General features: G+C 37.5%; 2 protein-coding genes and 2 pseudogenes across 5 annotated transcripts; all 4 read right to left on the bottom strand.

Annotated features, from left to right (window-relative positions):
- Window positions 1-59,453: 59,453 nt before the first annotated feature.
- On the bottom strand, window positions 59,454-66,703 carry KCNJ8 (potassium inwardly rectifying channel subfamily J member 8). The gene is made up of 3 exons (XM_063075701.1): window positions 66,249-66,703; window positions 64,931-65,374; window positions 59,454-60,829 (listed from the first exon to the last, which is right to left on the bottom strand). The coding sequence occupies exons 2-3, from the start codon at window positions 65,302-65,304 to the stop codon at window positions 59,929-59,931; spliced, it is 1,275 nt and encodes a 424-aa protein (XP_062931771.1). The 5' UTR covers window positions 65,305-65,374; window positions 66,249-66,703; the 3' UTR covers window positions 59,454-59,928.
- A 15,623-nt stretch (window positions 66,704-82,326) lies between these two features.
- ABCC9 (ATP binding cassette subfamily C member 9) lies at window positions 82,327-213,083 on the bottom strand. Of its 4 annotated transcripts, none has more exons than XM_063075692.1 (42): window positions 212,955-213,083; window positions 211,938-212,053; window positions 209,848-209,906; window positions 208,378-208,539; window positions 205,641-205,782; window positions 200,748-200,869; window positions 187,808-187,974; window positions 186,542-186,784; window positions 184,594-184,788; window positions 182,402-182,554; window positions 181,730-181,885; window positions 179,726-179,860; window positions 177,766-177,928; window positions 173,755-173,795; window positions 172,685-172,827; window positions 166,242-166,350; window positions 162,254-162,361; window positions 155,490-155,562; window positions 152,908-153,013; window positions 143,280-143,318; window positions 141,768-141,869; window positions 139,908-139,992; window positions 138,541-138,621; window positions 132,075-132,212; window positions 131,800-131,925; window positions 127,186-127,282; window positions 124,571-124,800; window positions 123,771-123,919; window positions 123,486-123,555; window positions 121,267-121,424; window positions 116,851-116,943; window positions 107,792-107,894; window positions 98,155-98,256; window positions 97,465-97,585; window positions 95,754-95,884; window positions 94,925-95,003; window positions 92,949-93,057; window positions 91,437-91,540; window positions 89,089-89,222; window positions 87,435-87,497; window positions 86,582-86,757; window positions 82,327-82,896 (listed from the first exon to the last, which is right to left on the bottom strand). In XM_063075692.1, exons 4-41 carry the CDS (start codon window positions 208,517-208,519, stop codon window positions 86,620-86,622), a joined length of 4,650 nt encoding a protein of 1,549 aa, XP_062931762.1. In that variant the 5' UTR covers window positions 208,520-208,539; window positions 209,848-209,906; window positions 211,938-212,053; window positions 212,955-213,083; the 3' UTR covers window positions 82,327-82,896; window positions 86,582-86,619. The 4 variants fall into 4 exon arrangements, with proteins under 4 accessions (XP_062931762.1, XP_062931760.1, XP_062931763.1 ...); XM_063075690.1 differs by lacking the exon at window positions 212,955-213,083 and adding an exon at window positions 212,411-212,620; XM_063075693.1 differs by lacking the exon at window positions 212,955-213,083 and adding an exon at window positions 212,159-212,361.
- A 13,330-nt stretch (window positions 213,084-226,413) lies between these two features.
- On the bottom strand, window positions 226,414-229,827 carry LOC134361254 (MOB-like protein phocein; annotated as a pseudogene).
- A 20,961-nt stretch (window positions 229,828-250,788) lies between these two features.
- LOC134391753 (translationally-controlled tumor protein-like) lies at window positions 250,789-253,564 on the bottom strand (annotated as a pseudogene).
- Between the last annotated feature and the right edge of the window lie 34,794 nt (window positions 253,565-288,358).

Below are 288,358 nucleotides of genomic sequence, written 5' to 3'. Positions count from 1 at the left end.
AGTGAAGATTAAATGAGGGAATTAACACGTAAGTGCTTTGAAATGCTATGTTCTAACTGTTACGGGATTGGGAGGACCGAGCATGCTTTGACACTGAAGGTTTCTAAAAGCCTGTGTCTTAAAGGGGCCTCTGACATATGTCGTTGCTAACGGGCTTCAAATTCTGCCACGTATTTATTTTTTAATTAATTTTTATTGGATCATAATTGATTATACATATTTTGGGGGTTCAACATTGACACGTTGATCAAATCAATATTACTAACCTATATGTTGTTACAAATCATACTTATTCTTTATGCCCCTTGTCCAATCTCTCCCCATCCCCCTCTCCCTCCTCTTCCCCCCTCTGATCACCCTAGATTTCTTCTCTCCTTCTGAAAGAGTAATGGTTCCTCTGTTGATTTGTTGCCTAGATGATCTGTCCAATGCTGAGAGGTGTGTTCAGGTCCCCCAGTATTATCGTAGAGCAGATGCTTCTTCTGTCACTCTGAAAGGAGCTTAGTGGAGAGAGACATTGTCTTCTTTTCTTTGGTCTCTGCTGGTGACTGTCCTTGTGTCAATGAGCTCCAGTGGCTGGCGGACAAGCTGCGTGGTGGTTGTGGTATCTAGCAGCTTTCGCGGCAGCCATGGTTATTGTGGTGGCTGTGGTGGGCCACACACATGGAGGTGATGTTTTTGGCACGTTCCTTGGTGCTGGCAGTGTGCCTGGTTGGAGGAGGGGGGTCTGGTCCCCAGATCCATGCCTCAAGTCCCAGGATGGGCCCCAAGACTCTGGAGTTGTGCCTGGTTGTGGAGGGGGGGGTGTCCAGTCCCCAATTCCATGCCTCAGGAAAGGCACAGATTTCTAAAGGCAAGCAATATTCACAGTCCTTCCTACAGTTTCAGCACTGATTGCCTGATACTTTATTTTCAAATAGCTTTAAACTTTATTTTTGAAATAAAAGATAATGTTTCCATGGAATCTTGGCATCCTGAAGGAATAACTTGTGTTTTTAAAATATGTTTGGGGACATTTGAGATATTAGGAACTCCAACACTACACAGCAGTTTGGCAAACCTGTGTGATCAGATCACATTTGTTCAGGGAGAGCCTTGGGCTGCCTTATTCTTGAACGGTGAATACGCAATAGCTTCCGGACCTTGACATGGTGAAGTTGGAGAACTTTCTATTTAGGGAGTAGTGATTATTTTTTAATCTTCTAGTAGTGATATAGGAATCTGCCTTTGTGGTAGATCTTCCCTTTTGCCCTGGAGTTTCCCGATGCTAATGTAGGATGACTGATCACCTACTCAGAATTCTTAGAGAAGCTCTGAAATTTGGTGGAGGAACCAAAATACAGTACCTTCAGATTGAGGTATTAAGTGTATTATCTGTAATAGAAATTATATGCATTGATTGAACATTGTTGCTTTAGAGCTGGAAATCCATACCCCTCCCCAAATTTAGGTTTAGACTGCCTAAAGCCTGAAAAATACTGTTTGTTGGAAGCAGGTGTGTAGGTGTGTAGATGCTTTTTCCTCCCAAGAATTTCTTCACAGGAGATGGGGAGCTGAGACTGTGTTATCACTGAGGGATGCAAAGCCTGATTATCACTGCATGAGGGAAGCTGAAAAAAGGAGATGGGCTGGGCTTAGTGGAAAGGATCCTGAACTTTTTGTCCTTCGTAAGGAATTACGTACAGTTGACTCTTTTGATTTCTTGTCAGGACCATGTCACTAGAAGACTCCTTGTAGAAAGCGGTAGGAAAGGGAGGAAATATGGTTACAAGTGTATGCACACATATGCATATACATATGTACATATAAAATGGTTTATAAGATCACAATGATATATTTTCAATTAAAATTCAGGATTAGAGTTATGTGTGTGAGAGGGGTTGTTTGTTTGCTTTTACTTAAACTGTAATTACTTCTTCAATATCAAGAATCCTGGTTCTCATGAACGCAAGAGATAAAATTAGAATTTCCCATAATTACTCTATTACTTTATCCCATGTTACAAAACAGTCTTGTAATAATCATACTAAAATCTCCACGATTAAAAATCACTGAGAACTGTTAAAATATTTATTGCATATGTTCCACACACTATACCTGATTTTTAAAATAACTTTACTACCTTGCTTAAATATAGCCATTATGTACTATATTCTCTTCCTTTAATCCTCACTTCGTCTCAGTTCTCAAAGTAACTATAGGGCTGGCCTGTGGCTCACTTGTGAGAGCGTGGTGCTGACAACACCAAGTCAAGGGTTAAGATCCCCTTACCAGTCATCTCTTTTTAAAAAATAAAAATAAAAATAAAATAAAAGTAACTGTATGTTTAATATCCATCATCAGTCCTATGTTGATAATTCTCTACTCATTTTGGTTGCCTAAAGTACATTCAGTAGTAGATTTCTAAGGAAGAAAATAGAAACAATACTCCCTGAGTTCTTGCAGGTTGATAGAAATTTGTCTGTGCCTTTTATACTTGAAGGTGAGTTTTGTTGGATATAAAATCCATGGCTCACATAGTCTTTCTTTAAGTATCTTAAATGTCACTCTATTTTCTTTTTCTGGCATAAAACATTACTGTCCAAAAGTCTGATGATAGTATAATTTTCTTTCCCTTATGTCATTTCCTTTTTTTAAAAATTGATGTTTTGTGTGGACATAAAGTAAACTACATGTTTAAAGGGTATGTGGTAGGCAGAATTCTATAATAACCCCCAAGATTTCCACCCCTTGGAGTACACACCTGTATAATCCCCTCTGTTATGGACTAAATGTTTGTGGCCCCCCTCCCCTACAAATTTATGTATTGAAGCCCTAACCCGCAGTGTGATAGTATTTGGAGATGAGGCCTTTGGGAGTTGCTTAGGATTAGATTAGGTCATGAGGGAGGGGCCCTCATTATGGAATTCATGGCCTTATAAGAAAACAAGAGAGAGAGAAATCTATTTCTCTTCTTCCACATGCATGCACCAAGGAAAGGCCATATAAGGACATAGAGGGAAGGCAGCTGTCTGCAGTCCAAGAAGAGAGCCCTCAACAGAAACAACCATGCTGGTACTTCACTGTTGGACTTCCCAGCCTCCAGAACTATGTGTGAGAGAATAAACTTCTGTTGTTTAAGCCACTTGGTCCATGGTATTTTGTTACTACAGCCCACGTAGCTCCCTTGAGTATGGATGGGACCTGTGAATACAATGGGATTATCACTCCCATGATTAGGTTATGTTACAAAGGATTCTATCATAGCAGACTGGAAAGAGATCTCCAGTTGGCTTTGATAAAGATAACTCCCACGTTGTTGTTAGAGGGCCAAGTGGCTAGAACCTGGCAACAATCTCTAGGAGCTGAGAGAATCCTTGGTTGATAGCCAGCAAGAAAACAGGGATCTTAGTCCTACAACCAGAAGTCACTGAATTTTGAGACCCTAAATCACAGATGAGATCACAGCCCTGGCCGACACCTCAATTTCATCCTGGTGAGATCCCAAGCAGAGAATCCAGTTAATGCATGCTTGAATTCATGATACACAGAAACAGTGAGATAAAGTTGTGTTGTTTTAAGTCACTAGATTTGTGATAATTTGTTATGTAACAATAGAAAACTAATACAGGGTAAAGTTTGGTAAATTTTTGTATGTGCATTCATGTGGAAATCCATAAACAAAAAAAAAAAAAAATGAAGATCATGAACATACTTATTACTCCCTTAAATTTCCTAGTGCCTTTTTGGAATCCATTCCTCCAATCCCACTCCAACCTCACCTATTCTCAGACAAGTATGATCTGCTTTACTTCACTGCAGATAAGTTTTATTTTTCTAGTCATTCATATAAATTGAATACTGCAGTATGTACTCTTTTACTTGGCTTGCCTCTCTCAGCAAAATTATTTTGACATTTATCTGTGCTGTGGTGTATACTGATAATTCATCCTTTTTTATGGCTGAGTACTATCTAATTGTATGTTTTACCACAATTTATTCATTTATTCAATTATTGGTGTACATTTGTGTTTTTTCCAGTTCTCAGCCATTATAAATAAATAAAGATGCTGCGAACATTTATGTATACATTTGTGGTTGGACATATGCTTTTATTTCTGTTGGATATAGACCTAGAAATAGAATGTCTTGGTAATATGATAGATGTGTGTACATTTGATGTCATATCTAATAAATTATCATCTAACCTCAAATCACAAAGGTTTATTCTCCTATTTTTTTCTTCTAGAAGAGTTATAGTTTTAGATTTTACATTCATGTCTATGATACATTTCGAGTTAATTTTTGTACATGATGCAAAATATGGATTGAAGTTCATCTCAGTTTTTGCATATGGATATTCAATTGTTCCCACATTCTTTGTTCTTTCTTCACTAAATTGCCTTTGCAGGTTTTTGCAAATCAATTGACCATATCATATATGCATGTGCATCTCTATTTCTGGACTCTGTTCTGTGCCACTGATCTACTTGTCTATCTTGATGCCAATACAACACTCTCGTAATTATCATAGCTTTATGTAAGTCTTGAAGTCAAGTATTGTATGTCCTCAAAATTTGTTCTTTAATAAAGTAGTTTGACCTATTCTAGATCTTTGGCTATCATGTTTAATAATGATCCAAATGTACATCCTTTATACTATTTATTGGATATTTACACTTTCTCCTCTGATATGGAATCCCATTCTTCCATAACTCAAGTAAGGTCTGTTTGGGACCTACTATATTGTTTCCAGTGGCCTGTTTATTTAGCACTGCACCAATAGCACAGTCTTAGTTTTCATAGCTTTATGATGTTTTGTTTTTAGGTAGGATAAGTCTGCATGTTATAACACCAAGGTCAAGGGTTTGGGTTCCCATACCGGCCAGCCGCCAAAACAAACGAAAAGAAGTGGTAAGAATAAGTCTATTCACTCTGTTCGTCTTCAAAAGCAGGTTGGCTATTTTGGCCCTTTTCACTGCCATGTAAATTTTAGAATCATCTTGTCAAATAACTTAGAAAGAACTCCACTGGTATTCTTAATGAAAATGTATCAATATTTTAGATCAATTTGGTGAGACCTGACATCTTCATCATACAGAGTCTTCTGAGTCATTTAGTATATCTTTCCATTAATGTAGATCTTTGCTAATGTTTTTAAATATGGTTTTATTATATTTTCCCCAATGGGCTTGATTCTCTATTGTTATTTTTAGGCACTTGATATTTTTGTTGCTATTAGTAAGGATTATTTTTAATTTAAATTTTTAATTTACATACAGTAAATTTCTATTATTTTTAGAGCACAGTCATAAGAGTTTTAACACATGTGCAGATTTGTGTAGCCATCACCATAGTCATGACGCATAATCAGATCCATCACCCAAAATGTTTCCTTTATACTGTGCCTTTATAGTCAAACTGTCCCCCTATCACTAACTGCTAACTGATCTTTTCTCCCCCTCTATAGTTTTCCCTTTACCAGAATGTCATATACATGTAACCATAGTATGTAACTTATTTATTTATTTAAAATTATTTATTATTATTATTATTATTTTACATTCTAACATGTTGTTGCAGAGCAGTTTGGGGGAAGGGGAGAGGGGAGAGGGGCGGGGGATATGGTGGAGGAGGGGGAAGGAGGGGAGAAGCATGGTCGAGGTCCTCGGCACCCCACCCTTACCCCAGGAGCCCAGAGCACTTCTGGTGGTGGCTCAGCGGTCATTGCTGGGTTGGATGCAGATGTGGGGGGGAAGTGGCTGAGACCCTCTGCCCCACTTTGCCCCAGCTCAGGAGGCCAGAGTGCTTCTGGCAGGTTCCTGGTGGTCATCACTGGGCTGGATGAAGACATTGGGGTGCAAGTCTGAGGTCCTCAGCCCCCCATTGCCCCAGCCCAGAAGACCAGGGCACGTCTGGTCCTTCTAGGTTTTCTAAGTGTTTTTTGGCAGTGTTAGACCTTTACTGGTTAACATCAGAACTTGGTCCCTGATCTGTGGGTGTTTTGTTTTTTCTTTAAGTTCTCTGTTGGATTATCTGCTATTCCTAGCACTAAAACTCTGCACTGGAACTAATTTGTTGTCTTTTGGTTACTTCTAAAATGGAGAAACTTCCAGTGGGAACCAGCACTTGAGCCCTGTGATGGAGCTAAATTGCTGCTTTGCTGCTGATTCTTTGGGGAAGGCTTTTTATGCAGCTCAGGTTTTAATTGTTTGACCTGGTAAGCATTTCTGGGTCCTTGAACCTGAGCTGTGTGGAAACTCTGGTCTGAGCCTGAATCTTTTCAGCAAACTGCACCCCTGCAGCTATATTGCTGACCAGTCTCCACTGAGTGGGCCTGCACTGATTAGGGGGCAGATCAGCTGTCCATGCTGTGCCCCATGATGTGCTGGTGGACTCATCACCCCCTCTCCCCCTGCACTCCAAACACTTCCCATGAGACAAGCCATGTGCAGGTCCCTTGCAATGACTCACCAGCCTCTGAGTGGTTCCTTTTTTCAGTTGTCTGTGGCCCCTTGCTCCTCTGTGGTTCCACAGGAACCCTGTCAGTGGTCTGCTGGCCTGGGGGCCACCATGGCCCTCTTCTCCCCTGCTGCCTCCAAGCAATTCCATCCAAAGGGCACAGTTGCAGCTTTGCCAACTCCTGCTCTGTGTGCTCAGCAGCTCCAGCCTTGACGCAGCCGGGGCTTGAAGTGGTGGGAATGATCCTTTCTTTCTCTCATAATGCTTCTCCTGCCTTCATGCACTCTGTAGGTCTCTCCTCCTCTTTCCCTAAGCTCTAGCAGCCCCAGCTTGGCTGTCATTGCTTTTCGATAGTTGTAAATTGGTTGATTGTGGGAGAGAGTGATGCTGGGACCATCTATTCAGCCACCTTGATTTGAGACGTATGTAACTTTTTGAAACTGGCTCCTTGACCAGTTGACCTAGCATAGTGCATTTAGGATTTATTTATGTTGTTGTATACATCAGTAGTTTGTTCCCTTTTATTGCTGAGGAGTATTGCATGGTACAGATATACCACAGTTTGTTTATGCATTCACCCCTTGAGGAATATTTTGATTGCTTCCAGTTTGGGGCAATTATGAATAATGCTGCTATGAACGTGTTTGTACAGGTTTTTGTCTAAACATAACTTTTTATTTGCCGAGTGTAAATACCTAGGTGTGAGATTCCTGGATCACATAATATGTGTATGACTTCATAAGAAACTACTGACCTGTGCCACTTTACTTTCGCAACAGCAATGAATGAATTCCAGTTACTTGACATCTTCATCAGCACGTGAGATAGTCAATATTTTAGAAAAACTTAGCCATTCTAATAGGTTTGAAGAATATCCTTTTAAAATTATATTTTCTGATAGTTATTAGTACATAAGAGTATAATTTTAAAAAACTTTTTAGTTAAAGTATTTCTTTAAAACTTAAAAAATAAAGCATGTATTGTAACAACTTGATGAAAATAAACACATCCACATAGCTAGCAACCAGATCGGGAAACATAACATTATAAGGACCCTAGAAACCTCTTCTATGCTCCCTTCTATTCATTACTCACTCTTCCAAACCCTATTCTGACTTCTAAGAGTATAGATTGATTTTGCATTTTTCTACCTAATGTAATGGTCTTGAGCCCTCTGACATTTTCTCTTACCCCTTTTGGAATGTTAGGAAAAGGAAATACCCCAGGACAGATAAAGTATTATAATAAATCATGAGTGACAGTATATTATTTAAACATTTATTTATAGTTATTAAGTGCACACACTGCATATTGTACACATTCATTAAGATAATGATAGATATTGCCCTACAAAAATATCAAAAGATAAAGCGGATTATGTGGACTGAGTATTGCTAAGGTTTTCCTTTATTTTTTTAAGTAGTGATTTTTGCAGTTATTGAGCAGTGTGATCACGGTTTATGTTTCATAATTTATTTGGTTGATTGTGTGCATTTTACATGTTTTCCCCATAGAAGATCTATGTTTCCCCTTTTGGGAAGTGTGGGATGGAGGCACTTAATTGCTCTCATCACCAGTGGAAGCCTGCCTTGTGCCTGTCATTCACAGCCTCCGTCGTGAGCAGCAGAGTCCTTTTCCATGGTGGAGGTGGTAAGAGAAGCAAGGCAGCTCTTTAGTCTCCATGTGGGGTTTTCTCTAGAGAAATGCCACTATTCCTGTTCCTTCATAGTACTCTGGTTCTGTGTCAGAATGGCAGAAACCCACATTCGCTGTTACAGAAAAAGTACCAGTTCATCACATGCTTTTGACTTAATCTCAATTAGACCTTATGAAATGGTCTTAATAAGTATGTAGAAGCTTACCAGCACACATACATACCTAAAATTTTCCTGAAGCGATTTTTTTCTTCAGGAATTGTTGATAATAGGTCAAAATTTACCTGACTTCCTCTATTTTTAGTAACTCATATTTGTATATATACGCTCATGCACGCGCACACAGCACTTACAGACATACCTACATTATCAATTGCATGTTTTTTTCTTTCATCTATTCCATATTTTGTGATAGCCTCAGCCAGAACAAATACCAATTACATGTGAAGAAACTAATACTTAACATTTAACAAATGGATCGGCTAACGATGTCTTTATAGGATTGAGGTATTTATGCAGCATTTATTTCTACATGTCTTGACACAAATATCAAAATATCGGTAAATCGGCATTACTTTTAAATCCTCACAATCAGACTGAGTAATTTAAAAACTAGGAAAATATTTAAAGGGTGAGAGGGGCTAGAGTTACGTATGTAGTTCTCTGGGGGAAAAATTAACTTTAGCCTTCAAAATTCTTTTCTCTGCAAGAAGAAACATTTCCAGGAACATATGACATTCTGCACTAGTAGGATCATTACCAACTGCTGTGATGGCCAGGGGTGGGGTCGTTCGCTCCCTGGATCAGGATGAACATTTTGAAATTTTCAGTAGCAGAATTGCAGAGTGCTGAAACCCATGGATTCTGAGCCTGAGTGCTTGGATTTGAATCCAGCTACATTGCTTGTACCACCACGGGCTCTATTATCACCGTGCTTTTGTCTTCTTAATTATAAAATTGGGATCATTTTAGTGCTTATCTCATGAAAATGTTGGAAGGATGAAAAGTGCTTATACAGATAAAGTGTTAGAAAAGTGCCTGGCTCGGCCGACCCCGTGGCGCACTCGGGAGAGTTCCGGGCTGGGAGCGCAGCGACGCTCCCGCCGCTGGTTCGGATCCTATATAGGACTGGCTGGTGCACTCACTGGCTGAGTACCGGTCATGAAAAGGACAAAAAAAAAAAAAAAAAGAATCAAAAGTGCCTGGCTCAATAAGTGCTGGCCAGTATTATTGAATAAATGAATTAAAACATTAAATGGGTATTTACAACACAGTTCATCATCATTAACCTGATAATTCATATTGTTTTAGAACTAAAAAGGACTTTAGGACTTATCTATTCCAACTGTCTCAGTTAAACATAACAAAACTAAGGTTGAGGAGGGTCAAATGATTTGTGTTAATTCATCCAGCTCACTAGTAATAATGCTAGGATGTTAGCCAAAGCCTCTTAGTCTGTATTGTCTGAGGGCCATTGTACAATCTATTTATAATCGACCTTACAGTCAGAAGAAAATACAAATTTAAAGCAGGCAGTTAGGAATCTTAAGGACAATTTATGGCCCACTAAATTGAACTTTCTACCTTGTTTTGTGTTTCCTGTCTTCCATATAACTAAAGGCATTACAGTAGTTATTTAGGTGGTTATGAATGCTTTGAAATATTTAGTTTCTTCTTGCATGATTTTTTATTTTTCATTGAATGCTGCCCACAGGCTCAGAGGAACAGTCATCAAAGCTTGGCTGAGGAACTTTGTGTTTCTCAGAAAGTCTGAGATACCATGTGAAATGTTCCTCAACTTGTTTTGCTTCTTTCAGAAGAAAAAATACTAACCAAAGACACTCTAATCAGACAGGTCCAGGTGGCATAAGTGGAGCAAAACCCTTCTTTTTATGTGATCAAAGTAGACAAACTGGCTATTTTAGACTGCATAATGTGAATTTCTTTTTTGTGCCCATTGGATGTTATTTTAATCCAAGGTCAAAATACTCATAACTTAACATTCACGTTGCTGTTCTACAAATGTCACTATCCTAGGAGAATCAGCTATTCTCATAAATGATTAAGAAAGAGAAAGAAAAGAGCAGAAATTGTATGCTGCAACATCCTCTAAAAATATGTCTTGATTGTGTGTGTATGTGTGTGCGTGTGACAGAGAGAGAGAGAGAGAGAGAGAGAGAGAGAGAGAGCATGCCAAGTTCCCATTTCTGGAAAAACGAATTAAATGCTAAAGATTTGATAAACTCTACTGACAGTTTATTGTGTCAGCCCCTTTGCTAGGCATTCAGGTTACATCAGTGGCTAAGACAGCATGCCACATAGACCATAAGTCTTGGGAACGGGATTCAGTCCATGTCAGCTACCTCCAGAATTTTCTCTCTTGATCAGTATCTCTTAAAATTTTCCTCTACAGCAGGCCGGCCCTGTGGCTCACTCGGGAGAGTCCAGTGCTGGGAGCGCAGCAGCGTCCCGCCCCGGGTTCGGATCCTATATAGGGATTCGGATCCTATATAGGGATGGCTGATGCGCAGTGCGACTGACACCAAGCCAAGGGCTGCGATCCCCTTGCCAGTCACAAAAAAAGGAAAAATAAAAAAAAATTTTTCCTCTACATGAAACTGTCATTCATTATTTTGCAAGGAAAAAAATTGTATCATTGTTTTCACACCAACATTTGGTATAAAAGTAACAAACATTTGATATCTTGAAGATGCATCTTTAGTTATTCGAAACAATCTCAGTGAAATTTTAAAACAATACTAAAGTATGTATGTTTTCTAATCAGTTGTTTTTCGGTCATGTCTTAATTTCCATATTATCTTTCTAATGGGCCATTCAATGGGCTTTATTTTTTATTTTTATTGTATTAGATAGACTTTTCCAAACACTTATTCAGAAAGTGCTTAACACTTCTTGGTCCCAGCCAGGTCTCAGCCCTTTCCTGTTGAAGGAGATAGAGCAATCTGCCAATCTGCTCAAGAAGGTGAAGCTGAGGCTGGCTGGTTGCTCAAGTGGTTAGAGCACAGCCTTATATTATAACACCAAAGGTCAAGGGTTCAATTTCCTATGCTAGCTACCAAAAAAATAAATAAAGATAAGAGCATGCTGCTGGAGTGTGTGGCCCTGTGTTCACCTCCCAGCTCTGCCACTTGGCTGTTTTATCATTACATCTCTGACAACTGACTTAATTTCTCTATTCCTCTAGTTTTTTAATCTGCAAAATATATTATATCTCATAGAGATATCATTTACCTGAAATTATTATTTACCTTATAAATAAAGTATTGTTTACTTCGATGCTGAAGATAGCTTGCAGTCAGTGTTGCTACTGTAAAGTGGGAGGGGCAGTCCAGGAGGTTTCTAGGTCTGACGCTGTAGAATCTATGACCTCAGAGGTCATTAGGCTTTTAATCTGTGGTCCATAGGGTCTCTGACACTATTTAGAATTTTTATGGAATCAGCGGGCATCTTCTATTTCTGAACACTCCGGATAGTGCTACTGAGCCACAATCTTCCCAGCTTGCTTAGGACTGGTTGTGTTACTTTGCTTTCAAACACTATCTTCACATTTCAGATAATGAAAGTGAAAGCCCTGGGAGGGTAAGTATGATATGCCATTTCCCTAAGACAATCATCAGAAGAGCTAGAGTTCTGGTCACCACCCACCCACTCAGTACTCCTCCTGGCACTCTGCCTTGCTTCTTTATAAAAAGGTTCAGTGAGAACAAGTCATTTCTTTAGCACACTCAGAAACATTTATGTGAGAGGATCCATAAATCCCTCTAGTGTGTAACAGTGGGATAATAAAACTCCGGGATTTGGAATTCACTTTGGTTCCCATCTTCTCTCCAGACCTTTGTGATTTAGAAAGTCCATATGTTAGAATCTCAGGGAGACTTCGTTTAATTTGGAGCTTGCTGGTGACCCCTTACTTATCTGCTTGCTCTTATTTTTTTCCAAACTAAGATTTTTCACAGGACTTTATATAATTTTTCCAGCTTTTCTGGTAGAAACCATCTGTGGTCATTTTGCAGTCTCTTTAGGTCATGGGAAAGTTCTGTCTTTCCTGCATAGCACATTTACTAGCCCTGCTCCCTACAGCCACTGTTTAGGAGTAGGCAGTTCCATTTGCCTCTAAGGGGTCCAGATGTAGTCACAATGACTAGCCTGTTGCCTGTCTATAATTGTGAACAAATTTTAAAATGCTTGTACATTTAAATAACTCATTTGTCACTTTAAAAAATGAGTTTTACCTCTTTTCTCAAAGAGACAGTTATATAATTTCTGTGAGAAAATGAAAGTTTTCAAGTGGTCTATTTGATATGTTAATACTGCATTTATGTTGGTTTTCCAGGTACCTTTCAACTTTAAAATAACCACTGAAAGGATAGAGAATATATTGCCAGCCATGTGTTGTCATTGTCCCTTGCACATGTCATGTCCAGTCCTATCTGCTTTCAAGTCTTTATCACTTATCTTTTCTCATTGGACAAGTTCTTATCTTTTTTCAAGACCCTGCCCAGGAACCCTTTTCTGACTATTCTAATACACAGTGTCTCAGAATTCCAAAATATAAATCATTCCATATTTTGATATTTGAACATACCTTATCATAAATATCTGAATTGTCTTTTATGGATGTGCTTGTGTGGAGTGAAATTATAAGCTTCTCGAAGACATGCACTGCCTCATATAATGCTCTAGAAGTCCAGATGTAAGCCTGGGTGGCTGCATACAGATGTTATTTTAAATAATAATTTCTAAAAGTAGCAATACATACCCTTTGTAGATATTCTGAGAAATCCAAGATAATAAAGCAAACCTAAAATGATCAAAAAATTGCAAATAATATATTTGTCTATTTTTTCTTTTTTTCCTACAAAAATTGTGTGTGTGTATGTATGTGTGTGTGTGAGAGAGAGAGAGAGATATCAAACTGGGATCATACTAGCCATGATTTTGATATTGTTTTTAAAAAAAAACCCATTATGAATTTTATCCAAATATATAATCTTACTAACCATAATTAATTTAACTATTGGCCTATTTTTGGACACAAGTTGTTTCAGTTTTTTTATTATTAAAAATGTTTTGATAAATATTTGTGTATCTTTCTTCCATCAAACTTTTACCAATTTATAATTCCGACAATATATTATAACACCCTTTTCACTGTGTTTTTGAAATTCGGTGTATTGTCATTGAGTATACGTATATACTTTTTAATCTTATAGGCAAAAATTGTCTTATTATTTTAAAATACATTCCTTATTAGGGAAATTATCAATTTTATATGTTTAACAGATATTTAAATTTTAAAGTTCTTTCTTTTGTGAACTACATATTCGTGATCCTTCCCCAATTTAATTGGTGTGTAATGTGTTGCTCTCGGGTTCATAAGGACTCATTACACATTATGGACATTATCTGAATTCTTAATTATTGGAAATATTTTTCCATTTTAGTGTTTACATTTTAATTTTAATAACATTAATAATGCCATTTCTTGGTAGCACCTGTAAATAATTGAATTTAATAATTTTTTTCTTTGTGAGTTTTTCCATTTCTTAAAGCTTAATTTTCTCCATATAAACCATAAAAATATTAATTTACATTTTCTCCTAGCCTTCATATGTCTGCTTTGAGTTTTTAATATTTATCTTTGTAATAAACTTGGAATTATTATTATTTTTTCTCTCAAGTAATAAATTTCCCAGGATCACTTACTAACTAGTTCTTTTTTCATAATTTTCTTATTTATTGCATATTTTTTATTGATTACATATTTTCTTACTGATTATACATGTATCATACACTAGTTTCTCACATACAATGCATATTCTTGGGGTCTCTGTTATACTCCATTGACCTGTTTGTTCCTGTTCTAGTTTCATAGTTTTAATTATTATAGCTTTATAGTAGATTTTAACATCTAAGACAAATTCCTCATGTTATTTTTTGTTCCTTACAAAAATGCATTGGTTTTCTTGCCTGTTTCATCTTATAGAAGTTTAGAATTATTTGCCAAGTTAAAACTATCTGTTTGGGATTTTGTATAGAATTGCACTGAGCCTTAAAATTCTTTGAGGTGCAACAACAAAAACTTTACAGCATTCGGTATATTCTTTCCAACTGAACTAACATTCCTCTCCTGCTGGAAGATGACTAATTGCTGGGATATGCCCCCGTCCAAGGGTGCAAGAAGTAGAGTGTTCAGCTGGTGGTGACTTACCTCTGCAAAGAACATTTCAAGAAGAGACTTTCCAAAGTAGCTCTCACAGCTCCTATTTTACTTATCTGCTACCTTTCCTAAGAGTGCTGACCTGGGTATTTTGTCATCAGTAAACCTAGAGCAAAAGTATTTTAATCTTGAGAATTTTTAGCACATTGGTGGCCCTTTTAAAGCCATATTTATTAAAATATTGAAGTAAATGCCTTAAACAACTTTCATATTTGAGTAAGATTTAAAAATTTATCACTGGAAAATGGCCCTAAAATCTGCTCAAAAGGTTGTTATACAGACAACAAAAAATAGTTTTCACTCCTCTAATCCTCCTTATTCATCTATTGTTTTGGGGTTCCATTTAGTTTTTTGTAGTCTCAAATGCATGTGTCCTTGTTTCTGATGGGAATTCTTCCTAAGTGATCTGTGTCTTTTTCTTCCTCTGGGATTTGAACTGTCCCAGAACCATTTTTCTCTCTCTCTTTTTCCCCCATAATTTCTGCTTCTCAGATGACAGCATATGTGTTTGGTTTCACACACATTCATCTGAATGAAATGAGTTTATTTTGTTTTAGAAATATGCATTGTAAATGGAGTGCACTTTCACTTTTAGAAAAGAACCAGGTGATAATTCAAGACCTTTATAGACAGAGGATTTTTTGAGTTCAGAGTAAGTACAAGAAGTGTAGCCTTATTTTCCAACACGGTCTGTAGGGAACAGCATCTTTAGATGAGAAAGAAATTCAATTAGTTTGGATAATTCTATCTATTTATTTATCTGGCTTTTGATCAACAATGTTGAAGAAAAGACTGCCTGTAATTAAGGAGGAAGATTATTTTTGTCACTCTTATTTTACATTCTTATCAGAGTAATGATCTAGTAATGAATTAAAAATACCTAAATGATGGTGGTAAAAAATGCTAGGTGTTGAGTGCAGAAGCATTTTGTGTTTGAGGAACTCATTATAATCTTTGAAAATTTCCTGCATTTTCTATTTAGGAAACGAAGAAACTTTGACTTCTTCCCATAACAATTTCTTTCAAGAATACTAGGATGATGTTTTTAAGAAGTAATTTAGGAACACTTAAGAAATGAGATCAAATGACTTAAGGAAGAAAATATTTTGCTTTAATTTCAGTATAAGCTGTGAACTTGAAAAATTTTATGTGGGTGGAAAACTAAATGAGTAAATTATAGACATCAACACTTTAGCCTGAACCTATCCTAGAAGCAATCAAAGAGTGACTACAGACAGATGTCAGCAAGACAGGATGCTGAGAAGCATACACTTTTCATCTATTTTCAAGTTAACAACTTTAGAGTTTCATGACAGTGGGATTCTGAAGGTATTTGGAGCATTCTTCCACTGGAAACAACTATATAGAAATTCATGTTTGTTCCTGGGCGTGATGTATATTTGAGAGCCTGAGCTCAGGTGTGTCTTCTGTGGTTTGCAAAATGACCATTTTCCTTGTTTAGAGGGAAAACAACTTCCTTCAGAAAAATGGATTGCTATCTTAAATATTTAATTTTAATTTTACTTTATTTTAAAACATTAAACATAGATTAAGTGGATTATCAGATTTGATTCAGATTCAATTTTTATTTTTCAAGAAAATGCAATTCAAAAATGCCAACCAATAATAATATTGTGCCTAACCACAAAACATGCAGAGGGTTGATTTTCCTTTTCTATAAAAGAAAGTCTACCCGTGTTCACTAGTTGAATTTCTCTTGCTTCAACATACATTTCTGTGGTACAAACTGCTAAAATTTTCACCCAAACACGCACGATTACCTCTTGAACAATAAAAAATATTATCATTTGGTGTTGATCAACCCATGGCTGAATATCATGGAAAGAGATGTAACAATTACAAAAACGAGACTAAAAGATAAATACGTTTATGCAACATTCAATATTTACTCAAAAATGTTAATTGAACATCTACTATATCTATTAATTGGTCATCTGCTACTATACAGAAAAATATTTTCCATCAAGTGATTACATTCTAGAGAGTAAGTTTAGGACAGAAGCAGGTGCTGTATAATGTAGGGTGCAACAAACTGTGACTCACAGACCAAATTTGGCTCACTGCCTGTTTGTGTAAATATAGTTTTATTAGAACACAGTCATGCCCATTTCTTTGCATATCATCTATGGCTGCTTTTACACCACAATGGTAGAGTTTGGTGGTTGTGACAGAGGGTCCCATAGCCTAAAGTAGGTCCTATCTGGCCCTTTATAGAAAGATGGGTTGACATCTGGCTTAATGTGTTGCTGGCAATAAATGTTTTTAAAATGGCTGGGTAAATTTACATATAGAGTGATCAAGGGAGTGCTTTCTGAGAAGGTAAACATCTGAGTACACCTGAAGAAAGTAAGGAACAAAGCCCTGAAGATTTGGGAGAAATGAACCCAGACAAAGGGAACAAGAACTGCAAATGAGGGGGTATGCTTGTCATATCTGAGCAGCAGTAAGGAGGCCGGTGAGGCTAGAGTGTATTGAAGAGGGGAGTGAAAAGCTGTTGTCAGAGATAGCAAAGGGGCCAGCCATGGAGGGCCTGTCCACCCATGTAGCGACTCTGCTTTTTCTCTAAATGAGTCAATTGAGGAGTGACATGACAAGTCTCATATTTTAAAGAGAAACCTCTAGCCGTGGGTGGAGAGTAAACTGTAGGCAACTAGTGGTGGAAGCAATAAACTCCTTTAGAAGGTAATTGCTACAGTGCAGGCGAGTGACAATGGTGGCAGTGGTAGAGGAGGTGATTAACAACTGGTTGGATTTAAGATGCGTGTTTACAGGGTAGCCAGGAGAATTTGCTGATGGGCTGGACGTGATCTGTGAGAGAGAAAGACAGCCAACAATGACTCCAAGATTTTTGTTCCAAGCAATTAAAAGAAATAAAGTATAATTTACTGATCTGGGAGTGACTAAAGGAATTGAAGGCTGGATTGGCTGTTTATTTATTTATTTATTTCTCTATTTAGAGTTTTTATTTTTAGTTTAACGAATCGAGAATAGAGATTTACAAAAAAGGTAAAAAACGAAGCTTCTTTCAATAGGTAGAGACATCAGAAGCAATTCCTAGAGCAGCAGCTGATGATTTGCTGTCTCACTCCATGGCTTCTTCTCGGTTTCGAGACCCTTTACTTGGATCTCTGCCTCATCTTTCTCCTCCTTTGTTTTAGTCCACATATCCATGTCTTCTGTCGTTTGTCATCATGAGTTCAGGTGCAGCAAGGAAGGCCTCATGGCTGCACCCCCATAGCTGCCAAGAGTTTATATCTGACTGTGCAGATTTTGAGATGGCTGTTAGTATCCAAGTGATCATGGGGAACAGGCAGTCAGATACCTGAGACACGTTCAGGGAAGTAGCCTTGGCTGATGACAAAAATTGGGGGATTATATTTTGGCTTAGAGGTTATAAACCACGAGACTGACTGAGACGACTCGAGAATAAGCATAGAAAGAGAAACAAAGAGGTGCAAGCATTCCAGAATTTCACGTTTAGGATGATGAGTAAGAGACTGAGAAGATGCAACTGGCAAGGCAGGAAAGGAGCCAAGAGAGAATGTGGTGTCCTGGAGGCCAAGTGCAGATGGAAGGAGTGGTGACTTGTCTCTGCTGCTGAGGTCAGGGGAGATGAAGACTGAGAATTGCGCTTTGGATTTCATGGTCATTTGGGACCGTGAAAAAAGTTTTTTTGCTGTAGGGACAATAATCCAGTTAGAGTGGATTCAAGAGAAAAGTAGGATATTCAGGGAAACAATGTAATTGTGAAGCAAATGGACAGCATGAGGAGAGGTAACCCTTATGAGAAGTTTTTCAGTAAAGACAATCAAGGAAAAGAGGCAGTAGCTAGAGAGACGTGTGGCGTTAATGGAGGATTTTTTTCTTCAAATAGGAGCTATTACAGTATGTTTGTATGCTAATGGAAAAGGTATCTGGAGAGAGAGACATTCCCTTCAGTAAGTGAGGGGGTAGAATCCAGTGTGCACGTGGGAGTAGTGGTTTTAGACACGAGCACAGAGAGCTGACCCGCAGAACAGGAGGGCAGATTGAGAACACGAGCACAGATAAAGATGGGGTAATAGGTTTTGTGGTAGACCCATGTGAATGTTCAATCCAAATTGATTCATATTATTCAGCAAAATAAGAATCTAGATGATTGACCCAGCATGAGGAGCCACAGAAGTGGGTGAATGAACGGATTAGGAAAATGAACAGAATTGCCTAGCAGCACTAAGGACCCACTTGAGGTTAATGGCCATAAAAGTGAGCCCAGTGAGCACAGCTGAGTGCATTTGTTGCATCTCTGTACTCCTTCGGTGAATGTGAGAACTAGATAGAGAGTGGTGTTTAGCTAGGTTTGGAGTTTTTCCAGAGGACTACTATGGAGGGGAAAGGGGCAAGAGAGTTGAGAGTGTATGCAAGGGAGTGATTATACTGATGGATTCTAGAATCGAAGATAAATAAGAAGGAGGTGAGAACATGAGATGGGCAAGGGACAGCCGATAGAATAATTAGAGGTCCAAACAAAGTTGAGGGATTGTTAAAGTAGGGGACAAGAGCAAATGACCTAGAAAGATATGATGTGGAAAGAGACGCACTGGAACTTGAGGTTGGAGAATGGTGCAGATATTGGTAGAATGTGTAGAGGTATGAGCACTCAAGAGGTGACTTGGACAGAGTGAATGACAACCACAGTTCAGGGGAGGAGGCAAGAATCTGAAAGGAGAAGATATCAGAAGGACTGAGTACCTGGATATGGAAATCACCAAGAATTAGGGCAGTGATTGTTCTGGAGTGACCATTGCTAACATCTTAAAGGGATGGGGAAGGTCCTGGAGGTCCTCAGACGACTAAAATAAGCAGGGATAGTGAATAATAAAGTCTGATGGGAGTTTTGGAGATTCAGTCCCAGAGAAGACTAAAAAATTCATAGAATGGTGGTTCCCAAATCTTACTGCACGTGCGAATCACCTGGGGAGTTTTAAAACACCTGGATTCCCAGTTCACAGCCCCATACCAATTAAATCAGTGTCTGGGGGTAGAAACGTGGCCTGAGTAGTGTTTTTAAGATTCCCAGATGAGTTCAATGTCTGTGAAGTTTGGGAGCCACTGCCGTAGAATCAGCCCCTGCCACAGAGTCAGCCCCTGCTGTACTCAGCCCTATTCCATACCATTTAGTGAGAATTAAAGTAGCACAAGTTGATCCTGGCTGAAAGACAGATTTATTCTGAAACTATCTCTATGTAAATAGGGAGCAGGAAAGGAACACAACATCGAGAATAATAACAAAAACAGCTGTTGGAAATCAGCTAGAAACCGTGAGGTTATTATGATAAGAGAGCTGACACTTGGAGACTGTCGGGGGTTGTTTTAGTTTAGATGATTGTTTTAATGGCCATATGGCCATGTGCTGGGCCTTAGCTTTATCCTCAGCCTCTTCATTTGTAAAATGGGATCAAAATGTATGCCTTTCAACTACTGACAAAATATGAATGTCCTTGTCGGAGAGCCCTTAATAAATGTAAATTCCTCCACTGAAATCATTTTTTTCTACTTTCCCCATAGATGCTTATAATGTTCCTTTGCCACAAAATTTTGCTGTGAACTGGGAATCCAGGTGTTTTAAAACTCCCCAGGTGATTCTAACGTGCAGTAAAATTTGGGAACCACTGTTCTATGAATTGTTTAGTCTTCTCTTGGACTGAGAAAAGGATTATTTAATGCCTTCTTTTATTTTCTTTTTAAATGTCCAAAATTTTGGACAATTTTGCCAGGCTGAAGTCAGGTTCATTGCTCTGATCTGAAAGTCATCACAGGATACAATATGACTGTATCAAGCTCCTCGTCTTCTTTTGTCTTGTGAGAGGATTGTACACAATATTTCTGGAAAAGGGAGAGAGGAAATGGGTCATCATTCACCTTCTAGCTTCCCTCTTGGTACACTGTACTGTTCCATGGCTAAAATCACAGTGGGGAGTGAGTCAAACATGCAACTGAGTGTTAGTCATATTGCTTTTTGCTTAACCTCTCTGAATCTCCTTTTAGGGCTGTCGGGATAACGCATGTGCCAACTGCGTAAACTAGTAACTGGCCCATAGTGAGGGCTAGCATGTATTCAATCAATGGTTGTATCACTATTTATCATTTAGAGCCACTTTAATGAAGACCATTTACAGTTTTACAAGTCAGTAATACTATCAGAAGAATTAAAAATAATGTGTGAAAAATGCAAAAATTCTAATATTAGAAAAATTGGTATTTCATAATTTTTGGCAATTCTTCTGACACTTTGTTTACTCAGGACCTAAAGTTTGCAAGGACACATTTCATTTCCTCTGATTAAGAGACTGGCAGGAAGTTGAAAAAAATGAAAAAGATGGATAGCTCTGTGAGTGCTCAAAGTTATGTAAGATATGAACATCACTGGGACAGAGACCTATCTACGGAAATGGCAATTTTTTTCGTGAGCCAATGACCTATTGTCCTTTCTTACAATTTGCTGAATGTGCATTTGCTGAAGAGTCATCTCTGAGAGCCAGTTTCACAGGATTCCAAAAGTGGCCTTCCAGGGATAAGGAGCCAACGGCAACATACTGTAATACACGCAGGAAATCCAGTACTTTATGGGTGGAACAGGCCCTCCAAAAGTATCTTTAGTAGCGTGGTGTTATTTCCCACACAGCTGTTCAACTTTCTACATGAGAAAGAGACCTTCACTCTAAAGGTCTCTTTGGTTCCTTTCACTTTGATTTTTCTGACTATTATGTGATAAACATGTATAAATCCAATTTGAAAGTTTCAAGTCTTGTAAAAGACCCAGAAAATTTCCAGTCTGTTAACAGTAACCCAGTTAAGCAATATGTTGGCACAATTCTCTAATTCTTTACATGTTTCTCTGGGCCCAAAACAGGTCCTCACAGGAGTTGAAATAGCTTATTTTGGGGGCAGTCTTTGACAAAATGAGCCTGAGAATTGGTATGTTGACTAAGAGAAAAGGATTATTTAATGCCATCTTTTATTTTCTTTTTAAATGACCAAAACATTATATTTTACAAAATCACTTGATATATACCCATACTAGTGTATTCTTGGTAGATTAATTCATCATCATCATCATCAGAAAGTGATCAAGCTTGACTGTGAAGGTCTTGTTCTTCTGAATATATAAAATACAAACAGCAAGAAGGGCTTATTTTCCTCTATATCTAACCAAGAGTTTGTAAGAGCTTCCAACATGGCTTTGAAAGGTGAATTCAGCAACAAGTTTTCTACTTTAATCAGAGAGTATAAACCTTTTTAAAACCTTGTATTAAAAAGTCATGCAGAAAGGAGAAATTTAAGTTAGATTTTTTCTTTTTAAGAAGTAAAACTTACATCCATTTATTCTTTGCAATATTCCAAGTCCTATTATTTCTAACTTACCTATTAATAATGTGATATTTGGGAAGTTACCTTAACTCTTTGAGCATGTTAGTTTTTTTGGAGTAACTATAAAGACTGAATGAAATAATGTGGATAAAATGCCTCGACCTTAACAGTCACTCAACAAATATTTATTCCTCCTCACTAAGCACAGGCCTGATAGGATTTACCATGACTAGAATAGTACAGCACTTGATGAATCAGTTCACTCAGTTTATTTCACATAAGATCTCCTCATCCCATTTCTTTTTCAGAAAGCTAAAATTAAGGTGGAAAACTGAGATCTTGTGTACTGTAAGTGGGTTCTCTCTCTATTCCTGCTCATTCCATGATGGGAAACTCTTCTACTCTATCACGTGTGTTGCAGGCTGAATTTCCTGGTAAACAAACTCTGAGATGGAGATGAGCATGCAGGTGGTATTTTACAGAATGCTCTTCCTGTCAACGTGTGTGGAAGAAAAGGTAAGGAAGCAGGGCTGGGCTGAGGAAAAACTTGAGCTTCAAGACAGTCTCAGCAGAAGCTTCCATCAACCTTATGGGAAGTTCTGAAGAGGAGATGACACTTCACAGCCACCCTGAGTCATGATGATGAGAGAGATGGGCCTTTATGGTCCTATGCCAAACAGTCTTTGGATGCAGGTTATTCTCAAGGAGAACTTGACCTTGGACAAGGTGCCCCTTCAGCTACGGCATTACCTGAAGGAGGCTGACAGCTTAGGGGCTGTCTACAGGCAGCACCCTTAGCAACAGGGGTAATAGGTCCTTCATCCCAGCAGGAGGATGTTAACTAGTGGACACTCACACAGTGTCCACTAGTGTGAGGACCTGGGCCCATACCAGGATGGCTCTAAAAGCCTGAATGTCATCAGGGAGCAAGCAGCATGACTCTGACAGCTGGTGCCATAATCACACTAAAGTGAGTAGCTCTGGCTCCTTGTTCACACAGGGCTTGTGCCGATGCAAGCAAGCACGAGCGGATATTTATTCATGTGAGTAATGAGTGGTGAGGAAATAGACAAGATTTAATAGTCATGTTTGAAAGGACAGAAGGTATTTCTGAGTAATGCACAGAGTACTAGGACTGAATAGGTACTCAACAAATGTTAGTAGAATGAGTAAGTGCAAGCGAGGGAGAAGTTGCTAAGGTCATGCTCTCACTGAAGGTGAAGTTGAAGGGGAGTTTACTGGTCTTCTAGCCCAGGGAGGTTTTATGGAGGAAGCAGTAGCTATAGTAAAATGGGTTGTGGGGTAATATTTAACATAGAAGTTCAAAATAGGAAATGTGAAGTTGTTGAAGAAAACTGAGATTGAATGGATCCAGGAGGGTCTTCTGTAGATTTCATTCACAAAAGGAGGGAAGGAGTATGGAACAACATGGTGGGCCACTTTGGTCATAAGATTTTAAGGAAAGTACCTGGGTGCTGGAGGCTGCCTGTGCAGCTGTGGTCATTCTGCATAAAGACAGCATGAAGTAGGACGTGCTGGAGGTTGAGATTTGGAGAGGAGGTTGTTTTAATAATTATATGAAATGATTAAATTAGCTTGTGGTAATAGCAGAGAATGAAGCAGAAGTTATGGGCAGGAGGAATTTAGAGAATGTCAAGAAGCATAAATTTTTCCTACTTGGAAAGTAGTGTAGATAGGGCTTCAAATCATTTGGAGTTATATTTAGTTACTTAGTTTTAAAAAGAAATGTATTTCTTCTTGGGGGTAATGACACCAGGATATAAAACTCCAGATTTGGAAAGGGATGTAGAGATCACTTACTTTGATGCCTCCATTTCACAAGGAAGAAGAGTTAAGACAAGTAATTAACAACCTGCTCAAAGCAGCAGAGCTTCGATAGTGAAGCCACAGGAAAAATCGTGTTATGCTCATGAAAATCATGTAGAATGTGTTTTATATGTATATTTGTGCATTCTCTGAAGTCCTTTGTTTGCATGAAGTTATTTGAAGGAATCCTGGCTCTACCAAAGCATTTTGCAAATGGACACAGAGAGCCTCAAAGCCCCTCTACACTGCCTGCACGGGAGACTATGGAGGGATGGGTTCTAGAATTCCCCAAATGTAAGCTAGCATACTAACCAACTATGGAAAACAGCATATTTATGTAAAAAAAAAAAACAAAAAAAAACATGTATTGAGAACAACCCAATTGTTGATGAATATTTAAAATATGTAAGGTTTTCCAATATTTTTATATCTGGCAGTTATGAGTCCATATTCCAACAATAAACAGATGGCACATTCAGATTAAGATAATTTCAAAATGGTTTAACAGTGAGTCTATTTCCATGGTTGAAGGCAGGTGTAGAACCGCGAAGGACAGTGCAGAGAACTTGGCTAGTGTCAGTAGAACTATTACCATCCTTTCTCCCAAAGGAATAGTGGTTACTAGAGTGGGAGGGAGAGCTGCCTGGTGAAGGTTGCTTTGAAAGCAGTAGTGACGTTAGGTCAAGGGACACAGCCAACTCCCGGTGACCACATAGGGAGGGAAGCAGCAGGAGAATATATACTTCTGAGCTCACTCTGCTCTCTCCCCCATCTCCTGTCGTGGCTCCCACTAGCCAGACCTCAGAAGCAGTCAGAACGCAGGGCAGTGGAGTGGGGCAGAGAGTGGATCCGAGCAGCAAAGGGAAGATATTTCCAGCAGAGACAAGGGGAGAAGCTGAGGCCTTGAAAAGGCTAATATCTACTGATAACGCTGTTAATTTATTCATCAGACCTTTCCTGCGCATTTACTATGTGTCAGGCACTGTTACTAGCCATTGGGAACACAAAGATGAGTAACACCAAGTCCTTGAAATAAAGGAGCTCACAGGTTGGATGCAGAGAATCACAAATACACGCAAGAGTGAAAAGTTTATGTAGGTGGTAGGTTCAAAGTTCAAACACATGACACAAGTTTTGAGGAGGAATTTCAGCAACTGCTTTTCAAAGGATATTTTCTGCAAAGATTCCGTAAAGATAACAGGAAATTCACTTCCAGGAAGAACGTCGAATCTGATGGGTGAGCAGGGAGAAAAAACAATATCAGGATGTTATGTCAAGACCTGAGAGCAAGGAGTAAAGTGTCCAATTGAGGAAGTACTGAAGCAATATGGAGATTTCCCTCAGTCTAGAAAGGTCTGTGTGTGTATGTGTACAGGGTGAAGGGTGCATCTACGCACGGTGTCAGGACAAAGGACAGGAGGAGGTCAGTGTCCACAACAAGCTTAGATTCTGTGTCAGGTGTCCTGCAGGAGACCTTCTTTAGGGTAATTCCATGTGTGATCTGGATGTCATGGGGCCTTCCCTGTCCTTTTGTTTAATTGTGCAGTTTCTCTTTTCCTCCTGTCTATTTGTACCCAGAACAGCCCCGTCACCAGTTTCCACACACACAGAATTCAGTCACGTAAATTTCTCAAGAAAGCCATTCATAATTTTGTCTTGTCTTTCATAGATTTTACTGAAAATTTTGTTACAGTAGCGTGGGACATTGATCATGAAAAAGTGTGCCCCATCAGTCCACGATGCTTCTCTCTCCTGGTCCCTCCTGTTCACTTCTGCCCTCTTTCTCCCCCCAGATTTCCCCAGGAACTTCAATTATTTCTTTCTATCATTGTTACTCTAGTATAAAGTTCTTCAGCAAGTATTTTTACTTTACGTTAGCAAATTTAGTGATTCTCAAACATTAGCATTATCACAATCACCCAGAGGGCTTGTTAAAACACAGATTTCTAGGGTCTGAGACTTTTCATCCCTAACAAGTTACCAGATCATGCTGATGCTGCTGGCTGGGGACCACACTTCGAGAACCACAGCTTTAGGTTATAACACAACACGTATCTGATGACCGCTGTAATTTTCAGGTGATTTCATTTCTCTATTAATGTCACAAGGACAAGTGCTGATGGATGGTTTTAGAAAGACAGCTCCAGTAACTTTGAGAGAGAATGTTTCTTTTCACTAGATTGAAATTAATCCTCTGTCCTGGCCATTCTGAAAATATTGCAACAGGGCATGGTCCTTCTTTGATGAGAACTTGCATAAAACCAAATCATCACGTATTCCTTGATTTAATTATTTTCACGAGAATCAAGGGAAGATAGTGATGGACTAGAGATCATTACATGATTTAAAATATTAGTCTGCCACTTGATAGTACTGATTAATATTTGATATAACTCTTATGTGTGCTTTTATTGTTTAGAAAAATAGCCCCTCCGCGTGAAAGCAAGGGTGTAACATTAAATACGTGACAAAATCCAACAAAGATGTCTCTCACCCTTCAAGTTACCCTTTGATTTATTTATTTTATTTAACAAGTATTTATTAATTCCTAGGATATGCAGAGTACTTTCCTGTCTTGGAAAGAATATAAAACTTAGTGGAGGAAACGCACATACACACAGATAACAAAAGAGACTGAACAAATGGCAGAACAGGAAAACATTGCATTTTAGGTGAAGTATGTAAACAGCTGGCCTCAGAGACCCCAGCTCGGCACCGATTTTACAATTTGTGTAATGTTTAAGTCTTCAGTTGATGGTGAGTGTTTGGGATACAAGGGTAGACCAGATGAAGGACCGTGGACCCCAGGATAAGGTGAGCTCTAAGGGCCCGTGTCAGCTACCAGTATGTCTATCTACAAGAAGCAGAATACCCAGCCAACAATAGCATAAATAAGTAACGACTTGTTTTTCTTTTATAACAAGATGTCTGGGGGGTAGGTGGTCTGGTGTGGTTTGGCAGTACAAATTCATTGCCAAGATCTCTGTGGGTTTTGATGTTGTTGTTATAGACTTTCCCTTACAGGCTGCTATAGTTCTACCAGCATCTGTACACATCTGAGAAAGGAATAAAGGAAGAAAGATTCTGGTCAAACTTGCCCCCATTTATTAGGAAAACATAACCTTTCCCAGAACCACCTTTCAGAATTTCATTTACGTATTATTGGCCAAGGATGACATGGCCAGATCTAGCTGCAAGGGATTATAAAAAAGTATTTAGCAAGGTGCATGCTCATCCTAAACACAATCAGGCTCCCATTACCAAGAGGAAAAGGAGACATAACAGTGTCTGCCTCAGGGACGACACTGAGAAGCTTTCAATACTATCAGGCTGATGCTACCAGCCCAACTGCCTATCCTACTTTTCTATCAGGATTAACACCTGGGGATGTGGAGAACTCTAGCATCCTATAGCCCTATGGTTTAATCCTGGTTTTGCTACTTATAAGCTGTGTGACCTTGAACAAGTTACTTGACCTATCTGAGCTTTAATTTTCATAACTGTAAAATAGAGATAATAATATTACCTTTTCCCCTAGGTTACTGGTGATTTAAAAAGAGGCACTGTGTGTGACACCTTGCCTTCATTGCCTAGCACATAATGAGTGTTCAATAAATTAGAGACTCAGAGTTTTAGTCAGTGAGGTCTGTCCCAAGGAAGTGAGAGAATGAATATCACTAGCATGGCTGCAAGAAAGGATCATGGTGAGATGCAGGAATAAATGATAGGCTAACCCATAGCTCATTACAGTCTCTCAAATTATTGTGGTTGTATATATTAGCAAATTCTTTCCAGGCTACTTTTAGCCTGGCACTGTTCACACTACTAAATTTTACAGACTTGAGCATTTACGTGAGCCAATGAAAATGAACCATAAGCCATAAAATGTAAGTAGAAGAGGTGTACGTGCACTATTATAACATGCAAGCAGCAAACTGTTGGGATTTTCTCTGAATTGTGTTCTCTTCCTTGTAAAATACAGAAGGTGTATTTTTAGGTAGTTATAAACAACTTTCTCCTTCTCCTGATTCAATTCACTTAATTGACTTGTAGAATCTGCTTTATGACTTACTTGATGTTATGAAAAAGTAAGTGCTGTATTTGTCCTGATAGTGTAGACTACTGATGTGTGCCAGTTGCCACTAAAAAACGGCAGCACCATTCCTGTGGACCCTGTGGAACGAGTCATGTGAAATGAATTGAGGTACCTGCAGCTGAAGTTGAAACTAAGTGACTGGCAGGAAGTCACTGTGTCAGAGCCCCTCAAAGAGCTCCCTCTTAGAGCTGCTGAAGTGGGGTGAGTAAAGGAGTTCATTGCTGAGCCACAGCTTTGCTAACGGAACAGGACAAAGTCAAAGCCATGCTGAGTGGGCAGCACAGGACTAAGGGCTCTGAGGCTTTTTTCCAAGTAAATGCCACAGCGCTCTTGAATGGTCATGGTGGCACCTGGTGCTGCAGAACCACATCCCCTCCAGGGCAGACACATCTGCTCCTCTGTCCTTTGTTGAGTGCCTCCATCACCAAAAGAAAAAAATAAATAAAAAATGGCTCTCCTTCTCCAGTCACTCCACAAAACTCATCTCACCCAACCCTCTTCCTTTTCATTGAATGAATTTTGTTGGATACCTGCTGTGTGCCAGGCACTGTTCTAGGCAGTTTGAACTTGCTCTTCCCGCTTCTTGAAATGTTTGTTTCTTAGATACACATGTGGCTTGCTACTGTGTCTTTGCTACTTCAAGTGTTTTATTCAAGTATCCCATTCACAGTGAGCCCTTTTCTGGTCTAGATCTTTGAAATCACACCTTCACTCATCTAGCCCTTTCCTTCCCCTTCCCTACTTTGTATTCCATAGCTCACACCACCTTTGAATATGCAAGGTGATTTACTTATTCATGTTGTTTATTTTCTGTGTTCTCTGACAAGAAGGTAAGCATCGTAAAGTTTTTGTTGGTCTTATTCGTTTTTATTCTTTTGCCTGTTCTGTTTCTGTTGCATCCCCAGTGCCTAGGAGAGTCCCTGGCACATAGTAAATTCCCAGGAAGTATTTGTGGAATGAAATAAGTAGATTCCAAACAAATCCCCTTGTAATCTACATAGGCTCCTCTGTTAAATAGCCTGTGCAGGGATTATTCTGTGTATCTGGACTATGTATACCCTACTTTTGATCAAATCTTGATACTGGAGTGTTTGGTGGGTAAAACCAGATATGCAGCACTGTTTACAGTATATGATTTTACCAGGACCTGATTCTAACTGTGTGTATATATCACTGTTACACTCTCTGGACATTCAGATGGGTCTTCTTGGTTGGATATCCTGCGGTTACTTCAGTAAATGAGACTTCACTTTAATTAGTTTCCACAACTCAGTTTCAAAGCACTAGCCTAGCCCTAAACCTGCATACACTCCTGTTCAACAGCTATGCCTGCTGTATTGAATGCTCCTAAATGAAAGAATTGTATCTCTTGGAGATCTCTCCTAATTCTTATGCTTTATTTCTCCAAAAACACAAGCAAAACAAATACTTTCCTTTCCTCAGGGTTTCACTCTAGATAATTCTAAAATATGTCAACTGTTAGCTCTGTTTTTTATTATATTTTTCTAGCATGATAAACTTGTACATGTGGAAACATGATATTATATTTACTTTAGAAAGTAAATCAACACCAAAATTCACGCCTGTGAAGTTTACACCATTTTCTTAACTGTTGTGATTTATGATTTGGTTGTTTGTGTGTCTGGCTTACACTGTGAAAATCCAATGGCTGGGATCCTATTCTCTGGATGTCTTGCCGAACGCTAAGCATACTGTTGGCTCTCAGCAAATAATAAATTATTTCAGTCATAACCCCTAACATTCTTGTCTAGACAGTCTTCCATGTGGTGCAGTTCTTGTTTCCATATTTTCATCAATAATAGCAGAATGAATTTTGAAGTTTACATACAGGTTTTTAAAAATCCACCACTTCTGAAAATAACCAAGTGTGCACCATTTTGGGAGCTATATTTTATAACAGAACATTTTTGAAAATGCCCTAATTAGAGAGTTTCAAGAATCATTTTCATTACCAACTGACTAGATTTTAACGAATAGAGTCTTAATGGTATAGACATCTGGGGATAAGCAAATACTATCTCCCCCTATTGGTTCTGTTTAATGATTAACGCCTGGGCTACCCCCACATAATGAATCCTCTGTTGTGTAAAGAAGAATTCAGTCTTCATTAAAATTCACACAAATCAGTTTTGTGTAATGTTTCAAATTCAAAATTTTTGATTCATATTTCCAAAGGCAGAAAGCTCTGCTACTATTAACTCATTTATTTTTCCTATATGTTGAAGCATATTTAAGAAGGACTATGAGATGGAAAGATATTCATTAAAAAAAAGATATCATTTATATCTGGGACTGTCACACAAAACACGGCAACTTTAAGGGGAACAGGCTTATGCATGCCATATAAAATATGTTGTCAACCACTTAACAACACAGCAAAGATACTGTTTATTATAATACACTTGGTGTCCTCAGTCATCTTCTGAGTTCGTGACTCCCTTTTACTTTCATATTTCTTTGTCTTTTTGAAATTGACAATGTGGCTTTCAAAATAAGAATACATTGAAACAATTTGAAACTGTTGTGAAATACATTTTGATGAATTCAGTTCTTGAGAAAACCTGGCTAACATCCCTTTGTAGCTCTCCCTGCTTATAACAGTGATTTTCAATAAAATGTTACCTGAATCCCCAAGATATAAAATGGATAAGATGACATTGGTTTACTAGAAGAGGGATGTCCTGGAGCCTCTACTACTTGGTCTCTCCTTGAATCCTACAGGGGTTGTTTGGAGAGCCACAGGTTTATTTAGAAAACAACTAGCTTATGGGATGAAATCTCAACTCTTTCATTATCTTGTCCCTATCTACACAAATTATCTAATCTCCTATTGCTCCCCTTTTTGTTTGTTGCATCAGCAACATTGCATATTGTCATTTCTAGGAGCCACCGTGGATTTTTTATTTGTGTTGTAATTCGCTTGCACAAGTTATTCTTGCAGACTAGAATGGCTGCCCTTTTCCTTTGATCCTCTCCTCTCTCCCACCTCTTTGACATACCTCTCTGAAAGCTTTCCTAATTTCCCCAGGACACTTAGACGCACCTGCATCTGTGGTTGCATATGTTCTACACACCTCATGCACCTTAGTAATTATTGAACAATTGTGGGTTGCCTCCTTCAACTTAGCTCTGCATCCATTCATCTTTTTACCTTCTGTCCTTGTCACTCTGTAGGTGATCACTGAATACATATTTAGTAAACAAATTAATTCAAAACTTATTTGACACAAATTAAAATCTATTTTTAATTTTCTATAGTTATAATTTTGTACTTTCTAGTTGGTTGTGTTTCATTCTTCAAAACTTGGCTCCAGCTGAAAACATTACCATAAAATCTGACGTGAAAAGAAAATGATCTCTTATTGTACTGAGTGGAAGCTGCTCTGATAGTGCAGCTATGGTTAGATTATTTTCTATTAGTTGAGGAATCTCCTATTACAGCTACATACACGAGGATTTTGGAAGTAAATTCCCCAGGGGGGAAAATGGTTTTGATGCTTCTTTGCTCATTTGGCTCTGGAAACCAGTTACTTTTATTCACTTAGTAAATTTTCCTCCTACTTTAACATGAAACACTTGACTTGAACTTCAGCAGAGGGCAAAAAAGATAAAGAGCCAAGTCAGGTCATGTGAGGATAGTAAACTTGGCTGACTATGTCCTCTTCTGGAGTTTGATCCATATCTGTAGGTGAAAATAACCCTTATTAGATCATTGAAATGTTTATGAGTGAGTTTCAAGTTTTCTGTTTTCCTAACTTCCTGGCATTATAAACTTTCTATAATTATCTAAGAGTGGTATTCGAAAATCAAATATGGATTTAAAAAAAGACTTATTTGGGAATTACATAAATCCTGGAACTTTCATGATCTTTATCTTCACATCCTTATCAGCAAATATTGATCCCATAGCACAGACATTTAGGGACTATTGAATTTTGTTTGTAGGTTTAGTCTGCTGGTTTTCTTCCATATTTCTTCCTTGAGGCCAGAAAAATCCTGCTTGGCTCCAGTAATTCCAAATTATTCCAGCAACTTCTTAAGACTGATAAATATTATACTCAAAGACTATAAATGCTGAGAGAAAGAATAATTAATAAATTGAAACCCATATCTTATAATGAGTGTTTGTTATATGAGCTAAATCCATTAATTGGGTAGGGTTGGTCTTTTTTTAAACTAATATTTTCAAGACTGATTGCTGTGTAAAAACTTTTATAGGATGTTTAGCTCTTAGTAAATAAAAGAATTTAGAATTGTAATTAAAATGAAACACTTAAGATTGCAATTAACTTCTATATAGTGTCCAAATATGTTACCACATGTGATCTTAATGACAATCCTGTGACGTGACTATTATTTCTATTCTATAGATAACATTTCTAAAAGTACGTTTAAATTTTACAAGTTTAAAAAACTTATAAAGTTGAAAACTTTTAAGTTTAAAAAACTTAGAAAGGTGAAGCTGATTACTTCTCTAGGTTGGGTTTTGTGGGAGATTCTGGAATCTGAGGTTTTGTTAGTTTAGAGATATTCTCAGCCATTACCTCTTCAAATATTACTCTTGACCATTTTCTCTTTTTCCTCTCTCTCTAGGACTCCAACTATTGTCACTTGTTAGACTTTGACTCTCCTCTTTGTCTTTTACCTTTTCTTCTAGGTTTCCCACCCATTTGCCTCTGAGTGCTTCATTGTGGGTTTTTTTCTTCCGATCTCTTTTTCAGTTCAGTAATTCTCTTCTCATTGTTTCTCACCTTCTGCTCCATTCGTTTATTAGATTATCCCTGAAGTTCTAATCTGCTATTTTATCTATCCATTTCCAAGTCATTGCTAAAATTTTTAATCTTGCCATTTTTTTTCATGTAATAAGTATAGTTATTTTAAAGTGTCTCTCTGATAACTTCAACATCTGGAGCTTTCGTGGGTCTGTTTCTACTTTCTGTTGTTTCTGCTGATTCACTCATGGTATTTTTATCTCCTGGGGTGTCTGATTACTTTTTGGTGTGCCAAACCTTGTGTTATGAACTGCATGTTTTTATCCTCCCAAAATTCTTATGTTGAAACTGTAAGACCTAATGGAATGGTATTGAGTTGGGGCCTATGGGAGGTGATTAGGTCATAAGGGTAGAGTTTAAAATGGTTGAGATACCTTACACTTGCAAATTATTTACAGAAATATCTTGAAGCCTAAGATGAAGTTATCTTCCTCCAGAAAGGACTTTTATTTTTGGCAGGTGGCTAGGGTTACCAGCAATTCAGAATCATATTAGGCCAATTTCAAATACTGAAAGAATTTGAAGCTAAGCTGCCATCTCTAGGAGGGCCTGTCTGGTTTTGGTTCACCCCTACTTCCAAGAGGTTCACATGAGTTCTTTCCCTCAGCAGGCTCTGAAGTGTTTTATCTGAACCTTGAGCCCTCAGAGGCTATTAAAAGTGCTACTAATTTTGGGAGCATCTGCATAAAGTTGGTGAATTCCCTCCATGAGATGAGTGGCCCCAAATTCTAGTCCCCCTCCCTGATCCTCTCTCTTTCTATGGATCTTCACTACCTTATTATTCTTATAATTATATTATCCTTGTAATTCTTCACTGCCTTATTGACTCTTTGATGCTTTCAAGCAGAATTTTTTAAAATGCTTTGCCAAATTTTCTATTGTTTTCAGGAGGGAGGGCATTTCTGAGTTATTCAGTCTGCTATTACCCAGAAGCAGAAGCCTTGAGTTATTTCTCTACATATGTATTTATCTGGTCTATTTTATAGAACAATCTGGAAAAATATGTATTTTAATATATAGCTAGTCTTACATGCATAGACAGGCTTATTTGAAAAAATGTGTTTGTAACGTGGTTGTTTGAATTTGAAATGCATTTTTCTATAAAAAGAGCTATGTGCCGATTAGGTTTTTGGGCTTAGTCATAAAAAATTCTATTTTCTCCATGTCTTGGATTTACTTCCTTAGAACAGAACCTGATACTAGGATTCTTTTGTAAGTTGTTTATAGAGGGAGTGCCCTCAGGAGAAAAACCTGTGCAAGACTGGGGGAAACAGAACAAGGCAGGGAAAAAAGCCAAACAAAAATGGGCTTCACCTAAAGTTTGATCTCACTCATCTCATGGGGAGCTCAAAAATATAAAATGTGCCACATTGTTATTTCAAATTGAGGTGAGGGGACTGGGTGTTTGTAGCTCTAAATTATTCAATCATCAGCCACAGGCTACCCCTACAGAGGGAGGTTTTAACTTCCCAGACATTTTCATACAAGGTAGCTTCTGTCAGACCATGGCCTATCTGGGAGAAAAGTACAGTTGCTCTTAGTAGGCAGCTCACAGTCGGTGGAAGATGGCAGCCCTCTCTCTGTAAAGAGGATCGGAACGGGGCTTCAACAGCAATCTTCTACATTCCATAAGCTACCTGAAGTATAAGGCAATATATATTTTTAATTTATTTAATGTTTAGATAAAAAATTATTTTCTCATCAATCAAATGAAGGAAAACATCACAAATTGAATTTAAAGTCAGTTGATAAGTAACAAATTTAACACACAAAGATTAACATCCTTAATGCATGACAAACTCTTAAAAATGAATTAGAAAAATCTTAACAGAAATTTGGTGAAGGACACAAGCAGAAGTCGCGCACCCAGAAGAAACACAAGTGGCTAATAAATACATTCTAAGATGTTCATAGAAATAGAAATTAAAACAGAAAATTGACAGTTTTCATTTCTCAAACTGAAAAAAATACGATACTGTATAATACTGATGCTATGATAGAAACAATATCAAAGTTTTCTAGTATAAGCGTAAATTGGTAAAACTGTTTTGAAGCACAGATTGGATTCATAAATAGAAGTCTTTAAAATGTTTATATGCTTTCAACCAATCATCCTACTTCTTGAAACAGTAAGCAAAAAAATAAAAAAATAAATGTATTTTTTAAATGTGGAAGGCAGTTATATAAAGGTAAAAAATTGGGAACAAATTGGATGTCCAACAATATGAGAACGGCTAAATAAATTAGGGACCTCCATAAAATGTAATATAACACAGTTAAAGAGCATTTAAGACAAATTTTCAAGATGTAATATTAAGTGAAAAAGCAAGATGAAAAACTGCACTAAAAATAACTAGGTATGTTTAAACTCCAGATATATCTCCAAAAAAATGACTGAAAAAATATTTTTCATATTTATTTATTTAGTTAGTTATTTGCTAAAAAGGAAACTTATTTAATGTAAATGCTTACATTAATAAAAAAGAAAGCTCTCAGATCAACAATCACCTGTGCACCTTAGGAAACTAGAAAATGAAGAGCAGACTAAGCCCAGACCTAGCAAAGAGAATAAATAATAAAAATTAGAGCATAGATAAAAGAAATAGAAAATGGAAAAAAAGTAGAGAAAATCAAAGAAACCAAAAGTTGGTACTTTGTCAAGATCCACAAAATTGACAAACCTTTACTTAGATGGACTAGCTAAAAAGAGAGAAGACTCAAATAACTAAAATCAGAAATGAAAAAGGGGTCAATACAACCAAATTTACAGTAATCAAAAGGGTCGTAAGAGAATACTATGAATAATTGTTGGTCAACGATTAAGATCATCTAGATGAAATAAATTCCTAGAAACTTGTCACATTCCAAGATTGAATTATGAAAAAAACAAAGTTCGAACAGAACTAAAGCTGGTAAGATGAATAATTATTGTTTTTCGGTTTCCTGATGTCGGACTCCCTTGAGGATTTCTTGGTCGTGTGGTGGTGAACTCCCACAGTTTTTGTATATCTGGAAAATACACTATTTTCCCCTCATTTCTGAAGGATAGCCTTGCTGGGTACGGTATTCTTGGCTGGAAGTTTTTTGTTTTTGTTTTTGTTTTTTTCTTTTAGTGCAGTTCAGGTTTTAATTGTTGAATATTTGGAATATACCATACCATTTTCTTCCGGCCTATGGAGTTTCTGTTGAGAAGTCTGCTATTAGTCTGATGGGGGCTCTTTTACAGATGACTTGATGCTTTTCTCTTGCTTCTTTTAAGATTCTCTCTTTGTCTTTGAGCTTTGCTAGTTTGACTATAACGTGTCTTGGAGAGGATCTTTTTGGGTTGAATCTGTTTGGGGATCTTTGAGTCTCTTGGAGCTGAAGGTCCATGTCTCCCTATACCTGGAAAGTTTTCTGTTATTGTTTCATTGAATAGATTTTCCATGCCTCTTCTTTTCTTCTCCCCTTCTGGAACACCCATGATTTGAATGTTTGTGCACCTCAAATTGCCTGCTAGCTCTCTTAGATTTTCTTCATTTTTAAAATATTTTTTAATTTTTAAAATTAATTAATTTATTATTATTATTATTTTACATTCTAGGATGTTGTTGCAGAGCAGTGGAGAGGGAGGAGAAGGGGGACAGGAGGACCCAGCTGGGGGGTGGGGGTGGAGCTGGCCCAGTTACCTAGAGATGGGAGACATAGCTGATGCCCTTGGCACCCTCCCCAACTCAGGAGCCCAGGGGACTTCCAGCAGTGGCACAGTCATCACTGGGCTGGATGCAGATGTCGGGGGCATGGCTGAAGCCCTTGGGCCCCCCTACCCTGGCTCTGGAGCCCAGGGGTTTCCACCAGTGGCTTGGTCATTGCTGCGCTGGATGTGGACATCAGGGGGGGTGTGGCTGAGGCCCTTGGGCCCCGGCACCCTGGATCAGGAGCCCGGGGGGGCTTCTGGCTCTTTTAGGTTTATAGGTGTTCTTTGGTGGTGTTAGATCTTTACGGGTTAATATCAGAACTTTGTCTCTGTGGGGTTTCTGTGTTTTCTTTCAGTTTTGTGTTGGATTATGAGTTACCCCCACCACTTAAACTCTGACTGGAACTAATTTGTTGTCCTTTGATTACTTCTAAAATGGGGGAACTTCCTGTGGGGACCAGCACTTGAGCTCTGTGGTGGAGCTAAATTGCTGCTTTGCAAGCTGGTTCTCTCGGGAAGGCTTTTTGTGCAGCTCAGGTTTTAATCGTTGACCTTTCAAGCACTTCTGGATCTTGTGAGGTCTGGCACACCTGAGTTGTCTGGAAACTCTGGTCTGGGCCTGAGCCTTTTCAGCAAACTGCACCCCCTGCAGTTCTATATTCCTGATCAGTTTCCACCGAGTGGTTCTGTGCTGATTGGAGGGCAGATCAGCTGTCCATGCTGTGCCCTAGTGTTCCCCCAGTGGGCTGGTCTCCCTACCCCCTGCACTGCAAATACTTCCCATGGAGCGGGTCATGCACTGGTCCCTTGTGATGACTCACCTGACTTTGAGTGGCTCTTTTATCAGTTGTCTGTGGCCCCTCACTCCTATGTGGGTCCACAAGAACCCTATCAATGGTCTTGCTGGCCTGGGTGCTACCAAGGCCCTCCTGTCCCCTCTAATCTCCAGGCAACTTCAGACAAAGGTCACAGCTGCAGTTTTTGCCAGCTCTTGCTCTGTGTGCTTACCAGGGCCAGGCTTGAAATGGCTGGGGCTCGAAACACTTGAAGCAGTCCCTTCTTTCTCTCATTGTGGCTTCTCCTGCCTTCGTGAACTGCGTAGGTCTCTCCTCCTCTTCCCCTGAACCCTAGCAGCCCCAGCTTGGCAGTCTTTGCTTTTTAATAGTTGTAAATTGGTTGACTGTGGGAGAGAGTGATGCTGGGGACCGTCTGTTCTACCATCTTTATTCTCCTCCATATAGGTGCTCTTAAAAGCCAGAAAATTGTTTCTTTTTAATAAGCTTTGTTAGTCCCTATAGTATTCCTTAGCTGGCAAAGTGCTGGTTGGCCCCAGGAAAGTGAGCAACAATCAGATTTTCTTCATTTCTTTAAATTCTTTTTTCCTTTTTTTGTGGCAGACAGAAAAATCTTGACTATCTTCAGGATCAGAAATTCTTTCTTCTGCTTGGTCTAGCCTGCTGCTTAAGCTCTCAGTTGCATTTTTTATTTCATTGAGTGAATCTTTCAGTTCCATGCGTTCTGCTACCTTCTTTTTTAAGGTATTAATCTCTTTGTAAATTTCCTCCTTCATATCCTGGATTTTTTTTCTTATTTCATTATGTTGTCTAACTGAGTCTTCTTGTATCTCAGTGAGTTTCCTTAAGATTATTGCTCAGAATTCCTTTTCAGTCATTTCAAGGGTTTCCTGCTCTATAGAGCCTGGTATTTGAGAATTATTGTATTTTTTTGTGTGTGGTGTCATATTTTCTTGGATTTTCGTATTTCTAATATTTCTACATTGTGTCAATGCAGTCTAGTATCTAGCAGGCCACCTGAGTGGTGGTTGTGGCTATGGCTATTGTGTCAAGGCACTTTTATGGCAGCTGTAGCTGTGGCTGTGGCTGGTGGGCTATCCACATGGAAGTGGTGTTTTCATCACACTCTTTGCTTGCTTCCAGGTGGGGGATGCTGCCCTTGGCTCCTGCCTAGGCTCCCAGGTATGCTTTGTTTCTTGACCGCTTCTGGGCAGAGGGGGCTGTGGAGGGGGCTGCTGCCCTTATCTCCTGCTTAGGCGCCCCCACCTAAAGGCAGTATTTTTAATACTATGGAATTTAATTTCCAAGAAAAATAGTGTTTGTTTGAGAATAGACATTTAGATTCTAGTTAGTTTTGTGCAGAATCTTTAGGTTTTCTACATATAAAATCACGTCATCTGCAAATAGAAATAATTTAATTTTTTTATTCCAATTTGGACAACTTTTATTTCTTTTTCTTGCCTGATCACCATAGTTAGGACTTCTAATACTATGGTGAATAGAAATGGCAAACACAATGGAATACGACTCAGCTATAAAAACGAATGAAATACTGCCATTTGCAACAACATGGATGGACCTTGAGAGAATTATATTAAGTGAAACAAGTCAGGCACAGAAAGAGAAATACCACATGTTCTCACTTATTGGTGGGAGCTAAAAATTAATATGTAAATTCACACACACACACACACACACACACACACACAAAAAACGGGGGGGGAAGAAGATATAACAACCACAATTACTTGAAGTTGATACGACAAGCAAACAGAGAGGACATTGTTGGGGGGGGGAGGGAGAAGGGAGGGAGGTTTTGGTGATGGGGAGCAATAATCAGCCACAATGTATATCGACAAAATAAAATTTAAAAAAAAAAAAAAAAAGCCAGGATACTTACCTTGCTTCCACTCTTAGAGAAAAAGCTTTCATTCTTTCACCATTGAATGTGATGTTAGCTGTGGGCTTTTTGCATAAGGCCTCTATTGTACTGAGGTAGCTTCCTTCTATTCCTACTTTGTTGAATGCTTTTATGATAAAACCTTGTTGAATGTTGTCAAATGCTTTTTCTGCATCAAGATCATCATGTGGCTTTTGTTCTTCTTTCTGTTAATGCCATGTATTATATTGATTGATTTTCACATGTCAAAAAAATTCTTGCATTCCAGGAATAAATCCCACTGGGTCATGGTGTATAATCCTTTTAATGTGCTGTTGAATTCAGTTTTCAGTATTTTGTTGAGAATTTTTGCATCATTACTCATCAAAGATATTGGATTTTAGTTTTCTTGTGGTGTCTTTGTCTGGCTTTGGTATCAGGGTAATTCTGGTCTCATAGAATGAATTTGAAAATGTTCCCTCCTCTTCAATTTTTTGGAAGAGTTTCAGGAGGATTGGTGTCAATTCTTCTTTAAATATTTGATAGAATTCTCCAGTGAAGCCATCTGGTCCTGGGCTTTTCTTTGTTTGAAGGTTTTTGATTTCTGATTCAATCTTCTTACTAGTAATTGGTCTGTTCAAATGTTCTTTTCCTTCATGAGTCAGTCTTTGTAAGTTGTATGTTTATAGGTATTTATGCATTTCTTCTAGTTATACAATTTGTTAACATAAAATTATTCATGATATTCTCTTATAATCCTTTTACTTCTGAGGCTTCAGTTTTAACATCTCTCCTTCATTTCTGATTTTACTAATTTGAGTCTTCTCTTTTTTCTTAGTAAATCTAGCTAAATGCTTATCAATTTTGCTTATATTTTCAAAAGCCAACACAGTTTTATTCTATTCTTATTTTTTTCTGTTCTCTTTTTCATTTATTTCTGCTCTAATTTTTATTATTTCTTTATTTCTGCCAGCTTAGGGTTTAATTTGCAGTTCTTCTTCTAGTTCCTTGAGTTAGGTTGTCAGTGTGAGATCTCTCCCCTATTTATCTATTTATTTGGCAGCTGGCCAGTCTGGAGCTCCAAACCCTTGACCTTGGTGTTATTAGCACCGTGCTCTCCCGAGTGAGCCACCAGCTGGCTCTTTTCTTCTTTTTAAATATACACATTTATAACTATAAACTTCCCTCTTAGCATTACTTTCACTGCATCCCATAAATTTGATTATGTTCTGTTTCCATTTTCATTTGCTTCAAGGTATTTCCTAATTTCCCTTGTGACTTCTTATTTGACCTACTGGTTATTTAAGAATTTGTTGTTTATCTCCATGTCTTTATGAAATTTCCATTTTTCATTCCGCTGTTGATTTCTAGTTTCATTCCATCGTAACTGGAAAATATACTTTGTATGATTTCAGTCTTCTGGAATTTGTTAAGACTTGTTTTGTGGCCTAACATGGTCTATCCTGGAAAATGTTCCATGTACACTTGAGAAAAATGTATGTTCTGCTATTGTTGAGTGGGGTGTTTTGTATATGTCTGTTAGATCCAACTGGTTTATAGTAGTGTCCAACTCCTTTATTTCCTTATTGACCTTCTGTCTTGCTATTTTACCTATTATCGAAAGTGGGGTATAAAGTCTCCTACAATTACTGTATTGCTGTCTATTTCTCCCTACAATTCAGTCAAAATTTTCTTCATGTATATAGGAGCTTTGATACATAAATATTTATAACTGCTATATTTTCTTAGTGAATTCACTCTTTTATCATCATATAATTTTTTTTTCTTTTGTAACAGTTTTTGGCTTAAAGTTTATTATGACTGCTGTTAGTATAGCTACCTATGTTTTCTTTCGTTTACCATTTTCAGAGAATATCTTTATCCATCTTTTCAGTTTCAGCCTATGTGTATGCTTAGATCTAAAGTAAACCTCTTGTGAAGAGCATATAGTTGGATCCGGCTTTTTTATCCATTCACTCTACCTCTGTCTTCTAATTTTGGAGTTTAATTCATATACTTTTAAAGTAATTACTTATAGGGAATGACTTACTATGGCCATTTGTCAATTGCTTTCTATATGTCTTATACCTTGTCTGTCACTCCTTTTCTTTCTTGCTGCTTTCCTTTGTGTATCATTTTTTGTAGCAGTGTGCTTCAATTCCCTTTTTGTTTCCTTTTGTGTGTATTATGTGGATACTTTCTTTTTTTTCCCCCAGGGTCAAAATGCTTTTTATTTTTATTTTTTATTTTTTAAATTTTATTTTGTCGATATACATTGTGGTTGACTATTGTTGCCCCTTACCAAAACCTCTCTCCCTCCTCCCTCTCCCCCCTCCCCCACAACAATGTCCCCTCTGTTTGCTTGTCGTATCGACTTCAAGTAATTGTGGTTGTTATATCTTCTCCGCCCTGTGGGTTTTGTGTGTGTGTGTGTGTGTGTGTGTGTGTGTGTGTGTGTGTGTGTGAATTTATATATTAAATTTTAGCTCCCACCAATAACTGAGAACATGTGGTATTTCTCTTTCTGTGCCTGACTTGTTTCACTTAATATAATTCTCTCAAGGTCCATCCATGTTGTTGCAAATGGCAGTATTCCATTCGTTTTTATAGCTGAGTAGTATTCCATTGTGTAGATGTACCACATTTTCCGTCTTATGTGGATACTTTCTTTGTGGTTACTATTCCAATTATATAAGACAGTTTAAAATTATAGCATTCTATTTTAAGCTAAAACAAGTTAATTTCAATTGCAGAAGAAAACCCTACTTCTTTACAGCTCTACCCCTGACTTTGTGTTATTGGTGTCACAAAATACGTCTTCTTATATTATATACCCATTTACAAAGATTTATCATTTCAAATTTCTTTTCATTTAAACGTCATGCACCAAAATTACTATAATACAAATTACTGTATTTGTTCATGCATTTACTTTTCTTTGACAGCTTTATAATTTTTATGGCTCCAAATCGCTGTCTACTGTCTCTTTGTTTCAACTTGAAGGACTCCCTTAGCATTTCTTGTAGAGAATGTCTAGTGGGAATAAACTCCCTCAGCTTTTGTTTATCTGGAAAAGTCTTTATTTCTTCTTTGTTTTTGAAGTATAGTTTTCTAGATCCAGTGTTCTTGGTTAACAGTTTTTTCTTTAAGCACTTTGATTATATCATTCTACTCCCTCTGACCTGCTGGGAAATCCACTAATAATCTTATGGAAGCTCCCTAGTTTGTAATGAATCATTTTTCTCTTGCTACTTTCAAAACTGTTTCCTTTTCTTTTACTTTAGACAGGTCTATTATAATGTTCTTGTCTTGGGACAGGGGGTCTTTTGGGTTTATCCTATCTCTAGTTCTTTGAGTTTCTGTAATTTGTATTTCCATTTCTTTCTTTAGATTTGGGAATTCTTTCAACCTTTATTTCTTCAAATAACTTTTCTTCCCCTTTCTCTCTCTCTTCTCCCTCTGAGAGTCCCATATGCATAGATTAGTCCACTTCATAATGTTCCATAATTCCCTCAGGATCTCTTTACTTTCCTCTATTCCTTTTTTCCTGTTTACTCCTCGGACTCAGTGATTTCAAATAACTTGTCTTCAGGTTCACTGATTCTTTCTTCTTCCTTATCAAGTCTTCGATTGAACCCCTGTAGTGAATTTTTCAGTCCAGTTATTGTATTTTTCAGCTCCAGAATTTCTATTTGGTATTTTAAAAAATAATTTCTATCTCTTTGTTGATATTCTCATTTCATTTATTTATTTATTTGGCAGCTGGTCAGCAAGGGGATCTGAACCCTTGACTTTGGTGTTACAAGGCCATGATCTAACCAACTGAGCTAACTGGTCAGCCCCCTGATATTCTCAGTTTGTTCATGCATCACTTTTTTGATTTCATTTAGTTGTATATCTGGGTTCTCCTTCAGCCTTATGAGCTTATTTATGAGAGTTATTTTAAATTCTTTGTCAGGAAGCTCATCGGTCTGCATTTCTTTAGAGATGGTTCCTGGAGTCTTATTTTGGTACTTTGGTTGTGCCATATTTTCCAGTTTCTTTGTATGGATTGTAATCTTTTGACTAGCTTTGGCCCTTTGAAAAAACTACCACTTCTCCCAGTCTTGGCACACTGGCCTGTGCAGCAGATGACCTTCATCAATCAGCCCAGCGAGAGATTCTAGGACCTCTCAGACCTTTTTTAATCTCTTATTTCCCTTAGTATCTGCCTGCAGAACTATAGCTGTAACATGCTATGATGCTATCTTCTGTTTTCATTGGCTTCCATATTATGCCGCTGGTCATGTCAGCACATAGAATTAGGAGAGACAGAAACTCGTTCCTCATTCATCCCCCAGACAAGTCAGAACATTAGATGTATGATCCACTCTTTTGTTCCCAGCCTGAGAGAGAAGCCCCAGTATGAGGTATTTCCTCCCTGCTGTGTCGCACTTGTGCTGTGCAGTGTTGGGGAAGGGACAGAAGTGGAGGTGCAAAACATATAAATGTTTCTACCAGTTTTGCTGGTATTCCTTTTTAGTTTTATGTTTCCTTGGGTGCTGTAGCTTCTCAGCTGGTCTCTACAGTTCTCACAGAGGTATTCTGGTCTGTATGTTACTGTTAACTCTGTGTCTCTGTGGTGGAAGGAGGGCCTGAAGCTGCCTAGTCTGCCAACTTGCTGACATCACTTTATGGAACTTTATTTTCTAAAGTGAATGACCATCCCAAATTTATCTGTTTTGTAAATCACTATTTTCATAAGTTGTTTTTTCTCAAAATTGAATACACTACCATGAGAATCTCATTACCTCTTGCTTTTTATTTCTCTTTGGAGAACTTCCACCTGTATTAATAGCAGCATCTTGGCATAGTACCTTTCCAGTACATTTGTCTGTTTTCTTTACATTTTGTAAACTATAAGTGAAGTTGCCAGCCAGTATCTTCTATGACAAGCTATTCCTTCTACCCACTGGGGAAAACCTCTCTTGTATTAGAGTTACTACTGCAAAATATGTTTTAAAACAATTACTTAAATGTCAACATTTTTCTTATTGAATTTTCATGATCCAAGCATTATGAATTGGGAACAGGTCTGTTGTCTTCTACTATTACTTTATAATCAGATGCAATCATGTCATAAGTAATGGATTCCTGGTTTTTAGATTATTACCAATAGGCAAATCATAGGGCACTAAGTGGTTTCCCCAGGCCCTGAAAGAATTTGAGTAGCCTCTAAGGAAGCTGTTTTTCTAATATACTGTATTTTTATTAATGCCTTAACACTAATAAACACTGACTGCTATGAATACAGAAAATGAGATAGGGCAATCCTTGTGTATTAGTCAAGGTTCTCCAGAGAGACAGAACCAATAGGATATGAACATAATATATGAGAGGGGATTTATTAGGGGGATTGGTTCATACAATTATGAAGGCTGGATGCCAGTAGCGTGGCTCAGTCCAAATCTGAACGCCTCAGAACCAGAGAAGCTGATAGTGTGATTCTCAGTCTCAGGCCAAAGCCTGAGAGCCAGAGGGACAGCAGGTACCCACTCCCCTGATTATTGTCTCAGCCAGAATGTCTTGAGCAAACTGTCCAAGAGAATGGAGCACTAGCAGATCCTTTTCCTGTTTACATCCAGGGTTTTTGTTTTCTTCATTTTTTAGAGTTTGTGTCTGGGATATCTGAAGAGTGATTAAGGAGATGAGTCCATGCATCTGGGCGTAGAGCTTTATAGGATGGTTGCTCATTCTCCATTCTTCCTTTCCTGCTTCTGCCCTATAACTGACAACAGCCAAAGCAGCAGTTCCGGTCTGATGTTTCTGACAGATTTAGTCTTGCACAGGTTGCAATTTTTCAGTCTAGGCTGCTTCCTCTAACACAAATTGTGCCATCTTCAGATCTTTGCTAAGCAGCTCATTCTCATAGTGTTTTCAGACAAGCTATTGCAGTCTTAATATTTCCTCAGTAAGCATCCTGGTCAAAGTGATTTTTACATGACCTCAGATGGAGGACAAGATTGTCTTTTCAGAGACTAGCAGTGCAAGGCTGGCTCCCAGAAATGGAGTGACTATTTACAGTGTGGTCAATGTAGGGCCTCGTAGGTGTGCCCAAGCCTAATTTTATCTTTACTGTTTTCTTATTTAACTTTCTTCTTTTTCCTTTTCTCACCTTATCTTTCCCTTTCCCTCCCCCACGCTCCAGGCACAAAGATTTCCAGGAATGGTGAGATCATGGCTTACATCCCCGCTTTTGTCACCTCCTCCTAAGCCTTTTAAGGGGTTAAAGCCAGCTGTTCCAAAATTGTCCCTAACGTGTCTCCCTCCCAGCCACAAAGCTTTTTTTTTCCCTGCAGTTTTCTTTCCTCAGCTGGGTGTCTAAGAAAAAGGCATAAAATTAACTAATGTAGAGAACTGTGCTCATAACTGAGCTATCATAAAGTGCTATCACCTTTAGAGATATTTTCAAATTAGAAGTGTACCAGGAGAGGCCTGGTTCCTACCTAAAGGTCTGCAATGCAAACCCTTTCTTAGCTACTTGTGTGTTGGGGAGGGAGATAAGGAAGAGGGTTTATTCTAGAGTGACAACAGGCTCCACATTTACATAAAATCAATCCAAACTTGCTTTCTGCCCATCCCAGATGACCATGTGGTTTGCAGTGGGCCTCTTGTCACATTGCTTCCCACACAGGCAGGGTCCACAGGATTCCCTGAGCTTTCTTTTCTTTATGGGAGTTGTTACCTCTATCACTCCTGGGGCATCAAAAGTAAAAGAGAATGAAGTAACTTAGGTAGTGTTGAGCAGTTCTCAATGGTGATATTGGATTGAGGGGGTAGGGAGGATGAGGGAAGAAGGATTAAAATTTCCCAGTCCTCCTACTTTTATTTTTTAAAAATCAAAAGCTTTGTTAATAAAGTGAATGAGATGATGCTGAGTGTAGACCACAACTTTTGTCTTTCCATACACACTCTAGAATAAGATTCCGTGGTACAAGAAGCTTCTCTTGGGCCTGAGATGAAAACAAGGTCATTTTCCCAGGGGAGTAGGCCATCGAGCAAGCATTTAAAATAAACAAACTGCCTGGCTCTAGCTTGAAACAAGCAGTGGTTATCAAGATTTACTGCAACTGGCTTTGGACCTCGTCCAAATGTTGAATTAATGCAAAATTCTTATTAACTAAATTGGAGTCTCATTTTTGGCAGATGCAATAGAAAATCTCCTTTCTCAGATTCTGGAAGACTCAATTAATCACCCCTAACATGGGTCACTAAACATAGTAACGAGAGAAGCAAGTACTTTCTGTAAGTATTGTTTAAGAGGCCTTATTTCAATACTCATAAAACAAAGAAGCATAATTCATTTACAATACACAACATTAGGACAGCCTTTTAAGTAAGTTTTGAAAAATATAGCAGCTCACATTTATATGTGATATTTGTAATTGTGATAAATACGGTATGATTTTAATGCTTTGACCTTTTTTTTCTGAGCAACAATGTTGTACAGTAGAAAAAGCAGCTGGCTGTGAGCCAAGTAAACTGGTTCGACCTTCTCCTAAACAACTAGCCCTTTAGGAACCTCATCTGCAAAACAAAGAGGGTTGAAATACACATCCTCAGAATTTCCTTTTAGTTCTAACATTCTAAGAATCTATAGTTTTCCATTCTTCTCTGGAAGATGAGAAATGACTCAGCATTTCTAAGGAGTCCCAGCTTTCCTATGCCTGCCCTGCTAGTGGGCATTTAAATATAGAGATGTAAAAATGAAGATGTGATCTGGGATTGAGGCTCAGGTTTCAGAGTCAACTAATAAGGGAAGCTTTGGAGGTGGATGAGATTGTCTTAAGTTAGGTGAACAAAAAGACACAGGATAGAGAGGGAATAACTGAAAGTGCAAACCTAAATCTCACTGGGACCATGGGCAAAGTGATCATTTTTTTAAAAATGTCAACTAAAGATATTGGCCAACAATCAGCTAGTAACTGAGGCTCTCAGTCCAATAGGTTTTAAGGAAGTAAATCCTGCCCATGACCACATGTGCTCAGAAGCAAATCCTTTCCCAGTCATGTGTTCAGATGAGACTTATTGACGCCTTTTTTGAGCCCCATGAGAGAGCCTGAAGCAGAGGACCAGCTAAGCCATGCCTGGATTTCTGAAACTCAGAAACTGTGGGATAATAAATGCATATTGTTTTAAGCCATTACATTGTGGTAAATTGTTACACAGCAATAGGTAATGAGTATAGAGAGTGAGCCAGTTAATTTAACACAGAGATTCTCAAATGTTTGGTAGCAGCTTGCCCATACCTGTACGTAGACGCTGATGAAGTCTGCCTAGAACATCTGGCCACTGGAAAAGGATAAATGGAAAATGGGAAGGACCGATGGGGGTGCTCAGTAATATAATAATAATTCTAAAATCACCCCAAGAAAAATGCATACACATCTTGTGTGTGGAGACCATGACATCAGCAGAGGTGAGTAGCAACAGATGAAAACATACTGGCCACCAGTTACGTAAGACATTTTCTATCATCTCTTATGCCCTCTTGTCTCTCTGACACCCAGGGTGTCAAAAAGGAAGAGAGAGGAGATGTCCTAGCGATAGGCCATTCCTCCAAGGTAAGGGAGGAGGAGGAGGATGAAAGGAAAAGGCCCCTCCTTCCCATTCACTTTAAATCTTTTGGGCCACAGTCTCTCCAGTGATAAATAAGTAGTTTTCCATCTGCTATATGATTGGATAAAAATTCCAGTTAAAAATAAAAATACTATTTACATTTACTATTTTACTTAAAAATAGTAGTTAAAATTTTAAAAAATTGCCCAAGAAGTCAAGAGATTGTCTACCCAATCAGGAAGGGAAATGTGACACAGTGTACACAGGGCAATGCTTGGAGAAAAATTAATGTGTTTGTACACACCCCCAACAAGTTCAGACTCTTCATCAAGTGTGTTACACGTGAGTACAGCCAAGAAGGGGTTCGAAGCTCTGGAAACTGAAGGATACCTTGGAAAGGGGGTTTTAGGCTCTGAACTGTGAGAAAATGCTTCAACACCGATAGGTACCAAGAATTACCTTTATCCACTAATAAACAACCAATTGATTTCACATGGAGATTCCCAAATATTTGATAGCAGTTTGTCCATACCTGTACACAGACTCTGATGAAGCCTGCCTAGAACGTCTCTTGAGTTGTATATACCAGAGTCAAATCAGGATATTGAATTGTCTTAAAATATGATTTGAAACTGACTGCAATGACTTAAAGAGATTCATTTTTCTAATTTTCTCTGTCACTTAAATGCTACTGATCCCTCCCATCCTTGGGGGGGTTCTTGTCTTTTGCAGCTTTTGTAATCTATTTTCTAGAACTTTCTCCTGCCTTTCTGATTACTTCTCTCCTTTACATAATTTTTCCTCTTTCTATCTCTGTAAAGCAAATTTTCTCCCCCGCTCTACTTAGCATTTTTTCTCTTCTCCCTGCTAGCAGGCTATCTATTTCTGCTGTTTCATCTGAGCTGTTTGCGTAGGTGCCATACACGTGCATACGTGCATGTGTGTTTATAGCTCTAACTCAGCTCCTACTGTAAAAATTCTGAGATCACTTTTAACATATCAAAACCCAAATTTGCTGTACTTCCTAGCAGTCTGCTCCTCGTCTTTCATCTTTTGATGGTGAAACCCAATATTGAATTATGATTGCTCTTTTTTTGTTCTTAATCCTTCATCCTTTGCCTTCACCTCAGTAAGTAAAATTTTCCAAGATTTATGGAAACAACGTCCTGTGCATCTGTCTCTTTTTACTGTCTTCTTACTCTATTCCAAGCCCTCATTACCTGTTGCCTAGGTCACTACAATTGCCATCCATCTGATCTTCATGCCTTCCCTTTCTCTGATGGATCCAACGTATCGTTAATGAAATAATTGTCATAAATGTGAGCTCATCATCATGACTTTTCTTTAAAAAGTTAAAAGCTTTTCTCTTTCCTTCTAAATTAAATTCCCCATCCGGACACTCAAAATCTTCTATAATTTTAATCTACTTTCTGAATTCATCTCCCTCTCTTCATTTGTTTTTTTCCTTTATATGGACTAAATCTTATCCCCTCTTGCTTTTCTCAATAGACCCTTTTCTTTCCACTTTGCTATCAGCTGCCAGAATGTGCTTTAAAAAACATGCATAGAGGGTGACAATCCCTGCTTAAGTCCTTTCAAAGTGTCCCCATTGCTTCTATAGTAAAAGTGGAGGCCCTTTGTCCTGCGTCTGTCCAGACATTCTTCCTTTGGGCACATGGCCATGGCCCTGTTCCTTGGACAATCCCTGCCTCAGAGCCTTTGCACTTCCCATTGCCCCTCCTCTGGGAACCTCTTGCTTTATGGGCTTCCATTCAAGTCATACTTGCTCAGAGTGCCTTTTCCACATCACTGCACCTAAAGGATCGCTCGTTAACACCTGCCCCACCCAATCAATCACATCATCCTGTTTATTACCTTCATCGCTCCTTATTTTTATCTGAAATTATCCTGTGATTTTAAAAAACTTTTTCTTTTTGTGGCTTGTTCTCTTTCATAAGCTTATAAGCTCCATGTGGCAAAGGACCTCATCTATCTTGCTTACATCTGTGTCCCCAGCATTTAACACAGTGTCATTCATTGCCTAAGAAGTATATTGGATGATTTAAGGCTTCAATGTCATTCTTCCTGCTTTGGTTACCCTCCCTGCACATCTCGACCTGTTGAAACAGTGCCCGTCATTCAAGATCCGTCATAAAGTCTTCCCATTCTTTGGTCTGTGTATCTGAATATTATTCTTACCCTAAAAATTTTTACATCGTCTTTTGTATGCACATGTCATATGGCCCTTGCCAGGTTCTGCCTAGTTATTTTTTAACCTTCCACTCTTTCTTAATTAAACTACAATGTTTTTAGCAATGGAGTTTTGTTATATTCATCTTTACATCGAATTACTGTGCCAACACACGTGTAGCTGAATGCAGAGTTGATAAATTGAACTGAAAGGCAAGAAACACCATGGGAAATAATGCTAGGGTCTCACAAATGAATTTATAGTTCTGTTGGTTTTAGGGCTTAACAGGTGTCTTTGTCGGTGGAGGTAATTATTGATATAAAAGAATTTATTTTATAATATTCAGTGGTATAATTAATAGTTGTAAAAAGCAAATAACATAAATCACATCATTCTAAGGAAAAATCAATGATAAAGATCTTTTTCCTTTTTATTTTTAGACTAAAACAAGTGCTTCCATGTATGTGGGCATCTAAGCTTAGAAACATCATATGAACTTGGCTTGAATTTAAAAAGTAAAAGTGAATAAATAGGGTGTGAGTATCCTACCTAAAATTTTAAAAATACCAAAACTATGTTTGAGTATAATTTGCTAGAATCCCCATGGCGCTCATTTCCAGAGGTGTCTCTTTATGTTGGTTGATATGAATCATTTCATTCCTGTCATTGTTTACTCTCTGTTTTATGTATTTGTTTTATTTTTACTTTCCTTGACTTTAACTAGATTTATTGACTAGTCTCCCTCCAATGGTGTCTTGGTGGTCTGGCTATTTTACATCCTGTTTGTATTCCAATCTCATTGTTGCTGCCTTATACTTTTATCAAATATATATAAGCTTTTCTTTTCTACCAGTATTCCTAATTACCACTAAGAATGGGCATTCACCTGGCTATGGCAATAATAAATTTTGAGGCATACTGATACCATTAAAAGGTTCCTGTTGGTTTTTTGGTTTTGTTTTTTGGCAGTCTTGGTGTTTGTTCTCAGCACCACGCTCTTCCAAGTGAGCTAACCAGCCAGCTGGTTTTTGATATGTACTGAAATATTTACAGAAGAATGTGTAAGAAGCTTGGGATTTCTTCAAAAATAATCAGAGAAGGAGATAGGGAAGTATGTAATGGTAAAAGAGTAAAAAATATTGGCCACGAAGTGGTCATTATTGAGTCGGATGACAAATGCATGGAATTCATTATACTAATCTCTCCACTTTTGTGTATACTTGAAAATTTCCGTAATAATAGGTTACAAAGAGAAAAGAGTCACATTTTCCCAAGTGAAATACAATTAGCTTTAATGACAATGTGCAAAAGGAATTCAGGACAGAATAATTGCATTTTGAATAATCATACAGAAAATCCTTTACTCAAATGCCAGAAATTTTCTTTAAATTTGATGCATTCCTTTTGTTTATTGAACACTCGCTCCTTAGTTCTATTTACCATGTTCACCATTCCAGCATTCCAGGTTAAGCTTTCTCTATGTGTTCCTATGTACGTTTCCTCCATTACAACACACATTTCTACAGCTACTGCAATGTTCTGGACAACCTAGCTTCATTCTTGAAATCAGCTTGTTCTTTCTCCCAAATTCCAGGTAATGGCGTTCAACTGCTAAGTCCAAAGTCATGCCAGAAATCCTTTCTGCTGAATGGTAGTTTCACCTAAAATGGAAATATTATAAGTAGCATTATGATCCTGAGCAATTTCTTTTTTCCCCCAGATTTATTACCCATGTTAAATTTAGGCCCATTAGAGAATGCCAAAATTGTGATCTGTCAAAAAAGTATATCAATGTAGGTAATTTTAAAACATAAATTGGGACCAAATGTTAAGAAACGCCAAAGAGAGTTAAATAAAACTTTAGTTCAAATGCTACCCTCAGCTGGGATCCTTTTCTTTTCTACTGTATCCCCTATGGAGGCCCAAGTTATCTGTGGCCCAGAGCCCACTGGCCCCCCTAGAAGCCTCAGAACTAGATCCCCAGTTACTGGCAACGTGAGTCATTGTCTACCTGCAGAGCATCACACACCTGCCACAGCCCCGCCATGTGCCTATACTACTGTCTGCTCCTGCTTCTGTTCCCAGCTCTATAGTCTCTGAACTTTGGATATTTCCTGGCCTTTGTTGCAAAACCACTTATTTAGCTGCTCTATATCTTCTTTTGAGTGACTCTGGGTGATAGGTCTCAGCTCAGTTGGTTTTTCCAGCAACTTTATTCCATCTTATTTATCTTTTCCAGAAATTCCTTAGAATTTCTTTCTCACTGGTAAAAATCTTGCTTGCTTACTGGGGTGCAGCAGGTTAATTCCGATTTAAAATGTTTTTGTTTGGGTATTTCAAAGACAAGGGGATCAACTAAAGACATAGCTCATCATTTTGAGCTAGAAATCCTACTCAGATTCATTCTCAGGTTTCTGATTCTCTGATTCTAAGTTGCTTAACCATTCTTAGTTGCCTCTGCTATAAAGGAGGAAAGTGATATCAGAAAAGGGGGTTTGATAGCCTCTCTTTTTTATCTCCTTTCCTGACTTAATACTAAATGTTAAGATGTTTATGTTGTTTGTGGAATTAGACACATGGCTTGGGGAGGAGGAGGGGCTCAGAGATGTGAAAACCTGGTAGCAGTCATCAGGATCTTTGGTGGAAGATGGGCCCACCCCTCATTGCCTTCCCATGGAGTCGGTGGTTATTTTAGGAAACTTGTGGACGATGTAGAACAAATGCACTGGTTCTTCCTTTTCATTGGTCTCTTATTGCTTTCTGTGTTAGAGATTGTTTTTATTTTCTGCCTTTTGGTTGATGCTACTGTAGTAGCACCCCCATGCTACCCCAGCTGCTGCTGCAAAAATTATACTAGTGATTATAATGATGATAGTTAAAATTCACTGAGGACTGACTATGTTCCAGACACTATGCTGAACACAAATTATCACTAAATCCTCAAAATAACTATGTATGTGTATGTGTATGCTATACATTAGGGTACTTCAAAAAGATCATGGAAAATTACAATTAAAAGATAATATGAATATTTTTTTCTTGAGCTTTTTGAAGTATCCTGATATAATACTATGTAAGGTATATATTACAATACTTAATTTACTTACTGTGATAAGTAAATTGAGGCTCGGCGAGGAACTTATTTGGAGTCCCTCTACTGTAAGTGGCAGAGGAGCCAGGACCGCCTGACTCCAATGTTCCTGCAGGTAACTACTATGTTGTAACATGTCTCTGCAGACATCATTTGATAAATGTCTCTGTTAGTTCTATTAGGTTGAAGGGACCTTGTAGGGTTTATCACAATGCCTGACACAGAGTAGTTGCTAAATAAATAATCATAAAATGAATGTATTCCTACTCCAGCATGAGCTATAAATCTAATAGACTATGATATTAATGGAGATAAATGTATTTTAACGTGGTATATTCATTTTATAGGGTCTTTTGATAGTCAACCAATCTAGGAAAATTCAGTGCATTTACCACACAATTAGAAAAGTAGAGTTTCATCCATGTTGATTAGTTTTAAGTGATTTATTTTTTACTTCTCATTCTCCTTCTTTCTTTAAAGTATTTTGCTTGCTTAAATTCTTTTACATTTTATTGAAGGAAACTGTGCATATAAAAAAGTACATAAGTTGTTAAGAACAGACCCATGAGTTTACCCAAGGTGAATACACTTAAGTAATTAGCAAGCAATTCAAGAGATAGAACATTAACAGAATCCCAGAAGGTCCCTTCTGCTGTCTTCTAGTTAGTACCCTTCACCCTCTGAGTATAACAATGTCATGACTTATAAGCATGTGTTTAACTTCACATAAACAGAAAAATATAGATATATCCTTTTGATCAATGTTATGTTTGTGAAATATATCGATGTTATTGTGAGTAGTTGTAAATTATTCATTTTCATTGTTCTGCAGTATTTCATTCTGTAAATATATTGCAATTTACATCTGTTTTATTGTAGATGAACATTTGGGTTGTATCTAGTTGGGACTATGATAACAGTGATATAATAAACATTCTTATATAAGCCTTTTGAGTATATACCTAAAGTGGAAATTCTGAGTCATAGGGTTTGTTATATTTTGTTTTACAAGACCCTGCCAAACAGTTTTTCTAAGTGGTTATAGCAATATATTCTTCTTCTTGTAGCATATTTGAGTTCCAGTTGCTCTTCATCCTCTTCAACACTTGCCTTTATCTTTTTAAGTTTAATCTTTCTGATGATATATAATGGTATTGCATTGAGGTTTTAATTCACATTTTTGGATTACTAGTGAAATTGAGTTCCTTTGGATATGTGTGTTGACTTTTTGGATTCTCTCTGTTGTGATGTTCTTTTTCATGTTGTTTGTCAACTATTTCTATTTGATTGTGTGCATTTTTCTAATTGATTTGCACGAGTTCTTTATAAGTTATAGAAATGAGTCTTTTGGGGCCGGCCCCGTGGCACACTCGGAGAGTGCGGCACTCCCGCCGCGGGTTTGGATCCTATATAGGAATGGCCGGTGCGCTCACTGGCTGAGCGTGGTGCGGGCGACACCAAGCCAAGGGTTGCGATCCCCTTACTGGTCACATACAGACCAAAAAAAAAAAAAAGAAATGAGTCTTTTGTGGGATATAAAACTTGCAAATATTTTCGGCCACTCTTTGTGTTACCTTTCCATTTGATCTAATTTAGCATTGTATTAATCTGTAGTATAGTAACTAAACATGCAAGCAAACGATCAAAAAACTGAGCAGGAAAACCCCTAAAATAAATAGATGTATATTTATCTTTTGTGTAACTGTCTAGAGGTAGGAAGTCCAGGCTGGCATGACTCTATTGCACATAGTTATTTGGTGTGCAAGGTTACTTCCATCTTTTTGCTCCACAGTTTTTATCCTCATCAGCCTGGTCAAAGCTGTATCTCTATCACATATGTGCCCAGTTCATGGGAGGGGAAAGAGGTGGAGAAACATAAGCTCAGGGCTTTAAAATCTTAAAATTCTTGTTGGAAGGGGTCCATTGGTTTCCGTTCACAGCCCATTGACTCAGTTAGGCACGTGGCCACAGCTAACTGCAACAGCGGGTGGGGAATGTAGAATCTCTAGCTGAAGGGTCATGTGCCTACAGCTAAATCTCTGTTGCTATGAAGAAAGGAATGAGTAGATTTTGGGAGATAACTATTAGACTGCTGTCACCATCTATTTTAGGCAAGCATTGTGATAAGTAGTATGGGAAAAGGACTTAATCTAGTGGGGAGAGATGCATATGATATTAGAAAGCTACATCATACCAATTATTGTGAATTAACCAATAAATAGAGGTACACATGATGGAGATGAACGAGGAGTAATTTAGGTGAGGGATCTGAGAAGGCTTTATGAAAGCAGTAGTTTTGGTAGATAGAGGAAACAGAATTTCCACCCCAGCGACTTGCAGACTTTGCGTGGGAGACTGAATGTGAATAGAACATTCAGTGAACTTGAAGTGTTGTAAGGTGTTGGGGTGGGGTTAGAAAACAAGGCTGGAAGCTGTGTTGGAATCAAACCACACAGAGCCTTAACTGTCATGCTTAAAGAGTGTGCACTTTTTTCAACAGTCAGTGGTGACTAATTGAAGCCTTTTGAAAAATCTATTAATCTCTACAGTTTCAGTGAGAAGTATAGCTTAGCTCTTATTTTACACGTAACTATTTTATCCTCCTCTTTTTCAGTACACACTGAAGTAATCCAGTAGTATGTGGAAATCCAGCCTTAATTTTTTTTGTTTGTTTTTTCAAGTAATTAAAGTAAACCCTGTGCAATGCAATGGTTTTGTTCCAATTCCCCAGGGAGTACTGGAGTGGAGGGAGGGATGCCATACCATGCAGCCAAGAAAATCTTCATGAGAACTGGAATATCAGAAAAGAGTACGAATAAAGATGTAAATAGTCTAAAATGAAATTGGTCTTTGATGTGATATTTCAATCAGAACCTAAAGGCTGATTAAGGTTTTCATGAACTTAAACTTGAGTCTGCGTAGTAAGTTATCAAGGGGTGTAATTAGAGTCACATCCTTCCTGGGTCTGTGGGGAAATTCCCAGCACCATTGATGAGAACTGTGCATAAAGATCATGGGAAGAGCATGGCCCTTGGGTTTCCTCTTAAGCAGCCTGTAGGATTTGTTGTGGTTACTTTAATGCACTGGTCCTTGGAGACACTAATTTCAGTTCTTCTTCTACCTTCCACATGCTGAAAATAACAAAAGTTGGGGGTGGCAGCCCCAGGAGATGTAGTTATCTTTTCATTCTTTCTTCTTTATCTACGATGGATTTATTATCAAAGAGGAAAGTTCGTGCTCCACGAGTGCCAAGTCATTAAACAACAACAACAAAATGATTCCAATTATTGAAGGTAAAAAAATGCTGCTCCATATTCACTAAGTGACTAACTTCTCTGGGAGTTATACTTTGTTTGGGAACTAAGGTCATTTCCTTAAGCCACTGTGACACTGTTGGTTCTGAGACACATTTATGTGTCAAAACCCTTGGCCAAGGATATTTAGAAATGTCTGTGACAAGGGCAACAGGATTTTTACTCAGAGAGAGTCTTGTGCTAGCTGGCAAATGATAAGAAATTGTGGAATAGAACTGTGATACTGGAATAAAGTAAAGCAGGGAAAAATGACACTTCTAAGGACAAACAGGTTCTATTTTCTCACCAGCTCTCAGCAAAGCTGTATGTACAACAGTTCTGGGTCTTCTGCTGTTTTCCCATACCTATTGGTAACTAGGAGTAGGTTTTGATTTCGATTTTGAGATGGAAGTGTCACATCTACAGTTCTGACTCATAATCCAGTCTTTCCATCTCTGCTTGCATGGGAGCAGAATCAGCATGTACCCTGGCCGTCAATTTCTTCTCCTTAAAGAAAAAAAGCACACGTAGTTATTTTTGCCAGGTGGTAAATGTCAAACATGGCAGATGTTCAATATATTTTACTATGTAAATAAATAAGTTACAGACATGTGAAACCAGAAATCTCCTCTGTATGCAAAATATTTCCTTTTATATATTGCAGTATTTTACATATGACAATATTTGAAGACAGGCAAGTGGCAGGTGTCAAAGAATTGGGAAAAGCAACTGGGAGTGGGCAGATATAAGTTCTTTGCTGCAAAAGTTTTAAGAGATCAGGTTCATGTTGCAGAGGTCTTTTACCTTTGTTCTAGAGAACAAATGTGATGCATTGAATGACTCAGTCATTTACTAAGAGTCCAGTTTGTTTCAAGGCAGTCCTTTATTTCAAGTGTTTGTCCTGGGTGAATGAATTAAACTGCCTTAAGCCCTTTATATACATTAATTCACATACTCACTCCTCAGAATAAACTTATGAGGTAGATACTATAATCATTCTGATTTTATGTATGGGGAAACGGAGGCACAAAGAAGTTGATTCTGTCAAGGCCTCACAGATACTAAATGTTTAAATTGAAATTTAAACCTAGGGAGTCTGGCTGCAGGGTCCATTTTTTTAACTACTATCCTCTACCGCCTCACGAGATGACACTTCAGCAGAGTGTAAGTAATGACAGGCAAGACTGTGAGGCTTTCAGGGGGAAGCTGCTCCAGGCAGATATCTCAGTTTCAAGGAACAGAAAGGCCATTTCGGTAAAGTATGGGAATGATTGAGGGGAAGAGTGGAAAGAGGAGATGTAGTGGCTTGTGGGCTCTGGCAAGGATTTCAGTTTTCATTGTGATAAAAATGGAAAGCCATAGATGAATTTTAAGAAGACGTGTGATGTAATCTGATTTATGATTTAAAAAATATTATGGCTTCTGTATGAAGACTAGGGCAGAAGTGGAGAACCCAAATAATGAAAATAAAAAATTAAATTTGGTATGTTAAAATCATAGAGAGGGGGCGGGGAAGAGTCAGTCCTCTTATTTTTTAAAACTAAACTATATAGTTCTCAAAATTGTTTACCTAGTGAAATATATTTTAGCAAAAATAGGTCATAAGATCATTTTTTAACAGTCCTTAAAACATTTGCAAATTTTTAGAAATTGTTGATGTGATCTTTTGTTTGATATGGCTGTCAATAGCTAAATGATGTCACTGTCTGAGTCATGACTTGACATAGGGAGCTCCATCAAACCCTTCTATCGACATCCCCATTAAATTGATGGTTCTTTGGTCTTTGACACCCAGCATTTGGTTGCAGCTGTAAAGTGGCTGGAGGAACTGTCTGTGCCCCATGACTAGCTTTGCCCCTGGCGCCAAGGCATTCTTTTTATTACCTGGACTTGGAAATCCTGCATCTCAGCCCTATTGACTATGTCCCAGCATTACCTGCCCAGCAGCCTGTGTCACTTCCTCAAACATCGGGCTGCTACTGAGGGGCAGGCAGGCTCTGTACATGCTGTGATTGCTGGTGTGGCAGCTGCCTTTTGGTCTGCTCAGCTGCCTTGGGATGGGGAGGTGGGACCCCGCATGTGTTCCAGAACTGCTAGGAGGTCTGATATCCACCTTTGTAATTGCTGTTGGGCTAAATCTTATTAATGTGGATTTTCTTTAGAATGTATACAGAAATGTTTTGATATTCTCACAATTAATACAGCTGCATCCATATATATTGGGTGATCAACAGCCCTGCTTGGACTGTGAAGGAAGTGGTGGAGACAGAGAGAACTGGTCATACTCTGGATATATTTGGAAGGCACAGCCAAGAGATTTTGCCAATGGATGTCATGAGAGGTATGAAAGAGGCAGCAAGTATGACTCCCAGGTGTTGGCCTGAATGATTGGAAGACTGAGGAGAGGGGGCATGTTTTGTGAGTGGTAGTGAAGCATTTGGTTTTAGACACAATAAATTTTAAATGCTTATTAGATATCTAAGTGGAGCTTCAAATACCTGCTTGATCTGAGTCTGGAATTCAAAGGAGTGATTAGAACTTTCTCAGGAATGATTAACTCAATAACCTGGTAAAAAATTTCCATTCATCTGGTTAGAATCATGAGTCTTTGTGTAAAGCAAGATTTAAACGTGTTCATGACTACCTGCCTATTTCAGTGTTCATAAATGAAATGCAATAAATACAAACCCCATAATCTGTGTAAAAGGCTATACAATAGCTCAGCTTTCTGATGTTCAGCTACATGAAATAGAAGAATAAAACCACACAGAGCTTATTAACCTAGTACTTCTATCTACTCATTCATCCCTTCCTTGAAGGAGCAGGAGCTATAAATAACGAGATCAAGATTTGATAGAAAATTTCATTTTAGCAAATGAAATAATACTAAATCTCTATATGCCAGGCCTGAATTCAGATATTACTGGGAAGAAAGCATAGTTTTAAGGTGAGAGGTGGGAGATTCAAAGGAAAAAAGCTTATAGAGTTTTTACGTTAGGCTCAGATAGAAAAACCAAGAGGATGTTTTAAAACGTGAAATGAAATAAAAACAAAACAAAACAAAATGTAGTTCTCTTGGCGCAACAGATCCCAGAGGGAAGAATCTCAGAGGTGACTTTTATCACTATATGATATCTCTTTCACATGGCTCTAAAGATGTTTTTTCCTGAGTTTTAACTTGGGATGGTTTTGTGAAAGAGGAATCATACAACTACAGCTGAGTAAAAAGGAAATGCTTTAATAAAATATTTAATACAGTATTTAGCTGTGGGGGATGGTAGGAAGTGAGAAGTGAAAGGAAGTGACTGTCACTACTGGGAACTCAGTGCTAAATAAGACAGGACGTAACTTTTCTCCAAAGACTTCTTGCCCAGTTCTACCCAACAGGCTGCCATGAAGAGGACCAGGAAACCTCAGGAAGTCATTAGGAAGGTCCTTGTGAATGAACTGAGTCCACTTAGAAACAGATAGATCTAAGCAGTATTTGCCTCAGGCTTCTTACGAGGTGCATGCAGTATCATGGAGAAAGGAGAAGTTTGATATACAAAGGGCGTTAACACGATTTTGGTTTTCCCCCTCCTATTGTATTTGCATTTCCAAAATGAACAATGGAACAGAAAATTTCACCAACTAAGCATTTCAAACAGACTCATTCCTAGGCCAAATTTTGTACTCAAGTTCTATTACTATTTATGTAATTCTTAGGTTTCAAATTGAGAAATGAGAGAGTACCAATTCCTATACATAACTTCAGCTATCACTACAAATTCTGCATGTACAAGACAAGTGTGAGCCACGAATCCTCCACTTTGTGTGTTACTGTTTATTAATACAGAAAGTGCTGTTGCTTGAATATGAATATCATTTAGTGCATTAAAATGGAGAAAGACAAATCATTGTGCGCCAGCTCTGGTTCAGTTTGACAGTACCTGGCATCAATCATCAACACTTGATAAAAGACAGTCTTGAAGTTGTCTCGCTGTCATGATTCTGACGTGTTTTGGTTTCCTTCTGGAGTCATAAATTGCACCTTTGGCACCATGAGGGAAGAGTTGTTCCTTCGGATAGAGTTGCTCCTCCTCATGGAATTGTTTCTCCTCATGGAATTGCGCTTCCTCAGAGAATTCTGATGGGACAGTTCACTCTTTTGGAGAGTCTGAATAAGGATGGAAGGCTTCTCATCCAGCTCTCGGGCGCTGCACCGGGGAGCAGCTACTTTAACAGTATTGCCAAATTTGGAGTAATCCACAGAATACACTCCTTCCTCCTCTGTCACAATAGACACAAAGCGGTGGCCCCATTGGATCTCCTCAGCGATGTAGGAGGTTCGTGCTTGTGTGGTAATGCCAGTAGTTTCTACCACTCCTTCCAGAATAACTATAACCTCCAGGTCTTGGTTGGCAAGGTCAGTGGCTGAAATATCATACAGGGGGCTGCGCTTGTCAATTACATGGCAGATGATCAAAGGGGCCACCAGAAAAATGTTATTACTCTCAATCGGGTTATCCACAGGAATGTCCAGTTGGTGAATAGGGACCACCTCCCCTTCGGGGGTGGTGGTTTTCTTGACCACCTGGATGCGCACAGAGGCGCTAATGATCATGCTTTTCCTCAGGTCACCCACTCGGAACATGAAGCACAGCTTGCCATTTCGGACCGCAATCACAGCATGGCGACTGAAAATCAGAGTTTCTGCCCTTCTGTGAGCCTGGGCTGTTTTCATGAAAATGCAGCCTAACATGACCGCATTGATGATCAGACCCACAATGTTCTGGAGAATCAAAACTGTGATGGCCAGAGGGCATTCCTCGGTCATCATTCTCCCTCCAAATCCGATTGTTACTTGAACCTCAATGGAGAAGAGAAAAGCAGAGGTGAAAGACCTGTAAGGAATGATATCAAAAAACAATGCCATCAGGTCAAATTTAGTTCCATAAAATAACACCCTAAGCCTAACTTTTCATTTGCCTTCTCTGAAGGCTATTAAATGCTTTTGGAAAGACTAGTCAACTTAACTTGCAAGATACCTAATTCTAAACACAATCATGGTGAGTGTGCACGTGTGTGTGTCTCTCTCTCACTTCTGCATGCATCTACCTCCAGACTTCTGGGATTCAATTTTATTAATGTTTTCTAGGTCATATAGTGATGGACCTAATTGTGTAAAAGCATTGATACAATAAATATACATATTTATATTTAAAGGAATTTTTTTTTTACTTTGCGAAATACTTTACTTTAACAAAGTCATGGTTAACTTTGTGCAACTTTCTACCTGGTAGATATTTATCATTTTTGGCTTATCTGTGTTTAAGAGACTTGAGTCATATGGAAGGTACTGAGTAATGAGTGAACTTTTTGTTATTTATAACCTTTAAAATCAGATTTGTTAGCTAACAGTTATTGTCTACCTTATATAGAGAAAGTACAGTGCTAAAAAGTGGTACAAAACACATCATTCCAAAATACTAGTTTTTTTTTAAAGAATGTTTTCTCCCTTTCAAAGAAAAGTATTTCTCATCGATTATCTCATTTTGTTCTCTAAGTGATCTAGAGAATACTGAAGCTATTAAAGGAAGAATTTGAGGCAGAGATTAGTAAATGACTGTGTCAAGATCATATAATTCATACAAACTTGAATTCTCTCAATTCTGGCCCAGTGCTCTGAAACAGGAAGGGGCTATCAGTGTCAAGATTTTCCTGACACTTGGGAAGCTTTCTTAAGTTCACATCTTCTCCGTATCTTAGTGAATAAACACTGATTTGGTAGATTCAGGCTGGACCTAAGGAAGACGCTTTTGAAAAGCTCACAGGTGATTCTGATTTACCTCCCTAGTTGAGAAGCACCATATTTGCTTATTATTAATTTATTCTCTTAGCTACATATCCAGTAATGTTGTGGCTTCTTCATCGAAATAATATTAGTTCTATCTTTGCCCCTGACTCCAATTTCAACCTTCTCTAATTTTATAGAAGACAAGCCATCTGTCAAAGTGTTATCTACCTATTAATGCGATGCACAAGTGAGCAAACTGCCCAAACATTTGAGCATTTAGTATACCCTATGCACGTTGGCAGGAAACCATGAGAGGCAAGCAAGTATTCACAGATGACTCTTTTGATTAGCTTTTAAGTGGAGTGTGAAAGTTGCCTTTTTTCCCTTTCTTTTTCTCATTGCTAAAAAGATTCATGGAAAACTATAATAATTGCTTTTTGCACTAGCTACACACAACAAGTCTACATGGTGTAGTCCAAAAATATAGCAAAGAATAGGAAGGGACCCTGTTGAGGATGCCAACATCAATAAAGCAAAGTTACACCCGGGTCTTTCTGCTCTAGAAAGAATTCCTGTTGGGGGTAACCACTTTGGGCCTCTCATTGCTCTGGAGAAATGGGCTTTGAGTAATCCTTTGCGTCTCTGTTGCCCTGGGAGAGGTGACAGGACTCTATAGGAGGAGCCTAAATACAACTTTGTTTTCTAATAATGCATCCATACTTCACAGAGCAGTCTAATGATGAATATCCCCAAATGTTTTGTTTTAATGGTTTGAGAGACTATTCATGTGCTGTATTTTGCATATTATTTTACGAAGGAATTTAATTCTAAGCATGATAGTTGGTGCAAGACCAAGTGTTTTATGGACACCTGTCATGCTAAACAATCTCAAGAGGTAAAAGTGTTTAGCTGCTCCTTAGCTCTGCTACAGAAAGAGTGAGACTGAAAAATAATGAGAAAGAAGAAATATGTTGGTCTATTTTCTAACACATATTAGGAAGTCATCTACACGAAAGAGAAAGTGAGTCACTAAAATGAGAATGGTCAAATGTTAATTGGAAATACTAGTGAATATCCATTGAAGAAAGTTGTTTCCAATTTTGATGATATGGCTGGACATTATTAAACTCACAAAAGGAAATATAAAGAGTTAGAGTTATTATTAGCAATCTTTTACATTCCTTTTGGAAGAAAATAAAGATTTTCTGTTTATATATTTTTAGTGAAATTTTTTTATTATGTATGGTTTGTTACGATTAAACTGTGATGAGATGAAAGTGTAAACAGTACCATAACATAAAATAAAATCAGTAAGAACAGAACAACCTTAAAAAATGTCAATTTTTTTTAAGAAGTGCAGTTTAAAATGCTCAAATTGTTATACTAATAAAGCCAACGTTGTCCCATTGTATTTTTGACATCATTTCTCATAGTTGACTTAATGTTCACACTAGTAGGAATACATCAGGGAAATGAATATGCTTCAGAACACATCTTATTTGAAAAAAAAAGGGAAGTAATAAACAGCTTTTAATTACCAGTGCACCCTGTAAAATTCTTTTTTAAAAATCATAGACATGGTATCACTTTTGATAATATATATTTAATAAATTGCTTAATGACTTCTTTTACACAGAAAAGGCAATATATTTGTCTCATGAATAAAATCTGCTATTCATTTTTAAGGTTTATTATTATCATTTCTTTTATCTCCTTCAGTATCTACTGAATATTTATTAAAAATGTATTTTGATATAAAAATGATTCACTAATATCATTGCCAATAATTTTCTTAAAGAGAAATATTATAGATAATGATATTTAAGCTTCAGATACTTGTGTATTTGATGACCATCTATGTTTTTCACCTTTATCTACATTTTCACTGAGACAAAAGTCTGTGACAAGTTTGCAAAAAGAAAATAATATCTATTTAATGCTAAAAATCAATGGATCAATTCAATAGTTTTCTCTCCTCAAAATCCAGGCTAAAATCTGTGGTGTGTGATTGCTGCACACTAATGCTGGGTCCCTCTTTGAAATGCTGGCATTGCTGTTACTAAGCAAATGGCAGGGCAGACAAGTTCACATTCCCGGGTCTGCATCTCGCAGTGGTATGCTAGTTTCATCAGATTTCAGGGTCACTAAAGGTCTCATTCTTTACAGTTTCCTGGCAGCGCGGTGTTGGTTCAAGTTTCTTATCTTTCTGCATTATGTGAATTTGGAATATCATTCAGAAAATGTCCTGACAATTTTCCAGTATTATTACTATTGTTTCACTTCAGAGTGAACATTTTTGCAACTGATATATATTATCTCTTTTCATCTTCCAACAAAAAGAACACATTAGGAGACAAATCCTCCCAACTAAGTGTTCTTAGGTCCTGTGAAAGTATAAGAGGAGGAGAATTTTTGAAAACAAATTCACTTTACTTATCTTTGAAATACTTATAAGAGAGAGAAAGTAAAGTTAGGTAATCTAAGAATTTTGTTCTTATTCTATCAAAACTTTGAAAGAAGACTGCAACATAATCCCTTCCATGAAAATTTTGGACCAATTTTCATTATAATTAGTGTTTTCTACTTCTTATTCTTAGCATAACTTTTAACTTCTAAATCCAATGCAAGCAATCCGCTATGTTAAGATAATCTTGATAAAGATTATATATTTAAGTTATTTCATTTTTAGTAGATTTTAAACCTAGGATACCCCTCTCTCTCATGTCTTCCCATCTTTCTTATTATTTCTGCAAATGTCATGGGTAAGAGAAGTCAGGGGAAAATATTACTAGCATTTGCACAGTATTTTTTGTTGATTAGAGATATTTACATGTGGACACTGGAACTATGGACAGCAGCTTTTTCCTACTGAAAACTAAATGTGTGCTTTTTCGGAGTAAGGCACTCTGTGTAATCCTTTGAACTACAATGATTTTTTAATAACTGACAATATTTTCAAGGCTAGTCCAAAGGATGGAGCTCTACATTTTCAGACTCTTCATCCATAAAGCTGCATTTTAAAAGATTTTTAATGTATTTGTGGTTTTTTTTTTTTCTTTTTCTTTCTTTTGCTTTTTTGTTTCTGGAAGGTTCTAAAACAAACCCTTTATTTCACTTCCAACAAAATAAGAGAATGATAAGAGAAAGAGCATTTTGATATTTTTTCTGCACTCCTTTCACCCCCTGCCTCATCCTACTGCATTCTTACCTGACGTTAGTCACACACACGGTGGACTCCAAACCACTTTTCTCCATTCCACTTTTCTCCATGTAAGCATAGATGTCCCCATGGGCAAAGGCCACCAGCCACCACATGATAGCGAAGAGCAGCCAGCTGCAGAGGAAGGACATGGTAAAGATGACCAGCGTGTGGCGCCATTTCAGGTCCACCAGGGTGGTGAAGATGTCCTGCAGGAAGCGTCCCTGCTCACGGATGTTCTTGTGTGCCAGGTTGCAGGCCCCGCTCTTGGCGATGAATCGGGCTCTGGGGAGCCGGTCTCGGATGCGCGGCTTGCGCAGGTTCTCCGCCGCGATGCGCGCCAGCACATACTCCTCCGGGATGATGCTCTTTCTAGCCAGCATCTTCCTGTCACCATAGCCAGCCTAGCCACCTGCCTCTGACCTGCCTCTCCTTCCCTGGAGACCCGTCCTCCTGCACGAAGGAAACGTTGATCAAAAACTTGAAAAGCAAAGCAAAGCAAAACAACAACTTCATTTCCTCACCTCTTTAGTCCTTGTATTCCGGGATATGTCTGCACAGGCGAGGTAACATGCAAAACTAAAGGCACGATTTTATTAATCCAAACACAAATCTAGCCTGTGCTTGACTTCTGGGATCCCAGAGAAATGATGTGGTATGACCCGGGGGAACGATTTCAATTATTCTTATCACTCTGAACACATATGGGCATAGACTTAGTTAAACAGTACCAGGAGCCTTCTTGTAAACAGCAGGCTCAAAGACAACTCTGTGCGATTAACTGCGTGTGCAGATTAGTGCAAGGGTACAAGCACGCGGCGTCAGGGACAAAAATTAAGGCCAGCTGGGTACACGATCTACTTGCTAAAGTATTTACATGATGCAGCAATATTAAAAGTAAAGAGCAAAAATTCTCCCTCCATTATTTTTAGAAATAGGCAAGGAAAAGGCCGTGGCCCCTTGCGCAGTATAAAATAACATGTTGAGTGTAACCTGACAAAATAATAAGCGATGTGCTATGAAACTTGAAAATTATGAAAAATTATTTTAAATTTGAAGGAAGTAGGAGGTGCATTAAAAAGAGACAAAAAGGCTTCCTATGGAACTCATAATACTATGCATTGGAAACTTTACGAAGAAGGGATCAGACGTACGAGCTGCAGGAGAAACCCGGACCATAGCCTGCGAGCTGCTGTGGAGTTAAAGGAGCGTGCCCCGAAAAGTCTGCCCAGCACTGCAAAGCTCCGCCGTGTTTTTGCATTTTAAATCATTTGCGGGGACGCGGACGGCTTCCCCCTCCCTTCCCCGGAGGAGCGGAGAAACTTACAGACTCCGGGCCGCGGGCGCGGCGGCCACACGTCCCCGCACACGCCGGCGGCCGGCGGCCGGGTCCCCTGCTCTCCCATCCCGGCGCGCGGGAGCGGGGGCCGCCAGTGCCGGAGGGACAGATCCTAAGAAGAAGAGCTAAGATAATAAAAGGTGCAATTGAATCTAAACGCGGGGAGGGCTGGAGGAAGGGGGCCGGGTGTGGACCTCCCCTCCCCCCGCTCAGTTCCCCTCCCTGGGCCGCCGCGGTGGGTGCAGGAGGGGCTGGGGGCGGACGAGCTCGGCGACGATGCTCCACAAGTCAGCCGCCCAGTTAGGGCTTGGACGCGCGCCAGACCCCTGGAGCCGCCGATGTCGCGGAGGTGGGGACGGGATGCGAGGGGGCGAAGGCGAGTCCGGGCGAGGTAGGGAGGCGGCCCGCGGGGAGGGCGGGACCTGCAGAGCCGGCTCTTTCCCAGGAGCCGCGACCCCCTGCCGCCAGCGTGACACGCAAGGCTTTAAAAGGCTCTATGCTCAGGGGAGAAGATTTTCGGAGTCCAAGTTCACTGACGTAAAGAGATTTTTTTTTTTTTTTTTAAATTTTGCAACCTGAATAGATAATCTGGGCTACTTCGGAATGAGTAAAAGCAGAGAGATCAGAAAATACCCTTCCGAGGCATTCAAGCGGTGTGCGCACACATTTATTTACATTAAATTTCCACCTGGTAGGTGTGATACAGGTGGGAGATGTGCTGAAACCCACCACAGTAAACTCTCTCTGCTGCAGCAGCCGAAGCAGTTCGCAGGGAATCACGAAACAGGGACCGCTTCAACACGTTAGCACGGAAAGGTCATTCGGTCTTCAGTAAATGGCTGCTGTCTGAAATGTTGCAGCCTCTCCTCTTGTCTAGATTGTCTGAATGATAAAACAGTGCAATTGCGCACAAGAAAGGTTATACAGTAAATATCCCTCTATAGCTTGTTGAAAAGGAGCCAGCAAAAGACAAATGTGCTTTCTCCCACAGGTCAAGCCTCCTGATTTTGGCACTTGTGTTAATGGAAACTTTAATTCTTGGAAATTTCGTGTATTTTTCCAAGTCTCAGGGCCGAAAGTGTATGGAGTGTAAACAATGTGCTCATTTAATTACCAAAAGACCTAAAATTAGTCTTTAATGAAGGCAAATGAAGAACAATTTTTCTCCTTGTGTATAGATCTGCTTAACCCCTTCAAGGCCTGGGGATCCTATCTTTGAGTGGTAGCTCTCCTCCCTACTGTCATTAATTTTTGCATTCATTTATGTAAATTCTGTAGCAGTTTTACCACAAGTGTACAGGGATCGATTTGTATAGTCAGTCCCCTCCACTGTTCTAGTTTACAATTGAGTTTGCTGTACAATTTATTTTCTATTATTTTTTTTAGCTCTGGGAACGTTCATTGATCACGGATCCTGTGGGCTTTTTTTTTTTTTTTTAGGCTTATGTATCTAGAAATATATAAATATATGTCCTAGTTGTTGCTCTTAAGAGGCAGACGGTGACGGTAAGGCATTGATAATAAACTCTAATACAGGCAAAGATGTGATCAGACTGAGAAAGGAACTATGATAAAGTGCCATGGGAATTCAAATGAGAGACATTGAAGACGAAGGCTAAGGAAAACTTCATGCACTATTTGGCATCTGATCTAGTCTTTGAAAGATTACATACATTTGGGGTATACAGCAAAGCAGAGAAAAGACATCCCACAGAGAGAAAACACCATGAACCAAGTCATGGAGTATTGACAAGAGTGGGCCATATTTCAGTTACAGAAGCTAATTTAATCAGCATTATGAAGCAAAGTCGGCCAGATAGCAGGATTGGGTGCCTGAGTCCAGTGCTCCTTGGGCAGCTTCTGTTACCACTGCTGTCAACACATAATGAGTTATTCATGTACTTGTCCCCCCATGAAACTGAGGGCTGCTAGAGGACAGGGCTGTGATTGTTCATTTTTGTATCAAGCCTCTAGCACAGTTCAAATTACAGAGGTGCTCAAAAAGCATTTTTGAATTAATAAATGAAAAATATAAGGTTAAAAAAACATACTGGGACCTTAAAAAAAAATTGCATAGACGGCCTTAAATGCTCAACAAATGAGCCTGGACAGTGTTCAGTAGGTAGTGGTAAGCCGTGGAGAGATTTTGATCAGAGAACAACACAGTAAGAGCCTGTTTCAGGAGCAGTGATCAGGAAGCAGAGGATGTGATGGCTTTAAGACGTTTCTAAGCAGAGTCCCCTCTGGCTCCAAAATTCAATGACTGGCAGAAGGAAACAATAAAAACAATTACATTAATTAGAGAGGGAATAAGGTCTAGAGCTAATAGGTAATGTCAGTGGTCAATATGCAAATATACAAGGGAACTTCAAAAAGTTCATGGAAAAATAGAATTAAAAGGTAATACGAATCTTTTCAAAAGAAATATTATACAGAGTCAGTACTGGGAGAGGGAAAAACCAGAGGTGAGTGTGATATTTATAGCGGTGACAAAGAAATAGCAAGAAGATTGGAATGAGGAGAGGTGACTGCTGAGGGAAATTTATGAGAAGATTTGCAACAAATCTATATCTGAATCTTTTGAAAATTCTGTTCTTTTCCTATAACACATATGTTGGACTCAGTTTTTTCCAATGAGGTATATACTCTTCTAAATATGTGAAGTTTTGACTTGTTTTGAAATGAGAAGCTATATCACACTTTTTACTTGTCAATAAATTAAATTGATTAATTCAACATGAGGGCACATAGTACAGGTCAAACTTTAAAAAGTTAATAAGTAAATTTGTGACAATAACAAGCTTAAAAACAAATAGTGGCTATTTAGAAAAAGGTGAAGAATTTGTACTATAAAAATATTACAGATTTTCTCTTTTTTCTTTCCATTCTCTTCCTGACATTTTTGTTTAAACATGTGTGTCTTCTTCCTTTAACTAGTTTTTCTTCACATACCCAAGGACCTGAGTTGTTCTTAGTTCCTAGTAGTAAGTACTCAATAAATACTTGTCAAATGAAGAAAAGAAGGAATAGTTCTTGAAACATGGTATTTCTCTGTCTTGCATTTACTCTCATCTCTCCTCCCTTCATGCTTTTGCAGCCATTTCTCAGAACCCACAAGGGCAATTTGGAGCTTGGAGTTCTCTTTGAGGCCTATGGCTATTCCTGTCTGCAAAGATCCCCTTCCTCTCCTTTCTCTCTTTCCTTAGTCTTCCTCCTTCAAACTATCCTTTCCTTCTTTCCTCAGCATCTTCCCTAACCACTCCAAGTGAGCAATACTGTTTGACATTTCCTGGCTATATTTCTCTTTAAAACTTGGTTTTGAGCTTAATGGTGACATACTTCTATACCCTAAAGGTCTTTCTAGACACATAGTAGTTGCTCAATAAGTATTTATTACTGATACTCTCTAGCTCCCCCCTTTTGATCGTTTTCTTCTCGTGTTATGAGCCAAATACTGAACATTTAAATTTACCTCTGGCGAGAAGTTGGCAAAGGAGATCAATTCATTTTTCAAGAGCACATTTACTACTTAAGGCTTATTTTATGGGTATACTTATTTAACCACTATTTTGCTGTTGTCCACTAAAAGTTACATGTGTTTTCTTAACGGTTCAATACTTTTCCTAATTGCTCTTTTGGAAGTGAAGAATAATTTGTGCACACCTCCTACCAGTAATAAGTTTAGAACAGAGCTAATTTAATTAATTAATTAATTAATTAGTTTTTTTTAATTGAAACATTGTACAAATTTATGGGGTTAACTTTATTTAAATATTACGATTTTCTTAACTATTCAGGAATCCTGTTAGAATCAGCTCATGTTGCATTCCAAAGAAATTTATGCAATTGGGAAGCAATTCAAGGATATCTGTTTACTTATAAGAAAGCATTTGTCAGATTCCACTTAGATCCTTATGAGCGTTTTATTTGGGAATGAAGAGGTTTCTGAAATTCTTATTCTCCTATGAAACAAAGTTCGACTGGTGTCTTCAGACAAGTGGAGAAAGTATTAGGCTGATGCTTTTCCCAACTGCCTGCAGCTCTGATTACCAAACACAAATCAGTGAAGTCCTTGAAAATGCTCTCGAGATCAAGGGCGAAGTGCTTACATTTGATAACTTTGCCTTTGACTTGACTTGTGAATTTTAGTCTCTAGGGTTTCATGAGCCATATTAGACTTAAGAATTTGGAGAGCCTTCAAAATGACAATGGAAACGATTCATGTTAGCAGCCCAGATAATGGTTGATCTATTTGCTTGGTATGCTGCTTTATTAGTGTCCTCATATAAACCACTTTGGAACATACTGCTTTGGAATCAGCTTAATAAAATTGTTATATAAACTAGTAATCAAAACAGCATGTTATAAACTCACTTTTTTGGAGTTATCATGAAATGGGAATGACAGTATAACTCTTCTTAGTTATCCGTTCCAATGAGTTCAGAGAACATTTCTTTTTAAAATATCTATTTATATGCAAAAAAGTGTCACTGTCCTTTAAATTAGGTCACTTCATTTCTTCAAAGATATCCATCAGAACTATTCATGAAAAAGACTTCCATTCAGCTTGCAAGCCCAACTTCTCAAATTAAAGCCAGATCACAGGTGTGAATAAACAAGTCAGAAAAGGGGGAACTGGTAACATTCACTACCCCATAATTTGCATCTAGGTGAGCAAAACAAAGTCTCTGCTCCAAGGTATTGGAGCAAATAAGGAAAGGAAGCTGTTAGCAAATAAGTAGACAAGCAATACATTATATAATTATCAATACTGTTAAGATTTATGAAGGAAATAAAGTAGAATCGGGGTTGAAAGTTACCAGGAAACAACAAACACAATAATCCATTGAACTTTCAGAAGGAAAGAACAGAAATGCAGTATGTAGGAGTGGGGAGGGTGAGGGTGAGAGGTTAGGGAGAAATTGGTTCATAGACACAAAGAATGAGTACATTTTATAGTTACGACTATGCCAACTACCCTGATTTAGTCATCAGGTGTTGTACACAAATACTGATAGTCAACTCTGTACTCCACAAATATGTGTAATCAATTATGTTTCAATAAATAAAGAAAATAACCGGGCCAGAGATTGGCAATTTTATTTTTCAATGTTATTTATATTTATTTTTGTGGGGTACAGTGTGTTGTTTCAACACATGCATATACTCCACAATGACTTACTTAGGGTAGATAGCATAGTTTTGTGGAGATTGGCAATTTTAGACAGAGTTCAGAAAAGGCCTCTTTAAGGAGGTGAAATTTGGATGAAGAATCAGTCAGGCGATCAGCTAGAAAAAGAGTGCTGCAGGCAGCCCAAGAGCAAGTGTAAAGGCTTTGTGGCGAGAAATAGCTTGATGTGTTTGAAGAACAGTACTAAGATGAGTCTGGAAGAAGAAAGGCAGAAGACAAGGGGCCCATCCAGCCATCTCTCCATTTACCCAAAGAAAAACCACTGAGAGTCTGCCAGGCACCAGGCTATGAAAATCATTGACCTAATCCTTGAGACAGATGCGTGAGAAGTGAGTTATCTTCGTCATTTTACACGGGTTGATAAGAGTGTAGCAAAATGACTTAACTAAAATCACCTGCCTGGTAGGTGGGAAGCTATGACAGACTCAGAACATCTGGATCCCAAATCCTATGCTTTTCCCAGTGGACAGTATCTCAAAGGGGCGATTGTTCATCCACGGTCCAGCTACTTGAGAAATGCTTGGTAATATTTTAGGCCTTTCTAGGCTTTTGTTGAGCAAGGATAGAATAAGATAAAAAATCTTTGGCCTAGAAATTAAAATATCATTAATGAGAATGTTTAAATGCTTCCGATAAAATAATGCACATTTAAAAATTACTCTGGAGATTTTATTGTCCACCCAGAATGAGAACTTTATAGAATTATTATGAGGACAAGAAGAAATAATACATATAAAGTGCTTAGGATAGTGCCTGGCCTATGATAAGTACTTAGTAAATGTCATCTCTTATTAATGTATTAGGGTTGGTTTTGGTTTGGTAATGGCCAAAATGGTCTCGGAGCACGGTGTAGAGGTGGGAAGGGGGAAGGTATAGCCCACAGATTCCTTTAACTATTACTGAACTATTTTCCCAATCTAAGACCTAGAAATATAAACACATGATAATATCATATTATAGACTTGAGTGTTATTTTTGAGATCTTACCAACTTTCAGAGAGCTAACTAACCAATACTTACATCTCCTCAACTCTTGAATTTAATCAAGACACTGGTGGGGTGGGGGGGACTGAGAGGGAGCCAACCAAGGTACCCAGAAATCAACACATCTGTTTTTACTGTAACAGTGTCTCCAAGAGAAAAGAGGCTCCTTCAATCAAGGAGAGAATACCCATGGTAATTATTTTCTATTAGGAGGCTACAAAATGCTACTTATAAATAAAGCTGGTAGGGCTTCTCCCAAGAGAAGATGAGGAATAGAGGCTGTCACTGTTGATTTTTCCAGGGCCTGAAATTGTGCCTTGATGTTCTTGTGCCAAAGAAAGGCAAGTTCGCGTGAGTCTGGCATCTGTCCTGCTGTAGGAACTCTTCACGGGGTTTCTGAAGCTCTTAGGGAAAGAGCAATTCCCAAGGATGTCCTGATCCATGGCTATGCTTTCACGTCACTGTGTTTTGCAAAATCAGTGACTCATGCTATGCTTGGAAAGAGAAACCTGACATTTTCCAGAACTCTCTGTAGATTGGCTCCTTGTTGCCACCTTTCAAAAATGTTAGCGTAGAAGGGATTATAGGAGGTGAGAGTTTTAAAGTGATATTTAAACTTGTTGGGCCCATTGAAGCTAGGGTTTTTTCTATGTGTGTTTTTTGTTTTTGTTTTCCTGCTATTAAATGATCTGGATTTTCCTTTAGGTAAAAAGTATCTGTTCCACAAAAGCTTTCACCAGGCCATTTTTTCTATAGGTTCACACTGGAATTAAATATTTGATATTTGTTGCTAATTTAAAATGTCAAATTACCTGGTGTATTGTTAGAATAAATAGAGTAATAAAATAATCTCTCTGCAAACTTATGGAAATTTATCATGCATTTAAAAGTTGTTATCTTTTTTTTTAAAAAAAGAAATTGTGGAAGACACATTAGCTATATTATAACCTCCTATTTAAGTTCACAGAGCTTTAGAGTCAGAGAGATTTGGGATCAAATACCAGTTCTGCCATTTACTTAGTTGGTGGCTTTGAATAACATACCTAATCATTCTGAGCGTCCACTTCCTCTTCTGTAGAATGGAGACACTGACATCTAACCTCTCGGAGTTGTATAGATAAAATGAGATGAGTATGTAAAGGATTTGCCACATGCCTAGGACACCTAAAATATAACATTTCCTAATGTAACTGTAGATTTGACAAACCTTCCTTAATATTTAGGATATTTATTTATTTATTGTTTTTATTTATTTTGGCCTGCATTTATTATTATTTTTAAATCAATGGTAAATATAATGGTGAAAACTGGCATGTTTTTCTTCATAGTGATATTAATAAAATGCTTCCAGAATATATAATTTACATGTCATTTTAAGGTAGTGTGCTATTTCTAATTTTCTACATTTTTAAAATCAGCGATGGATGATGAATAACACAAAATACCTTTTTAGCATCTACTAAAATGATCTTTTTTTTTTCTTCTTTGACTAGTTAATATGGTGAATTAAGTCACTAGGTTAAAAAATGTTGGATTATTTTTACATTTCTGAGATAAACTCCTCTTAGTCATGGTGAGCTGTTATTTTAATGTAACGCTGGGCTGTTTTTGCTGAACAATTTCTTTAGGATCTTTGCATAAATATTTATAAATGAGATCAGTCTGTATTCTTTCTGTGTTATCTCTGCCTGGTTTTAGATAAATGAGTCTTTGTAAAAAGAATTGATGTGTATTCTTTATGGATTGGAACAGTTTAAATAGAATAGGCATAGTGACTCCTTGGAAGTTTGCAATAATTTTGGAATTAAATGAGTCTGAATATTTTAGGAATAGTTCTTGGCTCTTTGAATCCTCCTCATTCGTTTTCTTTCCCCTGCTCGGGCTGCTATTTCAGACCTTCTCATTTTATCCTCCATATCTTCTGATTGTTCTTCCATATTTTCTATCTGCTTGTTTTGCACTGCATTTTAGATCTGTTTCCAATAGAAAGAATTCTCTCATCTAAGCTTAATTAGTATTTAATCTATTCATTGAATTCTTAATTATAATTTTAAAGATTTTTCTTTTCTGGAAGCTCTATTTGGTTATTTTAAATTAATTTGGTCTTTTTGCCACCTTTTAAAAACCTATGTATACAACTATATAACTACCACACAAACCACAGATCAAAATATAAAGCGTATCTGTTACCCTAGAAGATTTCCTCTTGCTCCTTTCTAGACTGTCACTGCTCCCTACCAGGGCTCAACCAACTATGGCTTATTTCATCATCAGTTTGTTTTGCTTGTTGTTGGACTTTTTATAAGTGGAATCATAGAGTTGGTATTCTTTAGTGTCTGCCTTCTTTCAGTCAACATAATGTCTGTGAGATCTTGCCAGGCTGTTTTATATACCAGTAATGTATTTCATTGTGCAAATATAACACCATTTATTTATCTGTCCTCCCACTGATGGACATGTGGGCTGTTTTTGTTTTTCTGGCTATTATGAATAAAGCTGCTACAAACATTTCTGTACAAATCCTTTTGTGGACATAGGCATTCATTTCTCTTGGAAACATGCCTAGGAATGGAATTGTTGGGTCCTGGTATAGGCACATATTTAACCTTAGTAGAAACTGCCAGTTTTCCATACTGGCTGGGCCATTTCTACACCCTTCAACAGTGTCTGAGCGTTCCAACCTCACTGCACTTGGTATTATCAGTCTTTGCCATTTTAGCCATTTTGGTGGGTAGATAGTTGTTTTTATTTCATTTCTGATGAGCATGTGATGTTGAGCACGTTTTCACATGCTTATTGGCAAACGTACATACCTGAAAATCTCTAATGGATTGTTTTATTATTATTTCTAGTTATTATGCTGATATTCCTATTTGTTGTATTTCTTGAGTCCCATCTTGGTGGTGCATTTTCTCATGTGGTTTTAATTTTGAATTTGAGTTAAGATTTTCTTTTGCCCTTCCCAAGGGATCTAGATTATACTCCAGTAGACTGATTTTGGATTTGCCCTTTCCAGAACTTCAGGAGTATCAGCATTCTAGAGCCATTTCCTAGAGGGGGCAGAAAACATTTATTTTGTGATTTTAAAAAATTCCAGGTAGTACCAATATATACAGTGTATGCAGTGAGTTCTCAATACTAATATTTCATATTGGAAATGTGGCTTTCAAGTCATAAAGTCCTTTAACCATCATTTTATTTGTGATTAATAAAAACTCAGTGAGGCCAGCAGGGTGGTGGTTGTCATGTCTTTTAGTTTTCCTTTTTGCAAATGAGGAAATGGGGACTCAGACTTTAAATGATCAGTCCAAGGCCATATAGCCAATGTTATAGAACCAAGACTAGAACTCAAGTTTTCTAATTCTTGGTCCAGTTCTCTCTCCAGTAGCGTTCTACATAGACTCACATAATTACTTTTTATTATATATTGCAAATCATCTAAACCATATTCCCAAGAGAAGTTAATTGATTTGCTAATTTAATCTTTAGTCTAGTAAGGAGAAGGCTAAGAGTGTGGGCCTTGAAGTCAGATTTCCTGAGTTTGCATCTCAGTTCTACTAAACCCTGGGCAAGTTAGCCTTTCTGAACCTCAGTTATAAAATGGGGATAATAATATTTACCTCGTGGAACTTTTTTCAAGGTTTAATGAGATTGTATTTGTAAGGCTCATATTATATCTGCTCAATATGTTAGCTATTGTTATCCTTACAGCACATTCTAAATGAGTTGGTTTATGCAATATGCGTTCTACTGATATCTGAACTGATTTCACATTGCTCCTCTCTTCTTTTCCCCAGCAATTTTTCTTTTCTCATGTTGTTTGACACAAGATGGTACAAGATATTACAGAGATTATATGATATTTAAATCATAAATCATTATGTCATCTCTGTGTTTTATTGGCATACATAGCTAAGCTTTATTAAAATATTATTTAAGCCAAGAATTTCCCATGAAATATTAAGCTTGCTAATTTTTTCTCTACATTTTTGGCCAAAGGCCTAGATACTTTCTGTTTCCAATAGAATATTTTATTGCTTTAATATATGCTAGAAGTTCAGTCAAGTGAGAACCAAAAAGAGAAGCTCTTATTTTTGGGAGAAGACTTGTCACCCCAAATCACTGCTTTTTACCATCTTCTCTCTCCTCTTTGCTAAGGACATAAAAAATACAGTGCCTAGGCCAAGTGCTTGGCACTTGTGGATGTCTGAGAGTGATAAGTCACTGGGAGAAATGGCTGCCTCTATCTGAAATATGCTTGTCATTGTCATATGTGTTGGGGATCCTAAAACGGGTGGGATAGTGCAATTCTAGGGGGGTGTTACCGCTTGTTTGGAATGGGCAGTTGTGAGAAAATGTCTCATAGGCTGTTTGTTTTGCAGTCATTCGCATAGAGAAATTAAACTTGGGCTTAAAACCTCAGTATTTGGAGTCAATTACTTATGGCAGGAGATTTTGTTTGTTTTCTTGTTTTAAAAGAAAATTACATCTTCTTTGGATTTCCCCTCCCTCTGGAGCAAAGGTATGGGGGGACATGAGAAGAACAGGCAAAGGTTTTAGTCAACCAGCTCATTTTAGGGCTCATGTGATAAAGGAAGGGATTTCCCTCTCCCCGATTTTTTTTTCCCCAAAGGAAAATTAGTAGCCAGCCCAGTCTTATCAATGTTTCTGGAACTTCTGGTTGTGGTTTGGGTTTGCATTCTTTCTTTCACATCAATCTCCAGACTGTGTCGGGCTCTCCTTGGGATAAAAGATGACTTCTCATTGGCACATCCTACCTGGCCACAGCTTTTTAGGTCAGAGTTGGATACCTGACCCTAAGTGACCTAATTAAAAGTTGTCTAGTCATGTATAAGATAAAAAGGTAAGCTGTACAAGGTAGATTCCTTGCTTGATACATTGAAATAGATAGTCTGAGAAATGGAGATAGTTGTGGGTCTGGGATCTCGAAGATTTAGTCTTGGAGATAGAAATGGTTCATAAAGGCTGTGTGCAAGATGAGAAAGAAGTGGGCAGAACTAGGAATGGAGACAGATGAAACAGAGGGAGTGGACTGTCCCCGGGCAGATTGTTAGACCTGTCCCAGGCCTCACTTTTTTTGAGACCTGATAATTCTGCTTTTCTTAAATTCCAGTGCAGATGTGTCCTTTCAATACCATCCCCCTCTGTCCACTGCCAACCCTGCTGCTTAAAAGTACAGTCTCTGCAGTCAGACAGAGTTCGACTAGGGATGTGTGGTACATAATTTAAATCCTCTCATCAGTTTCTTCATCTGTAACATAAGTACAATAAAGACACTTATTTCTTAAGGTTTGACACTATTTTTAATATACTATGTAGCTATGCACTATACTGACAAATAATCTCCTTGAATCAAACTTTGTTACTCAAAGGTGAACATGCAGCAGATATTCAATAAATTATCAATCAAGATGAAATAAACAAAGTTTATTTTCAAGCAGCATCCCCTAGTCAGGAGACAGATGCTTTTCACAGATGCCCAGTTCACCACCTTTCATGACACTCATTCTCGTCCCTTTGCTGATCTAAAAGAGCCCTCTAACAGTAACTCAGCAACGTGCTGCCAGCGCTATCGTAAAAAGTGGTTAAAATAAAAGCGTTGAACCTCAGTATCCCTGAAAACACATGTTCTGGTCTATCTAGAAGTGAAATTTCCTCCTAAGAATATTGGGATTGTAAGAATATTTCTTTTTATGCGGTCCATTCTAACAGCCTGTATTTTCTATGCACTGTATTAATATGTGATGCAAAGATTCATAGCAACTATACACTTATCTAAGGCAGCAAGTAAGGTGCAATGTGAGTGTGTGTGTATGTGTGCACACATACTGAGAGGTTGGAGGATAGATTGCAACCTGTAAAGGAGGGTTAGCAGTACACTTGGATGAATTCAAACAGCTAGGGATTCTGTTTAAGTTCAAAGAATTGATGAATATTTTGGGTGTCTGAAAGAGAGAGATGAAGAATTTAAAAAATTACTCTTTACATGACCCGTGTTTGAACAAAGCCCAAACTGCTATGAACCAAAGAGCAAATACACAGATATGGAAGAGCTGGCTGAACTCCACTTGGCTTTGATACTATTAAAGGTCAATAGTCTCTGACTTAATAATAACTGAAAATGTGTATAAATAGCACTCACCGTAGCCATTATCTTGGAGAAAAGTGGGAATGAAGTAGCATTCAACTACTGCATCAAAGTTGTACTGTTGATGTCTGTACAAGTCACTTACTTTACAGAGTGGGCAGATTAAGTAATAAAAATAATGGTCTAAAAAGCTGTTCATCATTAACATGTAGTGTAATTGAATAGCGTGTCTGGTGGTTGGTGGCACTAAGTCACACAATGCATTCCTCTTAGAGCTAATTAACTTATTTAGCCAGATATGGCTCCCTTGATCTTTGTCATTTTAGAAATAGGGGTGGTCATAGCATGAATGGCTAAGGGCAATTTGCTACTGCCCATAGAAAAAGAAATCATTTAAATCCCATGTATTAGATGTGTAGGGTGAATATACCAACCTTCACATATCAGTGATGATGACGCCTGCAGAAAAAACATGAAGGTGGAATGGAGAATAATAATCACAGATAATTTATCTTCCTTCCATATTGTGGAACATCAATAGTGAAACATCCCCAAACTGGTCACATTTGCAGACTGTTTATGTTTGGAAATATGAACTCAAACTCAGCAGAATAATGTGCAAATGATTCAACAGCTAATTCAGATGTTGGGGGGAAAAAAACCAAGAAAACTAAACAAACAAACAAAAAAACCCCCAAACTACAACGTTTTGCATCTTTGTGAAGAAATTTTATCCTTGTATCACTTATTGCTGATTAAACCACAAAACAAAAGAAAACAGTGTTCTGAGTCTCTTGAAATCTTCTCAGCTAAGATACAGATCATTAAACAATATTTCCTTTCTTATGAGCTAAAACAACTCATTCAGTGACACTGATAGACTTGTTTTAGCAATTCAGGATCAGGTAACGTCAGCAGAGACAGAAAATAGGTGAAAATCACTTTCAGTATTTTATGGCTCTGTGTTACACATAGCAAAGAGAAACTAGTGTGATGACAGAGCAGTGATTCCCAAACTTGGTTAATTATGATTCTCATCTGGAGGCACTTGCTATAAATACAGATACAAACTCTCCCACTGGAGAGTTTGCTCCTGGTGAATCCTATTAAGCTTGAGAGAACCTGATGTAAATGATAGTTACTAAGAAAAAAATAAACATAAGTTACTGGAAACATCCTTTTGGCTATTGTTTCTTATGCTAAAAAGCTAAGATTAGAAGGTTGCATTTAACTTTTGATAATGGGCCAATAAGGGAATTAATTGGCATAGTACTATAAATCACAGAACTCCAAAGAATGTGTTACAAAATAAGAGATAAAAGATATGTTGGAAGACAAACGTAAGAACAAATCAATAAACCTTGGGGGAAAGTCCAGATATCCAGCTATTTACTTGGAGATGTAAAAAATGAATTAATATAGCTGTTCCACTTAATGAAGTGCATTCCTCTGGCAAATGTGAAACAAAATTGTCAAAGCGGGCCCAAGTTTTATCTCACAGCTGGTGTCGATTTACATCTCTTATCAGTCCTGGTTGATTCCCAATGGAATTATAAGTGAAAGAATAATCACCCTCTTTAATTGAGCAAACAAGGAGAGTAATTTATTATAGAATAGCAAGCTATGTTTTTATATATTGCAGAGAACAAACACATTTATTGTAGAGAATAAATACATTTCATATATCGTAGAGAATAAATAGTAGAATAAACACAACATGGAAAAGTGAGGTGAATAACCCATGTCCAGTGGTAAAACTAAACAGATCAATCAACTATATTTATTAGGACCTAGTGTGGGCTAGGCACTTGTATTAAGTATCAAGGGCAAAAAGATAAACAAGACATGGTCCCAGATCTCAAATACCAGTTACTTAGGAGGGTCTTCTGGTATTTAATCTAGAGCAAAGTAAACTTTTAAATGGATCATAAGTAATAGCATAAAACTAGCATGTGCACAATCCTTTAAAAGAAATACCTTTCTCTCTCAGTGACATCAGTAACTCTATTATTTTAATATAAAGCTTTATGCATTTATTGCTTTTTATAAATATAAGGGAATTTAAATCTGTAAAATTGGTTTGTTTAATGAAATGTAGACTTTGTAAACATAAAATTTGATTTGGTTAAGCCGGTCTTTTACAGATATGTACTTACATAGCAAAAAAATATTTCAAGATGAATTATTCCTAATTCAATAGATAATATATATAGCATAATAAATGGTTATTTGATCAAAAATGTAATACTTGACTTTATTCGGTTAATTTAGTTTTGTAAACAATTAAAAATGTACTTAACTTATGTAACTAAATGTGATGAGGGAAACAGCAACAAGCTGGGTGTAGGAACGGTAAATAAAGATTCTCAGTTTAGTGGGATTAGATAAGCCTCTACTGACATTGGCTGTATAGCAGTATAATTTAAAAATATCTTAAGGAATTATTTCTATGGGTAAAAACCCATTTCTCTGTGAAAACGAGGTATAACTTGGTAGCAAGAGTCATATATATTCAGCTCTATGAAACATTTTTATATCAGCAGTATTTTAGAGGATAATTTTTGAAGATCAAAATAACGGGTACCAATTCTGTTCCGTATGGCTTTGAGGAAACAGGAAGATTATTTTCTTCCAATGAAGTTTTATATATACAACATGAAGGGTGACAATTTAACTAAATAGCATGGACATTTTTGTCCATCCTTGGGGAACGTATATTTTTGCTAAACTGTAGGATTCTATATTCAGATGAAGGCACAATCATATAGTCTGGATACACAAGCATTACAGATTTTACAAGAGTGAATACACCATGCAATAAACTGAATACAGGAAATACAGGGAGGCAGCATAATTTCTCTTTTTCCATCAATTATAAGTCTTCAAAATCTTACAATGCATGCGGATCCTCATATGAAAATCAATGAATGATAGTCATACTGGATGGTAACAGAATTGTAGAAATTGTGGTTGCTAGCATGACAGTGAAGGAAACTTTTAGTATTTCTGAATTTATTAATTTTCATTTAAGCAAAACCTAACACTAATATTCAATAATTTTTGATACACTCTTTACATGTACATTAGAATTACACTTTAAACATACTTTTTACATGAAAATTAAAATTAGAGCAGGAGCAAATGAATACATGTGTGACAGAATTGGGCATAAATGTCTAAAAGACAAAAACTTTTCCAAGTAGAAATAGACACTTCTTTTATATATAAAACTTCAAAGTATGGATATTTCCACCCTGCCATTGAAGTGTTTCATAGGGAGAATCTGATACCTTAGAGGAATGTTCACTTGCCGTTACTTAGTATATGGTTGTGCTGTGGTTTCGTATATGAATCTGTGACAGACAAGGCCATTTGCTTATGCTCCTTTGAATCTTGAATAATGTAGCACTTTAGAGCTCGGGATCATAACCACAGCTACTGATGAATTCAACTATAGAAAGCTTAGCTGGCCTACCAGTGAAGGATTGAACCTGATCACTCTTTGAACTACCATCTGGAAAAGGCACATTATGCCTGATATCTTAAGAATTCCCTCCTTACTGAACAGAGAAAAATGGAAATGTGAATACAATTTTCCAAATATCCAAACTTGTTTCATGATTTTTTTCTAGTTGAGGCTTTGGCTTTATAGAACCACTGTAAGTGTGATAACTTCTTGGTTATGGGAAACAATTTAGAGGGGAAAAAACAGACTGCTAAAAGAAAATTAGTGTTAATGAATACAGAAAATATTCTCATAAAGTAGATAATGAATTTGAGTGTTTCATTAGAAAACACATCCTTCTTTTATTCCCTTCCAACGGTATTTGGAGACTCCAACAAGAAAAATATATTCTTACAAATTAGAGTATAATAATGCTGACTACTCATTGCAACTTCTATGCCTGAGAGAAGTTTACCAGACTTAAAGTTATGAGAAAACATAAGCTGTTGATTTACTACTTAAAGTAGCTAACATGTTTTAATACAACTGCTATTCTTAAAGGTAAAGTGGCTTAATCATTAGAAAATCAGTAATGAACATATTAAGCAGTAATACCTTTAAAAACAGAAAAAAGAAATATAAACTTCTTTTCTTGTGCAAAAAATCTGTAAAGTTTAAGCTGCCACTTTACAAAGTTCAAGCTGATGATCCAATAAGTAGGTTAAAACTGCATTATTTTAAATACATGTATCATTTTTAAGATGCCCCTTCACATGTCTGCGCGAACAAAAGAAGCAAATATTCCATCTTCCCGAGCCAAGAGGCTTTCTGGGGTGTCATATTCTAAAATATTTCCTCGCTTCATCACAATAACCAGGTCTGCAGTCAAAATAGTGTGAACCCGATGCTAAAAGTGAAAAGAAAACATGTATTTGTTACAAATTTCAGGACACAAACCAAAACAATGGAATACGTATATTTCATGGATTATGCAGGGACATTTATTTATCTTGGGGTTTTAGGAGATGCAGAAAGCACAGCCCCCCTTTTTTTCCTTACTTAAATTGTCATTTATTTACACATTTTTAAATACCAGCCAGTATGGCTGGGTTTTAAATGGGCGATATTAACTTGAGTGTAGATAATATATCAGTTTCATCATTTTCATGGAGGCTTAAGTATAAGTAGGCTCATAAATGTTTGTCAAATTATTAAATGCTAAGAGGGGCCATCGTGAACAGTCAGATTACATTTTAGTCTCAACAACAATTACTTCTTATGTCGAGTCAACTAATTCCTTGGGCTAATACACAATTTGAAGAGCCCTGGAAAGTGGTTCAATTCTGGGAAGACAATATGGACAAGTCTATTCTGGCATGCAGAATTAGAATGGATTATCCAGGCCTTTAGACGTGCAGTCTTTTAGTCTTTGGAGATCATTGCCACTCACTCGTTCTCTCCACATAATGCACTTTGGAGAGAGGCTTTGGTGTTAGTAATTAATAACAATAAAAGCTCCCACTTCCTGAGCATATATGCTATACATTAAGTGCTTCACACACATACTTGAGAATTATCAGAACAGTCCTCAGCTCTGGGTGTTATCACTCTCCACTTTGTAGGGGAGGCAATTGGGGTTCATAGAGATAAAGTAAAATCAGGAGCTCACTTAGATAATATGTAGCAGAACCAGCATCAAAAAAGGTTTACTAACTTCAAAATGTGAGCTATTTCCATCCTGCTGTCTAACTGCTTCATAGAGAGCATCTGATATTTTAGAGGAACGTTCACCTGCCATTGTTAGTGTTCAGGTTAAGCGTGCAGGCTCTGATGCTGGACTGGGATCCTGTATTTTGGTTTTACCACCTGTTAGCTGTGCAGTCTTGAGCAACATAACTTTGTACGCTTCCAGTTTCATATCTGTAAGATTATGGTCATAATAGTACCTGCCTCAGAGAATGATAGGATCAAATGAGACGATCCAGGTAAAAACATTCAACACCTTGTCTGACACAGAAGAATAAATAAATATCAACTACTGTTATTTTTTATTTTTATAATTTAGAAGAGAAAAATCTGTGTGGTGAGCCCTATCTCTACTCTTGCTAAGATCTTGCTAAGACCAATAGAAATACAATGTAAACCACAAATGTGATCCACGTGGAATTTTTAATTTTCTAGGAGCTGCATTTCAAAAGAAGAAATAAACAGATGAAAGCAATTTTAGTAATATATTTTAACCCAATCTATCCAAAATGTTACCATTTTGACATATCATCAATATAAAAATTATTCATGAGATCTTTTACATTCTTCTGTTAGTACTAAGTCTTTGAAATTCAGTACGTATTCTTCTCAATTCCGACTACCCATATTTCAAGTGCTCAATAGGAGCTTTGCGCAGTGGCAGTATCATAGCCAATGAGGTTTATCAAGTGCTCAATAGGCACGTGTGGCTAGGGGCTACCATAACGGATCTGGACCGTGCAGGTCAAAACATTAGTGTGCAGAGGGGCCTTCCTTTTTGAAACCCCTGTCCAGAGTTCCAAACCTAGAAATACCATCTGTTTAGCTGATACACAGTCTTCCGAAGTGTCTTTTCCTAACAATCCAAAGTCCAACCTAAAGCCACCCTGGAGGCAAAGGCCTGTATTTTGCTCTGGGCCATAAAGATGTGGTAGACTCAATGTTTATGCTTTCAGAAAAGCAACCAGTCAGTGACTCACGACTACTGGGGAAAAGAAACACGTGTATCAAGTGAGATGATGACGCCAGCTGAGAACGTGGGCCGCTATTTTCAACACACATGGACAAACCTATCGTTCACTGAATATTGGCAACAAATGATATATGTTTAGGGATTATCAAAACTTGGAGGGTAATGTTTATTTATCTTTGAAAAAGAACCAGAGCCATTTTCACACCCATGAATCTAGAAAAAAAATAAAAAACAAACTTAAACTTAACGAACTGTTTAATATCTGCTGTGCATTTTCCCTCCAGAAAAATATTAGTTCTTCAATAACCATATCATAGATGTTTAAAAAAAGAATTTGGCTTCTAAGTCTATACATATAATATTATAAACATTGCCTTGATATTCTAAAATAACATTGATTAGAAAAAAATAAAAATAAAAACATTGAAAAATCTAGACCAACAGAAATAAATACAAGTATAATTGGTGTTTATTTCATTAATCCAAATGAATTTTTTCTTGACAAAGTGTGGTGTCAATGTAATAATAGTGTTGATGAAATTTCCAAAGTGCGCCAGAGAAATTAATCTAATCAAGAGTGAAGACTAAATCGCTTTCATAAATAAATACCATGGACTATTTTGGTGTGAGGGCTTCTTTTTAGAAGTTGGAAACAGTTATCTTTTTAAGATATTCCACAATTTTCAGTGGCAGTTAACCAAAGTAAGAGAACAACTTTAGGCAGGAAGGAAAAATAGTTACTCTTAGAAGAGCTGAGGATGAATCTCCCAGAAGTCTGGCATGAGTGTGCTGGTGCTGTCTCTGCTACGACCCTGTTATGAGGAGTCCTTAGAAGAATCCTATGGTGATTCCTCCTCCCTGACATCTTTCTGTGTGGGGGGGGATCTCCAGGTAGCCTGGTGGCCACTTTCACGCTAGTGGTCTTGAAATGAATGGGTGAAAAATACTTAAATCTACGGGAAAGTATTCAGTGAATACAGGAGAACAGAAATCAGGTAAGAGAATTTAATTTTTTGGTTAGAAATACAAATTATGCTCAACTAATCTTCCAGATGTAGACTAAATGGGACCACCTAACACCACCATGCTTCATGCAGAGGAAAAGAAAATCAGTCTTTTGAGTAGGCAAGGGTCTGCTTTCTCCTTCTCCCCCCAACCATTTAGGGGCAACAGGAAGTTCTTTCTTTCCCCAAATATGTCCCTACTTTCTCCAGTGACAGAATCTTTGAAAATATTAGAGAACTGTATTTCAAGTCGGCCAATTCTTTCATTCCTTAAATCATTCACACCTTGGTGTGGATGAATTAATCAGTGACTCTCTTCCAGGCCAGAGGAACCATAGAGTTCATTGGGAAAATAGGAGAAAGTAGGTTTTTATTGACTTATGCACAGTTTGCAGAAAGTGGGTCTGACGGGGAGTCATTTCCCGCTATTTTGGAAAAGGTGCAGTGCAAAGGGTGCTGTTTCTCCCATGCATCATTCACAAAAATGGAAGCGTAGCAAGCACTGCATACACAAGTCCCACTGCTCAATGGTTAAATGTAATTATTTAAATTAAGCAATGCATTCTTCAGGGCAGGTAGGAAATGTGTATGGTATTTTTAAGGATGCCAACAAAATATCCCCAAGAAACAGTGAAATCAGTCCTGAGCACAGAGGTAAACCCGGTTTTCAGGTTTTGTAAATACACTCCCTGGTGTGCAAATATTTGAAAACACATACAAGTGCCTCGTTCAGTACTGAGCATAACTGAAGGCCTTGGTTGTGCTGATTTGTGTAACAATATCCTATAGCTAGTTCTCTCACCCCAGCCCTCCCCTTTAATCACAGCGTGAGCCTTGCCTTACTGAGGAAATACCACTAAGATAACTACCAGAGGATGGGACACTTGGCAGAGTAGATCATGACGGTCTACTTGTTGGTCATCACCAAAGTGGAAAAGAGGCCATTCTTGTGGGCGAGCAAGTTTGGAACAGTATCACACTCCACTAAAATACCCTCAGAAAAGACTAAAACAAGGCCTGCATCCATAATGGAAGAGACACGGTGCTGGAGAGAAAAATGGAGAGAAGAGAAGAGAATCATCAGAAGGGAAAGTGTCCAAGGAACTCATTTAAAAATAGTTTTGTTAAGCAGTAAGCCTACATGTGACCAAGAATCTTACCGTCCACGAAGAGGGAAAGACAGAAAACTGTGGCCTACTTTAAGTAAGTGACAACATGAATTTTATTCTTTTTGATTGGTGCTGTCTAAAACAGAGAAACTACCTGCCCTGCTGTGAGGTATCTCATCGCCTTCTTTTTTGAGACCAATAAATAAATAGAAACATGGAAATTAAGTATAAGTAGTAGCAGAATTGTCAATCAAATTTGGGAAGTTTGCTTCTGAAACTGCTCATCAGACCATCAGATTATAGAAAAGAGAATTATTCCCCATGAACGACCATCAGCATCTGGGAAACAAGCACAGGCCACGACCTGCTGGAATCCTTAGATTTAAGATGCTCAATCACTGTAACTTAGGGGAGTTAGGTAGAGCAGACAGTTTGGAAAAGAAGAAGGCTTTCAAATACAGCTGTACTCTTTTTCTTTTTTGTAAAGATACAGACACATAAGCAGAGAAATACATAATCCAACATAAGTATATTTTAATTGCTCAGACATAAAGACTGTAGAATCTTAGAACAAAAACCAGAGGAGTAAATCAACGCCACCTCCCATACTTACAGCGATTGTAACAACGGTGCGGTCTGCAAAGGCTGTCATTACTACTTTCTGCAAAATGTTTTCCTGTCAAAAAATACACAAAGTGTAAATTTTTTCTGGACCACTTTTTCTTGCCATAATATTTTGCCCCAAGAGCAAAGTTCTACCATGCCCGATCCCTTCTGAGCACTCTCGCTCTTGAGCATTCTATGGAAGTTGCAAGAGGGAGCAGCTTCCAGCAGCAGGCTCATGATGGCTTCTGTAGGTGTCTTTAAAATGCCAATAAAATTCAGTGATCAGTCGAAGTGACTGGTAGGTTTATTGCCAGGGAACCCAAAGAGGAAAATGAAATCAAATGGGCATCAAAACTCTCACTTGAGTTATACCACAAACAGCAGGTATTCAAAACTAGCAAAATACTTTGAGTCAGAAAAAGGAAAAACTGAAATCCAGGCCCAAAATTTGGATTTTGACCCACAGAAGAACATTCCAGGCAGGAATCAATTTTATTCTCACAACAAACAGCTGTTATCATTATATTTTAAAAGATGTCCTGGGTAAAGATTCCACCTCACTCCTAGAGGAGAGTTTGATTACTTAAGTCTTAAAGTGATGAATTTTTTCATTCCCACTAAGTGGCTTACTGCTATTTAATTCATATTCTCTCTCTTTCTCTATCTCTTTCCCCTCTCTGTTGAGGCAGTATTATCCTTATAATAATCCCCAATATTGTAAAACTTTAGTAATTAAAATGAATTTTTATGTACTTATGCGTACTTAGTGAAATGGTTTTATTAGAGACTATTTTATTGCTTTAAAATATGTTAACTTTGAGAAAGCTATATAATTTTGTATAGCTACTTTGAACGGTCTTAATGGAAAAAATGTCAAATTAGTATCTCCATATTGAATTGGCTCATAACGCAATTGCTTCACTTTTTTAGGTAGTTTTACTCAATCTAAAGAGTGCAGCAAGAAAATACCATGAGGTTGTGGGTGTTTTTTATTTTTGTCCTTTTTAAAAAAATGTTTGTCCTTTCTGATGCCAAACTTGTAATATCAAGTTATCTTTTAAAAGAACAACATTAATTGCTAGTTCATACAGTTTGTAGTTTAATGTGACATTTTCCCCACTCAGTCACAACTTTCCAGACAGATCTTTCTTGGACATATTTGATACTTTTAAATAATTTCTTTCAAAAGGCAAAGTTTCTGGCTTTTTACCATTAATCATTATTAATTCTAGCCATAATTAATATAGTGAATCCTTCTTATTCAAATTGCTTTCGAAAACAATAGATGGTTTTAGTTATCAATAGATTCTATTAAATAGAGATTTGCATACTGCATCTTAGAACTTCCATCGAATAAAATTTGCATACAGGAAATACTCTCATCGACTGAGCCCTGGAATTTTACTTTTTTGAAAATTTATCAAAAAGTGATGACAAATTTATTGTATGTTCATTGGTAATAGGAACTCATTGAAAGCATGTGTTGTGTCTCATTTACTGTAATTCTCAGTGTGCTATCATCAGTTGATCAAGTAGATGATTGAGAAGTCACTCAAATCAATTGCAGTGAGGATTCAGAATCCAATCAGGAAAAATAAATTGTAATGTTCATGCATATTTCCCCAACATATCCACTGTAAAAGCTTAGATAATGCACTCACTGTGGCCATGTCGATGGAAGCTGTGGCTTCATCCATAATGAGAATGCTGCTCTTGCGGACAAAGGCCCTAGCAAGGCAAAACAGCTGTCTCTGTCCAACGCTAAAATTCTCTCCACCTTCCGTGACAACTGCATCTACATCAGAGGAAGAAGCAAGGTTTCACTAAAGAAATGCTACTAACATTTTCCTTGGGCAAAGTAGTGACAAACACGTTATGCTGTACGATAGCATGCTGGATATCACTTTGTGCTGGTGCAAGGAGTTCATACTGAAAAGGCAAAAAGAAACTTTACTTTGGGAAAATGAAGGTGGTCCCAGGTCATCCTATTTTTGACAATAGATGGTGAATTACCTCCTGATAGTAGGATATAAAATATTGTTAAACATTTTTAAGACTAGAAGACCTTGCAGATTATTTATTTAATATAATTCTCTAAGGAGATTACTTAACAAAATTATCTAAAACCCAGGGAGATGAAGGGGCTTGCCCAAGGTCACATTTAGCTAATCTACAGCACAGCCTGATAAGAACTAGGACATTCTCAACTCCAATTTCAGTTCTCTTTCCATTATCCCATCCCACTAGACTGTAAGCTCCAATTGAGTAAGGACTGGGTTAGTTTTTGTTTGTCAATGTGTCTCCAGAACTATGGCATCTGATATAGTAGCTGAACAAAACAATGTTGTATCAATGAATGAATATGTCCTCATTAGCCTTTCTTTTTTTTTGTTTCTAGTCACATTTCATAAACTGTACTATTGTAACTTTAAGATAAATTCTGTTTCCAAAATATCTCCTTTATTAGAATTCAAACACATTTTAGTAAGGCCTTGGGGGAAATTTCTATTAATTATATTCTCACTGCATCAAATTCTTATAATTTTTCATGCTTGCAGAATATACATTTATTCTTCAGATTTTAGTTTACATACTAAATAAGGAGAAGGCTGGGGATAATGAATGTTCTTCACCAGAGTTGGCCTGAACCAGATCTTCATTAAGCAATTAGTGGAACCTCCATTAAGATGATGAGCACAATATTCGGTTAATTACATGGTGTAAATACAGTCGCCTGTTGCTTACACTGTACCATAGCCCCAGACACCATGCCCACAATTCAGGACAGGTGCATGCAGCTGTCATGTTAGTGAAAAGGACTATAAAGATGTAATTGCCTGTCTTTTCAACTATTAATGGCAGGGGAAGAGGTCTAAAAATGCCAAGACAGAAAGGTCTAAAAGCATGTATCAATTTCTCAAGTAGACTTGCGGGTTTTCCATAGGAGACATCAAAAATTATTACAGGAAAGTTCATCCAGAGTTCTGAAATTACTCCCACAATCTGACACTGTCAAGTTTAATAAAACTTTCCTTAAAGACACACTATCTTAATTTTTGTTTGTGGCGTGCCTTCTCCTTGGGACTTAATTAAAATCATAAAATGTATTGTTTTTGAGTAAGTCCTCCTTTCCAAATAAACTAACAAACACTCTTTAATTTTGTAGATCGATTTTTTAAAAAACTAGATGCCAAACACCGTAATCAATTTGGCAACTACATATTGTGTATTAAAGTTAGAATATCAACAAACTATTATCTTTCTTATTGCTTTCTTAATTGAATCCAGATTTTAAGGAAGCAAAAGTCTAAAGCTATAGATGCTCATTTTTATGAGTTAAAGACAATATTAACTCTCTTGTTTCACTGATCATGTCGTTCGTTCATTTTGTCATCATTTATTTGTCAGGAATTTAACTGTCTCTGGGACTGAATTTCTATCAGTGATTGTTTCAGTATGTGTTTTGTTCCTTACACAAGTGGCCAAAACTGATACTGCAACAAGGTAATACAAATAATGTCTTTGAATGAGACGAAAATTACAAATAAAAGCAATATAACCCCCTGGCAGCAAAGAAAATGGCTAAAAACATGAAGAAGTTTCCTTCTCCTAAATGGTGCCATGACTCTTAAAACTAACAGCCTCTGCTGTCCTCTTGTCCATTTCATGAGAGTAAGTGATCGTGTAGGTCACCTGAGCAGGAATGACCACAAGGAAACATTCTGATTACAGTGATTTGTACCAACCAGTGGTAAGAAGACTGAAGACATAGATGTACTAATTGGAATATTTTGGAGGACTCACATAGAACAGAATTTGTGCTAAGGTTCATCCTTTTGCACCCCATGCAAAATCATTAGATTTTGAAATGTCCTAGTGACCTTTAGGAGATGATTTTAAATACAAAAAATTTAATACTAGAATTGTGTGAATCCAGCATAAAATGTAGATAGAGATACAGAATTAATTGCATATGTGAGGAAATAAATGTATTACTTAGAAAATATACCTAGACCTCCTGGTAGAGATTTGACCATATTCTTCAACTGAGCAATTTCTAGAGCCTCCCATAGTCTGTCATCTGTGCATTTGCACTCTGGATCTAAATTAAATCTGTAGGAAAAAATCAGTTAATTAGTCAAAAAATAAAAATTACACAATAATAAAAATAAATTAGTCAATAGATAAACACTTTTATATATATATTTGCTTATTGCTTTTCTTTCTTTAAAATATAAGTTCCATTTGTTTTGGTTACCGCTGTATATTCAGCACCTAGAACAGTGCTCAGGACAGCAAGCAGTGAATTCGTGCTTGATGAATGAATGAATGAATGAACTTAATGTTATCAAATATGGCTTTGCTGGAATCATTAGGTAAGTTTATATACATGATATGATACAATCAATTTTGTTACTTGGATCCATCCAATCCATATTATTCCTAGCATAACCAGAATAATATGTAGCAACATATTCCTGCAGAACTGTTGCTAAATACATAACCCATATGGGAACACATAATGCTATTTTAATGAACCTGTGCTACACCAACCACAATAGCAGGATTCATAACAAATATACTTGGAAATATAAGTTCGCTATCCTATTGCAAAATAACTGCTACAACCAGAACTCTTAATTAAAGTAATTTTACAGATGAATATTGAGCAATCTTACATACATTTTCTCTTCAAGATAAAGAGTAATTATGAAAAGGAGGTGGCAAACACTTCTTTGTAATTAGGTGGATGGCGGAGGGGAGCAAGAGAGAACCAGATGGATGAAATGACAGACGAGATCTGGTAGATGATGCCAAGGTGGACTTTGGAATCAGACAAACTGCAGTTGGAATCACAGTTCTACCACTTACTAGGTGTATGAACTTGGGCAAGTCACACCTTCTTCGAGTTTCAAAATCCTCATCTGTAAAATGGGGATAATAATACGTATACTAGAGCAATGCTTTGTCAATTTAATCAGACAATATATTTTAAGCACCTGGCAGTAGATACTTCCTTTTTCTTTTCTTTCTTTGTTTCTTTTTCTTTTTTTTGGTGGGAAACCACACACCACGCACGGAGAAGATAGTAGCAGCTTCTCCAAAGCAATTTTGGCTGAAAGTAAAGTTGTGAGGGGTGGGGAATAGGTGGTGAGATTAACCAAACTCAGAATATCTGCTGAGGCCAGGCCAGACACACGAGTTCGGCAGGATAGATGTAGGGCAGAACACCTCAGAAATGTCTGTTAAGCATCACTGCTCCCAAGTACAGAGGGAAAAGCAGCTTTTATAGAATCAAACTGAAAGAGCTTTCCTCCTGGAGGCCTAAGGGATTGGTTTCTTTAGGTTAATTTAGTAACTCTAGGGTTTCCCAGTCCAAATAGTACGATAGCATAGATGATCTTATTGTCTTGATAATGACATTTCACACCTACCTGAAAAACAATTCTGAGTAAAATCCTTCTATGAGCCAAAGGGTAAATCCTGAGGTACACAGATTTTTGCTGCACACGTCACCTACCTAATAGAACCGCTGAATAGTATTGGATCCTGCAGAATGATAGAAAGCCTAGAACGTAGTGTGTGCAGTGGTAATTTAGAAATGTCTATCCCATCAATGACAATCTTTCCTGTAAAGGAGAAACAAAGATTATAGGCATGTGGTAAAATCACAAGTAAAATAATATTTGTTGAAATTCAGAAGATGAAGCTTTCCATGTAAATATTAAAAATATCATTATGTGTTTCTAAGAACATATACATTTTGGTGCTGGTTTGTCCTTCTTATGTATTTCTCCTAAAGTAATTTTCAGGTTTTATTCAGTTTATGTGGTCATACAAACCAAAACTACTTTTATCCCTTAGCGGGTCCTCTCCCATCTAGTATTCCTTTATACTCCTTCCCTGCTTTATTTTTCTTCATAAAATTTATCAGAATCTGATATTCTATATACATTTACTTATTTTTGTTGTTGTTGTCTCTTCCCTAACTAGAATATAAGCTCCTTGAAGACAAGGATTTTTGTCTGTCATTTATTTCTGTATTGACTGAATAGTTTAATGCACTGAAATAGGAAAATAAATTTTATGATATAGATATCAAATTTTAATAAAGTCCCTATACTGTATGTAGACTCATAAAGATTTGTGCAGTATTGGTGTTCATTCCTCAACGTGATAGATTCATTTGATCATACACTTTTGTACAAAGACAATACTGCCCTGTGAGATAAATGAGCCAGGCTCAGAATGGCAGCTACAGTCTCATTTTACCAGGTAGTTTTAGACTCAAGAGCAGGCAAGGGTGATTAGCTTAAACTGTGTCTTTTGGGAATAATATATTGTCCATTAAAATCTTAATGGCTTAATGCTATTAAAAAGAGAAGAAATCATTGATAGTTCACATGGGGCCTGAAATCATGTTTCTGGACTCATGAAGATCAGACTAACCTAAGATAATCAGTCACAACTAGTTTTTTAATGAAAAGTGCCAGTCAACTATCTTTGAATCATGTAATTGCCTTATAATGCAAATCCCACTGGAAGTCCTTAAAGTATCTGTGTATTATTGCTAGCCATGGAAGCAGCAAGCTGCTAACCCAGTGACTGATGCTTACCCTGTTCTTGAATCTAAACCCTAAAGAAATTATAATGACCATAAACCGACCTCTTTATCTCACAGAGTTGTTGTGTAGATTAAATTAAATAATGTGAACTGTCAAGTACAATAAAAATACAAAGTACTATAATAATTATCATAACCATTACAAATAATAATAGTAAGCACTTCCTTATCTTGTGGTCAAGTTCATTCCTAGATCTCCTTTCATTCAAGATGGCTTATGTGCTGCCTTAGTTATAGACTGCTTGATAGACTAAATAATGTGACATATTTTCTCTAAAACAAAAGATTAAATTATGTCTATGCTTTTACGTATGATATTATTAATAATTTTGTGGATGAATAAATATTTTTGTATATTGTTAACCAGAGCTTGGCTCTTCACAGCAAAGGCTGACCCTCACAAAATGTTCAATATCATTAAACCATGTTATTAAGAAGATGATAGTAAAATTCATGCACCAAAATTAAAAGTGCAGATTACTTTTCCCCTTGTAATTTTTTTCCTTTGATGGAAAGAAGATATTTTTAGTCTTAGGGAAGCAAGGCAACCTTCCTGTCTTTTCACTTGAAATGACATCGCATCCATTGCTATTCAAAGTGAGTGATCAAATCTTCATTTTACCAGTTTCTTAGGATGCTTTAGCAACAATCTCTACACCTGAGTTTAGGGCTAATCATTTGATTCCCCCAATTCTATGTTCTTTCTTTACTTCTGGGCTTTTTATTTGGGATAAAACCTGCCTCGAACCATGTGTAGGACACAAAGTCCTTATAAATATTTGCTTTTTATTTCTGCAGAGTTAGATAAGTTGATATTTTTTTAAAATGAAAAGTACCACATGGCCAATTAAACAATTTAGTTGTCAACTCACCATCAAATATATCAACCATTCTGAAGAAAGCCAGAGATAAGGATGACTTCCCACTGCCAGTGCGACCACATATGCCCACCTAAAGAGGCAAATGTCATTCGGAGAGAAAAACACTCAGACAAAGGACAGAAAATGGGCAAAAATATTTTTAACTTAGACAAGATGTCATGATAAAACCACAATTCCATTTAAATAGTTACCTTACAGTCACCATTTTCTTTTTAGATGTCCCTTACTCATTATTATTATTGAGATAAAAGCATTCAGTCCTCACCAAATCTTCAGTGATTCCTTCTAACTCTTTGTATTTCTATGTGGTTGTGTTATTTTTCCTTCACAGCCTAATTTTTGCATTTAGTATATCATTGGACTAATAAATAACTATTTCATTTTATCCCAGAGGTGATAGCTTTCTAACAAAAAATGGAATTAGTCCATTTTTTTCCATACACTTGTTCTTTTTACAGTAACTAAAAGAAGCCATTTTGGAGACTAGAGACAGCATGAATGCAAAGGTTCTCAAGGGGATGTTGTGGTATGACCATGTACCAAAAGTCAGAAGTTAAAAAAAAAAGCCTATTATTGACTTTTCTGATCTTCATGGGAGACTAATAAATGTCAATAAGACTTAGAGGCATGTATTGTCTCCGATCTTTTCTCTCCACTATTTTACACAGATAATTTGACCTGCACTGTGTAGGAGTGTTATGTGAGCCCGGTTAGAGCATACTTACTTGGCTGGCATGTCTGAAGAGCTTAGGTGGAAATGGAGGGGGTTCCATCAAAAGTTTTACATATAAAACAAATCAAATGGCAGGGAATTCCATACCTTTTGCCCAGGTTTGATGTAAGCCTTGACATGTTTAAGAACAGGTTTCAGATTATTTTCATATCTGACACACAGATCGTGAATCTTAATCTCCCCTTCCTGTGGCCAGTGTTCCGGAACTTGAGAAGGATCTGGGGGATGGGTTGGGGGAATAGATAGATAGATAGATAGATAGATAGATAGATAGATAGATAGATAGATAGATAGATAGATAGATAGATAGATAATAGGTAGATAGAAACAGATATAGAAATAAACATACACATACCTAAATACATATATGTGTATACATATTTTTTCTAAACTTAAGGTAATACTAAGCCGAACTCTGTGGTGTTCTTTTAAAATTTAAATAACATTTCAAAGTAAATACCTCTTGATTAAGAACTTTTAAAAGGATTTTTTGTGTTTGCTTTTGGAACATTAGCTAGCATCAAGTGTCTTCAGCATTCCATCACTCAGTTCTATTCAAGGTGAGTAGAGAGAGTTCATTTGTGAATTGACTTATTTGTTCAGTCAGTTGGTCCTCAAACATTTAAGTGCATAAAGTGTGCGAGGTGCTGTGCAAGATGCTGGGAGAATAGAGAAGACAGACATGGCTGGAGGTGTTTACTGCATCCTTGGGGAAGCGCACGAGTAAGCCAGCAGCTACGGTACTGTGTGGAGAGCCACGTGATGGAGGTAAACTCTATGTACTCTGGGAACACAGATGGTGGTAACCTGAGAGTTCCAGGAAGGTTCCAAGAGGAGATGGTGCCCTGAGATGAATCTTAAAGGATGACAGATTGGGAAATCTGTTTCAAATACAGGTTGAGTATCCCTTATCCAAAATGCTAGGGATCGGAAGTGTTTCGAATTTCAGATTTTTTTCAGATTTTGGAATATTGCAAATACTTAAACAGTTGAGCATTCCTAATTCAAAAATCCAAAATTTGAAGTGTTCCAATGAGCATTCCTTTGAGTGTCAAGTTGGCACTTAACAAGTTTTGGATTTTGGACAATTTCAGATTTCGGATTTTTGAATTAGGGATGTTCAACCTGTATATATTACAGAGAAGAGCAAAGACAAAAAAAAAAAAAAAAATCATGGCATGTCAGTGTGGCCAGAGTAAAAGTTGTGCAGGTAGATGATGAGAAACAAGACTAGGTAGGTGGGCAAGGGTTGACTAACAAAGAATCTACTGGACTTAGCTATCTGGATTTTGTCCTGGAAGAGCTAGACACCTGTTGAAGGACTTAGGCAAAGGAATGCATTTTAAGCTTGAGATTTGCATTTAATAAAGATGACTCTGTTCTCATTATTGAATTTCCTGCCAGTTTTATTGCAGAAAAGCTGGGAATCTCAGTATTTTAAGATCCAAGATGCTTGACATCTAAGTTAATAAAGTCTTGAGAAAGAGAATATACTACTTCATAGTTTAGGTTGGCAACTAACGTAATAAAGCCCAAATATGTTTCTAACTCTCTTTAAATATCATCAAATAATGTAATCTCTTTAAACATTACCAAATATTATAATCTGTTTTATCCCAGGCTTTTCAGGCTTAAATAGTTGTATCTTTTCAGGTGTACATAATCAAGCAAAATCAAGATGAGAGGGAATTCTCTGGATGTTGAAATGAAAAACAGAAACAACTATGTGCCTGATGCACAACTAATATTTGTTTAAAATAAATACTTAGGTGAAACAAAATAATATTCAGAACAATACCCATAGTGCCTTCATAGTTCTCAGACTCCATAGTCAAAAAACTGTTCACTTTCTTCACTGCACCCATCTGGACCTCCAGGTCAGCCAAGTTCCTCACAACCCAATTTAAATAATTGGTTATCTGTGTCAGGTAACAAAAAAAATTAACACATTAAAAATTAAAGCAATTTTCATAATCACTGGGTATTTTGGGATAAGTTGACCTGGTCAGTTAGTGTATATTGTGTAGTACTGCAGGATATCGGCACCAGAGAGAATGTCATGGGATATATCAGCAAAGAAGGTATCTACTCTTCTTCAAGGGGCCTTAAATGCCACCATTTTGTAAACTGTCTTCTGATTTTCCTGCATGATGGGTAGTTGTATACACTTCTGTTTGTACTTATCTCATTTATATTCACATTCATTTTAATGTCCCCAACTGGGTTGTGAACAACTCAGGACAGGGATCCCAAACAGCCTTGGGAATGCTCTGACTATGGGATTTGAGAAATTTTTAAAAACTGGTTCACAATGGCAGAATGAATCCAAGCTGTCCTAAAATGCTGGGCCGGAATCTACTGTTATTTGCAAGAAGTCATCTTGTTATGAATTTCAAACTTCTCCTCTAACATCCATGAAAAAGAGTTGATGATAACTATAGGAAGTAACTTCAACACTGCACAAAAAAAGATTTTCATCCATACTTACCGTCAGTGCATACAGAAGACCCAAGCCCACCAATCCAGAATTGGAAGACCCACTAATGGATGCAATTGATGCAGTGAGGACAATGCAAGCTCCCAGATAATCCTAAAAAGGAGCAAGAGAAAATGTTGCGATTATCTCCAAGTTCTTAAGCCAAAGATCTCAACAGTTTCTCAAATCAGCTCACATGTGTGCATTCATGCTTCTTAAAAATAGCGACAAAGATCAAACTGTTGGAGAGCAACCAATGATCCCAGCTTTGGAATCAGAATCTGTGTTCAAATGCTGGCTTGCCAACTACTAGCTCATGAGCTTAGACAAGTAATTTAAACCCTTCTGAGACTCAATTTCTTCTTTGGAAAATAGAAATGATATCTAATTCACAGGGATTTTGAAAGGAATAAAAATGTTAAATACCAGTTACATTTCCCCATCTCCATGTATGAGGATGTCTTTTTTCCCGTGGATTATTTTCAAAGGTTTGAAGCAAGCTTAAGCATTTGTGTGCATCATAAAACATCAAAGGTTCAAACAGGCACTAAAATTTAATTCCATATTGATTTCCATAATCTTTACAAAGAATAAAGAAAGAAATCATATAGAGTTAATCCCTTGAGGCAATAAATTCCACAAAGGTAGTAAATACTTCTCTGATTGCTTTTTCTGAAGCATACATTTGTTAACAACTTGTTACATTCCAGTCAGTTTTTCCTCTTTTCCCCATTATTTGAAGCAATAATTGCAGGGATGCAGAATCTAACCAATCTCGGCTGTTATTTTATGGTTTATAAATGTCAATGTGTTCCCAATGCTTCTAAAATATTCAGAGCAATATGAATTTTTTCCTTTCAGCTCTCTTGTATAAAGTTAATACTTTAGAGGTTGCATTATCCATTTGTTATTTCCATATTATATTATTTTTTTATTATTGAAACATAACTGATTATGCATATTTGTGGGGTACAGAGTTGACTGTAAGTATTCATGTACAATATGTGATGATCAAATCAGGATAATTGGCATATTCGTCATTACAAAACGTATTCATTCTTTGTGTCCATTAACCAATCTCTCCCTCACCCCCTTCCCCTCCCCCATCCCTCCTCCAATAACCAGTTCCATCTTCTCCTGAAAGTTTAAATTTATGCATTTGTTGTTTGTTTTTTGTTTGTTATATTATCGCATCTGTTGTTTGGTTTTTGTTTCTTTCTTTATTTATAGCTCCCACTTATGAATGAGGATGTGATATTTCTTTCTGTGCCTGGCTTATTCCACTTAACATAATTTTCTTCAAGTTCATCCATGTTGCTATGAATGACAGAATTTCATTCTTTTTATGGCTGAGTAATATTCCATTATATACATATACCACATTTGCCTAATCTAGTCATCATGTCAATGGACATTTATGTTGGTTCCAACTCTTGGCTATTGTAAATAGAGCTGTGATAAACAGGAGAGTGCAGGTTTCCCTTTGACACAACGAGTTCCATTCCTTTGGATATATACCCCATAGTGGGATTGCTGGATCATATGGTAGATCTATCTGTAGTTGTTTGAGAAATCTCCACACTGTTTTCCATAATGGCTGTACTAATTTACAGTCCCACCAACAGTGTAGGAGGGTTCCTCTTTCTCCACATCCTTGGCAGAATCTGTCATTCTCTGTCTTTCTGATAATGTCCAGTCTAACTGGGGTGAGATGATATCTCAATGTGGTTTTGACTTGCATTTCCCTGATAATTAGCGACGTTGAGCATTTTAAAAGACATTTCATGTTCATGGATTGGAAGAATTAACATTGTGAAAAAGTCCATGCTACCCAAAGTGATCTACAGATTCAATGCAATCCCCATCAAAATACCAATGACATTCTTCACAGAAATAGAAAAAACAATCCTAACATTCATATGGAACAACAAAAACCCCAAAGAGCCAAAGCACTCCTGAGCAAAAAATATAAAGCTGGAGGCATAACACTACCTGATTCCAAATTATACTACAAAGCTATAGTAATAAAAACAGCATGGTACTGGCATAAAAACAGACACTCAGACCAATGGAACAGAATAGTGAACCTAGAAATCAGTCCATACTTACAGCCAACTGATCTTTGACAAAGGCACTAAGAACATACATTGGGGAAAGGATGGCCTCTTTAATCAATAGTGCTGGGAAAACTGGATATCTATATGTAAAAGAATGAAATTAGACCTGTACCTCTCGCCATATACCAAAATCAACTCAAAACAGATTAAAGACTTAAACATAAGACGTTAAACTATAAAACTCCTAGAAGGAAACATAAGGGAAACACTCCAGGATGTAGGGCTGGGCAAAGATTTAATGAATAAGACCCCAAAAGCACAGAAAAGAAAGAAAAAATAAATATATGGGATAATATCAAACTAAAATGCTTCTGCAGCACTAACTAACTAACTAACTAACTAACTAACTAACTAACTAACTAACTAACTAACTGAATAAATAAAACAATTAACAGAGTAAAAAGACAACCTACAGAATGGGAGAAAATATCTGCAAACTATGCATCTAACAAAGGATTAATATCCAGAATACATAAGGAAATCAATCTAGTAAAAAAAACCAAATAATCCAATTAAAAATGGGCGAGAGAGCTAAATAGACATTCCCCATTATTATCTTTTCTAAAAAGACTCATAAAGAGTTTCTGTGATAAGTTGCAGAAAGTAAATTGGTACCAGAGGATACTTCCAGCAAGTTGTTCCTGGCTTGATATAAAGAAGTATGCCATTTGGTTTCTGAGAAATTGCTGTGGGTAATGTATACATTAAGGGTTTGAAGCAAGGCACTTCTTTTATTAATGTGTATTCTCTGTTTTCTGTCCTCTGACTTCATTGAGAAGAAAAGCCTCATCCATTCATTCATTCATAGATTCTTTTAAGAATGTAAGTCCAGTCATATAACTTCCCTGTTTAGAATTATCAATGCCCTCCCATTGTATTTATAATAAAATCAAATTTGGATGGACTACAAATCCTTACATCATATAAAGTCAGGACTCTATACTCTGCCTGTGCTGACTGTATCTGGATTCCTTTCCTGCTCGTTCACTCTGCTCCAACCAGGCTGACCTTCTTTGGATTTGCCAACTTTGTTTCTGCCTATGGCTGCCTGAAATGCTTGTTCAAAGGTCTCTGACGTCCGGCTCTTATCATTTAAGGGTCAACTGAAATATCACCTCCTGAGAGCCCTACTTTCTTGGCCTCTAACCCCAGCTCGGTAGCTGTCCTCTATCCCATTGTCCTGTTTTATTTTCCTCAGAGCACTCACAGATGTCTAAAATGATCTTATTTGCTTGTTTGTTTACATGTTCATTGCTTATCTACTCTCACTAGAATCTAAGTTCCATGGGGACAGGGTCTTTGTCTGAATTTTTACCAGTATTATCTCCAGCAACAGGAATATTGCTAAATGCATTATAGAGGTTCAGTTCTTTATGGAACAAATGACTAGTTAAATTCAACCTTTCATTAAACATTCACTGAGTTTTTTCTATGAGCCAAATATCTTCAAATTATGACTTCTCCTGACTTTGCTTTTAGGATTCCTATGAATCATTTAATTTCCCATCAATCTCTTTTTCAGATTTTAAGAGTTAATCATGCAAAGATACTACAAGGATGCATTTTGGTAAAATGGGAAGTCCCACACCAAGTTTCATGATCTTTTTATCCCCGACTTAGAACTGTAATCTGACTACTTCTTAAAAAGCTGTGCTATGCGTGTTAGGGGTTCCTTGCTTTTCTAAGACAGAAAGCACTCTTACCTAAGTCATGCACTTTATCATTCCATTCCAGACTATCACTGTTTTTTGGCTATTTCAATTGTGGGGAGTAAACTCATAAAATGCTGTGTTGCTGTGTTCTCCTTTACAAAGAGTGGATCTAATAGAACTAGAGTAGAACAAGGCCACATCTGAGATACTAGAATATTCTCTATAAGACAGACTTCTAAGTAGTTAATAGCAGCCAAAAACAAAGTGATCACTGGGCCTTACTAAATGGAAATTAAGCAGTAGGCCTAATATAAATATAAACATAATAAAGGAAATGTAAAACATTATGCACTCAATCTCTCTCTGTTAAATTTAGCTTATTATAGAAATCTTTGTATTCTATATTGGGCTCTTGGAATCATCTGTTGTACAGAAATAAGTGGCAGATTCAATTAGATGATAATTTCAACTATTTTCTTTTGAATTAAAATAATAATTCTGGTAACATGTAGATTGTCTTGTCTGGGTAGAAGAGCCAGCAAGAGAAGTCAAAACAGATGATGGGAGAAAAGGGAGACAGTTGATCGATAACCTGCAGTCAATGTATATTTTCTGGGCCTCCTTCACATAGCTAATGTTTTCAAAACTACTTGTAAGGTTTTCAATATGATCATTACACATTAATAATTATTAGTCCAGTAATTAAACTATGCCCAAATTCATATATAAAGATAGTGTTATAGAGATTATATTTTTGGCACTTCAACAAAAGGAAGGCATAGTTTTCTGATGTACATTTTATAGTAAAATTTGAGGACATGAACCCATTTTCAAAATCTACAATTGATTAAAGTCAGATAGATATGATACGCTGAAAGGCAATATGTCTATAGTTTAGTATCCATAACAAAGTGATTTTCTTTATCATAAAAATATTCTTTTATACTTTCTTTTAGAAGGTGCTATTCATATTATTCTTAAATTATACTAACTTGGTACTTTCCAGCTCACTCCTGGATTATTATCACTGCTCAAAAATATTTTTTCTAGGAAACTGGAAATTTTTTGCAGGCATTTGATTAGAATTTTATCTGGATCTGAATAAGGGGCAAAGCTGCTTTGTGCACAATGTTGATCAAGAAATTTCATAGCAGAATCACTAAATTCCAATCACTTCCCTTCAAATAGTACAGTAGTATAGAAATGTTAAGCTGATAGATAATATAAAAACTTAAGTTAGCTGCCCATTTTCTACTTCCTTTACCGTTAAATTTAACAGGTATAATAAACTACAAGGCAACCCTATGGTTATACCTTCTCCCCAGTCCTCTGCAAATATGTGAACAGCATAATGGCTTAAAGGCAATAAGTTGAGAAGAGAGAAGCAAACGGTCTGAATAACTCGCACACAGGAGAGCAAATACTTGGAGATCGGTAGCACATTTATGCTCCTGCTGAGGCCTTATACACCCTAACCAATCTACTCAGTGAAAACACCTTCCAGCCAAGCGATACAATGGAATGAGAGATTCAGTTTAGGAAACAGAAGCTACTACGTGTATGAATTCACGCTCAATAGAGAGCCCAACCACAGGACATTTATCCGCATAGTACTAAATTATAACTTCCATCGACTTTGTGAATTCAACACTCTTTTTGTGATTCCCAAAAGAGAGTCCTCTTGTCTGGTTTCTAGTGATTCAATGACATCTATCTATATGGACTATATTGAAAATTGTAATCTCTACAAGACAGACTTTTAAATAGTTAACAGCGGGCCGACCCCATGGCACACTCGGGAGAGTGCGGCGCTGGGAGCGCAGCGACGCTCCCGCTGTGGGTTCGGATCCTGTATAGGAATGGCCGGTGCACTCACTGGCTGAGTGCCGGTCACGAAAAAGACAAAATAAATAAATAAATAAATAAATAAATAAATAGTTAATAGCAACCAAAAAATATCCAATCTCATTCCTTCATAAAACCCTCAAGAGTACATGTCTCTGGGACCACTGAGTACCTGGGAGAATATATTAGGGCCTCCAAATTACAAGATCAGTGCACACCTGTCTATTGTGGAGTTGTGAACACACAAGAAAGCCCCATGTTGTTTCACAAAATAGACTCTTGTGCAAGCTCATCCTGAAGACTATTTGCACTTTAGCCTGTCTATCCCATCAACTTTAAAGCCTTTTTTTTTTTTTTTTGGCTTCCTGCTGTGAATTTTATTTTATCCTTTCACCACACAGCAAGACAAAGCCTTGGAAAGACAGCCTTTAGATAGAATTACACAATTTTTGCAAAAGGAAACACCGATGCCAAAGAACTGGAATTGTTTAGAGCAGAGGGATGCAGTGAAAACACTGTGCTGAACAAAAGGACGTAAGCGACATTAAAAGGTTAGGCTATAATGCACACCGTAAACAATCAGGGCCACCTTACTGGGCACAAAGGAAAAAACAGTCCCTTCTGCTGCCAAAGCAACCTGTGTGGTCAGTTTAGCTACTTTTCTACCAGCCAAATTATTTTATTTTTTTAGACTCTTGTCTTTTTTCGGTTTGAGTGTGTTATGGCCTTTGTTTTTCTCCCAATTCAAAATGAATATGACATGAATGTGGCGGGCAAGGCTAAATCTTTCATAGAGAGAACTGTCTACCCAGAGAAAGAGAATAGATCGTGATTGTCTTAAATTTTACTTAACACGAATGGGAAAAGAGAGCTATATATTAAAAAATGCAATAAAATAAAATAATTGGATGGGTCTCAGGGACCTTCCCAAATTCAGCAAAAGGTGTTTTTCCTCTGGTTTCTCTCCCTTCCTTCTTCTTGAGGTTTTCTGTCACAACAGCAGCAGCATTGCTTCAGAAAGCTAGAACTGGGGATGAAGAGACTGGAAAGGGAAAAATAGCCACAGAAAGCTTTGATATCAAGTGTCTTCCTCTTTCCATTAAAGTTCTGAGTCCATGAATTAGAGTTGATAAAATCCCCAAGTCAGTGTCAGAAAATCCTGCTTGCCTCTTTTAATCTATGCCCAACACAGTGACCCTCTTTGTACCATTTTTGTTGTGTTTCTGCTCTGGAAACTCCAAGAATATTTTCTATAAGCAGGGATTTATGTTAATTTACTGAATAATAAGGACAGGGTATGGAAGGGGTAGTGTTCACACTGTAGATAAGCTCAGTGCAGATAAGCCTAATAGTTTTCACTACTTATTTTTTTTTTAAATGACTTACAAGGCAGAATATGTCCAGCTGTGGGGTGAGAATAGCTCACACCCTAGTCTCCAAGGTCCTGTATCCCAACATTCATATTTCTGATATAAGATCCAATTATTTCAAACTGAAATTGTGTGGACATGTCCACAGAAGTGCAGTAGTAATGAGGTCATTTATATGTGTATAATTGGGAGAAAAGGATATTTCCCAATAGTAGTTATCTACTTAATTTATTCAACACTCTTACTGTGGCATGTGTTCTTGGATTGCAGCATTTCTATTTAAATATACCTGGTTCTAATGAAAACCATTAGTGTACCAAGAAGAACAGAATGAAAGTGAATCTGATTGGTCTTACACGGGATCTCTGGGACTGTCTAGAGATGTGTGTGTGTGTGTGTGTGTGTGTGTGTGTGTAGGCACGCATGTGTGTGTACATGCATGTGCATATCCACATAAACTTAACTGACACAAATATACAATGTACTGTAGATAGACACAAGTCTTACACAAAAGACCTTCAACTTTAACTTCTGCCAGCAGATCTGCCTAGAACTTTGCAATAAATCAACAAAAGTTCCCTACAAATTTACCTTTACCCATCAGAAATAGAAGCAATATACTCTTTAATTTTTTGTATTACTTTTTTAAGGGACAGTTCTATTAATGAGACTAGGTAGCAAATCTTGGAAGCACTATAATCGAAATCAAAGAGAAGACACAGTAACAAATGTATTACAAAGTAACAGAAGGAATAGCAGATTGTGCTGTTTCTGTTTAAAATACCAGTATTTTCTTTAAGGTTCTGCAGGTGGAAATAGAATTCTTTAATATTCAGGTAGGTTCAACTGTTTTTCATGTGGGGGTTAAAGTACTGAGTTATGAGTCAAACTAAAGTAAAATTCTGATTTTGGCTGCTGTAGTTTTCTAATGTCTCCTGACCTTCCCTTTCCTGGCAGTCTTAAGGCTCTAATATCTTGTCTTCTGGCTCTCAGAACAGAACATGTGGTTTGCCTGAAGATTCTCGTTCAACACTTATTCATTAACCTGACAGTAGACGTGCTAAAGGGCAGAAACAGGAGTTGCCATCAGACATACACCTCAGGTCCAAAGCAAACACACTTGCCCCTTGGAAGACATACCGGTCTTCAAGTTTAGGAAAATCAGAGAAGAAGGTAACTACTAACATTTTTCCCTTATGATTTTGGGACATTCTTTCATTAATCTATTTCAACATTAATTCTATTACTCAGATGTTTTTCCCCCTTAAAAACAGAAAACAAAAACCAAAAAACAAAAACACAGAAGCTTAAAACAAGGATTTATGGTCTGGATAGGGTGTAGGAACAATGTTTTGGTTTTGCTATAAATCCTGAGCAAAACCTCACTTGCCTGTATGTTATCTATAAGTAATTCCCAAGAAACTCTGCCCTGCCTCCTTCCAACCCTCACAGCTACCTGGAAGGAGTTTCTTATCAACAACCAATGCTTCTTCAAAAATTTGTGAAATATAATTGTGTTATGCTGCTGAATAACTTCTACGCAATGACTAACGTGTGGTAGAGAATATCAGAAAACCAGCTAGAAATCATGATAAGCAAAGCTCACAAGAACGTCCAAGATTCTGTATCAATCGGTATTCATCAGTCAGCTATGTGGATTTTAACTTGGGCTTCTTCACTTTGATCCTATCAAATTCCCTTTAGCATCTGCCCTTTCTGGTCTGCTGAGTTTTTAAAGAAAACCTGAATATGGTAGAGAAATATAATCAGTGGAAGTTTTCAATAATATGAATAAACCTGTTTTCACTTTCAAAACTGATAGATTACTATTGAAAAAATCACAGTCAACTTACAATTACTACCAAAGTAGCTTATTAATGCTGCAGATTACACAGACTAGCGTGGACACTATATTCCTTTGCTTCCAGAAGTTCTAACTCATCTCTCTTTTACTTCATACTCTAGCTGGTTGGTTTGTGAAACTTATACCAGTTTCCATGAAATTGTTCATTCATCCACCCATTCAAAAGACATTTCTTAAATGCATTTGACAATCAGTGTACTAGGGGATTTATATTATTTTTAATCCTAAAACTCTCATTAGGTGTACATTCTTATTTTTATTTTGTAGATGAGGAACTGGGACTCAAATAAATTAACTTGCTAGACCAAATCTGTGTGAAGCCAAAGCTTGTGCTTTTTCTTCTACGTCATACAGAAGAAAGCAATATATGGTTAATTGTAGTTTTTTTTACATTTTGTGCTAACATAATCCCCTACTGGATTTAAACATAGAAAGTTGCCATCTCTTCCAGGCCTGTCCAACTCAGTGAAGGAAATGAGTACATCTGTTCATTTGTCAAATTTGCTCTTCTGAAAAAAAATTGAAGTTATACAAATATTTGCCATTCCATTAACTTATGTAATCTAGAGACTAATGAGCACAAAATGAATTTTTGGTTTTGGGTTATTCATCTTGCCATTAGGTAAAACATTATGACAAATTTCATCTGTGATATAAACAAACCTGAGCTATTTTAAAGTCCAGAAAATGCGAAACTAGTGCTAAATCTCAGGGGAAGACTAATTTTTACAACGGCCTGCCTCTTTGCACCAGGCCTCTTCTCTATTTGGTTTCCATTTCGAAATCATGAAATGAACGTACCGTCCTAACCTCCAGCCATCTGTTGGCAGCTGAGAGAAATAAGTAGGCAATGTTGTTTGTGTCCGTCAATTCCAGCATACGTTGCTTAAATCTGGTCTCATGCCTGCCGAAATCAAAAATATTATGATGTTAGCCACACAACAAGAGAAGTAATAAAAAACAGTCACACTTACTACTATACTATTTACTCAACACAGTGACACACTGATAGGACGGAACGACTGGTAAATGGACTCCTGCTCCGAAACAAAGACCAGCTGCTACTGCTCTGTTGCATTTTTGTAGAGATGGTGTGGTCAAGTGTTTCTATCCTTTCTCACACCCCTACTAGGAAAAGGAGGCTTCCTGATGACAAAGTTTTATTAAAGATCATTTCATAAATTTCCACATAATTATAGTAGCCATAAAAACAAGGCATGACCTATGTTGCAAGAACCTTATAAAAACCAGAATAAGTTGTACAGAAATGCAAAATACTCTACCTACTTTTTATGGAATTATTTTACTTTTCCAAATGACACAGTTAGAGTTGGGTGGGAGGTGCTGGATGAGAACCAGGGAAGACAGGAAACTATGCATTTGTAACAAGCCAATATTTATACATAAAATTCCCCTTTTTCCTGGTGTTCCTGGGAACCAAAGAAGGAAATGGGGGTGTCAAGAATTAGAAGATGGGGGGCCCTTGGAGTTGGCAAACATTCTTGTTAGTTAAGAAATCTACACCCAAAAGTTCTAAACTATTTGTAAGGAGGGTCATTACACAAAAGGAATTGATGGTCTGTGGTACACAGACCAGTCTTCAAACTATATTCCTTCCCCCCTGGAACTTCTGTCTCATCTTGGGATTCTATGATACATTGATACTGATCCCCAACAACTTAAGTTCATTCTTGGGGTTCAACATAATCAGACCAAATTCTGTGGAACCTATTTTATAAACGAAACTACTAATGAAAGTCCATTTGAGCATGTGAGCTACTACTATCTCACAGAAATTCTTGCTACATGGTGAAAAATCTTTTCTAAATCACAAAAATAGTCTCTTTTCATTTTTCAATTATTTTTTCTGAACAACAGAAACAATGGAAAGCTGAATAATATAATCAAAATAACTGTTTCAAAGGTTGATAAAATGCCAGATCAAAATGTGGCTTATTCACCCTCTGTAGTCATGGCTCGTCTTATACAGACCTCCCATCTATGGGTGATGTTTGCAAGGAATAGCCAAATTTCATCTGCCAGCTTGCAGTCATTCCCCTTTGATAAAAGACTGCCACGATCCTCCAAAATCTTCACATAAAAAACTTTATAAAAAACCGTCACGTGTGTCAAAGAATGAAGTCCTGCGTGGAGCGTTCACTTGGCCCACTGAAGCCATCCATACGGGCCAATCTAGAGCTTGACATTTATCCAACCAATCTGGTCATTCCAATATGCCAAACTAGATAGATAATTCAGTCAGACAGCAACATCTGATCTACAATAATCAAAGCATTCAGCAATCAGAGCCAAACGATTATCTCACTTTGAGTTATGTAGCCTTGACCTAACTGTCATGCACGGGAGGACCTGTGCTGAATGGACACACACTGGTGTGGGACTGAGCAGTCCGAGGAATGTGCTTCACCTCCAGATGACACTTTCAGGGATGAATACATGAATAACTAAAATGTAGGGGGCTTGCAGGGTGAAAGGATTTACTGCGATAGTGGACACGAACTATAAAGACATATATATACACAGACAAGGCTCGTTCCTTCTGTACTTGCTAGGTACATGTTAGATTTTCATCCATTCCTTTAGAAATACTTAGCAAGCATTAATTCTAAGCAAGACATTATGCTACACACTGGGAATATACATATGAACACGACACGACCCCCCACCCTTGAGGAGCCCACTGTCTAGTGAAGGAGACAAATACAGTATTAACAAGTAAGGATGGAACAGCACAGTGTGCAGTTATAAGGGCCTTATGCACAACGTGCTACGTGAGCAGAGAAGAAGGGGATGATGTGCACTGACTGGAGGGTCAGGATGGTAGAGAACGGGGTGGAGGGTGGGGAGCGAGGAAGGGTTATGGAGAGACGAAGAGGAGGGAAGTGAGAGAGGAAGACAGTCTGAGTGAGGTTTCAAGGGATAAGGTGAATTTTTCAGGTGAACAAGGAATTCTAAGCAGCAGGAACAACATGAGCAAAGGCACAGCAGTGAGAAAGCCCAGCATGTTTAGGGGGGACAGGTTCCTCTCCCTAGAGGACAGTGGGGAGGGACAGGTCGGAGGTGACGCAGCTGGAGCAAAGCCAGGGGACTACGTGTGAGATGAACGTCCAACACTTGATTCTGACCAAGTGCTTTGTCTGAGACTTTTCCCACTCTTCCTTTAGTTTTGGGATGTTGTTTCTGATACACTCTTAAAGAGTTTGTAAATGGAGCTGGCAAGAGTTTGAAGCAGCAGCGAGAGGGGAGGGGTGGATATGCAGCGAACATTCTTTCTGTGTGTTTCTATTTGGCAAGAAACCTTCTGTTTTCCTAATGGAAACTGTGACACACTCAGTCTGTATCTTTTCATCCACATCCAGCTCATCTTCTGAACATTCTTAGACCTTTATTGTGTCAGGCAAAAAAAAAAAAAAGAAAAAGAAAAGAAAAGGTCACTGAAATCTCAGTCTAATTTAACTGTGATACGTTTGTGGTGAACTACTTGAGGGAGTTCATTGCTTCGTGTGAGTACACCACGAACTCTGAATGCAGGCAAGGAAAAGCAGCCTCATCAGTGAATACTAACTTTCCAAAAGAGCTCTTGACTCTGGGGACTCTGGGGAGCTTGAAAGAAAGGAACAGATGGCTGGAAAAGAACATGTTCGATTCTTGACCACATGTACCAAATGTAAAGATTCTAGAATTCTTCTATCCATGGCAGCAGGGCCACCCCAACATTTTCAAGACTTCCTTTGGTCTAAGAACTGCTGATATTTGTGGTATTGAATATTTACTTTGAAATTAACGTTGGAAGATCCAAATCTGGACGAGCATGATGCAGGTATTTCTAGACAGAAGTTGGGTTGTCTTTTGTTTCTTTCAACTATGATTCGAACGTTGAAGGTTAACATGTAATATTTTGTTCTTCTTCCAGCTACCAAGAATTTTTCCTAATGTAAAATTAGGAATAGGAAGCTAAATTCTGCTCAGGTGTCTAGTGAAGAAGGTAAATGGAAAATCTGAACCCTGACTCTTGGTCGATTTCTGCTTTCATTCTAAAATCTCCCTCACTCCTCCCAAGATGCTGTACCTCATTCCAGTCCCCGTCACTCTCAGAAGATGACCCCACCTTGTAATATGTTGAAGCTATCAGCTTCCTGCTGTGCCACCTACCAGCTTGCCTAAATCCATTCATATTCTTTCCTCACCTTCATAAAGGAGCTGAGTACCGAATCCTGTTCAGGCTGAGCTGGTCTCTCCACGTGGGCACTGGAACATATTCCAGCTAATCTGCCATGAACATCTGCTGCATCTGTTGCCCTATCCTGCCTTTACCTCCACGTCTTCCCCTCAGTCTTTAAAACTGTCTAGCTCATTACCGTCTTAAAAATAAAGAGACAAAAAATGAAAAACCCCTTCCTTTATTCAGCCCCCACCAGCTCTTTCCTGCCTACTTTTTCTCCTGCCACCTCCATGCTCTGATTTCCACTTAAGTCTTCAACTCTCTGAATTCTGACTTCACTCACCCCTCTCCACTTTATTATTGCTGAGGTTACCAATAGCTTCATGATTGCCATATTCATGGGCACTTTTAATTCCTTTTTATTCTACTTTTTTTCCTGTTTTTACTGCCATTGACCATTCAATTTCTTCTTAAAATACTCACTTGTTTAACTTCAGGGATGCCATTATGCTGATCCTTTGCTACTACTTAGATGGCTTATTTTTATTTTCTCAACTGGTCTGAATTTCTCTCCCTGGGTGGGAAGATGGGGTCTGCCCTACTAAGTGATAACATTTGGCACAATCATGTCATTCAAGTCTTGGGAGGGGGAGAACAAGAGTGAATTGAGGTCCCTTACAATGACATCGCCTAGGGTATATATTGATTTAACATAGGTACACAGTCGGTCAGGCCTTCTAGACCTGTTTTTGACTTGAGTAGAGCTATTAGAGGTAAATGTTTGCTTACCAGAAGGTGCCATTTGGATGAAGGGCTATCAAAAATCTCAGATGATCACTTAAAGGCCTTTGGGGCCACTAGGGAGGCAAAGTGCTTTGGTGCTAGCCTCTTCTATCTGGATAACGCACACATACATATATGTATCTGTGTGCATATATATATACATATAGTGAGATATATATATGTGTGTCTGTGTGTATATATATATGATGGGAGGCCTTGGTGAATTTGACCTTTACCACCATTAACTTCTCACTCATAGGATAGCTGATCATTGCAGGGACCAACTTGTTAAAGCAATAGTCACAAGATCAAGGTACAGAAGGCATTGGCTTGGATTTGACAGCATCATTCTGGCCTTTGTTGGGGTTGGTCAGGATCAGCAGGGGCTCAACAGGGTTTTTAGGTGGAAGACGGAAGCCGTGACAAGGGCAACACCATCCCTTCTTCATTCCTGAGGAAGTTGGCTAGAATACAAAGTTCAAACAGGCTGCTCAAATGAGAAGTGCTGGAAGCAGATAGAAGAAGCTGAAGTAGAGAGTCATGAAGCTATTAGCAGGAAGTAATAGGTTGAATAATGGAGTGTCCTTTAATTCATTCATGAAACATTTGCACATCTACTATACGCCTGACTCTTAATATTCTGAAGATAAAGATAAAAGACGTATTACCATCTCTTAAGGAGCTCCCAATCTTGTGGAGGAATGAAAACACACAAAAGATGATTATGATGTAGAATGGGAAGTTTAGGATGCAAGTTAACATAGAGATCTTAGCAAGGGCATGGAATCTACATTCTGCTACTGAGGGAAGCCTTCCTACAACAGATGATAATCATGGGCTGATATCAACAACGGAATAGCACTGGCTAGCTAAATGTAAAAGGAGATGGGGTGGGGGGCAGGTAATATAAGAGGACCTGAAGCATGAACCTGAGAGAACCAGCCTTGTTTAAAGAGTCAGCAGCTGGCAAATTATATTTTCCACAGGATCTTTTTTGTCCGCTTGTTCCTTAAGTGCTGGTAGTCTGAAAATTTTGTTCTTTGTTCTTTGTCTACTCCTTCTTCCTTAGCAATCGAATCCATGGCCGAAATTTTAAATAATATCTGTAAGAGGCTGATACCCAAACCTGTTATCTTCTACCCTGAGATGTCTTTTAGAAACACCAACCAATATACTCAACTGATGACAAAACACCTCTAGCTGGATTTCTCCTCAGCATCTCCATCTGTTCATAACCAGACTCACAATCTCCTCCAATCCTCTGCCTCATCTTCAGTTTTTTAACTTGGAAAACTGTAGTTACTCATGGAAATCAGAAACCTAAAAGGACTCATCTTCAACTTTTCCCTCAGTCTTACACCTGACATTTAATTGCTCCCTAAATATTACTGGTCCCACTTCCAGAATATTCCTCAAATCTGCACTTTTTCTCCAGGTCCTTAGAACCAACCTTAGCAAGCTTTTGTCATCTCTTACCTGGAACACTGCAAACAGCCTCCTGGAATCTTCTTGTCTTTAGCCTCAATCACCCCTAATTCATCCTATATAGTACACCAGAGTTATCCTGACAAACACAACTCTGATCGTGTCACTTTCCTGTTAAAAATTTTTCAGTGACTCCCCAACGTGGAAAGAATAAAGTGCAAGTTCCTTAAAGGGACTTATTCAATACCCATTATGTACTGACCTCTGTTTTTGGTTTCAAGCTTCATCCTGATACCCACACTCTTTGTACTTTCTCTGTGTTCCAACAATACTGACCTCTTTTGATATCTCTTTGAATATGGAAATCTTCATGCTTTTGCACTTCTAGTACCTCTGCTTTGAATACTCTGCCCCTTTTATTTGTCAGCTCAACTATTCGTCATTCAAAGATCTGTTGTTCACAGACACATGAAAAAATGTTCAACATCACTCAGCATTCGGGAAATGCAAATCAAAACCACTTTGAGAGATCATCTCACTCCAGTTAGGATGGCTAATATCCAAAAAACAGAATAATAAATGTTGATGAAGATGTCAACAAAAAGGACAAAAAGGAACCCTCCTACACTGTTGGTGGGACTGTAAAATGGTGCAGCCTTTATGGAAAATGGTATGGAGTTTCCGCAAACAATTACAGATAGATCTACCATATGACCCAGCAATTCCACTGCTGGGAATATACCCAGCGGATTCAGAATCATCATTTCAAAGGAATACCTGTACTCCCATGTTTACTGCATGTTGGGAAAATAGAATAGTTTGGTCAGGGCCCTCACCTCGGTCCTGTTGGGTGTGGTTTAGCACATCCTTTGTAAGCAAATTTTGTGTGTGTGTGTGGAGTTAGTGCACATGCGCACCAATGTATCTTTTTAGTTTTGTTGCTATTCTTGTGTTCTTTAGAGAGAGAGAGAGAGAGAGAGGGTGAGGGAGAGTGAGGGAGGGAGAGATGGAGAGAGAGAGAGAGTGTTTTACTGAAGCAGGTGGGCGGGCATCTGCCTTGGGTATCCACCCAGTGCAGCAATGCTTTCCAACCTACAGCTTCCAAGGACCTTTTGGCTGGTTACCTAGTTCATAGACCTGCGTGAAGGGGTCTGGTGACCCAGCTTGGTGTGTGAGGGGTCTGGGGACCCAGCCTGGCATGTGAAGAGTTTGTGACCCAGTCTGTGAATGGGCTTGAGGGGTCTGGGAACTCCAGACCCAGCCCTAGCTCAACAATCGACCCAGTCAGTGCAGGATTACCGGCAGGTAAAATAGCCCAACAAGTGGCGTGTTCGCCTAGATTTACTGGCATCACAAACAGGATTAAGAGTGCTATAATTGGTGATGTCGACAGGATTCCAGACATTAGGCTTGCAGTAGCCATAGCAGTAGCCATCCACTGCAGCACTATTTACAGTAGCCAAGAGTTGGAACCAGCCTAAATGCCCATCATTGGATAAGTGGATAAGGAAAATGTGGTATATCTACGCAATAGGATACTACTCTGCTGTAAAAAAGAATGAAATACTACCATTTGCAGCAACAGGGATGGACTTAGAGAAAATTATATTAAGTGAAATAAGCCAGACACAGAAAGAGAAATGCCACATGTTCTCACTTATATGCGGGAGCTAATAAAAATAAATAAATAAATATACTAACAAATAAATGGGGGAGGGGAGAGAAGACACAACAATCACAATAATTCCTTGAACCTGTCAAGATAAATGAACAGATATGATGTTGATGGGAGTTGGGGAAGGGGAAGGAATTGGTAAAGGGACATGAAAATCAGCCACATTATACTAGTATATTGATAAATTAAAATAAAAAATAAATTAAAAAAAGAAAAAAAAAACCCAAAGATTTGTTGTTAAATAATTACCCCCCCCCCCCATTCCTTTGAGACAGAGTACTACCCTACCTGATGCAATTGTTTCTGGTAATGCATACATTAGACTATGGATTATGTTGTATTGCCATCTTTTTTCCCTAAACCCTCTTTCTTACTAGGCTGTGAGCGCTTTAGAACAGAACCCATGCTAGCTACTAAGTCTGTTTATATTCTCAAGCAGTTACTCAGTGCCAGGTATTCTCCCCAGGTATTGATGATACAACAGTGGGGAAAAAAAAAGTACGGTCTGCTCTTACAAGGCTTACATTCTGGTTAGAAGGGACAGAAAATAAACATGCAAATAAAGAACAGGGTAATTTAAAATATTCAGATAAATACCACAAAGGAAATAAATAGGATAACACAGTGGGGGAGGGAGGGTGCAGGAAACCATGCCATCTTTAGCTGCGGTGGAGATGAAAGAACGTGTCTTTTTAGTCTTTCTATAGCCACAGCATGAGTAGTACCTGACATATGTTCAATACTCAGATAGATATTTCTTAAGTAAATTAACTTGAAAGAACTTGTTTGGTGAAAAAAGTAATCTTTAATATGGTGTATTTATTAACATCACTGGTCATTATTGGCTACTATTAGCATATAAATTTTACCTTAATATCTACATCCAATGCCAAGACATAGTTTTCACACTCCAAAAAAAGGCATTGTACACTATGATGGGAAAACATACCAGTGCAGAAAGCACGAATGCTTCAGTATGAAGCTTATATACATTTATATAGAAATTCTGTGGCACATACTGTTGTGGGTGGTTGTGCCTTTATACTCTGCTCTGTGACCCAATTCTATATTTTTAAAATAAATTTCTTAGGTTAGAAAAATTTCTGATTAAAGTAAATACATACTTGCAATTAAGGTTGCAGAAACATATGACACTTTAAAATGTTAATTTTCTAGAGTAAATGAAATATCCAGTAACGCCACCTTCTTTTCTGATTTTACTTGAATGGGAAAACGGGGCTAGGTAATATTTTGAGGGTTGAGAAAGCATTCCTGACCAAAAGCTTCTGTTATTACTCTTGACAAACATGGAAGAACACTGATTAAATTCTAAAATAACTTTGGTGTAATAGTATTCTTTTAGTTAGGGTTATTATTTTGCTATTAATATTTATACATTCATTGTAACTTTTTATTGGGTGCTTTAATAGTCTCTGTGATTAATGCTTTATGTGCATTATATCAATTAGTTCAACGAACCTAATAAGCAAGATTGATTTCCCCATTTCACAGATGAGGAAACTGAGGCTGGGGAATTTAAAAGCCTTGTTTAAGCCACACAGCTAGTACCTTTCCAATGTGTTGCTCCATCCTTTCTTTATTCTTGTTAAAATGTCAGATGATTAAACTCTAACGCTGATCATTTATGACCACATTTTTGTTATTCTTGGTTTAGCACACTATCAGGCTTACAGTGGGCATCCAAAAAAAAATGGCAGCCACGATCAGTTACTTGTAGGTAAACCTATGTTGATGTAATTGCCTCATCAGCGATATGAAAACATGTTTACTCACCTAAAAGCCCGAATGGTGGTGAGTCCTTCGGCTGTTTCTGAGAAGTGGCAAAGCAGAGGGAGCTGGGTACTGTCATCGAGTTCCTGGAGGTCCCTAGGACAGAGAAGGGAAAAAATCACTTCAAGTGCATCTCAGCTCAATGACCACCGTGTTCATTCTAAATAAAGGTTATTTTATCTTCGTATTTGTTACTGTAACTAATTTTCCTTAGCACTCAGTTTACAAAAGCTTTAATAGTTTACAACCTAAAGAGGAAGAGAAAGATGGGGACAGAACAAATGCTAGTCCAGGCTGAATGTAAGGTGTTGCACCAAACTGTCAGTTCTGTGTAACAGCTAGAGAAAACTGCTGTAGGAACACAGAGAAGTGAGTGCTTGCTTCACACCTAGAAAATAGGTGGTATCTTCTTTGAGCAGGTGGAATTTAGGCCAGACCTTAAGCATGATGATGGCTTCAGTGAAATAGACAGGAAGAAGTGCATTCCAGCCGAGGGAAAAGTGAGAGCAAGCACAGGAGTCTGAAGAACCGGGCAAATTCAATCTACCTCCACGGGGTGCCATAGTCTGAAAAGGCTATGGAAAGGAGATGGCCTTGTAAGGGTGGGACTAGATTGCAGAGGATCCTTAATGGGCTGAGAAAAGTCACTGAAGACTAGAAATGAAATGGTCACGGCTGTGCTCTATCAACATGACTTGAGAGCCAATGCAAAGGATGAAAGAGAAAGGACGAGGGAGGTCAGTTAAGATAGCCTACCAGAGAGGTTTTTAAACAGTTCTGAATTGGTGTGTTGCTGGGAAGATTTAAAATGACCAGGGTGCGAGGATTTTGAGATAGTCTGCTAGAAGTAGCATTCTAAGTTGCAATAATCAATTAGTTGTAGCAGGGTAAACAAAAGTCAAATATGGCTTGGCTGTTTCTAGTTTAGCAGACTTAAAATACAGTGTTATTTACCAGGGTTGGGGAACACAGAATGAAGAGATTTGGAGAGAAAAGACAATAAATTTGGCTTTGCTTATTTCGCTCAACATAAGTTTCTCCAGGTTCACCCATGTTGTTGCAAATGGGAATATTTCATTCTTTTTTATGGCAGAGTAGTATTCCGTGGTGTATATGTACTACAAAGTGGAGGGGGGGGGATGAGGAGGGGGGAGGTTGGGGACTAATTGGGTGGGGGACATGGGGTACAAAAGCAATTTCTGGTAAGGGGTACGCTGCCAGTATGCATCTGGCCCTCACATCATGGGCACAAGGTATGACAATTAGGTTTGTATCTCATGAATATTCATAATTTTAAAAAATAGAAAAAAATAATTGGCTTTGACCACAACAGTTTCAATCCCACATACATAGGCATAGGTATATAAAGTATCCAATGAATGGAAATGCCTGAATCTGATCCTCTTCATAAAGATGCATACTCAGGACAACTTTTCTTTAAATCATGTAAGCTAGCATTTCTAGAAGATGGGCTAAGAATTATACCACATATTTCAAAGCATTCTCTTTACTCTTTTCAGTCTTTTTTTTTTTCTGCCCTTCTCTAGGTCTTTGGGGTTGAGGGAATTAGAGAAGCACATTCACCTGCCAGAGTCAACTGAACTGATAAACAGTTACATAATCTGGAACAATTAATTTGGGCTGTTCTTGGATGCCTGCGTAGTCCCACAAACAAATGTAACATCTTTTCAATTTGGAGTTTCTGAAATGAATTCACTCACTTCATAAATTGCACGGGGTGGGTCGGGGGGGGGTGTGGACGGAAAGACGGAGTGAAAGGGGTGAATAAATATGAAGGCATGTGAAGGGTCTGATTTTTAAACATAAAATGAAGTGGCTATTTGTAATTCTGACACAAGCAACAGGTGGCCACTACACTGGGGTTTGCAGTGAGGGAAAAAAATTAGGAAGGAAGAACATGTGTTTATAGAACTGTATTTTGTGAAACCAAAAAGGCAAGGGTGCAACTTGATTTTGTATTCTTGTAAGAAAGAAACACTTACTTACAGAGATATCTATGCATTAGATCTTTGATTTTAGGCATTCAAATTTCATGGCACTTCCTGTAGCTAATTCCCCATTTAAATTCTCTTTGGTGTATACAAAAATAGTCTGCCAAATTGCCAGAGTTTTCAACATTGGTGAGTCCTAAAGAGCCTCTGTGTGCAGAAAGATCCTCTTGTCTGTGAGATTTAACATCAGTGGTTATATTTGCTAGCTTTCAGAGAATTTCAAACAAAAATGATGTTGGGAAAATGGAATAGTTTGGTCAGGGCCCTCGCCTCAGGTCCAGTTGGGGGTGGTGAAGCATCCTTTGTAAGCAAATTGTGTGTGTGTGTGTGTGTGTGTGTGTGTGTGTGGAGTTAGTGTGCATGCACACCAGTGTATCTTTTTAGTTTTGTTGCTATTCTTGTGTTCTGCGGAGAGAGGAGAGAGGAGAGAGGGAGGGAAGGAGAGAGAGGGGAGAGGGAGGGAGGGGGGAGAGAGAGAGAGAGAGAGAGAGAGAGAGAGCTTCAGTGAAGCAGGCGGGCGGGCGTCAGCCTCGGGAATCCGCCCTGTGCAGCCATGCTTTCCAACCTATGGCTCCAGGGACCTTTTGGCCGGTTACCTAGCTCATAGACCTGCATGAAGGGGTCTGATGACCCAGCCTGGCATGGAGGGTCTGGTGACCCAGGCTGTGAATGGGCTTGAGGGGTCTGGGAGCTCCAGACCCAGCCCTAGCTCAACCATCGGCCCAGTCGGTGCAGGATTACCGGCAGGTAAAAGAGCCATGACTACTAGCATGGTTGCCTAGCTTTACAATTGTTGTCACAGACAGGATTAAGAGCTAGACAATTGGCACTGTGAGCAGGATTCCAGACCCTAGCTGTAGCTCTACAAATGATGTATCACTCATTATCATCAGTAATTCTTTAAAAATGATCATCCCCGTGTGTATTTTAGCCACTGCCAATGCTAATAGGTTATTCTCACTGATAATGAACAAAATTCACAATTCAAATTTGTAAAGGACTAGGAATATTTGCCTAACCTTTGCACTCAATTTGTATTGCTAAAGGGAAAAAATATGCCCAAATGAATACATGATTGAAGTAAAATACGACTGTTTGATATTAATGGCAAGAAGGCAAGGATAGATTTGGAAACAGCCAGCAGTCACAAAATAGCTCTGAACCTCTTCGCCCCCTCCCACCCCCCACCTCCAGCAAGCAGTATCTGTACTAAAATCAGAAGACATGCAAGAGCGAATCTGATTGCTAGCTTCTCCCTTTTGGTCTGAATTTGCTACAAGAAAAGAAGATGAAGCCGGGGGTGAAAAAACACTTTATTTTTTGGATCCCTGACATTTGAAGAACCCTAATTCATAGCTCTAAGGGAGAAAGAACTATATTTTTTGTTATGAAGAGGTTCCCAAGTACAGTCCTTCCCTTTTTTCTTACCTTCCCCTACTTTCCTTCATTGTCCCTGTACTCGTCATATTAAATAGTTTCCACTTCCTGAATAAACTCCTTCTAGCACCTAAACCACATATTAGAATTACTTATATGTTTTATGTTCCCCAGGGACTGTAACTTTTTTGAAAATAGGTTCTTGTCATATTGATCACTTCATCTGCAATGTGGCTTAACAGTTATTTACAACACAATAAGTGCTTAATAAGTGTTTGTGGAAGTTAAGTGATTCCTGCAATAACATAAAATTTACTGTACTATTGATAGCTGGGCTTCAAAGTTAAACTGGAAATTTAAAAACAACTGGCATTATATTTGATTGCTATTGAACATCTCAGGAATTGTCAAATCCTACATTAATAGAAGAATTTAAAATTCATGGCTACCTTTTATTTATTCGGCTGGATACTCAAGTGCAAGTAAAATGATCCCATCTGGAATTTTCCAGTCTCTTAAAATTACAGCACTCTTGTCAGATATTCAAGATTATCTACTTTTATAGTCATCACTCTGATTTATCTATTAAACCCTTTTTACTTCTTTTATTTCACTCAATGTCATTTAAAGATTTAAAAATTTTTAACCTTTTTCCCTCTTGTGGAATATATGATATTAAATCACTTACCCTTTGCAACTATGTTTAATTTTGTAAGTTTGCAGTCAATATTATTTTCAGAAACAGGACCATGGAATGAAAAATTGGGCAGTCCGTGGATTCAGAACCTAATAGATCAATCCACATGTTAAGACATATCTAGGGCTTTGAAAGGCCCGACAATAAATTATGGGAATAATTATAATAGATCTCCAAATGAATCATAATAATAAGAATAGGCTTCATCATGTTAAAAATAGGTTGCATTTCTAAATTCCACACCTTATCTTGAAAAAGCACCACAGCAAATGTTGATCACACTAAATCAAATATAGAGGCTTTTGGAAACGAGTAGAACACTGTGTTACTTACTTAGAGGCAACTCGGAAGTATTTCTGGATAAAATAAAAGGCAACCCCAAGAGGCACAAGAGCAACCAGGAACACATGAGTAGCATAAGAAATCATCCCGATGGCCGACAGGCAGAGCAGCGTGGACCGAGTTAGAGATTCCAGCGTCGGAGGGATGTGCTATTAAGAGGGTAGTTTGAAAGGAAAATGTTTTAATTCAAATGAAACGTTGATTCCAATGCAACAAAATATTCATTTTATATTAATGTTAAGTTATATATTTACAAAAGTAGCATATATACATGTTCATTGTAAGCTATTCTTCATTCATTTTCCATAGCTTAGTATATCTGTTTATTTATCTATCTACATATTGTTATCTACTTATCTAACTTTATTTGTTGGTATTTTATATAAATGGCACTATAGTATAAATCTTATTCATCTATGTGCTTTCTAAATTTTATTGAACAGAATACGTTAAATCTTTTATCAAATCTTTTTATAAAATCTTGTCAGAGTATACAGATCTATTTCTTTTAAATGGCTGCATAATGTTAAAAAAACTTACTTAGCGATTCTTCTACTATAAGACAAATTAATTTTCTGTAATTGCCTGCTTATATCCTTTGAGTGTTTTTGATTGGATTATCTTTCTCTTACTGATTTTTATATGCTTTATATATATTATGATGTTTATCTTCTTTCCTTTCGATTTCTTGCAAGTTTTTCTCCCTTCTTACCTATTATATTTTAAATCTGTCTTTGGTGCTTTTAGCTCAATAAAAGTTTAAAATTTCATATAGTTATTTTTTGTTGGCCTTTTCCTTATTGTTTCTGAGTTCTGTGTCTTACTTAGAAAGATCTGTCTCACCCCAAGATTCTAAAACTTCTCCTATATTTTACTTCATAATTTTATGTTGGTACATGGCCATCTTTATTCTATATATATTCGTTTTGTACTTTGTGGATAGCTAATCATCCTAATATCCTTTATTGAAAAATTAACCCTTTCCATACTGATCCAAGATGCCATATTTATCCTATGTTAAATTTCTGTATAGCTAGTATTTTTGATTTCTCCATTTTGTTCTCTTTGATCTACTTGTCTTCTGTGATCACAGAGTGCTTTATTTTTGTGGTTTTTTTTGATATCTGATAGGAAAATTCTCTCTCTATATATATACAGGATATTTAGGGCATGGGGACTGCTGGGATATCTTTTCTTCATATTAGGCTTATTTCTATTTTTATTGGGGTTTTTTGTTATTACTAATGGCATTTCTCTTTCACTAAATTTTTTAGTTGGCTTAGTTACCGACTTTCATACAATATGTCTTGTGCAGATACTCTGCTGAACTTTCTAATTGGTTCTTTATTTTACTAATTGTTTTGAATTCTCTAGGTAGAAATCATATTATCTTCTAAATAATGACTATTTTGTCTTCCCTTTTACAATATGTATTTCTTAGAAGTGTTTTAGGTGCAGTGTTACCTAACACCAATGCTGTGGAAACAACCTGGTTTCTCCACATACTTTTAAATCAGCTGCACACATCAAGCATTCATTTTCTAAATTGATGGTAGTTTAGGTGTTTTTAATGGCCTCCTGGAAAGTCAGAAAAGGCAAAGGCTGGATTTAATGGGTTCCTTTCTCAGCCATCTTAAAGGTTCTGCTCTTGGAGTGATCCAGTTTCAGAGTTTGATGTTTTTAATTGCAGGTCAAACTCCTGGAGCCCTAAGGATCTCAGACTAATCTGGGCATTCTTAGAATACTCTCTAGAATATCACAACATCTAAAGCTTCAAGAGCCAACATAGTAGAAGTAAAAGACATCAGAGAGAGATTGGCATCCCACGCTTCTCTTCTGAGAGACACTGCAGGGATACTAAACTTTGAATGACTTCACACTGTGAATGGATATACAACACTGATCAAAGTCAGTCCTTTTTATAATCAAAAAGTCTAAATGTTGGATCATTCTTTGCTATTTCTCTTTATTTCATGCTGATTCTCTAAGCATCGTCTTCTGCAAGCACAAATTAGTTTGAAGTAAGGCTTTCCTTTAAGATTTTATTCTAGAAATCATTTGCATGTATAATATTGATATGAATGCAAATTGGCCTATATTTAAATTTTAGCAATCCTCTATTGTTAATAGGAACTGTGCTTTATCTTAAAATGTTATTTAGCTTACCTGAGAAATTTATTTTTGAACTTGGAAGTAACTCAGGTACTCACCTGATCAATGATATTAGTATCAGCTGAAAAGCGATTGAGAATCAGTCCCAGGGGTGTGGTATCAAAGAACCTAGGCAATAAACAGAATGGAGTGTAAGAAAATACTAACCTATCTGGAATCTGAGTACTGCTCATAGACATCTCAGAGTAATGAACATGATAAGATCCCCTGTTCATTGCTTAAGGACTGAAGAAATTCTTTAAACATACACATTTCACTTAAATTTAAAACGCATGTTTTTATAATTTTGTGTGTGGGAGTGAGAAATAACTACTTTTTTTTACCTTATTGGTCCAAGAATTATCTTATTGAGGAGATTGTGGTGAAGATTTTTAGCAGCTGTGAGACCCATCCATTCTACAGTGAGCGATGTAACAAGGCACAGGAAAATACCTGCTCCACAAAGCATGCTAAATACAGCCACATAGAAGGTCTAGAAAGCAACCAAGAGGAAAAGCACATAAAAAAAATTACCAACTGAGTTTTTTTTTCTTACTGAAAAACCAAACATGAAAGTCAGACACGTTTGTTGACTTCATTATTTTGCATACACTTCGAAGTTAAAGGGGTGCTGTTTTTGGAGTTACACTGCAATCCCACAGGACAAGGTTTGCCTGAGGGCAGATGAAGGAGTGCAGCTGCTTTTCAGGTTTGGATCATATTCTTGTCTTTCTACATTGTAGAGCTCATTCTTCCCACCTCTAATCTCACAATCAGCAGCTAATACACTGATGCTGGTAGTTAAAATCAAATACCATCGGAATAACAACAAAAAGTCCTGTTTGTGTGCACGTATGTATGTGTATAACATATATATACATAACTCCCTTGAATCCAAATCCAAACATTATCTTTACATTTTTTTAATAAACTTTAAAAAAATAAAAGTAACAATAATAGATTCCATTTTTAACATTTCTGACAGTTTATTCTATTTCAGGTCCTGTTGTAATTATTAACTTTATTGAATCATCACAGAAGTCCTGTGACATGCGGGCTATTAGGACCGAACTAGGTAAGAAAGTATCACTGTTAATCTCAACATTTCCACGATGATTTAAAACCAGAGCTGAACCCACTGTACCTGATCAGCTTTTCCAGTATTGTTTATATTGTACTCTGACGTCCATGTGGCCAGCCAATAGTCTATAGCTACAATGACTGAATGCTTCAAAAGCTTAGAGAACATCATTAGGAAGAGCAAGAAGAATCCTCCAGAAGTGAGGTATCGCCAACAGGTTTTCCATGGCATTTTAGTCCTGAGCCTCATTACAGTGGACATATCATCATCTTCATCTTCCTCCTCTTCCTCCTCTACACACAAGAAAACTTGTGTCAACTTCAAAGGGGCACTAGGTAGGTAGAATTTTTATTTTCCCACAAAAAATGTATATAAGTGTTGACAAATTTATGGACATAAAAGGATTAGTCTCAGAAATTTTAAATGCTTTTAGAAGTCTTCATTTTTTGGAAAATAGGTAAAAAATGAATAAATAAATAAGTGACCAAATAAACAAAAATCTATGTCTGGATGAGATCATTTGCTGATTTACTGCAAATTGCTTGGAAGTATAGACTCAAAGCTTATTAAGTTTTTGAAAGAACTGTGTTGCCAATACAACCACGTTGCAGATGTCTGCAAACATCAGTAGTTTTTTCACCTATAAATTTCTGAATTTATAAAACTGTACCAGGAGGAAATAGGCTCCGAAATTTGTGCATAGCCCAGGAGGGCATAACTCATGCTCTCTGGGGCCCATTTCAGATATGCTGTTGGAGGAGAGTGGGCAAGGAGGAACCTTCCAGAGGGCAAAACCAAGGGCCGCAGAGGACAATGGGCAGGGAGTTCCTCTCAGATGTTTAAACCATCTGGAAACTCCAAGATGGGCTATCCTAAGAACGTACTCCACTGCTAGGGCACAGAATTTTTGCTTTCCTAACCAGCAAAATTTGATCATTTGTATGGTCCAGTGACTGTTGTGTGTTTCCCATTCTTTCCTTTTCCAAAGGCAGTTTTCATTACAGTTATCCTGTATTTACTCCACTAGTGTATACTGATTAGGTTGTGGGTAGGAAGGACAGATAACTTGTCTTTAGTTTATAAGTTATCAGACTACAGGGATCCAAATATGGATATGATGGAAAGACTTATCATTGCTAAGGATCGTGATATTTGAGCTGGATGCAGTAAACGACTAAGTCTCAGAATATCTCCCCTTTGGTAGGAGTGGGTTCTCTGTGAGAAGGACAGTAATAGAAATTCGTATGACCAAAGAGGTGGACACTTGCAGACTGCCAGCTGTCTCCCCAATGTCCATTCTCTGCTTCTATATTAATTGAAATTTCAAGTTGCTCATGGCTGCGCAGCTACAGACAACATTTCATCACTTTCCTGTCACCTAATCTATTCATGTAATGAACTGGCCAATGGTAAGGAAGTAGAAACAATACACGCGAGTCCACGTCCCTCACGGGAAAGGAAGCCCCTCTACTTCCCTTCTTCCCCTCCCAGTGGCTTGAGCAGGTGTTCCGATAGGACCTGGAGCATATTAATAGGTAATATGTACGGTAGTGAGCTCTTTCACATATATTACCTCATTTTTGCCTATAAGAAAAGTACTATTATCTTATTTTATACCCGAGAAAATGAAATAACACAGCAAGCCCAGCACAGAGTCAGCATCCCCAGTGGTAGAATCCCCACCAGAGGCCTGGAGAGAGTAACTGGGCACAACTCCACTTTTGGAGTACATTAGAGATAACTGGTTTAGAATTGTAGAAGTTGATGTCTGCTTACAGAATCAAAAATTCTTTAAGAACATTTTTTAGTCTTACAATTTGAAATGCAAATTCCTTCATTTATTTACACAATGAACATTTGCTAAAACACTGAATAATCATCGGAAATGTAAAGGTGGCACATTTTGGTGGTGTTTGGCTTGAAAGTATAACTTTCTCTGCTTCTTAACTGGTTTGTAGAAATGCAGTCTTAAGCAAAAATTACATAGGAAAAAATGAAGTTAATGCATTTACTCTATGAACTTGAGAGGTGGTTTATCTTACAAACGTCTTGGCAACAAGTGTCAAGGCAATTTAATTATTTTATCTCATTCTTCAAGTTTCCAGTAAATCTTTTTATCCCAGTATACCTTCTTAGATCCTCCAAACTGAAACAAAATAAATGGCTTTCTAATTTTCTTATCCTTCATTGTTGTACCGTCATGAAAACCTCATGACGATGTACTAAATGAACCAAATACGGATGATTCAAAACATTATCTTTTGAGAACATTTATTATTTCTGAAGAATTGAAATTTTATTAATAACTTGATTTGGTCATTTACCAGCATTTAGAATTTTTCTGAACATGGGTCTAGATCTATTTACAATTTTTCTGAACATGGGTCTAGATCTCTTCACTGCCTTTTCCTTTCAGTTTTCTCTCACACGTACATAGCACCGATATAGTAAGACAAACTGTGCACAGCCCCTCAAGCTGCCTGTCGATGGATTACATACACCTCTTTCCTCGATTCCTTTTCTTTTCACTTTCAGTGTTATGTATTTGTTTTCACTTTCCTTCCCCTGCAAAGTGGCTTGCTATTCTTCATTGAGACACTCAATCATCATTTGCCAAAGTAAAGCCCTCACATCCCATTCCCCATCCGAATGTTTCAGATCCAAGAAAAAAGATTTACCTTCGTCTTCATCCTCCATTTGGGCTTTGGCCTCTCTTGAATACATGGCTCTTCGGAGAGTTTTTCTCTCTAAAGTTGTTTGGTCAGCTTCCATATCCTACAGTAAACATTATGCTATCATTTCAGGAGCTACCAGCCATAGCAAGGTTTGGAATTGCCCATGAATAACCGACACATACAAATGGTTAGTTACTTTTACTGGTCTCAGGGGCTCTCTGCCCACTCAGCAGGTCCACAGCTCCTGTCACAGGAGCAGCTATGGGGGCAATGCCTTAGATCTGTAGAAAGTGCTTCAGTGCTCAGAGGTGTAGGGCAGAAAGAGGCCAGGGAAAGCAGTAACAAGGGCGTGGAGCTGACTGCAGGGGCAAGAGAATATCTCTCCTGGCCCTAAAGCATATTCCCACCATTGCTACTTATTTTATTTTTACATCACTTTCAGATGCTCCCTGTAATCTAAGGATTCAATTATGTTAATAAATATCTTCTTTTTAAAAAGCGCATAGTTCTAAATTGGGTCAACTGCTGTCAGTTGTCCACTATTATAAAGTATTAAATCAGAATAAGTTTCTTTAGCTTCTCACTAAGGGAGCTGCACAAAAGAAAGGGACTTCAATAAAATCTGAAGGAAAGAAGGTAGGTAATTCTGAAGCTAATAGGCAGAGGGTATTCAGGTGTCTTGCAGTTCACAAGAAAGCCCCAGGAGAAGGAAATATACAGAAGGAAAAGGGAAAGGTGCCGGGGAAAAAAACCCTGCAAATTCTTGAGGGTTGCTGCAGATTTGCCCCGTGCCCAAGAAAGGGAGAAGTATTTCCTCCTCTCCATGCCCTGGCTTCCAGCACCCCAGCTCCTCCCACCTCAGAACTGAAGTAGTAATATCAGTTCAGTTGCATTATTGGTTAAATCAGGTTTTTCAGGCCAGTCTAGAAAACTAACCATCACCCTGTTTCTTTGGGGAAATTCTTTCTGAGTTCCAAACAACTGACCCACAAAGTTATGGAATTTATGGTAGTAGGGATCTTGTGTATATACCAATACGCTTCCCCCTAAAAAGTACCCCAAAAACTTCACAGTAAATAAACCAATAAACTAGTGATCAGTACCTAAGTAGTAACCTTGTTTTTTTTTCTTTTTGGTCTCATAAAATGTGTGCTTTAGGAGACTTGCTATTCTAGAAGGCTCTGTTAGTTCCAGATTCTTGATTAAAAAGAGTAAAAATGAAAACGTCTCCTAAATACCATTCTTACAGAGACAATTTGTCATTAGCCTTATTTTGCGTTCTGATACGAAAAACGACACTTGAAAATGAGGCTAGATAAAACTCAGAATTAGAGGATCTCTATCCTTTGTGTATCAGTAATGGAATGAAATATACCTGAACACTGAAAAGTAGTTTTGGTTCTGGTTCAACTCCCCATGCTGTGTGAGCAAAAGATTTAACACCTCAGAGACATTAAAAAAAAAACTTTTAAAGCAATTTTTCTTAAGAGTAAATGCGCACATTAAGCTTATTAAAGGTTAGATATTTTAAATTCTGTTGGTATTTGGATTAAGTAAATACAAAATTTAGTTTTATTTATCCAATAAATTTTTACAGGGCCAGGCTAAGGCGAGGGTGGGGGAGAGGAGTAGAGAAAGTCAAATGATACTAGTTTATTTTGCTTAGTAACATTATCAAAATAATGGTTAACACTGTCCAAGCTAGAATTTTTTAATGATTGGTTATTCCTTATCTAAAATGCCTGGAATTAGAAGTGATTTCGGGGCCGAGACCGTGACGCACTCGGGAGAGTGCGGTGCTGGGAGCGCAGCGACGCTCCCGCTGCGGGTTCGGATCCTATATAGGAATGGCCGGTGCACTCACTGGCTGAGCGCCGGTCATGAAAAAGACAAAAAAAAAAAAAAAAAAAAAAAAAAAAAAGAAGTGATTTCGGATTTTTTCCCGATTTGGGAATATTAAGATTATATAGTTACCGGTTGAGCATCCCTAATCAGAAAACCTGAAATCTGAAATGCTCCAAAATTTGAAACATTTTGAGTGCTGATATGACACTCAAAGGTCATACTCAAAGGAAATGCTCATTGGAGCATTTCGGATTTTGGATTTTTGGATTAGGGATGCTCAATTTGTAATATTTAAATCAGCTAAAAATGTTACCTCTTTCTCCTTCTTTGTAGTTTTCATTACTATCTCCTTAACATAGTCTTTCCCATGTACCCCTTAATCCTGAAACTGACAGTTCTTTCTAAAGCCCTGCACTGGGAGGTTTTGGGCGTCCTTGATTTCACCTTCCTTCTGCATATGCTTCATCTGTCCTGGCCCGAGGCCAGGCTTTCTCAACCTGGGTGATATTGACATTTGAGCTGAATAACTCATTGTTGGGGGGTCTGCCCCATGCACTGCAGAACGCTGTTCAGCATCCCTGTCTTCTACCACTAGATGCTAGTAGCCCTGCTCCAGCTGTGACAATAAATAAATAAACAAACAAATAAACAAACACACAAACAAATAAAGGGGGGAGACACAACAATCACAAAAATTCCTTGAACTTTTTAAGTCAAGTGAACAGATATGATGTGGGGTGGAGGGGACCAAGTAAAGCGACATGAAAATCAACTACAATATATATTGAGAAGTAATATAAATTTTTTTTTTTTTAAAAAGGTCTCCAGATGTTGTCAAATGTCCCCTAGGAGGCAACACTGGCCTGGGTTGATTGGAAAACACCCTGTCCTGCCATATAACAAACTAAAGAGGAAGCTGTTCTAGAAGCCTTGTTCTCCACAGTGTGATTCTCTCTGGCTCCAGATGAATTCAAGTGCCTGCATTTCGTTACCTGGCAATAATCTTTCTCTGTGCCCAGAAGAGGATTCTGGGCAGGTGCTTGATTCATTCTGACTTCCATTGGCTGCCTTTCCACCTTGCAACTGGATTTTCCCTGTCCATACCCTAACTTGCCTCATATCTCCCTCAGTTGATTTATAACCCTGTAATGTGTCTTTAATTATAGAGCTATGCTATCTCAAGTGATCATTTCTAAATACAACTTAATGGACTTTTTTCCTGGATTACTTAATGGTATTACTATAATATCAAGCCAACAGCTCTCTCTTTTTTTCCAGATCTTCTTTCCAAAGTAAACCATAAATTGTCCCACTCCTTAAGCTTACGTCATATTCTTTTGCTCCTAGCATTTAGATCACTGAAAAAAATCAGTTGGAGCCATCCCGCCAGTACGTTTATAATCAACCTTCTCACAGCACAATTCCTAAGTGGGCACTTGTCCACTGTACCTTATTTTTTTTCCCTGAATATCCTCATTTCAATGGTTCTGTGATTTTTCCTATTCTACTCATAGATTTTTCATGTATCTTTCTTCCTTATCGGTTTGCTTTGATGTGTTCAGTAAATCCATAAAAGATAGAGAAATCCCAGAATTTGTCTGCCTTTTTATCTTTCTCTCTCTATGGAAACAGATTCTTTTTGTTTGTTTGTTTGTTTCCTTTCTAAAATAATATATTTTAATTTCCTGATATTTAAAAAAAATTTTTTTAAATATAAATATTTCATTGTATAATGCTCATTCCTGGCTAGGAACACCAAATTCTGGACAATTCCTACTCCCAACTCAGGAGCAAAACATTGCAAACATTTGGAAATTTAATTTACGATTTCACCTCTCGATCACCAGTTGTTCCTTTTTTATTGTACTCAATCTGGTTTCCAGCTCTGTTATCATCTCATTCAATGTTATATGAGGGTACTTCAAAAATTTGTGAAAACACAGAATTAAAAGATCTTAATCTTTGCATGAGCTTTTTGAAGTCTCCTCATACTTACATCGTCCATAGCATTGTAGTGAAATTACACTGGATGTGAACCTAGGTTTAAATCCCACTGGTATCACTTATACTGTACTTTTAGGCAATTTACCTAACCCTTCTGAGCCTCAGTTTTTTCATCTGTAAAAGGAAGATAATATTTTCTTTGATTATTTCTCAGGGGTTTTGTGAGAATTAAATGAGATTGTGTTAAGAAGGCTTTGTAGACTTTAAAAAACTTTATAAATATAAATATATATTTATTTTTATTTCCTTCTGATCACCTTCTTTCACCCCCCAACCCTAGCTCAGACATGCCTTCCAACTTCACCCACCGCTCACAGCTCATCCTTCTTTCAAAATCATCTTGGCTTTTGACTTGCCCATGACCCCACCATGTTTGTAGGTGGGTAAGAAAAAACATTCTCATATCATAGACGAGAAAAATAAGACATGAATAGGGAAAAACAATACAAAATAAGGAAATGCCATGCTTTAGCAAGTAGTTTGTCTAAGTCTTAAACACATATATAATTACAGTGTGGTTCAAATTTACACAAAAATCCTCAGAAAACCTGACAGCATTTCATCCAAAAAGCAGCATGAGAATTTTTTAGGTTCAAAGCAGCCCATTCATTAATAATGTATACAATTATACTTAGGATTTCAGATGAGTACCATTATATTAGCAAGCATTAAATGGGAATACTTCTTTAAAAAGTATATATAATTATACAGTGTATTTCTGACTCTTCTGAACTGGACTCTGAAATCTTCTGAATTATGAGTAATTACCTTTTCTAATTCTTGATCCTGCCGATTCATAAGTGTTTTCCAGTGTTCATAAAGCTCAACATCTTTGGTTTGAATGTCCTTCAAAGTCCCTTCTCTTAGTACACTTCCATCTTTCATGGCTATGATCTAAGGAAATCACATATTAGCAGAAATGTGACAAAAAAAACTTAGTTGGCCAAATGAATTGCCTTTATTTGAGAAAGCACTTCTTAATGTCTCTACTTATTTGTATGACTGTAATGTAAAATGAACGAAACTCTCCTCTGAACACTTACCCAGTCAGCATGTGTCAGATATTGTAATTTGTGAGTCACAAGAACGAGTGTCCTTTTGTCATCTTGTAGAAATTTCAAAATCCCTTCCTGCATTAAGTGATCACTCAAGTGGATGTCCAGGGCAGAGAATGGGTCATCCTGCAATGAGCAAAATGGAGAGAAGATGAGCATTTTCTATACTCCGTGTAACTCAGTGTCTCTAGAAAGCAGAAATAGGAATTACTAAGGGCAAATTATCCCCCAAATCCAATTTACAAAAAACAGATTCTGTATAACTTTAAATTGTCATCAACAGGTATTAACTTAAAAGTGAAGCTTTTATTTTCTCTTGAACCTGAAAAATTATTGAATAAAAATATTCAAAGTGGCTTGAATTTTTATAAAATCTTCAAGTTCAAAAACCAACATTACTCAGCAACTCATAACAATGGACGAAAACAAAGAATGAAAAGATAATTGGAATAGTTGAATTCTAGATAATGAAAACAGGCATTGAAAATGTTAATTAGGTCACAACAGGACTTGTTAATGGGGATGTTATCAGGAATAAATGAGGTAATATACATAAAGTGCTTTGTATGGTACCAGGTACATAATATGACACTAGATAAATGTTAGCTATTATTATTATTATTGGGTATAAGAATCATATACCTAACACTGAACTAGTGACAATTGTCTTGGGAAGAAAGGAAGTTTTCACACAGCAAGTGATTAAGACATTTAGAGAATAATTTAGGACATGATATTAATTGACTTTTTTTGCGATGCCATTACTATAGATTATAATGTAATGCCATAGAGGGCATCAATGTTTCGCATTTTTGGATCTTTAAAAGAAGAAAACTAGAAACTACTGGAGAAAACTAGAATGTTTCCTCGAAATGATGAATTAGAAAGCAAAGTGACCTTCAGGGAGCATGGTGCAGAAATATGTAATTACCCGCTAGAAGAGAATGGCAGGGAATCAAAGAAACTGAGTGAGAGCTGGAGGGACAAAGCAGTAAAAAAATGGTAGAAGTTTCCGGTAAACAACTGGGAAGAGTGATTGGAACAGTGAAAAAGGAGTTCGTGAGTGCCTTCTTCATCACCTTTATTTCTTTTTTGTCCCTCCATGTATATGATATGCAAACAAATTTCTAATTTGTCTTATGGCACAAGAAAGAAGTAGCTGGTTTCTCATTCTACACATAGGCCACATATTCAGATATTCAGAAATTATAATTCTGCAAAGTTTTCTGAACAATTGAGCACAATCACAGTCTATACAGATAAACTGCACTGGTTTATAATCTGGAAAATGAAAATAAAAGCACTTTTTACTCAGAAATCGATGTTTGGAAGTTAGAATAAATATATGTATGGTCATTATAGATAGTGATATGATTAGCTCAGTAATTTTTCAACTCTGTCAATCTCTGCCTGCATAGAAAGAAACTATAAGTAATATGGCTTTATTGAAGCATTTAGGAAAAAGCTTATGAAAAGGAAATATTAGCAATGCATTTAGATAGTTAAAGGGTGATTCAGAGTTATAGTAGCCTTTTAAAAATCACTGTACTGGATATCATCATTATGAATAAATGGGTGATATAATTAATCTCCTCAAATGACTTTTATAGAAATACATTTAGTAACAGAGACATACCTCCATTTATCTCATTTATTTAAACCATTTAAATAATGTGATATTCTGGATAATGTTAATAGCTGACAAAATAATTGTCACTATACACACATATATGCATATATGTATATATCTTACTCTGTGTGTACTTAAAACACAATAACGAAACAAAAGGGGCTTAATGACATAACTATCTTTGATTGTCATGAAATTTCTTTGGATAAGAAATATTTCAAAATCTTTCAGATTTTCTGGATCATCTTTATGAATATTCCTGAAATGTTCCAAGAAGCAGGATGTACAGGAGATCGAAATGCTCTCATTTAAAATTTTTAATTCTTAGGTTTTCTACCACTAATACACAAAATTTCTTTTAACACAGAAGTTATGACGGAACTTCACAATTACTGAAAAATGAAAGCCTAGGTATCAATATTAAGTGGCATGGGATAAAGCAATGTTTCCACAGCAATGGAAAAAAATATCACTGATATCAGGATTACACTGACAAAGATGTCTCCATGTTCATCTCCAATAACGCAGCAAGCATATAATTACCAGCACTTAACTTCCAGCAAATCAGTGATTTTAGAAAATCAGGTCATCATCACAGGGGAACTTGATTGCTTTTGAGACAACCTTCTGCTTCTGATTTCAACAAAACCCTAAGAATACTTTATGATACAGACCAAACTATCCCAAATAATTCTTTCTGAGAATTTTTCTCAGAAACAAATAGGACACGAATTGAAAATAATTTTTTTTATCATGAAATATATAATTCAGTTTTCCACGAAATTCTGACTTTCAATGTTATAAAATAGTAAGGGATAATGGAAAATTCATTATCTCTAAATTAAGAGACCCAAATTGTAGTTATGACCGCTCTCTGACACTAGGCAACGTTTCAAACTCCGTCACTTCATTTGCAAAACGGGGATAATAAAGAGACCTGTCCGAAAGCACATCAGATTGCTGCAAAGATCCAATAAAATAATGTTGTAAAAGTCTCCATAAATCATTTGAAAGTGTTGATTTATTATTACTTCCTTATAAATGAAGCCGCAGTGGATTGATACTCTTGCTCATCCCTCTGCTGCATCACAGTGAGAGTTTAGCCTCTTCCAGGCATCTCTTACTGAGGAAGAGTGTGGTGGCATCAGGTCCTGGCTTTGTGTCCCCGTTTCACTATAACTAGGTGTGTGGCCTTGAATAAGTTATCCCCCAGAGCCTCGGTGTCCTCGTCAGTAAATAACAATAACGATAATAACAATAGCAACAGCGCCAAACCTAATAGGGTCATTGTGAGAATTAAGTAAGCAAATGCATATAAAGTACTTAGAATTATGTCTATGTCATAGAAAGCCATTAATAACAATGCCTATCATTTATATGCTGGGGCTTCATGGCAGGGCATCTTTGTGTTACAGTTAAATGTAACCTTTTACACCGCTTAATAAAAATAGAGATTTGATGGATTGGGATTCAAGCTTCAAATTCAGTTTTTATGCTCCTATTAACATTTTGGGGAGATACTTCCTTCAGAGAAAGCAAGACAATTTGCTAAACGGCCAATTCAATGAATGATCAGTTCTTCATTTTCACAAATATATTATTTATTTTAATATATACAGTCTTCATTAGTATATTCTCTTTTATATTTAATGAATATGTTTAAGTAGTATATTCTTTGTATAGATATATTTTTGGAAATAATTGATTAATATATTCATTGGTTCACATAGCACATTTGCAGATGCTGTAAAGTTTCAAAAATAACTAATATTTTGGGTACATAATTAAGATATTTTCATTTGGCTTTGATATTGTGTTTAGGCTAACATGACAAAGTTTATTTAGAGCAAAATATAAAGTACGTTCAAGTAATTATGTGTACAAGTAAAATCCTTAAAGACAGAAGTAATAGTTTTTTTTTTTCCCCTTTTTTTCCTCCATCCAGTACAGAAGATGGCACTGGGGATATCTACTAAATATTGATGGATGGAAAGGAGGGAGGGAGGGGGAGAGAGAGGGTGGGAGGAAGAAAGGAAGGAAAAAAAGGAGGAAGTGAGGAAGAAGAAAAGGCAAAAAGAAAGGAGGGAAAAGGGCAACACAGATAGTAAATCTATATAATGATGAACATGCTAATAATATTGATTTGATCATCACATACTGTACACAAACACTGATAGTCAACTCTCTACCCCATAAATATGTACAATCAAAAATAAATAAACATTTTAGAAAAAAAAGATAGCAAATTATTGACAGCAATAATTTCAGAAAATACCAGAGAATCTTAGCTGATCAGAAACACAGTACTCAAAAGGCATGCGGTTCTAGCCCAGACTCTGTCACTCACTAGTCATTAGCCCTTGGTTGAGAACTTTACCTCTCTAAGCATAAATTTCCTTATTTAACATGAGGACACCATCTACCCTCAGAGCACTGCCATGAGAATCGAATGGGATAATACTGTGGTTCAGAGTACATGTACATTTTTAAACAATGGAAGTGTAAGATATCATTTTTGAGGAATTATTAAATCAACACAGCATTCCATTGCTGCTAAAAATATTTTGCAATTTTAGACTGCAATGAAGTGTAATATTTAGATCCTAAGATACATAGTTTTAAGGTTATCTGAGCTGATCAGAGTGCATCTAGCACATGTTTTTACAAAGGGACTCTGACCAACACTATTACATCCAGGATTAATAAAAGGTATAAAAATTAGGTCATTTGTGGAAGAATTGAAAATACTGAGCTTGCTTAGCCTAAAAAAATGTAAATGTAAATTAAGGCAAGTTATGACAATAATATTAAAATGCTGAACTATGACTACATAAAATGATATATTTGTTGCTGTAGAAGCAGATGAGGACCAATGAATGAAAAGCACACGGAAACAGATTTCAATCACATAATACCTTTCCAATCAGAAGAATTGTCTTGGTAGGTAGAATAATGGCCCCCAAAGATAAACAGGTCCTAATCCCAAGTACCTGTGACTCTGTTACCTTACATGGCAAGCAGGACTTTGCAGATGTGATTAAGATTAAATAATGGCCCCCAAAGATAACCAGGTCCTAATCCCAAGAACCTGTGACTATGTTACCTTCCATGGCAAGCAGGACTTTGCAGATGTGATTAAGATTAAAGACCTAAGATTAAAGTCCTAGAGATGGGGAGATTATCCAGATGGGCCCAAACTAATTACATGAATTTGTTAACAGCAAATAAGTTTCCCAGCTGGGAAGAGGAGATGTGACTGCGTAAGAATGATCAGACAGAAGTTACATTGCTAGCTTTGAAGGTGGGGGAAGACAGTCCTGAGACAGGGAGTGTGGGCAAACTCTAGAAGCTCGAAAAGAGAAGGAAATGGATTCTTCCCTACAGCATCTGGAGGGGAACACAGCCCTACTGACACTCTGATGGACTTCTAACCTACAGAATTATGACAGTAAATTTGTGTTAAGTCACCAGCTATGGTAACTCGTTATAGCAGCAACAGAAAACCTGTACACTGTCCAACAAGAAAAAGGCTGTCTTAAAGAAAAACAGTGTATCTTCAGAGAGTCATCAAGAAGCTGTTAAAGACAATGCTAAAAGTAATCCTGTAACAAATGGGTAGGAATTCACAACAAGTTAACTCTGATGACTTCTTTGAATTCTGTGATTCTAAAATTGAAGTAAGTCAGGGTCATTAAATTCCAGGCAGTGAAATGAACTGCAGTAGAAAGCCACACACAGGGGATCTTGGTTCCTTTCAGGTTTCCCAGTCACTTGATCCTCAGGTGGTTCAGTCGTTAACTGATACCAAGGTTTAAGAAGTCATTACTAGTTGTAGGTCCATCTATTATAAAAAGGATTTACGATTACATTGGCTACTGTTAGATCCTACTATTGCTTTTATGGTGTTTTTTGGGAAAAATTTGGGGGACAGGCAGTCTTAGGGAGATGAAATAAATTTCCAGTATGTCCAAATTCTTCTACCATCTCCAATAACGGATCCACATGTGATCCAAGTTTAGTGGACAACTCCAAAACCAACCTACTTTTTGAAAAGGTTCTAGAGATTAGATGGAGTGAACACTGTAAAGGAGACCTGGGAATCAAATTCATAAATGGTTAATAATTTCCCAGAAGGAGAAGGCAGAGGAAGAATGTATTTTCGCACTCTGCTGGTCTCTAATATACATTGTGTGCTTATAAACTATGTCATTTTGGCTACCTCCTGCTGGAGGAACTAAAACAGAGTAGAATCATAATCAACATAATCATCTGATTTTAAATCGAATTATTATCCCAGGATAATCATGAGAATTATCCATGGATCTTTTTAACGACACGGATTCTGGACTCCATCCTTACAGATTAAGATTCAGTAGGTCTAGGGTAGAACCAAGATTTCTATAGTTTTAGGAAGCATCACAGAAAAATCTTATCCACAGCCTGTGTTGCACGCTGCTGGAATGGATACCGTGCTTATTTACCCCGATGTCCACCAAGAGCATATTTTCTGGCCCTTTTTTCTTTGCCATAAAATATAAATGAGAAGATCTTTCATCCTGTCCAGTTAACCCAACACCATCCACACTCCCACAATTCTTGTGGTTAAGAAACTCAGAGAAGAAACCACTTAGAGCACCTTGGTTTGTTGGACAATGATCTGGATCTCCCAGCTCTCAGCTTTGTATGTTGACCCTCTACCAATTTGTACTGTCAGGATTTGTTTGACAAGTTAAACCATTTTTCTATGAGTTATTTGACTTGTCCTTTTAAAGACTCATTTTTCAAGAGGAAAAATAGAAATAAAAGTTAAGGCCATATTCTTACCAAGAAGACAATGTTGGTGTTTTGATAAAGAGCTCGTGCCACACAGATTCTCTGCCTCTGCCCCCCACTCAGGTTGATGCCCTAGAGAAGAAACACCCATCAACATCCATCTTTTCTATTTTGTAAATGATCTGTTGGTAAAAAAAATTCCCTTTAAAATGCAAACTGCTCTTTACAAAATCTTAAATTAATAGTAATTTATTACTTAACTTGTGGTAAAATGGGTAAGATAAAATGGAAACTGTCTACCAGTTAATGCTCTAATTATATTGAGGTAGTTTTTGACTGACAACATTAATCCTCCACACTCTGATAGAGAGCTCTGCTGTGCAAATGCATTAATAACCAAAACATTAGCTGAGTACCGAAGACTGCAAGCGATTCCAAGATTTTTTCTGGTTTCCTGAATTGTATCTGTAGTTTACTAACATGTATCTCTAAAATTTGACATTACAAGTTCTGTTAAACAGTACTGCATAGCAATATGCTTTCACAATGAAGTACTAATTATAAATTTTCAAAAAGCTAGTATTAGTTGAGCCCTTAGTATGCACCAGGCTTGTGTAAATGGCTTTACATTATTCCTTTTATTTCTCATAGCAATTCTAATATGTAGGTATTCTTCTTACTTTACACATGTGGAAACTGAGGCTCAGAGAAATGATATTCACCCTCTTAAACACTATACTAGGCTGCAATAAAGAATAGCCATTAAGAACAAAGCCTACAGAGTCAGACGAATCCTGGCTACAGCACTAACTCTGCGATTGGGCAAGTTCTCTCATCTTTCCTAGCCTTGGTTTTCTCAGCTGTAATATGCAGATAACAATAATACCCATTACACAGATTTCTTATGAAGGTAGCTAATGCATATAAAGCTTGACCACCTATAAAGGGTTTAAAAATTTTAGTCATTATTGCTAAAAAAATTACAGGTGTAAATATTTTTCAGTTGGTCAGAACAGTATGGCATCAATGTAAAACATGTTTACCCAAAGAAAAAAGAACACTTTAACAAGAATAAACAGATGTAGACAAGAGTGGAAGAAATTGTCGGAAGCAATCTCAGTTTCCAAACTGATTAAAGTTAGCTCCAAGTAAACAAAAATACGTTTGGTCAAAGCCAGGGACTATGTTTTACTTTCCTTGAGAACTCCAGAGTGGCTAACACCACATTAAGCATACGGTGGTTACTTAATAAATGCTTAAGGGAGAATGGCATCAAAGGACTCCCGTCCTCACATTTCTGGAATTTGTCACTAGCACAACACACAACTCCTAAGCTCTCGGATTTCATTATGCTTCATTAAAGATTAAAGACAACAAGAAGGCTTTTCCATTGCTTAATTAAACTACACATAGCTCACTCTCTCTCCAATTTCAGTTTGGTCTCCAAATGGTAATAAGTCAATATCTGGCTGAAGAGAACAGGCATCTGTCACAGCTTTGTACCTTTGGGAAAAAAAAAATTTGAATTTTTAGATCACTACTAATACAGTGCCCATAAACTAAGTCCCAGGTTCAATATCTCAGAAGGTGAAATAAAGCATTTACTGAACTACTTAGTATTTACTCGACACTACACTAGGTTTGTGAATATAAAGATAAATAGGTATGGATTCCCACTCTTCCCCTGACAAAAATGATCGCTATGTGATGTAATGTGCATGTTAATTACCTAGATTTAGTCATTCCACAGTGTTTACGTACTTTGAGACATTATGTTGTACGTGATAAATACATGCAAATTTATCTATCAATTTTTTTTTTAATTTAAAGCTAGTATATGGAACAGAAGACTGATACAACAACATAATAAAAATATTCCTTGTTAGGTGCTATGGTGCAGGTGGGTACAAAGCACTCCTGGAACATAGAGGAAGAAGTGACTGACCACTCTGAGAAGTTACAGAGGTGGAAATGCCAAAGCCATATCCAGAAAGGTGAGTAATTTACCAGGAAGAAAATGAGGCAAAGGAAGTTTAAGAAACTTCAGCAGGTAAAAAAAGTTCATGGTGCATGAAAACTCGTCATGGCTCATCACAGCTAATGCACAGGTTGGGGTGGGAGACCTTGCATAGAGTCACGCGTGCTGAAGGCAGTCAATGGAAGACATGAGGACTGATAGTGCTCAAGTTGACCTAAGGCTGGGTCTGGACACCAGATGAATTGCAAGTATCAGGGAAGCCTGGGGATTGGAGGTGCAGGGGGAAATACCACGGTTTCCTCTTCTTAGTCACCTAGTCTTGAGATGTTCAAGTCATTCTTGATCCTTCCCTCTTCTTCTCCCTGTTCATATTTGTCCATTCTTGTTCTACAACGTTTTCTTTTTTTCCTCAACCATCCCCTCTTTTACATTTCTACTGTTACCCCCAAGTGCAGGTAATAAACACTGGAACCTAGATAATTACTCGGACTAACTCCTAAGTGTCTCCTTGCTCTCATTCACCACATATACATATATTGTGTGTGTGTGTGGGTCAGATTTTACTTCCAAATTAAACATTACATTTACTTTGTTATTTCCCTTTCTAAAACAGAATGCATATAATTATATCCAGTTGGCTTTTAGTCCCTCCACTAACTGGTCTCAGCCTTCTGAATCTCTTTCTTTCTGATTCGTTCCCAGGCCCCAAACAATCCCACGCAGTTCGGGTTCTTTCTCCCACTCTGTCTCCTTGTGCCCCGCTCTTCCTCATGTCTCTCCCCTTACTTAGAACTCCTTAATTTTTAAGACCCACCTGAGGGTCTTAAGACCCTCTCTTGTGAGAGTGGCCTAAGGTAAGGGTCATGCTTTCATATGTCCCAGTGGTATTTAAAAGACGATTGAAAGATGGCCTATTCTGCTGCTCCCTGTCATTAGACTCCCCAGACCCCACATTCTTCTTTCTACAGCTAACCCTCTTTCTGCAACTTACCTGGAGTTTTCTTTGTTTATCTGCTCACCAATAACCTAAGCAACCCCCACCCCCCACACATACTGACTTCAGTTGCTGCTGTCTAGTCTTGTACAAATTGTTCTCAGTAAGTGGGCAGGGTGGTCTGAAACCTCCAATGAGCCTTCTCTTCAAAGAATAGGTTCAAAAGAGCTTAGTGGTGAGGACAGAAGTAAGGCAAGCAGGGAAGAAGGGAGGTCCCCGCTGTAAAGGTTCCAGAAACCATGAACCAAGTACATGGATCAGAAATAGCTGTCACTTCAGTTCTAAATTCTATGTGCTCAGAATTACCTCTGTTTGTTGAAAGGGCTTCCAAAGGTAATATTTTCTTCTACTGTAGCATTTAATAACCAAGGCTTCTGCGCTGCATAAGCCACAGAATACCTGTTTCTACTGAAAATGGAAAAGAAAAACAAAATACCGGAATTATGCAACGGTGCTTGTCATATGTGTATTTTAGCATAACTAAGGAAAGTAAGAGTTGATGAAATATCTCAAACAGAGAAATCGAAAACTTCTAAAAGAGAAAATTTTAAGGGCCACCAACTTTACTAAGAAATGGTTAGTATGCCACCTAAATTAAAGGGATTCAAATTTAATCAAAATGTCACACAATGTGTAAAATTTGATTTTGCTATTCTGAAAAAGCATTTTAGGTATAAAATATTAATTAAAATTTTCTTTTCTAAAATGACTATAACTTTTCAAATAATTAAAAGATTAATAATAATTCACTCTCTCTAATAGCCACAAGTATTTTAATTTATATTAAAAGCACTTATGTAGCTATAAATTGTATACGCAGACCTTAAAAAAAGATGTGAATTGATAATTTCAGTGTGTGTTTGTGGCTTCATCACATTAACATATTATAAGGAAATAGGTAATATATAAATATTTCAAAACAATAAAATCCTGAGGAGTCCATTTCAATATTAAAACTATACATTTAGAAACTACATATTTCGAAACATAATGAAATAGTTTATTCAAAAAAAAAAAAAGCTTTCTCACCCCTCCATTTTTTTGTCTTGTAAATTCTACCAGATATCTATATATCAGACCTTAATTTGCAATCATTAGGAAAGTACACGTGAGCTAAAGGTAAAGAAGATGGGGTTGGGGTGGGGAAGGGGGCAGGTCAGCTTAAAAGTCAGACTTCCACAGTTAGTTCATGATCTGTAAGTACTAATTAAGGAATTAAGGTTAAAAGAGAGTAAGGTTAAGAAAGAGAGTAGTTAGAAATGCTCAGTGATCATTTTGAAACGTTACATCTTAGGAATTTGGAAGACATGATAATGTACAGTATGCTAGTAATCTCTTAGATTATCGTATGTGCAGTAAAACAATGGTTCCCAACCTCTGACATGTCTGCCTCCCCTGCCCCTGGTCTTCTAATGTTTGGGTTTTTTTCAAATGGATAAAACACTCGGTTCTCCATCTCTATCTCATAGGTAGGCCCCATCATTGTTTAAGTCACAATCACTACAGGTATTAATTCTTATATTTTTATTTTATGAAATCCCAAGCCAAGTTTACTAAGGACAGTTTGAGTTTCAGCCAAAGTTGAGACAGATGACTCATGGAGAGCAAAACAGTTGACACCATGAGCCATTTTGTTTAGCAAATTCTTTTAGCAGCCTGCAAAGTTTGTGAACCACTGCTAATGGAAGTACGGTAGCACATTTTAATAAACAACTGTACATCATCAGAATAAACAAAATGACTAGTAGTAACAAATTAAAGTCAAGTCTGAGGAAGGAAGTTATTCTTATTAAACTCAGATTAAAATAGAAATAATACCTTCTGGTTGCTTCAAAAGAAGGCTCAGATTCATTTACACTGCAAGTATGGCAAACAATGTTCATTAATTATGAAGTATAAATATTGAATGAATCCATGCACATATCAGGTAAGAGATAAAATAAACATTGGACATATTAAACAGCTACATTTACCAAATGATTTTGATATCAACTTCAAAGACAAGCCAGATAATAATATTTTTCTTTTATGTCTTCATCAGCTAGGAAAGAATTACTTAGTAAGCTTCCAAAAGATAGATAGCACTGTTCTCTTTCATACAAAATTTTCATACAATACAATGACCTGGGTTGGAAGATCACCTCTGCCCTAATTTGCTATGTAAACTTGGGTAATCTCTCTAGAATACAGTTTCCTAGTTTCTTAAGGATTCTATATTCCCAAGCCCTCCCTACCTTTAAAATTTGAATTATACCTATTTAAATTCCTGACTAGTTACCCTAGGTCATGAGCATAAGAATAGTTTCTGGGCTGTAAACATGAAAGATGCACAAAACACAACTGGCCCTTAAAGAGCTTGTAAGAAAGAGAGACGTGCACAATAAGTCAAACTATGACATCTGAGTATGATTAATTATTGACTCTTACAATTCATGTAAAAAGTAGGATTTGACTAATTACATTTAATTATACCTATATTATGGGGAAAACCCTGAAGACCTATTTGTTTTATTGTTCTAATTTTTAAATAATTTAGGTTAAGTTGAATTCCATCATTCTGAAAGACTTGAATTCAATAACCACACACATAATTGAAGCCTAAAGGAACTCCAGAAATAGACCCTATCTGACTTTGGAAAGTGTCATATGCTTTTGTGGAGAAAATTTGCCTAATTAGGTTACCTGGTGATATTTGGTTTAGAGTTATCGAAGATTATTTTCACTATTGCACATTGCTACTTATATCTAGGGGTGGTTGGTCGAGGCAGGAAAAGAAAATCTCAGAATAAAAATTCCCTCTCCGTAATGATTATTCCCTGATTTAAGTTACTCATAGAAAATAAAATAATAAAACACTCAATTTCCCAAATGTATATTCCACACAATATATTTTAGGTACCAAGAAATTTGGACTTTATTTTTTGTGGTAAAAAGCCATTAGATGTCCTCATTAGTTTAGCTAATCTGAAGAAGAAAGAGAAGAAAAGAGAAAGAGCAGGTGTGTGGTGGAAATTAATGGATTAATTTGCATACTAGCCATCCAGGTGAAAATGCCCATTAGACATGTGGGAATGTCAGCCTAAGCTGGAGATATGAATTTGGAAGTCATCAATTTATTCAATAAAAATTGATTAAATTCCAACTACATTTATTCAGTATCAATTCAAAAATATCTATTCATCACCTCTTAGTGCCAAGAATACTAGAGATATCGTGAGCAAGGAAGATCCATTACTTCTTTCACACTGCTTTCACTTTTGTGGGAGCACGACAAGGGAGTAAACATTAAGATGGGGGTGAAGGGAGTGTTAGGGCACAGGTAAGGAACACCTAAATCACCTTTGGCAAATCAGGGTAAACAACGGAGTAGGTGACAGAAGGTTAACTAAGAGTGGGCTAGATGAGGAAAAGGCCAGAGAAAATCCATGAGGTACCCTGGTCATACAAGGAACAGATGCAAATTCAGTATGGCTGAAATGTGGATGTAAATAGCAACTGAGGAAAAGTACATGAGAAACATAAAAAGTAAGCATAGCCCGATCATCAAGGGACTTATAAACCATTCTACAGAGCTTGAACTTTTCCTGAGAGCAAGAGAAAACCACTGAAAGCTTAAAACAAAAGAGAGATACAAGTTCGGTTTAGAAATATTACTCTGTTCACCGAAGGTGACCAATGAATTGGAGGGTGCAAGATAGGAAATGATACAGAGACCACTGGGGCTGTCAGTGTAACAGGGATAAGAATTAAGGTAATGGTGGATGAGCGAAGAGAAGTGGACACATTCTGGTACATAGTGAGAGGTACGGGCCTACTTTCATTCTTCTACATATGGATATCCAGTTTTCTCAGCACCATTTATATGAAGAGGCTGTCTTTTCCCCACTATATGTTCTTGCTGCCTTTGTCAAAGATCAGTTGGCTGGAGACCAGACCACCCCCCAACAACCAGGCACACCATGCCAGTGCCTTAGGGCCTGCCCGGGGACCCGGGGCATGGAGAAGGGGACTGCCCCCTGGGGACTTGGGGTATGTAGCCGGGAATTAGACACTCTCCACAACCAGGCACACCACCAGCACCAAAGAGCATGCCAAAATCATCTCCTCCATGTGGGTGGCCCACCACAGCCACCACGATATCCATGGCTGCCATGAAGGTGGCTAGATGCCACAACCACCATGCAGATGGTCCGCCAGCCACTGGAGGAGTGCATTGACACAAGAAGAGTCACCAGCAGAGAGAAAGAAAGGAGGAGGATGTCTCTCCACACAGAGCCCATTTCAGAGTGACAGAAGAGGCATCTGTTCTATGATTGTATTGGGGGACCTGACCACACCTCTCAGCATTGGACAGATCATTTGGGCAGCAAATCAACAGAGTAACCATTATTCTTTCAGAAGGAGAGAAGAAATCTAGGGTAATTAGAGGGGGGAGGGGAGAGGGAGAGGGGGATGGGGAGGGATTGGACAAAGGGCATAAAGAATAATTACAATTTGAAATAATATATATGCTAGTATATTGATTTGATCAACATATCTCAATGTTGAACCCCCAAAATATGTATAATTAATTTTGATTCAATAAAAATTAAATTTAAAAAAATGAAAGAGAATTATCTATGAAAAAAAAGGATAGAAAATTATGCTGAGTGAGAAAAGCCGGTCTCACCAAATTACATACTGTTTGATCCCCTTTTTTTTCAGTTTATAAACTTTTGTATAGCACATAGATTAGACAAAAATTTTCTGATTCTTCTCTTCTTTTTTATATGTGTACTAAATAAACAACATAGGCAATTACTTAAGAGAAAAAAAAAAAATCAGTTGGCTGTAAATATGTGGGTTGATCTCTGTGTTCTCTATTCTGTCCCATTGGTCCAAGTGTCTGTTTTTATGCCAGTACCATGATCTTTTGGTTACTATGGCTTTATAATATAGTTTGAAAGTCAGATAGTGCTCAAGATTGCTTTCGCTATTTGGCGTCTTTTGTCATTCTATATGAATGTTAGGATTGTTTTTTCTATTTCTGTGACAAATGTCACTGGTATGTCAACTCAAAATGGATTAAAGACTTACTTACAAGACTTGAAACTATAAAACTCCTGAAAGAGAACACAGGGAAAACACTTCAGGAAGCAGGATTTGGCAAAGACTTTATGAATAAGACCCCAAAAGCATAGGCAACAACAACAACAAAATAAAAGAATGGAATTATATCAAACTAAAAAGCTTCTGCACTGCAAAAGAAACAATTAACAGAGAGAAAAGACAATCTACAGAATAGGAGAAAATATTTGCAAACTATGCATCTAACAAGGGATTAATATCCAGAATGTACAAGGAATTCAAACAACTTAACAGTAAAAAAAAAAACCCAGCAAACTGACTCAAAAATCAGCACAGGAGCTGAATAGGCATTTCTCAAAGGAAGATACACAAATGGCCAACAGGCACATGAAAAAAGGCTCAATATCATTTAGCATCAGGGAAATGCAAATCAAAACCATTGAGATATCATCTCACCCCAGTTAGACTGGACATTATCAAAAAGACAGAGAATAACAAATTCTGGTGAAGGTGTGGAGAAAGAGGAACCCTCCTGCACTGTTGGTGGGACTGTAAATTAGTGCAGCCATTCTGGAAAACAGTATGGAGGTTCCTCAAACAACTACAGATAGAACTGCCATATGATCCAGCAATCCGTCTACTGGGTATATACCCAGAGGAATGGAAATCATCATGTCAAAGGGATACCTGCACTCCCATGTTTGTCACTGCTGTATTTACAACAGTCAAGGTATGGAGCTAACCTAAATTTCCATTAACAGACAACTGGATAAGGAAAAAGTGGTATATATACACAGTGGCATACTACTCAACCATAAAAAAATAATGAAACTCTGCCATTTACAGCAACATGGATGAACTTAGAGAAAATTATGTTTAGTGAAATAAGCCAGGCACAGAAAGAAAAATACCACATGTCCTCACTCATAAGTGGGAGCTAAGAAAATAAAGAAATAAAAAAAAGAAAGATACAATAATCACAATAATTTGTTAACCTTTCAAAAGTAGAGAACAGAACTGAGACTACTAGGGATAGGAAAGAGGGAGGGGAGAGTCAGTTAAAAAGTGGTAAAGGGCCACAAAAAATGATTACATTATATAATATTGAATATACTAATTATCCTGGTTTGATCATCACATACTGCACACAGGTATTGATATTCAAAGTCGTATGTACCCCACAGTTATGTACAATCAATTATGTTCCAATTAAAATAAAAGAGGTAGACACATTCAAAGATACCTAGGATTGTGTGATTGACTTGATGGGAGGGGATGAAGGAGAGGTAGGGGTCAAGGACAGGGAACACAAGAGGACGTACATGTGGTGGGGTATGACAGTGAACTTGGCATCAGACACGTTTTGACATCAGATACAGTTTGAGCTGTATGCACAGAGGCAGAAAAGAAGATGACAAACATCACTGTTTAACAAATGGCCAAGGAAGAGAAATCCGAGAAGAAACTAATACAATCAGGCAAAAGTTTTAAGAGGAAAAATGGAGTTGTGCTGGAAACTAAGCAAGAAGACCTTTTGAAGAAGAAAGGTATGGGGGACAATGTCAAGTGGTCATGAGGTCAAGTAAGACAATGACCCAAAAGTTCATTGTTGAAGGCAACAAGAGAAAGGAAAGATGCAGAATCCCCTTCTGGAAATGAGAATAGGATTTCACTTCTAAAGGCCTCTACACATAAAACTTGCGTGCATTTGCCTCTAAGAGTAAAAGTTAAAGTTGATATATTAGCAACTTCCAAGTATTATCGTTGATACATGATGGAATGGGAAAGAGTGACTTTTGCAAGCTTAAGTCAGGAACAATATTTGGAAGAAGGGAAGCTAGATGTCAGCACAATCATGCTATCTTACATCTGATCCAGGAAAGTTGACTCAGTGTGTTATTCTTCTTTCATGCCAGGCAAAGTCACATGAAAAAGAATAACTCCTCAATTCATCTGTCATAAATAACTGAATCCTTTATAAAGCTGATTGCACCAAGATGGGAGAAGATGAGGACTGAAGAGTAGTATGGTTGGTGGCACGGGTAAGAGGGAAAGGAAAAGGAAAGAAAACCAGAGACAAACGATGGCTGTTTCTCACATGATCACCACAATTTTTGCACATCATGGACTCTCTCACTCCAACCATCCATCAGCTGAGGCATTTTAGTTCTAACCCGTAAGATATCAGTAGAAATTATCATGATGACCAAAGAAGGAAAATTTCTGTCAGGCTGAACACTTGATTCTCAGCAAATATAAAGTACACCTAGATGCAACATTGACGTGCAAACTGCCATTCTGACAATTTTGGAGAATTTCCTAACTTCCCCTTCTGCTCTCTCACCTTTCTCTCCTGAGGCCACAACATGTCAGATTACGTCAAAGGTAGCAATTCCAAAGGGAACATCTATCGGTGTCTTTGTGTACCAGATTCTACCCAGGTAGTATGTCCTGGAAAACAGCAGTGCCTCTCTCCTGCTCAAAGTAAATATTTCTTGCTGCAATAGGTCAGAGCACTTTATTGGATTTTGCTCATACCAGTCTATGAGGACATATTTAAAAATAAAATTTATGTAACCAGAGATACATGGAGTGGTGAAAGAATGACAGCAAGGCACTTGGTGCCTGACCATAACATTCAGTCTATTGTTTTGTCTTACTTGGTTTGATCTAAAAAAGTGTCAAACAGTTCTGTCTGCTGAAGTAAAAGACGTCTTAGCATGTGCACATCATCAACCTATCAATATCAATAATTTCTAAATTAGCTTTGCTCTAGTTAATATTTACACACATTTTCTCCTTGGATTAGGCACACAGCTTATTTCCTGGAATAAAAAGAGCAATTACAAATAACTCTTTAAGAGAAAGTCAGTATCCTTTGAACATACCTGATTCAAAAATATTCAATATCAGATAGTAAGGATACCATGGAACAAAATCAAGTAATTCTTTTACTTAAAGAAAAATAGAATTTGCATTTCTGTATCCAATCTCTTAGAGGCTTTTTTATTTGTTTGTGTGTTGGAGCCAACCCAAACATTTTTTGAAGAAAATCTACGTTTTCTCTGTCATGTAAATATAGAATTGTTGTCTATCAAGTCAAATGTTCATGAAAACATAATTTTTAAATTGCAGGGATTTTTTAATTCAGAATTATCTAAATTCCCTTCTCACACTTTCTTCCTATTGGCTCTGACTTCCAGATATATGCTGAGTCTATTCAATTTGGTCCATTCCATAGCTACACTACGCTATTTCAAGCTACCTTAATCTCCCAACTGGACTAGTAAAATTAGCTCTTGCATGGTTTCCCCACTTTCCCTCTTGCCTCTATAATTCATTCTCCACGCAACAGTCAGAATCATCTTTTCAAACTGTAAATCATATCTTCTCAAAATGTAAATCACTCCTCTACTTAAATTTCTGCAATGCCTTCCTAATAAACTTAGAATAGAATCTCAACTCCTTATCATACCTGTGTGGCTCACCTTCCTCTCCAGGCAGCATCAGTTTGCACCTCCCTCAGTCAATATCCACCAGTCATTCTGGTCCCTTTTCTGATGGTCAAACACACCAAGTTCTTTCCTACCCAGGGTACTTTGCACTTGCTAGGCTTGGCTTGGCTGTCCCCACAGAATCATTCATGTCTCAGCTCAAATGTCAATTCCTCAAAGATCTTTTCTGAAATCTACTCTAATGTCTTCCCCATCCCCTACCTCCTACTACATTGTCTTGCTTTATCATCTTCACGGAATTTATCCCGGTATAATATTATCTACTTTTCCTATCGATTACTCGTATTGTGTACAGGCCACAATCTATACTGTGAGTCTGTGAGATCAGGGACTTGGTCTTTCTCACTAACTTCCATATGCTTCATACCGAGATCAGCATTTGGCACAAAGGAGGTACTCAGTAAATGTTTGTTGAATGAAATAAGAAAAGGATTAAGAAACAAGACATCTAAATTCCAGGATAACATGCCAAACATAGAAGATGTTCCAAATGATGTGCAATCCACTCATTTTTCCAAATGTCGATAATTTCGTTCCTGGATCAAACTAGGCGTTGAAGATCTGCATACTTAGGCCACGGTGTTTTGATACTACCAATACCACATCCTCCGTCCCCTCCTGTAAGCCCTCTAAACCCTCAAATAACACTCACTGGATAATCTATGACTAGGTGCTCAATTTTATTTGTAATAATTAATTGAATAAACTTTAGGAATAGTGAGGACATTACGAATCACATAACCTTCTTTGACTTTTTTATTAAGATGCATGGGAGAGATTTCTTTTATATTTTTCTCCAAAAAGAAAAAATCTTAACCACTGCTTAGTAAATGTATGCTTTTATCTCATATTTCCCTCTTTACCTAGCTTCCGCAAAATTCAGAGAGGAATTTGTGGCCCATATTTTACAATCGTGCAGGACTTGAATGCGTGCATTTTTGTCTATTAACTTCTCAGACTATGATTTAAGCCTTATTTTCCTTCTTGATTTCTTTACCTTTATTTTTCAAGCTTTACTATGTTATGTTATTGTAAATAAAATAATCACAACCTTAATAAAAAGAGACATGATATAAATGATATACATGCTTACAAAAGCAAAGAATAAATTGCGTACAATATTTTCTGCACCCTCCTGTCATTTATCTATTCATTAACAAAATGGTAATAATTATTAATGATTATATTAGGAGTCAATTTGGTCCAAGTGGAGCTAGGACTTGGAAACCTAAATAACTCTGGAGAAGACCAGATTAGAACTTCCTAGAGGGATGAAAATAAAATCTGAAGTTTTTTCTGACACCGTTTCTCATTCTTTCTCCATTTAATGATGATGTAACAGGATATAAACAAAACCCAAATAACTCGATTATGGTGGTACAAGTCACACAGTATAATTTAATCCAGTAGGAACTGCTTCCTCATCCAAGATGGAACGTGATAGTGGCAGGGCAAACACCACCTAGTGCCTGACATCAGTGATCTACAGGAACCTGCCACGAAGCAAACTGAGGTAGCAATTATTTACTGAGCTCTCTGCTGGATGTGCACTGAACGGTTTCATGGCCACTCTCTGTTAGATTTGTCCAACAGGCATAAAATGTAACTTCAACATTTCTTAGCCTCCTTCTTTTGCCAATGACACTGAAAACAGGACTTACAGTTCTCGTATTTCAAATCCAAATTTCACATCCAAGCACTTCCTTCTCCTAATTGGAGTTCAAAATAGAATCTATTCTAAAAAGGCCCTAAAATAGTCTTTGCTCATTCTTAAAGAGATATCTGTGTACATAAACAGCAGACTCAGCCACAATGGAACTTACAATGGTAGGTACAAAATGATATTAAAGAACACCTGTAGATCTAGAGCAAGGTTTCCCAACCTCAGCACAACTGACATTTGGGGCAAGATAATTCCTTGTTGTTGGGGGCTGTCCTGTGCACTGTAGAATGTTCAGCGACATCCTGGCCTCTATCGACTATATCAGTAGCAGCCCAATTCCCCAGTGTGACAACCAAAAATGTCTCAGACGTTGCCAAGTGTCCCCTGGGGACAAAATCAAACCTGTGAGACCCCGTTGTCTATAGTCCAATTTCTCAGATAAGCTATAGCCAATTTCTTCATAAACTGCTTGTTCACGGGGACTCTACTCGGTAGGCCAAACTGAATAAATATGATTTACTCTTTCATAACCAAGTATATAATATCATGGTTCTGAATAAATTTATTACCACAATGTGCTTTGAAGACGACCCCAAATCTCCATTCAAATATCTAGAAGAAGCACCATGCTAGAAGCAACCATTCAGATATCTACAAGAGACAACTCTTATCCCATGTCTTCAAAGGTGCACAACACACTAGTCTGATCTATCCATATCTGTAACTAGATACTTCTAGTATCTAGTTTAAGTTAGGTATGAAGAGAAATAGCTGATTCTTCAGCCTCTTATGAAGATTTTTAAAAAGATCATTTGATTTTTCTTCTCTGAAATGGAACCATTAGGCTCTGCTTGCATCTAAGCTTTATAAATAATGCAAGTTTTCCTTTGCTTATTTTATTATAGAATACAGTTTTAAGTTATTTCTCTGAGTGTCACCCAATTAACTTTAAAAATATAGCTTTACAATTCCAACCTTACTTTTATCTCAGCAACGTACTAGTTTATAGTAAATAATCCCCTATAGTAGTTTGTAACTTTTCATTTATGAATTTAAGGATTCCACTATTTTTTTAAAGTCTATGCTTATTTATGAGGCATCCTCAGACTCATCACATAGGAATCTATTGCTCTAAGTTCTTCCCTTGGAAGATTATCAGATGTATGACAGAGCAACAGAAACCAATTAAAAATACACATACTTGCTCCAGTGAACTTTTCCTTCCAGCGTCTGCATCTCACCAAGGATGGCTAGGAGAAGAGAAGACTTCCCACATCCTACTTGGCCCACAATCATGGTTAACTGACCTAGAGAAACAAAACAAAGGATAATAACAGAATGAGATGGAATTCTCTTACTCAAATAAAATCAAAACACTTTTAGAAAAGGCTAATGCTTTATAATCAATGGCCCAGTTTTGGTCTCCAGCAATAAGGTATTCTATACAGCTCCTTTCCCTGATACATATGCCTTTTTGCAAAAGAAAAGAAAAATCAACATATGTAGGTCATAATTTATTTTTAATATTGTGAGAATGGCTAACATTAGTAAAGAAATCAAAGAAATAATTGCCTATTTCATCTAGATTAGTTCTAACTTTGTTATTTAGTTTATTCAGTAGTTTTGACTAAAATGATAATTGGAAGGAAAGTGATTTGGGCTAAGTTATTAAGACACTTTCTCCAACTTCTCACTTTGACTTGCATGTATAATAGAAAAATCCCAAGCTACTGATCATCAGGCCAGGTCAAAAAAATATTTCTATTCAATTATCCAGACATTTTAAATAAAACGTATTGAGTTTATTCCTGAATATTTTATTCTTTTTAATACTATTTTAAATGGTATTGTCTTCTGAATGTCCTTTTTGGATAGTTTGTTGTTAGTATATAAATAATTAGGAATAAACTTAACCAAGGAGGTGAAAGGCTTGGACAGTGACTACTATAAGATATTAATGAAAAAAATTAAAGCAGACACAAATAAATAGAAAGACATTCTGTGTTCATGGATTGGAAGAATTGATATAGTTAAAATGTCTGTAGTACCCAAAGCAATCTACAAATTCACTGCAACCCCAATCAAAATCCCAATGGTGGTTTTTACTGAAAAAACAATATTTTAATAGAAAAAACAATCCTAAAATTTATATGGAACCACAGTAGACCCTGAATAGTCAAAGCTTCTTGAAAAAGAACAAAGCTGGAAGCATCGCATTTCTTGATTTCAAACTATATTACAAAATTACCATAATCAAAACAGTACAGTACTGGCATAAATGCATATACATGGACCAATGGAACAGGACAGACAACCCAGAAATAAACACACACGTACATGGTCAACTGATCTTTGACAAGGGTGTCAAATCACACAATGGGGAAAGGACTGTCCCTTCAGCAAATCATGCTGGGAAAACTGGATATCTACACAAAAAAGAATAAAACTGGACTCTTATATTACACCATACACAAAAACCAACCCAAAATGAATTAGACTTAAATGTCAGACCTGAAGCTATAAAAATCCTTGAAGAAAACATAGGGGAAACCTTCTTGACATTGATCTCAGCAATGATTTCTTGGATTTGACACCAAAAACATAGGCAACAAAACCAAAAATAGACAAGTAGGACCACATCACGCTAAAAAACTCTGCACAGCAAAGGCAACAATCAACGAAGTGAAAAGGCACCCTATGGAATGAAAGAAAGTATTTGTAAACTATCTATCTGATATGGGGTTAATATGCAAAATATACAAGAACCTTCTACAACTCAATAGCAAAAAACCAAATAAACTAATTTTAAAATGGGTAAAGGACTCAAATAGATATTTCTCTGAAGAAGACATACAAATGGCCACCAGGTATATAAAAAGGTGCTCATCATCACTAATCATCAGGGATTTAGATCAAAACTATAATGAGATATCACTTCACACCTGTTGGGATGGCAACTATAAAACAGACAAAGAAACAAAGGCAACAAGTGTTGGCGAGATTGTGTAGAAAGTGGAACCCTTACACAGTTGCTGTGAATGTGGAATGGTACAGCCACTATGGGAAACAGTATGGAGGTTCCTGAAAAATTAAAAATAGAACTACCACGTGACCCAGCAAACCCACTTTTGGGTATTTATACAGAAGAATTAAAATTTGAATCTCAGAGAGATATCTGCACCCCCGTTTTCACTGCAGCATTATTGACAATAGCACAGATATGAAAACAACCCAAACGTTCATTGACAGATGAATGGATAAACAAAATGTGGTATATACATGCAATAAAATACTATTCAGCCTGTAAAAAGAAGGGAATCTTGCCATTTGCAACAACATGGATGAACCTAGAGGACATTATGCTAAGTGAAATAAGCCAGACACAAAAGGACAAATACTGCATGATTCCACTTGCCTGAGGTATCTAAAATAGTCAGACTCATAGAAGCAGAAAATAGAATGTTGGTTGTCAGTGGCTGGGGGAAGGGGAAGTGGGGAAATATTGCTCAATGGGCATAAAATTTTAGTTGCGTAAGATAAATAAGTTCTAAGATCTGCTGTCCAACATAGTACCTATAGTTAATAAAATGGTGTAGTGCATTTTAAAATGTGTTAAGAAGATAGATCTCACATTAAGAGTTAGAAACAGAAAAGCACAAGAAAATTTGGGGAGGTGATATATGTTTAGTACCTTGATTGTGGTGACAGTATCATGGCTCGATTACCTTGGAAAACTTCGGTTTTAATAATGAACTACAAAAATGTGTAATAAATGACTCTTACCTGTTGGAATTTGAATATTTATATTGGATAATGTAGCTAAACCACTGCCCCATGAAAAGTATCCATTTGTGACCTAAAGAACAAAGATACAGAAATTAAATTATATATGTGATATTAGAGAATAATGCCATTAAAATAAATTTTCTTTTTAAAGTGCTGAAAGGCTTTCAACACAAGGTAAAACACACAGTGGTGAAATTCTAATTTAGAGTTATAACTATTTAGTGGTATAAATGAAAACAAAAAATAATGAAAATGAAAGGAAGGTTGTTCAGTTAGTGATATTATGAAGAATGCTAAAAATCATAGCAATTTTCTCTGAAAATTGGGGATTGCTGGATCATTTACATGTCAGTATTCTTTAAAAGCAACGGGCCCAAATATTTTCCAATGAAACCTCTGCATTGATTATTTTCTCACTGCTAGACAAGTCCCAGAATCCTGGTCATACAAAGCAAAGAACAGGAGTAATCACAAATTATTCCAACAAAATAACTTTGTTAGCTGAGGAGGAAGGTTCTGTAATAAGTGAATTTCCTGAACTGTGTAGAATTACCTCTATTCATTGAAGTTAAAAGAAAGAGTAAGGGAGAGGGGGTAATAAAACACAGAAACGAAGCAACGTTTCTTGGTGGTATAAACACCAACCATCGGCAAAGATCACAACACTCTGTATTCATCCCAAGCAACCTATTTGCTTAACAGGCTTCAAGTGGACTCAATAGTTTTAACAATTCCCAAAATGGGAAATGAAAGGAGGTATAACAGAAACCCAAGAATTAGAAGGATCAAGTAGACAGATGAAGGGAGAGAAGGTGCCTGAAAAATCATGGGAAACTAAAGATACACCTTGCTTATAAATTAATATTTTATTTCAAAACCACAAATGATGAAATTTCTAAGTGCTTTATTGTTTAGGAATTTTGCAGAATGGATTGGTGATGTCCAAACTGTAAGTAAATATAGCACTCAAGTACAGCTCTTAGTAAAATGAACAACCTAAAGGGTGAAAAATTCTGCTTGAAAAAGCTAGATTGTGCTTCTTCATGTAGGTTTTCTCTAGCTTATGAAATGTATGGCACAGCATTTAGTAATATCCATGATGCAGTTATGCATGAAATTAGTCATGGAAGGAGGGTGGTATGGAAGAGCTGAATGATTGATTGCTTTACAAATATTTGCTGAGCACCCACTCTGTGTGAGGCACGGTGTTAGGATTGGTGTAGGCTGCAAAGAAGGTATAATACATGCTCACTACTCCCCTGGGGCATGCAATCAGCTGAGTAAATAAACCATGGAAGGAAGGAAGGAAATACAAGACAGTACGGGCTAAGTACCAACTAGAGGGGAGAGAGACAATAAGTGCCATAGCTGTTCAGAAAGGAAATCATGTCTGGGATGAGTCAAAAAACTTTTTGGAAGAGGAGGCCTTTCAGCTAGTTTTGGAAATGAGCTTTGAAAATATTGAATGTTGATGGAGGCATTTCTGGGTAAAGAACTACAGGGAGAATAGACTTGAGATCAGAAAACTATGAAATATGTTGTGGGAAATCATGACTAGAGCGGCTGGGGCAGAAGTTTAAAACACTGTGGCTAAATGACAAATAACACTCAAAGAAATGATACTGTCTTAGAGTTTAAGGATCCCTTTTTGTCTTAGAGAAAGTAGGCAAGGAGGCTAAAGAGGTACAAAATTAGATGAGTTGGGAAAAGGGCCAGCACGAAATTGAGAAAAGACCCACATGGAACCCTTGTATGTTTTCATCGCATTGGGAGCTAAGGTTATCTGCAGAAAGAAGACACTAAAGGAGAGATCGAAGGAGGTGGGAAGAGAGCAGTGACAGCTGAATAGCTACCATAGGTTCGAAAAATACTGCTGATGAGAGGCACGTGAATAGGACAGCCAGGAACTACTGAGGGTCGGCTGAGGTTGGAGATAATCAGTCTGTGGCTATGCAACCTGGACCATTGCATAGTTTTCTCCATAGTACTCAACAGCCTGGTTACAGATGTGTAGAGGGCATGAGGTTGGATTGCTACAGAATGGTAGTAAAGCACTGAGAGAAAAAGAAGGGGCTCAAGATATTGGAGGTTTGAATGAGGTAAAAAACAGTGACTGTGAAGGTGAATGCCTGAGAAAGCTGGGGGATCAGGATTTTGTTGTCAGTGAATAGCTGGTATAATAAAGATTTCAGAGGAGGGGCAGTTCCAGGTGGTGACTAACTGTGAACACAGGTGAAGCTGTGCAAATGGAGTGACGATAGATTAATGGATTTCCAGGCTGGGACACTAAGGGTTTCTGGGCTGTGCACTTAGAAGGTTAAATCATGGCCATGTATGGCACATACTAAGGTAGGAAGATGGACTAGGAAACTGGTATTAACATCTTCATTGAAGGTCGGGAGTGATTTTGAGGTCCTCTGACAATAGATGTAAGAAGAGGTGGAAAATGCCATAGCTTCACAAGAGTGGGAGGGGTAAGAGAGGGTCTGCAAGCAGCAGGGAACAGCTAGAAGAGAGCAACGTCACCTCCTCATCTGGTGCTACACAGAAGCAAAAGAGAGAACCACCTCCACTCAGGAAAGATGCAGGAGGACGCCTAATGTTCACTTCTCCCGCTGCAATTTACACTTTCATCTCCTCTTGCCTTTTACAAAATGCACCAGCAGGGTTAAAATCCTGGTTTCCCTAACTAGCTGTTTGAGCTTGGGAAATCTGCTCTTATATAAATACATTTTTGCATAGGTTCATATAAGGTTAGGTACAAATGATGATCACCGTAGCCAGGTTTGTGATAGATTAATGTAAGTTCAGCATCCATCACTAGCAGTGAGTAGAATGCAGGGATGTGTACTACTATTCTGCAGTATGAATACAGTGTTCTACAGAGTACAGGGGTGCAGTTAGAAGGAGCAAACTGTCATGAAAAACGTTAAGTTGAAAGCATATAAATGCTTATGACAACCCTACATATTTTACAAGGATATGAGCATGTTTAAGCACATATGTCAAGCATATTAGAGCTGGTACCATAATGTCAGGGGTGGGGGTGTGGGGATGGGGTGGGGTGGATAGAAATGCGGGTCAGGGATACAGAGAAAGAATGAATTAAAATGTAAAGGCAGGAGCTTGACAGACACAAAAACTCATCTTTTGTATGATTCCATTTATATCAAATATCCAGAAAAAAATCCATAGAGACAGAATGCAGATTGGTTGTTGCCAGGAGCAAGGAGCAGATGGAAATGGGGAGCAACTGCTTAATGGGTATGGGGTTTCCTTTTGGGGGTGATGAAAATGTTTTGGAATAAGGTAGAGGTGGTGGTTATACAACATGGTGAATGTACTAAATGCCACCAAATTGTTCACTTTAAAAATGGTTAATTTTATGATTCACAAAAATTTATGCTTCACAAAAATTTGTGAAATTCACTAATTTTACCTCAAAAGAATTTTTTAAACGTTTAAAGGCAGGGCCTTAAACAGACCATTGTCCATTTCTTACTGCTTAAAATAAGTAAAAATGTTGAATAAAATACAGTTTGTAAAATACCTCATTAAAGCAAGGAGTAAGGAAATACCGGGTCAAAATATAAGGAAAAATATGAATTCAAAGATGTGAGCCCCAGAGCACCTAAGCCTCTTTCCCCCAAAGGGCCAAGTATAAGTAAGAAGGAAAACAACAAGGTATAAGAATTTGTTCCAAAAGATATCAAAATTTATTAGAAAGCTATAATAATTATGACATTGGAATACCAAACAGACAGACAAACCAGAGAAAAATAAATGAAGGCCAGCAATGGATCCACACATGTATAGATTCTTGGTGTGTAACTAAGATCACACTGAAGATCAGCAGAACAGTGCTCAAAAATGGGGCTGGGGCAAAGAGGTATCATTTAAAAAAAAAAAAATCAGGCCTTACTGAATACTAAGTGTAATAAAATGACATTCACTAAAATTTACTGCTGATAAATTTACAATATACTAATAAATTATTTATTACTGATTTACCTACTAAATCACATCCCTACTTCATACTACACGCAAAAATTGACTCTAAATGGATTAAAGAAGTAAGAGGGAAAGGTGTAGCTTCAAAGCTTTTGGGAGCTAATATAGAATATCTTCACGGCCTCTGGATAGGAAAAGTTTTCTTAAATAAGACAAAAAACCAAAGCATTAACCATAAAGGAAAAGTTATACAAACTAGACTACATTAAAATTGAGAAATACTATTCACTAAAAAGATACCACAGAGTGAAAAGTCAAGCTAAAAAGTGGGAGAAGAATTTTGCAACATATATACCTGCCAACAAGGTAGTATCCAGAATTTTTTAAAAGAGAAGGACAAATAAAGAAGAAATCCAAACCCAAATGACATATATATATAAAGGTGCTTGACCTCATTAGTAATCACAAAACAATGCAAATAAATACCACAGCAACATACAATTGCATCTCCTCCCAGCACATAATAATTGGCAAAAATTTAGAGGCATTGATGAAGATGTGGAGCAATTGGAACTCTCAATCACTACTGATGGAAGTGTAAATTGGCACAATCATTTTGGAAAACAGTTTGCCACTATTAAGAAGGATAGTGAAGGGCCGAGCCCGTGGCGCACTCGGGAGAGTGCGGCGCTGGGAGCGCGGCCACGCTCCCGCCGCGGGTTCGGATCCTATATAGGAATGGCCGGTGAGCTCACTGGCTGAGTGCTGGTCACGAAAAAAAAAAAAAAAAAAAAGAAGAAGGATAGTGAAGCTGAGGATGAGGATTGCTCATAGTTGAGCATGCGCATACCCTATCACTCATCAATTGTTTACAATAGCCCCAAACTAAAAAATACCCGTAAGGCCCTCAAAAGTAGAACAGATAAATTCAGGTGCAGTCATACAATGGAACACTATGCCGCACGGAGAATGAATGAATTATCGCTACACACAACAGCATGGGTGCAGTGTGCACACACACAATGCGGGGCAGAAAAAGCAAAAAAATACACTTTCACCCATATTTAAACTTAAAAAAAACTAAACTAGAAATACGTTTTTAGCAAGGCAAGCATAGCAATGATACTGAAGGAAATGATGTCTATAAAAGTGATGTGAGGGGAGAGGTGTGAGAGAGCAGCAAATGTTTATGTTGGTGCATTTTCTGAGGGAGCAACATACATATGTACTTTCTGTAGTATGTTTATTTTACAATAAAAATATTTCTAAAAGATAAGTGAGTTATAACCAATCTGGGAGTTTTTACCATAAATAAAAAATTAACTTGGGCTTGAAGGTGACCTTGAAGTGGACATTCAGAGGCACAGCAAACTCTAGGTCATTAATAAGCACCTTGATTTTGTTTTTTTGTGAGTTTTTTTTTTTGTGTGTGTGTGTGTGTGCACGAAGGGTCCATTTTGGAAGAAAAATAATAACTTCTCTTTTTTACGTTCAAAATGAAAGTAAATTTAATAAGGCACACAGAAAAGACATATTTTTAGATTCCTACTATATGGAACCGAAAATGCCAATAATAAAAGAAAGCTGGCCCTGTTGTTTTAGTCACTAATGTATTAGGTGCTGTCTGGGCATATTTGAAGAGCAAAATCATAGAGGACCTTTTTAATCTCTCTCATTCCTTATCTTTTCATAGCCTACTAGTTCACACCCATTATAATCGCCTAGGGAACTACTCAAACTATTTTTTTAAATGATGTCCAGGTTTTAATATATATATTTAAAGCTTTCTAGGTGATTCTAATGTACAGCTAAAGTTAAGAATTACTAGACTTCTCTTTGAAATTCACAAGTGACATATCATTCTGTCCTCAAAACAACCATGCTGAAATGGCATGTCCACCTCGAGATGGGCAAACTGTGGCTCAGAGAGGCAGAGTAATTTGTCCAAAAATCACACATCAAATCAATGGCAGAGGTAGGGTTAGCACTAGGTTATTCTGTCCGATAACACACTCGCTCCAATTGTGGAGCACCTGTTTGGTACAGGTACTGTGTCGGGTAACAAGGAGAGAAAAGAATTACAGTTAGTGCTTGGCTCTAACATACACCCCACACTGAGCCTCCCTCTCTCTCTCCAATTGGCCTGGGCAGTGCGGGGGACTTGGACAGCCTGGAGCAGCCAATGTAGCTAGTTTTCTAAAAGGGTTTGTTTCCAGGACTCTGGAGGCTTCGATGTCCAAAGGCCCTGCACTGCTGCAGGCATCTGTTCTAGTGCCTGCTCAGCGCTGATCCCCCGGCCTGTGTTCCTGTGGCTGCCTTTTCCACCTAAGCACACACAGCCTAGGAGAGTACAAAGGGCTGAGTTTGAAACGAGATCAAAGGCAGCATTGGGAAGGTGGGTGAAGGCACGCAACACTGGTCTGAGCCTCTCCTGGCTGAAGATAGTTACTGTCTCATTGATTTTCTTAAAAATGGGATTTATAATATTGGCGTTCGCTATAAATCAATTTACTTGGTAGATAAAAGTAAGAGACCAGAGGAAATATGTTGGATACAAGCTTCTAACGCAGATTCAGAGGAAGGGCTCATTCTGCAGTTACCAGAACGTACTGCTGCAGCAAAACACAGGGCTGGGAGGTGAGGAAGAGCTGAGAGTTAGAAACTCATCAGAACGTTTTTAAAAATGTTAAGATTAGTGACCAGTGTAAAGAGACTTTAAAGACACAATTTAGGGCACTTTTGCAGAACTTCATCATGAAGTAGTAACATAAATGTTTCTATTCATGTAAGGATCCAGGAAATAAAATAACCTTTATTGCAATATCCTCTGTCTCTGCGGGACGCAGACGTCGTGTTGATTGCTCATAGCTGTCCAGGTGATATCTTCCAGGCTGCTTCCTGTTTATAGTTTTTGGCTGCTGCATTCCAAACAGAAAAGAACACAAGTTGAAGCTTTATGAGAAAATTGAGGTTTGACTGAACATTAACTCAGACTGCTACTTCTCCTCTTAAATTCCAAGAAAAAGAAACAAGTAAAGTGAATGTCATATGTTAATTATTTTAATGGCTTCTCCAAAAAAACCAGCAAATAATGAAAAAATGTTAAGCTGTAATTTTAAATCCAATTCACATGCATCTTAAGAAAAATGAAAATATGATATTTGCAAATAATAAAAGTTAAAATACTGAGTCCCAAACTAGATTTTGAATATTCTTTCTCCAGCAATATGGGTGAATCTACCCAGACAATAAAAAATTGTGTGTCATGTCCAAAGACGGTGAATTTAACTCAGGTGAAACTCGAATCCACTTGTTAGGCTATCACAGTATATTACTGATCATCCTCTGGGTCATGAGGATTTTAAATCCGACACATTCACATAAATTGGATTGAACTACACATTACACAGGATCTGTTGTAGATTGAAAAAGCATAAAGATCTAGGCTATTTGCCCAAAGATATATAGTGCTTTCTAAGGAGATCCATATGTATTACAGAGTGATCTAGTCTTCCTCTGATGTTATGGCGCTCTTCCTAGTCAATGGACTAAAACAACCATTATAAAAAGGACGCCAGCTGAGGTGCAACAGTCTTCACATATTTAAAGTGAACTTCAGTTAGATCATAACTAGAAATTTGTCATTCTCTAATTTTGAGTTTAATTTCACATTGAGATAAGTGGCTAAGGAGATGGTAGAAAATTTAGCTTGTAAACCTCTAATTTGAAAAAATACATAAGCTCGAAATTTGTTCCAGGAATCTAACGAGCAAGTATTTCAACATAAATAATTATCTATCTTACTTAAATACTTTATAGAGATTATGAAGGCTAAATAGCAATATATTTCAAAACTCTTAAATTACTTAGAATAGCAAAGGACTCTAGAATTGTGAATTTTTTTTTTTTTTTTTGGCCTGGAATTATAGGTTTGGCTTTTTAAAAAATCCATTGAGTTCTATTATGGAAATTAAAAATGTCCATGAATAATCAGTAATTCAATGCAAATAAGATATTGCACTTCCAATCACCATCAACTGATGTATCAGCAGAACATCAAACTATCAGATAGAACATTGCTAGGTTACATGCAAATAAACAGATTGTCAAGCCACTGAGAAGACTGAAAGTAAAGTACTAGCAGAGGTTCTATCACACAGAAAGTACTAAACCCCTTTTACCTTAAGAGAAAAGGAGAAAGAGATTATGAATTTTTATTTCAGTTTTGTTTTTTCTTCCCTCAGCCCTCACAGATAACCCTGAAAGCACACTGTATAAGATGCTGCAGAAAGCCACTACCCTTTAGGCTAAGTATATTCTCCACACAAAACAGGTCTATACCTGTATATAAACCTCACGTCTTCTATAGTCTTTAACTCTATAGTAGTATTGCCCCCAGAGGTCCAAAAGGAATGACTTCATGCTCTTCACAAAACTAAGGAGAGGGTGGGAAGAGGATATGTGTTGACAGACTTGAGTCGGAGTTCCACAGATGTAATTTGAAGAGACTTTGGCTCTAGAATGTCCCTAATTCTCAGTGGAGATTCTACAGCCAAAACCACTTAAGTCTAAGCTTTTACAGAATACATTGTATATTAAGCGCTCTCAAGAAGGAGTTTCCATTAGTGTTATTTTCGAACACACAGGTTTTTTCACTCCATTTTAGAAAGTTTGTCGTTTGTGGCTTGGCCCATCCATCAGCAGTGATGAATGGCCCTGAAAGACATCCGAAGTCCAGTCTGGTTTCAATAATCCTGAAGATATTGGATGCATTTGAAGGCGATTCTTTTTTCCTTCCAAAAGCCTTTTCTCAGTTCAACTTTTCTTCTATCCCTCATCTCATACAAAAAACTCTTCAGACTTCCCTTACTCCATGAACTTGACCTCCTATCTCTCCATTTTTGAGGTCATCTCACTCTGCTCATGGCACATCTCTGAAAGACGATCTAATGAGTTCTTTGATAGTCTAGGATCACCAAGAGTGTGACAAGGCTGGTTCTAATCACAGGTTTGACTTGGCTGCTGCCTAAAAGTATAGATACTCTTTAACGTATTTTTGTCTTCGTGTCCATGTCCACACAATAGCAAACAAGCATTTTGAGACATTGTTCCTCCACTGTATGTAAGCATGGCTAGTAGTTCCTTCTCAGACAAAATCACACCTGCTCAATAAAACAACTTAACAAAAAGAAAAAATACAACTCCAGAAAAGTTGAAGAAAATACTATTAGTCTAAATACAGTCAAGTGCTTGTCTCAACTATTTTTAGCAGTTTTAAACATGATGTGAAGAAAAATTTAATATAGATTGACTTCCTAATAAAGGCTTTTCAAGTCCCAATCAATCCCAGTCAGGAGACTGCCCCTGTGCATTTGTGTTGGGTCACATAAATGGTAAATATATTCCTATTTTTCTCTAGTAGTAACTTGAATAATGAATATTAATTTATAGCATGACTCATTTTGGAACAACACCTTTCCACTTTATTGTTATAAAATACACATATTCATTTTAAAGAATTTCTTCAGAAATGTGTAGACGCACCCTTCAAGAAAGTGGTATAATCCAGTCTCATGGCTTTAATTATCTAATGGCTAATGACTTTTAAATTTGCATCTCCAATGCTGCTGTCTCTTCTTGAATTAAGGAAGTATCTCAAAATTATCACGTGCAAAATGCACCTCTTGATTCCACCTCAACACCAGGCTCCTCGTTTCTGAGCTTCCCTATTTTAGTTAATGGCTACACTACCTACCCAGCAGTCAAATTAATAACCCATGATTTGTCTTCGTGTCCTCTTTGTCCCTCATGTCCTCCATGAGCTCACCCTCAAAAAGGTATTCCGATTTCATCATCTCTTCACAATGTCCACTGCAACCCCAACAAAAACTCCAACACCCTAATTTAACCATCATCATCTTTTGCCTATGTTAGTATAATGACCTCTTTACCGATCTGCCTATCCCACTCTTTGTTCCCATTGACTTCTCTACACAATAACCAAAGTGCTCTTTGAAAAATGTAGACAAAATTATATTAGTCCCTACCTTAAAACCTTCCAGTGGTTTATTACATGGCAATAAATTCAAATTCTTTCTATGGTCTGCAAAACCCTCAATCATTGTTCTTACCTCGTCTCATCTTTCCCTTCTTCACCAGGCTCCAACTATAGTGTCCTTGAATACACTAAATTAAATTCCCACCTCAGGGTTTTTGATTCTGCTTGTTATTCTGCCTGGAATGCTCTTTGCCCAGATCTTTGCAGGACAGGTATGTACATTTTCATTCTGGTCTCAGTTCAAATGCTGGCTCTTCAGAGGGGCCTTCTCAGAAATGACCACTCGACTTCAAGTATCTCGTTCACTCTCTGATACCCTCTTTTATTTGTTTAGCATCTGACTCCTGCCTCAAGAATGCAAACTCTGTGACAGGAAGGATCTCATGTGCTTCATTCATAGCTACATCCCTCTGTCTTGGAACGAAGTACAGGGTACCCAATTAAGTCTGGAAACACAGGCAAATACTAATAAATGGTTTATTCATATTATATGTAATACATGACGAAATAATACTGACTATGTTTCCAGACTTTGTGTCACGTATGAATGAACTGGTCTACAAGTTACAAGACAGGTTTTAATTCTGGCTCTGCGCCTTACTAATCTTATGACTTTATTCAAGCCATACAACATGCAAACTCAATGTATTCAGTTGGAAAATAAAACACCCATACTAAACCACCCATTCTGTAGAGAACGTCCCCTATTCACAGCTTCCATAACAAGAAAAAGCACTTACAACTCCGGTGTGTTTCTTACAGGACTCAAAAGGAAGAGAACCTTCACCAGTTCGCCAACTGTCGTCACCAATCTCATCACTCAAGAGAAACTCATTCAGCTTTTGAACACTGCAAAAGGCAACCAAACACAGAATAAAGGTTCACAGTAAAACCACCACCAATAAAGTACTACCTGAAAAAACAAACTTGCCCCCACTCATTAACATGGTGGGTCGACACCTCTGAGAGTCATTTCTCAAGACCAATGTGGGACTTTCAGTGCTAAAACCAGAAAAACCTCAGTAAACCAGTACCGTAGGCCACCCTAAATTCAGCGGAACTTCCTCTGTTTTTTTTTTTTTTTTTGCAAGTATATTCTTTGGTGAAGATAGTGGAATTGGATAGGAACTTGGAGCAGAATGGTTAACAGTAATAATAGTAAGGAGAAGTACTCTTATTATTCTAATGTTACAAATGAGGGAAGTGAGGTACAGAGAAGTTATGTAACCTGCCTACAACCATGTAGCATATAATATGTGGGTCTGGGGTCCCGACCACTGTACCATCCTGCTTAAGCACTTTATAGCTTTATATTACACATATTTTCCAAACCTGGCAACGAGAGGGCCCTCTAGAATCTTGCTACTCAAAGTGTCGGCCAAGGACCGGCAGCATGAGCATCACCTGAGAGCTTATTAGACACAGAGAATCTCAGGTCCCAACCACAAATATGAATCAAGATATGCATTTTAACACTATCCAGAGGTACTTCATAAGCATATCACAGCTTGAGAGGCTCTGCTCTAATAAGAGTGGTTTGCAAACATTCTATCCTGTGGTCTCCTTAGGCTGGCCTCACAACACTCCTTGGGACCTGCCCTTCCTATTTTAGTTTTCTCAAACCAATATCATAGAATCAGGAGCAAAAATAAATAAATAAAAGAAAGAAAACAATAACATGGTTTGAAACATCCTCTTATAAATAAACTAATACACTAAAGGAAATTCTGTGAGGTTGCAAAGTGAAAGAAATGCTCCTTATAGCATGCTAGGATGCTGAAAGTGGACAAACTTGCTGGGAACGAGCAGCACCAACTACAGGGAAAGTATTGCCTTTGATAGGAAATTAGAAAATACATATTCAAAATAAAAAGTTGTTTTTTTATAAAAATTGTGTTTGACCTTGTAAGTCAAGTTCAGTGCCTCTAGATAGGTCTTCCAACTTTGTTTTGGTGACAAGTTAATAAAACGAAGAAAAGTAAATTTAATTCAGTCTGTTGCCCATGATTTTTAAGCCCTTTGTCCTTGTATGCCATAAAAACACAGAGGTAGATAAAATCCATTGGGTTTATTTGCTTTGAAGTTGCACTCCCAGGGAACTAAAAGAGAATTGTTTAAGAAGATCATTAATTTGTATACTCTTGTTGAGTCTTTGTCAGCAAAGCCTGAGTTTATAGACTTGAAAGACATGGTTAGAAATGACTTATTTAATAACATTTTATTCACCTTAAATAGCAGTTATTCCTTCTTTATTTTTATCGACCATAATTACCATTCCATTCTTAAGTTTTGAAGAGATTTGATTTCAAGGAGCACAGCTTTGTCAATCAAAGGAATACCTTTAAATTCATCGCACACACTGTCTCTGCTCTCAAGGGAAAGTGCAGAGCTAGGCTCGTTTGCCTTTGCAACTCCAAGTCTAGCAGTGCCTGGCACACATTGTTCGATGAAAATTTGTTAAATAAATCAAAGAGGGAATAAACCAATGATTCAGACATTTGATTCAATTCTCCATTTCACTTTTCTAGTATACATACACACAAACCTTACTTTTTTGGAATAAATGAGCCCCATTCTTTCTGAACATCAGGAAGCAATGACCCCTGAGCTTAATTGGGGGTAGAGAGAAGTTTCTCTCTTCTTCACAACATCCCCGTTTGAAACTCCAGTTACAAGGAACATCAATGGACCCCAGTATTAACCCTCCTCTGAATTTTTCCCTTTCCTTTCCCTACCCTGTCCCGATCATCGTAGGCTCTCTGGCTGATGATCTCCTGGACCGCTATTTTGTCACTGTTTCACTATAAGCCTATCTCTCCCACTAGACTGTGAACTCCTTAACAGCAAAGATTTTCATCTCCAGAATCTAGCCCGTTTCCTAAAATATAGCACAGTAATTCCTCAAGAAATACCTGGTCAATGAATAAATGTGTAATACCCAAAGCATTTCCTACTCATATGTGGTCCTTTCAGAAATCTCAGAGAGAAAACAATTATGGAAAATGCATGAATCCTGACCAAGGGTGAAGTAATTTCCACCACACTGCCAGAATTATATTCTAGAAATGCAAACCTGTCCACGTAACAGTGCTCTTTTTAAAATAACAAATAGCACCCATTTGCCTTTCAGCATCTTTTGCATCATCTAAAAGCTGATCAGAAGTCTACTCTCCACCTTCATCCCCTCATACTTTTTGCATCAGAACCTTTTCTCCAATGCACAAAATTATTTTTAGTCCCTTGAGTAGACCAAGATTTCTCCCATACTCACTCACCCCTTCCCCTCGCATATATTGCTCCCTCTGACAAAACATGTTTTCTCTTTTTCTCCAACTGGCCAAGTCTTATTGTTTAAGATTCTATGAAGGAGTCACCACGTCCTTTAAACCTTCACCAACCAGACAGTGCCCCTACCCTCTCAATAAGCTTTGCTGATTCTCATATATGAGCCCATGACATTCTGTGTATAGCTTTATAACAGCATAGCACATCACTTTGTAATGAGTGCCCCCACCCCCAGTCTCCCCAAGTAGACTGTGGACTTCCTAAGGATTCCTCTACCTTTCGTCTTTGCAATCCCTAATGCCTAGCAATGTACCTGAATCATGAATACATGGATGTAGATTCACAGAAGATGCTCTGAGGCATGCAATGGAGATGAGTAAAATGGTGGTAAATCAGTAACATGGAGATTTGTAACATACCTAAAATATTTCAGGAATGTGCTGGCACTTTTTATGTATCATCTCATTTAATTTTCTCAACCACCATAAGCAGGTGAAATTATACTCATTTGACAAGTGAGGAAGCTGAGCTCTAGAGATACTAAATAACATGCTTGAGGTTGAACAATGAATGTCCCACGGCGGTGCCAGGATTTGAAGGTGGGTATATTTGACACCAATCAATTTTCTATCCTGCCTCCACTACCTGTATAATCCAGTATTTTCATAATTTCTCATTTATTTAGATTTTTCACAAAAGCATTTAAAATTTTGGCTACACATGTTATTTTCCTCTCAAATTTCACTTTGGGTGTTTAGACACAGGTGGAGTACCTTGGACAGATGCTGCATTAATTGGGAATAACTGATTTTTGTAGCTGGCAGTCACATTTTTTTGTAGGAATTATGAAATTTTGTAAACTGAAATACAGAGACCAGGCCAAATCATAAGTATGTGCTATAATAAATATCAGTAAAAATTTATTTGACTGAAGATAATGCAGTAGACTAGTCAAGCATACGTTCCTTTGGGAGGTACACGAGAGAAAGGACACATATTTCTCAACAAAGTCAGGGATTTGTTTTATACTTTTTTCCCTCAGCAAATAACATCTTTGGACATAGACACTGCATTATACATCAAAAACCAAAAACCTAAATTCAAATTATTTATAAAGAATATAACATATTCTCCTCCAGAAAAGCAAAACACATAAATTATTTCCTTCCAAATAAAGCAAAGTGGAGAAGTAAGGCAAGCATCTTGAAAAAAATCCCTCTTATCCAAGTATTTTCATATTTTAGATAATATTGACTTTTCTTCATTCTGTTTTGCAAATGTAGAGTAGAACACTTCACCACAAAATGTCCAGAAAACTCAAAGGGTTTGGGATGTTAGGGGTTGTAAGGAGACAATCTGAGTCATAACTGCTCCTTTCTTCCATTCTGTGATGTATACACATGGTCCCACCTGTTGAATGCCACAAAGACAACTGTGGCTAAGAGGCTAAACCTTTTTAAAAGAATGCATAGAATTTTTCTGGGACAGAGAATTCTACATGGCATGGAATTTTCCTCTTGTAGAGGAGTTTACAGGTCTCTTACATCACGTATAACACACGGTTGGGAGTATAACTTTGCCCCATTCTAACCCACCAGATTTCTGAATGCATTTAAAAGTGCAGCAAAGAACTTATGATTTCCACAGTCCTGAAGAGGAGTTTTCAAAATTAACTGACCAAAGTCTCCGATTATAAACAGGCTGCTCAACTCACTGTGGGCCAACTGGCATCAAAGACTGGTCATGAGTTCCCAGGCACAGAAAAAATTGCCACAAGTCCAGTCAATACTGGGAAAATGCTCACTTGAGTTCCCAGAACCAGTGCACAGTGGGGAAAAGGATCGGCCTCCTCTGCTGACCTGCCATTTCTGTAGGACCCGCAAATCAACCACTGAAACTGAAGCAAGATTAGAGAAGCAAGTTTTTACGAGCAGATTCTATTTGGCCTATGGCTTGGGAAATCTGGAGCTGAGCCCTGAAAACAGACTGGTCTTTATCAAGCTGGCAAATGCCTTTTCCCTGAGATGTACAGGAGGGAGTGTGCTGTGCAGAAATGTACAGAGGATGTCCACCCTCAACTGTACTAGGATTCGCTACTGCAGAATTGTCTACTATGGATGCTTTTATGATTTTTTTTCAAATCAGCTCTTAAAGTCCTTTTGATGTTTGGTAACCCCCTGATTTCAGAGGGGTTATCTATTACGTTATCACCTACTTTCTAGTTCCACTTGTAACACAAAGTAAAATTCCACCTAAAAGCACAACCATGAAGGGACAGTTGTTAAATGGAGGAAATGAAAATAAGGACCAAAATAGCAGACTCTGGCCATTTATCAATTTTATTGTTTGAAGTAGCTTCCCTTCCAGAGCACTGCCTAATTTGGAAGTGGTGCTACAAAAAGCAGTCAGTGATCTGCACAAGTGTTTCAGAAGACAGAACAATAAGAAAAGAAAATGAAGGCAGATAAGGCCACAGGGCCTAAGCTTTAAACTCTAACAGTTCCAGAATTGGTTATTAATGACATACATTAGAGAATAAGATTGAAACTATGTTAGGATGCTATCATATTCTGTCAAAACTTGGTTTATAATAAGATAATTTATATGCATTTTAATGTTATTTGGTATTAAGCCACTGTTAGGCCAATGTAAACTGGTGCCTAAAGCTGGAGATTGTGGTATTTTTGAACATTAAACACTAGTTTTCTTAGTAATACGTAGACATCAGGAAGATTATCTCATTTTAATAGACCTTATGAGATGTTCTGCATTGCTGTCAAAAACAGCATCACACTTCATACATTTAAGGCCTTAATTTTCTAATTTTCCTTCAGTACTAGAATGTCTTGACATTTTTTGAAGGCCAGATAAAAGTATGATAATGGCTGTTTATGAAACATGCCAAGCTTTTATAAGGTTTATAAAGATCATACAGCAAAAAGCAAAACACTACTTTAAGACTTGTTTCTAATAGAGTATAGGACATGGAAGACTATAGCATATACGATGTAGTATAATGTAGTTTGGTAACATATTTACATACATATAAGTAAAAATGGTAGGGAAAGGGTCATTACCCCATGACATCTATTTTTATAGCTGTATATTATAAGTGAGATAAAGTCTACACTGGTTGAAAACACTATCGAAGTATATTTAAATGAGCACAATACAAACAGTTTTACAGTTTTTTTCATTTTCAGAGACTATAAACCTGGATTTTTTGGTCTGATCAAACTAAAATTAAAACAGTTGATGCAAACATTCTGTGTCATTATTGGCACAAATATAAACTGGCACAGTTTTAATGGAAAACATTATGGCCATATTCACAAAAAATCTTAAAATTGTGTATAGTGTTTGACCTACCACCACTTCAGTAGAAAGCAACATAACCATATTCATCAAGGACCTTAAAGATATGAATAGTATTAGAACTAGTATTCTCACTTCTGGAAATTTGACCTAAGAAAATCACCAAAGTTCAAAAATAAATAAAGATCTTTACCTCAATGTTATTTATGTTATGAAGGAAACAGAAACATTCTAAATGTACAATTAAAAGGTAATTATTGATTAAATTAGAATACTTCCAAACAATGGAATATCACATAGCTAGTAAACATCATGTAATATAAGATTTTAATGAGAGGAAAATAATAAAAACAATAAGTGAAATAAGGAGTCAAAAGTTACATAAATTCAAAATTTTTATTTTAAAATAATTATTTTTATATGAAATAATTAAAAGACTGAAAGGTAGCATACCAAACTTTTAACAATGATTATCTCTGGGCAGTGATTTTAATGTTCTTTATACTTTTTCAAATTTACTACCATGAGCATACATTATTTCTATAATAAATAAGCAAAGAATTCCGGATATTTCAGGGCATACCTTATGATGGCTTTGACTGCAAATCTGACCACTGTGGAGAGCAGGAACAGTGGTGTGACCAGGATATGAAAGAGAGACAGTGAAGCAAAGGCCTCGGCAGGTTTCAGATTGTTCCCGCTGGCATATGCGTGGGTTACAAACGTCTGTGCGAAGTAAGGATTGCTTTAGAGAAAGCTGGAGAATGTTTCACACGTGCTTACATTCAATTTTACAAACTAACATATTCTGCTATCCCAATATGTCTATTGCAACCATGAAAACAATTACTTTATCCGAAACTCCCTGACTCAAACAATACTTACTGTTGGTGAGTACTCAATGGTTTCCATGTCGTGCTAATGGTTAACTTGTGAGAAAGTCAGGACCGATTCTATTTACAGACTAAGAAACTGACCTCTGTCAAGTTACTGAGCAGGGGGATTAACTGAGTGGAGAACTCAAGTTCTTAACAACCAGTCAAGATCTTTCCAACCAGTGCTAAATACTCTAAGAGAAAAGAGAACCATCTGTTGTTTCAGGGTCCCTATTGTGGATCTTTACTAAATCTCTCAGCACTGGTGTCCAATGAAGAATTATCTACATTTCTAAAAACAATATTTGTTGCTGGGATTGTCATTTTAGTGTGAAATATAATGTAATTATTTAACATTTTCTGGTTGTTGATCTAGCACCTCTTTGTTATAAGAATGTCTGGGAACGAGGTCATCGAGATTAGAACAGTTAGTTCTCAACCACTGTTAATTTTGTTTGCCAGGGGACATTTGGCAATGTCTGGGGATAGTTTTGATTTTTATGACTGGGGGTGCTACTGGCATCTAGGCAGTAGAAGCTAGGGATGCTGCTAACCACCCTAATGCAGGGGACAGCCCTCTATAACAATGAATTATCTGGATCAAAATGCCCAGTGTCGCAACTGAGAAACCCTGGATTAGAACCATTGCAATGGGAGACTGCAACAAGGGAAGCAGCCGAAGTGAGGTAATATATATTAGTACTCATACATTCTTGTTCATAAATCACTTATATCACTGACTTCATTCTACTTCTAGAAGCAAGAAGAAATGTCTTACAGCAAGCACGGCTGCTATGGGAATTGCTGCGTTCATGAAGACTACGGAAAGAAATAAAATACATTAGTTTCATTGAACTGTAAAAACATCTTCAGTAACTTTAATTAATCATAAATTATTACTTAAACTTTCCTTGAAGACAGGAAGGACAAAGTGGATTAAATAACATTTCGCCTGGGGTCCATAAACACTTCCCAGTTGATATTCCTTGTCTGCAGTTCTATGAGCTCCCACACATTAATCTTAACCAGAAATTGTTTTCATTCATTGGGAAATTATTTTTTCTTATGAAATGTTACAAACAACACAATTCAGATAAAATAACCATTTAATGATGCAAATTATTAGAATTTAACAAATGTGCATTCTTGAGAGGGTTTACAGTTTATATTTTGTTTGGTCCACTGGATTAGTTTAAAAATATGAAAATTGGGTTATTATACAGATTGAAAACAAGAATTTGATATTACTTCAAGTTCTCTTTCCAGCAATATATTAATTTCCACTTATAGAACTTTCAACTAATAAAATAATTCCATATCCTTGGCCCTCTGTTTGTTTAAATTTCTCCCCAGGAGTATATTTCATTATCATTTGATGAGTGTGATATGCATAGCTGAAACAAGGAACACTCATATTTTAGGCTAAAATATTAGAGTTTGGAAGTCATAGTAAAAACAAAACCCAAATTGATAATTTATAGTTATTTTGTTCATAAACCATAAAATTTTATGAACCAAGGGCCCCCAAAATTAAGTAACTTGTTGGTGACAGAGCCAGGCAATGGCAGTAAGAGCTAGAATCTAGTTTTCCTGGCAGTACAGGAACCCCATTTAAAAAATCATCTGCCTTCACGAACTGTCCCTGCCCCTGTACTTAAAATAGAATGAGATTGTGCTTGCTTATCAAATACACATTCTTGTACAGTACTGAGAATCCAAAGTGAGTGTGAAAACAGCATAGATGAGGAGTTTCTGCCTCGGTCTTCTTTCTCTAGCTACTGTCCTGTTTTCGAAGTGTATTTTGTTCTTTCACCCTCATCCTTGTTTATCATTAATTTGTTTTCTGCATCTTTAACTAATCTCCTCTAGGGAAGAAAGAGAACAACTACTGCCATTTTATTAAAAATGATCCATAAATCAATCTGCATCAGTACAGGTAGCAGTTACTCTTACTACCCCATTATAAAGATGAGAATGACAAGCTCAGAGCCGCACATCTGGGTTCAAACCTAGGCGGTCTGGCTCCTCAGTCTGGCTCCACCTCTCTGTTTTGCTACTACTAAACAACGCATGGTTATTGAGGTCAGACTTTAGCATTTTACATACGTTCTCATCTTTAATGATTACAATAACCCTACACAATAAGGAAGAAATAATTTAAAGGGTAACGTGCAAGAATCCAAAGTAGGTGATAGAAATTGGATTACAACCAAAAGCCTCATGTTCTGTCTAATTCTCCCCATAAATCTCTGTCAAGGTGAAGAGAGAAAATAAAAGTGACTTGCCTTTACCAATGAATTAAACCCACAAACAGCATATGACCATTTGACAATGGAGACTAGAAATTGTTTAACAGAATTTCTTTTCCCCTCAAATATCATCTCAAGTGGTAAGAACGCTGATTCATAAAAGTAGAAATGGATCTTTAGTTCTACTAGTATTTGTTCTGTTTAACATTGCTTTTTAATATTTGCAGATACTATTGAGTACTTTTACATTTCTTGTGCTTTTCTAAACACTTTACATATATTACCTTATTTAATTTCCCAAGGTACTATTAATACATCCCTGCTTACTAACCAGGAAACCAAGGCTTCACCAAGCAACTCACCAAAGTTGTACAACTGACAAGTTGCCGAGCCAGGATTTCATCTCAGCTCAGCTTGCCCTCTAAGACCCAAGAATAACTACTGTCCTATACAGTTGATTTTTTTTTTCTTTTTCTTTTTCTCTTTTTTCTTTTTTGATTTTTGCATGATGCTCTACAAATATTATTCATAAAATATTTTAACATTTACTAAGCAGTATCACATTCACTGTCTCATTGGACTCTCACAACATAACCTGTGAAACAGGTATTGTTATTACACCAATTTTTAGATAAGGAAATGGAGGGACAGAGGTTATTGAGCACTAGATCATTTACCATGTGCTTTAAGCATTTGACAAGGTGCCCACAATAGAGTGTGCACCCAATAAACATTTCTATCATTCATTATCCACTTTAATCTTCACTATGATCCTGCATGGTAGATATTATTATTATCCCATGTTACTGATAAGGAAACTGAGGCTAGGAGGGTTTAAGGAACTTGCTCAAGGCCACACCAAAACAAAGTGGCAGAGCTGGGACTTATAGCCAGCTCTGTTCAGCTCACCTAGTCCAAGCTCTTAGCCATTAAGAACACTATACTTAACCAGTTAGTCAACAAAGTGGTCCAGCTGGGATTTTACTCCATTGACTCAAGAATTCCTGCCTCACATGAACACACAGTCACTCATTTTCACCTGCTTGACTTCTTATCAATCTCCCCTAGTACTGCCTCCTCTGCCCTCTCTCCTGTGATACCTGACTTTCAAAATACCAACCCAAGTTTCAGTTCTGGAGACAGACCGTCTGGGTTAACATCTCACTCCCATCATTTAATAGCTGGGTGATCTGGATGAAGTTCAAGTTACTTAAGCTCTTTATACCTCAATCTTTGAATTTCTAAAATGGAATTCATTATAGAATCTAAATTACTGGGCTGCTGTGAGGATTAAATAAGATGATCTACGTAAAGCCACTTAGGGCAATAATTGGCTCAGTAAACTCTCAATCTATTTTGTTGTTGACATTATTATTTTTATGATATTATTTATGGCTGGATCCATCCTCTCCATGAGAGTTACAGCCCACTGCAGAAAAGGATATCTTAAAGGGGCCACCAGCTTACAGGACTATTACGTAAGCTAGCTGATCTCTATCATTCTGTCTTGTAGCATTTTGACACCATATCACAGTGGTACACAGCTGGAAAATGAAACTCTTTCCAGTTTCATTTCTAATGCATCAAGCATTAGGGCTGGAATAAATGGTCTATATCAGCCAAATATTTTCCCTAAATCTATTTCACAAAAGAAGTGTTTATAATCTCTAAGATCTAAAGTAGTTTATAATTTAAGAGGAAAGAATATATAAACCTCCAAAACTTTACGTTGTTAACGGTCTTGGGAACAATAGAGATGAACAAAACCGACACACAAATCAAATATTAGTGGGAACAGTTTGGCTCAGGTCATGTAAATTGTACTAACATAAACACATTATTCTTGAGAGTACATAGTGTCACACTTGGAGAAAAAAAAAAAAAACAATTTGATTTGAGGATAAAAGTGCCCCGCAGCTAAAAATCTTCAAATGTATTGGAAAAGAGGGTTGTATGTCAGTGTGGTTTGGGTTCTTTCATCTGAAACTAATATTTTTTCCTCCTCAATTTTCAAAAGTGGCATTTCAAGTACAATCTTCAAGAAAATGTAATATCATAAGCTTCCAAAAAGACAGGTAAAAAAACCCTGCAGATAATTTTAAAGGATCTTTGGGAATAGAAGATCAATAGTAATGCAGTCAAACCAATTTAAATAAATAAACTTTTTACTGAAAAGCAACTATCCATCCCAATTATAACTGATAAGAGGGGTTTCAATTACAGGTGCTACCACCATCACTATCCTCGTTTTACAAATGAAGAAACCAAGGATTTCAGTTTGTAAAGTACATTGGGCAAGGGCACACATCTTGCAAGGAATCAAACTCAGGTCTGCTTGACTCTAAACCTGTACTTACCCTGGTCATTCATTTAAATGTAAATAGCCTCATGTGGCTGGTGGCTATTGGATGGCTCATGTCTAGAAATAGATGGGCTTCCCTGAATGACTACAATGCTTCACTGATCACAATCTACACCAAATAGACTGCGTTTTTTCATTGTTCTTAACATCACCTGTTCTTAGAGCAACAAGAACTTACTGGAGAGTGATGTATAAAGTGCAAAGGTTTTCAGACTAGATAGTTCTTTCATTCTTGTTTCCTCCACACTTTTGCAGAAAATGTGCTCCCAGGCATACAACTTTAGAAGTTTGATGCCTTTCAATATTTCATTTGTTTTCTTCAATCTCTCAGTGGAATAATCCTATAAAACAAAGGAATAAAATAATAATGCAGGCTGCATCCAACTAAATCAGAAAGGCAGGATTATGTAATGAACAGGGATTGAAAAGATATTGGTTTCTAATAATTAGTCTGTGAACTTTTCAGGAGAAGTAGTTAAACTCTGTGCTTCAATCTCCTCCATTTAAAATGAAGAGTTTAATGAGATGTCCTCAAAATTTCTTTCCACCTAAAAATTTGTGTCTCTGTTTGTTGCTTTGTTTTACATAAAAGCAGTTTCTTCAGTTTCATATATTTCCTGCAGATACTTCATTTTCTGCAGATAATATAGACATAAATTTAAAGAAATGATAAAGAGATTTCCAATGGCTCTTTCTAATATCCAAATCCTTTTATTCTCCCCTCAACACTATCACTCATATTTAGAAGAAGAAAAACAATGAATTTTAAAAAGCCAGTTTGCTTCTTAGCTGGGAATGTGAGGGGACAGCCTTAGGTACAATCACATTACATCTTCACAGCACAGTGATTGAAACCAAGCCTATTATCTTTAACTTCAAGAGATTTCTACATACTTCTTTGTAAGCTCTTGTTTAAGGCCTAAATTAGATTTACTGATTATTAACAACTTGGGTTAACTGTAGAAAGATTTGCAGCAGATACAAAAGCCTCAATGCAGTCAGCTGTTTTAGCTTCTTCCACCACCAAATATTATACTAGAATTAGTAGCACGGTAAAATATGACCTGTTAACTATCAAAGGGGTACTAGAGTGGTCAAAGGGCAGATAGCGGAAAACAAAAGTAGCAAATGGCCAGTTTTTCTGGTTCAGCTTTTTGTCTCTACAGGGTCTTACATGCCTACCAAATGATTGTTAAATGAGTGAATGAATATGGTATGAATGGCTAAAGGAAAGAAAGATGTTTGAGAACAGGCATACTCTGCTGATACCCTTCTTCCACACCTTTCTGTATTTGTGTGCTGGAGTAAAAAGGGTAGACAGCTCAGACAGAAATAATCAGTAACCTCATGAGAAGCAGCAGGAAAATAAGTGATAAAAACCACTAGCGTGACACACAACTTGTTTGTCACAGTGGAAACACCAACTTAAGCAACAATTCCGTTAGTGGAAGCATCTCTACATTTTACGCCTGATTTACAGACAGCCTTACTCATATTTAATAAACTTTATCTAAACATGCTGTCAACAATTTTATTATTTGCAAATACTTCTTTAAAAGAAGCCAATTCTTGCTCAAATAAAATGATTTCATGGCAAATTGAAGACAGAAAGGGTCAAAAATTGGGCTTTTTCTTGCTTGCCAAGTCGACCATGAACATATTCAGACACAGCAGCTGTCACTGAAATACTTCAATGTGACTCCATAGGCCATCACGTGGTCTGAGTCTACTCTAGGGAAATTTAATTTCAGAAGCACCTAACCTGACCCTTCACATGCCCCTCGATCCATTTCTTTCATGTCAATAACTGACATCCAGTGGTCTCAAAGAACACTTAAGAATATTCTTTAGACATGCGACTTAAGAAGAAGATCCAAAGCCTCATCACTTTCTGGCACTTAAAAACCTCAGGAACTGTGATTCTGGTATTTTGAGTCTCAGATCAAGTCCTAAATTTTTAATCCACTTTAAAAAATTGTTTTTGCAACACAGGAAATATATATTTTCTGCCTAATAATTAAAATGAAATAGAAAGATTTCCAAATTATCCTGAGTGGTATGCCTTAATTTCCTGTATTACAAAAATAAAACAACACTACTAGATTTTCCTAATAAAGTTTCCAAGAGATGTTACTTACGAGAGTGCTCTTCTGAGCTTCTGCCAACTTCGTAGCGATGAAGTACTGAATTGGCGCAAGGAGCACAATGACAGCTGCACCAACCAATGCACTTGATCCAAGTAAATTATACAGCAGAATCACTCCCATTATGATCTAGGAAGAAAAACACACAGAAAGGGAAATTGAATGGGGGTGTGAGAGCCACTGCATGAAAGGAAATAGTTTTTAGTAAAAATGTGCTATTTCTTAATTATTAAATTAAGTTTATTTGGAAGTCAACTCAACCATGACAGCTGGGTTTTAGTATGATTTATTTGGGGAAGGCTAGTAATAGGGCTTTATTTTTAGTATGATGACCCGTGCAACTGGTGCCAAACCAATTTATTGCATGAAGTTGCAGTGTGGTCCCATGATCTGTCCAACTTTCTAAGGTAGTCTTCAAATTTTTAACAGGACATAAAATTTTCTGAAAAATGCTGTCACCCACCATAAATTTGACAGTCTATATTCTTTTGGAATTCCACTAGCTTTTCGAGGCTGGGAGGAGGGAAGGCAGGGGCAGCATTATAATGTAAGTGAGCACAGGTTGGTTATGTGTGGACTAAAGGAACGATGCTCCTCACCTTAACGACCCCAGAAGTCACTTCATGACAAGAAGCCTAAGCCTAACTAAAACCATCAAGAAGCTAAAGCTGGTCCTCCATCTCACCTCACTTCCCCTTTTAAAATTTATTTCCCAAAACTCAAGGCTGAACCGTTTAGGGCTTCCCTTTCTGGTTTGCTTCCTCTAAATACTCAGGATTTGACTCTGCTCCCTCTCTTCCTGAAAATTTTTTTCCAGGAGCTCAAATTATCATGACTCAAATGTCAGCTAATGAACTGTACCTATACAGCTCAAGCATATAATGTATGCCTATATACAAATGATAACAGTTTAATAGTAGCTTTCCAGACACAAGGACACATGTTTACTACCCAACCAATTAGGTAGTTTAGGCATTCCAAAACAGAAATTTCCTCAAGGTCACCCGGGATGCAGTCATTCGGTGGCAGCCTGGGATTCTCAGTGCACTGTAAGTACACCACATAGGCAGCTACCTAATTCACCGGTGTTTAAGTACATTTTGACAAAGTAAGACAAAACATATCTTAAATCTTACTTTGAGCCAAGCACTATGGATAATACGTACTTTCATTTGACATGGATTTCCATTAAAAAATGAAAAGGCAAACAATAAATTAAAAATCTAGCATATCTTTACTATTTTATGCACTTCAATAACTGTGGTGCATAGGGACATAGGCGATAGTCTGCATCGAATGAGATCTACAGTTTAAACTCCATCTACAGGACACATAACTTGAGATAATTAAAAATATCCACTACCACAGTGAGAAAAAAACAGAATACATTTCTTTTGCCATCTTACCCAATGGGGAAATAAAACATGTGTTTTTACTAAAATGCTATTTTATATAGGAAATAACTAAATAGCCCTTCAGCTTGTCAGTGTTCCTACCACCTTATAAAGTTAAACATTTTGTAATATACTAGCTATTGAAACTATGGGATGGATTAAAACAATTGCTCTAGTTTAAAAATGCTAGAAGAGAGTTTACCAAAATGAAAAGGTTTAAACCTTGGCTCTGTGACTTGCATGAATTTGGGCAACAATACTACCTAACAATTACTGAGTACCCATGAAATGTTCTTACTTAATTTTGATGATTCCCACAACTCTATGAGGCAGATACTATCATTATTCCTATTTCACAGTGAACGAAACTGATGCTTTGAGGGGTTAAGCACTTGTGTAAAAGCGGGGTAGCACAGATATTTGCACCCAAGCAGCATAATTCCAAACCCCACTTTCTTAACCTATGCAGAACATTTCCAAATCTCAGCTTCCTTGTCTATAAAAAGGGTATAACAACATTAGCATATTCAAAAAGTATAAACTTTACTGAACTCCCTTTGCTTTATTTCCTCTGCAAACAAGAATCTTACATATATTCATCTACCTGAACAGGCATAGCCCATAGATTGGGACACAGGAACAAGAACCACATGAGTTGATTGGTTTCAATGGCAACCAAGTTGTTGATCTGTCCCAGGGTCATCTCACCCATGGATAAGTTAGACGTAGATAGCCTAAGAATTTTATTGTATATCATGGCCTGCAAGGGGGAAAAAAAGATGTATTTAAAGCTCTAAACTTAAAATCAGCACTATGATTACTTATTTTCATTGAAAAAAATAACGAACATTTTAAAACTTTTTGGAAAAAAGGGGGAAAAAAACCCTATAAGGCCATCTTCTTAAATCAACTACTATTTCCATTTTAGCGTAGTTACTTTCAGTCCTCGATGTAATACAAACTTATTTTTTTCTAGCGATGTAATCAAAATATATATTCAACTTAAATATAAGCTCTGGAACAAATGGAAATAGAGATAAGTGAATGAAAGATTTTAAAATATTTTTCTTAATATGTTATTCTTAAGTTATTTTTCATCTAATGGGTTTATGAATTAGATCTACTGTGTTTCACTAAGTAGATCCTAGCAATGATGTTGATGTAATATTAAAGTGAAAATGAAATGAAAAAGCAAAACTGAAGCTACTGCTATTCCTATTACTGGATGGTATGTGGTGTTTCCAAGGAACAAAGATCATTCAAAGCCTGTACATACCAGCAGAGCTCCACGGAGGTTAATACCAGTCTCTATGGTTACATAGTAGGAAGCCTGCAAAAAGGTTCTTTGCAGAATAAGAGCCAAGAAGAGAAGAACTGCTAGAACATAAGCATTTTCAAGAAATTCCTTTGATGAGAGGGTTTCTGAAATCTTGTCCCAAAAGAAAGAAAGAGACAAATTAAAAACTAGTCTTTTCATATATCAGGTGTGGTTTGCATTACTTAAAGAATAGATGATTTTTAAGTATAAAACTCAACATCTTTGCAATACAGCAGTGGAATGACCTAGAAGCAAGACAATTTTGGCTTTTCCCCATAACGTCTGCAGGTACAAATACAAAACCAGTTAAATGCCTAAAATCATAAATTGACTATTAACATTGCTGAAAATGCCCAATTGTAGAAAAAAGTAAATTTTAATTTTAAAAAATTTATGCATTTCCTGAAAAGATATTTTCTACCTTAATTAAATGGGAAGTAGTAAAAAAAAAAAAAAAACCCACAAAACTGATAGCTGGCCAGCAAGACCAAAGACCAATGGAACAAAAATACAATTTCTGTAGCCTTATTAGCTTGAAATAATTCTACACAGTTGACTTTTCTGATTTTCGTCTATCTTAATTTATATTGATGGAATAAATTACAAATTATAAAATAGGTAATTTGGCTACTGATTGTACCCACGTGACACTTTACAACTTCTGAAATATGAGGTTACTTCAAAAAGTTCATGGAAAATGGAATTAAAAGAGAATACAAAACTTTCCATGAACTTTTTGAAGATCCTTTGTATTGTTTTAGTAGGGATAGTGACTGAATTCGTCATAAGAATATACTAAATTTATTGATTTTTGTTTATAACAATAGCATATGGTAACTTGTTTGTTAGAAGAGAGAAAAAGATAACACTTAACTATTATGTCAAGTTGGACATTTGTTGTTTTTTCTTATAATTTAGACCTAGTAAAATTCTCCTTCTTTCATAGGGATAGATATGAATATGCAAGTCCTGTTCCTTTTTAGAAAAGCACATGAATAATATGTGTAAGGGAGGAGAATAATAGAAGCACACTAGGTAGAATTTAGCTATTTGTATGTAATCAAGTTAGTAGGAACAAAACATCCCCAAAGTGTATCCAATGGTGAGAATATCTGGTTCACCTCAATAATAATTGAACACTAAAGTGTGCAAGGATCTGACTACTAAGCATTGTGGGCACAAGTATAAACAGTTCACACTCACTTTGTTTAATGAGCTTACAACCTGGAAAGATAAGCATATCCATAAATAATACACTTCACTATGAAGAGCATATGTATGTAGTAAGTGCTAATGTCAAGCAAAGAATGTATTAAGGGAGAACTGAGGAGAGAGAAATTCCAAGTATGAAGATCAGAAAAAGCTTCACTGAAAAGGCAAGATTTAATGTAGGCTGTGATAACATATAAAATTTTAATAGATGAGAAAAGAAGACGGAAAGTGAGATTGAAAGAATAGAAAAGGAAAACTGATCCATGTGAACTAGAGTTTCTATCTCTGAAACTAGGGAAATCAGTTACTATCTTAGAAAGAAACTAGCAAGTTCAAGATGCAGGCATTCTTAACAGAAAATAAAAGACTACATATTTATAGCAATAAATATATATATATAGCAATAAATATAGCATTTTATACTATAGGGCTCAAAATAAGAACATAATATCTAATATCATAAGGTGACTTGCCCTGATCATTGTGAAACAGGGTAATGGTTTTTATTATACAAGAAAAGAGAAATGTACAATATTACAGATCACATTGCTAGTATTATTAATCACAGGCCTCTAAAAAGTGACTCAGCTACACCTCATGCAGTCCTGCATGACAATTCTTTAAAGGATTGCTATAAAGATCAAATAAAAGAATCGTTGTGAAATTTCTGTGCACAGTTTCTGGCACACAGTAGATGCTTATTAAATGTTCATAGGCTCAAATCTGAGAAATAATTTTGTTGGCCACATTCATTCAATGAATACATAAACATGTGATTTTCTCTACAAGGAAAATCATTATTTTCTTTCTTTTAAAAAGCATTCAACTCTCTGTAAATAAGCCTGTTTGAACTACTCATAAAATGCATTAATAAAAAGTGACAATTACAGTGAAATCTGCCAATAATGTGTTTCCTTTCAAAAGCACCATGAACTTACTCCTGTTGCATTATTTGTCCCATTCTGGGTTTCATTCACACGCTGAACTATTCCAGAAATACAGAGAGGTCCAGCAAAACCCAGTAAGTCAGCCAGATAACGGAACGTGCTGCTAAGCAGAATTGGTCGCCCAAAAGCTCTGTACATTGCAAGCCATATAGATGGAGTCCGATTTGGATGATCTGCTACTTTTTTCTGAAAGAAAAACCAGATGGAGCAGCAATTAATCCCAAGAAATTCCTACTGATAGTTCTGAAGATATTTTAAGGACTTAAAAATAGATGTTAATGAGTCCCTTTCTGTACACTGTGCATAATTCTGTATCCTTGCATATTATGCAAACAGTAGCTACTGAATGCATTTAAATGAAATAGAGAGAATGTAAAGTAAACAGGACAGTTTTTCTAAGACTCCATATTATTTTTAGTTGTCAAAGGAGGACACAAAATTCTTAAGGCCTAATTCATTTTAATTCCTTTTGATTTGGAAAATGTATATATGTCATGAAAATTACCAAATTAATATTGTATGGAAAAGAAAATAGTAGAGTACAAAGATCAAGGTTATTAACTGGTCGTGATTTCTGGAATTACCAGACCTCAAGAGATAGACCTATCAAATTACTACAAGCTAAACAAAACAGATCATCCCAACTTCAAGTTGGTTTTCCTCTAGGTATTTCCCATCTCCATGAATGGTAGCCAATAATTTTTAAATTATGGTAGAGTTGTGTCTCCCAGGTATTCCTCAAATAAATGCAAACTGAAGAATGGCATATTCCATTGTGGCAAAGAAACCAACTCAATGACAAAAAGGTCAAATGTACTTCATATTTAATTTTCTGTTAAAATGAATAATTTAATTATGTTCTAAAGTTTACTGAGAAAAAACCTTAACACACCAAATTCAAGCTAATCTCTGTTGTGAAGAGCATGCAGAAAACTTTAGGCTATATTGTAAATCTTTTCTTTTAGAAGAGAAGTTTGAAAAATATTATGCAATACTTTTCTCAGAGGTGAAACCAGAGAAATGACTCAGGTTCATTTATAGTAACCATTTCCTGCAATATTAATTTCATAACACATATTTATGACACAACACAGAGGTCATTTTCACCATTTACCATAAACGCTTTGTTGATCTTGATTTAGAACAGACAAAAACTCTTTAACTGATTCACCATACCCTACTCTCTTCCATTGTTGTTGTGAATACTAATATTTTTAATTGCCCTAATATTTGTACATAATTGCAATATAAAACATCTGTCACTATGGAAAGCATTCTTGACTACTCAGAATGATAACTAGACAAACTGAAAATATTCCAAAACTTTGCTCTTTAAAAATTTTAAAGCAATTGTCAATACTCAAAGAAAGTACTAGAGGAACCAATTTTAGAAAACATATGAGATAATATACGGAGTAGGTACATGGCACCCCTTAATTTGATTTAATCTCCCAAATTTGACCCACAGAATCCAAATTTTAGTCAATAATTTAAGAATTAAGAATTTTAATTTCTTAGAAGGGGTTATTAATGAATATGATCTATTTTACATGTATAACACAATTATTCACATGATGCTTGAGAAAAGGCAATAAAAATTCCATGAATTATTAATATTGTATGGTAACACGGATTAGTCATACATGATCATTGAACTTAACTCTTACTTTGCACTTGGCCACATGTCCCAGAGAAAAGACAATGCTCTTTCTAGCCTTCCTCATGTATTGACTGGGCAACTAACCCAAAATAGCTATAATCCATTGGCTCTTTGGGTCTTTTCTCAGTGGCCCAATTAACATGGCTCAAAACTACTGGGGAAGATAGATGCAGGAAATCTGCTCTTACTTAACTATAGATATTATTTAAGCTTTGTACCTTTATATTTAGTAGGCTTATTCTCCACAATTATGGACATGGAAAACAGGTACTAAATTACCTTTTGTTCTTCATATGCATCTTTCAGGCAAACATAATTTGTTACTGCCCTCATTGCTATTGGCAACTTTCCAATTGCCTTTAAATCAATAGGCTTTTTATGAGCAGATATGATAAGTGTGTTCATCCACCAGTATGTTGCTTTTGACAGTAAGTTCACAAATGGCTGAAGAAATCTCACACCCAGATCCTGGAGGTCTTCAGGAGGCTTTACTTTCTGGGGATTCATGAAGAACACATATCTCTGTGACAAGAAAAATTCCACAGTATTAGCCCACTTTTTTCCCATGTATTAAAAATAAAATTTCAACCTTTTCTGCATTTCCATTTCAGGTGGCCAAAATTTATATTTTAATGCTTCCTTCCACTCCTTTCAGAAATAGTCTTCGAAATATTTCTCTTTTGTTGTGACTAGATTAACTAGTTAAATGACAGAATTTCACATTTAATCCGCTTGGGGTCATTCCAAAAAATCAATTAACCTTTTAAAAGACAGTTGTTACTAAGAACCAATTTTTCATGATATCCTGAGATAGGGTCAACTAAGTGAACATTTTTACATTTTTTAGATTTTAAAATATGTTATCGACACCATTGTTGAGCCACTCTATTGATTTGTGGTCTGGGTGATGTTAACTGATTGTTCTCCACATTCATTGCAGCATATATCTTTCCATTCATAGAGCAAATTCAAAGTTCTTTGATAGAAAATGAATACTGAAAAATCAGTCATTAGTATCTCACACAATACATCTGACAGGACTATGTGGTAGAAAGTAAAACAGATTTGTAATTACAGATCAGCTATGGGTCTTGACCATATTACATTGGATACATAGTTAAAGTTATCTCTACAGAAGTCTCTTCATCCATGAAATGATCAAAGTGGATTAGATGACCTTTTTAGTTCTAAATTTCTGGGAATGCCATATTTTGCTTAACCAAATATGCTTTGGACCAATCATGGTTAATGGAACTACCTGCCAAAAACAATTTCTTCAGTAATAAGAACTGAGCATAATGTTTGACACATAGCAGGCACTCGATCCACCAATATCCATGAATGAATAAATAGATTCTAGGGTCATACTAAGATTTCTGAAATATTAATTGCCTGAAGCTTAGTGATGAGTTCAACTTTATATTTACACATATAGATCACATTTGTTCATTCTCTTGAATGCTGATGATTCCTGGATGACTATAATCTTTAATATTGGGGTCTTGAATACAAGTGCTAACCAGAAACTAATCATTAGATACCTACCCTGACCCGAATGACATTGACCTCCACAGCCATCAGGAGCCCATTCAAGATGACCATCATGCCTGTGATGCAGAAACGCAGGTCTGATACTCCCCAACCAGACTGCCAGTACTTAACCAATTTTATTGTTTTTGTAATAAAGGCCATCACCCAATACAGGAACAAGGCTGGAAAAATAAAAGGAAAAGAGAAAAAGACGCATTCTTTCCCTGGTATTTTCTTAAACTTCACTATCATTTCCATATAAATCCTCATATAGTACTTTTTAATAACAAAGGCAATTTTAAGTATGTTATTTCCACATAGTTTTATTTGATAAGAAAAGTACATATATGTTTTAGTGTACTTCTGGAGTTTTGAATTGAAAATGTGGTAATAACTTAAAAATGGTGAGTGCTTCTGCTCTGCTCATATGTGATAGATGGGAAGATGTAAATCAGGATAATCTACACTCTTCAGAATTTATGGGCAATTCTGCTGATTTTAAAAGTGGCTTTATCTTCTGGTCTTGTTTTTTAAGAGCCCTGATTACATGAAGAATTCACAAGCTGGTATCTGTGTAATCCATCCAATGGGTTGGTGTGTTGCAGCTCCCAGGGGTATGCCTGATGGTATTACTTAGGAGTTATTATAAAATTCATGTAGCTATGTAATAGGGGTTCTGCTTTATAGGTCAGCATTCAAGTACTAAGTGACTCTTCAAACCCAAATGGTATAAAACACCACACCCATCCACAGAGCACAGTGATACTACAGAGCAAACACAGACTCAGGTAGTCAGGCCAGAAAGGCAGGGATCTACACAGTCTCATAACCACCGCCAGCACTTTGAAGCAAATATGAGATGGTAGCAGAGACTTTTCTAGAAATCTGTTGGCAATGATTCAGTGTACTTTGTACTTTGAATAAAAGTCAGTACAAATGATCATGGCATAAGAAAGAAGAAACTGAAAGCACAAAATCCTGTTTGGACAACACTTAATCAGAGCCAGAAAGGTTAAGGATGATCACAACTAGTTTTAGTCAAAAATAACTGAACATTAGCATGTGAATGAGCTTATATCTTATTTTAGCTTGTGATACAGAGATGATCAGAATGGATAAAGGAAAAAATTGGACCAAATCATATGTTACTTAGAGAGATTCACCTTAAATATTAGAAACAGTAGATCGAATATAAGCGGATGGTAAAAGATATACAACGAAAATAGTAGCATAAAAAACCAGAGTGGCTATATTATTATCAAACAAAGTAGACTTCAAGACAAAGAGTATTATTAGAAATAAAGAAGACTTTTAGAACAGCTGACAGCCCCTGCCTGACAGAAGGCAGGAGCATGCCCAAGGACCACAGCCCCTGCCCCTGCTGCAAATACCATTTCTGAACAGTGGTCTACCAAAGCCACAGCCAATGCAGCCACAAAGTTGGCTTGCCACCACAGCACAGCCACAGCCACTGTGCAGGCAGCCCACTGACTGCTCAACTGCATTGACACAAGGAGAGTCACCAGCAGTGCCTTTAAAAAGAGGAGGAAGTCTCTCTCCTCAAATCCCATTTCAGAGTAAGAGAAGAAGCAACTATTCTACCAGATGACCAGACACCAACATAAAGATACTACAAATACAAAAAACAAGAAAATATGACACCCCCAAAGGAATACAGTAATCCTCAAGTACCAGACCCCATAGAGCAGGAAATACTTGAAATGACTGAAAAGGAATTCTAAGCAACAATCTTAAGGAACCTCAAGGAGACAGTAGAAGACTCAGTTAGACCACAGAATGAAATGATAAAAAGTATTCAAGATATAAAAGAATAAACTTACAAAGAGATTAATACCTTAAAAAGGAATGTAGCCTAACTCCCGGAACTGAAGAATTCATTTAATGAAATAAAAAACACAATTGAGAGCTTAAGCAGCAGGTTAGAGCAAGGAGAAGAAAGAATTGCTAATCTTGAAGATGGTCTTTTTGAAATAACCCAGACAGATAAAAAAAAAAAAAAAAGAAAAGAAATTAAAAAATAAAGAAAATCTGAGAGAGATAGCAGAAACCCTTAAGCACACAAACATCTGAATCATAGGTATTCCAGAAGGAGAAGAGAAAGAAAAAGGCATTGAAAACATATTCAATGAAATAATAACAAATAGCTATTCAGTTAGAGGAAGAGACACACAGATTCAGATCCAAGAAGCTCAAAGATCCCCAATTAGATTCAATCCAAAAAGATTCTCTCCAAGACACATTATAGTCAAACTGGCAATGCTCAAAGACAAAAAGAGAATCTTAAAAACAGCAAGAGAAAAGCATCAAGTCACCTAAAAGGGAGTCCCCATCAGACTAACAGCAGACTTCTCAAGAGAAATTCTACAGGCCAGAAGAGAGTGGGATGATGTATTCAAAATACTAAAAGAAAAATACTGCCAGCTAAGAATACTACACCCAGTAAGGCTATGCTTCATTAATGGAGAAATAGTGTATTACCCAATCAAATAAAAACTATGGGAGTTCACCACCATGCAAACAGTCTTACAAGAAATTCTCAAGGGAGTCCTGCATCCAGGATCCAAAAAATGATAATCACTACCATGAATACACAAGAAAGAACAAAACCCACTGGTAGAATAAAAATGCAAGCGAGAAAGAGAAAGAAAATGAATCTTACCACCTTAAAAAACCAACAAACATTGAAGACAAACAATAAAAGGAGAAGGAAGGAACAAAAGATATTTAAAATATCCAAAGGAAACATCAACAAAATGCCAGGAATAAGACAATACCTTTGAATAACAGCCCTAAATGTAAATGGATTAACCTTCCACTCAAAAGACAAACTGATTGGATTAAAAAGCTAGACCCAAATATATGCTTCTTCAAGAGCCTCACGTCACCCATAAAGACTCACACAGACTAATAATGAAAGGATAAAAAAAAAAGATATACCACACAAATGGAAACCAAAATGAGCAGGAATAGCTATTCTTATAGTGGATAAAATAGACTTTAAACCAAAAAACATAAAAAGAGAAAAAGAAGTCCACTATATAATGATAAAGGTATCTATCCAGCAAGAAGACATAACAATCATAAATACATATGAACCCAGCACTGGAGCACCCAGATATACAAAGCAAACACTATTAGACCTAAAGAAAGAGATCGACCTCAATTTGATAATAGTTGGGGATCTGAACACCCCTCTCTCAGCATCGGACAGATCATCTTGGCAATAAATCAATAGGCAGGATTTAAACTACACTTTAGATGAACTGGGACCTGGGATATCTACAGAACATTTCATCCAACAACTGCAGAACATACATTCTTCTCATCAGCACATGGAACACTCTCCAGGACAGATCACACGTTAGGTCACAAATCAAGTCTCAACAAATTTTTAAAAATTGAAATCATTTCAAGTATCTTTTCAGACTAAAATGGATTAAAAGTAGAAATCAATAACAAGCCAAACTTTAGAAACTATACAAATAAGTAGAAATTAAACAACATGCTCCTGAATGACCTATGGGTCCCCCCCAAAAAATTAAATAGGATATCAAAAAGTTTCCTGGAAACAGTGAAAATATAGACACATCATACCAAACCTATAGGATACTGCAAAAGCAGTACTATGAGGGAGGTTTATTGCAATGTATATATACCTATATCAAAAGAATAGAAAGATTTCAGATAAACAATGTAATGCTACACCTCAAAGAACTAGAAATAAGAACAATCCAATCCCAAAATTAGTAGATGGAAAGATATAATTAAGATCAGAGCAGAATTAAATGAAATAGAGACTCTAAAATCTATCCAATAGTTCAATGAAACAAAAATGTTGGTTATTTTTGAGAAGATCGACAAAGTAGACAAACCATTAGTTAGGCTAACTAAAAAAAGAAAAGAGAAGACCCAAATAACAAAAAATGAAAAAGAAGACATTGCAACTGATACAACAGGAACACAAAAAATCATTAGAGGCTATTATGAACAACTATATGCCAACAAATTTGAAAACCTGGAGGAAATGGATAAATTTCTGGACATATACAAACTGCCAAGACTGAACTAATAAGAAATAAAAAACCTGAAGAGATCAACATGCAATGAGATAGAAGCAGTAATCATCATTCTCCCAACAGAAAAAGCCCAGGACCAGATAGCTTACTGCTGAATTCTACCAAACCTATAAAGAGAAATTAATACCAATTCTCTTCAAACTATTCCAAAAAATTGAAACAGAGGCCATGCCCCCAAACTCATTCTATGAGGTCAGCATCAACCTGATACCAAGACGAGAGAAAGACACAACAAAAAAAGAAAACTACTGGCCAATATCTCTGATGAACATAGATGCAAAAATCCTCAACAAAATATTAGCAATCAGAATACATCAAAAAAATTATACACCACGATCAAGTGGGATTCATCCCAGGGATACAGGATGGTTCAACATGTGCAAGTCAGTAAATGTGATGAGTCAACATGTGCAAGTCACCATGTCAATCAAATCAAGGACAAAAACCATATAATTATCTCAATACATGTAGAAAAAGTATTTGACAAAATTCAACATCCCTTCATGATTAAGACTCTCAGCAAATTAGGTATAGAAGAAAAATATCTCAACAAAATAAAAGCCTTCTATGGAAAACCCACCACCAATATCATCCGCAATGGGGAAGAGCTGAAATTCTTTCCCTTAAGAACAGGAACAAGACAAGGATGCCAATAGTACTACTATTGGAAGTACTAGCTGGAGCATTCAGGCAAGAGAAAGAAATAAACGGCAACCAGATTGAAAAGGTGAAGTGAAACTGTTCTTGTTTGCAGATGACATGATCCTATTTATAGAAAAACATAAGGACTATACCAAAAAACTCACAGAGTTAATAAATGGTTTCAGTAAATGGCAGGATACAAAATCAACAAGCAAAAATCAGTAGCATTTTAATACTCCAATAACAAAATAGCAGAAAAAGAAATCAAGAAAGCAAGCCTAATTACAATAATCACCAAAAAATAAAATACCTAGGAATCAATTTAACCAAGGAGGTGAAAGATCTCTACAATGAGAACTACAAACCACCAGTGAAAGAAATTAAAGAGGATGCAAAAAGATGGAAAGACATTACATGCTCTTGTCTTGGAAAGAACATTGTCAAAATGCCCACACTACCCAAAGTGATCTACAGATTCAACACAATCCCCATCAACATCTCAATGACATTCTTCACAGAAATAGAAAAACAATCCTAACATTCACGTGGGACAACAAAAGATCCTGAATAGCCAAAGCAATCCTGAGCAAAAAAAATAATAATAATAAATAAATATACAAATAAATAAAGCTGGAGGCATTACACCATCTGACTTCAAATTATACTGCAAAACTATAGTAACCAAAACAACATGGCACTGGCACAAAAATAGACACTTGGACCAATGGATCAGAGTAGAGAACCCAGAAATCAACCCACATACTTACAGCCAACTGATCTTTGACAAAGACAACAAGAACATATGTTGGGGAAAAGACTACCTCTTCAATAAATAGTGCTGGGAAAACTGGATATCCATATATAGAAGAATGAAACTAGACTCTTACCTCTCATCATATACCAAAATCAACTCAAAATAGATTAAAGACTTAAATATAAAACCTGAAACTATAAAACTCCTAAAAGAAATATAGAGCAAACACTTCAGGAAGTAGGATTGGGCAAAGACTTTATGAATGGGCAACAAAAGAAAAAAATAAACAAATAGTACTATATCAAAGTAAAAACCTTCTGCAAAGCAAGAGAAAAAGAGTGAAAAGACAATTTACAGAATGGGAGAAAATATTTGCAAGCTATGCATATGACGAAGGATTAATATCCAGAATATATAAGGAACTCAAGCAATCTAACAGTAAAAAAAAAAAAAAATAGCCCAACTAAAAAATGGGCAAAGAGCTAAATAGGCATTCCTCAAAGAAGATATACAAATGGCCAACAGACACATGAAAAAAAGCTCAACCTCGCTAAGCATCAGGGAAATGCAAATCAAAACCACACTGAGATATCATTTCATGCCAGTTAGACTGAACATTTTCAAAAAGACAGAGAATAACAAATGTTGGTGAGGATGTGGAGAAAGGGGAACCCTCCTATACTGTTGGTGGGACTGTAACTTAGTGCAGTCATTATGGAAAATACTATGAAGGTTCCTCAAAAAACTACAGATAGAATTGCCACATGATCCAGCAGTCCCACTACTGGGTATGTACCCAAAGGAATGGAAATCTTCATGTTGAAGGGATTCCTACACTCCCCTGTTTATGTCAGCTCTATTTACAATAGCTATGAGTTAGAACCAACCTAAATGTCCATCGACAGGTAACTGGATAAGGAAAATTTGGTATATCTACACAATGGAATACTACTGTGACATTAAACAGAATTTTGACATTCACAGCAACACGGATAAACTTAGAGAAAATTATGTTATGTGAATATTCCAGGCACAGAAAGAGAAATACTGCATGTCCTCACTCTTAAGTGGGAGCTAAAAAAATACACAAATAAATTTTTAAAAGAAAGAAAGATGCAACAATTACAATAACTGTTGACCTTTCAAAAGGAGAAAACAGAAACGAAGCCATCAGAAGTGGGAGAGGGGGAGAGGGCGTTAATGAGAAATTGGCGATTAAATTGGTAAAGAAATTGGTGTCGGTGAGAAATTGGCACAAAATACAATTGCATTGTGTAATGTTGAATATACTAATTATCCTGATTTCAGCATTATATATTGCAAACAGGTATTGATATTCAATGCTATATCCCATAGATATGTACAATCAATTATCTTTCGACAAAAAAAGAAATAAATGCTTTTGATAATAATAAAAGCATCAATTTTTCAGAAAGATACAACAATCAAAAATATGCATATACCTAATGAAGACTTAGAAGATTTAAATGTTACCAACCAACCTGTACTATTTGATATACACAAAACTAGCTGACATTTGATATTATAAATATACACCTAACATCTTCAGAATATAAATTCTTATTAAGTGCATATGGTACCAGTACCATATGCTCACTCAGGAAACAAGATGCAACAAGTTTAGTGTAACAGAATGACAAATTTAGTAGCTTAAAGTAGTACACATGCATTATCTCTCAGTATCCATGGGTCAGGAGCCTGAGCATGGGTTAACTGAATTCTTTGCTTCGGGGTCTTATCAGCCTGCCATCTAGGTGTTGAAGGGGGCTGCAGTCTCAACAAAGACTCGACTGACTTGGGACCTTCATCCCTGCTATACTCTATTGGCTAAAAGTAAGGCACAGGTCCCACTCACACTCAAGGGAAGAGGGTCATACAGGGTTTAAACACCAGGCACAGAGAAAATGGAGGTAACCTTCAGGTCTTTGTGCATAATAAGATATCTAGGTAGATAATAAGTCTCCAAATATCTGGAAATTAACGCATTTCTAATAATCCACATGTTAAAGAAAATATCACTAGGAAAATTAGAAAATATTTTAACTAAATTATAACAGAAATACTATGTCTCTAAAATGTAAGGAGTACAACTAGCACAAGACTTAGTGGAAAGTTTATAGCTTTAGATACTTATTTTAGCAACAAAGAGGTCCAAAATCAATGACCTACATTTTCCCCTTAAAAGCTGAGGAAAGAAGAACAAAATAAATGAAAGGATGAAAATAATAGAGATAAGAGTAGAAAGCAATAAAATAGAAAATGAACAACTGATAAAATGAACAAACTCAATAAAGTCAACAGGTTGACTCTTTAAAAAGATCAAGAAAACTGGTACATTCCATGCGAAACTGCTCAAGAAAACAAGAACAAAAACTATCAGTATTAGGAATGGAAGAGGAACCATATCCCTACATAGCCTACAAACTTTAAAAGGATAATCTGCAGTATAAACAACTTTATGTTTTAATCCAAAAACTTAGATGAAATGAAAAATTGCTTAAAAACTGCAGTTTACCACAACTGACATAAAAAGACATAGCTACTACGAAGAGTCCATATCTTATAAAGAAATAAATTCATAAATAAAAATCCTCCCTTGGCCAAAATTCCAGGACCATATGACTACACTGGTAAATTTTATCCAACATTTAAGGAAGAAATAAAATTAATTTTATGCAGTCTTTCAGAAAATAGAGAGAACACTTTCCAGTGCATTTTATGAAGCCAGTATAACCTGGTATGTGAAATCTGATAAAGACAGCAGAAGAAAATAACAAACCAATATACCTCATTACAGATATAAAAAGCCTTAACAAACAAAATATAGCAATATCTAGCATGCATGATATATCATGACTACGTGTGGTTTATCCCAGGAATGCATTGTTACTTTATCACTTGAACAATAGATCAATGCAATTTAGCACATTAACAGAAATACAATTTTCCCAACTAATGAAGAAGAAAAAATTAATAAAATTCAACACCATCATGATTAAAAAATAATCTTAGAAAGTTTTGAATAGAAGAAAACGTACTCACCAGATAAAGTTCTTCTATGAAAAACCTACAATTAACACAATAATTGATTATGAAAGACTAATCATTATTCCCCTAAAATCGGGAACTCTTACCATACCTATTCAGCATTTTACTGGAGGTCCTAGCTAGAGCAATAAGGCAAGAAAAATAAAAGAAAACAAAGCATGAAAAAGGTTGAAAAGAAATAAGTATAAATATCTTTATTTGCAGATGGCATGTTTATTCATATAGAGAATCCCAAAAAACCTACAAAGCAATAGCTAGAAATAGTAAGTGAATTCCCAAGGCTGCAAAATACTAGGTCAATATACAAAATCAATTATATTTTGTGCAAAGGCAGAAAACAATTGGAAAATGAGATTTGAAATATAATACCATTTATAATAGCAGCAGGAAAACATAAAAAGTAGGTAAAACATTTAATGACATACAAAGCCTCTACACTGAAAGCTACAAAACATTCCTAAGGAAAATGAAAGAAGACCTAAATAAATGAAGAATGGATTGTGAGACTCAATATTGTTAAGATATCAATTCTCTCCCCAATTTTTCTATATATTCAATGCAATCCCCATTGTAAACCCACCAAGATTTTTCTTAAAATAGAAATTGTTAGCCCGATTCTAAACTGTATATAGAAATGCAAAGGAACCAGAATATCCAAAGCAATCTTGGAAGAAAAACAAGGAAAAACATTTGTGTCTTATAGTACATGACTTCAAAACCTCCAAAGCTACAGTAATCAAGACAAAATGTTAGTGGCATAAAAATCCATGAAGTGACCAAAGGAACAGAAAACAGAGCCAAAAAATAGATCACACCTAAAATAGTCATTTGATTTAACTTTTTTTTACAGAGGCACCAAAGCAGCCTGACAGCAAATGAAAAGTCTATTCCACAAATGGTACTGAAACACGTGGATATACATTTGGAATTTAAAAAAACCCTAAAACCTGCCTTACACCATATACTCAATTAATTTTAAATAGATCATAATTCTAAAAATAAAAACTGAAACCATAATGCTTCTGAAAGAGTTTGGATGTGTTGTCCCTCCAAAACTCATGCAGAAATCTGGTCCTCAATGTGGAAGTGCTAGAAGCTGTTTGAGTCATGGGGGCAGATCCCTCATGAATGGATTAATGCTCTCCCTGGGGGAGGAGGGGTAGTGAGTTCTCACTCTATTAGTTCCCACAAGAGCTGGTTGTTTAAAAGACCCTGGCACCTCCCCCCCCTCTCTCTTGCTTCCTCTCGCCATGTGATCGGCTTGTACCTGCTGACTGCCTGCCACTTCCTGCCATGAGTAGAAGCAGCCTGAGGCCTATGCCAGACCAGCTGTCCCAGAATCATAAACCAAATAAACCTCTGTTCTGTTCTTTATAAATTACCCAGTCTCAGGTGTTTCTGTTATAGCAACACAGACAGACTAAAACAGTTTCTAAAATGAAACAGGAGAATATGAAGGAAACATATTTTGAGGGAAGGCAAAGATTTATTAAGACACAGAAAGCAATAACTGAATATAAGAAAAATGACAAAATATACTACGCCAAAATTAAAACCTTCTGCTCATCAAAAGGCCATATTAAATAAATAGAAATGCATGCCACAGACTGGTAGGAAATATTTTAAAAACATGTATGATGATATATAAGTATCTACTATATACAAAGTGCTCCTACAACCCAGTATCAAAAATGCAACAATTGCTGTATACTATTTACTATGTATACTAGACAACAATGAAATTAAAAATAACAATGAGAAAAACAGATGTTTAATCAATAAATATTTTAAAATCATTAAAAAACATAGCCACTTCACAAAGATAACAAATGGCCAATAAATCAATCAAAAAGTGTCCAGTGTTATTTCTTATCAGGGAAATGCAAATTAAAACCACAAAGTGTTATCAGTACACACCCACTAGCATGGCTAATTGAGAAAGACCAAGATCACCCAATGTTCGTGAGCATGTGGAACTGAACTGCCACACATTGTTATTGAGTATGTAAAATGATACAACCACTTTCTGAAATGATCTGCAGGTTTCTTACAAATCTAAACATTTACCTGACTACTCTATGACCCAGCAATTTCACTCTTAGATATTTACCCAAAAGAAATAAATACATATGCATATATCCACAAAAAGACTTGTACAGGAGTGTTTATAGCAGGTTTTTTTTCGTGGTAGCCAAAACCTGGAAACAGCCCAGGTGTCCATCAACAAGAGAATGGAAAAACTGTGGTATATTCACACAATGGAATACTATCCAACAATTACAAGAACAAAATACTGATCGATGCTACATTATGGATGAGCCTCAAAAAATCATTCTGAGAGACAGAAGCCTTACTTTAAAAAGTTTATACTGTATGATTCAATTTATGTGAAGTTCTAGAATAGGCAAACCTAATGTATGGTGGGGGAAAAATCAGAATAGTTATTCTTTCTATGGAGGTGAAAGTGGGGATTGACTGGGAAGGGGCACAAGAAAACTTGCAGAGGTGATGGCTACGTCGTGATAGGGTTATACAGGTGTATGCATTCAGTAAAATAAGATTTCTGTGCTTCAGATATGTAAATTTCATCTCACAAAAAGAACTGCAAACAAATATTTAACTCTAGCTAATGAGATGCATGCTGAAAGGTTCAGGGGTGAAGAATACTAATAATGTCTGTAACGTACTTTAAAATGCACTAAAAACTAAGGTGTATTGATAGGTGGAGAGAGGATTGGAAAGATGTAGATGTGTGATAAAACCAACAGAACAAATGTAAATTGAAGAATGTAGGTGGTGGTAAATGGGTAGTCACATAATTCTTTCAAATTTCTGTATGTTTCGTGATTTTCATAATAAAATGTTGGGACAAAATTACTAGCTTTGTGATCTTAAAATAAGTGTAATTTTTCTAGGTACAATTTTTTTTCTCTCCTAAAATAATGAGAAAGACTATCTTTTATCTCTATAAGTCCCTCTAGCTATATGATCAAATTGTGGCCTCTGCCTTGCATCTACATGGTAATTACAGCCAGATTCTGATCGTATTTCCTTCCTAATATTCCTAAAATATTATTGAAATGTGCATGCCCTGTCTAATTATAACTTATAACTTTTTTATCATCATCACGTTTTCAAAGATGTATATCTAGCTTATCAAATTCCCAATGCTCCATATTTTTTGCTGTTATCAACTGGAAACATCACTCTTTTTTGGGCAACTATCACATTCTGTGATAATGTCTGCTGCCATTTTGTATTGAAGAGCTTTCTACTAAGATAATTCACATAAGCCTATTAAATTAATAGTTAACCTTCTCTCCTTTTCTTATTAGATTACCTTTGCCCAATCGTATAATGTTAATACAGTACACAATTAAAGATCAGTATTTACCATTTTAAGTTTTAACGTCTTCTGGGCAAATAAATAAAATACTATTTGTGTGCTTTACTTATTTCTTTTCCTAATTTTGACATTAGTAGTCAACGTCATTTTTATCATATAACAATCAAATGAAGAACTGTATGAACCTTTGAAGCTGCAAGCATTCATTCACACAAACACATACGATTCCATCTACAATTTTAGGAGGCTCACGGGCTCCTGCAGTTCATCCATGATCCATGTTACATACCTTCATCTCAGCTCTCTTTATAAAAGAGTACACCAAGGAGTACAAGAATGGGTCCGAGTGTTAAATATAACTAACTGGGATGAACTATATCATTTCAGCCTAAGGCAAAAATAAAATTTTAATTTTAGACAGCCTCTGATTTCCACAGGACAAGGAGGCAAGAGAGGCTAATAAGGGCATCTTAGTCATGATGCAGATGTGAGGGGTAGTGATGTGGAAGCACTTGCTTCCCAGGACAGCAGACTTTTCAGAATGCCGTGAAGCACACTTTGCTGCTTAGAGACCCCTGATGCCTCGGCAGCTCTTCTAGGGAAATGTGGCATTCCCGCAGCATCGGTGAAAGATCTGGGCCTTCAGAAAATGCCCCAGGACTCTGAGCCAGAAGCAGAAACACATGGAACTAGATGAGATGACTTGTTTATGGAGCAACATGGTGAAGCAGCTCCTTGCAAGAGCTCTGGCTCCTGGAGTACAACTTCTGCAAGCCAGAAGGCAGCACGTTCCCTCCACTTTCATCCACCACACACCAACACACCACGAGGGGCATTTATTGGAGGACAGATGTCCTGGGGGAATGGAATTTTCACAGCCTAGACTAACTCAGCTTATCTTCAACCCCACATTTACTGGACAGCTACAAGAGATGAATTACTGTGGTTTTCCCACACCTCCTACTCCCAATCCACTCTGACAGTATTTACTGTGAGGAAAAAGAAAAACAAATAGCTCTTTTGGGGAAAGAACTTGACCATACTTACCTAGAAGTAATTTAGGAAAATTTGATGTTTCAATATTATGATAATATACTATTGATGTCGTAGTGGCAACGAATCCCATTACGGCCGGCATGAAGAGATGGAGATGGCGTGACTCCCGGCGCCTGTAGAGAGCAGTACAGAGTCAGTGTCTACAGCTGACACTTCCAGAGATCCTCATTTTTTACCTTTTTTTCATTAAAACTCTCTCTTAGTAATAAGATATTTAAAATACAGAATGCGGGCCGGCCCGTGGCTCACTCAGGAGAGTGTGGTGCTGATAACACGAAGGCCATGGGTTCGGATCCTATATAGGGATGGCCGGTTCTCTCACTGGCTGAGCGTGGTGCTGACAACACCAAGTCAAGAGTTAAGATCCCCTTACCGATCATCTTTTTAAAAATAAATAAAATAAAATAAAATAAAATACAGAATGCAGTAGTAGTTGCTAAGAAAATATGGAAGGGAGGAATATATTGAGAGACACAATTCTGCTGAAGGATTTAATCTAACATGGAGGGCTGGGTAAACACAGCTAAACTCTACCTTAAAGTGCTTACAACAAAAATAAATGTGTAATTACTCTCATACTGAAGGGCAGAACTGCTGAAATAATTTAACAACTAAGCAATAAAAACAATCCACTGACTCTGAATTCTAATATGTAAGAAAAGTATGTTTATTCCTTTGGCAGCTTTTCCAAACTTTATGGTCTTCAGTGATTTCTTCATTCTCATTAATTTATTCAGTGCTAATGTACTGCTGGTCCAGACACTGTATTAGGTTCTGGGATGCAGCAATGAACAGGACAAGATATGGTGTCTGTGGTCACCAAGTTTAGGGTCTATTGAGGATATCAATAGCAAATAAAAAATTATAACACTGATGAAGGGACAGCAAGAGCACACAGGGCTCAAGTCTGGGACAGAAAAAATTTGTGAAGGATTTGACTTCTAAACTGAGACTGTAATAATGATGAACTGCTACCCAGAAGAAGAAAAGAGGAAGACCGTTCCAGACAAAGGGTCCAGGTGTGTTCAAGGGTATTGCAAGCAATTCAGTACGATTGCAAGGAGACTGCTTCATTCTGAGGGCAGCAGAGAGCTCCAAGTGATAGGAGATGTGACAGACCCAGATGTGCATGGTAGACAGTCTTCAGCTCCATTTTCATTAATAATGCCACTTAGGCAAACCTTTGACTTTTCCCACCTTCCTCAAATGTATTAGTACATAATGGTAGAGAGAAGAGCATGACCTGTCTAAGAGTGAGGGAAAAAGGAACATTTGAGAAAGTCATTTCAGAAGAGGTACGGTTGACACTGGGAAGTGAAAATGGAAAGGGATCCCCTAGTCAGGAAAGTGGTGGACAGGCACTTTAAAAAGGGCGAGCAGAATGTGCAAATATATAGAAGCATGAAAGAGTGTAACATGCTCAAACTTCCAAATAGTTTAATACTCTTGAAAAAAAAGTTTAAGATAGGATGTACCATGAAAAGCTTCGTATGCCATGGTAAAGGGTTGGAATCTCATCTTGCAGAAAACTGAAATATGTTAACAGGTAGATGGTATGACCAGATTTCTGTTTTAAACGGCTCACTCTGGCAGTAATGTGGATGATGGAGTTCAGAGGTAATACCCATGCTCCTTGACTTACAATGGGGTTATGTCCTGATAAACCCATCATAAATTGAAGACATTGTAAGTTGAAATGTATTTAATACACCCAACCTATTGAACATCGTAGCTTAGCCTGGCCTACCTTAAACATGCTCAGAACACTTACATTAGCCCACACTTGGGCAAAATCATCCAGCACAAAGTCTATCTTATCATAAAGTGCTGAACCTCTCATGTAATTTATTGAATATTATATTGAATGTGAAAAACAGAATGGTTATACGGGTACTCCAAGTACGGTTTCTACTGAATGTGTATTGCTTTCACACCATCGTAAAGGGGAAAAGTCGTAAGTGGAACAATTGTCAAGAAGTGGAACCGTTTAAGTCGAGGAGCAGCTGTATGTGGGTTTGTGGTGAGGGGAGGAAATGAAAGGAAGAAAAGCAGTCAGGAAACCATGGGTACAGGTCACATGACGAAGGCCAGATTTCAGCTTTGGCAGCAATAACATGAAAGAAATAACACACTTGGAAGATTAATTGTTAAAATGGGCAGGACTTTAATAGTGTTAGAGTATGAGGGTAATGGCAGTGGAGAGGTAGAAAATAATTCCTAGAGTGTCTGGGTGGGTGGTTGTGTGACCAAATAAGATTTTTAAATGACAAGCAGATTAGAGAGAGAAGCTAAAAAGTTTCAGTAGGGATGCATGGATTGTGAAGGTGTCTAATACGCATGCAAAGAGAGTTGCCTAATAGAGAAGTGTACACAGAGATTTAGAACATGATCAGTGATATAGTTTGGAATCATTACTATAGGCATGACAACAAAAATGTGACAGTACTATGATAGCGCTGAAAAAACACTCACCGCCTCCCAGAAATAGTTCAAAATGGTCAAAGAGAAAACGCAGTAGATAAATATTCCATCAGTACAAAAATTAGGAAATGCTTCTAATACTCCCTGATTATTTAATCAAAGAGAGATGCAAAAGTCACTTACTGGATATTTAGGAAATTTACAAATGAGAACATTCTCTATCAAAGCCTGTATAAATATGTGGTCACAACCATACCCAGAAGAAAGTTGATAGCCTTAGATGCATTCAACAAGAAATAGTTATAATAGATAAATTAAGTAGCCAATTCTAGAAGTTAGAAACAGAATGACAAAACATCAATAACAAAAGCAATAATAAAGAATTAGTAAAGATAACAGCAGGTACAGTAAGGCTTTATACTTATTGTGGCATTTCTTTATTAGGAATTTAAAGTGTCTTTTAACCATGCTAGTACTTTTGTTAGGATTTTTTATTATTCTGTTAGTTCTCTACTTACAAATTTGCATGGGTTTTGAGTGGTTTCCCAACCTTATTTTTTTCATTAAGCTTTGTTTTTTTTTAGAGTATGATTTGCAGACCTCAATGGCTTGGTAAGGGTGCACCATTATAGCAGAAAATCTTTAGTCAGAAAGTTAGAAAGAAGATTTAAAAAGCACTACATTACAGAGGTTGAAAGAATAATTTTTAAAAGAAAAAATAATAAAAATAAAAACATAAATAAAAACTGCTGATAGATTAAGTAGTATAAAAACAATCAACACAGTCATCCAATGAGTAAACTCAATAAAATATTGTCTCTTACAAAGTATACGTATCATTTTCTAGTACTCATGAAATATGTATAAATTAATCAAATATTTGACTATAATGAAATGTTAATAAATTTCAAAAAGTAATTATTTTGCAAATGACATCCTCTAATAATAAACCAATAAAATTAAAGAACAAACTAAAAATGATTCTTAGACTAAGAAGAGTATCTAAACTGGAATCACAAATTATTTAGGTAGAAATAAAAAGAAGACCACTTCTTACAGAAACCCAAGGATATACCAAAAGATAAATTAATAACTTTAAATGTTTGTATTACTCAAAAAGAAAACCAAAAATATTCAATTAGGAAGCTTTTGCATTGTTTCACTAATTATAATGAGCATTTGTTATATTTTAAGTAAAGAATAGTTCATGAAAATTTTGTTAAAAAAAAGAAAAAAAGGAAGGAATAATCAGCAGTGCTAAACGTAATAATTATGACAAGGACAAAAAGGTGTCCATTAAGGTGTCTTTAATGACCACGGAGATTCTTGCAGAAGCAATTTTCAGAATAGGGCAGGGCAAGAGAGAAAGCAAACTAAATTTCTGGGTTTAGAAGTAACTGGAAGATAACTTTGAAAAGCTTGGATAAAAAGGGTAAGCATAAGAAATCTACAGCTAAGGTGGAGAGAGCAGCACAAGATCAAGGGTATATTTTTGCCCATTTGTTTTTAAGATGGGCCTCTTGTATCACTACCACTAAAAACAAGTTTCTGCCATTAGCATCGGTCATTAATCATTATTAGTTCAGCCTGTGTTTTCTAAGTCCCTGACTGGATCTACACATCAACCATGAAGCTAGAAAGGAAGAGTCCACCTCACCCAAATGATGGCAAGTGTTTAAGAAATATTGGACTGATCTATCTTCCACTTTATCCATACACATAGGAACATATAGAGTCAGCCTACATGTTAAGAAATTTAAAAACTTAAGACTAGAAATGGCTATGCTAATAAATGCACCAAAGGGTTTTAAACAGTAAACAGCAAAATAATAGTCAATTAAGCTTCTAAATGCTTGGAGGGAAGGCATATATCAGTCTCTGATTTTTCTTTTTATCAGAAAATAAGACGTGTACATACTTATATTTGCAAAGAACCATTGTAAAACATTACAAAATGGTTGGCTCCATGACAAAAACTTAGAAGTTTCATTCTTTGTTAGTTGCAACAGAAAAACATAAACAGATGTCAAAGGAGGTTCTTATTAGATAAGAGGAAAATGGTCTTTCTTTGGAGTGATGTTTTTGAAAACTTTGAGAAACTTACATCAATTCTTCAATGAAAGGTGTACCATTTATCATAATTCCATAACCAAAATTTCCCTATTACTTGAGTTCATTTTCTGTTACTATGGGAGAAAATATTAACAAAACAGTAACAGCAAAGAATACAAAGCACATGAATGAGCACAAGTCATAGAGATCTGAACTTGTGTTACCACAGAAATTACGCAAACACGAAAAGAGACAAAACACACAATTATTATATAAAATGGGTGACCTCTGTCATTCATAATGAGCTATGTCCCCAAAATTAAGACCAACTGGGTATGCTCTTAGCTACTGTCCATATCAATATACCCACTAGTATACTGTAATGGTATTATGTTAAGTCAAGTCACTTACGAATCTGAAACAATGCCTTCTGCTATTTCACAAACATGCACAAAGAGGAGAGCGAACGTAAGAATCCATCTCAGGTTATGTCCAGGAAAATGAAGCCATGTGTTGTGATGAATTTGTACTTTTGAGCTTTGGCTCCCCCACCCTGAAAAAAAAAAAAAGAGAGAGAAAAAAGTCCAAAAAGAGATAAACAAAGGATCGATTATAATCATAGGAATACTTTACATTGTGATAAGCTTTGGGAGGTTCCTGAAATCTTTTTGTTTTCTAGTGTAGCAATGGAAATCCTGGTCTATTTTCATTATGTTAAAAAAAAAAAAAAGTAATTTCAACTGATTTTTAAAAGACTGTCTAGGCTAAAACAACATTTGCTGCATTGCTCAAGAATAACACCAACTTTGGGTGACAACATGGTTCTATCTCATGGTAATCAGAAGCTCTGACAGCTTTCTGATTCATTCAAAAAGAAACAAACTGATGATTATAACAAGAGAAATCTGGGGTCTAAAATCTTTCAAAATATTGGATCTGCAGTGGGACCAGAAAAAACAAGACATATTTGGTTATAAAATATAAAACTCGGCTAAGTCAACTCTTATTCATATGCATATCATATGAGAAAAATTGCTACTTATGACTGGGCCAGCACTATTCAGCAGTGGTACTGATACTTTTCTCAAAGATAGCTAAAGTTTTGTTCACTGACGATGAGTTTTTAAGCAGGCTCAAGAACATTTGCCCTTAGCTCATCACGGGAGAAAAAAATTCAAGGTTATATTTGAGTAAAGTTTTGATAGTTTCCTACCAAAACTGTAGATAGAGTAACACCACTTCATATATGATATGCTAGGATAGAATCCCACTTCTGTCACCTTTAGTCCACCTTTTTTCTCATTTTTAACAGTAGAAAAGCCCCTTGTATTTCAAGAATGAATGGGAGTTTGCACTTAAAATACTGCGAAGAATTTGTGTGTACACAAGAGGGACCCCTGAAGCATTCTTTGAAAAGGGAATTGGTTCATGTCTTAGTTGTTTCCAAATGTACTTCATCATTGGAAGGTCAGTTACATTTAATATAGTCTATTAGAATTTAGGCTATAAATTCTTGCAGGCCAGTTCTGTGTCCTTTCTGCAACATTATAATTTTCTTTGTGCCTGATACTTCCATAGATTTATTTATGATCTCTCACTAACTCAAGTAGCCAATTTTATAAATAAAAAGTGTGCATTTTTGTTCATTTTTCTTTGTCAATATCCAATTCCACTCTATTCAAACATCCTTGTTGCCAGCCTCTGTGCTGGATGTTAGGGATATGAAAAAGAATGGCACAGTCCTGCTCCCAAAAAGTTAACTGGTTGTCAAAAAAATGAACTATTAATTATTAATTATAGAATTACCTTGTAAATTATAAATTATTAATTGTATAATTATAGTGAAAAATACATCCATTTTCTACTTTTACCAAAGGGCATTCTTAATGCCTTACAAATAATGCTACATAAACAATGACCAGTGTTTCTACATATGGCCGCTCTGGTCCCAATAGATTTAGTGTCTGTACATTTGTTTAACATAAATAACTATGTACCAAGAGTTATGCTGGCATCTGTATAAACCATATGACAGAAATTCTTTGATCTCTATTAGAATAATGCCAAGCATCTAGTATCCTCTCAATAAACACTTGTTAAATGAAGAAAGACACATACATTATTTTCAAAGGTTCCTTTAAAGCAGATTGTTAAATTATACTCTTTTCTTAATAAAATCAGTCTGATAACTTTTTCACTTATTTTTATGGGCAAAATCATGCCTGGGAATATTAAACACCAATTAATCCAAAATACTGGTTACCTCTTGTGAAGGGTTAGGAACATAGGATGTGGGAAGAGTAATAGGATCAGGAAATGGTATGCAGAAGTCCTTTTTATTCCTACTGTTATGTTCCTTCAAATGAGTGGTGATAGTTTCGATGGCTGTTTTTTATATTCATCTCCATCATTTTATATATCAAAAATATTTTGTAATTCAAAAAAATTAAAGGGTCTATTTTGGTTGGGAAAGTTACACAAGTTATACATAATGGCCCTAAATAATTGAATTTTGTACAAATGTCAACTGTGAAAGAGTACATGAGTACAGGAGTACATGAACTCTTTCTACCTGAAACACAATCCCATCACGCCTGCTTTAACTTACACACTCTGAACCTTTCAAGACCCCAGACATTTCACCCTCTATGCAGTCTTCCCCATCAGCCCCAAGAAGAGATAGTTATTCCAGCAGGTTAATGCCCAGGAGATTTGTTCCTGTATCTGTAAATGGGCTTGCAATGTTGTGTAGTTAGTGCTCCTGACTTGGACACATCTGCTCCACTGTACTATTCCCTGAAGACAAATACTCTCCTTTACCCATTTTCCATTCCCTTCACCCAACACAAAACAAGTGCTCAACAAATGCTCTAGATCAATCTCATATAATTATCTCTTTCCCTCTTTTTAAAAAACTACTGCTGCTATTGAAGGCCATTCCCAAGCAAGCATGTGACCACTATTTCACCAATGGAATATCTTATGCCAAAAATATATACTTGGAAAACACAAAATGCTTGTTCTTTTTTCACAGACTAATACATCAGTTTTCATGTTGGAGAAATTAAATCAACATTATCCCAAATCCTGTCCAATCAAAAGACATATAAACATTAAGTGTTGTAATATAGGAAATTAGACTACTCACCAATAAACAATATTGGAAAAGTGATAAACAACAGGAAGACATGAGGGACCAGGTTCAGGGCATCCACAAAGCAGGGATTTTGTAGTACACCATCATAGATATTATATGAAGAAATGTTGTTACCACAAAATGAAAGGCTCATTTCTTCTTATATGGTTTACTCTAAAAGGGAGAGAAAAGAAGAAAAAAAATCATCCTATTATTGGACTGTCTTATAAAATTATGGCCTTAAGTTAGACCATAAAATTAATCCTCCTCATTTTTGCAGTTTAGGAAACAGAAAACTCTACACCAAAGTAACTTGAGGATTTCTCAGAAAGGCCTTATACATTCTATAAGGTCCTCTTTTCCATAGCTTTTTTTTTTTTTTTTTGAGAAAATATTTCATTTTAATTTGGAAAAATGTAATAATATCTACATAAAATAGCACCTCAAAGGAATATCTGTTTGGCTAAAATTATTTCAAAGAATAAAAATTGTGATATATAAAGAAAAAGGAGGAGAAAAACAAAACTAACAACTGAAAAGTCAAAGTGGTGCAATATCAAATGCTTTGCCATGCTTATTCATTGAAAAATGCATCACCAAACAACAAATTTCAGCTGAACACAATTTAATGAAACATTTCATTAATTGCAAGAAATAGTGATACACAGAGACATGGCTGCAAAAGTAACTGGCCTTTTTCTGAAGAACATTAACAGCAAGTGCTTAAGACAAATTAAATATAGCTCAAGTTACAAGTTAATTAAACTACTCAGATCCCATAGTCAGAAATATTCTTAAAAAAATGCTCTCTACTCATGCTTCAAGACAAAGGATGTCTTTTGATTGGAAATCTGTGTTCCATTAAAGTAGAGTAGATGAGGCAAGAGAGGAAACAGACAACAAGATCACAGGGGCTTTGTAAGTCATTGGCTTCTACTATGAGTGAAGTGGAGCCACCAGGGGTTTTTGAGCAGAGGAGTGACATGCTCTGACTTATATTTTCAATGGATCCCTCTCACTGCTGTGCTGAAACAGATGGTAGAGGAGCAAGGGTCTGCTTGCTCAAAATACTACTGTGAAATTTCAGCAACAGTCTTAGCATTCTGAAAACTTCTACCATTAATTTTGCAACTACTAAAGTCTGGGTGCTTTGCATACATTATCTTAACTCTTTGGAACAATCATGTAAGGCTAGTGGTGTTCTTTGCATTTTATAGCCGCGGATACTGAAGTTTTAGTAGGCCCAGTAACTTGTCCTCCAGTAGAGGAGCCGCACCCAAATGGGTGTGACTTATAAACTGTGTTTTTTCCACTGCATCGCACAACATGTTTTTTAAAGGAAGTATCTTATCCATTCTTATTAAAACAAGTGGCAGCTTAAGATTTTAACCTCACTGGACATTGTTTCTTTTCCATATTTATGTCACACTGTATTTTGACTTAGGTCATTAAAGGCTAGCAAAAATTTGATTAATATAGTACCTTTTCTCTCTTTCCTTTCATTGATAATTGATTTAGCAACGGTCGTAAATCGTATTTTCCTAGGAAAAAAACAGAGTGTTAGAAAAGATTGGCAACGGTAAGGAAATTATCAGAGAAATCACATGTTGAGCAAAGGTTTTATAAAGCATTGTATGAATACAACAACTAGTTAGAGAACCTGTGTATTCACAGCCTTAAATGCTTATATGGAATCCGTCTCACGTATTATTTCTAATAAACCCCATTTTTGATAAATCAGTGACTTTCTAGTTGAGACATTTTCTCATCTTTTTAAAAAAAAGTCATATTTTTTTAAAAACTCAAGGTGAGGTTATATATTTGCTAAACTCTTACCAACTATGAAAGTTTTAAGCAGGATAAAAGAATTTAAAAGGACTTGAGATTTTTAAATAACAGTAAAATGGAAATTATTAATTCATATGTATATGTTAGATACTTTTCTGGTAAAGATGAAACAAACAGAAACTAAAAAATCATAGCTAATAATGGAATTTTTAACACTACTTCATTCAGTAGAAATGATCAAAGGAAGCTTTAAGCACACTCTTAATTGAAAGAGAGTCAGAATGATATCTTTCTTCTCCCATAATCTCTAATTTCACATTTCCCTCAGCTCCCAACCTGGCCACTATTCTTTTCATAGGTCTCCTTTTACTTTTTCTTCCACCTCTTCCTCTGTGCTTGACCCTTAGTCCCCTTCTCCAATACCCAGTGTCCATGTGGCACATTCTAAAGCCAGCCCACATGCAACCCAACATGGGCAAAAAGAGACAAGGAGTAAACTTATTGCAGCTATGGTGAAAATTACTGTGTTTATCAAAGGCATTTTATTCAGTCAGAGTTTCTAACTTTAAGAATTTAATTCTTAAATTCCCCTTGTCATTCAGTGCTTGTCATTCAGTGCTACCAGAATCTAGGTTAAGTTAGCAATGCTAACATCCTTCAGCCCTGCCCCTTCTGCACTGTCCAGTTCAGCAGAGCACTGACAGAGGCCCAGGCATCAGGAGGAGGGAGAAGGAAAAGAGGGCAGTTGGGAAGACGTGACATGTTCCTCCCCACAAGCATAAACACATTGAGAGATGCTCGGGTATTCATGACAGTCAATTGGGTTGGAGAACTTGACCCAATAAACTTTAAAGACAAAGATTCAAAAGTGAAACTCTGATTATAGGGAGGGTCTGCAGAGCAGAAAACAAAATGAAAATACTCCTTGATGATCTAACTTATGATTTCATGTCAGGAATAGCACTATCAGTATTCTCACTTCTTGAAATGCATTTTATGAAGTCCCACACCCTTAGGACTTACAAAATTTGGATTTAGTTGAATATAATAATTGACCTATCGGCTCAGCTGGTCTATAAGAGAGGAACAATAGTGATCTGATTTAGCTCTAAAAATACAATCGAGTAATAAGGTATATCAGGTACACCATTTATTTTTGCCAGCCCCCTCTTCTGGAAGTAGACTATGAGGAAAGTAAGTGAAAACTAGCACTCTTCCCTGTTCACCCAACAGAAAGTGTCAGTTTTGATCAAATAGCAATTGCAGAGAACTTACAATGCTGGAAACACCTGAAGAAAATGGCTAAATGCAGTACAAGTATAAAAGCTTTAATTCCTACATACGAAACAATTCATTCTTTCAGAGATTAAACAAATTATGTTATGAGAGACAAACATGACATTTTAAAGAGCTTAGGGCTTTATCATTATCAAGGGCTTCAGGATGGAGATCTCTTGCGAAAACAAATGCTGCAATGACTTCTTTGAAGTTATTTAGTCGATGGTTCATAAAATATGAACTAGAAGATGTCTGTTTAGCTATCTAGCTATCTCTGACAGATCCAAGTAGGAAAATCACTAGTATAAATAACCGCTGACTTCTGATGTAGTGCCTAGTCTGAATATACCCATTTCCTCCTCAGAGGCTTGAAGTTCTATCCCACACCAAAGGAAATGTTAGAACTACTCAGCAGACACTCCTTAGACAGACACTGCAACGGGATTTTTTTTTTTTTTTCCTTAAATCCTAAACTGAACAAATAAAGCAAAGACATAAATAAATACCTTGGGCAATGGCTTGACGCTGCTTCAAACCCTTACGGGTGCACTTGCTCTACCTTCGAAACACCGACTTGCTACACTGTCTTAAGATGTAAATTTCAAGCCCGGACGCAGAACTCCTAAAAAGCAAAAAGTAACAGCAATTAAGCAGATTACTCGTAGAAAGCTACTTCATGAACAATACAGGAAACGTCTAAGAGAAAAAAAAAAAAACTAATAATAACTCCTTTCCCTGTTTCCAGTTGGTTTAAGGAGCAGCCGGCAGAGTTTTGTAAGCGGCATTGGAGCCCTGATCCCCACCCCCTCTCTTCTGCGGCCGGGCCTGGCTTCTTAATCCTAGAAATAGCGATCGTGAAGGCGAAGCGCTCGGAGAGTGCGCCGGAGCCTTCGGGTCGCAGAAATGTAAGATCGAAACCGACAGCTTACAGTGACTCTTAAAAATCTTTAATGATATTTATGTAAAAGAGCGGACTCACTTCCTCCGATGACAGTTTTCCTCCCCCAGCCGAAGCACGCAGTGCGCCGGAACGGATTATTTTTAGGGTGGTGGGAGATCAGCTGCTGCCTCCTATCGAGTTTCTAAATTGCACAAACTGCTCCGGGCCGGGGCGGACACCGCGGCTCCGAGGCAGGAAACTGGGCAGAAGCTGGAGACCCTCCCCAACCACTGCTCGGCCCAGCTTTCCGCCCTGGAGCCGCAAATTGGGGGCGCGCGGAGCAATGGTTTTACAAACCCAAGGAGTATGCGTCCCGCAAACTTCACAGACGCCCAAATTTGCAGTATGTGATTCAGGGATTCCCCTGGAGTCAGGTTTTCGAACGTCAAACACGCAAGGTATAATTGTGTTATTATTTTTTCCATGCTCTGTATGCAGCTGTCTATTAGCCACAAAAGGAAGCGGACTGGGGGGCGGGGAGGGGTCCCCCCTTTTTTCACCCTGAGCGGATCCGGGAAATGAAGGGACCTTTCTGGGCAGAGGGCCCCGCTGCCCGGCAGTGTTAGTGCCCACGAGCTCTCACAGGGGTAAGGCAGGCTCCAGTGGAACGTTTTCACCATCGACCCGGGAACCTTGGTTACTCCTCCGCGCCAGTCGCCGCGCTATCAAAGGGCGACCCTTGCCCAAGCTCCCCGAAAGTGGGACTTTGGTTTCCACGGCAGCACAAACAGTTCCCCCGTCTCTTTTTCCCAACCGGAGACATAATTAACTCTCAAGGTAACGTGTTTAAAATACACCACTCCACAATAACTCCCCCCAGGACGCAAGCCGTGAATTTCGTCTCCTCCAACCCTCTTTCATAACACTCGATTTTTCTCCAGGGCCAGTTCTGAGTCAGCTTGAAATAATCATTGTTGTCAGCAACTGTCCTAATCTGATAAGGGAGGGTCAGCCAGGTGCGCTGGTGCCTCCGAGGCTCCCTGCGCGACCTCCGAAGGGCACAGTTCCAGGACTGCGGGCTGCTGGACCTGGTCCCGGACCTGAGCCCTAAACGCCGCGAGCCTCCGGGCCTCTCCGACTTTGTGGGCAGAGGCCAACCCCAGCCCTGCCAGCCCCAGGGGGGTTCCCTGCGGGCTCGATCACTATCGGGAAGGTCGCTGCGTTCCCGAGAGTCCCCGGCCTCGGCCAGTGACTAGGGCGTGAACCCGCGGCCTGTAGGGGTCTGCTGGGCCACATGGGGGCGGCAGCCGGGACGGTCCCAAAGTCTCGGGTCCTGTGACTTTGAACGCTTGGCAACTGCACCCCGGAGCTATGTGCGGCGACGCAGGCACAAGGGGAAAAAAGAGTGTGCTTTGGAAACGGGGATCCTGGTACAGTGGGTGGAACCAGGGGAGACTGGATGAAGGGGGAGCAGAGGCTCTCCAGGGCATCTGGACGAGACAACTGGACATAGTGACCTCAGGTAATCCCAGATGGAGACCGTGAGTGTGACTACACAAAATGAAGTTGACTTGAGGATTTAAAAAAAAAAAAAAACACACAAAAAAACCCACCTGTCTTACTATTATTAAGGTCATTTACAGTGATAAAAAAAAAAATCATGCTTATCAAAGAAAGTTTGGAAGATGTGGAAGTGTGTAAGGGAGATCAATGAATCCCCCCCAACACACATACAGACGCACACATGCACACACCAATAAAACTACTGAAAACGTTTTGTTATATTTAACAAACACAGGCGGCATATAGCGCATTGATTAAGAGCGTGGACTAGTGAACCAACCTGCTTGATATCAAATCTGCTTATTAGCTCAATGACTTTAAACAAGTCGCTTAACCCCTCTGAGTATCAGTTTCCTCTTCTGTTCAATGGACAACGAGGTACGTGCGTGATAGGCTTGATGTGGGGGCAAATGAGACCCTCCCTCTGCCGTGCTCAGAGAGTCCCTGCACCTTCGCTGAGTGTATTATCAATATTCTATTTTTTCTATGCGTATTTTTTATTGCTGGCATCGCAACATAATTTGTTTCCTCACAGTATCATTAAAAAAAATTTTTTCCAATGGTATTTAAAAATCTTTATAGAAAGTATATAAATTGTTGCATAATTTTGCATTGTGTGGCTATAGCATAATTTAAAATCCATTTTTCTATTGTTAGACACATAGTTGCCAAATTTTCACTAGCCTCTGTGATCCTATGATGAACTTTTTTACATACTTTTTTCTTTCTAAAAGATAGTTTCTTTAACATACATGCTCTGAAATGTAATTACAGCACCAAGAGTGGTAGATATTTTAAGGCTGTGAATATAGAATGCACAATCCCTTTTCTAAAAAATATGTATTAACTCCCCCAAACTATATGAGCTAACCTATTACACTTACCCCCAAACCACTGGATATTCTTATTAAAAAAAAAAAAAAAAAAACCTTGTAATTTGGCAGAAAATATGTAATTCTTGGTTATTAACATTCTTCATTTTTCCAATGTTCATTAGTCTTCATACCCCTTCTATTGTGAATAGTTTGTTCATGTACTTGTCCATCTAATGGGTCTTAATGAAGTTTCTTATCATTTGCAAAAAAAAAAAAAAGAGAAAGATATTAATCCTGCTTCATATATATGACAAATATTTTTCTCAATTTGTCATTTTAAAACATGATAGTGATGCTGCCTTTAAAAAAAAGTTTAAAACATTGTTTTTGTTCATTTTATAAAGACTTATTAGAAAATACACCATGTGCTAGACACAGAGGCTACTGATGAGTCAGACCTCCAGAGTCTCTTACTTCCTTCTAAGGGAAAATTTATGCAGGAAAATTGGTTGCTTTTTGCCATTGCAGTGTATCCCAATGCTTTAGTTAATAAATATTAACTTTCACTTATATTTGTTTAAACAGTTTTTTGTTGTTGTTTGATTCTGGAATTTATTTTTGCATATACTGTGAGATGAGAAACTATGTTAATATTTTATTTGTTATACCAACACCATTAATTGATTAACTTTTTTTCTATGCTCTGATGTGTAATATCACCTTTGTTATAGACATATGATTATTTTATAATTACATATGTCTGGACTACCTATTCTGTTCAATGAACTGTTTTTCAATTTTTAAAATTCTTCTAATATAATCAGACTGATTAGATTATTATAGCTTTAAATTATATTTTAACCCTGGAAGTGCCATTCTCCCTTCTGCTTTTTTCAAAATTTTCTTAGCTACTCTTTTAAGGATTTTATTGGAATTTTATTAATCTAGGAAGTAATTTATAAAAAAGTCATGTTCTTAGTGTTCTGTCTTTTCATCTAGAAACATAGTTTTGCATTTATTTAAGCCTTCTTTTTAACCTCAATATTAAATTATATGTCTGTGCATTTCTTGTAAACATTGATCATACAAATTTCATATTTTTGCTTTCATACTGTGTACTTCTATAAAGAATGTACTATTTGTTTATATTCTCTAGAAGATTATATATTTATCTTATATCCAGGCACTTTACTAAGCTTTCTCAATAATCCCAGTGCTGTTTCACCATGTTACCTTGACTTTCTAGAAAATAGAATATTATCTGCAAATAGTGACATACTTTCTTCTCCCTTTCAAATACTTACAGCTTTTTGTGTTGTATCTCTAATTTTTATCAACTCTAAATTTCAGAATGGTGTTAAATAATACAAGAAGATAAAACATCCTGTTCCTGTCAGAAATATATACCATATATTTTAAAGTCAACATTACATATAATTTTCATAAAATAAAAACATCCATCATACATGTAAAATCCAAAATGTTTTTGATGTAACTATGACCCTCAAAAGATATATAATATTTCTATCTCTCCAGGTAGTTCTCTTATGCCTCTGACTAGTCAAACTAAACATAAGCCATCTAGGGTAACAATGACTCTGAGGTCTATCTCTACAGAGTAGTTCACAAATGTCATATAAATAAAGTCATACAGTACTAATCTTTTGTGTCTGGCTTCTTTGGTTAACCATATATTTTTGATATTCATCCATACTGTTGCATGTATCAGCGGTTCATTCCTTTTTATTATTGAGAGAAACTTTATTATATGAATATTACACCGTTTGTTTATTCAATTACCTGTCTATATATATATTTGGATTATTCCACTTTGGGGCACTGGCAAACAAAGTTTCAGTGAATAGTTTTTCCTTTCTTTTGGCTTAATTCCAAGCCATGGATTTTCTCAGTTATATTATAATTATACATTTAAATTACCAAAATGTTCTCCAAAGTGATTGAAACATTTTATATTCCTTCCAGAAAAACATGACTCAGTCTAGCTTCAGGGACACAGATAGGCTGAAAGTGGAGGAATGAAAAAGGTATTCCATGCAAATGGAAACAAAAAACAAACAAAAATAAGTTCATCCATGTTGCTATGAACAGCAGTATTTCATTCTTTTTCATAGCAGAGTAGTATTCTGTTATGTAGATATACCACATTTTCCTCATCCATTCATCCAATGATGGGTATTTAGGCTGGTTCCAACTCTTAGCTATTGTAAATAGAGCTGCCATAAACATGAGGGTACAGGTATCCCTTCAACATGATGATTTCCATTCATTTGGTATACCCAGCAGTGGGATAGTGGGGTCATATGGCAGTTCTATCTGTAGTTGTTTGAGGAACCTCCATACCATTTTCCATAATGGCTGTGCCACTTTACAGTCTCACCAACAATGTAGGAGTGTTCCCCTTTCTCTACATCCTCACCAATGTTTGTTATTCTTCATCTTTTTGGTAATAGCCAGTCTAACTGTGGTGAGATGATATCTCAAAGTGGTTTTATTTGTATTTCCCTGAAGATTAGTGATGTTGAGCATTTTTCGTATACCTGTTGACCATTTGTATGTCCTTCTTTGAGAAATATCTATTCAGCTCCTTTGCCCATTTTTTAGTTGGATTATTTGATTTTTTTACCATAAACTTGTTTGAGTTTCTGCACTCCCATGTTTATTGCAGCTCTATTTACAGTAGCCAAGAGTTGGAATCAACCTAAATGTCCACAAACAGATGACTGAATAATGAAAAGGTGGTAAACATACTCAATAGAATACTACTACACCATAAAAAAAAATGAAATTCTGCCATACGCAGCAACATGACTGAACTTAAAGAAAATTATGTTAAGTGAAATAAGCCAAGCACAGAAAGAGAAATACCTCATGTTCTCACTTATATGTGGGAGAAATAAAAATACATAAATAAACAAACAAATAATAGAAAAAAAGGCAAGAGTAACTATACTTATATTACACAAAATAGAATTTAAGTCAAAAGTTGCAACAAGAGAAAAGAAGATAACTATATAATGATAAAGGGGTCAATTCATCAAGAGGATCTAACAATTATAAATATATATACATCCAATATCAGAGCACCTAAATATATTAAGCAAACATTAACAGAACTGAAGGCAAAAATAGACAGAAATGCAATAATGGGAAGGAATTTCAATACCCCATTTTCAACCATAGATAGATAATCTAGAGAGAAAATCAATAGGGAAACATTGGACTTGAACTACACTTTAGAGCAAATACACCAAACAGGTATATGCAGAGGCATATCCATCCAACAACAGCAGAATATAAATTCTTCTCAAGTGCACTCAGAATATTCTTCAGAATGGTCATATGTTAGGTCACAAAACAAATCTTAATACATTTAAGAAGATTGAAATCATATCAGGTATCTTTTACAACCACAACAGTATAAAACCAGAAATAAATAAATGGAGGGATCTTGAAAAAAGTCACAAATATGTGGAAATTAAACAACACACATCTGAAAAGTCAATGGGTCAAAAAAGAAATTGAAAAGGAAATAAAAAATATCTTAAGACAAATGAAAATGGAAACACAACATACCCAAACTTATGGGATGCAGCCAATGCAGTACTAAGAGGAAAGTTTATAGCAATAAACACCTACCTAAAGAAAAAAGAAAGATCTCAAATAAACAACCTACCATTACACCTCAAGGAACTAGAAAAAGAAGAACAAACTAAGTCCAAAGTTAGTAGAAGAAGGAAAATAACAAAGAACAGAAAGGGAATAAATTGGAGACTAGAGAAACAATAGAAAAGATCAACAAAACTATGAGCTGGTTTTTTGAAAAGATAAAAAAAAAAAGACAAAACCTTAGACTAAGAAAAAAAAGGGAGAGACTCAAATGAAATCAGAAATGAAGTAGACATTACAACTGATACCACAGAAATACAAAGGATTGTAAGAGATTTCTATTAACAATTATAGACCAAGAAACTGGATAACCTAGAAGAAATGAATAATTCCCTAGAAAAACAAAACCTACCAAGATTGAATCAAGAAGAAATAGAAAATCAGAATAGACCTATAACTGGTAAGGAGATTGAATCAGTAATCAAAAATCTCTCAAGGACCAGATGGCTTCACAGAGGAATTCAACCAAACATTTCAAAAAATTAAAGAGGAGGGAACACTTTCAGTCTCATTTTACAAGACTAGAATTACCATCCTGATACCGAGGCCACCCAAGGAAACCATAAGAAAAAAAATTACAGGACAATATCCCTGGTCAACACAGACACAAACATTCTCAACAAAATACTAACAAGCCAAATTTAGCAGCACATTAAAAGAATCATACATCATGATCAAGTGTGATCTATTCCAGGCATGCAAAGATAGTTTAATATATGCCAATTTATAAGTTTGAAACACCATATTAACAGAATAAAAGATTAAAATCCTATGATCATTTCAATAAATGCAGAAAATGCATTTGACAAAATTTAACATCCTTCCATGATAAAAACTCTCAACAAATTAGGCATAGAAGAAATGTATCTCAACATAATGAAGGCCGGGCCGAGCCCGTGGCGCACTCGGGAGAGTGCAGCGCTTGGGAGCGCAGCGACGCTCCCGCCGCGGGTTCGGATCCTATATAGGAATGGCCGGTGCACTCACTGGCTGAGTGCCAGTCACGAAAAACACACAAAAAAAAAAAAAAAAAAAAAAAACATAATGAAGGCCATATATGGCCAGCCCATGGCTAACAACATTCACAACATGAAAAGCTGAAAGCACTTCCTTTAAGGTCAGAAAGAAATCAAGTATGTCCACTCTCACCACTCTGTTCACTCACATTCAACATAGTACTGGAAGTCCAAGCCAAAGCAATTAGGCAAGAAAAAGAAATAAAAAGCACCCAAATTTGAAGGGAAGAAGTACAATTGTCTCTGCTTACAGATGACATGATCTTATACATAGAAAACTCTAAGAACTGCACCAAAAAAACAAACTAGTAAACAAATTCAGTAAAGTTGCAACATACAAAACCAATATACACCAATCAGTTGCATTCAATACATGATTAAGAAACCATCTGAAAAAGAAATTTAAAAAGCCATGTCATATCAAGAGCATTAAAAAACAATAAAATACTTAGGAGTAAATTTGACCAAGGAGGTAAAAGATCTGTAAACTGAAAATGATAAGACATTGATAAAAGAAATTAAATACATAAGTAAATGGAAAGTTATCCCAAGTTCATGGATTGGAAGAATTAATATTGTTAAAATGTCCATACTACCTACAGATTCAAGGTAACCCCAATCAAAATCCCAACAGCATTTTTTCACAGAAAAAAAGAGAAATCCTAAAATTCATGTGGAATCACAATAGACCCCAAAGAGCCAAAGCAATCTTGAGAAAAATGAAGAAAGCTGGAGGCTTCACACCTCTCAATTTCAAAATATACTGCACAGTTACAGTAATCAAAACAGTATGGTACTGGCATAAAGACAGACACATAGACCAATGGAACAGAATAGAAAGCCCAGATACAAACCCATGCATATACAGTTAATTGATCTTCAACAAGGGTGTCAACATCATTCAATGGGAAAATGATAGTCTCTCTTCAACAAAAGGCATTGGGAAAACTGAATATTTACATGCAAAAAAATGACAGTGGACTCCTATATTAAACCATACACAAAAATAAACTCAAAATGGATTAAAGACTAAATGTCAGACCTGAAACTATAAAAATCCTCAAAGAAAACTTAGGGGAAAACTTCTCAACATTGATCTTGGCAATAATTTCTTGAATTGACACCAAAAGCACAAGTAGCAAATCCAAAAATAAACAAATGGTACTATATCAAACTAAAAAGCTTCTGCTTATAAAAGTAAATAATCAACAAAATGAAAAGACAGCCTCTAGAATGGGAGAAAAGATTTGCCAATTATATATCTGATGAGGGGTTAATATTCAAAATATGTAAGGAACTTGTACAGCTCAGGAGCATTAAAAAAAAATCTAATTTTAAAAGTGGGCAAAGAACCTGAACAGACATTTTTTCCAAAGAATATATACAAGTGACCAACAGATACATGAAAAGGCACTCAACATCACTAATCAAGAAATGCAAATCAAAACCACAATGAGTTCAGATAGAACTACCACATGATCTAGCAATCCCACTTTTGAATACATACCCAAAGGAATGGAAATCATGTTGAAGGGATTCCTGCACTCCCACGTTTATTGCAGCTCTATTTAGAATAGCTAAGCTTTGGAACTAGCCTAAATGTCTGGCAGCAGATAAGGAAAATGTGCTATGTACACACAATGGAATACTACTGTGCTATAAAAAAATGAAATTTTGTTAAGTGAAAAAAGCCAGACACAGAAAGAGAAATACTACATGTCCTCACTAAAAAATAGAGAAGGAAGGAAGGAAGGAAGGAAGGAAGGAAGGAAGGAAGGAAGGAAGGAAGGAAAGAGACAACAACCACAATAGTATTTTGAACTTTCAGAAGGAGAGAACAGAAGTATGGTTTCTAGAGGTGGGAAAGGGAGAGAGGGAGGGGGCTTAGGGAGAAATTGGGTAATGGACACAAAGAATAATTCCATTTTGTAGTGATAAATATGTTAATAATCCTGATTTGATCATCACATATTTTACACAAGTACTGATAGTCAACTCTGTACCCCACAAATATGTATAGTCAATTATGTAGCAATAAAGAAAATGCAATGAGGTAGCACCTCCCACCTGTTAAAATAGCTGTTATCAAAATGATAAGAGATAAATATCGGCAAGGATGTGGAGAAAAGGGAACCCTGAGCACTGTTAGTGGGAATAAAAATTGGTACAGCCATCATGGAAATCAGTGTGGAAGTTTCTCAAAAAGTTAAAAATAAAACCACCATATGCTCTAGCAATCCCACTTCTGGGTATATATCCAGAGGAAATTAAATCAGTGTCTTGAAAGAAGATACCTGCACTCCAATGCTCATTGCAGCGTTATTCACAATAGCCAAGTGGTGGAAATAACCTTAGTGTCCATTGATGGATGAATGGATAAAGAACATGTGGTGCATATATATATATATATATATATATATATATATATATATATATATATATATATATATATATATATATATATATATATATATATAATAAAATATTATTCAGACATAAAAAAGAAGGAAATCCTACTATCTGTGAGAACAGCATGGATGAAACTGGAGGGTGCTATGCTAAGTGAAGTAAGCCAGACAGAGAAAGACAAATACTATATGGTAACACTCATGTGTGAAGTATACATAAAAAAAAAAAAAACTAGTTAAATTATAGAAACTGACAATAGAATTGTGGTTGACAAGGGCTGGATGGTGGGGAAAATGGAAAGAGGAAAATGGAAAATGGAAACCTTCAGCTATAAGGTGAATACATTCTGAGGATATAATGCACAGCATAATGACTGTAGTTAATAATGCTGTATTTTATACTTGAAATTTGTTAGGAGTATAGATCTTAAGTGTTCTCACAAAAAAAATATAACTGTGAGGTGATGGTGTGTTAATTAATTTGAACGTGGTAATCATTTTATAATATATTAAGTATACTAAATCATCACATAGTACACTTTAAATATATACTATTTTATTTGTCAATTATACCTCAAAAAAGCTGAAAAAGTAAAATGAAATAGGCAGATTATCCAGGTAGAACTAATTTAATCACATGAACCCTCTAAAAGCAGAGAGTTTTCTCAGGCTGATGGTAGAAGAGGTCAGATAGGTCTTAAGAATGAGAAGTATTTGACCTGGGGGAGGTTCTCTGTTCCTCAGAGGAAGAGGGCCATGGAGCAATGAACTGAGATCGGCCTCAAGAACCTGAATACAGTTCCCACCCAACAAGAAGCAAGAAAAGAGGGCTTTCATTTTTACAACCATGAGGAACTGAACTCTGCCAACAACCTCAATGAGCTTAGAAATGGGTTCTCCAAATAAGAAGTGGACCCTCTTAATAAGAGCCCCACCTGGTCAACACCTTAATTTTTGCTTGAGGGACCCTAAGCAAAGCACCCAAAAAAGTCCACCTGGACTTCTGACCTACAGAACTGTGAGATAATAAGTGGATATCATTATAGGTCACCTAAGTTTGTGGCAATATAACACACTTACGAAGTTTCTGTTCAAACTTTGCCCATTTTGCTTTAATTGGGTTGCTTATCTCTCTATTATTAAGTTGTAACTTTTCTTTTTATTATTAAGTTGTAACTTTTCTTTTTATATTCTGGATATGTCATTTGTCAGCTATTTGTTATTGAAGATATTTTTTGTCCATTGGTGGCTTGCTTTTTCATTTTGTAAATGTGTTTTTAAGGAATGTTTCATTTAATTTTGATCAATTCCAATTATCAGTTTTTATTTGTTTGTTTAATAGTTAATGTATTAACTTTCCTTGCTAAGAAATCTTTGTCTATCCTAAGATTCTGAATATTTTTCCTACATCTATTTCTAGTCATTACAGTATATGGTCAGAGCTTTTGTGTTTGTTTCTATGGCATACTTTGGGTTTACTTTTATATACAACATAAGGTAGAGTTTGAGGTTCACTTTTTTTATGAACAAATTTAGTTGTTGAAAAAAATCTGTTACCTCAATGAATTACCTTGGCATCTTTGTCAAAAATTACCTAGTCATACATATAGATTTCCTCTTGGACTTTCCATTCTATTCTTTGATCCATTTGTCTATTTTTCTGTCTTTACCACTCTGCTTTGTATTTGTAGCTTTATAGTAAGTTTTGAAATCAGGTAGGATAAATTCTCCAGATTTTTCTTCTTTATTTTCAAGATTATTTGAGTTATTCAATGCACTTTTCATTTCTGCATAAATTTTATTTATTTGTTTGTTTCTTTATTTATTTAATTTTTATTGAATCATAATTGATTATACATATTTTGGGGGTTCAACATTGACATATGTTGATCAAATCAATATTACTAGCATATATATTGTTATAAATCATACTTATTCTTTATGCCCCTTGTACAATCTCTCCCTACCCCCCTCTACCTCCCGCCTCCCCCCTCTGATAACCCTAGATATCTTCTCTCCTTCTGAAATAGTAATGGTTACTCTGTTGATTTGTTGCCTAGATGATCTGTCCAATGCTGAGAGGTATGTTCAGGTCCCCCAATATTATCATAGAACAGATGCTTCTTCTGTCACTATGAAATGGGCTTTGTGGAGAGAGACATTGTCTTCTTTTCTTTATCTCTGCTGGTGACTCTCCTTGTGTCAATGAGCTCCAGTGGCTGGCAGACTATCTACGTGATGGTTGTGGTGTCTAGCCACTTTCATGGCAGCCATGGTAATTGTGGTGGCTGTGGTGGGCCACCCATATGGAGGTGATGTTTTGGGCATGCTCCTTGGCACTGACGGTGTGCCAGGTTGTGGGAGGGGGGGTCCAGTCCCTAGTTCCATAACTCAGGTCCCTGGAGACCTGAGAATTTGGAGAGAATCTTTTAAAACATTGATTCTCCAATCCATGAACATGACATGACCTCCTATTTAGCTAGGTGGTCTTTTATTTCTTAGCCATGTTTTGAGATTTTCAGTGTACAGGTCTTGTACATAGTTCATTAAATCTATCCCAAAATATTTCATGATTTTGTTTGTCTGTTTGTTTGGTTTGTTTTCTTTTGGAGATTTTTTATAATCAATTCCAAACACATAGTACATGGAAGAAGAAATAAGAAAAAAAATGTATTTTATTTCTCTGTTAACACTAAGCCATATTATTAAAAATGTGTTTCAAAACACTTAGCCAGGTCACCAATCCCAATCATTACCTTAGTTCAAATGTTCACTAAGAAAATAGTCAAGCAACCAAAAAAAGAAAAGAAAATAGTTGAGAAACAGGAATCCATTGTGAGGCACCATCTAGAGAGAATAGCTACATTGCCATATATAAATTATTAACTTAGTAGTTTAGTCTCTCAATATTTAGCAAATTTGTTTAAAAATTACTATTCCCGTTGGCTTATAATGACCTTAATATAAATGCATAATTTCAAAGTCAACATTCCCTTCACTGTGAACATAAAACTTCTTAAAAGATAGCTGTATATTGGGGTACAGTAATGACTGTGGCTGCTGGGACAGCACTCTTCAAAGACAAGAAGACTAGCAGGCTTGGAAAGGCATAAACTATATATATGTGTGTGTACACACACACACACACTTTCAGTATGCTACTATTTCCCACATTTTTGCTATACATACTTGTCTCATAATATGGTATCAACTATTCCCTCAAATTTGAAAAAACAAGATGAATACGTTTTCATCTTCATTTCAAAATAACCCTTTTAAATGAAAAAGAAGTTCCTCATGTTTGTTACTTCTGTTCATGAGATTGATTTAAATATTTTCTTCACTACATGTACATTTTTTTTTCGCCCTATCTCAGTGTCTCATTAAATCCAGTTTGGCAATAAGACCTCTAGTGCTTTATTTAAAATTGCATCCAGTAAATTATAAGATTGTTAAATTTGCACTTGAATCCTCCTTAAGACATTGAATTATGACAAAGTTAAATAAAGTATAGCCACTTATCAACACTCCTGGAATTATTGCAAGTAATCTCACATGTGTATATAATTCAAACATAAATTTTGTGGGGGGAGGGGTATAAAATAAATACTACAATATTTCTTCAATTTTAATGTTGCCTATATGGTTAGATAAAAAGATTGGAGAGTCAAACTATTCTAAGAACTGTTTTCTAAGTTAGAACAATTTTGCAAAACAAAGATAAGCAAGAAACTATGCCAATACATTTTTCTTGTAGTGTAACTGCTAATATGAGATATAATCAGTAAGCAATTAACACAAATATAAATAGGTATAAGGCACCACTAAAGCATAGTCTGGTGAAAAGCTTCCCAGCTAAAGTAGATTGGGGAGAGAGTTAAAGGTAATGAGAAAGAGGGGACAGGGCAGGGTTCCAGTGGGAACATCATTTACGTGTCTTATCATTATCATCATCATGTTGTATGCAACATGATGATGCACTGTTGCAGAAAGGTAAATCCTTTCCAAGTACGGTGGTCTAGAGCATAATTTAGGTAACACGGTAAGATTATTTAAGTGTTATTTATACTTTATTTGCATTTACACTTGGATATACACATAATCATTTATGTATATCAAAAACTATAAACAGAATCTTAAAACACTTTTATTTTATTTTGGAAAAATTAAGATGAAACTATGTATTACAGAATTTTCTAAAATATCTATACTCAGGGATAAAACTAAAGGAAAATATAACTATCTCTTTAGCAAATGGCTTTTGAGAAAATGCAAGATTACTCATCTTTTCATAGATGAGTTTACTAGATGAGGATTGAGATTCAATGAATTTTTAGCAACAATTTACCAAACTGTAAATTCTTTTATTAACAGGCATTATAAACAGATAGTACCAATCTTATTTTAAAACCTTGAGTGGCACACCAGCGAATACACAGCTCATAAATAACTTTAAAAGAATTTCCCATTTTATTTTATTTTTATTTTTTTTTTGAATTTCCCATTTTAAAAGGCAACACACAGCATACAAAAACCTATACTAAACAAAGAAGCAACAAAACAAACATAATTAATGTTAATTATGTGATCGATACATTTTTCTATGATTCCTTTCATGCTTCACTTTCCCCCAAAACTGAATTCTGAACTTCCTCTTCTAAAATTAGTACAATTATCAGAAAGCTCCCAACAAAGAAAAGCCCAGGACCAGATGGATTCATAGCAGAATTTTACCAAACATTCGAAGAGGAATTGACACCGATTCTTTACAAACTATTCCAAAAGATTGAAACGGACGCAAATCTCCCAAACTCATTCTATGAAGCAAACATCATCCTGATACCAAAACCAGGTAAAGATATAACCAAAAAAGAAAACTACAGGCCGATATCCTTGATGAACATAGACGCAAAAATCCTCAACAAAATACTAGCAAACAGAATACAGCAACACATACGTAAAATTATTCACCACGATCAAGTGGGATTCATCCCAGGGATGCAAGGTTGGTTCAACATACGGAAATCAATTAATGTGATACACCATATTAATAAACTCAAACACAAGGACCATATGATCATCTCTATAGATGCTGAAAAAGCATTTGATAAAATTCAACACTCATTCATGACAAAGACTCTCTATAAGTTAGGTATAGACAGAAAGTATCTCAACATAATCAAAGCCATATATGATAAACCCACAGCCAATATCATCCTGAATGGGGAAAAGCTGAAAGCTTTTCCTTTAAGAACAGGCACTAGACAAGGATGCCCACTCTCACCACTCCTATTCAACATAGTGTTGGAAGTACTAGCCAGAGCAATCAGAGAAGAGAAGAAAATAAAGGGCATCCAGATTGGAAAAGATGAAAGCAAACTGTCCCTGTTCGCAGATGACGTGATCCTATATATCGAACAGCCTAAAGCCTCTACAAAAAAACACTTGGAATTGATAAATGATTTCAGCACAGTAGCAGGATACAAAATCAACACACGAAAAACAGTAGCATTTCTATTCTCCAATAGTGAACATGCAGAATGAGAAATCAAGAAAGCCTGCCCATTTACAATAGCCACCAAAAAAAATAAAATACTTAGGAATTGAGTTAACCAAGGAGGTGAAAAATCTCTATCATGAGAACTATAAACCACTGCTGAGAGAAATTAGAGAGGATACAAGAAGATGGAAAGATATCCCATGCTCTTGGATTGGAAGAATCAACATAGTGAAAATGTCCATGCTACCCAAAGTGATATACAAATTTAATGCAATCCCCATCAAAATTCCAATGACATTTTTCTCAGAAATGGAAAGAACTATCCAGACACTTATATGGAATAACAAAAGACCATGCATAGCCAAAGCAACGCTGAGCAAAAAAAATAAAGCTGGAGGCATAACACTACCTGACTTTAAACTATACTACAAAGGTATAATAACCAAAACAGTATGGTACTGGCATAAAAACAGACACACTGATCAATGGAATACAATAGAGAATCCAGAAATCAACCCACACACCTACAGCCATCTGATCTTTGACAAAGGCACCAAGCCTATTCACTGGGGAAGACACTGCCTCTTTAGCAAATGGTGCTGGGAGAACTGGATATCAATATGCAGGAGAATGAAACTAGACCCATACCTTTCACCATACACTAAAGCCAACTAAAAACAGATTAAAGAATTAAATATATACCCTGAAACAATAAAACTTCTTAAAGAAAACATAGGAGAAACACTTCAGAAAGTAGGACTGGACACAGACTTCATGAATACAACCCCAAAAGCAAGGGCAACCAAAGGAAAAATAAACAAATGGGATTATATCAAACTAAAGAGCTTCTGCACAGCAAAAGAAACAATTAACAGAGTTAAAAGACAACCAACAGAGTGGGAGAAAATATTTGCAAAATATGCATCTGACAAAGGATTAATATCCAGAATATACAAGGAACTCAAACAACTTTACAAGAAGAAAACAAGCAACCCAATTAAAAAATGTGCAAAAGAGCTAAGCAGGCATTTCTCTAAAGAAGATATACAAATGGCCAATAGGCACATGAAAAAATGCTCAACATCACTCAGCATCCAGGAAATGGAAATCAAAACTACACTGAGATACCATCTCATCCCAGTTAGGATGGCTAAAATCCAAAAGACTCTGAACGATAAATGCTGGCGAGGTTGCAGAGAAAAAAGAACTCTCATACATTGCTAGTGGGACTGCAAAATGGTGCAGCCTTTATGGAAAATGGTATGGAGGTTCCTCAAACAATTGCAGATAGATCTACCATATGACTCAGCTATCCCACTGTTGGGAATATACCCAGAGGAATGGAAATCATCAAGTCGAAGGTATACCTGTTCCTCAATGTTCATCGCAGCACTCTTTACAATAGCCAAGAGTTGGAACCAGCCCAAATGTCCATCATCAGATGAGTGGATACAGAAAATGTGGTACATCTACACAATGGAATACTACTCAGCTGTAAAAACGAATGAAATACTGCCATTTGCAACAACATGGATGGACCTCGAGAGAATTATATTAAGTGAAACAAGTCAGGCACAGAAAGAGAAATACCAGATGTTCTCACTTATTGGTGGGAGCTAAAAATAAATAAATCAATTCACACACACACACACAAAAAAAAACCCGAGGCGGGGGGTGGGGGTGGGGGGGGTGGGGAAGAAGACACAACAACTACAATTCCTTGAAGTTGACATGACAAGCAAACAGAAAGGACATTGCTGGGTTGGAGGGGGAGAGGGAGGAGGGAGGGAGGTTTTGGTAATGGACCACAATAATCAACCACATTGTATATCGACAAAATAAAGTTAAGGAAATAAAAATTATGAATTGGAAAAAAAATAAAAAATAAAAATAAAATAAAATAGGCACGATGAGGTTATCCTTGGACATCAAATTATATTTCATCACAAATTTAGTAAACCATGACACAGAAATGTTTCATTTTCATATTCATCAAATATCTTCCAGGGATGAAAATAAGCATGTGAAAATATTCAGTAAATCCTACAGCATACTGATCCTAGTTTTGCTACAGATGATTCCTTTATACTAATCGTGTGGGGAAAACATTTATTGCTATTCATAAGACATGCAGCACTATTAAGTGTATGTCTAGTATAGTCTATAGCAGGAAACTCTTTCGGTCTTTTATGAGCTGCACAAAGAAAAATCCATTGTTCAGTTGTTGTCATTTGAGTACAAGTACCTGGATGGCATTCACTCTGAAGTTTGACAGCAAGCTCGTTTAGCTCAAGGCAGAACTGCATTGAATGTTCATACGTGCATACACCTTCATCTTGGCCTTCAGGTGATTCAAGAATTTTGTCAGTATTGGAGCAATCTGCTCTTATGTTCTGTTGAATATAGTGCTGAACAGCTCGTGTACTGTCCGATTCATCAAAGGATTCATCAGGCCAGTTATAGAAATCCTGCTCCTTGGTGCCAGCCTGTTCTGCCCTAGCACTGTCATCCCCTCCACCACGACCATAGTGCCCAAAATATTTTATGATTTTGATGCTACCATAAATGGTATTTTTAAAATGTCATTTTTCAATTGTTCATTGTTACTATGTAGAAATGTATTTGTATCCTGCAACATTGCTAAATTAACTTATAAATTCTAGTGCTTTTGTAGATTCCTTAAGATTTTTTATGTTCATAATCATGTCATCTACAATTGAAGGAAGACAGCTTTACTTCTTTTTTCCCTATCTGCATCCTGGGTTATTTTTTTTCCCTTGCCATATTATACTAGATGGCACCTCCAGTATGTTGTTCAATAGGAACAATGACATTGGCTTGTTCTCAATCTGAGCAGAGAAAGGATTCAGTCATTCACTATTAAATATGATGTTATGTGTGAGTTTGCTATAGGCCACTTTTTATCGGGACATTTCTTGCTATTCATAGTTTGCTGGAAGAGCTTATTATGATTGGTTGTTGAATTTTGTCAAATGTGTTTTTCTGCATCTATTGTGCTAATCATAAACTTTTTCTCCTTTATTCTGTTAATATCCAAAAAGAATTGTTTAGTTTTCAGTATTAAACCAACTTTGCATTCCAGGCATAAATTTCCCCTGGTAATGACATCATCTTCTTTTTACATACTCCTGAATTCAATTTACTAATATCTTATTTAGAATTTTTGCATCTATATTAATGATTGATATTAGTCAATAATTTCCCTTTCTGTATTTAGGTGGAAGGTTGTGGTTTTTTGCTTGCTTGTTGATATTTTCATTCATTTTTGATATCAGGATTTTGATGCCCTCAGAAAGTGAATTCGGAAGTATTCCCTTCTCCGTTTTCTGAAAGAATTTTGTAAAATTGTTATTTCTTCCTTAAATTTTTGGTAGTATTTGAAGTTGAAGTTATGTGGGCCTGAAGTTGTTTTTTTGTTTTTTTTAGAATGGTTTTTATTTAAGAACTTAATTTTATTACTAGATAAAAATAACATTTCCTTTAGTATTCTCTTAAGTTTGACTTCTCTAAGTGGATGTCTTATAGGCACCCTTAGTAAATACTGCAATATTATCTACACAGCATCCTTGTCCTAGGAATTGCTCCCTCTCTTGACCTACGTGGTTTCTGTAGCAGCTGCAATGTTACTTTGTAACCCCAGACTCCTAAACACAGTCCATTCAACATGTAATGTGTACATGGCCAAAGCTATTCCAATTGGGGTCTTTCCTTAATATTTTGAAATTGGAACTAAAAAGAGAGAAGACATAGAGCTCCGTCTCTCCCTAGGTGACTTAATCTGATAGAGACAAGTAGAAAAAGAAGGAAAGAACTGCAGAGAACCAAGACTAGAGACAGGATAGAGTCTGGATGACACTGGTATCCCTTAATCTAGGCCAATAGCATACCTCTTCCCAGATTCCTTCAGTTGTCCCAGGGTCTCTGTGGATTCCTCATTGCTTAAGCTAACGAGAGACTCTGCCGTCTGTGTTGGGAGAAGAGCATCCTAACACTGTGCCTTCAACTATGTCTATAATTGAACTTACTGTTCCCACCACCCCAAACTACAGTCATGCATCGCTCAGCGACAGGCATAAGTTCTGAGAAATGCATCGTGAGGCAATGTCATTGTGTGAACATCATGCAACACACTAACACAAACCTAGATGGTATAGTTTACCACACACCTAGGCTACATGGTACAGCCATTATAATCTCACGGGACCACTGTCGTATTGTGGTCTGTCTTTGACAGGGATGCTGTTATGTGGCACATGACTGTACTCTGATTTCCTGTCTCTGTTTGTGCTGCCACTTGCTCTATAAACATAAAGTTTAGACACCTAAGAATCAGTTCTCCAACACCCACATTCACCCACTCATGAACACCTGTCAGCTTTAGCTCACAATTCACCTATCATCCCTCCTCTCCTTCCCCATCCCCCACCGCTACTGCCTTAACTCATGCTCTGGTTGTCTCTTGCAGAGACCATTTTGGTACCTCCAAAGTGGTGTTTCCACCTTTCCTCCGCAAGACTTCCAGACTTATCTTTGTACATACAAATCTGATCATATAACTCCTCCTCACCCCTCAAAGTGTGGTCCACCCAATGACCTGCACCAGGATCTGCCCATATGTTTTGCCAAAAGTGCCAATTACTAGACCCAATTCTGCCCAGATATATGAAATCAGAAGGAGCACTCCAACCAGATATCAGTAATTTTTACAAGCATCCTAGGTGATTTTTAGCACTGTTAAATTTTGAGAAAGAATAACCTACTCAGTAAAAGCCCAATGCTTTAATTTTTACTCGAATTTTTTCCAGTCATATTTTTGGTATCATCCAGTCACCTTATGTTCTAGGCCCATGGAATGCCCACTATTCACAAATAAATTATATTTTTATGTCTTTTAGTCTTTGCCCGTGCTTTTGTTCCACTGGTCTGAAATGTTTTTCTCTTCCGTTTCCAACTACTGGACATGGCTTGTTAATTGTATTCTTTATGCTCCCACGACTGCTGGTGGTTAAGTCTTCTATTGAAGAATACATTGTATCATACTTGTTTATGCGTCTCTCTTTCCATCAGGTTTTGAACTTCTTGAACCATGTCTTCTTCAACTCTGTTCCTTCAATATTTATTGCATTATCTGGAAAACAATAAACAGTCAATGAATATGTGTTGAATAAAATCTGAATTTTCCCCACAATTGTCCTTTTTTTTACTCCTTATTTTGATATGGTGCTACTATAGGCCAAGTACTGCAGAAAGGAATAGAATGCAGAAATGTAACCTTGTGGTGTGGCAAAGGACTGCCTGGCATGGTTCTAAGTAGCCCTCCCTGGGTTTAATGGAATACAAGCATTGGAGTTATATGTCATCCTAGAGGGTTCCTCATTCCAGATGGGCCATGTTGACCACCAAAGTTCACATGCATCTCTGTGGACAATCAGAGTAGCATATGTAAGCAACAGCATCCACTCACTCACTAATATTCTCATCTAGAGCATATCTATGTGTTTTAGTCCATTTTGTGTTGCTATAACAGAAATACCTGAGACTGGGTAATTATAAGGAAAAGAGGTTTATTTGGCTTACGATTTGGGGACAGCCGCATCTTGGCGCAGGCCTCAGACTGCTTCTACTCATGGCGGAAAAGTGGCAGGGAGCCGGCGGGTACAAGCAGATCACATGGCGAGAGGAAGCAAGAGAGAGAAGCAAGAGAGAGAGGACAACAAGTTTTTAAACAACAAGCTCTCATGGGAACGAATAGAGCGAGAACTCACTCATTACTCCCCCCACCGAGGGAGAGCATTAATCCATTCATAAGGGATCCGCCCCTGTGACTCAATCAGTTTCCAACACTGCCACATTGGGGATCAAATTTCCGCATGAGTTTTGGAGGGGACAACACATCCAAACTCCATCATTCCGCCCCTGGCCCCCCAAAACTCATGTCGCTCTCACATACAAAATACAATCATTCTATCCCAACAGTCCCCAAAGTCTTAGCTTGTTCCAGCACCAACCTAAAAGTCCAAAGTCCAAAGTCTCCTCTGAGACAAAAGCAAAAGTTCTTCCAGCTGTGAACCTGTAAAAGTCAAAACCAAATTTATCTACTGCCGGGATACAATGGTGGAACAGGCATGGGGTACACATTCCCATTCCAAAAGGGAATAGGCCACAAGAAAGGAAAAACAGGTCCCAAACAAGTCCGAAAGCCAGCAGGGCAGGCATTAAATCTCAAGGATGGTGAATCAGGTACCTTGATTCCATGTTCAACTGCCTCTGCACACTGGTGTGGGGGTTGGGTCCCCAAGTCCTTGGGCAGCTCTGCTCCTATGGCTTTCCTGGACTCGGGCCACACTTCACCTCTCCCAGGCTGATGTTCCACTCTGGTAGCTCCACAGGTCTGGGGTCTCCATGGCGGTCCCGCTCTCATGGCTCCACTAGGCATGGCCCTGTTGGGGTTTCTCTGCTGCAACTCTGACCCCACATTTCTGCTTGGCATTGCTCTAGCGAAGGCTGTCTACAGTGACTCTACCCCTGTGACAGATCTCTTCCTGGGCCCCCAGACTTTTCCATACATACTTTGAAATCTGGGTGGAGGCTCCCAAGCCTTCCCAGCTTTGGCATTCAGTGAGCCTGCAGATCTAACACAATGTGGGCGCCACCAAGGTTTCAGGCTTCTACTGTCCAGGGCTGCTGCAGGAACCACACTTGGGGCCGCTCCAGCCAGAGCAGCTGGGATGCAGGGAGCAAGTTCCCAAGGGCAGCTGTGCCAGGTCTGTCCTCCAGGATAACTCAGTCCTTCTAGGCCTCAGGGTCTGTGATGGGTGGGGCACCCTTCCAGACTTCTCAAATGCCTGTGGGGCTTTCCTCTCATTTTCTCGGCAATTAGCATCTGGCTGCCTCACCGCCAAGATAATGTCTTTAGCAACCAGTTTATCTGCTTCACCCTTGCATTGTTCACCTGCTCTTCGCTTCTTTCCCGCATGGCCAGGCTGCAAATTTTCCAAACCTTTATGCTTTGCTTCCCTTTTAAATTCTGGCTTTACATTATGCCTTTGCTGCCATAACTCAGAGTAGGCTGTTACAAGTAGCCATGCAGCTTCCTGAATACTTTGCTGCTTAGAAATTTCTTCAGCCAAATGCTCTGGTTTGCAACTCTTAAGTTTCAACTTCCACAAAGTCCAAGAGCATGGACACAATGCAGCAGGGTTCCTTGCTGTGGTGTAGCAAGGATTATCTTTTGTCCAATTCCCAATAAATTCCTCATTTCTGTTTGAGACCTCATCATCCGCATGGTCTTTACTGTCCACATTTCTATCAGAATTCTGCTCGCCACCACATAAGTCTCTAAGATATTCCAAACTTTCCCTTCGTCTTTTTCTCTTCTAAGTCCTCCAAACTCCTCCAGCCTTTGCCCATTACCCAGTTCCAAACCTGCATCCACATTTTCAGGTATCTGTATAGCAACACCCCACTCCTTGGTACCAATTTTGTGTTTTAGTCTGTTTTGTGTTGCTATAATAGAAATACCTGAGACTGAGTGATTTATACGGAAAAGAGGTTTATTTGGCTTATGATTCTGGGACACCTGCATCTAGAATGGGCCTCAGACTGCTTCTACTTATAGCAGAAAAGTGGCAGAGAGAGAGAAGGAGAGAAGGTGCCAGGGTCTTTTAAAGCAATGAGCTCTCACGGGAACTAATAGAGCGAGAGCTCACTCATTAATCTCCCCTCCCCCAAGGAGAGCATTAATCCATTCATGAGGGATCCACCCCCATGACTCAATAAGTTTCCAACACTGCCACATTGGGGATCAAATTTCCACATGAGTTTTGGAGGTGACAACACCTCCAAACTCCATCACTATGACACTGTCTTTTTATTGGTTCGGTAGTAAATCTCAGTGATATTAACTTCATGAACATTTGTTTCTTGAATTGGTCCAGGCAAATCTAGATATGCTCCTTATTTCTTGGCAGAAATCCAATACTGACTTGGTGAAGCAGAAAAAAGGAGGAGTAGGGAAACTATTTACATAAATGTATCAAGTATTAAAGTAATAAAGGGGTTAGGCTGGCTGCAACAGTCTTCAAATTTAGTAGGCACATTGATTTTTGGAAAATCTAAATATTCACACAATTAGTGATTTACACTTTCATCAGTTAGATAAATAACTTCAGGAAATTATAAATTTTTTTTATTCATATTGAAAATGTAAAACTATTTTTAATTGGACATTGTAATCATTTTGATTAGAAAATTTGCATTTGGAGTATTTCTGACAGTAGCTCATCAGATTAATATTGTACACACTTCAAGGGTGTTAATTATATAACTTAAAAAAGTGAATTACTTTGGATACTTAAAATGAAACTTGTTAATACTTGATATGCTAGTTATAAATATTTCTCATATAATCTTTTAAACAGACAGCCAGAGGTATTGTATAATATTGTATTATATTATACTAATTGCCATTAGTTAAAGCTCTTGTAATTATTTTTCCTTTGCAAAGTCTATAATTAATTGCTTTCATTAAAATTGGCCTGCTCTTTAATATGTTTACATTTTTAAGAATTTAGTAGGCAAACTTCTAGAAGTAATTTCTCACTGATGTTTAATGGTGCTACAGTTTGAATGAGTCCTCTCCAAAATTCATGTTGGAACTTAATTCTCATTATGGTTGTATTAGGCGGTGGGGCCTTTTGGGAAGTGATTGTCACGGGTGCTCAACCAACACAAATTGATTTGTGCCTTAGAAAAGAGCTGGAGAAAACTAGTTTAGGCCCTTTTTTCCTTTCCACTGCAAACCCCAGAGGACATATCAACAAGGTGCCATCTTGGTAGCAGAGAGAGCAGCCCTCACCAGATACCATACCTGCTGGCACCTTGATCTTGGGCTTCCCAGTCTTCAGAACTGTGAGAAATAAATTTCTACTGTCAATAAATTACCCAGTCTGTGGTATTTTGTTATAGCAGCACAAATGGACTAAGACATATGGTAAACTAGATTTGCCCAACTTTTAAAACTATATTTAAATACGTCTAATTTTAACACTTTTCTAGATTCATCTAGGTATATATAAAACTCTAGAGGTGTATTTTATGTATATGTGCTTGTCAAAACCACATGTTTTCACAATTTTAAATAAGGGTGTTTTAAGGCTATTATTAGCCTTCTTTGTATCTAACGAGGCAATAGTTTCAGGGTATAGGAGGTGCAGAACGATAAAGTTTTCTTTATCGTTCTGCACTTACTACATAACTACCATTCAGCATCTCCTATATATATATCATTCTGTACCTCTTATATATCTATTGCTCTGCAGCTCTGCGTATCTAATGAGGCAATAGTTTCAGGGTATAGGAGGTGCAGAACGATCAAGTTTTCTTTATCGTTCTGCACTTACTACATATCTACCATACAACACCTCCTATATAATCTATCATTCTGTACCTCCTATATATCTATTGCTTTGTACCTCCTTTATATCTATCATTCTGCACCTCCTATATATCTATTGCTCTGCAGCTCTGTGTGTCTAATGAGGCAATAGTTTCAGGGTATAGGAGGTGCAGAATGATAAAGTTTTCTCAGCTTTTTCCAACTTTCTGATTGAACTCATAACAAAAAGAAAGCAGTTCTTGCATTGCCAGTGTTCAGAGGTGACAGGCAAAAAGGATTCTTTGGGCCAGGAACTGATTGCTAGTTTCAGTGAAGACAGAATCTGTTCACTAAGGACTGTTCCTAAGCACTAATCTCTCACAGGTAGAGTAGGGCCCTTAAGACTTCTGTATCCACTCAGTTAAACACATCAGGGCAAGCTTCTCTCGTGCTACAGTTTTCCATACTTCACTCCCAAGCTTTTCCATAGAGTTACCCTCAACATTTCACAAGAATGGATGCGCAGCTTCTTCCACCTGGCAGTTTAATCCAAAGAAGCCCACCTCAAGATCAAAATTTGTCGTCTCCTGTTTCAACTTAAAAATATGTACAAATTTTGCAGTTTACTCTATACCACCACCACCACCACATTCATTTTCTAAATTAGAATTTCACAGGATCTATAAAGAAAAATCGTGATTTGTAATAATAATATGCTTATAATAAATAATAAAAAGTAATCTCACAGGATCTGACATTCTTTTTTTTTTTTCATTTTATTTTCTCGATATACATTGTGGCTGATTATTGCTCCCCATCACCAAAACCTCCCTCCCTTCTCCCTCCCCCCCTCCCCCCCAACAATGTCCTTTCGGTTTGCTTGTCGTATCAACTTCAAGTAATTGTGGTTGTTATATCTTCTTCCCCCCCCCACCAATAAGTGAGAACATGTGGTATTTCTCTTTCTCTGCCTGACTTGTTTCACTTAATATAATTCTCTCGAGGTCCATCCATGTTGTTGCAAATGGCAGTATTTCATTCGTTTTTATAGCTGAGTAGTATTCCATTGTGTAGATGTACCACATTTTCCGTATCCACTCATCTGATGATGGACATTTGGTCTGGTTCCAACTCTTGGCTATTGTAAAGAGTGCTGCGATGAATATTGGGGAACAGGTATACCTTCGACTTGATGATTTCCATTCCTCTGGGTATATTCCCAACAGTGGGATAGCTGGGTCGTATGGTAGATCTATCTGCAATTGTTTGAGGAACCTCCATACCATTTTCCATAAAGGCTGCACCATTTTGCAGTCCCACCAACAATGTATGAGAGTTCCTTTTTCTCCACAACCTCGCCAGCATTTATCGTTCACAGTCTTTTGGATTTTAGCCATCCTAACTGGGGTGAGGTGGTATCTCAGTGTGGTTTTGATTTGCATTTCCCGGATGTTGAGTGATGTTGAGCATTTTTTCATATGTCTGTTGGCCATTTGGATATCTTCCTTAGAGAAATGCCTACTTAGCTCTTTTGCCCATTTTTTAATTGGGTTGCTTGTTTTCTTCTTGTAAAGTTGTTTGAGTTCCTTATATATTCTGGATATTAATCCTTTGTCAGATGTATATTTTGCAAATATTTTCTCCCACTCTGTTGGTTGTCTTTTAACTCTGTTAATTGTTTCTTTTGCTGTGCAGAAGCTTTTTAGTTTGATATAATCCCATTTGTTTATTTTTCCTTTCATTGCCCGTGCTTTTGGGGTCGTGTTCATGAAGTCTGTGTCCAGTCCTATTTCCTGAAGTGTTTCTCCTATATTTTCTTTAAGAAGTTTTATTGTTTCAGGGTGTATATTTAAATCCTTAATCCATTTTGAGTTGATTTTAGTATACGGTGAGAGGTATGGATCTAGTTTCATTCTCCTGCATATGGATATCCAGTTATCCCAGCACCATTTGCTGAAGAGGCAGTCCCTTCCCCAGTGAATAGGCTTGGTGCCTTTGTCAAAGATCAGATGGCAGTAAGTGCGTGGGTTGATTTCTGGATTCTCTATTCTATTCCATTGGTCAGTGTGTCTGTTTTTATGCCAGTACCATACGTTTTGGTTATTATAGCTTTGTAGTATAGCTTAAAGTCAGGTAGTGTTATGCCTCCAGCTTTGTTTTTTTTGCTCAGCATTGCTTTGGCTATGCGTGGTCTTTTATTGTTCCATATAAATGACTGGATAGTTTTTTCCATTTCTGAGAAAAATGTCTTTGGAATTTTGACGGGGATTGCATTGAATTTGTATATCACTTTGGATAGTATGGACATTTTCACTATGTTGATTCTTCCAATCCAAGAGCATGGGATATCTTTCCATCTTCTTGTATCCTCTCTAATTTCTCTCAGCAGTGGTTTGTAGTTCTCATTATAGAGATTTTCCACCTCCTTGGTTAACTCAATTCCTAAGTATTTTATTTTTTTGGTGGCTATTGTAAATGGGCAGGCTTTCTTGATTTCTCCTTCTGCATGTTCACTATTGGAAAAAAGAAATGCTACTGATTTTTGTGTGTTGATTTTGTATCCTGCTACTGTGCTGAAATCATTTATCAATTCCAGCAGTTTTTTGTAGAGGTTTTAGGCTGTTCGATATATAGGATCATGTCATCTGCAAACAGGGACAGTTTGACTTCATCTTTTCCAATCTGGATGCCCTTTATTTCCTTCTCTTCTCTGATTGCTCTGGCTAGTACTTCCAATACTATGTTGAATAGGAGTGGTGAGAGTGGGCATCCTTGTCTAGTTCCTGTTCTTAAAGGAAAAGCTTTCAGCTTTTCCCCATTCAGGATGATATTCGCAGTGGGTTTGGCATATATGGCTTTAATTATGTTGAGATACTTTCTGTCTATACCTAACTTATAGAGGGTCTTTGTCATGAATGAGTGCTGAACTCTATCAAATGCTTTTTCAGCATCTATAGAGATGATCATATGGTCCTTGTGTTTGAGTTTATTAATATGGTGTATCACATTTATTGATTTGCGTATGTTGAACCAACCTTGCGTCCCTGGGATGAATCCCACTTGATCATGATGAATAATTTTTCGTATGTGTTGCTGTATTCTGTTTGCTAGTATTTTAGTGAGGATTTTTGCATCTATATTCATCAAGGATATCGGCCTGTAGTTTTCTTTTTTGGTTATATCTTTACCTGGTTTTGGTATCAGGATGATGTTTGCTTCATAGAATGAGTTTGGGAGATTTGCGTCCGTTTCAATCTTTTGGAATAGTTTGTAAAGAATTGGTGTCAATTCCTCTTTGCATATTTGGTAAAATTCTGCTGTGAATCCATCTGGTCCTGGGCTTTTCTTTGTTGGGAGACTTCTGATAACAGCTTCAATCTCCTTTCATGTTATTGGTCTGTTCAAATTTTCTACGTCTTCATGGTTCAATTTTGGGAGCTTGTGTGTGTCCAGAAATTTATCCATTTCCTCCAGATTTTCAAATTTGTTGGCGTATAGTTGTTTATAGTAGTCTCGAATGATTCCTTGTATTTCAGATGAATCAGTTGTAATATCACCTTTTTCATTTCTAATTTTTGTTATTTGAGTCTTCTCTCTTCTTTTTTTTTGTTAGCCATGCTAATGGTTTGTCAATTTTATTTACCTTTTCAAAAAACCAACTTTTTGATTCGTTGATCTTTTGAATTGTTTTTTGGTTTTCAATTTCATTCAGTTCTGCTCTGATCTTAATGATTTCTTTCCGTCTGCTAACTTTAGGTTTGGATTGTTCTTGTTTTTCTAGTTCTTTAAGGTGAAGTGTTAGGTTGTTCACTTGCCATCTTTCCATTCTTCTGAAGTGAGCGTTTAATGCAATAAATTTACCCCTCAATACTGCTTTTGCAGTATCCCACAGGTTTTGGTATGATGTATCATTGTTTTCATTAGTTTCAATAAATTTTTTGATTTCCTGCTTGATTTCTTCTTGGACCCATATGTCATTGAGTAGAATGCTGTTTAATTTCCATGTGTTTGTATAGTTTCCAGAGTTTCGTTTGTTATTAATTTCTAGTTTTAATCCATTGTGGTCTGAGAAGATACATGGGATAATTCCAATTTTTTTGAATTTATTGAGACTTGATTTATGACCTAATATGTGATCTATCCTGGAGAATGATCCATGTGCTGATGAGAAGAATGAATATTCTGAGGTTGTTGGGTGGAATGTTCTGTAGATATCTGCCAATTCCAATTGGTCTAGAGTCTTGTTTAGATCTTGTGTTTCTCTACTGATTCTTTGCCTAGATGATCTGTCTAATATTGACAATGGGGTGTTCAGGTCCCCTGCTATTGTGGTATTAGTGTCTATTTCCTTCTTTAGGTCTAATAGAGTTTGTTTTATAAATCTGGCTGCTCCAATATTGGGTGCATACATATTTATGATTGTTATGTCTTCTTGATGGATCAGTCCTTTTATCATTAAGTAGTGTCCCTCATTGTCTCTTTTTATGGTTTTTAGTTTAAAGTCTATTTTGTCAGGTACAAGAATAGCTACTCCAGCTCGTTTTTCTTTTTTGTTTGCATGGTAAATCTTTTTTGATCCTTTCACTCTTAGTCTGTGTGAATCTTTATGGGTGAGGTGGGTCTCTTGTAGGCAGCATATAGTTGGGTCCTCCTTTTTGATCCAGTCAGCCAGTCTGTGTCTTTTGATTGGGGAATTTAAGCCTTTTACATTAAGAGTTGTTATTGAAAGGTGTTGATTTATTCCTAGCATTTTGTTGGTTGTTTGGTTGTCTTAAGTGTCTTTTGCTCCTTGCTTTCTGATTTACTGTTCAGTTTCTGTGTTTGTTTGTTCCTTAGGTTGTAGATAGCGTTTTTGTTTGCTTGTTTTCTCTTCATGAATGCCATTTTTATTATACTAGTGGGTATTGATTTTTCTTTGGTTTTTATGACAGTGGTAGTTATTTTTCAGGAACCAAACCCAGTACTCCCTTGAGAATTTCTTGTAAGGGTGGTCGTGTGGTAGTGAACTCCCGCAGTTTTTGTTTGTCTGAGAAATATACTATTTGCCCTTCATTTTGGAAGGATAGCCTTGCAGGGTAAAGTATTCTTGGCTGGCAATCTTTGTCTTTTAGTATTTTGAAAATATCATCCCATTCCATTCTAGCTTTTAGGGTTTGTGGTGAAAAGTCTGATGTTAGCCTGATTGGGGCTCCCTTAAAGGTGATTTGATGCTTCTCTCTTGCAGCTTTTAAGATTCTCTCTTTGTCTCTGAGTTTTGCCAATTTGACTATGACATGTCTTGGAGAAGGCCTTTTTGGGTTGAATACATTTGGAGATTGTTGAGCTTCCTGGATCTGAAGATCTGTGACTTTTCCTATACCTGCGAAGTTTTCTGCCACTATTTTGTTGAATATGTTTTCAATGGAATCTCCATTTTCCTCACCTTCTGGAATACCCATGACTCGGATATTTGAGTGCTTACGGTTGTCTGATATCTCTCTCAGATTTTCTTCCATGTCCTTGATTCTTTTTTCTTTCTTTTTGTCTGCTTGTGTTATTTCAAACAGCCCATCTTCAAGTTCAGAGGTTTTCTCTTCAACTTCGACAAGCCTGCTGGTTAAACTCTCCGCTGTGTTTTTTATTTCGCTGAATAACTTCTTCAGTTCAGCAAGTTCTGCTACATTTTTTTTCAGGACATTGATTTCTTTGTACATTTCCTCTTTCAGATCCTGTATACTTTTCCTCATTTCATCGTGATGTCTAGCTGTGTTTTCTTGTATCTCATTCAGTTTCCTTAGAATTATCACTCGAAATTCCTTGTCAGTCATTTCAATGGCTTCTTGTTCTATAGGATCTAGAGTTTGAGATTTATTAACTTTTGGTGGTGTACTTTCTTGACTTTTTGTATTTCTGGTATCTTTTTTTTGGTGTTTATTCATTGTGGCAGGGGGTTTCACAGTCCACCGGTTTGAGACTAATGAATAACTAGGATGTTGCTGTGGTTGCCAATTTCGTATGGTTATCTCCGTGTCTGCTCAGTTGGCCCTTAGTGCCTTGTGTGTGTGGTTGCCTCGGGTCTTAGGCTTCTCCGGGGAGCCACCTTTCTGGTCAGCTTGGACTCTGCTGGCCTGGTGGATCACGTACCACAGGGTGTGTGATCACTGTTGAGCTTTCACTTCCTGTGCAGGACTTCTCCCTGTTCCGTGTGCTCTGGCCCAGTCTGTTGGATCGTGCAGTGGCGACCCCACAGGGTGTGTGGTTTCTGTCGAGTCTCCGCCTCCCTGGCCACACGTCTCCCCACTCTGTGTGCACAGTGCTGGGTTGGGGCGTGTCTTCTGCAACCCTCGTCTATCAGCTGGGCCTTCAAGACCCTGCTCGGCACCGCCTCACCCAGGAAGTCTACCAGGTTTCTGCTAGGCACAGACAACCGGTCTCTCTGGGTGCCTTTGTAGCACTGTGTAGATCTTTCTCGGGACTTGTTCACCTTTGTATCACCCAAGTATAAACCGAGTCTAGCGCCTGCCTGCAGCCAGCTCTCCGGCAGGTTCTAGTGGACCTGGGAACTCTCCTACCACACTATTCCCAACCAGAAATTGGTTAGGCTTTTTTTCCGAACTGGTGGCCGCAGAGATGGTATCTGCCTCCCAGTAACAGGGAGTTTACCTGGGGCCGGAGTCCAGGGTGTGGTGGAGTGACAGTCGGCCCGCCCATACTTCCTTGCCCTCCCAACACTGGCCAGGGACGCCCCATGCCACCAACCCACCAGAGAACTGCAGAGGGAGTGGGAGCGGAGGCCGGTCTGCAGGCTCTGGAAAGCCCTGCGCTGGGCCAAGCAAGTGGGAGGGCTCAGTGGCGGCCGAGCCGGGCGGAGCTCTCTGCACCTGGGAAAATGGAGGCAACCCCGGGGCGGTGAGTGGCCTGGTGATGCAGGCAGGAGCCGGGTGGGCGTCTGCCACCCACAGGACTGGTCCAGGGGTCACTCACAGGGTTGTGCCAGGTCGGGTGCTCACTCTCTGTCTCTGGTTTGTCGCCTTCCCTGTTCTCGGCCGCTGCCGCCTTGGGCTGTTCAGTCGCGTCGCGGCTCGGGCGCTCCCAGGAATCTTCTTTAATGCCAGCCTGAAACCTCGAATCCTGAATAGGGCAGCTGGCCGCCTTCAGCGCGGCCCCGGCCTCTGGGATCCTGTCTGCATCCACAGCAGCCCTGGTGCCGTGTTCCCTGTTTCGAGACTCGCTTTTGCAGCTAAGAAACAGTTCTTTTCCTACTCCACACTTCAAAGCTGTTGCCTGTAATTGAGGCAGCCTCTCCTGCCGAGGGCAAAGTGGCGGTCACCCCCCACGACCGGCCACCAGCAGCGGTCCTCCCTTAAGAGATGGCAAGAGGAAGGTCCACAAGTTTCCTGCCTGCCTGAGGCCCAGTGGCCGCCTTTTCCACCTCAGCTACTCCGCACCAGCCACCGTAGCCACTGCCATCTTGAAAGTCCAGGATCTGACATTCTGCCTAAATGCAATAAATATTTACTGAATGATTAAATAATATATCCAAGTTGACATTAATAGAAAAAAGTGTATTTTCAAGTAAAATCAGTGCCCCAGGCATATACTTCATGATTTCTCTGTTGTGTCAAGTGTCCAATGAACACATCCCAATTTAGGAACGTGGTGGTATAATGGCCTCATAACTGATTGTTTACCAGGATAACTTCCAGAAATACTTTTAGACACAGGTAATGGTGCTGAGTCATGGTGCCAAACATAGATCTTGGGCCAAGGTAAATACAATTTAACTTGATCTTGTGTCCTTACTCAGTGAGCCATGTGCTAGTGATATCACCATTTTAATTGTCAAATCTAAGCTTTTCACCTCACAGGTGATAAGTGCCTCTCTTTCTTCTGCAAATTGTTTCAGCTCTTTCTTTATCCAGACTGTAAAGCAGGAAGCTGAAGTGATTGTCCTCATAACTCAGGTAAAAATTGACAGTGATGGGAAATGACACAGTTATACAGATTATTTGGTTGAAGAGTCAGGAGGGAAGAGTAGAAAACCTTCTTATCTTTACGAACCTGCTTGGAAGGCACAGGATTCACTTCTTTATTCATGAAAAGTAACAATAATGACAGGTAATTTGGGCAATTACTGTGTGCCAGGCACCGGGCAAAGCATCTTACCCAACCCCACTCCTCTTCTATAAGTAAGTATTTAATAATCCCTGTGGTGTTGGTGAAGAATCTAATGAAAAGATGAATAATGGCATTTCTCCCCATCCCCACCACCAACCCAGTGGCACTGGGGATGTGACCAGGATTTCCCTGCTGCCCTCAAGGAGCATCCAGAACACTATTGTATTAGTCTGTTTCTGTTGTTTATAACAGAATACACGGAACTGGGTGATTTATCGAGAAAATGAAATTTATTGCTTACAGTATCTGAGGCTGGGAAGTACATAGTCCATCTGATGGTGGCGACAGTGACCCAGATGTCTCACATTGCAAGATGGCAGAAGCAGAGAGAGCAAAGAGAGAGAGACAGACAGACAGACTCTCCTCTTCTTTTAAAGTCCTCAGAACCACGCCCCTGACCACCATTTTTAATCCATTCACTACTGCACGTTCCTACAATCCAATCACCGCTTCAAGGCTCCACCTTTCAATTACCATAATCGGATTTCCCACCATCTTAACAGTCACAGTGGGGGCTAAGTTTCTAATACATAAAACTTGGGGACACAATTCAAGCTTCAGTGAGTTTGGGGGGGGACATAATCCAATCCACTACAACCACAGAACCGAGGTAAACAGGCAATTATAAAATGCTTGCTTCACAATTACAATAAGTGTCAGAGATAATTTTAGAAGGCAGCAAGGACCAACCGGAATATTAATATCAGTCAAGAAAACTTTTTCCATGTCTTTAGGACTTCAGTAAAAGCTTTTTTTCTGAAATAAAATATATAATAATACGGTGCCCTGCAGGCATAACAAAAATCTAAACTACTCATAATATACTCCCTTTCCCTCTGTCTTTTTCCCCACTCCTAAACTAGTTTCTCCTTCCCTATTTATTTGCACCGTTACTTAAAGGCTTGCTTGGAGCTCACTTCCTCTTACTCTTCCCTCACCATCCATCCTCATACAGTTACTATGTTATTCTCAGCAATGATTTGCCTCCACCTCTCCCTTTCCTTTCTCTCTGCCTCTCTTCTCCCTTAGATTCTCATTAGTTATTGTACCAACTTTTTAAATGGTCTCTGGCCACCTGAACCATTTTACGCATACACATATTCATCTTCCTAAACGGCAGCTCCAATTGTAGCTCTACCACCTGCACAAACCGCTTGTGACTCACAGATGTTGTCACTCTGTCATTTCAAGTTCTCACACAGCTTACCTTCTCCTCACTGACCCCTTCTATTCCAACCAAACTCTACTGCTTCCAGCCCCAGCTTACTCCTGCTCTAACCACCTCAATATCCTCATTTTTGCTCATCTAATTGCCAAAATGATTTCTTTTCTGCTTTTCCCTCTCTGAATTCTGTCTTGTTACAATGTTCATATCAAACACCTCATTTTCTGTGTCACCCAATACCAGTCTGGCAGTGTCTGTCCTACGTAGCAGGAATTAAATTTATGCTATGGCCCTTTCCTTCTGTACCCGCAGTCGTAACGCATTTCCAGTGTGGTTTTTGCAGGGTTTCCCTCACGTAGCATAGACTCCACTTTCAGCCAGCAGACTCCTCACCAAATCAGTACAGCCTAGAAGGTGAGCATGCTTAGTGGCGGCTACTGTTTCTTCTCTCCCTTCAAGTGCAAAGCGCAGATTACCCAGAAGACAAAGGAATAAAAGCTGTGGGCTCTTATCAAATAAGTAGTTTCTGTCATCTCTTAAACTGTGCCTTGGCTCCCATGAACCTCAGCAATACTCATGGAGAACTTGGTATTTGCCTACCTTAATGTCCTGCAGAGATTCACGAGGGGAGAACCGTAGACATTAAGAGCAATGAGCTGTGTTCCTGGAGAGAGATCGGCGAGGACACTTGCAGGTTTGAGCACAGTAAGATTCTGAGCCAGGTAAGTTGTTTTTAAAGAAATGAACTTTGTTCCAAATCATGCTATAGTTACATGAGTCAGGCAGAAGAAACCAGAGAGCAGTTTTCCCAAAGTTCACAGTTTGTGGGAATAAAAGATAAACATAATATTTATACGAAACAAAGAGCATAAGTAACATCTTTATCTCCATCATTATGCCTCTTACACATCTGGAAATAAAGACTCATACACATGCATTTAATACTAAATATTCAAAAGCTCCTGCAGAGGATGTGAATACAGATGACCTTCCTTAGGAAATGCTATAAAAGGACATAAGGTTAAAGGGAAAATTAAAAAAAGAACATGATGTTGTTCCTGGAACAGCAGATCACAGAGGCTAATGTGGGAAACAGATCCTGAGGGCATTTAATAAGCTTAGATAAGCACTAGATATTACATTGGCTCAGTCACATAATAACAATTTTTTATTCTACTGCAAATGTAAACCATTTAGAGAGTACATTTCCTTTTTTAATGATTCATTTGGGAAAACAGATATCATTCTTAAGCCAGACGAAGAACAGTTCATTAAATCTCGATAAAAATAAAATAGTGAAAATCAACAGGTTGATATTCTTGGTTCCATTAGCCACAAACCTCACAAAGCATTTGTTTCTTGAAACAACGAGTTTTAAGAAGTGGATTAATTTATTTCCACAAATATTTATTGAGTGCCTACTATGTGCCTCATGTATGGTAGGAGAAAATAACATTAAGCAAGATAGACATACCTCTTGTCTTTCTAGAGCTTTAAGTCTCACAAGGAAGGAAACCACTAGATAACTAATAACAAACACTTTTTAAGTTAAAATTGTGGTAAGTACTGTAAGGGGAAAGTACACAGTGTGATAAGAGTGTATTATTGAGAGAGAAGACCTAGTCAGATAAGTTTTCCCATAAAAATGACATTTAAGCTGTGGCTTGGAGGATGAGAAGGAGTAATCCTGGAGAAAGGTAAAAGTGTTTAGGGAAGATATTCTTGTTCTAATCCAAGAGAACTTGTGCAAAGGCCCTGCAGTAGGAGTAGCTGCACATCTCTGAGGCACCAGTAGAAGGCCAGTGGCTGAAGTGCAATTAGTGCAAAGAGGTGTGAGGTGCAATGAGATAGAACAGACACGGCCTTGGTCATAGGATGTTGAATTTTATTCTAAAATCAATAGAAAGACAGTCAGCAGGTAAATATTTAGATTAGCTCCTTTTTTTCTATTTTATTTAAGCCTGTATAGATCTTTTATACATATCTACTTTCTTGTGTTGAATTATTTTCTTCCGATACATTACTAAGAATAGACTTACTAATGTAAAGGGTAGAAATGTCTTCATTTCTCATAGAGTGCATTAACCTAGATACAGCTTTTCAGAAGCAAAAGCAAAGCAAACAACTGTATATGAGTAAACTACTTGCACTGTATCTGTCAACATTACAATTTTTCTCTCGTACATTTTGCTAATTTATTAAGTATGTTAATTAAGGTAATGCTCTCTCAAAGAGACCTGAAAAGCTTATTCCTTATCTAAATTATAATTCAAGGCTTATGTTCCTGATGGACAGATCACTTTCCTCCATGTGGTGACTCAAGGCCACAGGATTCCCCCAGCTGGTGGCTCTGCTATCCCCTAGGACAGTGATTCCCAACCTTTGCTGCACATTAGAATCACTTGGGAGTTTTAAAAGTTTTTGATGCCAAGGTTGCACCTCATATGAATTAAGTCAGAATGTCTGGAAGTGGAGCGAGGCATCCAGGTAATGACAGGAAAAAAAGAGAGTGTGAAAAGGCACACATGCTCCCTGGATGTCTTGTTGCAGAAGTGACACATATTCTATGGGTTAGAACTAGGCACGCAGTCATGCATATCTGCAAATGGGGCTGAAAAATATAATCTAGCTTTGTGCCCAAGAAGACAAAGGAACAGCTAACAGTCTTTGTCACATAAAGTATTAAAAAAAAGACCTCACAAGTTGCTGTTGCCTTAGTCTCCTTTTTTTTTTATAACTGTTGAATGTGACTTTTCAATTTTTTTTCAAATACTTGAAATTATTTCAAATATTTTTGTTTTGTTTGGGCTTGGCATCTAGAAGATCATAAGTGAATGTCTGGTGAATTTCATCATATTAGGTGATACACAAGTAGATACTCAAAAATGTTGATTGATGATCCTCTGAGATGTAAAGCCATTTATTTTATATCATGGATGAATTTTGAAGTGGGGGCTACTGATGCTGATAGAGGACCAGCTTCATGGCATTCACTTATCTGTGCAGGCAGCATGTGTGTGCCATTATTGTTCAAAAATTTAGTTGTAACAGGATATCAAAATAGAAGTTTTGGCTGAGACCAACATACACCAGATATCAAACTGGTAGATACCAAACTAGACAGAACACTCCATAGGACCTGCAAAATCTAGTTGGTCAAAACCAGTTAGTCTCCTTGCATATGAGAGCATAAGAGAGTCAGGAATTAGTGAGTAGAAGATGATTTCTGAAGGGGATTTTTGAAGAAGAATCTTTAAATATAGCTCTCCCAAAGGGGACGAGTTTCAGAAGTTTCCTCCTAACCCCATGACATGAGAAGGGAATTTAAGGAGACCAGTTGGTGAGCTTAATATGTGTCTCCTGCAGTTTGAGGGACAAAGAGGGCGAAGATTGCATTATGTCTGTTAAGTCTAAAGGGTGAGAGGCTGGATCAAGAGGAAAAGTTTGGCGAGTGCTGTAACTTCACTGCCCTTCCTTATGTGTATGCACCTGTGTTTGTGACTGTTCTGGGATCTCCCACCACCCAGAAAGTGGGAGGACTGCCCTGCTGCCGTGGGTGTCTGGTATCTCTCAGTTCTACTGTCTTAAGGTCTCAAGCAAGACTTTTGTTTTAAAATTCCATTACACTTTTTTTTTTTTTTTTTTTTTTTTTAGTTTTCTTCAATTGTGTTGTATAAATAAGACTGAAAACTCTGAAAGGAACAGTGTACCCTTTTGGTTATTTTTACATGAGATTAGAATAAGATAAAAGCCCTTGGAAAACTGTAAAACACCATAAAATTGTATGACATTAGTATTATTTGGTATTTATTTATTACACATATTTATTGCATTGAAAAGATCACTTTTCAAAATATAACATAGAAATATGTAACCGTATTTAAATCAGTTTCTATTTGTTTGGTGCTTTCCTGTATTTAGTCTCTAGTTAAGACTTCATGTGTTTAAACTTGGCAAGAAAAGTGAAAAGCATTGAAAAAAACTAAGTTCACTTAAAACATTTTCCATAATTCTCCTCTTTCTATCTCCCAATTTTTTGTTCCTGTGGAAAAATACCAGGGAAAATATTTCAAGTAATTATTTTAAAACACAAAGAGGAAGTTAAATGAAGTGAAATCTCTCTTTGAAAAAACAGTAAATAGCACAATGGACATAATCCATGTTCAAAAATTGACCTGGTAATTAGAAAGGCCAAGATCTAATACCTGTCCTCATTGGAAAATGAAAGTAATAACAGCAACAAAACTTAATCAAAGGATAAAAAAATATACAAAACTTTTTTTTCCCCACTCTATTGGTCTCTTTTTACTCTTTTTGTACTCTCTTCCAGTGTTAACTATTCCCATTTGTAGGTGATGAAATGTATAAGGATCCACTTCAAACGTTAGCACTACTACAAGCAAGTCTTTTGCCTTTACTTCAATTCAAAATCAAGACTTTCCATTTATATTCCAGTCCCAGGAGTAGTTTTCATTGTACAAGTTAACCGAAGACAGTCTTGTGCTTCCTAGTAGTGGTCTACAACCAGACTGTAGATTCTCCAGTTTAAATATGTATTAAACTAAGAGGCATTCTCTCAAATGAGTTTAAATGCATTTTATTTTTAAACAAACTACTTGATACCTTTTTCTTAGAAACAATGCCTTCACTCCAAATAAATCAAAGTCAAGTAAATGAAAAGCTCGAGATGATATCAGTCCCACTTGTCTGAGTAATCATGTATGGATGACAAACAGCTGGTTATGTGATGGATAATACACCCAACGTAATTACCAAATGTGTTTACAGTTGTCCATTTCTAAACCACTTTTAAAGAAAATCATATATGGGGTCACACCATCTGATAGAGTTTGGATGTGTTGTCCCTGCCAAAACTCATGTGGAAATCTGATCCCCAGTGTGGTAGTATTGGGAGCTGTTTGAGTCACAGGGGTGGATCCCTCGTGAATAGATTAATGCTCTCCCTAGAGGATGAGGGGTAGTGAGTGAGATCTCACTCTATTAGTTCCAGTGAGAGCAGGTGGTTTAAAAGAGCCTGGCACCTCCTCTCTCTCTTGCTTCCTCTCGCCATGTGATCTGCTTGTACCTGCCGTTTTCTGCCAGAGTAGAAGAAGCAGCCTGAGGCCTGCACCAGATGCAGCTGTCCCAGAATCATAAGCCAAATAAACCTCTGTTCTTTATAAATCACCCAGTCTCAGGTGTTCTGTTATAGCAACACAAAACGGACTAATACAGAAAATTGGTACCGAGGAGTGGGGTGTTTCTATACAGATACCTGAAAATGTGGAATCGGCTTTGGAACTGGGTACTGGGCAAAGGATGGAGGAGTTTGGAGGACTTATAAGAAGACAGAAAGATGAGACAATGTTTGGAATGTTTTAGAGTTAAATGGTTAAATCATTGTGACCAGAATGTTGATAGAAACATGGACAGTAAAGGCCATGTGGATGACAAGGTCTCAGATAGAAATGAGGAACTTATTGGGAAATGGACAAAAGATCACCCTTGCTACACCATAGCAAGGAACTTAGATGTATTGTGTCCATGCCCTTGGACTTTGTGGAAGGTGAGACTTAAGAGTGTGAACCAGAATGTTTGGTGGAAGAAATTCCCATGCAGCAAAGCATTAAGGAAGCTATATGGTTATTTCTAATAGCCTACTATGAGTTATGGTGGCAAACTCAGGATGTAAAGCTGGAATTTAAAAGGAAAGCAGAGCATAAAGATCTGGAAAATTTGCAGCCTGGCCATGTGGTAGAGAAGCAGAGAGCAGAAGAAAAATGCAAGGGTGAAGCAGATAAACTGGTTGCTAAAGACATTAGCTTGGTGATGAGGCAGCCAAGACAATGGTAGAAAGGCCCTGAAGGCATTTCAGATGTCTGGACGGGTGCCCCTCCCATCACAGACCCTGAAGCCTAGAAGGGTTGAGTTGTCCTGGAGGACAGACCTGGGGATCAGCTGCCCTTGGGAACCTGCCTCAAGTGGCCCCAAGTATGGTTCATGCAGCAGATCTAGAGAGCACAAGCTGGAAATCTTGGCATCCATGTGGTGTTAAGTCTGCAGGCTGGCAGGACATGAGAGCAGTGGAGGCATGGCAGCCTCCACTGAGATTCCAGAGGATGTATGGAAAAGCCTGGGGGCCCAGGCAGAGCCCTGCCACATGGGCAGAGCCACAGCAGAGGCCATCTACTACAGCAATGCTGAGTAGGAAAGTGGGGTTGGAGCCCCCACAGAGAGCCCCCACTGGGGAAACGTCTAGTAGAGCCAAGGCAACGGGGCTGCCACCAGGACCCCAGAACTGCAGGGTCACTGGCAACATGCAACACAGGCCTGAAAAAGCTGCAGGCACCAGTGCAGCCCATTGGGCTGTGCCTGGCAGAGCTGTGGGAATGAGGCTGCCCAAGGCTTTGTGGGCCCAGATGCTGCATTGTGCCCAGGATGCAGGACTTGGAGTCAAAGGAGATTATTTTGGAGCTTTAAGACTTAGTCTGCCCTGCTGGGTCTTGGACTTGTCGGGGGAATGTTTTTCCTTTCTTTTGGCTTATTCCTCTCTTTTGGAATGGGAATGTGTACCCAATGTCTGTTCCACCATTGTATCTTGGCAGTACATAAATTTGTTTTTGATTTTTACAGGTTTGCAGCTGGAAGAAGTTTGACTTTGGGTCTCAGATGAGACTTTGGACTTTGGACTTTTAAGTTGGTGCTGGAACAAGATAAGACTTTTGGGTTGGTGGGATGGAATGATTGTATTTTGTATGTGAGAGGGTCCACGGGCGAAATGATAGAGTTTGGATGAGTTGTCCCCGCCAAAACTCATGTGGAAACCTGATCCCCAACAAGCTGTATTGGAAGCTGAGTCATGGGGGGGGATCCCTCATGAATGGACTAATGCTCTCCCTGGGGGGTGGGGGTCCTGAGTGAGATCTCGCTCTGTTAGTTCCCATGAGAGCTGGTTCTTTAAAAGACCTTGGCACCTCCTCTCTCTCTCTCTCTTTCTTTCTCTCTCTTGCTTCTTCTCACCTGTGATCTGCTTGTACCTGCCGGCTGCCTGCCACTTTCCACCATGAGTAGAAGCAGCCTGAGGCCTGCACCAGATACAGCTGTCCCAGAATCATAAGCCAAATAAACCTCTGTTCTTTATAAATTACCCAGTCTCAGGTGTTCTGTTATAGCAACACAAAACAGATTAATATACCATCTTCATGATAGTCTTGCCATCTGGATTCATGTTTTACCAGTAAAGAACCGGTAGTTTTTGAAATTAACAAGGAAGTTTGATTTGTTCTGCAGCCCCTGTCATAAAATGCTTTTTACTCTCTCTAGTCTCTGTCCTTGTTTGTCTTTGATTGATTTCTTGCAATCTTTGATGCATTTCCTGTAGGCTTCTTCTGTGAAGCTGTTTTTCTGCAAGTGATGGATCTTGACAATGTCAACACTAGTGATTATTTTTCTTTCAAAATAATTATTTTAGCCCTCAGGACCTTCAGCAGAGGCATTGCCACCAATGAATGAGTTACTAATGTTATCCTCTTTCCTACTGACCATCTTCTCCTCCACCTCCAGGCACAGTGATCTCCCAGATCTTATAAGTATAGGAAAACTATCATCATGGCTGATGAAGTCTGGGTAGATAATGGTGGTGGCAACTGGAGGGAGAAGACAAAGGCACTAGTTGAGCAAGAGCCCAGAGTTCCCTTGGAGCTAGAGCAGCGCAGCTGGCTGGGTGAGAGCAGAAAATGTGTGAGCAAATAACAGTGCAGGAAAAGAAAAAAATTTTTAGTCATTTTAGTCATATGTTGTGGTAAATTCTTCTTCTGGTAAAGGAAAAGAAAAACTTAAAGTAAATATAACCATAAATCCGTGTAGTTCACAGTGAGCATGAAATGGGACCTCTGTGGCAGGAACAGTTTGGGAGGATGTTTAACGGTGTTTCACAGCAAGTGTGTGCACCCATATTTTTATATCCGAAGGGGCATCAGTTTCTAGCTCAGGCTCAAACGGAAGGATGAGAAAACTGGGGCTCATAGAAATTAACAACTTGATCGAGTTCATATTGCTAGTATCTGGCAGAGTTGGGATTCAAATCCAGAGCAGTCTGAATCCAATATTTGGTCTTTTTTCACTGTACGAACTTGACTGTCTGCATAAGAACTAAGAATGAGGATCCCAGGGCAGAAGCATACTGTGTTGTGCAGAATATCATGACATAGAAAGAACTGTACGGAATGAGGACAGCGTGAGATATTATCCTTCCCATCGGACTCTGTAGGAAGCAGGTGCCAAGTTGAGTTAAGAGTTCAAATGGCTTACTAGGGAGTAACACCATAAAAGGAAAGAGAGGGGAAGTAGGATTGGATAGAGGGAGCTATCAAACCATGACACAGACCTGACAAAGTCTCTGCCAGCCCAGCACAGTGCTCTGGAGCAAAGATTGTCCAAAGTTAACTCTTGTACCACCTTGTAGCACAATGGTGCTCAGTCATTGGCTGGGGGACACGCTGAGAAGAACCTGACCTCTTCTCAAAAGTTGAGGCAGATCCTAAGAGAACCAATTGCAGGAGACTGTCAGCTACTGCATTCCTCATTGCTGGGGAGCAAGCCCTGTTAATGGGGGATCTGAATAGAAATGCTCAAAGTCTTCCACAGATATACAGAAGAGCAGCAGAGCTTGGACAACTCAAGGAGAAAAAGCAGAACAGAGATCGTTCTTCTGACCCTACATACATAACCTGCATTTCCTGAATTACAATAGTTTGCATTTAACAACAAGGTTACAAATACAACTATTTTTTTAAAAGCTTATAATCCCACTTACTCCTCAAGAAGTATAAACCCCAGAAGTTCTTCCCAAATAAATTTTAAAATATTCAGTGAGTGTCTCACATGAGTTGTGATAAAAATCTCTTGACTATCATGGGAGGACAAACCAATTTTCTTACCTTGGCTTATATCACAGAGAAAATGTGACTAACTGCACTCCAGAGTGGTGGCTATGCTATTGTTACCCATTGACAGTGACACTGCCCTATGGGAGGTACCACTGATGATGCCAAGTAGCCCAAGACATAGGGTTCTTATTTCTAGTCAGAAATTCTGATGTCTTATGTACAGAGAAGAGAAGATTCTGAAACCAGCACTTTATCATTACTCATATCAACAGTGAAGCTACTGTCAACATTGCTACCATTCTGTCCCTGTGTCACCAACACCACCACTTCCAGGAGGACTCAATGTCTTATTGGAGGTTGTAGAATCACAACTATTTGAGATTTTTTCTTACTTTTCTAATGCAGCTCCCTTGCTCTCAGGCTGAGGATGGCTGGGCTGATTGATAATTTAAGTGACAAATGCAGATACATTCCCTTCTGACAATGACATATTAGACAACCAAATTTCAGTACTTCCACTTTCTTTTTCCTTAGAACGTGTTTTTCTTCGTAGAAAAATAGACCCTTGTTGTGTTACCCCCGCCTAGTCTTATAGATTTATGCAAATATTCTTCTATCCTGCGATGGTCATGGCTTACACATATGCAAGCTGAGATACCTGCTACATTTGCCTAAGAGTTTTCTCCAATTCCCAAAGAATGGAAAATTAGTATCAGAAAGGAACTGAACAGCTGATATTTTTTATAGTGTAATCGCGTGCGACTATCTCTTTAAGAAAACGAATACAACTATCATCTGCAGTGTGAATAGAGTTATTCTCATCAAATCCTTTTCCTGACTTTATAAAGAGTTAAAGACCTCTTCCTGGAAGAACGGTGGGTCCCACATGGCCATTATTGCTACAGTTTGTTGCCCAAACTGGGCAGAATCAGCATACAACACTCCCTATAAACAGTCTTGAGGCTTCTCTATTTGATTTTGTTATCTGTTGTACTAATACCAACCTTACCAACCTAGAATATTTTCAGTCCAGCTACCTCCACTTAAGAGAGTCAAAATAATGCTTAATGTTTTGGAACTATAGCTCAAAGAGTTCACTATCAGTCCCACAGTTTGCATTTGAGTCATTTGCTAAAAGTAGTACTTGCTAAAGCCTAAATACTTCTCACACAGCTTTATTTGGGCTATAACCACATAGGACAATATTCATTTTCACTCACCTTTAGGAGGGGCAGTATTGTGTCAGTACGTATAGGATAGCACTACAGAAAAAAAAAATCACAATTCAAGACTTTAGTCTCATTTCTGATCTTTAAATCATCACATAGAGATTTTTCAGGGTCTTTGGGATAAAATGAAAACTGAGGAAAGTTGCATTCCTGTTGTTCCTCCAGTTATCCTAGAAATCACATACTAATTTTTAGGAAAAAAGAGTTTAAAAGATAGACTTTCCCTACCAATTTTTCTCAGGCTACTGACATAAAATATATCTGTAGGCCATAGGGCACACAAATACGTTCAGCTCATCCTCTGGTTAGAGTGGTGATATGTCCTTCCTGTTTATCCTTCTTGAGGATATTAACTTTTCTCCACTTTAATTCCTGGAATGCTTTGATCTCACAGTGTTTTCTACACCCGCTTTCCAGCTTTTCTCCATCTCTGATCTCAACAATTGGGACCATGTAGGGTCCTGGAAGGACAAGAATCTTACCTCCGGTATGAATTTGAAATCCCTTTCACAAAAAAAAAAAAAAAAAAAAAGCTTATTTGAAAGACAGAAGAGACAGAAGATTCATAATTGAAGGATTAAATAAGCAGAAAATCAAATCAGCAATACGAGCCCTTTCACAGACATAGCCCAAAGTGTCTAACATAACTAGTAGACATGTATGGCCATAGAAACATAATTCCCTGGGCTGCTTCTAAGGTAGACAGGATGAAAGAAGCTCATTATTTTGGTGTTAATGGCACTTAGCATGCTTTGGTTACAGTGACTACCACCGAATATAGCAAACCCATAGGAGCTCCAGCGACATCAACTATCATTTAAATGCCAAGGGATCGTATGTAGTCAGGATTTGTATTTAACTCAATAAACAGTTAATACCACAAATATTTATTCAGCTCCCACCATTACAAAGCTGAACCTAAGTGAAACATTTGGTTAAGCCAGGAGCATTCAAGGCTAAAGGACTAATATAAGCAAAGGTAAAGAGTCTGTAATAGAATCAAAACAGTAATGGATTTAGTTTGAACAGAGTTCAGGGAGAATCAAAAGAGGAAGAGTAGAAAAGATGGAAAGGAAATAGGTCAGATCCAAATCAAGAAAAACTTTAAATGGCAGATTAAAGAATTTATTATTTCATTAGGAAATAGGAAAAAAATTGAAGATTCCTATGCAAGAAAAAGACATGATTAAAACTGTGTTTCAGGTAGATTAAACTGAAAGTAACCAGCAGATCAGGTGATAGGAAAGAGACCTTCAAGAGGCATTTCCTAGCTATGAGTCTGTTTCCTGGTTATCAGGGACCAGGGTAGCAGCAGTAAGAACAGAGATGACAGACTGGAAGGGGAGGTCTCAGGAAGTAGAATCAACATGACTAAGGAGCTAATTGTCATGAGAAACCAGGGAAAAGGAGCAAAAATTGTCTCAGGTTTTAGACCAAAGTCTCTGAAATAGGCTATTATGACAGTAGCATAGGTTCTGAGAATACAGTGACTCCACGTGCTTATCTAAAATAACATAATGAGCAAGGAGTTTATGAGAAAGTGAATATATTTAGTAATAAACGTATGTAGTAAAGTATCAAGACACTTTTATCTACAGCTCATTTTTAAACTAGGGACTGAGAAATAATAATGAGCACTGAGTTCTTATTCTGCACAAGGAACTACTGCCATTGTTACTAACACGCACCTGCCATTATTCTTTCACATGTGTACATTTACATTTTTTTTTTTTTTTTAAAGAATCAGTAGAGAAACACAAGATCTAAACAATACTCTAGACCAATTGGAATTGGCAGATATCTACAGAACATTCCACCCAACAACCTCAGAATATTCATTCTTCTCAACAGCACATGGATCATTCTCCAGGATAGATCACATATTAGGTCACAAATCAAGTCTCAATAAATTCAAAAAAATTGCAATTATCCCATGTATCTTCTCAGACCACAATGGATTAAAACTAGAAATTAATAACAAACGAAACTCTGGAAACTATACAAACACATGGAAATTAAACAGCATTCTACTTAATGACGTATGGGTCCAAGAAGAAATCAAGCAGGAAATCAAAAAATTTCTTGAAACTAATGAAAACAATGATACATCATACCAAAACCTGTGGGATACTGCAAAAGCAGTATTGAGGGGAAAATTTATTGCATTAAACGCTCACTTCAGAAGAATAGAAAGATGGCAAGTGAACAACCTAACACTTCACCTTAAAGAACTAGAAAAACAAGAACAATCCAAACCTAAAGTTAGCAGACGGAAAGAAATCATTAAGATCAGAGCAGAACTGAATGAAATTGAAAACCAAAAAACAATTCAAAAGATCAACGAATCAAAAAGTTGGTTTTTTGAAAAGATAAATAAAATTGACAAACCATTAGCATGGCTAACAAAAAAAAGAAGAGAGAAGACTCAAATAACAAAAATTAGAAATGAAAAAGGCGATATTACAACTGATTCATCTGAAATACAAGGAATCATTCGAGACTACTATAAACAACTATACGCCAACAAATTTGAAAATCTGGAGGAAACGGATAAATTTCTGGACACACACAAGCTCCCAAAACTGAACCGTGAAGACGTAGAAAATTTGAACAGACCAATAACAATAAAGGAGATTGAAGCTGTTATCAGAAGGCTCCCAACAAAGAAAAGCCCAGGACCAGATGGATTCACAGCAGAATTTTACCAAACATTCAAACAGGAATTGACACCAATTCTTTACAAACTATTCCAAAAGATTGAAATGGACGCAAATCTCCCAAACTCATTCTATGAAGCAAACATCATCCTGATACCAAAACCAGGTAAAGATATAACCAAAAAAGAAAACTACAGGCCGATATCCTTGATGAATATAGATGCAAAAATCCTCACTAAATTACTAGCAAACAGAATACAGCAACACATATGTAAAATTATTCATCACGATCAAGTGGGATTCATCCCAGGGATGCAAGGTTGGTTCAACATACGCAAATCAATAAATGTGATACACCATATTAATAAACTCAAACACAAGGACCATATGATCATCTCTATAGATGCTGAAAAAGCATTTGATAAAGTTCAGCACTCATTCATGACAAAGACCCTCTATAAGTTAGGTATAGAGGGAAAGTATCTCAACATAATTAAAGCCATATATGCCAAACCCACAGCCAATATCATCCTGAATGGGGAAAAGCTGAAAGCTTTTCCTTTAAGAACAGGAACTAGACAAGGATGCCCACTCTCACCACTCCTATTCAACATAGTGTTGGAAGTACTAGCCAGAGCAATCAGAGAAGAGAAGGAAATAAAGGGCATTCAGATTGGAAAAGATGAAGTCAAACTGTCCCTGTTTGCAGATGACATGATCCTATATATCGAACAGCCTAAAACCTCTACAAAAAAAACTGCTGGAATTGATAAATGATTTCAGCACAGTAGCAGGATACAAAATCAACACACAAAAATCAGTAGCATTTCTTTTCTCCAATAGTGAACATGCAGAAAGAGAAATCAAGAAAGCCTGCCCATTTACAATAGCCACCAAAAAAATAAAATACTTAGGAATTGAGTTAACCAAGGAGGTGAAAAATCTCTATAATGAGAACTACAAACCACTGCTGAGAGAAATTAGAGAGGATACAAGAAGATGGAAAGATATCCCATGCTCTTGGATTGGAAGAATCAACATAGTGAAAATGTCCATACTACCCAAAGTGATATACAAATTCAATGCAATCCCCATCAAAATTCCAAAGATATTTTTCTCAGAAATGGAAAAAACTATCCAGACATTTATATGGAATAATAAAAGACCACGCATAGCCAAAGCAATGCTCAGCAAAAAAAATAAAGCTGGAGGCATAACACTACCTGACTTTAAGCTATACTACAAAGCTATAATAACCAAAACAGTATGGTACTGGCATAAAAACAGACACACTGACCAATGGAATAGAATAGAGAATCCAGAAATCAACCCACACACTTACTGTCAGCTGATCTTTGACAAAGGCACCAAGCCTATTCACTGGGGAAGGGACTGCCTCTTCAGCAAATGGTGCTGGGATAAGTGGATATCCATATGCAGGAGAATGAAACTAGATCCATACCTCTCACCGTATACTAAAATCAACTCAAAATGGATTAAGGATTTAAATATACACCCTGAAACAATAAAACTTCTTAAAGAAAACATAGGAGAAACACTTCAGGAAATAGGACTGGGCACAGACTTCATGAATACGACCCCAAAAGCACGGGCAACCAAAGGAAAAATAAACAAATGGGATTATATCAAACTCAAAAGCTTCTGCACAGCAAAAGAAACAATTAAAAGAGTTAAAAGACAACCAACAGAGTGGGAGAAAATATTTGCAAAATATATATCTGACAAAGGATTAATATCCAGAATATATAAGGTACTCAAACAACTGTACAAGAAGAAAACAAGCAACCCAATTAAAAAATGGGCAAAAGAGCTAAGTAGGCATTTCTCTAAGGAAGATATACAAATGGCTAACAGACATATGAAAAAATGCTCTACATTTACATTTTTTGTAGTCTCAAATATGAGCCATTAACAAAATAGTGTTTTCTTCCTCAAGAGAGATATTTTCTTAGCCTCTAAGTCATTTACTTGACAAACATTTATCAAAGGTTTACAATTTACTTGGCCCAGGTATGAAATGCGCAACACACAGTATCTATCCTCAAGGCACTTATATTCTCACGATGAAATAGACAGGCAAAAGTTACAACAGGACTTCTGTTTTCTTTAAGTTGGTAGAAAAGCCTACGTGAAAAATCTTGCACACTGCGAACTCCGAGAAAATCTGGATTTTAAAAAAAAAAAAAGACTGATGTTTGGCTGAGCTCCCCAAAAAGAAAAGAAAATATCTAGATGTCAGAATCAAAAAATGGCATGTGTGGAGTTTATACTGAGGCAACCCTAGGGGATGGTATGAGAGGGATGTAGGGAGATAATTAGGCCACCCAAATCCTGGATTGGATTTTAATCATTGCATAGGATGGGGGATTAGGATTTGGAAGTGAAACCTTGCTTGAAAGCCTTTCCTGGAAGAGCTGCATCCTTAATGTAAGGGAAACTAGGAAGGAAAAAAGTAGCTCAGCAGCCCAGGGACCAGACCCGTAAGCTTGCCTTGGCTTGTACTTGGGTGAAAACAAGTCTTAAATGAGAAATCAGCTTCTTTGGCCTTCACAGTTCACAGTTTAATAATAGAAACCCACACGGTATCAGAGAATCAAGTTGAGAAACAAACACAGATATTGGTCCTCAGCCAGTTAGTTATACTCTTAAGTGCCTGGCAAAATCAAATGCACAACTGCCCTGGGGAGGCACTGTAGTGGATCACGGCCATGTCTAGTGCTGCGCCCAGATCCTGGGCTCATTTTTACTGTTTTGGGGGGGTGGCGGTGCTCCCTCTTTAGTGTGCTTTCTCATTCAACAGCCTCTTGAGTCTCCTTTTTCAGAGAACTGCCCTCCAAGACACATCCCACCATCCCACATCAGCACCCTTACGTCAGTTTTAACAACTCTGAGGCATAACTTGAACTCCAGAGTCCTCTGCAGGATCAGCCTGAGATAATTTTTCGTGGGATTTTTCCTGAGATCACACCCGTGCTTGGCTTGCTCCCCTTTTCTGCCCTGTTTGCCCCCCACTTCTTGCCAGTTTCCCCTGGAACACTTCCTTAGTAAGCAGTATCCCTGAATCCTCATCTCACATGTCTGCTTTGAAGAAACAGGACCCAACACACTCCCATGGGATTCCCACAGGAAGATAAACAAGCACCTCTAAAGACAAACTCTCTAGAAAAAAAAAATGACAAAATGCCCAAGGGGAAAAAAGGACCTCTCTGAGACCGTTTGCAGAAACAATAACAGAAATATTAGTGCAACTAAGAGCTTCATGTAATAGAAAAACAACTTTACAGAATATATAAATTATACAGGATACAGATGGAGAGAGCTAAAAATGGAAGGAATGACAAAGAGTTTAAGAAATGCAGAGATATAATGATAAGGTTTGACAAAGATCCCATAGTGGCCCCCAAGAAGCAGGTAGGGAAGAGCGGAGAGGGAATATCCAAAGCAATATGTCCAAATAGTTTACAGAAATCATGATGACAGGAAACACACTTCTTAAAAATTAAATTCTCAAAGGAGAAATCTGAATTAAGATAAAAACATACTTTATGTTTAATGAAAACAGTACACATCAAAACTTACAGAATAAAGTTGAAGCAATACTTAAATGAATTTTATAGTGTGAGTTCATACATTACAGATAAGAAAATATTAAAAATGAGTAAACTAAGCATCAAAATCAGAAATGAAAAAAAAAAAAAAAGAAAGAAAAAGAGTAAACCCAAAGAAAGGATTAAACAAAAAATAGAGCAGAAAACAATAACAAAGTGAAAAAGCAAACTTAATAGGGTGGATCAAGAAATTATAAAACATTACTATAATTTATGAGGATAGTATGTGCAAGTTCCCATCTGTCTTCAACAGCTTCCTGTTGTCCTCCATGCTAGGACCTTCCAAGTCACATGTCCCTGTCTGACCCCACTCCCTGCTACTCTCCCTCTGGCTCCCTGGCCTTCTTTGTGTTCCTCAAACACTCCAGCGTCCTTTCACCTTTAACACCTTTGCATGTGCTCTTTCCTCTGCCTGAAACAATCTACCCTTGTATTCCAAAATTCTTCATTACATCCATGTTTGTATCGAAAATGTGTTTACTGAGGATCAGTTATGTTCCTGGCACTGTCCTAGGCACTAAGGATATAGCAGTGAACAGAACAGACAAAACTCTGCTGTTACGGAGTATATGTCTAGTAGCTGGCAACTTTTACCATTCAATAAGGTCTTTCCTGACCATCAATATCAATGTCAATTTTACTTATTTTTTACTCCTGTTTCTTCCCACTATTGTGCCACTTCTTTGTGAGAGGGGACCTTGTTGATCTTTTTCATCACTTTACTCAAAGGGCATGGAATAATGCTGGAAACAATTATGTGTTCAGGAACTATTTGCTGAAAGAATGAATGCATGAATAGGGGATTTGTGGAAGGTGTCTCAGAGAAAGAAGGGTTGGGATTATATTTGACTAAAACAGCAGAGGCTGACTACAGCAAAATTGTGTGTGTGTATGTGTGTGTGTGACTATGTGTGTGTATGACTCTGAGCAGATAAAAAGATCCCATGTAAAGGCAAGAGAATAGCTATAGAGACAGAGAATAAGAGGTTAGATGGTGTAGAGCTAGGGCTGGGTCTGGAGCTCACAGACCCTTCAAGCCCATTGTCCAGACTGGGTTACAAACTCTTCGCAGGCAGGTCTACAAGCTGGGTAACTGGAATAAAGGTCCTTGGTTGAAGAAAGAATAGTCTTTATTCAGAACACACACATCTAAGAGCTAGGCTGTCCAAAGAGAAATTCAACTGCTACAGGCAAAGTCCAAAGAAAAACTGAGCAGCTGCCAGCAAAGTAAATATGCACTGTTTTTAGATACGAGCTCTCTGCTGGCTGGCCACTGCTTCACAAACTGAAGAGCACACAAGGATAGCAACAAACTAAAAAGATACATTGGCACGCATGCCCACAAACTCCACCCACACACAACTTGTTTAGAAAGAATGTGCTGCACCCCCCCCAACGGGACCTGAGGTGAAGGGGCCTGACTAACCTATTCTATTTTCTCTACAGATGAGCAGGTAGGGACCAGATCTAAAGTCCCTTTGCCATGCAAAACAGTGAATATTTCATCTTACAAATAACACTGTGCATCATGACCATGGGTCTCAATACAAAGATGGGAATTTTAAATCTCCTTTTTGGATTTGATTTTAAAAGGAAAGGAAGTTTCTATTTTGTTTAAAAAGAACTCCTTGGTTGTAATTTACTTTCAGGAGTTCAGTTTTAGTTGACATATAATATTTAGCTACTGCATAAGCTATGCAATTTGGTAAAGGACATTTCATTAATAATCAATTTTATATCATGCCTTGCATAAACATTGAAATGGGTGCAGATCAAGCATTGAAGCTCAGTTATGTACACACTTAGAATGTATTTTCCTGTGACGGATGTCAAGTTTACTTCCAGTGAGCCCACTTGTGTCTGGGTGGAAAACCTGTTATCTTCCCCATCATCATCATATTTAACATGTATGAGTGTTTCTATATTCAAGATGCTGTTCTAACCCATTTAGTTCTCTCAAAAACCTTTGGTGCAGGACAGTTAATTGCTCAAGGTCACACAGCTAGTAAATGGAGTAGCCAGTATTCATGTGCGGTGGTTTGGCTCCATAGCCTGTGCTCTTAGCTACCACTTCATGCTGCTTCAGTCCTTCCTGATGAGTTTAGTCCTTGCACTGACTTCTGTCACCTAATCTTATGAAAATAAGCACTGTCCAACTTTAAGTCATCTTCCCATCATGTCCTTCTCTGACTCACTGATTTCCTCTGCCCACCTCCAATCCTGTTCCTCCTCACAGTCTTCTGCCACTGATGCGATGGTCTGGCCCCTGGAATGGAAGCTACTGCTCAGAGATGAAGTCATGGCCAGATGCTGTCCAAGGGATGGGAGGGGTCCCTGTTCTCAATCAGATGTAGTCTGGTGTCAGTTGTCTCCACTGATGTGGGGGTCTCCATGTAGGTGACATATGAGACTTTCTTAGCCAATGCTCATCTCCCCCTGACCCTCACCAAGGATGCACACACCCGTCTGTATGTGCCTTCTGCTGAAGAGCCATCTAACGGCTCCTCTTCCTCTGCTCAACTCCGGGCTCTCTCACGTGGAATCTTGAGAACTAGCTTTCATGGCCTCTGGGAACTGGGATAGGGTAACCTTCACCCCTCAACTTCATAGGTACACTAAGATTGTCTCACACCCTGCTGGCCTCCTGCTTCAGTGGGTCTCCTCATCAGTGAGGTTCCTGTCTCCAGAAATTTCCAGATGAAAAGTCAATAGCATTCCCCAATTTTTAGGATCCCCCATATTTCAGAAAATATAAGTCTAGTGCCTCCTTCAACCTGGGGCAAGGGCTAGTTAAATGTTTCGGGACTGAATTCTCAAGAAGGTGACCACCTTTCTCTCTCTCTTCAGTTACTGTGGGAACCCATCACTTTATAAACCTAATAGTGTGTCTCATACTACAGTAGTGGGGACAGGAGACATTCTTCGTGCATAAAAGGTGAACTTATAGTGCCTTTTGTTCTCGGGTATGAGTTTAGCAAATCCTACACACCAGGCAGTAACTGCAGGAGAACTGGGAAGTACCCGAGTGAGTACATCACATCCCCTCTTCCCCATCAACACATTCATGTTACAAAACCATCCAAAGAAGGGACATCAACACCACCTGAATTGGTAGAAAGAAATTATAAGGACTTTACAGGGTATCGATGACTTCTGATACTAAACATTTCTATTTAACTCAACTCAAATAAATTAACATTAAAACCACCACTTTTAAAAGTCAAGAACCATATGACCTAAGCTTTTTCTTTTGGTAATTAGACACATAGTTTACTTTCAAAGGATTAATTTTTCTATTAAACGTCAGAATCTAAAAATTACGAATTTTTCTTAGATTATATACACTTTCAGTTGTCTGCATTATATAAAAAATTAAAGTTAGCCATATTTTGCATGAATTCAGATCATATTTATTATATAAGTATACGAAAGTGTGGTGATCAAATAATTAATTATTAGTATAACGCTTGGCTTAGGTTGAGCCTGTTTACTGATTTGAGAAATATGGTTGGAACTACCTACCTGATCAGGCTCGTAGAGATGTACAAATGACAACATGTAAAGCACAAGGACAGACACTTAGTACAAGTTAGTTACCTTTCTGTCGTTGGAATTGCAATTTTTTTTCCATAAATCTTTGTCTTTCATTCAAAATTTCTTGAACCTTTCAAAAAAAAGTGTTCTTACCACGAAATAACATAGCATGTTCTCTGTGGTTATATTATTATCATTCGTTCTAAAAGTTCTTTGTTTTCAGTGGTCTGCTTACTGAGACCAGGTCAAAATTACATAATCTGTGGCCAAAAACTGCTCTACCTACTCGTTCTTGCCTTATCTCTGCTGATCAGCAAAATGAGGAAGCAAAGTCCTTAACAGCGATGTGTCCTATGGTGAAGGTTACTTCTAGGTGTCAATTTGATTAGATTAAGAAAAGCACAGAAACCTGGTAAAGCTATCTTTTTAGGTATGTCCATGAGGGTGATTCTAGAAGAGATTAGCATGACAGCCTGAGTGCACTGGGTGGGAAATCTCTGCCCTCAATAAGGACGGGAACTATCGAATCTGCTGGGGGCCCAGAGAGAACAAAAAAACAGAAAAAAAGGCAAATATCTCTCTATCTGCTAGAGCTGGGATACACTCTTCTCGCCTGTCCCTGGACATCAGAGCTCAAGATTCTTCATCTTTTTGGGTTCCGGGACTTACACCAAGGCCACCATCAGCTTCCCTGGTTTTGAGACCTTCGGACTTGGACTGAGCCACGCTACCAGCATCCAGTTTGCAGACAGCCTATCTCATCACCATCATGTAAGCTAATTCCCCTAATAAATCCCTTCTCATATGTTTATAACATATCCTATCGATTCTGTCTCTCTGGAGAACCCTGACTAATCCACCTAATTTCCAGGTTTAGAAAAAAATCCCTCAAAGAGACTTCAGCTCTCCAAAACAGCCTCCCCAAATTCCACTATTTAACCTCACTTAGAAGATGCTTTACTGACTGGTTAAAGAAGTCACTCACCCTCACAGACTGTTAGACATCCTATCACCTTTCAGCCATTTCTTCTGAAATTTTGTAATTTTCAGTATTTCTATGGCAATCATGAACTCACATTTTCATAGCTTTTCTTCTACAGTGTTGCTCCCTCTAGTGCTGAGTTAAGAGACTGGATATTTGTGAGACAATGTAAACATTTCGCTAATTTAACTAATAGAAAAGGTAACTGCAGAAAGAACTGTAATAATTACACACAAAGTATTTCTGCAGGTCAAGGATAGGGTCCTATTCATCAGCATATCTCCAGCAGCAAGTGCAGCACTGATTCCTGGCAAATGTTCTTTGAACCAAACTGTGAGAGAATACACAGAATGGGGGAAAAAATATTAAGTTTTTAAATATTTATCTTAAGTTTTATCTTAATTTAATATCTAACTTAAGTTTTTTAATTTCAAATATGCCTTTTATTGTGGCACCCAAAGTTTTAGAAATACCACAAAAGAGCATTACTTAACTAGCTATGGAAAAATGGAATAATTAATTATTTAGAATATTTTTCTGCATTTGTTCAAAGAATGAGGCACATGATTTAAATATACTTAAAAATAAGCAGCTTAGCAATTTCCAACTTAGCAGCAACTCTGACACTTGGGTGTTGTGCCCACAGATTTTGGAGGAATTTGCCTGCACACCACAGGCTAGAGCTATTGAACTTCCATGAGTCCCGTGATCTTTTACTGTTGGTGAAGGCTGCTAGCAAAGCTGACTTTACCCAGTGAGACCTACCCAATGAGCATTCTTCTGAATGTTCTCTTCAACAGTCACCTATTTCCTTCTAGTCTTGTCTTTACTTTTCACCTCTCCTTCCCAATTCCCCCAAGTCCATGCACCTCCATCTTGAGATGACCATACTTTACTCTTTGACATGCATGTTGTTAGCCAAGATCCTCTCTGCAGCTCCACTTCAGATTTGCAGGAGGATTCTCCATGTGAAGTAACAGTGATAAGAAGGAACTATTCAACTTTTTGGCATGAAAGACTTTTTTTAAAAAAGTATTCTGTCAATTTTCTAATACAATCTATAGAAAGGAAAGTTTGAAAAAATCACCTTGGCTGGTGAGAAAACATAGACACCCCAGTGATTTTCAGCTACATCCTAGAACCCCATGTCAAAGTCCTTGGAAGTAGGGTGGTCATGAAATTTTTGTGTTTGTCTGTGAGTTTTCAATAGTTGAGAAATATGGATCGAATTTAGAGGAGCCTTTCTAAAGAGTAATAATGCTTTAAGTCTATGACCTTATTAAACTCTGAGAATAATAGCTCAAAATTACACAGTCCAGCTATAAAAAATTAATTTCAAAATAACTCCATGTCTTTCCTTTTATTTCATAAACACTGAGAAGTTTAAACATAGCCCCTCTCTTATTTTCCATGTTTGTTTCTTCTGTTCCACAGACTTTCATAGTATTTTTCCTGATCTTATCACTTTCCTTCTGATTCTGCAAAGCTCAGAAAAACCCATGTGGCAAAGGAGAACCGTCATCAGAGGGTGAAGGAGAAGAAACTTGCCACAGTTAGTATCTCTTAGGTCAGTAAAAGTAAAAGAAAGATTAAGTACACAGATGTGTTAAAATGTTCTGACCCATCACATAAATGTGTGTGCATTGAGGTTGGAGAAGAAACAATGGAAAGAAGCATGTCATTCTCTCACACCCCCGAAATAACAAAATATTTCTGGCAATTTTGATTCTGGCCATTCATTGCTCATTTAAATAAGGTTTAAAGAGATTCTGAATGCTTCTCTAAATTATGGAAGCAAGTAGCTGATTCTTAGATTTCTCTTCAGTCTTCACAAAGGTTCCTTAGAGGTCAAACCACAGCATAGGCAGATGCAGTTAACTTGCATGGGCAATTGATTTAGAGTTAGGAAATTTTATTATCAGTTGAGTCACAAGGGTATGCAAAAAGATAAGACAAGATTTGAGTCTAAAAAGGATTGCTACTTTTCAGGCTAGTGGTCTACATAAAAGAATTGATAAGATTATTTCTTGTCTCAAATAATACAACATTTTAAAAATATAGCTGAATTGCAAACATTTAGACATGGCATACTTCTCTGTGCCTTGCCTATATTTAGACAGTTTACACTTCTCCAAACATACTTTCTATATTGCAAGTTTAACTATCATATTAATTAATCCCACAGAATTTTGGTTTACTAATGATCCATTTCATATTTTTAATACAAAATTTTCTCTGCGTAGTATATGAAGCTCTAAATTACTTGGGATGAGCCATGGGCAGGTTCACACACCCAACAGAAGGCAGGAGCATACCCTGGGACCTAGGCAGGAGCCATGGGCAGCATCACCCACCTGACAGGGCAGAAGCATATGTGGGGACCTAGGCAAGTGCCACAGGCAGCCTCCCCTACCCAACAAAAGGCAGGAGCATGCTGCAAACACTGCTTCCATGTAAGTGGTCCACCACAGCCACCATCAAGGCCACTGCCACTGCAAGAATGGCTCACCATCACAGTAGCATGTGCAGGCTGCCTGCTGTCCACTCATCTGCGTTGATACAATAAGAGTCACCAACAAACCCCCCAAAAGAAGAGGCGGTCTCTCTCCTCAAAGCCCACTCTAGATTAATAGAACAATCAACTGCTCTACCAGATGACCAAACATCAATGTAGAGATACTAGAAACATGAAAAATAAGAAAATATGACAACACCAAAGGAATACAGTAATTTTCAGGTACCAGACCCCATAGAGTAGGAAACCCTTGAAATGACTGAAAAGAAATTCCAAGCAACAATCTTAAGGAACCTCAATGAGACACTGAAATACTCAGTAAGCCAACACAATGAAATGAGAAAAAGTATCCAGGATATGAAAGAGTAAATTTACAAAGAAATTAATACCTTAAAAAGAATGTAGCATAACTCCTCAAACTGAAGGATTCATTCACCAAAATAAAAAACACAACCAAGAGCTTAAGCAGCAGGTTAGAGCAAGCAGAAGAAAGAATATCTGATCTCAAAGATGGTCTTTTCAAAATTACCAAGGGAGACAAAAAAATAAAAAGAATTTTAAAAAATGAAGAAAATCTGAGTGCTATCAGACAACCTTAAGAACACAAACATCTGCATCACGGGTGTTGCAGAAGGGGAGGAGAATGCCTATTCAACAAAATGATAGTGAAAAACTTCCCAGGTGTAGGGAGAGACACAGACTTTCAGATCCAAGAAACTCAAAGATCGCCAACCAGGTTCAACCCAGAAAGACCCTCTCCAAGACACATTATAGTCAAACTGGCAAAGCTCAAAGACAAAGAGAGCCTCCTAAAACCAGCAAGAGAAAAGCATCACATTGCCTCTAAGGGAGTTCCCATCAGACTAACAGTAGACTTCTCAACAAAAACTCTCCAGGCCAGAAGGAAATAGAATAACATATTCAAAATACTAAAAGGAAAAAAACTGCCAGCCAAGAATACTATAGCCAGCAATGCTACCCTTCAGAAAAGAGGGAGAAATGGACAAACAAAAACTGCAGAAGTTCACTACCGCATGACCAGCCCTGCAAGAGATTCTCAAGGGAGTCCTGCATCTGGAATCATAAAAACAATAATCACTACCAAGAATACCCAAGAAAGAAGAAAACTCAGTGTAGAACAAAAACACAAATGAGAAAGAGAAAGAAACTAAATCTTACCACCTCAAAAAACAAGCCAACATCAATGACAAACAAAAAAGGGGAAGAAACAAAATAACAAAAATAAATAAATAAAAGGGAAGAAAGGAACAAAAGATATTTAAAATATCCAATAGAAAAATCAACAAAATGCCAGGTGTAAGACAATACCTTTGAATACCTTTAAATCCTAAATTTAAATGGATTAAATTTCCAACTCAAAAGACACAGACTTACTAATTGGATTAAAAAGCTAGGCCCAACTATATGCTGTCTTCAAGAGACTCACCTCACTTCTAAAGACATGCAGTGACTAATAGTGAAGGGATGGAGAAAGATATACCATGTCAATAGAAACCAAAAATAAGGAGAAGTAGCTATTCTTATATTTTATAAAATTGACTTTAAACAAGAAACTATAAAAAGAGACAAAGAAGGCCACTATATAATGATAAAGGATCTATCAAGCATAAATATATATACAACAATAATATATATATGCAATAAATATATATACACAATAAATAAATAAATACCTACAATAATTATGTGTACAACAATGGAGCACCCAAATATATATAGCAAACACTATTAGACCTAAAGAAAGAGAACAACCTCAACATGATAATAGTTGGGGACCTGGGGGAGAAGATATAACAACCACAATTACTTGAAGTTGATACGACAAGCAAACAGAAAGGACATTGTTGGGGGGGAGGGGGGGAGGGAGAAGGGAGGGAGGTTTTGGTGATGTGGAGCAATAATCAGCCACAATGTATATCGACAAAATAAAATTTAAAAAAAAAAAAAAATAGTTGGGGACCTGAACACCCCTCTCTCAGCACTGGACAGATCACTTAGGAAGCAAATCAACAGAGAAACACAGGATTTAAACTATACTTTAGACCAACTGGGATCTGGAGTATCTACAGAATGTTTCATCTAACAACTACAGAATATACATTCTTCTCATCAGCACATGGAACATTCTCCAGGATATACCACACATGAGGTCACAAATCAGTCTCAACAAATTTTTAAAAATTGAAATCATTTCGAGTCTCTTTTCAGACCACAATGGATTTAAACTAGAAATCAATAGCAAGCAAAACTTTGGAAACCATACAAATACACGGAAATTAAACAATGTCTCCTGAATGACCTATGGGTCCAAAGAGAAATTAAACAGGAAATCAAAAATTTTTTTAAAGCCAATAAAAATAAAGACACACCAAAAAAAATAATAAAGACATATCAAAACCTATGGGATACTGCAAAAGCAGTACTAAGAGGGAAGTTTATTGCAATAAATATTTATATCAAAAGAACAGAAAGATTTCTAATAAACAATGTTAACACTATACCTCAAAGAACTAGAAACAAGAACAATCCAATCCTGAAATTAGTAGATGGAAAGAAATAATTAAGATCTGAGCAGTACTTCATGAATTAGAGACCCAAAAAACTTATGCAAAATAGTTTTTTGTCAATGAAACAAAAAGTTGGTTTTTTGAGAAGAGCAACAAAATAGACAAACCATTAGCTAGGCTAACTAAAAAAAGAAGAGAGAAGACCCAAATAACAAAAATCAGAAATGAAAATGGAGACATTACAACCGATACCGCACAAGTATAAAAAATCATTAGTGATTATTATAAACAACTATATGCTAACACATTTGAAAGTCTGGAGGAAATAGATAACTTTGGACACCTATAAATTACCTGGACTGAACCAAGAAGAAGAAAACCTGAAAAGACTAATCCCAGGCAATGACACAGAAGCAATATTCAGCAGTCTCCCAACAAAAGCCCAGGACCATATGTCTTACTGCTGAATTCTACCAAACCTTTAAAGAGGAACTAACACCAATTCTCTTCAGACTATTCCAAAAAATAGTTTGGAATGGGCCAGCATCACTCTGATACCTAAACCAGACAAGGATATAACAAAAAAAGAAACTACAGGCCAATATCTCTGATGAACATAGACACAAAAATCCTCAACAAAAGTTAGCAATCAGAATCCAGCAACACATCAAAAAAATTATAAGTCATGATCAAGTGGGATTCATACCAGGAATGCAAGGATGGTTCAAGATACACAAATCAAGAAATATGATACACCCCGTCAAGAAAATCAAGGATAAAAACCATATGATTATCTCAACAGGCAGAAAAAGTATTTGACAAAATTCAACATCACTTCACAATAAAGACTCACAGAAAATTAGGTATAGAAGGAAAGTTTCTCAAAACAATAAAAGCCATATATGACAAATCCAATGCTAATATCATCCTCATTGTGGAAAAGCTTCGAGCTTTTCCTTTAAGAACAGGAACAAGACAAGGATGTCCACTCTCACCACTCCTATTTAACATAGTATTGGAAGTACTAGCCAGAACAACCAGACAAGGGAAAGAAATAAAGAGCATCTAGATGGGAAAGATGACGTCAAACTGTCCCTGTTTGCAGAAGACATGATCCTATGTATAGCAAAACCTAAGGAGTCTCTTAGAGCTGATAAACAATTTCAGTAAAGTTAAAGGATACAAAATCAATAAGCAAAAATAAATAGTGCTTTTGTACTCCAATAACAAACTAGCAGAAAAAGAAATCAAGAAAGCAAGCCCATTTACAATAGCTACCAAAAAAACAAAATACCTAAGAATCAATTTAACCAAGGAGTTGAAAGATCTCTACAACAGGAACTACAAATCACTGCTGAAAGAAAATAAAGAGGACAAAAAATGATGGAAAGACTTTCCATGTTATCAGATTATAAGAATAAACATTGTGAAAATGTCCATACTGCCCAAAGCAATCTACAGACTCAGTGCAATCTCCATCAAAATACCAATCACACTCTCCACAGAAACAGAAAAAAACAATCCTAACATTAATATGGAATGTCAAAAAATGTTCAGAAAAAAAAACCCCAATAGCCAACACAATCCTGAACAAAACAAATAAAGCTGGAGGCATAACACTGCCTGACTTCAAATTAATGCTACAAAGCTATAGTGATCAAAACAGGATAGTACAGCATAGATACTCAGACCAATGAAACAGAAGAGAGAACCCAGAAATCAACCCACTTATTTACAGCCAACTGATCTTTGACAAAGGCAAGAAGAACATACATTGAGGAAAAGACTGCCTCTATAATAAATAAATGGTGCTGGGAAAACTGGACATCCATATGTAGAAGAATGAAACTAAGCCCATATCTCTCACCATAAACTAAAATCAACTCAAAATGGATCAAAGACTTAAATGTAAGACCTGTAACTATAAAACTTCTAAAAGAAAACACATGGGAAACACTTCAGGAAGTAGGATTGGGCAAAGACTTTGTGAATAAGATCCCAAAAGCACAGGCAACAAAAGAAAAAAAAAATAAACAAATGGGATTGTATCATACTAAAAGGCTTTTGCACAGCAAAAGAAAAACAGGGTGAAAAGACAACCTACAGAAAGGGAAAAAATATTTACAAGCTATGCATTCGATAAGGGATTAATACCCAGAATACACAAGGAACTCAAACAACTTAACAGTAAAAAAAAAGTAACCTGACTAAAAAATCGGCAAAGGAGTTAAATAGGCATTTCTCCATGGTAGATATACAGATGGCCAACAGAGACATGAAAAAATGCTCAATATCACTCAGCATCAGGGAAATGCAAATCAAAACCACATTGAGGTACCATCTCACACCAGTTAGACTGGCTATTATCAAAAAGACAGAGAATAACAAATACTGGCAAGGAGGTGGAGAAAGTGGAATGCTCCTACACTGTTGGTAGGACTGTAAATTAACACAGCTATTATGGAAAACAGTATGGAGATTCCTCAGACAACTACAGACAGAACTACCACACGATCCAGCAATCCCACTGCTCGTTATATACCCAAAGGAATAGAAATCATCATGTCAAAGGGATACCTGCACTCCCATGTTTATCACAGTTCTCCTTATAATAGCTAAGAGCTGGAACTAACCTAAATGTCCATCAACAGATGACAGGATAAGGAAAATGTGGTATATATAGACAATGGAATACTACTCAGCCATAAAAAAGAATGAATTTCTGCCATTTGCAGAAACATAGATGAACATAAAGGAAGTTACATTAAGTGAAGTAAGCCAGGCATAGAAAATAAAATACCGCATGTCCTCACTCAGAAATCAGAGATAAATTAATAAACAAATTTAAAAAGAAAGAAATATACAACAATCACAATAACCTATTAGCCTTTCAAAAGGAGAGAATGGAACCGAGGCCACCAGAGGTGGGAAAGGAGGAGGGGAAGGGGGTGTTAGTGAGAAATTGGTAAAGGGCCACAAAGAAAATGATTGCATTGTGTGATGATCAATATAATAATTATCCTGATTTGAGGATCACGGATTGCACACAGATATTGATATTCAATTCTGTGCCCCACATACAGGTAAAATCAGTTATATTTCAATTATAAAAATAAATAAATTTCTCAGGATGAAAGAGACTGCATTGGAAGAGGTAGTTTTCTTATTTGTAAGAATATAATAGTGAAATATAACGAATATGCTTCTTAGAGAATCCATCTTTTCCAATGCACAGGATAAAGAATCTTCCCGACTATCATCTTTAAAACCCTGCCTCAGAATATGCATTCTGCCAGAATTCTGCATCTAGTTTCCTGTGGCTTCTGATTCTTGAAATTGCTTAGCATATAAACAAGAGAAGAAAAATGTGTCAATTAGGATTGAGTTCAGCTGCATGTAACAGATACCCTACTACTTAACTGCACAAGTTTATATCTGTGTTTAATGAAGATCAGAAAGTGCAGCCCTAGCCTGATATAGTAGCTCCCTTGGAGTCACAGGGACCCACAGAGATTTCTGAGCCCTCCCATACATTATGCTTACAAATGCATTACATCTGCATTTTAAGCAGCAGGAAGGAGGAAGTGGCAAAAAAGTCAAAGGGCACACACCAGCTGTCTTTTGTGAAAATTTCCAAGAAGTTACAGACTTGCATTTTCACTTCATTGACAGAGTTGAATAAGATCAAGGCAGAAAGAGGGAGAACAGATATTGGGTCAGACAACCAACAGTCCCTGCAGCAGAAGGTGATGACTTTAAAGTAATCAACTCACTATTTACATGCAATTACACAAGATTTTCCGTTTTTCCTTCCCTTTCCTTAAAGCAAACAAATTTCTGGAGAATTTATATCTTGTTCTGCAATCAGAAGAGGGTCTTTGCCCTAGCTACAGTATTGCTGTTCAAAGCTAGGTTCATTATTGCCACCATGATGCTGAGTCTATGTTTTCTCTATGGTCTTTGATCATGAAGTCCATGTTCTCTAAATCCTACTCATTTCAGCCTCATGCCTTTTTAAGTCCTCCAGTCTTCTGCCATTGGGTGGTTGTGAATTTTTTACTTACCCATAGTTAGGATAGGAGAGGCTCTGTTGCAGTGGAAAGAAGAGGAGAGGGGAGGGGAGAGGAGAGGAGGGGTGGGGACTATCCCCAAATCTCAGTGATTAAACACACACAAGTTAATTTTTAATTTCCACTGCATGCCCACTGGTTTCGGAGGCGAGGGAGGGGCGTTCTGCTACACAGTCATTCAGGGGCCATGCTGTGGAAGGTTCCGCCAACAATCTTATAGTGGTATCATCTAGACCACGTGGCCTCCTCTGTCACTATGGTAGGAGAAAAAAGAGACTGGAGAATCACTTTGGGGTTTTCTTACTATCTCAGTTCCAAAATTGACACATCACTTCCTGCTATAGGTGAGATATTTGTGTCTCCCCAAAATTCATATGTTACCCCAACCCCCAGTGTAATGATATTTAGAGGTGAGGCCTTTGGGAGCTGATAAGGTTTAGATGAGGTCGTGAAGGTGGGGTCTTCATGATGGCCTTACTGCCCTTGTAAGAAGAGACCAGAGAGCTAGCTCTCTCTCTCTCCCTCAGCCGTGTGAGGATACAGCAGAATTGTGACTGTCTACAAACCAGGAAGAGGGCCCTCACCAGACACAGAATCTGCCTATACCCTGGTCTTGGACTTTCCAGCCTCCAGAGCTGTGAGAAATAAATGTTTCTTGTTTAAGCCATGCCATCTGCAGTATTCTGTTACAACAGCCAAACTGACTAAGACACTTACAATCTCATTTATTAACCAAATTAGGACATGGAACACCTAATTGCAAGATGACTAGAAAATGTTTCTTTCGTATGTCTGAAGGGGAAAGAGAACTGGGTATTGGATAGAAATGATAATGTCTATCCCTTGAGCTGACCGTGACTCTGTAAGGACCCCCTCAGACCCATCAGTCTAGTCACCGTGCTCAGTCATTGCTGATCTACCTGTAAAGCACCGTGTTTCCCATGGGACTTCTCTGTGAGGCTTGTGGTCTCCTGGGCCACTTTCAGGAGTCCAGCAAATGGTTGCTTCCTGCTCTTCAGTATTTCTAAACCTATGTGGGATTTCAATTCTCCCACTCAAAGAGTGTGTAGAGAAGAATTTTCCATAGAAATCAGCTTGATCTAAGCTCTCAATACATCACTTCCATTTCTTTCCTTCTTCTGGTCAAGCTTTTACCTCTTCTCTTGGGTGTATATAACACACTCTTTGTTGTCATATCCTGTATTCTTTAAATCGCATGCAAGGACACGGTTTCAAGATGGCGGCGGCTGCGGCGGCTGGCGCGGAGTAGCTGAGGTGGAAAAGGTGGCCACTGGGCCTCAGGCAGCCGGGAAACTTGTGGACCTTTCTCTGGCCATCTCTTAAGGGAGGACTGCTGCTGCTGGCCGGTCGTGGGGGCTCAGCGCCACTTTGCCCCCGGCAGGAGAGGCTGCCTCATTTACAGGCAACAGCTTTGAAGTGTGGAGCAGGAAAAGAACTGATTCTTAGCTGCAAAAGCGAGTCTTGAAACAGGGAACACGGCGCCAGGGCTGCTGTGGATGCAGCCAGGATCCCGGAGGCTGGGGCCGCACTGAAGGCGGCCAGCTGCCCTATCCAGGATTCGAGGTTTCAGGCCGGCATTAAAGAAGACTCCTGGGAGCGCCCGAGCGGCGCCGCGACTGAACAGCCCGAGGCGGCAGCGCCGAGAACACGGAAGGCAACAAACCAGAGACAGAGCGAGCGCCCGACCTGGCACAGCACTGTGAGTGATCCCTGGCAAAGCTCTGTTCGGGGGGTGGATGCCCACGCGGCTCCCCGCCTGCACCACCAGGCCACTCATTGCCCCGGTGCTGCCTCCATTTTCCCAGGTGCGGGCAGCTCCACCCTGCTCGGCCATCACTGAGCCCTCCCACTTGCTTGGCCTGGCGCGGGGCTTTCCGGACCCTGCGGGCCGACCTCCTCTCCCACTCCCTCCACGGTTCTCTGGCAGGGCTGGGGGTGTGGGGCGTCCCGACCAGTTTTGGGAGGGCTAGGAAGTACGGGCGGGCCGACTGTCACTCCACCACACCCTGGACTCCGGCCCCGGTAAACTTCCTGTTACTGGGAGGCAGATACCATCTCTGCGACCACCAGTTTGGAAAAAAGCCTAACGAATTTCTGGTTGGGAATAGTGTGGTAGGAGAGTTCCCAGGTCTGCTTGAACCTGCCGGAGAGCAGGCTGCAGGCGGGCACTAGATTCGGTTTATACCGGGGGGATACAAAGGTGAACAAGACCCGAGAAAGATCTACACAGTGCTACAAAGGCACCCAGAGAGACTGGTCGTCTGTGCCTAGCAGAAACCTGGTAGACTTCCTGGGCGAGGCGGTGCTGAGCAGGGTCTTGAAGGCCCAGCTGATAGACGAGGGGTGCAGAAGACACGCCCCAACCCAGCACAGTGTGCACAGAGGGGGGAGACGTGCGGCCAGGGAGGCGGAGACTCGACAGAAACCACACACCTGGTGGGGTCGCCACTGCACGATCTAACAGCCTGGGCCAGAGCACACTGAACGGGGAGAAGTCCTGTACAGAAAGTGAAAGCTCAACAGAGATCACACACCCTGTGGTACGTGATCCACCAGCCCAGCAGAGTCCAAGCTGACCAGAAAGGTGGATCCCCGGAGAAGCCCAAGACCCGAGGCAACCACACACACAAGACACTAGAGGCCAACTGAGCAGTCACGGCGGGAGCCATACCAAATTGGCAACCACAGCAACATCCTAGTTAGTCATTAGTCTTAAACCGGTGGACTGTGAAACCCCCTGCCACAATGAATAAACACCAAAAAAAAGACACCAGAAATACAAAAAATCAAGAAAGTACACCACCAAAAGTTAATAAATCTCATACTCTAGATCCTATAGAACAAGAAGCCCTTGAAATAACTGATAAGGAATTTCGAGTGATAATTCTAAGGAAACTGAATGAGATACAAGAAAACTCAGCTAGACATCATGATGAAATGAGGAAAAGTATACAGGATCTGAAAGAGGAAATATACAAGGAAATCAATGTCCTGAAAAAAAATGTAGCAGAACTTGCTGAACTGAAGAAGTTATTCAGCGAAATAAAAAACACAACGGAGAGTTTAACCAGCAGGCTTGTCGAAGTTGAAGAGAGAACCTCTGAACTTGAAGATGGGCTGTTTGAAATAACACAAGCAGACAAAAAGAAAGAAAAAAGAATCAAGGACATGGAAGAAAATCTGAGAGAGATATCAGACAACCTCAAGCGCTCAAATATCCGAGTCATGGGTATTCCAGAAGGGGAGGAAAATGGAGATTCCATTGAAAACATATTCAACAAAATAGTGGCAGAAAACTTCCCAGGTATAGGAAAAATCACAGATCTTCAGATCCAGGAAGCTCAACGATCTCCAAACGTATTCAACCCAAAAAGGCCTTCTCCAAGACATGTCATAGTCAAATTGGCAAAACTCAGAGACAAAGAGAGAATCTTAAAAGCTGCAAGAGAGAAGCGTCAAATCACCTATAAGGGAGCCCCAATCAGGTTAACATCAGACTTCTCATCACAAACCCTAAAAGCTAGAAAGGAATGGGATGATATTTTCAAAATACTAAAAGACAAAGATTGCCAGCCAAGAATACTCTACCCTGCAAGGCTATCCTTCCGAAATGAGGGGCAAATAGTATATTTCTCAGACAAACAAAAACTGCGGGAGTTCACTACCACAAGACCACCCTTACAAGAAATCCTCAAGGGAGTACTGGGTTTGGTTCCTGAAAAATAACTACCACTGCCATAAAAACCTAAGAAAAATCTAAACCCGCTAGTACAATAAAAATGGCATTCATGAAGAGAAAACAAGCTAACAAAAACACTATCTACAACCTAAGGAACCAACAAACAAAGAAACCAAACAGTAAATCAGAAAGCAAGGAACAAAAGACACCTAAGATAACCAAACAACCAATAAAATGCTAAGAATAAATCAATACCTTTCAATAACAACTCTTAATGTTAAAGGCTTAAATTCCCCAATTAAAAGACACAGACTGGCTGACTGGATCAAAAAGCAGGACCCAACTATATGCTGCCTACAAGAGACCCACCTCACCCATAAAGATTCACACAGACTAAGAGTAAAAGGATGGAAAAAGATTTACCATGCAAACAGAAAAGAAAAACGAGCTGGAGTGGCTATTCTTATATCTGACAAAATAGACTTTAAACTAAAAACCATAAAAAGAGACAATGAGGGACACTACTTAATGATAAAAGGACTGATCCATCAAGAAGACATAACAATCATAAATATGTACGCATCCAATGTTGGAGCAGCCAGATTTATAAAACAAACTCTATTAGACCTAAAGAAGGAAATAGACACTAATACCATAATAGCAGGGGACCTGAACACTCCACTGTCAATATTAGACAGATCATCTAGGCAAAGAATCAGTAGAGAAACACAAGATCTAAACAAGACTCTAGACCAATTGGAATTGGCAGATATCTACAGAACATTCCACCCAACAACCTCAGAATATTCATTCTTCTCATCAGCACATGGATCATTCTCCAAGATAGATCACATATTAGGTCACAAATCAAGTCTCAATAAATTCAAAAAAATTGGAATTATCCCATGTATCTTCTCAGACCACAATGGATTAAAACTAGAAATTAATAACAAACAAAACTCTGGAAACTATACAAACACATGGAAATTAAACAGCATTCTACTTAATGACATATGGGTCCAAGAAGAAATCAAGCAGGAAATCAAAAAGTTTATTGAAACTAATGAAAACAATGATACATCATACCAAAACCTGTGGGATACTGCAAAAGCAGTATTGAGGGGAAAATTTATTGCATTAAATGCTCACTTCAGAAGAATGGAAAGATGGCAAGTGAACAACCTAACACTTCACCTTAAAGAACTAGAAAAACAAGAACAATCCAATCCTAAAGTTAGCAGACGGAAAGAAATCATTAAGATCAGAGCAGAACTGAATGAAATTGAAAACCAAAAAACAATTCAAAAGATCAACGAATCAAAAAGTTGGTTTTTTGAAAAGATAAATAAAATTGACAAACCATTAGCATGGCTAACAAAAAAAAGAAGAGAGAAGACTCAAATAACAAAAATTAGAAATGAAAAAGGCGATATTACAACTGATTCATCTGAAATACAAGCAATCATTCGAGACTACTATAAACAACTATACGCCAACAAATTTGAAAATCTGGAGGAAATGGATAAATTTCTGGACACACACAAGCTCCCAAAACTGAACCGTGAAGACGTAGAAAATTTGAACAGACCAATAACAATAAAGGAGATTGAAGCTGTTATCAGAAGGCTCCCAACAAAGAAAAGCCCAGGACCAGATGGATTCACAGCAGAATTTTACCAAACATTCAAAGAGGAATTGACACCGATTCTTTACAAACTATTCCAAAAGATTGAAACGGACGCAAATCTCCCAAACTCATTCTATGAAGCAAACATCATCCTGATACCAAAACCAGGTAAAGATATAACCAAAAAAGAAAACTACAGGCCGATATCCTTGATGAATATAGATGCAAAAATCCTCACTAAAATACTAGCAAACAGAATACAGCAACACATACGAAAAATTATTCATCACGATCAAGTGGGATTCATCCCAGGGATGCAAGGTTGGTTCAACATACGCAAATCAATAAATGTGATACACCATATTAATAAACTCAAACACAAGGACCATATGATCATCTCTATAGATGCTGAAAAAGCATTTGATAAAGTTCAGCACTCATTCATGACAAAGACCCTCTATAAGTTAGGTATAGAGGGAAAGTATCTCAACATAATTAAAGCCATATATGCCAAACCCACTGCCAATATCATCCTGAATGGGGAAAAGCTGAAAGCTTTTCCTTTAAGAACAGGAACTAGACAAGGATGCCCACTCTCACCACTCCTATTCAACATAGTGGTGGAAGTACTAGCCAGAGCAATCAGAGAAGAGAAGGAAATAAAGGGCATCCAGATTGGAAAAGATGAAGTCAAACTGTCCCTGTTTGCAGATGACATGATCCTATATATCGAACAGCCTAAAACCTCTACAAAAAAACTGTTGGAATTGATAAATGATTTCAGCACAGTAGCAGGATACAAAATCAACACACAAAAATCAGTAGCATTTCTTTTCTCCAATAGTGAACATGCAGAAGGAGAAATCAAGAAAGCCTGCCCATTTACAATAGCCACCAAAAAAATAAAATACTTAGGAATTGAGTTAACCAAGGAGGTGAAAAATCTCTATAATGAGAACTACAAACCACTGCTGAGAGAAATTAGAGAGGATACAAGAAGATGGAAAGATATCCCATGCTCTTGGATTGGAAGAATCAACATAGTGAAAATGTCCATACTACCCAAAGTGATATACAAATTCAATGCAATCCCCATCAAAATTCCAAAGACATTTTTCTCAGAAATGGAAAAAACTATTCAGACATTTATATGGAACAATAAAAGACCACGAATAGCCAAAGCAATGCTCAGCAAAAAAAATAAAGCTGGAGGCATAACACTACCTGACTTTAAGCTATACTACAAAGCTATAATAACCAAAACAGTATGGTACTGGCATAAAAACAGACACACTGACCAATGGAATAGAATAGAGAATCCAGAAATCAACCCTCACACTTACTGCCATCTGATCTTTGACAAAGGCACCAAGCCTATTCACTGGGGAAGGGACTGCCTCTTCAGCAAGTGGTGCTGGGATAACTGGATATCGTTATGCAGGAGAATGAAACTAGATCCATACCTCTCACCATATACTAAAATCAACTCAAAATGGATTAAGGATTTAAATATACACCCTGAGACAATAAAACTTCTTAAAGAAAACATAGGGGAAACACTTCAGGAAATAGGACTGGGCACAGACTTCATGAATACGACCCCAAAAGCACGGGCAACCAAAGGAAAAATAAACAAATGGGATTATATCAAACTAAAAAGCTTCTGCACAGCAAAAGAAACAATTAAAAGAGTTAAAAGACAACCAACAGAGTGGGAGAAAATATTTGCAAAATATACATCTGACAAAGGATTAATATCCAGAATATATAAGGAACTCAAACAACTTTACAAGAAGAAAACAAGCAACCCAATTAAAAAATGGGCAAAAGAGCTAAGTAGGCATTTCTCTAAGGAAGATATCCAAATGGCCAACAGACATATGAAAAAATGCTCAACATCACTCAGCATCCGGGAAATGCAAATCAAAACCACATTGAGATACCATCTAACCCCAGTTAGGATGGCTAAAATCCAAAAGACTATGAACGATAAATGCTGGCGAGGCTGCGGAGAAAAAGGATCTCTCATACATTGTTGGTGGGACTGCAAAATGGTGCAGCCTCTATGGAAAATGGTATGGAGGTTCCTTAAACAATTGCAAATAGATCTACCATACGACCCAGCCATCCCATTGTTGGGAATATACCCAGAGGAATGGAAATCATCAAGTCGAAGGTATACCTGTTCCCCAATGTTCATCGCAGCACTCTTTACAATAGCCAAGAGTTGGAACCAGCCCAAATGCCCGTCATCAGATGAGTGGATACGGAAAATGTGGTACATCTACACAATGGAATACTACTCAGCTATAAAAACGAATGAAATACTGCCATTTGCAACAACATGGATGGACCTCGAGAGAATTATATTAAGTGAAACAAGTCAGGCACAGAAAGAGAAATACCACATGTTCTCACTTATTGGTGGGAGCTAAAAATTAATATATAAATTCACACACACACATACACACATACACACACAAACGGGGGGGGGGGTAAGAAGATATAACAACCACAATTATTTGAAGTTGATACAACAAACAAACAGAAAGGACATGGTTGGGGGGGAGGGGGGGAGGGAGAAGGGAGGGAGGTTTTGGTGATGGGGAGCATTAATCAGCTACAATGTATATCGACAAAATAAAATGTAAAAAAAAATAAAAAATAAAAAAAAAATAAAAAAAATAAAAATGCAAATTAAAATCATAAAAAAAAAAAAAAAAAGAAATAAATCGCATGCAAATCATACTGGCTCAGACATGTGAGAATTCACTTATCCTTGTTCCCTCAATGGATCCTTGCTCTTGCAAATGAAAGCTTTGTTTTCAAGATCATTTTTTTCTGCTATAGATTTAGAATCTCATTAAGCATTTTAATTGGTGGGTTTGTTGTACACTGTATCTACCCAATTCTTGAGGAAAGTGCATATAAAAAGCTGTTTCTACCACTTGAATGGTGAATAACAATGAATACAAAAACAGGGGTGGGCTGAAAATAATTTTTAAAATTTAAATATATGAGGGTACTTCAAAAAGTTCATGGAAAAATAGAATTAAAAAAATAATCTGAATCTTTCCATGAGCTTTTTGAAAACTACTGTTTGTTATTTTACAGCAATATAGCTACAATGTTTAGAACACTGCTATTATAGCAGTTATAGTATTTGGAAAACTTGAAGCACAGGTATGTTCGTTTTCATTTAAACTGTGGTTCTTTGTGACTGCCCATCCTTTAAAACAGTGGGTTTTAGGGCATCAGGGAACCATAAAGTCTCTAATCAGCTTTGATTGCCAAATTAGATTTTTTTATTGTTTACTCTATAGAGAGTCTTGATTTAAGAGCCAGCCTCGCTAAAGAGAAAGGGGATTCCTAAATTCCAAAATGCCATTTACAAATCACCAGGTAGGTCTGGAGAAACTACAGTACAATTCACAGTGAAGAGTGTTCAGAGAATGTGGGATAAAAAATGCTACCAACTGGAAAAGAAGGAAAGATGAGGAACAAGGAAAGAAGTCAGACTCAAAGGATTTTACTTTCTTTCTCAAGACTGAATTTTTTTCAAATGTTCTTGAGATGATAAAAAGCCCAGGTATGTCAGTAAGGGAGCCAAACCAGGTCCTCTTTGATGCTCTAACAGGAAACCATTTTATGGAAACAAATACCCTTTTGCCATTTACTACAGAGGCAATTACTACAAAGGGGAATGGGAGTGAAGCATGTTTAAGCAGAAGGAATCCTGGAGTTAGCCGCAGCCACCCCACATGCCTTTGCCCACTGCTATGATCTGAATGTTTGTATCCTCCAAAATTTATACATTGAAATCCTAACCCCCAGTGCAATGGAATTAGGAGTTAGGGTCTTTGGTAGTGATTTGGATTTGATAGCGGAGCTCTCATGAATGGGATTAGTGCCCTTAAAAAAGAGACCCCAGAGAACTAGCTCATTCCTTTTACCATGTGAGAACAAAGCAAGAAGCCACCGTCTACGAACCAGAAAGTGGATCCTCACCAGTCTCTGAATCTGCCAGTGTATTGATTGTGGACTTTCCACACTCTGGAACTGTGAGAAATAAATTTTTGTTTTTTATAAGTTAAATAGTTTATTATATTTTGTTATAGCAGCCTGAATGGACTAAGACACCCAAATTTCTAGTTGAAACAGTATATGTCCAGAAGTTTCCTTATGCTCTCTGCACTGTCCATGCATTCTTCATGAATGAAGGATTTATTGCCCTAATTGCTGAATGTGCTTCCAGCAGATGGTGTCAGCTGTCAGTCCTCTTTGGTGGGTGTTTCTTCTAGAGTCTGACCTCTCCCAGGGTCATGCTTCCTTCCCAGGGCAGTCCATATTTACTGACTGGTTGGCTCAGGAGCATAAAAGTCTACTACCCCTCCCCCCTCCCTAATCTGAGACAACTTTAAAGGATCATCCCAGTTTTAGAGCTCCCCATGGGGTCGGGTCGGTTGAGGTCTTTGTTCAGACCACTGTGCAGTCCAACTTCTGTCCAATCCTTTCTCCTTCCTTTCTCTTCCATGCCATAGATATTGGTCCCAAGAGCACTTGCTAATAAACTTCCTGCTCTGTAACTTTGTCTGAGAGTCTGCTTCCTAGGGAACTCACCATGAAACATCGGGACCAGAAGTGGCATCTAAAAAGCCAGTACCAAAATAAGATTTGGGGGTTAGATTACCCACCACTCAGCTGGTCATGAGGACTCCAGTGTTAGTAGCAGTTGAAACATAGAGATTCCCTGGCTTGAGGCATCTATGCTACTATTAAAATTTTCACGGGTGGTGAACTCAAATGGTATTTTGTTGAAAGAAAGTACACTAGCATGTGTGGTATTTCTGGAATTTGAGAAATATAGGATAAGTAATATCTATGAGAACAGAAGAATTGGGTGCTAAATTCAATTGACACTTTAGGAAAAAAAAATAAATGATGAGAGTGATTAATGTGCAATTAAAATTTAAGTTTGTTAGCCACAGGGCCTCCTTTGTAGCATACAAAAGATTTTCATCTACAGCTAATGGGCAGTAAAAGCTGAGGACCAAGCCCAGCACTTAATAATAGTGGAACTGCTAGTTCTGCTGCTATGCCAGCTATGCCAAGATCAGCCCTTGTATAGGAAAGAAGAGGATCCTGACACATGGGATGGGGAAATTAAAATTCCGGAATCCCCATATTTGCCTGCCTGTGAGCCGCAGAAGTGATCTATTGTCCCCTATTCAGGGCCTGAACCCCCCCTTTACTTAAAGATAATACAGAGGTTGTCCCTTGCAGCACAAGGTGAACTGCAATCTGGATCTGCTCCACTTTCTTTCCTGGCCAATAGGACAATAATGATTCAGGTGAAATATGCTGGAACATGCTGATAAGAGAGAAACGATGGTCTTTACCGCAAAGGAGCTTTAGAATCTAACCACCATGTACTGGCAGAAGCTGGAAGGATTTACATGGAGCTGCCTTCTGAGGGTGCTGGATCAAGAGGACTGGGACCTAAATTTGAATGAGAGAGAACACTCTCCTGAGATACATGATTTAAAATCCTGGAAAAGACCTAGGGAGATGGTATAAACATGATGCCAGGATGGTCCCTAGAAGCATATGAAAAGTGATGGCCCACACCGCATGAGGTAGATATAGATTTAGAAGAATTAGTTCTCATAGTACTGTATAAATGGCATGGCAGAGGCAGGGTAAGACGGCAAACTAGAGGTGCCCAGGGAGCATTCGTCCCACAGGAAAGGACCAGAGCAACTAACAGGCAGCTAAATATTGACAGGAGCATCAGTGGGAGAGTGTAGGAGAGCAGCAGGAGACTGGGGAGATCTCTGTGGAGCACAAAAACCCAGGATGGTAACACAGAGAGGAGAGAGAGATACACAGCCTCGGCTCCCACACCTCCGACACTGGGATCTGCACAGGAAGAATTTTCCCTTGTGGCAAAAAGGTATGCAGAGGACCCACACTAACACCCATCCTCACCACAAAGGCCTGCAGATCCTTTGGCAGGACAAGTCCAGAGCCAAGTGTGGGGAGCATCCTAGAAAACACACACTGCTGTGCTCTAGAACAGTAACACAAACTGTGCACTTCCCACCCACCACCCTTGTGACCCAAGCCGATGTAGAGCGGTGCCATCTTGAAACCAAAACAGTCATGGGGAGCTGTCCCTGCACTGGGACCAATAGCCCTGGTACTTTCCCAGCCTGAAGGCTTTACCGCCTACCCAGCACATTCACAGGAGAGACTACAATGACCTGATCCTGGCAGCATGAAGCCCGGGCTCACAGCAGCTGTGACTGTGTTCTTCAATCTGGGAAGCCAATCCTAGTCCTGATGAACTGACACGCCCCCACATCCCTGCCCAGAAATTAGACAGGCAGACCCTCCTGAGGCAGACCACCATTCCTCCCTCTACCCCCAGCCCCACCAGCTGACTGAGTTGTGTGCGCCTGTGTCCACAAGCCAGAAAAACAGTTCACATGTCTCTATCCTAACAAATATGCCCTTGGACAGATGGAAATAAAGTGCATCTGCCCCTCACAGAGAAGCAGCCAGGCAGTTCTTTCCTGAACTGCACAGTCCCACCTAGCAGCCTTGCCAACAGTCCCAGAGGCAGCTGCACCAGCCACTTCACTGAAGGTCTGCCTAGTGGCCCTGACCACCACTGAAGCAACTGGATGGGCTACCTATCCATTTCAGGCCTGCCTATCAGCCCCACCTAACACAAGAAGTGGCTAGATGGGCCAGCTCACTGAAGCCCACCTACTGACCTTGTCTACTTCCTGAGAAGTGGCTCAGCAGCTCCACCCTGGTAGTCCATCTCCTGAATCACAGAGGAAAGCATGACCCTACAGCTATTGCTATCACCACCACCCAGCCCCAGAGCACTGCCACTGCTGCCACCCTTCTTCCTACACAACAATCCATTTGGCTCCTGACCAATGCCCAGCCCAGGCACCACTAGTTCCACC

Source organism: Cynocephalus volans, chromosome 12 (assembly GCF_027409185.1).
Source record: "Cynocephalus volans isolate mCynVol1 chromosome 12, mCynVol1.pri, whole genome shotgun sequence".
NCBI classification, from domain to species: Eukaryota; Metazoa; Chordata; class Mammalia; order Dermoptera; family Cynocephalidae; genus Cynocephalus; species Cynocephalus volans.
The sequence above is the reverse complement of the archived record's forward strand: the minus strand, read 5'-3'. Positions and strand labels throughout refer to the sequence as shown.

Bases quoted from the DNA above. Each gene is read 5' to 3' on its own strand.
- KCNJ8 (XM_063075701.1), bottom strand. From the start codon at position 65,304: ATGCTGGCTAGAAAGAGCATCATCCCGGAGGAGTATGTGCTGGCGCGC. The intron at 60,830-64,930 runs GTAAGAATGCAG...CATTCCTTACAG, and splicing joins GTGTGTGTGACTAACGTCAG to GTCTTTCACCTCTGCTTTTC.
- ABCC9 (XM_063075692.1), bottom strand. From the start codon at position 208,519: ATGAGCCTTTCATTTTGTGGTAACAACATTTCTTCATATAATATCTAT. The intron at 166,351-172,684 runs GTATGCCCTGAA...TGCCTTTTGCAG, and splicing joins GCAGTCAAAGCCATCATAAG to TGTTCAAAAGCTGAATGAGT. The intron at 116,944-121,266 runs GTAAGTAACACA...TCTCTGTCCTAG, and splicing joins TACTTCCGAGTTGCCTCTAA to GGACCTCCAGGAACTCGATG.